The sequence below is a fragment of the Miscanthus floridulus genome, chromosome 12 (genome assembly GCF_019320115.1).
Source record: "Miscanthus floridulus cultivar M001 chromosome 12, ASM1932011v1, whole genome shotgun sequence".
Classification (NCBI taxonomy): domain Eukaryota; kingdom Viridiplantae; phylum Streptophyta; class Magnoliopsida; order Poales; family Poaceae; genus Miscanthus; species Miscanthus floridulus.
In genome coordinates, this window is record NC_089591.1 from 84,257,409 (window position 1) to 84,539,651 (window position 282,243).

Consider the following 282,243-nt stretch of genomic DNA (forward strand, 5'->3'; position numbering starts at 1 on the left):
ATATACTACCAGGATTACCTCCAAAAAATTTCATGAATTTTGGATTCGTAAATAATTTATAAAAAATTACACAAGGATCTCCTAATTATAAAAGAAAAATCTATAACTACAAATCTACACATGCACTCATCTTCAAATTTTTACCAGAGCTCACATATGCTAATACTAGCTTACTACAAAAATTTTATAATTTTTGGAGCACAGGAACTCTAGATATAAAATAAACAAATTTGAGTGCATTCAAAAGCACATTTCAAATCCCTATTTAAATCTCTAAAAATTTCTACTGTAAATGCCAAGAACATATTTTTCCTAAATACTACACTTCCTAAGGAACACTAACAAATTTATTTCACAATTTTTAAAGCTACCAAACTGAAGATACAAAATTTATAAAACATATGAAATCTGCATTCAAATTAAACTGGCTTTAATACATGGAGTCGCTGACACGCGGGACCCACTGGTCAGTTGACCCCACCGGTCAGCGAGACAAAACAGAGCCAGCGGCGCTACTCTACGAACGCGGCCAGAGCTCGCCGACGACGAACCTACCGGCGGTAACATCTTCACGGCGTGACCTACTCGACCTAGCGCATCTATTGAACCACTTGGCCGGCCCTATCGTCGACGCCAGTGACGACGACGGTGGCCATGGTGGAGCGGTGGCGCTGGACGATGGCGCTACGCCGGTGGAGGCTATAGTGGCTCGATCAAACGCTACGCCGAGCATCACCGAGCTACGGTAGAGCTAGCTAGCGCCCTATCGCGGCCTGGGGTGGACGGTGGCGACATGGCCACGGAGACGGGGCTAGCGGCAGAGCTTTGGCGAGCTCGCACGCGTTGCGGTGGCTTACCAAGCGCGGTTAGCGAGCGTGGGTGGAGGCAGTGGGTCGCTGGGGAGCTAGTGGTGCTGCTGCGGTGAAGAATGGACGGCTCGTCGTGAGCCTACGTAGGCTATGGCGACAGCGGCACTGCTTGGTGCTGCGGGAGCTCGGCGGCTGCGCGCAAGGATGAAGGAGGAGCAGAGGAAATGCAAAATGAAGCGTGGGATGGGTCGGTCGAGCGCTAGCGGTGTTAAGGCCATGCTCTGGCGCGTCACTGCCATGCTGGGCAGAACGCCGGCGACGCGCGGCCATTTCCCACGCGATGCGGCGGCCACGGTCTGAACCGATTGGCCACTGAATCCATCGATTCAGTTCGTTCAGTCATGAAATGCCGAGCCTGACGACGAGTTTTGACGTTCAATTAACTGCTAATCCGTGGCTCTAAGGTAAAAATTGTCTGAATAGGATTTGTAGAACCACGTACCAGCTACAACTTTCGTTCAAGAATCTAGTTCTAATTCGCAACCGAGACGGAGTAAAATCATGATCAAGGTCGGCTTGTCAGGCTGTCAGTGATCCAAGACTTAGCAAAATTTTGTTAAGTGTTGAAATCTTGGTTTTGCTGATTTTTGTGGGACCAATTCAAGCATGTTAGAAGCTAAATCAGTCAATGACCCAAAAATAAAAGTTGTTCCTTATGTCAAATACTACAACTTTGCTTTAGTGATCTCCTCCATGCAAGGTCTCTAACACCTAGTTCAAACTTGGTCAAACATGTCACATTTACATGATGATACACATCAAAGCATGGCTTAATGACCTTTTTACCCCTAACCATGAATATCAAAGTTATTCATAATGACACTCTAAACATGTTTAGGCAATTTGCAAGGTCATCCAATCATTTCATGTAGTAGTCACTCATTGAGCTAGTTAGTGTAATCACAAGAAAGCTTAAGTGTTGGTTCATGAAATGTAACCATGAACAAGGTCCTATTTGCTACCCTAGGTGTTGCTACATGTTTGTGTGACTCACATCCACCAAGTACATGTGCCCACTCATGATCATATGCATAGACACATGGAGACATGAAATAACGAGAAAAGTTGCATATGTTTAAGAAACATGCGATAATAAGCAAATGTTGCAGATGTTTCAATCCAATGTTTCAAGTGTCAAAGCTTATATATGAATGCTTTATGATCATGCTCATGCTATGCAAGTCAAGTTATGCAAGGCTAACACCCAAGGTATTACAGCTATGGCGTCTAGGTGCTAGGAGGAGTCTCAGCAGCGAGGGGCTCACTATTGGTGTCGATGGTGAAAGGATGGCGGTGCAGTGGAGGGTCATGGCCATGTAGACAGAAGCAGTGCAGTGCTAACCCATGACCGTGATGAAGACGATGGCATCGTCTTCGGCTCTGATGACTTCGGCAGCACGCGGGTGCCTTCGATCCTCCTCTCCCGAACTCCTTCTCGGCCCTCTACTCTCGGTGTGGTGCGGGTGGCTAGGCCACCAAGCGGCGGCAGTGGCTGAGGGATCCCTAGGGCTCTAGGCATGGCTTTATAGTCCTCGGTGCCCGAGCTCCATCTATGGCGGACGGGGCGGACGACTGGTGATGCACCGTTGGCATCGAACGACATCGCGGGCGTGGGTGGTTAGGGCGAAGGTTGTGTGGGCACGGCACCAAGGGGACAGGGCCAGGCAATTTGCGTGACCCCAGGCCCGCGCCTATCATTTTGGTCGAGTCACGGTCAGAGGTGGTGCCGGCGTGGGGAGGAAGACGACACTGTGGCGGTGTGCGGCTGATGCGTGGGGTCTGGTGACAGTGACAACAAGCGAAGCAGGGAAGCACGCGGGAGTGAGCGACGCGCTGGGCTGCTTGCTGGGCTGGCCGCACGAGTTGGGCCGGCCTGCTGCTGCGTGCGCAAGCTGGGCTGGCTGGCTGCTGCGCGCTAGCGGGCCGAGCAGGCCGAGCCAACTATGGGCCTTCTTCCCTTCTTTTCCTTTTTCTGTTTTATTTTTCTTCTCCTCTGTTTGAATTCAAATTTGATTTGAAATTTGAATTCAAAATTTGTGTACCGTATTCATTGGCGTTTTAGATATGAGGCCCACAACATTCTTTTATATATATATTAGGAATCTATATAGCTATTATTGTATAACAAAAATAAGTATAGTTTTGTTATACAAAAATGGAAATAGTTTTCTCTTTATACATTTATTCTTTGGTTTGAGTAATAATTACTTTATGGTTTATTTCTTTAAAGGAGTTGTTAGGCATTATATAAAACAAATGAAAATCCAAATCACCATTTGAGTTAACAATATATGCTATGTTTCATTTGTCAGTATTTAAATAAACATGATAACAAATGACATGCCATGCTCATGAAATTGTCTAGTTGGGTTACTTCTAATGCAACACCTAGGGTTGGCTCCTAGAGATGTCACTCAACATTGCATGGGGTTACAACAAAAATTTTGTAATTGTGATTTTTGGTGTGTGGATTTTTGGGTTGTTACATCGCCAAGTGCCAGCGCGCCCACGGTTCAGCTGGTGGAGGTCCCAGACATAGTCAAGGACCTTGTCAAAAGTAGGCTGTTTTATGGAGCATCAAAGGTGCTGACCTCTGTGGCAATGTACCACCCGAATCTGAACTTTGCCACTATCTATGGTGGGTATGCTGAAGGCCTGAACATGGAGGACATCCAGTCAATCGGGGAGAGCCTGCTGCCGCACGCGCGGTCGGTGTCAGAGCAAGTCTCCGCTGAGTGGGTGATGGATGTTCACCATCAAGACATGGCCCGAAGCATGCGTGGAGAGGATGCCTTCGAGCCTACAGATAGCACGGAGCCTGGTTTGGGGGGGAACGTCACCTTGGCTCTGATCGAGCCGAACGTCATGCTGCCAGGGAGCGAGCAGCCTAGCCTTCGTCGGTCACGCCGTCAGCAGATGCCGCCGGGCTAGTTTAATACCTTGACGAATATAAGTAGTTAGTAAATGTAAGAAGTTTAAGTTCAAGGGGGGGAACCCCTGAGTAAAACGTTCATGTGTGTTTTAATGACTGCAATCGGTTTTTGTTTTTGTGATGGAGTTGCTCCATTCGGGGAAGCTTGTTCCCTTTCATTCCTTAGTTTTCCCTTAGCATAATTTTGTTTTAAATTTCTTTCTTTCTCATACCTGCCCATTTGTTCCATAGGCTGCAACTTTGCAAGCCCGAGGCGTGGCCCGCGAGGCTCAGCTAGTCGTAACCATAGGAAAAGGCGGGGTGCGATCAGTCGGAATGTTCTAAAGTAAAGTTACGTAAGGTAAATTAAAGGAATGAATTGCCCTTTTATTTAGGTACGAAGGAGTTTCTCCATACAAAAGTAAAAGAGTACTTAAGGTAAAAACAAAAACAGAGGGGTAGTAGAGCCCCCTAATGGAGCCCACGAGCGCCTCGAGCCGAAAAGTGTTCGCTAAGTAAAGGTAAGACTGAAACTTAGTAAAAGAAGAAATGACATAGCTGTTCCAAGGTGCTCAGAGAGAGCGTCATCGTTGTTGTCCTTCAGTCGGTAGGAGTCCAGTCGGATCACTTCATCCTTCAGTCATCTGGATCCTTGCTCGCTGCTCCCCTTCCTTTGGTTGCAGCTTCCTCGCCTTCGTCCCTTGGCCTGCCAGCCTACCTCAGCAGGCGCTTGAGGAGCTGGCAGTCCTTGTAGAGGTGCTTGACGGGGTAGTCGTGGTTGGTGCATGAGCTCTCCATGAGATCATGGAAGTGGCCTAGAGGGTCTTGCTGGGGCTGCGTGCCCACGTCATCGGCCGCGGCGACAATCGCAAAGTTAGCCGGTTGGCGGCGATCCTTTCTGTTCTTTTTCCCCTCTACGTGGAGGGGCCCTCGTCTTGATCCTAGCAATTGGCCTTACCTTTGTCATGGCCTCCATTGAAGCGTGGTAGGAATGGCGCTTGCTAGAGCGGTTGGACAAAGGTTCATGGTCCCAGGCGGTCAGGGCTGGGACTCCGGTCGACGCTGCGCGCGTCTCAGTTCAGCCCGAGCCGCACGTAGATAGGCGGTCAGCACGGGGCAGTCGTCAAGCCAAGATGAGGTGCGGTTGCGGCTTCCTATGCCACACTCGGTGGTTGTGGCAGTGACAGGGTGTAGTGCCCCATCTGCTACGTCCCTATTCCTCGAACGGGGAGCGAGGTTGTGAGTCGGCGTCGCGATACGAAGCACTCCGCTTGTTGAACGGCGGCAGTCTCCACCAGTGCCTGGAGGTTCTGGTGGATCGCTTGTTCGCGAGGGTTGTTTGGCTTAGACGGGTTACGCAAGAGCATTATCGCGGTGGCAATGTTTTGACTGGCCCAAGCGAACTATGGGGGGTCAGTCCCCCTAACCGGGGTGTTGTGCTGGACCTGTCAGGTGTGACCCCAAGCGCCATTCGTCGGTCCACGTGCATGGGGCGTAGTGTAGCGCGCCGAGCGCGATGGTGCGGTAGGTAGCTGATGTGGCCACTGTTGTCGTAGATCCTCCCCATGCTCTCATGTGAGCTCGGGGCCTCCATATGAGGGCCCGGAGGGGCGTGAGTCCATGAGGACTCCATTGCCCCTGGCGGCTATTCCGAAGCATCCGTCATGGCATACTCCAGGGTCCAACAATGGCTAGGTGCCACGTCGCTGATGCTGGAGCCATCACTCCCGATGTCATCATCCATGATATCGAGGAAATAGGTAGGAGCATAGCTCGCCATCCCCACAAACTCAGACATGAGAGGGTGCGGTGCCAGCACCTTTTGGAGTCCCCGGGCGTATGCGTCCATGAAAGACGTGAGGCCATAGGGGAACCGGCCGTATGGCGGCTACGACGGGGACAATGGTAACCCACCAGGTATTTGGCGGAAGATAGAGCGTAGTAAGTAAATAATAGCATGTATATTACTCACAGTGGGGTTTGAGTAGAGAGTTTGCTCGGAATGAAGCGCAGATGTCGCGCCATTGAAGTCACACATCCCGGAGTCAGTGGAGGACGTCCCTCCGATGGGTGCTGGGTCATGAGTCACCTCACGGAGGTGGAGTACGCCGAGCCGGTTGGCGACGAAGTCTAGGCTTCTGAAGAGGAAGGCCTGGGATGGCTCAAAGATGGGTGGAACCCGCATCCCGGCGGGCGAGAGTGCGGGGAACTCCAACGAGCGAAGCGAATCATATCGCCTAAGCCCGCACGGCGAGGGTGGCGGAAAAATGGGTCATCCAATGACCTAAAAGTGTTGAACGTACAACGTCTTCCCCACGAATGGTGCCAACTGTTGGTGCAGAAAATGACCAACTAGTAAATATTTGTAGTTTTACTGTATGTTGTGATCGGAGGTGACCTAGCACTCAATGACACAGGATCTATACTGGTTCGGGCAACGTGCCCTACGTCCAGTCAGGGTCAGTCGGTGACTTTATTCCTAAGCCCAGGTGCTCGAGGTTTGCAGTGGGGTTACAAACGAGAGGGAGAGAGATGGGGTGTACAAGAGGTCCGGTCGGCTCTGACCGGAAGGGCCAAGAGTGACAGGAACTTTGCTACGAGCTAGGTATTTGAGCGTGTGCTTGAGGGATTGTCAGCTATCGATCTAGTGAGTCTGAACTTGAAGAAGTCGACCTCTCTTTCTTGGAGGGAGCGCATCCCCTTTTATAGATAAAGGGGATGACTTTACAAGTGAGAGACAAGAGAGTACGGATGTTTCTAGGCCTTGTTGCCCATGCTGATGTATATTGGATAATGGTAGGCGCCCCCAACATTGTTGATGTCGCTGTAGGATGTCAGATGCGCACGGCCGGTTGTGTTATCTTCTTCAGGAACGATGGACGCCGGTACCTACAAATACTATCTGATGCCTAGTGGCATGTGAGGAGACATGCTATGTTCACCCGGTATGGCAAATCCTGGTACCCATACTGCTATCGATGTCTAGAGACGCGCGGGGGGCTTACCATATGGGAGTTTTTAGCGGCCCCTACAATGCTGTAGGGGGAGATGTCGGCGCCTACAATACTGTTTGTGTCAGAGTGGCTACAGAGTACTGTTTTATGCAGGGTATGGTCCCTGGTACAGTGGTTTTGACTTGTAAGCCTTGCCTTGCCTTTCTCCACACGTCTTCTAGTGCCTGCCGAATGGGGTGCCCCGATCGGATGGCTCCAGTCGGCTCTGAGTGCACCGGTCGGAGAAGAGCGGTGAGCAAGGTTCCCACGAGCCTCGGTCGCGGGGTCAGAGTAGGAAGTAGCATTTTGGGCCAGACCTTCCGATTAGAGAGACCGCTCGAAGGCAGCTGGTGCCCGAAGCGAGTGCTCTGGTCGGAGAGGTGGGCCAAAGAAGTTGATGAGCGGACGCTTGTTCTTTTGGGTAGACCTTCCGGTCGACGACCGGACTGCCCTTCCGACCCGTTGTGTTTTAGGCTCTTGGGCCGGCCCATGAACTACATGTTGTTTTCTTGGGCCGAGCCCAGGAGTGGAAGCCAGTCCCCGAGGGACCCCGGGTTTATGAACCCGACACATGGCATGTACATATATAGATTACAATCATGGCCTTTGGCCAAGCCTGTACTGGCGAGGGCGTTACACGCGATCGGGCAAGTGCACAGAGCGGGAGCGTGGGCGCCGTGGAGATCGGGTCATTCGGTTGGCGTTGCGGCGAGTGCACGCGGAGCCATGGCGAGTGCGCGCTGGGCGGCTTTAGCCATTGCAGAGCTGTTTTCGCTGACATTGACTACTCTGTTTTATTTGTGGAGTTTAGACTTTGGAACATATACCTATATGTAAGTCGATGGGAAGATAATGTTTCACCCAATGAGTTCTTGCTAAAATTCAAAGTAATACCCTACATCATAAGTATTGATTAATTTGGCTCAGGTTGGTATGTATTTTTGGCCAAATTTGTAGAGAAAAACATTAACATATATCAGGTCAAAAGATGCAAATTATGAAAATGTGTTTCATAATGTCTTTAAGGAAGCTCATTTCATATCGTAAATATTTTTTCTATAAAATTAGTCAAACTTAGAATGATTGACTCATGACAATTGAAAATCCCTTATTTCTTATGATAGATGGAGGACTCCATCACTAAAGATTGTGCATGGTTAAGCTATAGGTGTCACTGGTAGAGAACCGAGCTTTACTCCCGGTGGGAAACCCCCTCTAGTCCCGGTTCCCCACCCGAGAGCAAACATCTGGGACTAAAGGGGGGGTCCTTTAGTCCCGGGTCAGGAACCGGGACTAAAGGAGGACCTTTAGTCCCGGTGGGTAATACCAACCGGGACTAAAGGTGCCTCCTGACATGCCACGATGGCCGGCACCTTTAGTCCCAGTTGGTAATACGAACCGGGACTAAAGGTTTTTTTCTTTTTTCTTTTCTTTTCATTTTTTTTGTTTTTTTTTCAAAATAGGTTTTCGAAGTCATATTGTACGCTGCTAATTATACATTTATACGCGCATATAGTATGTTTCGGTTCAAGCACAATGAATGTATTAAATCACACAATTCAAGCATAGAAATATATATATATATATATATATATATATATATATATATATATATATATATATATATGCATCATATATATATTTACATGCATGCATGCATATGTGTATTTTACATTATATTATTTCATGTGCATATATTACAAAAGATTGCATTATAGTTGTTGTGACATAACAAGTTTCCTCTCATCCTCTAGCTTGGCTTCAATGGCAGTGTTGGGTCGAAGTAGAACTCGCCCTTGGAATCGATGACTTGCTCATTAAAAAATCTGGCTATAGACTCTTGAATTGCTTTGATTTGGTCTTGCCGTATGACCTTTTCCTCCAACCATCGAGTCTACAGATTTGAATTAAAGGAAAATAAATTAATATATGTACATATATATATATATATATATAAATATATATATAAAGACATAGTAACACAATCAATAATAATAATTAAATGAATATATAGTGTATTTTTAACGTACTTTGAGTCTCTCTGTAGGAGTTCTTTGGGAGAACACCTTGATAAACTTGCAAACATAGTAACCACAGTAGTTGTTCCCCTGTTCCTGCCTCAGACACCACTTTACGAGAAAAAGATTTGTCATCCAATCTGGTGATCCGATGAAAGCTATATGTTTAATTAATAAAGATGATGCGATTCAGGGGACTTACTTTCAAAGGGATTACATTCAGTGGCGCTTTGCATTTTTCTATGTGTTGCTTCTCAATAAAGGTTTTCCAAACACTGCCCAATAAAAAATTTGCCACGTCATCAGATATAGTTAATCATCATATTTGTGTGTATATATAGTTGCTAGAGATCCCAAAATTACCTCTGGATAATATCTATCATATCTTGGTAGTCTTGTTGTGGTTTTCTCATCGAGTCATAGATTATCAAGTGACTTTTCACCAGATCGATGTCCATCAATATCCAGTGATTGCTGCATGTGTTTATAGGATATAACGCATAACACTCATTAATTAACTAGAATCAACATATGAGCCATTAAGGATATGATCGACATGATTAACACTCACTTGAAGTTATAGAGAAAGAGTATATCCTTCTTGTGGCGTTGGTTCACTAAGAAGTTCATGAGGTTACTCTCTGACTCAGACTTCCAATTAGTCTTTGGAGTAATTGGGTCTTTGAATACTATATGGGGATCAATAAAACCAATTTCATTGCAGCCTTCCTTTCTGAGCTCTGTCATTGTAAATCTGCATATATATAGTACTTGTTAGGATAATTTATATGCATATACACACATATGATGAGTTTAATAATAGATCAAAAGAATTATTACTTACAGGCAATAGCAGCTAATGATAACTTTGTCCAGAGAGGTCAGGTGGCATAGTTGATGAAATTATGCAAAGTCAACATACATAACATCATCGCCACAGAACCAATGTTCGTCTCTAATTTTGACACCAACACAAAAGTCTCCACTGGCAGACGCCTGCATGTACCACTTGTTTAGCAGGTACATTTGCGTCCCCAGATCAGATAAGGCTTAAGGGTTGTATAGACTCTGGCCTAGTACAAATTTTTTCTTCCAAATATCAACCTCCGCCGCACTCTCAATATTTCCATCACCAAACATCTGGTAAAGGTCAAGACCAGTCTCATCAAGAAATTCACCAAGGTGATCCAAATCGACATCCGGAGGTATGTTTGCCTGATGCATTAATCCTAAATTCGAACCATATTCATTACCAACAACTAGCGGGGGGATTGATTGGTGCGCTTGTTGTCCGAGTTGGGCAACTCCTTTCCCTGCCCGCTTCTTTTTCTGTGCCGCCTCAATTGACTTGGTGAGAGTGCGGTCATAGTCTGATAACATTGATTTGGACGGCTTACGAGATTCCCGCTGTTGTTGCTGGTAAGAAGTCACATTTTTTCTTAGAATATCTGGAGCTACGAAGAAGTACGGTTTCTCCGGGTTTCTCCTTGCTTCTTGATTCATTTTAAGTTTGTCATAGAATCTAGACATGTCTTTTTTATATGCATCAGTTCCTTCTTCCTTCTCTTCAGATATTATTTTGGGAATAGCCCTTGATTTCATGGTGGCTTTCTTTGCAGGCGGGGACTGGTTCTTCGTCTGAGGGGCTGGCCTCTTGCTAGGCTTCTTGGTAGGCGGGGGCGGGGGAGGCGTTGGAGACCTCCTTGGTGGTGTTGGCAGCGGCGTTGGAGACCTCCTTGGAGGTGGCGGCTGCGGCGTTGGAGACCTCCTTGGAGATGGTGTGGATGCAGCCTCATCTTCCAACACAATGTCATCGTACAGAGCACTATGATGATCTGGCGATTGAACAATTAGATTTAGGTTGGGGGAGGATCTACTACAAAAAAGGAATGACATATTATTATGAGCAGATTGTTAATTATTTAAGCCAATACAAATTAATGATGTAGTGTTTTCATCCACACGTACCTATGGTGAGGTAGTTCAGGAGGAGGTGGAGCCGACATCCCTAGAATGATGATATAGCGCTTGTGCCATAGAATGAATGTCTTCTCCACTTCTCCTAGAGTCTTCTCGCCATCACCTCCAGGAATGTCAAGAGGCAAATCACTAAAACCTTTTTCAGCTTTATCTACCGAGATGGTAGCATATCCTTCTTGTATTATATTCCCATGAATCCTTGGTGTCTTGGTTTGGTCGATAGGATTAACAAGACCGATAGCCACCTTGATTGTGGAATTCTCCTTTAGAATGTGTAGCTCACACGTTGTACAAGGTTCAGTGATGTCATCCACAGGGAAGCGCAGTCCTGTGTCCCCTTGATTTGGTATCTCCGTGGAAGCGCTGCTGCTTTTCAACTGAACAGATTGGCTAATGTTGATTCCTGGCTCTGATGCCTGCTTGCTTGCACTCACTGCTATTTGCACTTGCCTTCTGATTTCCTCCTGCATTCTCGCTTCAAGGTTTTTTTCCCGCTCCGGTGCTTCACGCACCGCTTCCTCCAACCTCTGGAGCCGCTGTGCCTCTTCTTCCTTCTTTCTCTAGCGACTTCTGTAGGAAGGTCTGTTCTGAGGGAATCCATGCTCCCACGAGACACTTCCTTTGCCTCTAGTTCGGCCACCATGTTCAATAGTCCCGATGGCGTATGTCAGCTCATCCTTCTCTCTATTGGGCCTGAACGCACCACTAGTAGTAGCTCTCTAAGCATAAAACAATCTTTCTGCTGCTTCTTGTAGTCTTGCGCCATAAACGCACTTCCCTATCTCCTGGTCTAGTGTTCCCCCATGAGCGAAAAACCAATTCTTTGCACGTTCTCCCCACTCGAGTGATTCTGGTCTGATACCCTTGGCAAGAAGGTCTGCTTCCATTTTATTCCACTTCTTAATGGCAGTCGGGTAGCCACCTGATCCCAAGGTATGGTGGTATGTCTTCTATTGGGCATTATGTTGGTTCTTTATCACCCGACTCACACCCTCTTCCGAAGTCTTGTACTGTACAAACTCATCCCAATAGGGCCTCTGCTTTGAGATCAGGCCTGAGACAGTAAAATCTGGTGCTATGTTCTTCTTGACATACGTCGTGTATAGGTGTTTCTTCCAAGTCTGAAACTGGGTGGCCATCTTCTTCATTGCCCAATCCCTAACTCGCTCCTTCAATTCATCACCATCTATTATATCATCATAACCATCTGTTTGGAGCGTGAAATGTACCAAGACATCATTCCAAATTAACGTCTTGTCACGATCGGAGACAAAACTGATATGAGGAGCATTGGTCTTCTTCTTCCATTCACGGTACTAATCGGGAGCCGGTCCCGTACAAGGTAACCATAGTGGTGCACAAATTTCATTTTATTTGGCCCCCTGGTTCTCCTGTATCCACATTGAACTCCAAGATGATGAAGCGACCCTCCAATGGCTTTTTGGGACCTCGAACATTTTTACTCTTCGTTGTAGTTGTTGATGTCGATCCAGAGGGCTACAAAACATAAACATTATTTTTAATGTCATGAGCACACATAAGACATATGATAATATATATAGCTAATAATAAAAAATATATACTTGGCCAATATGTTGTTGCTCATTTTGTTCAAGAGCTAAGTACTGACTCCCGTCATCTGCATCCTCTTGCACGTTATTTTTAGCACCATCATCGCCGGCAACTTGAGTGCCAGTGTTGATCAAATTCATCATCAACTCCTCCTCATCCATGTTTCTCGGGTCGGCCATTTAGCTTCAAAAAACAAAACCAATATATAGTATGTCAAATCTTTGCTTACATGCGTAAAATCTACGAACAATATGCATTATTAAATCTTGCCCCTCGGTCATGGACGCAATTCGCCACACTAGGACGAACTACGTCGGTACTAGGGCGAATTAGGGCTATACATAAACGGCCGAGGGCAAATTGCGTCGGTGACTAGGGCGAACCACGTCGGTGACATCAACAGCGCGGTTCGCCCTGGTGTGATTGTTTAGCATTAACGATAACGATAATACGAATATTGATCAACTAGGCCACGAGAAAGGGCGGTGTGACAAGAGTGGCGGTGCTCCACTCTGCCGTATATATGTCTGTACACATGGGTGAACGAGGGCGGCGGTGCTCTACCGTATACATAGAAACGCATGGACGAACAATGGCGGTGGTGCTCCGTGACGTATATATATACATGCATATGGATACAAATGACGTATATATACGTGTCGGCGCGGTGTGCTGACGACGACGACGTGAGGTGGGCCGGCGTGCTGACGACGACGACGACGTGAGGCGGGCCGGGGCGGTGTCGGTGCGTGATGTTGTGATCCTATGTACCATGTGAACCATGTAGTCATTCATCATATGAGAAAATTCTATGTTAATAATGTAAGTATAAGTCATTATGAAATGTAAGTATATGTGTCTTATTGCTAATATAACCATTACTATTTCCGAAATGATAAGAATTTATTTTCTTCTTCTACAGGCGATCTCTGATGCTATGATATAAAGTTTGAAGATAGTCTTTCCGGAAAAAATATGTAATGCTCATATTACTTTAGCAACATTAATATATTATATCTGTATATTCAAAGTTCACAAATGAAGAAACGTTGAAGTTTTCCTTCATTTGTCTGTAGCCATGCATGCAAGTCCAACCAAAACTGCTTACATCATCACATATGATATTTTTTATAAACTAAAAAACACTTAGTTTACAAACTGGGTATCAAAATTGAGTTCCTATTTGACCATTATATATCCTACAACGACAATATCATATTGTGATGAATATATGGCGGTTGATGGGCTGGATCATTTTCAGCTTTAGTGACAACGACAATGGTTGCCATCCTGAGGAGTTTGTACGAAAGTTCATTAGCGGATGGTTCGTAGCGTTGTTTCCAAATAATATATAGCGTGTTTATTATACAAGCCATGGATTTACATCAATCTAATTAATTTCTAAAGTAATTTCATTGGTGGTCCTTAATTAAACTTGTCATGAGTTCAGGTCCCAGTGATCTTAAAATGTATTTTAGTATCATAAAATGCAGTTTTTGACACTCTAATTAAACTTGCTAATTTATCCATATAATATCCAAATATTCAAAACTTGCATTAAGATATGTTTTTTATTTAAAATCATTTAGAGTTCCAAATATATCACCAAAGTTGTAGTTTTCGACGTGATCTATAACTCGGCAGTGGAGGGCTCGGGCGAATGTACAAAGAGATCGACAAACATATCACCTCAAGCTCGGCAGTGGAGGGCCTCGGGCGCGGTGGGGCGCAACACGCGCGGTGGAGGGCCTCGGCGCGGAGGAGGGCGCGGTGGAGGCCGCACGAGGAAGAAGAGGGCGGCGCCGGTGTCACGGAAGGCGAACGGACGCGGCGCGAGGAAGAAGAGGGCGGCGGTGTTCGACGAGGAAGAAGACGAGCGGATCGATCTACGCCAGGCAATGGAGGTTATATACCAGAGAGAATTACTCCCAGTGCCAGCCACCAACCGAGAGTAAAAACCCTTTACTCCCGGTGCGTATTACCAACCGGGAGTAAAGGTACCTTTACTCCCGGTGCGTGTTACCAACCGGGAGTAAAGGTATACCTTTACTCCCGGTTGGTAACACGCACCGGGAGTAAAGGATTTTTTTGGCGGGCCACGAAACTACAGCCCACCTTTACTCCCAGGTGGGCTTCCCACCCGGGAGTAAAGGTGGCCTGCAGTTTTGTTTCCCACCTGTTTTAAGCAATAGTCTTGTTAAATACAATAGAAATGCAATAGTTTTTGTTAAATACATAGTAAAATAAATAAAAGGCATAAAATTATTTTGTTAAAAATATGAATTTTCTTTTTGTTTATTGCACATAGGAAAAATCTATAACCTAACTTTTTTATTTTTTGTTAGAATTATAAAACATAATGTAACTAATATTTATTATTTCGTTAATGCAAAAATGTAGTGTTTAATTAAAATTATTAAAACTATTGGTTTTGGACAGGAAATTTGTTTTCACATCATTTTAATGTTAATATTTTAATTTTTCATCACTCAGTATCCTAATTTACCTTTTTGAGAGAGAAATCCCACCAAATCAAACATTGATTTAATTTGAAACATGACATAATAAACATCTGAATTCACAATTATTACATAATATCTCAAACACACACTATATTAAATCACTATATCATCAAGTGGGCACAGCAGTGAACTTCTTCTTTACGTATGTCCCTTGGTTATGATCGCTTTGTAACCATGGAGTGTCCTCATCATTTACCAAGATGCTATGGTATTTGTTCACTTTGAAGGGCGGAATTCGATCATCCTTTTCATATTCTTCTGACATGTCCGACTTGTCCTCAATTCCCACGATGACTCTTTTCCCTGAAAGAACTATGTGGCGCTTTGGCTCTTTGGTTGAGTCATTATCGTTTTTCCCTCTTTTTGGTTTGGTAGACATATCATTGACATAGAACACCTGATTCACATCCTTGGCAAGGACGAATGGTTCGTCTTTGTACCCAATATTACTAAGGTCTACTGTTGTCATTCCATACTCGTTGTCTACTGTTACCCCGCCTCCGGTCACCTTGACCCATTGGCACTTAAACAATGGGATCTTCAAAGTAGGTGCATATTCTAGTTCCCATATTTCATCTATGCGTCCATAATATGTCTGCTTATTCCCATTCGGGTCTGTGGCATATATGCGGACACCACTGTTTTGGTTGGTACTCCTTTTATCTTGGGCTACTATGTAGAATATGTTCCCATTTATCTCGTACCCTTTGTATGTAACGATATGCCATGATGGTTGCATAGCCAATAAATACAGTTGCTCATGGATGCTCTCATCACCTTGACATTTTTTTCGTAACCAACCGCCGAAAGTTTCCATGTGCTTATGCGTAATCCAAGCTTCAGTCTTCCTTGGAAACTTGGATCGTAAGAGATCCTTGTGTGTCTCAATATACGGATCTACCAAAGAGGAGTTCTGTAGAACTGTGTAGTGCGCTTTATTGAAATAATCATCATCCGTACCAATATATGTTTTCCTCCCTAGTGTCTCCTTTCCGCTTAGTCTCCCCTCATGTCTCGATTCAGGAATACCAATCGAGTCAAGGTTGGGAATAAAGTCAACACAGAACTCAATGACCTCTTCTATTCCATAGCCCTTGGCGATGCTTCCTTCTGGGTGAGCACGGTTGTGAACATATTTCTTCAGGACTCCCATAAATCTCTCTAAGGGAAACATGTTGTGTAGAAACACAGGACCGAGAGTGAAAATCTCCTTGACTAGGTGAACTAGGAGGTGTGTCATAATATCAAATAAGGAAGGAGGGAACACCAACTCAAAGCTGATGAGACATTGAATCACATCATTCTGTAGTTTAGCTAGATTAGTTAGATCAATTGCCTTCTGAGAAATTGCATTGAGGAATGCACATAGCTTCACGGTGGCTAGACGTACATTTGGAGGTAGAATTCCTCATAATACAACTAGAAGTAATTGCGTCATGAGAACGTGACAGTCATGGGACTTTAAGTTACAGAATTTCTTCTCTGGCACATTTATAATACCCTTTATATTCGAGGAGAATCCAGATGGTACCTTGATGTTGTTTAAGCATTCAAACATGATTTCCTTCTCCTCTTTGCTTAGAGTGTAGCTAGCAGGACGTAAGTAATGGCGTCCATCATCTGTCTTCTCTGGATGCAGGTTGTCTCTTTCTCTCAAACAACGTAGGTCCTGTAATACACCTCTAATATCACCGAAGCAGTGTGTGCATGCATTATATCCCTTGTTTGATTGTCCTGAAAGATTACTTAGACCAGGCCAATCATTGATTGTTATGAACAACAATGCTCGCAGATCAAAGTGTTCCTGTTTGTACTCATCCCACACACGTACACCTTCTTTATTCCACAAAATGAGAAGTTTGTCAATAAGTGGTCTTAGGTACACATCGATGTCATTGCCAGGTTGCTTCGGGCTTGGATGAGCACAGGCATCATAATGAATTTCCGCTTCATGCATAACCAAGGAGGAATGTTGTAGATACTTAGATTAACAGGCCAAGTGCTATGACTACTGTTCTGCTCTCCAAAAGGATTGATACCATCTGTACTTAAAGCAAACCTTAAGTTTCTTGCGTCATTTGCAAACTCTAGGAATTCTGTCGATTGCTCTCCACTGGGACCCATCAGTAGGGTGTCTCAACATATTGTCTACCTTACGGTCTTCTTTGTGCCATCGTAACAATTTTGCATGTTCTTTGTTTCTGAACAGACGTTTCAAGTGTGGTATTATAGGAGCATACCACATAACCTTGGCAGGGATTTTCTTACGTGGACGTTCGCCCTCAACATCACCAGGGTCATCTCGCCTGATCTTATACCGCGATGCATGGCATACCGGGCATGCATCCAATTTCTCATACTCTTTGCCACGGTACAGGATGCAGTCATTAGGACATGCATGTATCTTCTCTATTTCTAGCCCCATAGGACAGACAACTTGTTTTGCTTCGTAGATAGTGGCGGGCAATTCATTGTACTTTGGAAGCATCTTCTTTTGGATTTTTAGTAACTCTCCAAATCCCTTGTCAGATACACCATTCTTTGCCTTCCATTGCAGCAATTCTAGTGTGGTTCCCAACTTTTTCTGCCCTGCATCACAAGTTGGGTACAACAATTTCTTGTGATCTTCTAGCATCCGCTTGAACTTGATCTTCTCCTTTTCACTTTCACATTCTCTTTGTGCGTCATGAATGACCTGACAAAGATCATCAGCCGGCTCATCTTCTGCGGCTACCTCTTCTTTAGCTTCTCCCATTGCAGTATCATTGAAGCACGCACCATCAGGAATAATATCATTGTCGTCCCATTGTTCTTCTTCACCTTCTTCCATTACAACACCGGTTTCTCCGTGCTTTGTCCAACAAATATAGTTTGGCATGAAACCCGACTTGAACAAGTGTGAATAAAGAGTCCTTGAGCAAGGATATTCCACCGTATTCTTACATATGGCACATGGACAGCATATGAAACCATCGCGTTTGTTTGCCTCGGCCGCACGTAACAAAGAATGCACGCCGTCAATGAACTCTTGGGAGCGGCGATCAGCATTATACATCCAATGACGGCTCATCTGCATTATATGACATAAATATCATATTAAAACCTAGATCATAATTAATTATTTATACAACATGCGTGCCACCACAAAAGATACAAATTTATAAAAGCATCGCTACAATATAGACAATCCCAACTACCACTAAAAGAACTAAAGCTAAAATACATTTCAGGAGCACAAGGATTTCGCGACCAATCTCAACTAAAATAGACAAATCCTCCGATTGTGCAACATCTTTGGGCTTCTTCGGCTGGATCACTACCTCATTAGCCGCCGTATCTGCCTGTTGTGCAAGATATTTTTGCACGAGTTCAACATACTCTTCCTCCCAGTAGAAGCCTGAACATCGTCCACTGCCATCCCACTGAAATTAAAACAAAAAATTAGAACTTTAATCACAACCATCATGAAAATAGGTATAAACTAACCATAATCATTAAATACGATAAAATAACTCACATTGCGATCCGAACACTTGTAGAAGATACGATCCTTATTGGGACCCTCCTTCTTCACTCGGTACTCCATCACAATCTTCGTCTCATCATGACACTTGCCGCATGGAATGAGAGGAAGGCCCGGCCTAAGTCGCTTTGGAAACCCATGAGAGGCCGAGGACCCAGAAGCAGTTGCCATCTACTCTCTATACTTATTTTTTAATACACTATAAATTTCTCCTTTTATAAACAAATAAAATTAACAAACTATAAAATTATCTAGATCTCTAAACAATGATATTTTTAATGGTCATTGTGTTCTCGTCTTTTACTGTGGCAGGTAAGTAATTCACATGATATTTCCGCAAATTAACAGAAGAATGGGAGTGTACACACATAACAGACTACTACGACGATATCGGGACGTGTGAATAAATAACCATCCGTACTAGTTGACCTTGCTTACGTGATCATCTCGGCGAGCATTTCTCCACCGGACGGCATCGTACTTGGCCACGGAAGAGCTCCAATTCTACGAGGAAGGGAACACGGTCTTCCACGACCGTTGCCGCTCTCCCTCGTAGAATCAAAGCTCCTCCTTGACATCCGTTACCGCTCGGCAGAGAACATGCTCGCCGAAATGAACACGGTCCGCTAGTTCAACTAGTACGGATTTTCTATAATTTTCTAACTATTTTCTAAGTTTTTATTTATATATACTATGTTTAGGTACGGTGATTGACAGACTACTGCGACGATATCGGGACATGTGAATAAATAACCATCCGTGCTAGTTGACCTTTCTTACGTGATCATTTCGGCGAGCATTTCTCCACCGGACGGCACCGTACTTAGTCAAGGAAGAGCTCCGATTCTACGAGGAAGGGAACACGGTCTTCCACGACCGTTGTCGCTCTCCCTCGTAGAATCAAAGCTCCTCCTTGACGTCCATTACCGCTCGGCAGAGAACATGCTCGCCGAGCTGAACACGGTCCGCAAGTTCAACTAGTACGGATTTGCTATAATTTTCTAACTATTTTCTAAGTTTATATTTATATATACTTTAACCTTCTTTCATGTAAATATGCAAGCTTGAAGTGATTTTGAGCTCAAATTGCTTACAAATGAAAAAAAACCAAAATAAAGAACCATAAATATATATAGTGAACAAAATGGCATAAGAAAATGGTGAAAAATGAGAGTATGAGATTGGTAACCTTTATAACTGAAGAATCGACGGAGGAATCGAAGAAATCGATGGAGGAATCGAAGAATGGATGGAGGAACAATGGAGGGAGGGAGGAAGCAAGAACACTACTGCAATGAGCTTCAAAATGTGCTGAGCTCGGGCTCGGGGAGGGAGGAGATAGCCGATTTATAAAGGGAGAACATTTAGTCCCGGTTGATGTATCCAACCGGGACTAAAGGTAACTTTCCAACCCCGGGCGCAGCCACGGCCCGGGAGTAGACCTTTACTCCCGGTTGGAGCCACCAACCGGGAGTAAAAGTATACCTTTAGTCCCGGTTGGTGGCTCCAACCGGGACTAAAGGTCCCTGCCACCTCTGTCTGGCGCAGTAGCCATTGGGCAGGGACCTTTAGTCCCGGTTGGAGCCACCAACCGGGACTAAAGGTATCTCTAGTCCTGGGCGCAAAAAATTCCGGGACTAGAGCCCATTTTGACCGAGGATCAAAGATCTGTTCTCTACTAGTGTGTCAAAAAGTTTGTTAACAAATACTAGCTCTATCTGCATGCTCAACTAGATAGAAAGGTTCTATCACACCCTTTTACCTCGACTTTCCTGGCACATGCTAGCTCTATCTGCATACTCAATTAGATATAAAGGTTCCCCCTATATATAAATGCATGAACCAAAGCAATCAGGGTAAATAAGGATCCCACTGAGTTAGCCGGTTAATTCTTTCTTTACCTTTAATTATTTTTTAACAATCATGCACAGCATGTTTTTCATTAAGAGGAAGAGTTTATAACAAAACCCGGGCAAGCTACAATTCGCCCGAAATGAAAGAAGAACAACAGGAAGAGTAAATGACTACAACATTAGGTCGTAATAATACGTACCTGCTAGTATAGTTGCCGACCGACCTAACAAGCAACCTCAACGGAGTTCTAATTACCTTTAATTAACTGTTTTATGTCCACTAAATTTGAAAAGCATGTACTTATTTAACCCTCTTAATAACTAGCTTCTCAGGGCGAGATATTCTTTGTTTTGGTCACCTATCTATCTTAGCCTACTTCGTGTGCACAAGCACAAAGTTAAATTTGCATTTGTAATTAGAGGCATTAGCAGGCACCCGAGTTTCCAGGTAGACTACATATGCTCTTGCTGTACTGAGGTGGAGATAAAATTGGACTAGTGGTTCTCGGTTTGGCACGGAGCTAGAGCTGGGTGCATCAGTTACAGTGTTATTAACATCAGGTTGTCTTAGCTCCACTAAATTGTGTAGCATTATTACCTATTAACCGAATAAGCTAGCCCCTATCCATGCATGTTGGGTACGAGATATATCTATATCTATATACTCTTATAAAGCTAAACTCCACTAGCTATTTCTCTCAACATGCAAGCTATCCACATCATCAATCCACTATCCGATGCATTTATGGCCAACTAACATTTGTAATTATGATCTACATGTTAGCAAGACACAACATCCACTAACATGCATTTAGTTGTTTATATTAGCGTGCCACGTCATCCACTAACATTAACCTATAATTATTTATCCCTTTGTATAAATAATTTTATTCCAAATTATCAGCAATTTCCGCAGCAACGCACATGGTATACTTCTAGTTATATTACGTTGGTGTGAGCTAGCTTGTGGTCAAGTAGTACGTTTAAATTGATTGGCTTGGTTAAAAACTCTTAGGTGTGTTTGGATCATTGGAATTGAATTCATTTTAAGAATCACATTTAGACATATATTAATTAAGATAATACGGTTGTATATGGATTATATTTATATATTATAGTTGGATATACGAGAGAGATACTTATGTGTTGTATTTCTATCGTAGAAGAGCAAGTTGGAGAGCATGTTGTAAGTTGCAAAGTATAAACATTGCATAGTGATCTATAGAATCATTTTCCATCTCTCACCCTATGAATTTAAGATAGACTTATATGTGAACTTTATAAAGTGGTAGAATGTCAAATTCAAAGCCAAATAGCCTAGTCTAGTAAGTAGATTTTAATTTTTCCAAATGAAAGGATTCAAATGGCCCCTTATGGTAATCGGACCAATAATGAAAAAAAATTAAAGACTGGCCCCTACCACAGTACTGTACGTAGTCCTAAGAAGAATTGAAAAGTCGCACTTGGGTCATTGGGTGGTTGCAATTGCAGATAATAAGGAAGGATAGGATCGGACTATGTTGGTGCAAGTCAGCGGACCAAAGCCTAATAGAGTGTCAGTACAAGAAACAGGGAATATTGAAATGCCCAATGGCACAACATGCATGGTGCATGCATGTTGGCGAACTTGGTATTTGTCTACGTTGTGGCTGTGTTAAGAAGATTTTTTTTTCCTCCGAGCAATTCGAGGGGGTACAGATTCCCAGCCTTTTCTTTTGCCGTTACCCAAAACTTGTTCAGGAACAGAGCGGCGGCTAACAAAGGCGCCGGCCACTGAAAGAGACGATGCTTGTCAATGAGGCAGTCAGTAGACAAACCATCGAGATTAAACAAAGTAGTAATTACATTCAGGAGTGCCACGAGAGGCGAGGAGTTTAGAGGCCCAAATGTTCGTTTTAAATTCTTGAAATTTGAAATATTTTTTTAAAATCAAAATTATCAGCTATACTCCCTTTTGATATAATACTCTTGAAAACTGCGTAACAAATTAAAGCACCCTCGCTGATAAGGACCTAGGTTGTATATCTTAATGCCTTTTTGATACGTATTTATTTATCTCAATTCATATGTGTTGAGGTGGATTAAAGTGGAATTAAACTAAGTTCTATTCCATTCCACTGCAACACATGTGGATTAGAGTAAATACACATACGTCCAAACAAGGTCTAAACAAGTTTAAACCACAGTTGCACTTGAATGGCTAAAGTAATAAAGCTATATATATGTAAATGGAGAAGATTAGGAGCCCTGTTCGGTAGGGTTTTTCTTCGCAAACAACTTCATCTAAGGAGTCAGAGAAGTCGAAGAAGTCATGTTCTAGATTTGCATTCAGGGAACCAACGAAGGATCTATATTGATTTGAAAAAACTCCGCGCCACCGAGGGTCCAAATGTTTATGTGGATGCTGACTCAAGGACGGATGCAAATGCCGAACCAATCTGCAGCGAAAGAACATTGTGCTAACGACGTTGTGTGAAGTGTGTGAGCAAGTCCCTCTGTCCAAGCACGGGTGCTTGCCGGTGCACGCCTTCCACTGTCGTGGGCGAGTCCAGGAATGGCTCTGCGAGGTGTGGCAGTGGCTGACACCCCCCTTCATTCTCCTGTCCAGGCATGGACGCTTGCCGGTGCATGCCTCCCACCAACGCAGGTGAGTCCGGGAATAGCTCTGAGCGGTGTTGTCGGTGCGAAAAGTGACCAACAAGTAAATATTTATAGTTTTGTCGTGCGTTGTGATCGAATGTGGCCTAGCACTCAATGACACATGATTTATACTGGTTCAGACAACGTGCCCTACGTCCAGTTTCAGTCGGTTGGTGACTTTATTCCTGAGCCCAGGTGCTCAAAGTTTGTTGTGGGGTTACAAACGAGTAGGAATAAAAAGGGAGGTGTTAAAGGCCCGGTCGGACTCTAAACCGAAGGGCAGAGAATGACAGGTGCTCTAAAGTGCGCTAAGTATTGGAGCGTATGCGCTATGTAGCTTTAGAGTTCTAGAACTATTGAGCTGTTCGAGTCCTCGGGTCGTTGAGTCCTCGAATCGTCTAGCTTCTCTTTTCGGGGGAGAGCCAGAGCAAGCCAGAGAGAACGTCCCCCAGAGAGGAGAGAGCGCATCCCCTTTTATAGCTGAAGGGGATGGCCTTACAAGTCAGAGAAAGATAGAATGGATACGTGTGCTACCTAGTCTTATTGCCCACGCTGTCAGGTACGAGACGGTCGTCGGCACCCACAATACTGTTTATGTCAGACACATGTGGCAGGCTCTACCGTGTTCACCTAGTACGGCAAACGTCGGTGCCTACAATACTGTTTGTACTCTGACATGCCTAGAAGGTTGCATAGTACCCGTCTGGCATGGCCTGGTGGCACTGTCCTGAAGGTGCACAGGGCATGGCAGGGTATGGTCCTCGGTATTGCGGTTGACTTGAGCGCCTTACCTTATCTGCTCTACCTGATCCCTGGGCCCTCAACAAGCAGACGTCCCCGATCGGTCGTCCCCAGTTGGCCCCGACCACGTTGGTCGGGGAAGAACTATGAGCAGAGGTCCGACATATCTCTGGTTAGAAAAGGAGATCAGAATCGGACCTTGCCCCCACCTTGGCCAGGGCTTTTGGTCCGGGACCGGATTGTTGTCCCGGCCTGTCATTATGTATATGGGCCGACACGGGAGGCGAGCGTTGTTGCTACGTCGTCTGCTAGTCTGAGTTTTTGCAAGGAAGCGGGTCCATTGGGGACCCCGGGTTTATGAACCCGATAGGTGTGGTGATGGCCGGCACCCTCCCCTCTTTGTCTAGGCATGGACACTTACCGGTGAGTGCCTCCCACCATCGCGGGCGAGTCCATGAATGGCTCCACGTGGTGTCGTGGCGGCTGCACCCCTTCATCTAGGCGTGGACGCTTGCTGGTGCGCGCCTCCCACCGTTGTAGGCGAGTTCGGGAATGGCACCATGCAGTGTGGCAGCCCCCCTCACAGTGCAGCTACCACCGACATAAGGCTCAAATAAAAACCTTACCAAGCTTGGCCAACGATGATTATGTTTTGTCATCATTCCACCTCCTTGGAGGCATCATCGAAGAGCTCATCTGCCTTACTGTGGTAGTCTTTGCATTTCGCTATTATATTTGTGGTTTCTGCCACTCTTTGCCCTGGTGCTGGGGCATCTTATTGTTGTTGTTTTTCCTCCTCAACATTGTAAATTATAAAATGAGCCAATTTGTCAATATACATTCAAGTGGGGAGTAATCCCCCTGTGACATTAAAAATAGCTGCTGCTTGCCTGTAGGAGAGAAGCGGAGCAATGGAGAGCCAGACTATCGAGAAGGAGAATGGATCAATGGTACACGATCTTCTATGATGCGCGAGGACGCTAAGCTAGCCAAAGAGTGGCCTGTAAACTCCATTTTTCTCAAAATGTAAACATCTTGTAAACATTACTATGGGCCGCGAGGGCCAAATAAAATTCCATGTGGGAAAAACTCGCCCCACCCCTCGTGAGAGTAAAAAAAGTCATGTTCTAGATGGCTTCATCACTCATCATCTATATGTATACCTAATAATAAAGAGGCAAAATTTTAGCCCATTTTTTTCATCCACCTCTTCCCGACTAACTCCATGAATGTGAAAACTATTGTTATTCGTCTCTCGACAACTCTTATATTGTATATATAACATATGGACATATGTTTTTTAGGTAACTTGAATAGCTACAAATCGAAATCTGAGTAGATTTCTGAAGAAATTAGAACGGGAGATGTCGGTGTTTTCGGACCACCGATGAGTAAATTTATATTTGCGCATCTGGCTCAGATGGTGTGCTCGGAGGACACAAGGGTTTGTACTAGTTTGGGTGGAACGTCCCTATGTCTAGTTCATTGTTGCTCGTGTTACCAGCACTTGGTTTATAGTAGGGGTTATAAATAGGCGAGAGAGGGAGAGGATCCCAAGTCTCTGGTGGAAGGAGTGAACGGGTGCTGAGAGCTCGCTTGCCGCTCAGCCATGTGCTTGTGTCATGCTCTTGTCTCCCCCCCATGGGGCACCCTGCCTCTCCTTTTATAAGCCAATGGAAAGCATGGGTTATAGAGGAGGAAAAGGAGAAGAACGAGAGAGAGAAGAAGGCTTCCAGGGTTGCTGGGACCTTCTTCTCCTTCATGCGGATCCCACCGATCCTATAGATGTCAATAGGGATGGCTCCATGTCGCGGCCCTATTTGTCACTGGCGCCATGCACAGGCGTCATCTGCTGGTCATGGCATTCCACTCTGTCCCGGTGGACATCGTGGTTAATTGACGCGCCTGTCAGCTTCCGTATAAGGATTAGGCAGAACAACACTGGCACGCCCAACACTGTTCTTGATGTGAATGCCCATGTATGGCCCATCATGGCCATGGGTTACATCAAGGCGTGACAGCCTCTTCCCTGGCGTCAGAGTTTTGACCTAGGCCCATACGCTTGGACCTAGAGTGGTTGGCGGCAATATGGGTCCCCGTCGGATGAGATGGAACCCGCGTCCTCAAAGTCGGGTGAGACAGAGCCCGTGACCTTGGGCGAGACGGAAAATGCGTCCATGGGGTCAGGCGAGACGGAGCCCACATCCTTGAGATTGGGCGAGATGGACCCCGCGGCCTTGAGGTCGGGTGAGACGGGACCTGCATCCTTGGGGTCAGCGCGAGACGGAGCCCGCACCCAAGGGGTTGGGCGAGACAGAGCCCATGGCCTCGAGGTCGGGCGAGACGAGCCCACGGCCTTGAGGTCGAGTGAGACGGAGCCCATGGCCTTGGGCGGGATGGGACCTGCATCCTTGAGGTCGAGCGAGATGGAGCTCGCGGTCTTGGGGTCGGGTGAGACCTTTTAATATGTCTCGAGCCATCCGTTGAAGTCAGCATAGACCCTAACTTCCTTACTTTGGGTATCCCTAATATCGATGCCCGACAGGAGAGGAGACGAGAAAAAACATAAACTAACGGTAAACCTACCGCACGCGTAGGGGACAGAACAGGAAACAAATGATAAGGCAAATAGAAAACAAAAAAGGAAATAGGACAGAAAACTAAACCAACGGAAGCGAAGAAAAAATGGAGAAAGAAAAACGTAAAGGAGAAGGAACCAAAATCAAAACGACGGAGATGCGAACGAAACCCAAAAAAGAAAAAGGAAAAGAAAAACACACTACTACCAGAAACGCTTTTCGTGGCGGACGAATTTGCTTTCCTGCAGCGGGCAAACGTGTCCGCCACCGCGTAAAGGTCACAGTAAATCGTGGCCTTTCTACGGCGGGCCGCTTTGCCCGTTGCGGTTAATCGATTTACCGCGGCGGGCACATTAGGACGCCTACCGTGGTAAATCATTTAAAAAAACAAAAAAACCTAGGAGCCCACCGGCGAGCCCATTCTCAAGCCTGCCAACGAGCCCGTATGTTCCCAGCCCAACCCACCGACGCACCCGTTCCCACCTTGCTGGATCCGCCCACCACCGCGGTCAGGGAGCTCCTCCGCATCGGATCCGCCCACCACCTCAGTCGAGCGGCCCACACGCCACGGATCTGGCGCCATGGATGGACCCACCACCGGATACGCGCCGTGGGGGCTGGATCTGGGCCATGGTGGCCAGATCTCATCGTCGTCATCTGCAAAGGAAGAGGGAGAGGGAGATGAAGGAAGAGGGAGAGGGAGGGAAGTGCTGTACCTACCTCCATGCGTCGCGCCACCGTGGATCCCCGCCGGAGTAGGTGTCGCCGCCATGGATCTGGCCCCAGCCATCGTGGATCTGGCCCCAGTCACTGTCGTCGTCGTGGACGCCCCAGCCGCTGCCGCCGTGAGGAGGGAGGGGGAAGGCCACCGCCGTGGATCCACGCTGTGTCGATCCACGCCATGGAGAGGGAGGGAGGAAGGCCGCCGCCGTGGTGAGGCTAGATCCATCGGGGACGCCGTGGTGGACGCCGCCGCCACCTTGCTGTGGCAGTCCTTGCCGCCGGCCACAGCGCGCACCACCGGGTATGCCCGCCTTGCAGCGCCATCACCGGCGTCATGGGGTGGAGAGGGAGATGGAAGCTGGCCGGAGGAGAGGGGCGGCGCGCCGAGACGGTGTGAGGGAGAGGGGCACGAGTGAGAGTTGGAGGAGAGGGAGCAGGGGCGTCGTGTGGATCTGAGAGGGAGAGGGAGCCGAGAATCGCGATGAAGGGGATCAGGTGCTCACGGAGGCGGAGGGAGGGAGTTCGGCTGTGGCTGGGAAACCGTAAGTGTGCCTATTTATACCTGGAGTGGCTATCGGGCTTCGTCTTGGGCCGGTTGGGCCAGGCCATTTTCCGTGGCGGGCCTTATAACGCGCCCGCCTCGGAAAATCAATTTATCGAGGTGGACACCTTAAAATGCCTGTCACGGTTAATACCTATTAACCGTGGCGGGCATTTTAAGGTGCTCGCCTCGGTAAATTGATTTTTCGAGGCGGGCAAAAGTGCCCACCACGATAAATAAAAAACACCCGCCTCGGTAAATCGTGGGATTTACCATGGCGGGCTAAAATAGGCGTCCGCCTCGGTTAAGTTTTTGGGGTGTCTCGCAAAATCATTTCTGTAGTAGTGACAGAAAAGAAAAAAGAAAAAGGAAAAGAAAAAAGAAAAAAAAGGTAAGAAAAGTTATGAGAGGATTCAGTCAATTTCTTTTCTATTTCGATTAGGATTCCTATATTCAACTTGCTAGTGTTTATAAAAAAGAACGATTTCTTCTCTATGTAACTTCACTTACAGAGTCGTTTCATGAACATGGAGTTTGTCAAGAAACTAGAACTAAAAGGGTGTTTGGTTCACTCCTAACCTCCTAAATTAAGCTACTTATATTTAGTCACTTTTATCCAAATACTATGACTAAATGGGACTAAAAATACATTAGCCAACTAGTCATCCAAGTGTTCTAAATGGGACTAAAGCCCACCTTTTAGTTAGAATGTCTTAGAGCATCTCCAAGAGTTTGCTATCTCAACTTGGCATCCATATAATTTTGGCAAAACAAGAAAAAATAGCCTACAACAGTTTGGCAAAACAACTTGGCATCAATAGCAACTTAGCAAATCTTCCCTCCGCGCGCGCAAATATACGCGCGTGTATACGGCTTGGCATCCGGGGCTCTTCGTTCTTTTAGCGGAGCTCTTCGTTCGCTTAGCGGGCCTCTTCGTTTTGTTAACGGGTTTTTTTATTTTACCAAGTCAAAAATGTCAAACTCTTGGAGATGGATTGTTTTTTTACTTGGCATATAATTTTGGGAGTTGGTAAATCACAAGATTTGCCAAGTAAAATTTGACACTCTTGAAGATGCTCTTACCTTTTAGTCATTTTAGATCTAAACATCCTGATTAAAAGAGACTAAAAGACTTGTTTTAGTCTCTTTTTAGTCCACCAAGTCAAATAAGAGATGACTAAACTTTAGAAGCTGGTTTAGGTGGCTAAACGTGCCCTGAACTAAAGCGTTGGAGAAGTCTGCCAGGGCTAAAATTAAAATACAGACGCCGGCGCGTGGTCGACAAGCTGCAGGACGACCGGAGGAGGCCGGGTCCGGGTGCATGCATGAGCCCCAGTGCCCAAGCCAACCTCGATATATGTGATGTCTGCCACTGCCCAGTGCCCACTGCCCGGATAATAATTAACAAATTCCCTGCATGTGCTTTATGGGTGTGTTTAGTTGAAGAGGTAAAAATTTTTATGTTTAGTTGAAGAGGTAAAAATTTTTGGGTGTCACGTTGGATGTGTCGAAAAAATATTAGGAGGGGTTTTTGGATACTAATAAAAAAATAAATTATAGAACCCATCAGAAAATTGCGAGACGAATCTAACGATACTAATTAATCGGTCATTAGCACACGTGGGGTTACTGTAGCACGTAAGGCTTTTCATGGACTAATTAGGCTTAAAAGATTCGTCTCGCGATTTTACCGAGAACTATGCAATTAGTTTTTTTTTCGTCTACATTTAGTACTTCATTACATGTGTCCAAACATACTCTTTTTCTGTAGGAGGCAAAAAAAAAATTTTGGAAACTAAACAGGACCTATATTGTGCAGTGTAGTCTAGTATACGAAACTGCTTGCCACTTGTTGCGTACGTTATTGCTGGTAAGGTTTTCATTTTCCTATGCATCGCGCACGTAGGCACTTGATGTTGTCTCTGGCCAATGCAATTCATTGACCCTCGCTCGCTCTCATCAGCTAGCGTTTCCACTTTTTAGTTTCAAAAAAAGAACGTGCCATTGCGGGCGTTGTTGCTCGAGTCGCTTTTCACATTTAATTTCTATATGAATAGTCGTATATGCGAGTGGATCAAAATGAGATGATGCCGGTTAGTGATAAGCTTACCTTTATTAGCTTAAAAAACTGACGCCATTTGGGCTGCTTGCTGGTTACACGTTCTGGTCATGCATGGTCCCGCCACAAATTTCTTTACTCTCTTTTTGTGGATCGGAGTTCTTTTCGTGCTTAACGTTGTTTCTGAGTGCGATAACAGGCTAGCTAGCTAGCACGGCTACAGGTACATCGGTTTGCAATGTTCCGTTTTAGCGGCCAAATTAGCTGATTAAAGCTGCCACACACATCTATCTAGTAATAAACAAACAATAAAGAAAATAAAGAAAAACACTAGAAAGACAAGCTTATATTTTCCCTAACGTGATGCATGCATGATGCATCGATCTGGTCTGGCTGGGCATGCATTCATGATTCATCAAACTACTAGCGTTAAAACACATATGCATATTGGAGTACAACTACAACATGCATGCCGCGTGCTAACCATGCACGTACTGGCATTATTACACTACCGATCTCGTCCATCCATCGATTCAAGCTACCTACTACTACCTCACTGATGGCTCACTCAAAGCAAACTTAACATGAAATAAGAACGTAGTACATACACCTACTAAGGTGTATAGGTGCATAGTAGCATGCATGCGAGATCATGCATGCATGATGTCTTATCATCAAGCGGAGGCTGCAAAGCCGATGAGAGCGCTGACGTCGTCGAGGCTGACGCGGCCGTTGGGCCTGAAGCAGTTGCGGCGTATCTCGCCGGCGGCGGCTGCCTTGATGCTGCCCAGCTTGACCATGGACTTGGCGAACTGGTCGAAGAAGGCGCCCTGGTTGCTGGCGAAGGCGGCGACGAAGCGGGCCGTGCGCTGGTCGCCGGCGAGGCCCTGGTCGGAGAGCAGCACCCCCTGGGTGCTCCTCAGCGCGACGAAGTACCTGTTGTCGAAGGCGTCGGGCGTGATCACGTCCAGGCTCTGCTTCCCGGTGCGGCCGGCGGAGCAGTTGGCGGCGAGCCTCCGGGAGAAGTCGTCGTTCCCTCTGATGAAGCTGCAGCTGGCCTTCCCCACGGTGTGGCCGCCGGAGAGCGCGACGAGGTCGGCGGGGTCGGCGAGCCCCCTGCGGCTGAAGGTGCCGAGGAGCGTGCTCACGTCGGAGAAGGGCGACGGGAGGGTGTTTACCTCGGCGTTCGTGGCCGGCCTGAGGCTGTCGGTGCGGCCCTGGGGCATCGCGATGGACGGACCTCCGGCCAGGCTGACGGCGTCGCGGGTGGCGAGCGCGATGATGTCGGCGCAGGAGACGGTGGCGCCGCACACGGCGTGCACCTTGGCGCGGATGCTCTCGATGAGCTGCAGCGCCCGTGGCTGTAGAGAAGCGTTGGGACCAAAGGACTTCTCGCCGTCCAGAAGGATGGAAGCGTCGCACCCCTAGTTTTATTTGTATTCGTTACATATACATGCATATACAGAAGCGTTTTTCCTTTGTAAGTTTGTAACGGAGGCTTTATATATGAAGAGGAGGAGTATGAATATGAACCTGGGGGAGGCAGTCATGGAAGAAGATGCGGAGGAGGCCGGCCGTGACTTGGACGTCCTGGCCTCGCTCGGCCTGCACGGCGGCGCGCACGATGCCCTCCAGCTGCGGGCACGACGCCGCGTGGAAGTCCAGCGACAAACCACCGTCAGTGTCAGTCACCAGCTGAAGATGAGGCGGCACTGCGGCGACGGCGGCGGCCAGCAGCAGGCCAATGGCCAGGACGGCACTACACACCCTTCTTGCCGCCATCGTCTTCTACTACTAGGCTAGGCTATGCTGCTACTCCAAGAGTGTGCCTTCCTCGCGTCGAGCAGCTCCTTTTTTATAGCCAGCTCATGCCGACCACCAGACCACTGCTAGATTTTTCTTCTGCCTCCTAGCTAGTTCCACCGTTTCAAAATATAAAGACTTTGGGCGTTTAAATTTGGTCCTTGATCTTGATGTTTGTTTGACGGGCAACTATTGGCTAAATAACCATGTGTATTAAATATGCCATCTTAAACTTCATGCTTGATCGAAGACTGAGCCATGGTTTTCACTAAATACTCCCTTCGTCCAAAAAAAAGTATAATTATAAACTGGGCAAGTGGTTGTTCAGATTTATACCTAAAATTACATTGTATTCTTTTCTAAACCCGCAGTAATTAAATTGACCGGCATTAACTGTGTCACGCCACAACCTTGGTGATCAAGTAGTTGAGTTCCATTCTTAATCTGTCTTAAAAATATCGTAAACCCTTATATTTTGAGACGGAGGGATGGTACATATACATGCATGCCTTAGGTTGCTTACATTTCGTGGATAAGAGCGACTCCAAGAGAAGACTAAAGCATCGATATGATATGTGGTTGTTGCGACAAGTCAAGTATGCTGAGGTGTAAATGGATTGCCTACTTTTTTATCAACTTAGCATTTTGATGAGCTTGCATTGGCCAGTTCGTTTATCTAGTTAATAACTCAATATGTGGTATTATATAGAGCCAAAAGTCTCGATTTTGTATTAAAAAAACTAATGCTTTATAATTGTGTCTCTTTCCCTCTCATGCATACATGGTCCCTGCATTGCGGTAAATAAAGTATGCAACACCATAAAGGGGTGGAGTGCCAAACAGAGGAGAGTAACCATAGTAAAATGGCCACTGTCTGTCTAGCGCAAATGTATATGCGTGTTGGAACCTTTAGTTGGTGCATGCATATCATCCAGGCATGTGCATACAGCGCGTTTCTCGGCTAGCTAGCTCGTGGACCGACAAAAAGCTATGCATATGCTACATCAACTAGGGATGGTACATATACATACACAAGCATTCCCCATGGCGTGGCGGGAGCTAGATTACTTTCACCATATCACTGTCACCTTCGACGACGAGAGCGGTCTACTAGATTTTCTCAAGTAATTTTTTATTTGATTTGTTGGTTAATTGGTTCTTATATTTTTACTGCTCAGCTGTGTGACAAATGTTGCTGCATAAATGAATAACTACGAACTTCTCCCCTGATTACTATGTCTAAAGACATAAACTATAATTAGTCAAGAAAATGCATAACCTATTTATACAAATGCCTTACCTTTTTTTTGTATAAACAGACAAGAGAAAAGCTTCAAAAATTACTAGCACGAATGCTGGCATATCTTGTACTATGAGAAGAATAAAGAAAAGTGGAGGATGTCCAAGACATTATTTTATTCCCGTTGCGATACACGAGCACAATCTTAGCATACATAAGAGCTACGACCGGTAGGACTGAAAAAAGACGAAACTGAAATCTCGAGCCCTTGGATATGAGGTGCGAATGAAATACTCCTAGGTACTACGCTAACCACGGCACGTCAGCACCTCATCAGCTCTTCCGATCCGGAAGAAATCAAAACCCTAGCCGCAGCACAACGTAATAACGTCACGTCAGGTCACGTGTGTACCCATGCATTTGAATTTGAATTCGAATCGATTGACCGAATGTTACTCTTGCATGTTATATATACATCCTACTGTGTGTTGTATCTCGCAGACCGCAGACCAGAGACCAGAGCATGGCAATGCATGTTGTTCCAACTGCATATATCCATTATTATATTGTCTCATTGTCTGAAAGATCAACTGCTTGAATTTATCTTCAAAGCTTGTGTACGTTTCGTAGGTGCATATGGCTTATTTTCAAAGCTTAAGTACAGACAATGCAGCCGTGCACTCGATGGGACATTATATTAAGCCGCCCCTGGAACGTCACAGGAAGAGATAGATAATGGAGGGCAATATATAAAATTAAGCTCTGCACTGCACCATCACTCTTATGGCAAACCTCCCTTATATATGCTTGGGGTGCCATCACGCTTACATATGTACACACACACAAAAAAAAAACTTGACAATGCTATTTGTTTTTCAATGAAATTAATTTTTGATCCTGGATCTAAGAATATTCATCAGTGAGCAGTGAGCACTAGATAGGCCTCTCTCATGGATATTTTCAGGCCAGGTCCAACCTGAGGCCGCCTCTTAACCAGTAGTAGAGTAGTAGCTATTAGCAGGCCCAGGAGAAGCGGCGGCTGCAAAATCCGGTGCCGGGGCAGGAGACGGTGAAGAAGCCGATGCGGGTGCCGGAGCAGAAGACGGCTTGCAGTAGGTGATGCTGTCGCGGCCACACTGGAGGCGGCCGTTGGCGACGTCGGTGGCCAGGGGAGCGCCGCCGCCGTTGCTCCTCTGTGCATTTCATCATATCATTCAGGCACGCGACAGGGGAGCGTGGTCAATGTATACATATGCATATACATATGCATATACATATACATATACATATACATATACATATACATATACATATACATATACATATACATATACATATACATATACCAATCGACATACAGTACCATGTAGAAATCGACGGCGATGTAGTTGGGCCATCGGTTGGCGGATGCCTGGTAGCAGGCGTTGAGCCTGCTGATGAGCGGCGCGGAGTTGTTGCTGCAGGCCCAGCTCTGGCTCGGGTTGCTGGTGAAGAAGTTGAGCAGCACCAGCGACTGGGCCTTGGAGTCCATGGGCCGAGACTCGGACCGCTTCGGGCACCCGCCATCCGACATGCCCTCGCTCCCATCTGCTTGTTGGATTGTACGCATGCATGGAGATGGAGTCCCAACAATTGATTCCCAAATCTAAACAACAAGACGACGACGACGACTGATATACGTTATACGTACATTGGGTTTCCACGACGTAGTCCCACTCGTACGCGAGGCCCTCCGTCCCCTGCTTCCCTTTCTTGGACGTGAACACGATGAGTCGGTGGTTGTCGGCGATCATGTCCTTGAGCAGCGGCCAGTCACCATCGCCGCCCTTGCTGGGGCTGGGCATCAGGGACTCGGGGAACCAGTACTTGGACAGTCCGGCGGCGTTGAAGGCGTTGCTGAGGGACCCCGGCGCGGCGTAGTCCTCCAGAAACACGGTGACCACCTCGGACGGGTTGGCCTCGAGGAACACCCGGACCTCCGTGAGGACGCTCAGCGCGGGCACGTAGGCGGTGAATGGCAGGCACCGCCCGTGGAAGGAGTGGCAGAACCAGACGGCGTCGTTGAAGTCGTAGGCGTCCAGCATGAGGCCCCGCACGCCGTTCTTGAGCTGCTCGCTCACCGAGTCCTCCTGGTTGGGCGGCGAGATGATGGCGGACCCCAGCGGCGACTTGGTGCCCACCACCGCGAACGAGTTGTGCGTCGTCAGCCACGAGTACCTGTTGAAGGGGAGACCCGTGCCCTGCATGCACGGTGCATGGATGATATGCATACACGACGATGCAAGAAACGATCGACGAGACGACAGGACAACAGTAACAACAACGTACGTGCGTCTTGGGGTCGATGGGCGTGGTCCGCGCGCACGTGGCGGGTCCCGTCCCCGGCGGTGGCACGCAGGTGGTGCAGCGCAGCCCCTTGCCGCAGCCGCCGCCGTCCGAGGTGGACGACGCCTTGCACGAATCGCCCACCAGCGCGGCGCCGGACGCCGCGACGAATAACGAGGCGGCAATGGCAATGGCCGTTCCCAGCACGAGGAGGAAGCAACGCCGCCGGCGGACCGTGGCCACGGCCATCGTCTATCGCGCGCGCGCGTCCCGTGGGTCCGGCCGATCCGTGTTGCCAAGGGAAGGAAGGGTCCGGCACGTACGGCCGTGGACAAGCTATAGCTAGGGCCGGGCAGCCTGGCACGGCGTGTGTTCAACCGGAGGACGACCGCGAACCATGCCTCCTCTGTACGTTACGTACCATGCAGTGCAGTGCAGCTGCCCGCCAAGAATAGATAGATAGATAGATAGATAGATTTACTTGAAATATTCTTATTCTGTGGAGTAGACACAGCCTTGCTGATGACTTGTCGTCAATGTGATTTTGCCTGATCTGATCCAGAGACCAGAGTGGAAGGCAGAGAGACAAACACAGTGGGTCAGAGCTAGCATTCACCCAGCCCTTTAATAAAATCATTACCGTACGAATAGATAGATAGCTGTCCGTCTCCCCGGCCGGCTGGGTGAGAATGAATGATTTAGTTATCCCTAGCTAGTCCCCTGTTCCAATTCCAACGAAAACGAACCCAACTAAGCCTTGTTTAGTTGGCGAAAATTTTTAGAAAATGATATTGTAACACTTTCGTTGTTATTTGGCAATTAGTGTCCAATCATAGTCTAATTAGGCTTAAAAGATTCGTCTCGTGAATTTCGTTTAAACTGTGCAATTAGTTTTATTTTTTATTTATATTTAATGCTTCATGCATGCGTACAAAGATTTAATATGATGGAAAATCTTGAAAAATTTTGTAAAATTTTGGGAACTAAACCGGCACTAACCCAAGAGGCAAAGATCAGACGATGTATAGTCATATATGCGTGTGATCAGATTCAGGGCCGGGTAGATTCAATTCATTCCGGAATTATATGTATTCAGTTCAGGGTAGCAAGGGCAGAGGGAGAAACGACAACAGCAAGCAAACATATATATTCTAGTGCCTTGGTGGGGTGTATGTTGGGTAGGGGCAGCGTGCTGCTGACACTGCTCTGCTGCCCTTTTTCGCTCCAACTCATCAGTTATAGAATAGTATTTTTCTCTCACAATAAATTAGTTAACAGTATTTTTTAGCATGGCTTTTCAGCGAAGCCAACGGAGACGGATGGCATGCATGTGCAGCGCTGATGATCTGCCGAACAAAAGAAGCTTACAAGCAGCAGGCGCCTCGATCATATCCCCTGTCATTCTAATCCTCTACCGTATCGTCCTATTACAGGTTGAGGTTGTAGCAGTAAGAAGCAAGCAGTTTGCATTGATTCTGTACTCTGTACACAATCTTATTTAGCCTGTTTGGTTGGCTAGTTCGTTTCGTTACTGGTTCGTAAAGAAGTACTGTTGGCTGGTTTGTGTGAGAGAAAAATACTGTTCCGACTGGAAATTTACGATCGTTTATGACAAGCCACAACCAAACGAACAGGCTGATTAGGATAGTTCCAACAGTGTTGTAGTACAATCTAGCGCTACATTTGTTCGTATGAGCCTCGGATTATGAGGGAAGGCCGTGCTTGGAGCGTAAGAACTTTAACCAAATTAGACTGGTTTTATGTGAAGATACTGTGACGTAAGAATTTTAACGAAATTAGACTGGAACGTAGGAAATTTTCACATACGAAATTAAACTGATTTATGTGAAGTTACTCTGTAAAATTTTCAAAAAAAGACAAAATAGCCCTCCCTAATTAGATCCAATCAGTGGGGAGCCTCTCATCTTTGATGCAATATACTGTATAATGCAACTACAGTCCAGACTCAAGTACTCCCTGCAAGCAGGTGTACGTATCTGTCATCACGCATCATCCTCCTCGTACGTACGTATCATCTTCTTGTTCCTCCGTCTCCTCTCCTCTCCTCTGCACTGTTCCTTTCTGAATGTGTCATTCGTTTGTTATACGATCGTGGATTATAATCTGGAATAGTATTTTTCTCTCACACTAAACCAGAGCACGAGTAGTAGGAATAGTATTCAAATTAGGTTGTTGTCTGCTTGCATCGGTGACCACTAACTGGTCTTAAATTCTCACCGTAACTAACAAAGTGCTCAAATAACACCGTGTCATTGCACTATGAGTTGAGTGTAGCTCAGCTTGTTATGTCCTGTGGCAGAATCTATTCATTCGAATTTAAGTACTTGATTTAAATGTCGGTGCTCATATTTTTTAGATTTGAATGGTGATGTTTTTTTTTCGGTGATAATCGACGAAAGTGTGTATAAAGAAAATAACGCAGGCGTTGGAATTCCTTCCCCTTCAATTCTCCTCTCTGCTTCCTATCTCTGCACTCCACACCCACCACCATCTCCCCTCACCTTCTTCACTTTTAGTAATTTCCTGATCAACACCTCCGCCACTGACTTGTCTGTACCCTCCATCAAATCTTCCCTTTCCAAATTTCTCCGCTACTTTTGAAGCGATTCTTTGTGCCATCTTCCGTTCTTCGGTCTATATACAGCCTGTTCGGTTGGCTGGTTCGTATCGTTGCTGGTTCGTGAAGAAGTACTGCTGGCTAGTTTGTGTGAGAGAAAAATACTGTTCCGGCTGAAAATTTACGATCGTTTACGACAAGCTACAGCCAAACGAACATGTTGATTAGCTTGTTATCCTAGGTATAATGCATCCCTTTCTCTAAATTAAGTGTTTTATTTTATAAAAATTAGATTTTTATTCTGACCCCTATAATAGTCTTGCACAAAACCAATCCTCATTAAGTTCTGGCCTCCGTATGTTTTTTTTTTTTTAAAACAAGCGAATGAGCGGCTACTTAGACATCGATTCCTCTTAAAAAGACAACCATCCTTGTCTGACGAAGATCTCCACAACCATAGCATCTAATCTCCGACACATGACAAGCCCACTTTAGAAGTTAGTACAGTGTATTGCTCTCCTGCAAGGTACTCTAAACGTGCCCAATAGATTGCTCCGAAAATAACTTACAAAGGAGTGTAATTTTTTAATGTCACATTATTTCTACGGAGTTAAAAAGACCAACAAAACTTCCGCATCAACTCCCAATAATTATCACCCTTATAAATTGTGTGCAAATGGTTGGTTGGAATTTGATGGTAGACACTTTTTTAGGAAGAAGAGAAGAAGAAAACAGACATGATACGCCAAGTATGAGTAGGAGTACTATTTTTTTGTGTAGAGTGTACTCGTGGATTGCCATTATAAGTCATTGTGTAGAGTTGGAATTTGATGGTATAGTATTTTTTTTCTTCTAACAAATTACTCATATAAATTAGACACGACGGCTCGCTGAACTTGATGCGGAGCAGTGAGCAAGAAAGGCAGCCTCATGTCCTCACGTGAGCTGTGAATGAGGCTGTGACGGAGGGGAGGGGAGCAGCAGGGCAGGCTGCCGTGCCTAGGGTGGTGGGCGACGCTACAGAACCCCAGGGGAGGGGGTGAGCCACCACACGACATCCACCGCCCGCGGTCTACTCTACTACTCGTACGCCGGAAGCAACGCGAAAAACAAATCATTGTCGATCGCACCAGTCGCCGCCCCAGCGATCCAAAACCCCTCTTCGTCCCCTTCCCCACTCCACTCTCCACTCCACTCCGTCGCCTCCCCGCTCCACTCCCCCGCGCCGCCTCCAAATGCCGGCGCTGCCCCTACGCCGCTGGTCCTCCCCCGTTCCCCTGCTACTCATCCTATCGCTTTTCGCCTCCTCCCCTCTCTTCTTCTCCCCGAGCCCCGCAGCAACCGCCGTCGGAGGTCAGCCCCTTCCTTCTCTCCTCATCTATTGCGTTGCATATGATGAATAAATCGCACTGTTTGTGATCCTCCCGTGATAGTGTTTGTTCCTGGATGTTTGGGGATCAGAATGCAATGGTTATTGTAGGATGTATATGATCTACATAGTGACCCGCACTTGCTTTTCCATGCTACTCGTATGTGTCCGATTTGATTCATCCTAGGACGAGCTTGCTATGAGCTCCTATGCTGGACGATCGCATAAAAACAGCATCTTTATAGGAAAAACCACACATTTTACCCCCCTCGCTGACCTTGTAGTTGAGTCAATGCGGATTGCCCAACGGAGGCGATAAGGCAGTGGGGCAGTAAACATTGATTTTACCCAATTTGTGCGTGTCCTATACCTTACCTATCATTAGGCCCTTACTAAAAGCAGCGATTTCCTTTCTTCTTCCACAGATTGCCCTCTGGATTTTAGCTGGGCAAACTTCACATTAGCTGCGGCTGCCTGCTCTGATCCGACCCAGCGGGCGGCATGCTGCCGCTACATCAATGCGTTCGTTGCCATTTCCATTGCTCGCTACGCCAATGCCACCGGCAGGCTGGGGGTCCCTCCTGCCTTTGCGGAGATCTGTCTCAGCTCGGTGTCCGAGACGTTCAAGCTGCGGGGGATCCCCACCGACGCCGATGTCTTCTGCGGGCTGGGACCCAAGATAAGGGTCTCGTATCAGTGCGCTGGGCGGGATACCGTGCTGGAGATGATGCAGTCCCCAAACTTCAACGACGTTATCGGAAGCTGCAGGGGCCCTCTGTCGCTGGATATCACCTGTAAGACTTGCTTGAATTATGGCATCGTGTACCTCCATCGCCTCATCGGTTCAGACGATAATGTTGGCCTGAGCGTGTGCCGCAACGCGGTTTTTGTAACGCTTGCGACTCAAGAGGGTATTCTTTCATACGAAGATATCGTCAAGTGCTTCTTTGGTGTCCAGGGAATCACCACATTTCCAGGTATTGTTACTGTTATACTGCATTTTGACTATGTTCAATTCTTGACCACCCACACCCTGTGATTTTTGTCTAACTCTGGGAGCACACCAGGACCAGCATCTGTCACATCGACCCCAGCATCCTCTCCAAATGTCACTGTTGATTCTCCGGCTCCAAATATCAAGAGTCTTCCACAGAAACATCAGCAACACTACAGGATTACAGTTATTCCAGCGATAGGAATCGGTGTTATATTGCTTGCTGTGCTGCTGCAAATCGTCTTAGTGGTCCTGATTCGTAGAAAGAGCAGGGAATTGAAGAATGCTGAATTTCCTGCTCGGAATCCAGATAACACATTTCACCACAATCAATCCTGGAGATGCCCCGATGGTTTGTGAACATGCTTCCTTTCTACATAAGCTATGATTGTCTGTGCGTTCGCTGTCTCATCATTCATGTATATTGTAAACTGATAAGCTCATTATTTTCCAGTTCTTATGTAATGTTGCCATGGGCATCAAGCTTGTTGCAGGAAGCACTAACAAATAATAACAAAAACTGTCTGTTATATCTAATGTCGAGCATTGACTGATCTACTTTTGCTGAACCTATTGTATGGTAGAGAAAGAAAAAAACAAGCAGACTGTCTTATTTTACCTTTGTCTTTGATCCAAACCACTCTGTTTACCTTGTTCAGGCCAATCACCAATGTTCCAAAGGTACAGCTACAAAGAAACAATGAAAGCAACGGATAATTTCAGCACAGTTATTGGAAAGGGAGGATTTGGAACTGTCTGTAAAGCTCAATTCAATGATGGCTCTATAGCTGCGGTGAAAAGGATGGATAAGGTTTCAAAACAAGCTGAAGAAGAGTTCTGTAGAGAAATGGAACTCTTGGCTAGGTTGCATCATCGCCATCTCGTGACCCTCAAGGGCTTCTGTATTGAAAAGAAAGAAAGGTAATGTTATTTCCTTATCATCATTGCGTATTCTAAGTAATATGTTGTGACATGAGGGCTTACATTTGAACCTTTCAGGTTTCTTGTGTATGAATACATGGCGAACGGAAGTCTAAAAGATCACCTGCACTGTGTGTTCTCATTTGTTTCAAATCTTGTCTATGTGCAAAACATATATTTGAACTTCTCTTATGTGTTCTTATTTGAAATACTGCAGCATCTGGAAGGAAGCCGTTAAGCTGGCAGACAAGGCTACAGATTGCAATGGACGTGGCCAATGCTCTGGTAAGTTCGCCACTGCAAATTGAACTGCTACATGCCTTGTATTTTGTCCGTGCTTTTTAGTCAAAACACTGGAAAGTATTCTTTATGCCTTTAGTGTTCAACCAATCACGGCTCAAGTTGTCTGTCAATGTGTTTTAGTAACTACAGTATTTGACTTGTTTTATCTAATTGGGTTTATCTTGAAGCTCAAAACACTTTTCCTTAGTTTCTTTGTTCTTGCTTGCTTGATGTTAACTATACCCACTAAAATGGCATACAGTATCTGGAATAAAAGCATCGAGCTAGGAGACTAGACTACAGTTCGCACTGAATTTCTCATGAGAACAACATAACTAACCATGGCCAGTAGCATCAAATCTAGCTGCGCATCTGTCCTCCCTCCTTTCACCAAGAGCAATCATCCAGGTCCAGACCATCAATATAAATGCCATTAAGTTGCTGAGATGCCTTATCACTGTATCGAATTCTGGACAGTGGTTTAAGATATTTCTGGGTGATGCCCCATATCTGAAAATCCTATTTGAAAATCAATAAAAGAAATAATTCCTTGGTGTGTGCACGCTGTACTATATGAAGCATTTTGCACCCCTTCGCAAAGAATGGCCCTTGTCTTGAAGTCTTGTTTTGAAAATTGAATCAATAACTGTCACTGTTATGTGATAGTGCTGCCTCCCCCCCCCCCCCCCCCCCCCTCCTCAAAAAAAAATAAAACTGGTTTGATCCATAATACTAGCTGTGACACTCCAGTAGCATTCAGAAATTAGTATTGGCCAATCTTTAAAAAAAAAATGGAAGACGAGTTCAGCCTTTTTAAATCATCTGATGGATACAGTTCCAATTAATTATTACAAGGTTTCATTTGAATGAGATAACAAAAGTGGCACTAGGCTTAGCCACTTATCCTATGACTAAATCGCCACCCGTTGCTGGCACGACCTCCATAGCTATCTCCTGAACTGGAACCAATAGCTCCCCCTCCCTTCTGAAAGTTAGCCATCCTTATATGACTCGGGAAAATATTGCTGGTACTTTACTAATATGGGACATGCACATCTTTTATGGTTATATCAATGTAAGGTTGCTGAATAGAATCATAGACACATATTTTCCAGCTCATATATGTGCTCTGCTGCAATATTATTTTAAGCTATTGTGTTTTCCCTGAGGTTCTGAAGAAGTATAAGGGTAGTTTTGTGGTATTGAAGGGTGTCAAGGGCGCCAAACCCTTGGCTGGCCGGACCGCGGCTACGTAGCTCGTAGCCGTCGGTCGTCTTCTCCGGTGAGGTTATACCCCTCTACCGCAGGCTTAACAGGGAAGAGGAAGGTTAAGATAATTTCTTGACTTCCCCTTATTTGTCTCCAGATTACAAGTATAAATAGCCAAGGGCTAACCGAATTTGGAAGGCACTCCCTAATATTAGGGATTAGCAACCGCTAATCTAACTTCCTAAACTTAGCCACTCAGGGCCGATCCCGCACGCTCAGCCGCGCGGCGGACATCGCGGGCGCGCCTGCGCCTGGTATAGGCCCGCCCGTACATGACATCTCTCTCCGCCTCGAAATCCAGCTCGTCCTCGAGCTGAAATGAAGGGAACCGGGCGCGGAAGTCCTCCAGGTCCTCCCATGTAGCCGACTCCGGTGGCTCACCCTGCCATTCCACAAGCACCTGGCGCACATCCCGGGCCAGCCTTGCTCGGAGCACCTTGGCCGGGGCAGGTACCACAGCGCCGTGCAGGAGTGGTGGTAGCAGCGGTGGGGCGGCCGGCGGGGTGCCAACGAACTTCTTGAGGACGTCGACGTGGAACACATCGTGGAGGCGGGCACCGGAAGGCAGCTGGAGCCGCACAGCCACCTCATTGATGAGCTCTGTGACCTGGTATGGCCCTACGTGCCGCGGCTTCAGCTTCCCCGTAGCTGAGCGTGGGAGGGACGCTGCTGCCCTCTGCCGAAGGCGAAGAAGCGCCCAGTCACCGACCTGGAAGGAGACCGGCCTGTGGTGCTGGTCATAGACGCGTTTCTGGGCCGCCTGCGCCTGTTCCAGGCGATAGCGGACGTCGTCGAGGAAGGCAGAGCGCTCCTCCATCTCCTGAGCCACCGCAGCGACCCGAGTCTCGCCGGGCTCATAAGAACGGATGGACGGTGGGTCCCGGCCATAAACCACCCGAAACGGCGTGTCGCGGAGAGATGACTGGTAGGCGGTGTTGTAGGTGTACTCGGCCCAGGGCAGCCAGCGGAGCCACTGTCGGGGGCGGTCGCCGGTGAAGCAGCGCAGGTACATGACGATGACCCGATTGGCGGCCTCAGTCTGGCCGTCCGTCTGCGGGTGAAAGGCAGACGACATGTACAGCTTCGTCCCAGTGAGCCGCATAAGCTCCTGCCAGAACGCCGAAGTGAACACCGGATCGCGGTCTGAGACGATGGACTGCGGTACGCCATGGAGGTGAACGATGTCGGCGAAGAAAGCTTGGGCGACGGCCTCCGCGGTGTAGGGGGTGCGCGAGCGGAACGAAGTGGCAATATTTGCTGAAAACGGTCCACGACGGAGAGGATGACCGTCTTGCCCTGCACCTTGGGCAGTGCCTCAATGAAATCGATGCCGATGTCCGCCCACACCGCCGACGGTACCGGCAAAGGTTGAAGTAGACCGGCCGGTCGGAGGTGATCGGACTTGTACTGCTGGCAGGTGGCGCACGCCTTCACGAAAAGTCCCTGCACCAAACGACGCATGTGGGGAAAATGAAAATCCCGCCGGAGCCGGTGGAGGGTGCGGTGCATGCCCTCATGGCCGTCGTTGTGGACCGCGGCCACGATCTCCTGAAGTAAGGGTGATGCCGGGGGGATGTACGGGCGGCCGTCGAAGGCGACCATGCCGTCCACCAGCGTCCAGGGAGCCGCGCGGGTGGCCGCCCGAACGTCCTCGTGGATGGCGATCAGGGCGGGGTCCGTGGCCTGAGCGTGGCGTAGGCGCTCGATGAAGTCGAAGCGGGGCGCCGAAATGGCCAGCACCTCGCCTTCGTCATTATCACGGCGAGAGAGGGCGTCGGCGACGACGTTGGTGGCGCCCGACCGGTACTCCACCGAGAAGTCGAAGCCCAGAAGTTTGCCGACCCAGTGGTGCTGAGGGATCGTGGCGAGGCGCTGGTCGAGGAGGTATTTGAGGCTGTAGTGGTCGGTCTTGACGATGAAGCGCCGCCCCCACAGGTACGGACGCCAGTGCCGCACGGCCTGAACGAGACCGATAAGTTCGCGCTCGTAGGCGGCCAGCGAGCGGTGGCGAGGCGCCACAGGCCGGCTGAAGAAAGCCACCGGGTGGCCCTCCTGGACCAGGACCGCGCCGAAGTCGAACGTCGACGCGTCGCACTCGATGGTGAACAGCTTGGCGAAGTCGGGCATGGCGAGGACGGGGGCGGACGTGACGGCGGCCTTGAGTGCTGAGAATGCCGCGGCCGCCGCGTCGTCCCAGGTGAAACCCTCCTTCTTGAGAAGAGCCATCAGCGGAGCCGCGACCGTCCCGTAATGGTGTACGAACTTGCGGTAGTACCCAGCGAGGCCGAGAAAACCGCGCACCGCCCTGGGTGAGCGGGGGGACCGGCCACTCATGGACAGCCTGCACCTTGGCCGGGTCCATGGCCACGCCTGCCGCGGAGATGACATGGCCGAGGTAGGAGACGGAGGAGGCACCAAAGGAACACTTGGTGCGCTTGACGAACAGCTGATGACGGCGAAGCTCTTCCAGCACGGCCCGGAGATGTCGAAGATGATCAGCCCACGTGGTGTTGTAAATCAAAATATCGTCAAAAAATACCAAGACGAAGCGGCGCAGGAACGGGCGGAGGACGTCGTTCATCAGTGCTTGGAATGTCGCCGGGGCGTTGCACAGCTCGAACGCCATCACCAAGAACTCGTACAGGCCGTCGTGGGTGCGGAACGCCGTCTTGTGGACGTCCTCCGGGCGCATGCGCACCTGGTGATACCCGGACCGGAGGTCCAGCTTGGTGAAGAACTTGGCACCATGGAGCTCGTCGAGGAGCTCGTCGACCACCGGAATCGGAAAGGCGTCCTTGACGGTGAGCGCGTTGAGCGCCCGGTAGTCGACGCAGAAGCGCCACGAACCATCGGGCTTCTTGACGAGGAGGACGGGCGACGAGAACGGCGACTCGCTGCGGCGGACGATCCCCTGCTCGATCATAGCGGCACACTGCCGCTCCAACTCGTCTTTGTGCGCAGCGGGGTACCGGTAGGGGCGGACGGCCACCGGCTGGGCATCGGGCTTGAGCGTGATGCGGTGGTCGTGCGCGCGTTTGGGGGGCAGACCGACGGGGTCCGCGAAGAGCCCCCCAAACGAGAGCAGCAGCGCCTCGAGGAGGGAGTCCGGCGCTGTGGTGGCGCCCAAGGTCGGCACCGAAGGGCTGCCGATGCCGGTCCAGGAGACAGGATTAGTTTTATTTTTTATTTATATTTAATGCTTCATGCATGCGTACAAAGATTTAATATGATGGAAAATCTTGAAAAATTTTGTAAAATTTTGGGAACTAAACCGGCACTAACCCAAGAGGCAAAGATCAGACGATGTATAGTCATATATGCGTGTGATCAGATTCAGGGCCGGGTAGATTCAATTCATTCCGGAATTATATGTATTCAGTTCAGGGTAGCAAGGGCAGAGGGAGAAACGACAACAGCAAGCAAACATATATATTCTAGTGCCTTGGTGGGGTGTATGTTGGGTAGGGGCAGCGTGCTGCTGACACTGCTCTGCTGCCCTTTTTCGCTCCAACTCATCAGTTATAGAATAGTATTTTTCTCTCACAATAAATTAGTTAACAGTATTTTTTAGCATGGCTTTTCAGCGAAGCCAACGGAGACGGATGGCATGCATGTGCAGCGCTGATGATCTGCCGAACAAAAGAAGCTTACAAGCAGCAGGCGCCTCGATCATATCCCCTGTCATTCTAATCCTCTACCGTATCGTCCTATTACAGGTTGAGGTTGTAGCAGTAAGAAGCAAGCAGTTTGCATTGATTCTGTACTCTGTACACAATCTTATTTAGCCTGTTTGGTTGGCTAGTTCGTTTCGTTACTGGTTCGTAAAGAAGTACTGTTGGCTGGTTTGTGTGAGAGAAAAATACTGTTCCGACTGGAAATTTACGATCGTTTATGACAAGCCACAACCAAACGAACAGGCTGATTAGGATAGTTCCAACAGTGTTGTAGTACAATCTAGCGCTACATTTGTTCGTATGAGCCTCGGATTATGAGGGAAGGCCGTGCTTGGAGCGTAAGAACTTTAACCAAATTAGACTGGTTTTATGTGAAGATACTGTGACGTAAGAATTTTAACGAAATTAGACTGGAACGTAGGAAATTTTCACATACGAAATTAAACTGATTTATGTGAAGTTACTCTGTAAAATTTTCAAAAAAAGACAAAATAGCCCTCCCTAATTAGATCCAATCAGTGGGGAGCCTCTCATCTTTGATGCAATATACTGTATAATGCAACTACAGTCCAGACTCAAGTACTCCCTGCAAGCAGGTGTACGTATCTGTCATCACGCATCATCCTCCTCGTACGTACGTATCATCTTCTTGTTCCTCCGTCTCCTCTCCTCTCCTCTGCACTGTTCCTTTCTGAATGTGTCATTCGTTTGTTATACGATCGTGGATTATAATCTGGAATAGTATTTTTCTCTCACACTAAACCAGAGCACGAGTAGTAGGAATAGTATTCAAATTAGGTTGTTGTCTGCTTGCATCGGTGACCACTAACTGGTCTTAAATTCTCACCGTAACTAACAAAGTGCTCAAATAACACCGTGTCATTGCACTATGAGTTGAGTGTAGCTCAGCTTGTTATGTCCTGTGGCAGAATCTATTCATTCGAATTTAAGTACTTGATTTAAATGTCGGTGCTCATATTTTTTAGATTTGAATGGTGATGTTTTTTTTTCGGTGATAATCGACGAAAGTGTGTATAAAGAAAATAACGCAGGCGTTGGAATTCCTTCCCCTTCAATTCTCCTCTCTGCTTCCTATCTCTGCACTCCACACCCACCACCATCTCCCCTCACCTTCTTCACTTTTAGTAATTTCCTGATCAACACCTCCGCCACTGACTTGTCTGTACCCTCCATCAAATCTTCCCTTTCCAAATTTCTCCGCTACTTTTGAAGCGATTCTTTGTGCCATCTTCCGTTCTTCGGTCTATATACAGCCTGTTCGGTTGGCTGGTTCGTATCGTTGCTGGTTCGTGAAGAAGTACTGCTGGCTAGTTTGTGTGAGAGAAAAATACTGTTCCGGCTGAAAATTTACGATCGTTTACGACAAGCTACAGCCAAACGAACATGTTGATTAGCTTGTTATCCTAGGTATAATGCATCCCTTTCTCTAAATTAAGTGTTTTATTTTATAAAAATTAGATTTTTATTCTGACCCCTATAATAGTCTTGCACAAAACCAATCCTCATTAAGTTCTGGCCTCCGTATGTTTTTTTTTTTTTAAAACAAGCGAATGAGCGGCTACTTAGACATCGATTCCTCTTAAAAAGACAACCATCCTTGTCTGACGAAGATCTCCACAACCATAGCATCTAATCTCCGACACATGACAAGCCCACTTTAGAAGTTAGTACAGTGTATTGCTCTCCTGCAAGGTACTCTAAACGTGCCCAATAGATTGCTCCGAAAATAACTTACAAAGGAGTGTAATTTTTTAATGTCACATTATTTCTACGGAGTTAAAAAGACCAACAAAACTTCCGCATCAACTCCCAATAATTATCACCCTTATAAATTGTGTGCAAATGGTTGGTTGGAATTTGATGGTAGACACTTTTTTAGGAAGAAGAGAAGAAGAAAACAGACATGATACGCCAAGTATGAGTAGGAGTACTATTTTTTTGTGTAGAGTGTACTCGTGGATTGCCATTATAAGTCATTGTGTAGAGTTGGAATTTGATGGTATAGTATTTTTTTTCTTCTAACAAATTACTCATATAAATTAGACACGACGGCTCGCTGAACTTGATGCGGAGCAGTGAGCAAGAAAGGCAGCCTCATGTCCTCACGTGAGCTGTGAATGAGGCTGTGACGGAGGGGAGGGGAGCAGCAGGGCAGGCTGCCGTGCCTAGGGTGGTGGGCGACGCTACAGAACCCCAGGGGAGGGGGTGAGCCACCACACGACATCCACCGCCCGCGGTCTACTCTACTACTCGTACGCCGGAAGCAACGCGAAAAACAAATCATTGTCGATCGCACCAGTCGCCGCCCCAGCGATCCAAAACCCCTCTTCGTCCCCTTCCCCACTCCACTCTCCACTCCACTCCGTCGCCTCCCCGCTCCACTCCCCCGCGCCGCCTCCAAATGCCGGCGCTGCCCCTACGCCGCTGGTCCTCCCCCGTTCCCCTGCTACTCATCCTATCGCTTTTCGCCTCCTCCCCTCTCTTCTTCTCCCCGAGCCCCGCAGCAACCGCCGTCGGAGGTCAGCCCCTTCCTTCTCTCCTCATCTATTGCGTTGCATATGATGAATAAATCGCACTGTTTGTGATCCTCCCGTGATAGTGTTTGTTCCTGGATGTTTGGGGATCAGAATGCAATGGTTATTGTAGGATGTATATGATCTACATAGTGACCCGCACTTGCTTTTCCATGCTACTCGTATGTGTCCGATTTGATTCATCCTAGGACGAGCTTGCTATGAGCTCCTATGCTGGACGATCGCATAAAAACAGCATCTTTATAGGAAAAACCACACATTTTACCCCCCTCGCTGACCTTGTAGTTGAGTCAATGCGGATTGCCCAACGGAGGCGATAAGGCAGTGGGGCAGTAAACATTGATTTTACCCAATTTGTGCGTGTCCTATACCTTACCTATCATTAGGCCCTTACTAAAAGCAGCGATTTCCTTTCTTCTTCCACAGATTGCCCTCTGGATTTTAGCTGGGCAAACTTCACATTAGCTGCGGCTGCCTGCTCTGATCCGACCCAGCGGGCGGCATGCTGCCGCTACATCAATGCGTTCGTTGCCATTTCCATTGCTCGCTACGCCAATGCCACCGGCAGGCTGGGGGTCCCTCCTGCCTTTGCGGAGATCTGTCTCAGCTCGGTGTCCGAGACGTTCAAGCTGCGGGGGATCCCCACCGACGCCGATGTCTTCTGCGGGCTGGGACCCAAGATAAGGGTCTCGTATCAGTGCGCTGGGCGGGATACCGTGCTGGAGATGATGCAGTCCCCAAACTTCAACGACGTTATCGGAAGCTGCAGGGGCCCTCTGTCGCTGGATATCACCTGTAAGACTTGCTTGAATTATGGCATCGTGTACCTCCATCGCCTCATCGGTTCAGACGATAATGTTGGCCTGAGCGTGTGCCGCAACGCGGTTTTTGTAACGCTTGCGACTCAAGAGGGTATTCTTTCATACGAAGATATCGTCAAGTGCTTCTTTGGTGTCCAGGGAATCACCACATTTCCAGGTATTGTTACTGTTATACTGCATTTTGACTATGTTCAATTCTTGACCACCCACACCCTGTGATTTTTGTCTAACTCTGGGAGCACACCAGGACCAGCATCTGTCACATCGACCCCAGCATCCTCTCCAAATGTCACTGTTGATTCTCCGGCTCCAAATATCAAGAGTCTTCCACAGAAACATCAGCAACACTACAGGATTACAGTTATTCCAGCGATAGGAATCGGTGTTATATTGCTTGCTGTGCTGCTGCAAATCGTCTTAGTGGTCCTGATTCGTAGAAAGAGCAGGGAATTGAAGAATGCTGAATTTCCTGCTCGGAATCCAGATAACACATTTCACCACAATCAATCCTGGAGATGCCCCGATGGTTTGTGAACATGCTTCCTTTCTACATAAGCTATGATTGTCTGTGCGTTCGCTGTCTCATCATTCATGTATATTGTAAACTGATAAGCTCATTATTTTCCAGTTCTTATGTAATGTTGCCATGGGCATCAAGCTTGTTGCAGGAAGCACTAACAAATAATAACAAAAACTGTCTGTTATATCTAATGTCGAGCATTGACTGATCTACTTTTGCTGAACCTATTGTATGGTAGAGAAAGAAAAAAACAAGCAGACTGTCTTATTTTACCTTTGTCTTTGATCCAAACCACTCTGTTTACCTTGTTCAGGCCAATCACCAATGTTCCAAAGGTACAGCTACAAAGAAACAATGAAAGCAACGGATAATTTCAGCACAGTTATTGGAAAGGGAGGATTTGGAACTGTCTGTAAAGCTCAATTCAATGATGGCTCTATAGCTGCGGTGAAAAGGATGGATAAGGTTTCAAAACAAGCTGAAGAAGAGTTCTGTAGAGAAATGGAACTCTTGGCTAGGTTGCATCATCGCCATCTCGTGACCCTCAAGGGCTTCTGTATTGAAAAGAAAGAAAGGTAATGTTATTTCCTTATCATCATTGCGTATTCTAAGTAATATGTTGTGACATGAGGGCTTACATTTGAACCTTTCAGGTTTCTTGTGTATGAATACATGGCGAACGGAAGTCTAAAAGATCACCTGCACTGTGTGTTCTCATTTGTTTCAAATCTTGTCTATGTGCAAAACATATATTTGAACTTCTCTTATGTGTTCTTATTTGAAATACTGCAGCATCTGGAAGGAAGCCGTTAAGCTGGCAGACAAGGCTACAGATTGCAATGGACGTGGCCAATGCTCTGGTAAGTTCGCCACTGCAAATTGAACTGCTACATGCCTTGTATTTTGTCCGTGCTTTTTAGTCAAAACACTGGAAAGTATTCTTTATGCCTTTAGTGTTCAACCAATCACGGCTCAAGTTGTCTGTCAATGTGTTTTAGTAACTACAGTATTTGACTTGTTTTATCTAATTGGGTTTATCTTGAAGCTCAAAACACTTTTCCTTAGTTTCTTTGTTCTTGCTTGCTTGATGTTAACTATACCCACTAAAATGGCATACAGTATCTGGAATAAAAGCATCGAGCTAGGAGACTAGACTACAGTTCGCACTGAATTTCTCATGAGAACAACATAACTAACCATGGCCAGTAGCATCAAATCTAGCTGCGCATCTGTCCTCCCTCCTTTCACCAAGAGCAATCATCCAGGTCCAGACCATCAATATAAATGCCATTAAGTTGCTGAGATGCCTTATCACTGTATCGAATTCTGGACAGTGGTTTAAGATATTTCTGGGTGATGCCCCATATCTGAAAATCCTATTTGAAAATCAATAAAAGAAATAATTCCTTGGTGTGTGCACGCTGTACTATATGAAGCATTTTGCACCCCTTCGCAAAGAATGGCCCTTGTCTTGAAGTCTTGTTTTGAAAATTGAATCAATAACTGTCACTGTTATGTGATAGTGCTGCCTCCCCCCCCCCCCCCCCCCCCCCTCCTCAAAAAAAAATAAAACTGGTTTGATCCATAATACTAGCTGTGACACTCCAGTAGCATTCAGAAATTAGTATTGGCCAATCTTTAAAAAAAAAATGGAAGACGAGTTCAGCCTTTTTAAATCATCTGATGGATACAGTTCCAATTAATTATTACAAGGTTTCATTTGAATGAGATAACAAAAGTGGCACTAGGCTTAGCCACTTATCCTATGACTAAATCGCCACCCGTTGCTGGCACGACCTCCATAGCTATCTCCTGAACTGGAACCAATAGCTCCCCCTCCCTTCTGAAAGTTAGCCATCCTTATATGACTCGGGAAAATATTGCTGGTACTTTACTAATATGGGACATGCACATCTTTTATGGTTATATCAATGTAAGGTTGCTGAATAGAATCATAGACACATATTTTCCAGCTCATATATGTGCTCTGCTGCAATATTATTTTAAGCTATTGTGTTTTCCCTGAGGTTCTGAAGAAGTATAAGGGTAGTTTTGTGGTATTGAAGGGTGTCAAGGGCGCCAAACCCTTGGCTGGCCGGACCGCGGCTACGTAGCTCGTAGCCGTCGGTCGTCTTCTCCGGTGAGGTTATACCCCTCTACCGCAGGCTTAACAGGGAAGAGGAAGGTTAAGATAATTTCTTGACTTCCCCTTATTTGTCTCCAGATTACAAGTATAAATAGCCAAGGGCTAACCGAATTTGGAAGGCACTCCCTAATATTAGGGATTAGCAACCGCTAATCTAACTTCCTAAACTTAGCCACTCAGGGCCGATCCCGCACGCTCAGCCGCGCGGCGGACATCGCGGGCGCGCCTGCGCCTGGTATAGGCCCGCCCGTACATGACATCTCTCTCCGCCTCGAAATCCAGCTCGTCCTCGAGCTGAAATGAAGGGAACCGGGCGCGGAAGTCCTCCAGGTCCTCCCATGTAGCCGACTCCGGTGGCTCACCCTGCCATTCCACAAGCACCTGGCGCACATCCCGGGCCAGCCTTGCTCGGAGCACCTTGGCCGGGGCAGGTACCACAGCGCCGTGCAGGAGTGGTGGTAGCAGCGGTGGGGCGGCCGGCGGGGTGCCAACGAACTTCTTGAGGACGTCGACGTGGAACACATCGTGGAGGCGGGCACCGGAAGGCAGCTGGAGCCGCACAGCCACCTCATTGATGAGCTCTGTGACCTGGTATGGCCCTACGTGCCGCGGCTTCAGCTTCCCCGTAGCTGAGCGTGGGAGGGACGCTGCTGCCCTCTGCCGAAGGCGAAGAAGCGCCCAGTCACCGACCTGGAAGGAGACCGGCCTGTGGTGCTGGTCATAGACGCGTTTCTGGGCCGCCTGCGCCTGTTCCAGGCGATAGCGGACGTCGTCGAGGAAGGCAGAGCGCTCCTCCATCTCCTGAGCCACCGCAGCGACCCGAGTCTCGCCGGGCTCATAAGAACGGATGGACGGTGGGTCCCGGCCATAAACCACCCGAAACGGCGTGTCGCGGAGAGATGACTGGTAGGCGGTGTTGTAGGTGTACTCGGCCCAGGGCAGCCAGCGGAGCCACTGTCGGGGGCGGTCGCCGGTGAAGCAGCGCAGGTACATGACGATGACCCGATTGGCGGCCTCAGTCTGGCCGTCCGTCTGCGGGTGAAAGGCAGACGACATGTACAGCTTCGTCCCAGTGAGCCGCATAAGCTCCTGCCAGAACGCCGAAGTGAACACCGGATCGCGGTCTGAGACGATGGACTGCGGTACGCCATGGAGGTGAACGATGTCGGCGAAGAAAGCTTGGGCGACGGCCTCCGCGGTGTAGGGGTGCGCGAGCGGAACGAAGTGGCAATATTTGCTGAAACGGTCCACGACGGAGAGGATGACCGTCTTGCCCTGCACCTTGGGCAGTGCCTCAATGAAATCGATGCCGATGTCCGCCCACACCGCCGACGGTACCGGCAAAGGTTGAAGTAGACCGGCCGGTCGGAGGTGATCGGACTTGTACTGCTGGCAGGTGGCGCACGCCTTCACGAAGTCCTGCACCAAACGACGCATGTGGGGAAAATGAAAATCCCGCCGGAGCCGGTGGAGGGTGCGGTGCATGCCCTCATGGCCGTCGTTGTGGACCGCGGCCACGATCTCCTGAAGTAAGGGTGATGCCGGGGGGATGTACGGGCGGCCGTCGAAGGCGACCATGCCGTCCACCAGCGTCCAGGGAGCCGCGCGGGTGGCCGCCCGAACGTCCTCGTGGATGGCGATCAGGGCGGGGTCCGTGGCCTGAGCGTGGCGTAGGCGCTCGATGAAGTCGAAGCGGGGCGCCGAAATGGCCAGCACCTCGCCTTCGTCATTATCACGGCGAGAGAGGGCGTCGGCGACGACGTTGGTGGCGCCCGACCGGTACTCCACCGAGAAGTCGAAGCCCAGAAGTTTGCCGACCCAGTGGTGCTGAGGGATCGTGGCGAGGCGCTGGTCGAGGAGGTATTTGAGGCTGTAGTGGTCGGTCTTGACGATGAAGCGCCGCCCCCACAGGTACGGACGCCAGTGCCGCACGGCCTGAACGAGACCGATAAGTTCGCGCTCGTAGGCGGCCAGCGAGCGGTGGCGAGGCGCCACAGGCCGGCTGAAGAAAGCCACCGGGTGGCCCTCCTGGACCAGGACCGCGCCGAAGTCGAACGTCGACGCGTCGCACTCGATGGTGAACAGCTTGGCGAAGTCGGGCATGGCGAGGACGGGGGCGGACGTGACGGCGGCCTTGAGTGCTGAGAATGCCGCGGCCGCCGCGTCGTCCCAGGTGAAACCCTCCTTCTTGAGAAGAGCCATCAGCGGAGCCGCGACCGTCCCGTAATGGTGTACGAACTTGCGGTAGTACCCAGCGAGGCCGAGAAAACCGCGCACCGCCCTGGGTGAGCGGGGGACCGGCCACTCATGGACAGCCTGCACCTTGGCCGGGTCCATGGCCACGCCTGCCGCGGAGATGACATGGCCGAGGTAGGAGACGGAGGAGGCACCAAAGGAACACTTGGTGCGCTTGACGAACAGCTGATGACGGCGAAGCTCTTCCAGCACGGCCCGGAGATGTCGAAGATGATCAGCCCACGTGGTGTTGTAAATCAAAATATCGTCAAAAAATACCAAGACGAAGCGGCGCAGGAACGGGCGGAGGACGTCGTTCATCAGTGCTTGGAATGTCGCCGGGGCGTTGCACAGCTCGAACGCCATCACCAAGAACTCGTACAGGCCGTCGTGGGTGCGGAACGCCGTCTTGTGGACGTCCTCCGGGCGCATGCGCACCTGGTGATACCCGGACCGGAGGCCGAGCTTGGTGAAGAACTTGGCACCATGGAGCTCGTCGAGGAGCTCGTCGACCACCGGAATCAGAAAGGCGTCCTTGACGGTGAGCGCGTTGAGCGCCCGGTAGTCGACGCAGAAGCGCCACGAACCATCGGGCTTCTTGACGAGGAGGACGGGCGACGAGAACGGCGACTCGCTGCAGCGGACGATCCCCTGCTCGATCATAGCGGCACACTGCCGCTCCAACTCGTCTTTGTGCGCAGCGGGGTACCGGTAGGGGCGGACGGCCACCGGCTGGGCATCGGGCTTGAGCGTGATGCGGTGGTCGTGCGCGCGTTTGGGGGGCAGACCGACGGGGTCCGCGAAGAGCCCCCCAAACGAGAGCAGCAGCGCCTCGAGGAGGGAGTCCGGCGCTGTGGTGGCGCCCAAGGTCGGCACCGAAGGGCTGCCGATGCCGGTCCAGGAGACAGGACGTCCCTGATGCTGGAAAGTCATGCGCCGGTTGCCGAGGTCCCAAACGATGGGGCCCAACGCGCCGAGCCACCGGGTACCGAGGACGACGTCGTACCCGGCCAGCGGCATGACGTAGAGGTCGGCCGGAAACGCCGCGCCGTCGATGAGCAGGGGCGCGTCGCGGATGACGCCGGCACAGGTGACCCGCTCGCCATTGGCGACCAAGGCGGTGAGACGGGGTCGTTGGCGGAGGGGCAGTCCGGAGCGTCTCGCCGCCGCTTCGGAGATGAAGTTGTGCGTGCTGCCGGAGTCCAGGAGGGCGACGAGGGACGCGGCACCCAGAACCACGGCGATCTGCATAGTGCCTGCCACGGGAACCCCTGCCACTGCCTGAAGGGAAAAGCAGGGCGCCTCGGCCTCAGGCTCAGTCTCACCGGCGGTGTCCGTGCCGTCGTCGATCTCCACCCCCTCCAAGAAGAAGATGCGCCTGCAAAAGCGATTGTGGCCACGGGAATATTTCTCGTTGCAATTAAAACAGAGGCCCAGACGACGCCGTTCCGCCATCTCCTCCGGTGTGAGGCGGCGCTGGTTGCCCTCGCCGCGGCCCTGCTGGGCGGCCCCCGGGGGCGCAGGTAGCGCCAGCGGCTGCTGGGGCGGTGGCAAGGCGGCCCGGGTTGCGGGCGCTGGGAGGAGACCCCGCGCGGGCGCCCGAGGCGGGGGCGGCGCCGGCCGATCGGCCTCCATCAACTCCACCTGGCGCGCGAGGCTCATGGCAGCCCCGAGCGTCGCCGGATTGTGGATGCGGACGGCGTGGCTGAGGGGTGGCAAGAGGCCGCCAGTGAAGAGTTGGACCCGCTGCGCCTCTTCCAGGCGGCCGGCACGCGGCAGGAGGGCCTGGAACCGATTGGCGTATTCCTCCACGGTTCCGGTCCGCCGGCATTCTGCCAACTCGAACAGGGGTGCCGCCTGGAGGGGAGGCCCAAACCGCAGATTGAGGAGGTCCTTGAAGTGCCCCCATGTCGGCGTGCCTTCGTCTTCCTGGAGCTGGACGTACCAGAGCTGCGCGACGTCCTCCAGATGGTAAGAGGCCATCCACACGCGTTCCTCGGCCATGGTGCGCTGCTGACAGAAGTACGATTCGCATTTGTTGATGAAGAGCATCGGATCGGACTTGCCGTCGTAGCGCGGGAAGTCCAATTTTTGGAACCTGGGGGGCGATCAAGGTCGCGCGGATCTTCCGGGCGGCGGCCGATGCCGCTGTCTGACGATGAGGCGGATTTGTCCTTCAGAGCCGCCATGTCTACCTTCATGGCAGTCAGCTCGGCGGTTAGGGACTTCAGGGACTCCAGCACATCGGCGATGGTTGGCTCACTCATGGCTGGCGGCGGCGCGGCGGAACCAGCGGCCGATTGGGGCGATGGTGGGGGGCTGTCATGGTGGGCGGCTGCTGTGGATGATTGAGCGGAGCGGGAAGGCGAGGATCGACGTGACCGTGATACCAGGTTGTCAAGGGCGCCAAACCCTTGGCTTGCCGGACCGCGGCTACGTAGCTCGTAGCCGTCGGCCGTCTTCTCTGGTGAGGTTATACCCCTCTACCGCAGGCTTAACAGGGAAGAGGAAGGTTAAGATAATTTCTTGACTTCCCCTTATTTGTCTCCAGATTACAAGTATAAATAGCCAAGGGCTAACCGAATTTGGAAGGCACTCCCTAATATTAGGGATTAGCAACCGCTAATCTAACTTCCTAAACTTAGCCACTCAGGGCCGATCCCGCACGCTCAGCCGCGCGGCGGACATCGCGGGCGCGCCTGCGCCTGGTATAGGCCCGCCCGTACATGATAAAGGGATGATAGCATTTACTGGTGCTGCATTTACGACTCTATTTGTCTTTTTGAGACTTCCTTGGACCATACTTCATGCTTCACAGTTGGAACTGCTAGCCTGCATCATGCATTCTATCCTGGAGTTCTGTGAGCTACGTTTCATTGGTTCCTTTTATAAATGATTGTGTGTGAACAACTTCATTTTATATGAATTACACAGTTGCACTGCATTTTTTTGGGTGATTTTCATGTCCTCTTGTTTCAGGAGTATCTCCATTTCTTTTGTAACCCTCCACTCTGCCATAGAGACATCAAATCGAGCAATATTCTTTTGGATGAGCATTTTGTTGCAAAGGTATGGTCTTGTGATGCACCGTTGTAACCTTTATAAGTCATGGTTAATGCTTGCTGAAGTTTTCCTCACTCTTCTACTTAGGTTGCTGATTTTGGCCTTGCACATGCATCAAGAACTGGAGCGATCAGCTTTGAAGCTGTGAACACGGATATACGAGGAACCCCAGGTGAGCTCTTGCAATGTGAATCAGTTAGAGAAACTATAGAACAGAACAGTTTGCTTTCTTGCTCAGTTAGTTGTCCTCAAAATCTACATAAGAAATGGAAAAGCGTTGATAGGTAATGCATTGCAGCTTAGGTGAAAAATAAGTACTCCTTACCACTATGACTTCAGTACTTTAGTGAACACATCCAGGAAAGGCTGCAGACTAGCTATTGATTACTGATAAGCTCGCTCATCTGTCTCTTATAATGAATCAACTGCAGGGTACATGGACCCTGAATATGTGGTTACTCAAGAGTTGACAGAGAAGAGTGATATATACAGCTACGGCGTGCTTCTTTTGGAGCTTGTGACTGGACGGAGAGCAATACAAGACAACAAGAACTTGGTTGAGTGGGCACAGATGCACCTTTCGTCTGGAGTGATCTCTCCTGAAATTGTAGACCCAAGGATCAGGGCTGCTGTTGACGTGGACCAGCTGCATCTCGTGGTCAGCATTGTGCAATGGTGCACCCAGAGAGAAGGGCGGCAGAGGCCATCCATCAGGCAGGTTTTGAGGATGCTCTCGGAGAGGCTGGATCCGGGGAACGGCAGCTTTGGCGAGGGCATGGAAGACGCAGAGGGGGGCTTTTATCCCAGGAGCAGCAAGTGTGGCACCCATCACCGGACCGAGCTGGTCCCTTACAGCGGTGACATGAGGTCCCTGCATTCCTCATCGAGCACGACCAGGTCTTACTGCAGCCGCAGCATGCTGCTTGAGAGTGGGCAGACTCAATCTCCCCCAGAAACCCTGTGATGAAGAGTGCTTTCTGTTTGGACACGGCCGCAAAAATGTTGGCCTGCTCATGATAATGTCAGGGTATGTGTCGGTGGTGGGAGTACATGATGCACTTGCAGTCTGCTGGTGAGTTTTGAGGCAGCAACATTTGCCACAGGAACTAGCTTGTGTGATGTAAAGGCAACTAGTTGGCATGTGGCATGAATCTCAAAAAGAAAAACAGAGTAGTGTAATATGTATGCTAGCTGAGGCGAAGTCAGTCAGAAGCTGGGTCTGGGAGCGAAAGCTACTGGTTGATCCTGCTGGATGGAAGTGGAACCAGACGAATGCACGTCTGTTTTGTATGGTTTTGCAGAGACTGTTTGAGAAGGCAAGGCATCAAGGTTTTTGCACTCTTTACTCAACTGTTTGTGGTATTGGCATGCGGGTGTGGTTTCTTTTCTTGCCCCCTGATTGCAGTTGGATAAATCTCTTTTTATTGGCGGTTTTTTTGTGTCGGTGAATGGGTGTAGTGCGTGTTGGGCCACGTGGGGATGGGAGAGATTCCATGCATCATCGTAGGCAACTTGTTGGTGATTGCTATTTTATTTGCTTGGTTGTTAACTTGTTGTATTATATCATGTGTCTGTGTGTGGGTGGGAAGCGGTAGGTGCAGTAAAAGGAATTGTGAAGTGGTGATTGGAAGGAACAAGTGACAGTGAATGAGCAACACATGTTCCATGTGGTTGCTGGTCATGTCCCTCTCGAGTTTTGATTTTTGAGTTTTGACTGGGATCTGTAAATTGCTTCAGTTGACTAACAGCCATGTTCACTTCAGTTGACTAACAACCATGTAGGTAGAAATAGAAAAGAAAAGGAAATGCAGGTCTATATTTTACAGGTGAATTCTTTCAGCCGAAATGCAGATAGTCCAGGTAGTAAGGTGAGTCTGAATTTTTTGTAAACTGATGACCAAATGTACAGTTCCTGTTCCGGAGTAGAGAGGGAGAGAAAGGATGCAAAACCCAAGCGGGTCGGGTGGATAGAAGGTGGCTAGCAGGTGGGTGGTGGTGGCTTTGCTGGACCGACAGACACAGGAGGACTGGGCAGCCAGCCGCAGATGAACTGGCGAGGCTAGTCTGTCTCGCAACCGACGAATCCGGCACACATGCTGCTGGTGATGGTTGCCGAAACGCCGAGCAGTGGATGCATATCACTCGCTCACTCTGCTCCTAGCTGCTTGTACTGCCAGTGAAGTGATCCCGATCCGTGCAGCTTCCTTGGTAGCTGTTCTCCTCACTCCACCGACGATTTCAGTGGAGCCAACTAACACTCGCTTTCGCCCTTTCTCCTGCCTGCCATATTGTCTTTGTTTTCTTTCTCTCTTTCTTTAATAATCCAATCCATCCGCGTACGCCTTGCCGATCCCGCTTATTACTCCACCTACTGGTTAATAATACTCCTCTCCTAGTCCTAGTTGGAGGAGTTAGTTAACGCCACCCCAAGCAGCAGCCAGATCAAGCACAAAGGCAGGCAGGAGCTTCAGCTTCTGCCATTGTTGCCTGAGCTTCAGTTGCATTGCATCCCAGCAGCTACCTCTGGTACAGGGCTACAGGCAAGCAGGATGCCGCACGCCAAGACGGACTCGGAGGTGACGAGCTTGGCGCCGTCGTCGCCGCCGCGGTCGCCGCCACGGACCCGCGGGGCCGTGTACTACGTGCAGAGCCCGTCCCGGGACTCCCACGACGGCGAGACCAAAACAGCCACCTCAGTGCACTCCACCCCGGCTCTGAGCCCCATGGCGTCGCCGCGGCACTCGCACTCGTCCGTGGGCAGGGACTCCTCCTCCAGCCGCTTCTCGGGGCACCACAAGCGCAAGGCCGACAAGGGACACGGCAGCAGCAACAAGAGCGCGCCGGGCGGCAAGGGGTGGCAGGAGATCGGCGTGATCGAGGAGGAGGGCTTCCTGGACGACGAGGAGGAGCACACCCGGATCGTGCCCCGCAAGTGCTACTACTTCCTCGTCTTCGTGCTCGGTTTCGTGGCGCTCTTCTCCTTCTTCGCGCTCGTGCTGTGGGGCGCCAGCAGGTCGCAGAAGCCCCACATCGTGATGAAGAGCATCCGCTTCGACAACTTCATCATCCAGGCCGGCACCGACGCGTCGCTCGTGCCCACCGACATGGCCACCACCAACTCCACCGTCAAGTTCACCTACCGCAACAAGGGCACCTTCTTCGGGATCCACGTCACCGCCGACCCGTTCCAGCTCTCCTACAGCCAGCTCACGCTCGCGTCCGGAGACGTAAGTGAACCCCCCATCGATCTTGCACCAGATTTCCGAAATTTGGATCCAAGATGGATTCAAAATTTTTCTTTTTATTTGCACATGCCATGCCATTCATCCATAATTAATCTGTCTTGTGCAGCTCAACAAGTTCTACCAGGCTCGCAGCAGCAGCCGCACGGTGAGCGTCGCCGTGGTCGGGAACAAGGTGCCCCTGTACGGCGGCGGGCCGACGCTGACGGCGGCGCCGGGGGCCGGCGGCAAGGGGGCGCAGGCGAGCACCACGGTGGCGTCGGTGCCCATGGTGCTGAGGACGACGCTGCACTCGCGGGCCTACGTTCTGGGCGCGCTGGTGAAGCCCAAGTTCACGCTCGCCGTCGAGTGCAGGGTGCTCATGAACCCCAGCAAGCAGAACAAGCCAATCTCGCTCGAGAAGGCCTGCCACTACTCATAATTAAATTAAGCTCATGAATATATCGGCCACGTTCCTTCTCCTTCTTCTTCTTCTTCATCATCTTCATCTTCAATCTTCATTCTTCTTCGTCCGGTCCTCAGCTGCTCAACACAGGAAACCATACTCTACTCTATAATGTCCTTCCTCGGACATCACCATGGCCATGCATCTCTCCATCTCCCAATTGTACTGTAATGGAGTAGTATTTATTTAATTATTTTTGCCAATTCTTTCTTTTCTCTTCTCTTCTGTGTATTGATTATCTTTGTTATTTTCTTCATTTTGTGGATCATCATATATATACATATATGACAATATGAGATCAATCATCAATGAATCAATCAATATATGGGATGGGATGCGGGATGGCAATGGCATGGCTGTGAAGCGAGTATCCTCCCATCCATCCCCATTCCATTCCAAATTTCCAATAATGGGATCGCCTGGGACTCAAAATTCAGTCATGGCAGATCATCCGTCGATGCATCATTGGATATTCGAGATCCCTCTACACATGAAACCGTATACACAATGTACAATTCATTGCTCTTTGTCTGTACGTACGTGCAGGTACAGTTACAGTACTCTTGTGTTAGCTACACTCCAGCTATTGCTGTAACATTACAGATTGATTAGTGAGCCTGAATTGCCTTGCAATGCCGATGGATTGACTTGCATTGCCTACCAACAGCATATAGCAACATGCAACGCAAGCAAGCGCTGTACACCTTCCTTCTCTACTAACATCATACAATACAATCATTGTTGGAGACTGACTACTCTCTCTATTCTAAATTATTCAGTAAATTATTTATGATTTTTTAATAGTATCTAGGTATAATAACATATATAGAAGATAAAAAAAATTAAAACGACTAACAATTTACTACTCCTACACCGGAAGGGTACTTGGTAGCTGCATGCTGGATGCAGTGGATGAGCTGTGCTGTGCGCGTACCTCCATCTACATGTATGTGGTGCAGTCCGCATCAAACGATCCATGCATGTGCGACTGTCACCATCCCAACCAATATCATAGCTGTCCCTCAGTCGTTACCCTTTCCTATTGCTACAGTACATAATAGAAAAAGTCAACAATCACCTTGCATTGACATCGTACTAACTAAAAAGCGCCTCTCATTTTGAACAAACTTGTACCAATTCGCCTTTGATTTTGCTCCCTTCATCTTAAGACGTTTTGATTTTTTTTATATAATTTCTATTATGCATTTAAGCACAAATGTATGTATCTAGAAAAGTCAAAATGTCTAACAGTTTGGAAATAGAGAGAGTACTCCTGTTGCTCTAATAAGTGCCTAGTCCAAAAATAAACAAAGATCACAAAAGGTTTAACTTGCTCTTCTGTTGACAATCGGAGTTGACCTCCCGCACAACTTGCACTGCTTTCTCTGCCTTTCTTTCCATTCCTTGGCGCTTCCTTACTGAAAGACCGTAGAGCGTAGATAACCAGCTGTCGACAGATTATCGTCGGCAGTCCACCAAGGGGTATCCCACGATGGTAGATTTGTCGGTGAGGATGCGTGTAATCATGAATCGGATGGTGACACAAGACGCAGAGACAGCGATTTAGACAGGTTCGGGCCGTCTGATCGACGTAATCCCCTACGTCCTGTGTCTTTGGTGTATTGTATTGAATACATGATGTCGAGTAGAGAACCCCTGCCTCTCCTTATATACTCTGGAGGGGCAAGGTTACAAGTAAAGTATCCTATTTGGTACTATACAATGTCTTGCGGTGCACGCCGAGCAGCGCCGCGCACGTCTTGATCTTGTGGGCCGGGCCACCTCCGATGGTGCGGCCCATGTCTTGGGGGCCATACCCCCACAGTTAGTCCCCGAGCCTGACAGTAGGTGACGCAGGCACATGGTGCCAGGGTCATAAAGTAGAAGACCAGCCGAGCAGGCAGCCAGTCCCCGGGCGTAGCCTCGAGATGAGAACAAGCACATTCACCGCAAGATGAAGTGTGCCCACTTAGTCCCCGAGCCTGTTGAAGATGAAGAATGAATCTTGTAGCAGGGTCAAAGAAGTCTGAAAGCTTGCCGACGTCGTCTGACATGCGCGTATCAAGACCCCAGACGTGCTGCCCAAGATCAGCACCCTGATCCGAACAACATGGAGCAGCTTGATAGCACACCGACGAGACATAGCAAGATCCGAGCAGCAAGGGAGTCCCCGGCGTCGCTGGCGATGACCGAGCACCGAGGAGCGAGGAGTCCCCGGCGTCGCTGGCGATGTCCGAGCACCGAGGAGCGAGGAGTCCCCGGCGTCGCTGGCGATGACCGAGCACCGAGGAACGAGGAGTCCCCGGCGTCGCTGGCGATGTTCGAGCACCGAGGAGCATGGAGTCCCCGGTGTCGCTGGTGATGACCGAGCACCGCGGAGCGAGGAGTCCTCGGCGTCGCTGGCGATGACTGAGGAGCGAGGAGTCCCCGGCGTCGCTGGCGATGACCGAGCACCGAGGAGCGAGGAGTCCCCGGTGTCGCTGGCGATGACCGAGCACCGAGGAGCGAGGAGTCCCCGGCGTCGCTGGCGATGACCGAGCACCGAGGAGCGAGGAGTCCCCGGCGTCGCTGGCGATGTCCGAGCACCGAGGAGCGAGGAGTCCCTGGCGTCACTGGCGATGACCGAGCACCGAGGAGCGAGGACTGGCGTAGGCGGCGACTGAGCACCGAGGAGCGAGGAGTCCCCGGCGTCGCTGGCGATGTTCGAGCACCGAGGAGCGTGGAGTCCCCGGCGTCGCTGGCGATGTCCGAGCATCGAGGAGCAAGGAGTCACCGACGTCGCTGGCGATGACCGAGCACCGAGGAGCAAGGAGCGAGGTGTCCCCGACGTCGCTGGCGTTGACCGAGCACCGAGGAGCGAGGAGTCCCCGGCGTAGGCGGCGATGTCCGAGCACCGAGGAGTCCTCGGCGTAGGCGGCGACCGAGCACCGAGGAGCGAGGAGTCCCCAGCGTCACTGGCGATGTCCGAGCACCGAGGGGCGTGGTGTCCCCGGCATCGCTGGCGATGACCGAGCACCGAGGAGCGAGGAGTCTCCGGCGTCGCTAGCGATGTCCGAGCACTAAGGAGTGTGGAGTCCCCGACGTCGTTGGCGATGACCGAGCACCGAGGAGTCCCTAGCGTAGACGGCGATGTCCGAGCACCGAGGAGCGAGGAGCGAGGAGTCCCCGGCGTAGGCGGCGATGACCGAACACCGAGGAGTCCCCGGCGTCGCTGGCGATGTCCGAGCACCGAGGAGTCCCTGACGTAGGCGGCGATGTCCGAGCACCGAGGAGTCCTCGACGTAGGCGGCGAGGTCCGAGCACCGACGTAGCTGACGACGTCCATGCGGTGAAGTGTGCCCACTTAGTCCTCGAGCACAAAGAATCCGAGCGCCGAGGAGTAACCGGCGTAGCTAGCGATGAAGCATGAGCAGCGAATAGTCTGGTCTACTGGTCAGCGGCGAAGTGAGCATTGAGTAGAAGCGACCGGCGAACAGTTTGATCAACTGGTCGGCGATGGAGTCCATGAACCGAGCGGTCCGACCAGTTGATCAGTGGAGAAGCCCGAGCACCAGGTGATTCGATCACCTGGACGATGATCCTGTAATGCAAACATGTAGAACGGGTAGTACATGACGCACAAATAAATAAACTCCGGAGAAAAAATAGCAATGGTGATGAAACGACGTATGCAGTTCGGCAATCAGTTGGCGAGAAAATATATTTATGTTTAATATAAACCGCCCGAACAGTTAGTGTGTAGCTGAGTCTCCAGCCCTAGCTAGCCCATAGTCCATAACGTCGAGCGCAGAGCTCGTGCACGTGTAGGAGGAACAGGCGTGACCAAGGAGCCGCTGCCGACCGCCCATAACGCAGAGTGCGGAGCCCGTAGCACGTGTAGGGAGGAGCCAGAGACAGGGCCGTCTCTGGAGGCGTCTGAGCATCAACAGGACTGTTCGGGGGTTTGGAAAATCGTTTGGAGAGCAAACATGGAGAAAATAGTTTAGAGAAACATTATGACGATATACGAAGATTGGAGAATATTTAGAAGAATATTAAAACGTGACTTAGCTTTAGACAGAATATCTGGTCAGCGGCGTATGGCGTTATCTGGTCGGCGACGCGGGCAGCTTGCTTGCAGCTCGGCGACGACGAGGGATGTCGGTGAGGGCCGCCGAGTAATGACGATGAGACAACGGCGAGGGCCGTCGGCGAAGGATGTTGGCGAGGGCCGCCGAGCGGTGACGACGAGTCGACGGCGAGGGACGTCGGTGAAAGATGTCGGCGAAGACCGCCGAGCGATGACGATGAGTCGACGGCGAGGGACGTCGGTGAAAGATATCGGCGAAGGCTGCCGAGCGGCGACGACGAGTCGACGGTGAGGGACATCGGCGAAAGATATCGGCAAAGTCTGTCGGCGAAGGCCGCCAAGGGCAGCGGTGGCGAGTCGTCGACGAGGGACGTCGGCAAAAGATGTCGGCGAGGGCTGTCGGCGAAAGCTGTCGAGGGCAGCGGCGATGAGTCATCGACGAGGGCGGCGGCGGCGAGTCGTCGACGAGGGCTGATGAGGGCAGCGGTGGTGAGTGGTCGGCGAGGGCTGACGAGAGCAGCAACGGCGAGTCGTCGATGAGGGATATCGACGAGAGCTGACGAGAGCCATGGCAAGTCGTCAACGAGGGCCGGCGAGAGCGGCGACGGCGAGTCATCGACAAGGACTGACGAGAGCAGCGGCGGCGAGTCGTCGACGAGGGCCAACCAGAGCAGCGGCGGCTAGTCGTCGACGAGGGCTGACAAGAGCAGTGGCGGCGAGTTGTTGGTGAAGACGACCTCGGAGGTGGTTCCGAGATCGGATCTGCTGTCGCAGGGGCTAGTGTAGCAGCGATGAATCGTTGTCGTGGACCGGGATGGACCTCCACGAGATTGACGACGAGAATGCGTTGTTGATTTGAAGTCCATCTGGCTCACAATGGATCAAGCGCACACCCCTACCTGGCGCGCCAACTGTCGACAGATTATCGTCGGCAGTCCACCGAGGGGTATCCCACGATGGTAGATTTGTCGGTGGGGATGCGCGTAATCAGGAACCGGATGGTGACACAAGGCGCAGAGACAGCGATTTAGACAGGTTCGGGCCGTCTGATCGACGTAATACCCTACGTCCTATGTCTTTGGTGTATTGTATTGAATACATGATGTCGAGTAGAGAACCCCTGCCTCTCCTTATATACTCTAGAGGGGTAGGGTTACAAGTAAAGTATCCTATTTGATACTATACAATGTCTTGCGGTGCACGTCGAGCAGCGCAGTGCACGCCTTGATCTTGTGGGCCGGGCCACCTCCGATGGTGCGGCCCATGTCTTAGGGGCCATACCCCCACACCAGCTCTCGCCACATACTTACAAATTACCCCTCGTTGGTATAAAAAAGAGTTTACCCAAAATACCACATACCTTGAGCTAGTTTTTCTTATATAAATAAGACATAAATGGATAATTTAGATTGGGATGATTTTTACAACAGAGAACACAAATGATTTGGATGCATATTTTGGGGTTATTTTAGTCCATTTAATTAATGATGATGCTAGGTAACTTATCAAATGTCTTCGACGAGTTAGCAGGTGGAAAATTTAGATGTAAACTCAAAAGATTACTCTAAACTATGGAATGCCCCAAGGAAATGAAAAATTATGAGTGCAATATTGACAATTAATAGGCTGCTACTGGTTTAAATCTAAGTGTTATATAAGCCAAATCTTTTATGAACACATCTTCGTAAAAAAGATGTAACAACAATGGCAAAAACATGGGTATTACAATGATCGTCACAACACAAGTTGTACATGATCCAATGAGTATAAAATTTTTACTGCAGTTTAAGCATATAATAATTAGCCCACCATAAAAATTTCACCACAATTGAAACATAGAAACTGCAGCTATGAATTATTCTATTTAATTACAGAAAAGCATAGATCTAAAGATACAACTAAAATTTTATACTAAATCATACCATATTATATGTTCATTGTGTGGATCTGCTCTTATGGAGTCCAACAAAATTAGATTTTACATTTTATGATTTTTCTGTGATTTTCTGTGATTTTTTTCAAAGATTCAGCCGAAATAAATAAAAAAGAAAAAAGACAAAACCGCCTTCAAAACCGCTTATAACCGGGCAGGGAGGTAAGATGAACAGTTTTAAAAGTTGAGGGAGGTGTTTTACTCGGTTTTAGAGTTTACGGAGGAAAAACAGACTTTTGCCAAAGTTGACGGAGGTAACATGGACTTTTTCCATTCAGGAATTGAGCCCAAAACAGTAGCCTCCCGTCCATCTCCGTCGGCCCGACAAATGCCCCAGTGGCCCAACCTGTCCAATTCCCCCATCCGCAGTCCGCTCGCCGTACCGTCGCCCCTCTGCGTGCGCGAGCGCGACGGACTCCCGGTGTGGTCGGCGTGACGGCGCTTCCCCCCCCAATCTCCCCTCCCGACTCGCGTTCCTGCGTTCCAAACCCTATTTCCGTCCTGACGCGGCGGCGGACCGGGAGCTCTCCGCTCGGCTTGTCTTGGGCGGCTGCCGCGCCGCACACCTGCGGGAAGCGGGCTGCGGCTGGGCGGTCCGCGGCCGGGGCAGCGCCGCAGCAGCCAGGGGCATCGTCGCGCTCGCACCCACCGAGGCCGGCATCGGCGACCACGCGGCAGTGCGGCACTGATCCACCGTCCCACCCCACCGAGGAGGCCGGAGCGCCGAGCAGCCGTCTGCATCCTCCGAAGGTAAGCACCAATCCCCAGCCCTAAATTCACAAGGCCGAGCTCTGTTTGGTGGGAAGGGCAACACGTTCTGTTCTAGATGTGAATTTGCTCCATTCGCATGGACAGGATTGTATATCTGGCACTGTATCGTCTTGTTCTTTTGAACTGATGAATATGTGGAAGACTGGAACCGTACTTTCTACAGCATTTCCTATCATGTGTGTCAGAAATATTATACCATTTTGTCATCTCCATGACCTTTACTGGATGCGCCCCTGGTTTACTGGATTGTTCATTGGATTATACTGAATCGCGTATTGGACTTTTTGTCTGGCGATACCGTAATATCAAAATCTAAGGATATTTCAAGTGTGGATTTGATAAGGCTTCGACTCCAACGTGATAACTTTATTGATGATGATAATGGTACGAGCAAATTTAGCGAAAGGGTCTCTAGCCTAATGGTCACAGGAGCCTTAGTAGCACCTTAGGTCCTGGGTTTGACTCCCATGGGAGTGAATTTAAACAGGCTGTGTTCCTGAGTTATACGTGTAAGCACCTGAGTTGCTTTCAGCGAGATGCACATGGCCGCATACATGTGTCCTGGGCGCTTGATGCCACGTCCAGGGCAGCCGGCCTTCAGGGTGTTTCTCAGCCTGCACGTAAGATGCTTCTTCTTAATGCAATGATGTGGGAGGTAGTCTTTCCTCTGCAGGTCGAGTTTTTTTTTTTAAATATATATGAGCAGATATAACAGGTTCAGAGGCTGTGAGGTCTCCATTACGCTTGTTGAAACAAATAAAAGTGTTCGTTATGATTTTCTGTGCTTGATTCTTAAATTGATTTTGGAGATAACAACTACTGAAAAGAGTATTCTATGCAATTAGTCCATCTACCTAGGAATAAGTTGAGAAATAGTATAAGTGATAAGTTATTGAATGACTGTTTAGTCACATTTATTGAACAAGATGTTTTCACCAAGGATTTGAATTGTACTATTCGAAAATATTACTGTTTACTGAATTGTGGTTTGCTGGTTCTAATAAAATTTATATCTGCATACTAAATGCTTGGCAAATTATAGTTGCACACCGAAGTCAAAGTTGGATTATTATTGTCTAGATACACCCTGCTTCCCTGCTTAGAAATCCTAGCCCGCCACCTAATGACCAACATGCAAGAGAAGCAGATTTGCTATGTCAACGATACAAAAATATATTGTATGTGTATGTTTGTCACATTTCAACTTTGAACCCTATTTTGCTTTTGTATACTGTTCTCCTGAATTTTCTTATGTATACTGGCTACTTCTTGCATGGAACGTTATAGATTGGAGTGACCAAGTGTTGTACCTTATATTCAACAGGTTGCCCTTCAATGGAGACTTCCAAAGAACAGGCTTCCAAGGACTATGCTGATTTCGAGGAGAAAGTTAAGAGGACGATATATATTGACCAGCTTTCTCCTCAAGTAAAGGAATCGGCCATCAAAGCTGCTCTTGCACAGTGTGCAAATGTTGTCAGTGTGGAGTTCATCGTCAACTACACAATCCCATATGAAATTCCTTGTGCCGCATTGGTGGAATTGAATGATGATGTGCAGGCTAAGGCTGCTGTAGACTTGATGAATGATTTCCCATTCATAATTGGTGGAATGCCAAGGCCTGTAAAAGCTACACATGCCAAGCCTGAGATGTTTCATGATCGCCCTCCTTGCCCTGGCCTTAAAAAAGATTTCTGTTGGGTAAAACAAGGAGATGAGGACTATGAAGCGATGCAGAAATTGAAAAACCTTGCAAAGAGGCAGGAATCTGAGAACATGGCTCTGATAAAGGTAAATGTTTAGTTGTTTTGTGACTGCTCTGGGAAAACTGTCTTTGTGCCTGCCCTTTTTCAGTGTATGGTTGATGATGTGTTATTTGATCTTTTGTGTTGTACTCCCTCCATTCTGAATCATAAGACTCTATCTTTTCTAGATTTACTATATATCTAGACTAGACATAGTGTGCATGGCAAAAGCAATGTATATGAAAAAGCCAAAACATCTTATGATTTGGAATGGAGGGAGTACATTCGGTTAGCATAAAAATGTTGGTTTTACTGGCTGCTATGTTATTTTCATGGTTAGACCAAACATGAAACAGTGAGACCCCATGTGCTTTCCATTTATAATCCTTTATTTTCAGAAGTGGAAAAGTTCCTTCCATGAATCTTAAATGTAATATAACAATTGGGAACTTAATATCCATTCCATAGGTGATATTAACCTTGAGTTTTAATGGCACAAAAAGATATGCTTATTTTGTTCTCATGCTATCAATTAGCTGTTTGTGGGGGTGCCTCAAAGGAAGAGGAGACTATACAAGAGTAATTGTGACTAGGTGTGGATCACTTGTTAAAAGTATGCAAATTCATATTGGATAGCCAAGTGCATATGCACTATTGCACATTGCACTGCATCTATCATAGTTTACCAATACTGGTGGCCTGTCTCTTATAAATACTTCACACTCTCGTCAGATTGGTGAGTGTCCAAGTACTGTATTTGTGCTTTAACTACAATATTGATTATTATTGTGGTGTTGATGCTGTTACTTTGATGTTTCATTGAGAATATTATATTATACATGATAATGCTTATGTGGAGCTGTTTTTATTTTTTTCTGTCCAGAAACTGTTGGAAGAGGAGAAGGAACTAGCAAATCGGCAGCAGGAGTTACTCGATGGAAACTGCAAGAAGTACGACATGCTGGAAACTCTGGTGCAAAACGGAACCATGAAGAACCTTGCTCAACGCTACGGAATAAACTTGGACGACTGACGAGTCATTCGTGTCCTTTTTCCTAGAGCGATGGCAACTGGTGTGATGATGGAATAGTACATTGATGATGCTCCAAATCACATCGACGTGCGTTAGTTTTGGTCCGGTAGCTGGACCCTCTGGTGTAAAAACTGCCCCAAGTCCCAACTTAGTTAGCAGCTGTTGCGTTAGAAGCTGATAACGGCAGCCGAAGTGTAACCATTTTGTTTCTATTGTAGTTAAACTGGAAGTATCAGCTGCTGTCTCGTGTGTATATATTTCCACGTGAAATCCGATTACCTTTATTTATTGTGTCCAGGCACCAAAGGTTAGTTATTTTCTTGTGTTCCAGAGAAAGATTTTCTTGTGTCATTTTCCTGTGAGTTTTGCAGGTTTCGTTTTTGATCGATTTTCTTCAGTCCCGGTTTAGCACGTTTCACATGTTACTGATGGATCTTATCCAGAATATGTTATTTTGTAATATACGTTGATAGCTGGAAAAAGATGCCTGCTAGAAATCGTTCGACGGTAAAACGACAACTCAAAATCGTCGTCCAGCCGGAAAACGATCTCTAGAAGTTGTCTACTGTACGGATGAAACGATTTCAAAATTTGGGCCAACCTGAAACACGAAATATCAAAATCGTCCGCGACTTTGAACACGGGGGTCGCATTCCTATCCGCGGACCACATCTGCTGGAGCGGGTGGCGTGCGTGAGGCGGTCACTCACTCACCGGAGCTCGCCTGGCCGGACGGAGAAAGCGCGGGGCGGGAGGCGGGCGGATACGGAGTCGCAGGCGTCCGGGTCCGGCGGGCTGCTGCCAGCAGGAGCGGCCGATCGAGCTGCGGGCCCGTGCGACCAGCAGGTGAAGTTTTTTTTCATATATATATTTTTCCAAAAAAAAAAACTAGTTTAATACTTAAGCACACGGTTCTACGCTGGTTTATAGGCCCTAGTTAGTGCGTGTGTGTAGGTTATAACTTGATTTATCTTTTTTTTTATGTAAAGTTAGTGTTTGTACTAGTGAATACTATGCTTTAAGTTATTATTTTTAACTAGCTTAATTTTGTATGTAAGGCTATTTTTGTACTGGCGCAGCCACAGCTAGCTTCATCTTTTTTTTTCGGAATTTGGTCCAGTAAATAAGCCTTAGGTCTTTATGCTTTATAATTTGTGTTTACCATAGCTACTTGTAAGGTTGTTATGATTGGATTTTTTTTACCCTACCTTATAATGATTTGGAAAGTAAAATTTTTAGTTTTGATTTAGTTTAACATGATGAGTATGTTGATTTGACTTGGGAATGGCGAAAACAAATGGTAACTAGTGGAATGATTACGGGCCTTTTTTGGAATTAACCTTTATTCGGTGAGGGTCCAACACTTTGCAGTGCTGGCTCATGAGCATCCGTAATACACACCTCTGTGGCTGTTAGAGCGCGTTGGTTCGACAGGAATACTACATAAGGTCTACCACATTAGGTTTGACACAAATTTTGATGCATAGCATAAATAAACCAACATGAATTATGCATTAATTTGCACATCCATATCTGTGATCTGCCATGCCATTTCTATGACCACATCAGTTAATTGTTTAAGGACTGGGCAGTTTTGAACTGTTAACAATATTAGATAAAATTTTAAACTTATTTTTCCTAGTAAACGATATTATGTTATTTCTGTAATTGAGTAGACCCAAGGTATATATATATTTTTTCCCCGTAAATTTCAATTAAAAATGTATTAATAAAAAAACCAACAGTTGGCGCATAGATAGAAACCACATGAGCCATGCATGGACTCCAACATCCAATGAACCCCTACTCTCCTAGAGAGGATGTTATATTATTACATGTATATAAAGTAGTTTGGATTGTTAATGTAGCCTTTCTCTTGGTGACTATGCTAACAAACATGATTTTGGATGGATTCACAGAGAAGAGAGAAGTGGCTATACAGTATAAGAGGAAAGACCATGTTCGTACCGTTTCAGCGAAATAACAGTGTTTTTCTCTCACAATAAATCAGCATCAGCATCAGCCATTCAGTGCCAAAGCCTGGTGAACTACATCTATATATGCTGGTCATATCATGTGAATTGTGATTCTGATTGAGTTGACTGACGAGATGCTGAAAGCATGAAGCCAACAACGGAGCTACTAGTATTGGATAGGAGTAGAACAAGGAAAGGAAGCCTGATAGGAATGGTATTGGAATCGGAATCGGATGAGAGTATGAGACATGAGGAGAAGGGAGGGACGATAATGAGGATGTGGAACGAGCAAGGAAGGAACAACTGAAAGAGCATGGTTTGCTGCTGTTGCTGTACAAGAAGAAGATGAGTCTGCCATGCAAGCCAAGCCAAGGTTTTTACCTTCCTTGCTGCTGTGGAGAAGAGAGCCTCCCTATCCGTACGTATTCTCTTCCTCCCCATGGTATTAAGCCCAAGCTGTGTCCAGGTATCTGGCTTTCGTTTGCATGCACATCGATCGTGCACGCACCACGTTAAACAGCCATGGAGATGGAGAAGAGAGCCTCCCTGCCTCTGCTGCCTCTCCTCCTCTGCTTCCTACTGTCAGGTACTGCTACTTACTGTACATTCTTCTTTTCTTTCTTGGAAAAAACAAAGTGCTCTCTCACTCTTTCATGCCTGCCGAAAGCTCAGGAATTGAATGAATGCCACCGCTCTTTCTCCTTTTCCTTTGCCTTGGCCTTTTTCAGTTTGCAGTACTGCCCCATTTGCTCCCCGTGGAAAGGAAAAGACATGTATCAGAGCTTGTCTCTGGTCATGTCTATTGCACTACATCATTTTTCTCTCATCTCTGAAACTGCCTTCACATATTGTTCGTGTATACTACCTCCTTCCAAAAATATGAGATTCTAAGTTTTAGTTGAGTCAAACTTGTCTGCGTTTAACTAAGTTGATAAAGAATGTTAGTAACATTTATAACTCCACATAGTTATACTATCAAAATATACTCAATAATTAATCTGGCAATACTTATTTAGTATTGTAAATGTGAGTACCTGTTTTTGTATAGATTAGGTGAAACATAACTTCTTGAAAAGCAAGAATTGCATTCACAGATTGAATATTTCGCATCACATTGGATTAAAGAAACAATGTGTGCAAACTGATTCATCGTGTTTCTTCGACTTGGTGGGGTCGATTTACCAAATTATTACTGTACTTCTCTTAATCTTATAAGTAATAATAAGATAATACAAGATAACAAGATGCCAACAAATTAAATATAGACTTCTATATAGTATGCTTATGATGATGAGACAAAAAAATTACATGCATGCAGGTGCGGCGCGGCGCGCTGAGTCTGCCCGCGTGTTCACGATCATCAACCAGTGCAAGACGGTGATCTGGCCGGCGGTGACACCTGGCGAGAGCTTCGGCGGCGGCGGGTTCGCGCTCCGTCCGGGGCAGTCGATGATGTTCACGGCGCCGGTGGGGTGGTCGGGCCGCATCTGGGGCCGCACGGACTGCGACTTCGACGCGGGCGGGAACGGGTCTTGCGCCACGGGCTCCTGCGGCAGCGCGCTCAAATGCGGGTCGTCGGGCGCGACGCCGGCCAGCCTGGCCGAGTTCACGCTGGCGTCCGTGGACTACTACGACGTGAGCCTTGTGGACGGCTTCAACCTGCCCATGGTGATTAAGCCGGTGAACGGGCAGGGCAACTGCAGCGCGGCGGGGTGCGACGGGGACCTGCGGCTGAGCTGCCCGTCGGAGCTGGCCGTGAAGGCCAACGGGCGGACGGTGGCGTGCCGGAGCGCCTGCGACGTGTTCGACACCGACCAGTACTGCTGCCGCGGGCTGTTCGGGAACCCGGTCACGTGCCAGCCCACCTTCTACTCCAAGAAGTTCAAGGCCGCCTGCCCCACCGCCTACAGCTACGCCTACGACGATCCCACCAGCATCTTCACCTGCTCAGACGCCGACTACGTCATCACATTCTGCTCCAACAGGTATATATACTCCTATATTATAGGTTCAATCTTGCTTGCTGCAAATTAATCCCCATCTCCATGCAAATTGCCAACTAAACTTATGTATGTGCTCTGCTGCATGTAACGCCTGCATGCTGTTCTCATCTGAACATGCAGTGTTGCTGAACCTTGTCCTTGCACCGACCTCTGAAATTGCATACGCACCTTCCTTACACTGCCAAGGAATCTGATTCCAACTTGACACAATCATCATGTGCATTTGCGTAGCGACGACATGGAATCGTAGCAATCATATATAGTACTACTATCTAGAGATGCCACAGCAAAACAATGCAAAGCTCCCTTCTGCACTGTTTTTATATATCTGAAACTGTTGTCTGATGTTCTGCTTGCTTTTGTAAATTTTTTTATCGATGCTACGATTAAAGTTGATTAGAAATTGGTTATGATAACAAGCGGCATTATAGTTTGTTGCCTGCATTCTGATGATGTTATCACTTATCACAACCTGTGTTTGCCGGTTTTTGCTCCCAATTAGTCCCAAGTAGTAGTATGATTAACTGATAAATCCCGTTGTTGCATTGATTATTTCTGTTTTTCAGGAAGCAATCAGTGTGCTCGTACCACAACAACCAGCTTGTCTGCAGTGACTCGAGCAGATCTATGGCGATCAGCATGTCCAGGCTTATGCTCGTGCTGCTCCTCAGCTTTTTGGCTTTGCAGTTTTCAGTGTAAGCTAGCTAGGAGGATCGACGATCGAGCAAGGAGCAGCTAGTATATTATTGCTGCTAACTGTTTTTTCTTCTCTTGCATTGTCCTCCTCGCTCGCTCCTCTCATCTGGTTCTGACTTTCTGATCTATCGAGGAACAAAAGTGCAGACAGGTGATTTTATTTGTTTGTCCAATACGTACAGCGGGCACTCTCTCTGAAACTGATGAGATGAGACACACACATGTGTGTGTGAACATATATTATATTAGTGATTCTTGACATGCATAGAGAGCATAATAAGTGATTCTTCTTTGCTTGCTCCTTTGTCCCTTTTTATCATGTATGTATGTAATAGGCATGTGGTTCAGTCAGTGCAAGTGCAGACAGCAGCACTGCACCAGGCCACATGCATGATTGCAATGATGTAATTTAATTAAAAAAGAAAGCATAATATCCAAGCTAGCTACAGATCGTGTGTGATGTGTCTTGCAGTAACAATATAATGTTGTGCTGTGTGTGGATTTGATTTCAGACTTTCAACAGGTCACAAAATATATGGTTTACAATATTGATGTTGGCACATACATACAGTACAACCGATCTCATTTGAAGCAATGCAATATGGGTAGGGCAGAACGATATATATGATGGCACAAGCTAGCTGATGCTATGAAGATAGTAGATAGGTTGTGCCCCGATGGATCTAACTAGCTAGGGGCCAAGGTTGAGCAAAATGAAGATTGATGAACTCAGTCGGAGAATCGTACTGAGGACAGAGACAGAGATATGCTGGATAGGCATGGGCTTGACCACAGAGAATCGATCGATGATCAACAGCAAGCTAGCACAACAGTGGTGCTGCTGGTGCCTTATTAACTTGTGCAGGTGAAGTGAGCCCAACAGCCATGCATGCTGATATGATGATGATATGCTACAATACAAGCATCATAACATGGCACATGCGGCAATCGAGTGCACTGGAACCCAACCAGGGCCGTGTTTAGTTCACGCACCGAATCGGCGCCGCCGAATTTCCGGTGGTACTGTAGCTACAGTACTTTTGTTTTTATTTTGTAATAATTGTCCAATCGTTGACTAATTAGACTCAAAACGTTCGTCTCGCAAAGTACAACCAAACTGTGCAATTAGTTTTTTATTTCGTCAACATTTAGTACTCCATACATGTACCGCAAATTTGATGTGACGGGAAATCTTTTTTTTTTTTTTGTATAATGTCAAATTCTGGAATCGGGGGAACTAAACATGACCCAGAATATCTCACATGCATATGCATGGAGAGATGGCCGGATCGGAGATAGGTATGGATGCACTTCACCATCAACGGCCCATGGCCCTTGCTAGCTCGCTAGCTATTGGTAGTTGTCTGTATTTGTTCCACTTCTTTGCTCCTCTATTCTTTCTTCATCAGCTGATGATGCATTAATTAATTAATTAGTACCAGCGGCAGTATATATGTATGCACTGAGGATTAAGGCAAGAGATTAGCTAGGACCACGTATTTTATATATATTGTTGCTGGAGTGTGAGACTGAACTATTGTTCAAAGCACTAGCAGAGAAATAACTTTCGATTCGCACCTTTAGTCTCGGTTGTGTTAGGGTTCGGGGCTAATGTGAGCATTAGACCATTAGTCTCGGATCTAAATTTCACAGGCACCGAAGACCCTTTTATCTTGGTTAGTAACACCAATCGGGACTAAAAGGTCACCCATACCGGGACTAAAGGTCTCTCACCCGAGACTAAAGGGCCCCCGCGGGTGAATTCAAAAGGAGAGTGCCCAGGACTTTTTCACATGTGGTGTGTAGTTGAGTTGGTAAGTAAGCTACGCGCGAGGCAAGGGCCTTGGGTTCGAATCTCACGCACCGCAAGAAAGGTCTCCAAGATTTAAACTATTTTAGTCTCGGTTGCATGACCCGGGACTAAGGGTCCCGATCTCCCGGATCAGGACTAAAGCCAGTTGCCAACCAACTAAAGCCAGTTGCCAACCGGGATTGAATGAGGGGTGTAGGGTTCCGTGACGCCTAAGAGGGGGGTTTGAATTAGGCAACTTAAAAAATCTAACTCTTAACTATGGTCTCTTTTTCTAACCTTAGCAAAACCTATGCAAAAGATAAATTATCTAAATGTGCAACTACGGTTTTGCTAGTGTATTGCTATCTCTACCGCAAAAGGAGTAAAATAAACAATGTAAATGCGGAAGCTAAAGAGCAAGGTAGAGATATGCAAACTCTCGTCGATGACTCCGGTATTTTTACCGAGGTATCGAGAAGCGCACAAGCTTCCCCCTAATCCTCGTTGGAGCCCCTCACAAGGAATCCCTCGCAAGGGCCAAGCTCCCGGTCGGGTAACTCCGTGGATAGCCTCGGGCCTTCCCCACGCGCAAGTGGGTCTCCAACGTGCCTTCCGGCAAGCCTCTCCCGGATGCTCCCCGCCGTCTTCACTATCAAGTTTCCAGCCGAAATGTTGCGGGCCTTATTCCCTCCGGTACATGGTGGCGGCCACACCACAACCGCGGTTTGTGTGATCTCACAAGACTATAAGCCCTCCGATGTACAACAATGATGCGCGCAAGCACCGAGTGGTAAGAGGTACGCAAACCTCACTAAACACTAGGCCTTAACCTAGAGCAAGCGCATAAGCGGTGGTCTAATCAACCTAAGCACTTCACAAAGCACCTACGCTAATCACCTAATAAGACACTAAGCACTATGCAAGTGGAGATCACAAAAATGGTGTATCAACACCCTTGATATGTTTCCTCAGCTCCAACTCTCTCATTTGGCCGGTTGGGGGTTGTATTTATAAGCCCCATTGAGAAAGTAGCCGTTGGGGACGAAATTCTGCTTTTCTGCTACTGACCGGACGCTGATCACGTCCTGACCGGACGCGTCCGGTCGTCCCGACCGTTGGAGCCGCGATCAACTGATCAGACGCTGCAAGCGTCCGGTCACATGCCACCGGACGCGTCCGGACATATTTTCGCCGCTATGGAACCTCTTTGTACTCGACCGGACTCTATTGTCCTGCGTCCGGTCGATCTGCCGCCAGCGTCAGGTCCAACGTTCGGTCACTGCTGTTGCTAAGCCTCTTGATCGGGGCGTCCGGTCACTATGCTACCAGCGTCCGGTCCAACGTCCGGTCACTGCTGCTGCCGAGCCTCTTGATCGGGGCGTCCAGTCACTGTGCTACCAACGTCCGGTCTAGCGTCCGGTCACTTCTGTGAACTCGTTTCTTTGCGATCTTGCGTATGGCTTGGTTCCTATCTTCATGCTTGGACTTTGCTTGATATCTTGTGTCGGTGCAGAAAGTGACCAACTAGTGAATATTTGTAGTTTTGTTGTATGTTGTGATCGGAGGTGGCATAGCACTCAATGACACAGGATTTATACTGGTTCGGGCAACGTGCCCTATGTCTAGTTGGGGTCGGTCGGTGACTTTATTCCTGAGCCCAGGTGCTCGAAGTCTGTAGTGGGGTTACAAACGAGAAGGAGAAATGAGGGGTGTTCAAGAGGCCCGGTCGGGTCCGACCAGAAGGGTCGAGGGCGACCGGAACTCCGCTATGAGCTAGAAGTTCAAGCGTGTGCTTGAGGGCTTGTGAGCTATCGATCTAGTAAGTCTGAGCCTAAAGAAGTCAACCTCCCTCTGTTGGAGGGAGCGCATCCCCTTTTATAGATGAAGAGGATGACTTTACAGGTGAGAGGGAGATAGTACGGATGTTTCTAAGCCTTGCTGCCCACGCTGATGAAGACTGGATAATGGTAGGCACCCCTAACACTGTTGATGTCGTTGTAGAATATCGGATGTGTACGGAAGGTCGTGCTATCTTCTTCAGGAAGGATGGACGCCGGTACCTGCAAATCCTATTTGATGCCTAGCGGCATGTGAGGAGCTACGCTATGTTCACCCGATACAGCAAATCCTGGTGCCCATACTGCGATCGATGTTCAAAGGCACGTGGGGGGCTTACCGTATGGGAGTTTTAGCGGCCCCTACAATACTGTAGGGGGAGATGGTGGCTGCAGAGTATTGTTTCGTGCAGGGTATGGTCCTTGGTACAGTGGTTTTGACTTGTGAGCCTTGCCTTGCCTTTCTCCGCATGTCTTCTGGTTCCTACCGAATGGGGCGCCCCCGGTCGGATGGCTCCAGCCGGCCCTGAGTGCGCCGATCGGAGAAGAGCGGTGAGCAGGGTTCCCACGAGCCTCGGTCGCGGGGTCAGAGTAGGAAGCAATGTTTTGGGCCAGGCCTTCCGATTGGAGAGACCGTTTGGAGGCGACTGGTGCCTGAAGCGAGTGCTCTGGTCGGAGAGGTGGGCCGGAGAAGTTGATGAGCGGGCGCTTGTTCTTTTGGGTAGACCTTCCGGTCGGTGACTGGATTGCCCTTCCGGCCCGTTGTGTTTTAGACTCTTGGGCCGGCCCATGAACTACATGTTGTTTTCCTGGGCCGAGCCCGGGCGTGGAAGCCGGTCCCCGAGGGACCCCGGGTTTATGAACCCGACATCTTGGGTCTTCTCTTGTGCTTCTAATGTCTTGCTTATGGTGTTGATCATCGGATCATCACATTGCCTTCGTCCAAGTCACATCTTACACCCTATTGAACTACAAAACAATCACTTGCAAATTCATTAGTCCAATTTGGTTGTGTTGGTCATCAAACACCAAAATCCAAAGTAAATGGGCCTAGGGTCCATTTTTCTTACAAGGGGGTTTTCAGGTTTGAAAGATCAATAATGGTTGGTTGGACTGCCGTTTATTTCTGGCTGAATTAGCATTGTGATTTCGGGCTGGTCCCACTCCCATGAATATTTTTTTAGAAAAGGGTTGGATTTTTTTCTCGAATACGTAAAAGATTTGTGTATCATTGTATTAAGAAGAGTTTAAAGAAACATACAACGCGCTTCTATCGAGCGTCGAAGGGGGTCGACCTAACACAGCTAAAGCTGGACCATCCTAGCAAAAGACCTCATATTTCGATATTACATAAAAGGAAACTACCAATATTGACATAGCTTTGTGGCCTAGGAGATGGCCTTGCGTCTTTGTGGCTGCCTAGACGGTGCCTTTCCAACAGCCAGGAAGAGCTCGTCCAACGCCTCGGCTTTGGACGCAGTCAGGTTGCCGTCGAAGAGCCTGTCAAAGGCCTCCAACTCCAAAGTGAGATGGCGCAGATGGACCCCTAGTGTAGCACATACGCTGCATGATTAGCACCTCACCTCGCTTGGAAGCTAGCACTCAAGAGAGGCCCTAAGCCACCAACCGCCTGCTCCACCATGGTAGTACCAGCTTAGCAGGAGGCTACTTGGGAGGCTCGTAAATCAGCGGAGAGCTCCTCTTATGCGTGACATTGTTGATGAAGCTATCAAGGCGTTGTTTGGCAGAGTCGTCGTTGTCCACAGCTTGGTGGGTAACCCCTGGTGGTAAATTAGAAGGGCCATCCACCGTGAGGTCGACCACATGTGTCTTCAGCGAGTCCACTGCCCACTGAATGGGGCGTGGAGGTGGTGTCCGCAGCACACAGGAGGCTACTGCATCCTCTAACTGGGGGCCGCCACTGCCGGTGCCTTATCTAGAAGCTGGAGGGTCACCGAAGTTGATGGGAGGTGCTCAAGGAAAGGCCACGCGATGATCTGACTGCCGATGAGCGAGGCTGCGAACTCCTCAACCATCGGGTTCTCTGAGATATCATGATCCTGCATGGCGCTCGGGTACAATGTGAGCGTCAACGGGGCGGGTTCAACCATGCCCGTCATGTTGGTCAGCCCACCGTGCCTTGCCTTAGTTCCAGCAGCGGCCGAGGTGAAGTCCGATGCCATTTGGGCGTCTCCTGTCGACAACCCGTGACTGTCGGTGGCGACACTCGTTGCCGCAGCGGTATCGTCCCCCTTCAGTTGGTGCTGATGTCTCCGACGCCTCTGCCGTCTGCCTACGCCCACCATTGTAGTGCGTGGTCGCACCTGGCACAACAGCTGATGCACCCGGCATAGCCCCAGCCACGCTCGATGTGTCTCCCTGAGTACTTGGCCGGTTGCCCAAGATACGCTCCTAGACAGGGCGTTGTTGCCGACCTTCTAGGGCACCAACTGTGCCAGAGTCAGAAGGAGGCACCTTCTGCCGCTGCTTACAGTCCTACGTGAGGTGTCGGAACCCCTTACATCAGAGGCAGTGTGGAGGCAGCTTGCAGGTTGCCACCCTGTGCACGATGGAGAGACAGTTGAAGCACTTCCCACGTAGATCCGCTAGATAGCGGGTAGGAGGCCGCTGGTTCGCTGATGCGGCACGGGCGGGGCGTGCCCCTCTAGCACCGCTTAACGACCCCTGCAACAAGACCTCACGCCAGTCGTCGGCGTTCAGAGTAGAGATGCACTGGCGTGTGGAGCCTCGTCCGTGACGTTCGAGGCGCTGTCGGGCAGGGACATGGCCGTCCATGGGCCAAGCAGGCAGGCTGTGCACTAGCTGGGGGTGCGTCGTGGCCGGCGAGTCCTACGGTTGCGCCGCTCGTGCACAACACCAGCATCAGCAGCACTGTCGTGCGCACCTCCTACGACGTTGGCTAGTCGGGCCCCATCGGCCAGGGGCGCTTGCCCCGCTCAGTAGCAGCGTTGCCATGAGTGAGGCGTGGCTTGGCACGCTCCAACAAAGGCAACTTCCGAAGATGTGACCCCTGGCGGACTACGTCGAGGTAGGAGGTTGGGGAGGTGACCGGCGGCCTCTCCGCGTCAGAATCGTTAAGGTCCTCATCTGCCCAATGACGAGCCTTGGAACGCCCCATCGATCCGTGCCTAAGGTGGAAGGGGGAGGCGAGGGGGGACAGAGAGGACGACGGGCTGGGCGCAGGGGGGGTGCACGAGGAAGATGTCAAGCCCCGATGTTGGATGACGTCGCTGCGGCGAACTGGGCGCCTAGGTGTCCTCGACGAGAACCAGTGACTCGTCCTCCACCAGCCATGATTCGGGCTGGGCGGCGGCTGCCCCCAGTGGCGGTGGGGGGCACCGGATCTGGCTCCCCTGTAGGGCTGCGGGGAGCTCATGTCGACGGTGACTGCCCCCGGCGGCAGAGGGAGCATGGGCTGCGGCATCAGCTCTGTAGAGGAAGGAGCAGGCTCCACAGGCGATGTCGGCAGCGGCGCGGCCTCCCCGTGAACAGCCGAGGTGCCTGCACCCGGCCCAGCGGCCTTAGCGTGCTTGCCGGCTGTGGCGGTGATGGCCACGGCAGCAACAGCCTCTAGCGGCGTCAAAGGGGGCGAAGTGGGTGGGGTGACGCCAGATCGGGGCCCTGGCAAGGCTACGCGGAGCCCGCGGGCACAGCACCGGCGGGGGAACCCGTTTGGGCCGGCACGGGGTTCGGCGCAGGTGGCGGATCCTCCGCGCACGGCCTTGGGGCGTCCACGGCTGGCTCAGGCGGTGGATGGGGCGGTGGGGCGCCGATGGATGAGGTTCCCGCGGTGGCGACGTCCGTCCCATGTGGCTGCGGGACGCCGGAGGAGCAGCCCGACGCGGATGGCGGCGGCGGTCGCCCGGCGCACTCGAGCACACCCGCGCGTGGGCGAGGAGAGGAGGGTGGCGCGGCCGTGGAGGCAAGTTCTGGCTCAGCCGGTGTCGAGGATGGGGCGGCTGTCATGATCGGCGCTCGCCTGAGCGACGAGGGCGCGGCTGGCGCACCATTGTCGGCTGTCGTGCGCGGAGGGTGAAGGACTGGCGTGGACGAAGGTAGGGGGCTGGTGGGGGAGGGGGAGGGTGGCGGCGGCGGCGGAGCGGCGACAGCTGAAGCGGCGGCGGCATCAGGGTGAAAACCTAATGGGCCGCGCAGCCCATCCTGACTGAGACGAATTAAAAGAACCCTCCCTTTGGTATGACATATTGCTTCGAAAAGGGTTGGATTTTATTAATATATGAAAATAAATGTGCAGGGTACTGGTACCTGACAAAGATATAGCTAGTTGCGGTATGTAATGGCCCTGTTTGGATACTCTAGCACAGCTAGAGGTTAGAGTTAGTTTCTAGCTCAGGACTAGCCCTGAACTAACTCTAGCCTAAGAGATGTTTGGATACAAGGGTTAAAATGATAATAAATGTGCTTTCCAAATCATTGGTGCGGGTAAAAGTAGAGATAAAACAGTGGACCCCACCTCAAATAGCCCCAACTAGCCCAAATAATCACCTCTTTGGGGGGATAGTTTTTTAGGGTGGGCTAGTTGCAAATAACCCACTCTAGCCCTCTTGTTTGGCTACTTTAGGGCTAGTTGAGCTCCAACTAACCTAAACTAGCTCTAACCCATGGATCCAAACAGGGCCAATGTTAGGGAGAGCAGGCAGCATTGATCTCAGCAAGAATATAATTCTCGGGTGCAGCAAGAACAACTCAAAATAAATGTACATTTTGTTCTCTTGAGTTGAACATTTATTTCTAGTTCTGGCCACAAGTAGCTATAAAATCCAGATAAATTTTGGTTGATGATGATACTCACTAGATTAATTCATCATGGAAATTGATTCCAAAACAATTATTTGTATCTTTTGTCGAAATTGTTAGTCGGAGTTTAACTTTATATATGTAGGCCGTATCAACATATATCCTAAACAACTTACATTTGGAGAGAGAGAGAGAGAGACACACACACACACACATACACACACTCATTCTCGGAATCAGCATCTTGTCTCGAGATTAGCAATTATGTTTGAACGGTGCCATGCCTTAACAGTAGTATAATGTACTGGCTTATTGCGTAATTGGGTTATGCTTTGTTCCTTTTGAGAGCGACAGCGGCATGGACCTCGGCATATGGAGGATTGCGCCTCGTGCTTCCTCCTTCAATTCCTCCCCTCCCACTCGTGTTTTGGCTCACTGCAGCAGATGCATGCCACACTGAAACTCACAGCAACTTAACGCCATCACTTTGTTCAAATTATAGCTCGAGAGCATATCAAACTAAGCCTTAATTATAAACTCGACCGGAGGGAGTAGCACCAACGTAGTAGTACAAGTACAAATTCGTGGTGGGCTATTTCTTTGTTATAACGAACGAGGAACAACTCAACAAGATAGAAGAATCGTGTGGCTGATCGATGGAGAGGTTATTTATCAAAAGCGCAGCCTTTGCAGGAAACTTCGCAGGCAAAAGAAGCATAGAGCCCATGCATGAACAATTTCGGGATTCTACATAGGCTGCAGCTACCAGCTAGGGGCCGGGACACAACAAGATAAAGCACAGCATCTGGGTGAGTGATCTCGTACTCACAGCATGCATGCATGATGAACACACACACACACAGGGGGCACCTGGTTGTGAAATTCAGACGGTGTGTGTGTGTGTGCGCGCGCGCGCGCATGGTGCCATGCTCTTGAGATGCAAAAAGGAAAACAAAACGCAAAAAGCAGCTTAGCTCTCCTGCTTTATTCGTTTTTCCGTTGGTTGCTGATATGCTGATGGGATGGCTTTTTGAGATGTTGGCTAGCTGCTGATCGCATATGATATGCACGTATGATTGTCTCCTCGCCTCTGCAGCTCCACATTCAGAGATGACTATGCAGGTCAGCAACTGCGACTGCAGGCATGAGGCAATGGCCTTCTGCAGTCTTCAGTCATGAGGACTGACTGACTGACTAGCGGATCAGCACTGAAATGGATTGCAGCCACCAGCGGACCAGCCCATGGCCATGCCGCCCGCCGAGTGGGGATCCATCGTCCATGCTGCATGGAGCTCCCAAACCTGCATGAATTTAGGGTAGGGTCCTCCAATAAACAGAGGGGGGGGGGGGGGGGGGGGGGATGCAGCAAGCAGATCCATAGACATCACGTTTCAGGCCGTGTTTAGTTACCCCCGAATCGACGCCGCCGAAAACACTGTAGGTACACTGTAGGTACAGTAGCATTTTGTTTGTATTTGTCAATAATTGTCCAATCGTTGACTAATTAGGCTCAAAACGTTCGTCTCGCAAAGTACAACTAAACTGTGCAATTAGTTTTTTATTTCGTCAACATTTAGTGCTACATACATGTACCGTAAGTTTAATGTGACGGGGAATCTTTTTTTTTCATAGTGCCAAAGTTTGGATTCTGGGCCCGGGCCCGTTTAGTTGCCGGCCGAAGTTGGTGCCGCGGGAATCGCACATCACTGCAGCGCACTGTAGCATTTTCGTTTATATTGTGCCGCGGGAATCGCACATCACTGCAGCGCACTGTAGCATTTCGTTTATATTGTTGGAACCAGTGATGACCACCGAGTTCACGATCTTGAAGCTGGCTTGCAGCCGGCCTGGCTCGTTACCACGAGCCTGCGCTCCCACAGGTCCAGGTCCACCGGAGCTGACAACATATAAGGCCTTTGGGCCTTCTCAAGGGTGGGGGCTTCTTCCGCCTTATATGTTGTGCTCCCCCATCATCGCTACACGATGTGGGACTAAACCCCAACAATCTCTCCCTTAGTCACACATCGGGGTGCCCCCGCTCCCTCAGATCCCAGGTCCACCGGAGCTGACAACATATAAGACCTTTGGGCCTTTCCAACCCAAAAGACTAGCCTGATAGGTGGGGACTTCTTCCGCCTTATATGTTGTGCTCCCCCACCATCGCTACACGATGTGGGACTAAACCCCAACATGTATTTGGTAATAATTGTCCAATCGTTGACTAATTAGACTCAAAACGTTCGTCTCGCAAAGTACAACTAAACTATACAATTAGTTTTTGATTTCGTCAACATTTAGTACTCCATGCATGTACCGTAAATTTAATGTGACGAAGAATCTTCTTTTTACATAGTGCCAAAGTTTAGATTTTGAGTAACTAAACAAGCGCCTGGTTGAACTAAACATGGCCTCGTAGTCATGCATGCACGCAGCACGCTGCTGCAACTTACCCTGCCATGGCCACTACCGGCGCCATGTCATGCCATGCCCTGTACTGAACTACTGATAGGCAGCAGCAAAACTTAGGGGGTGTTTGGTTCCATAGATTAAATTTTAGTCCATGTCACATCGGACGTTTGGATATTATTTAGGAGAACTAAATATGAGTTAATTATAAAACTAATTACATAGATGAAGACTAATTTACGAGATGAATTTATTAAGCCTAATTAATCCGTCATTAGCATATATTTACTGTAGCACAACATTGTCAAATCATAGACTAATTAGGCTTAAAAAATTCGTCTCGCAAATTAGCCACAATCTGTGCAATTAGTTATTTTTTTATCTATATTTAATACTTCATGCATGTGTCCAAACATCCGATGGGACAGGGATTAAAATTTGCCTGTAGTAACCAAACACCCCCTTACTCCAATGCGAATCCGAATAATCCTGCATGTGTTGTGATGTGGCGTCGCTCTCATCGTATACATACATCACTCCCTTCTTGCTACTATTGTCTGTCAGATACTCAGGTTTCAGTTTCAGTTTCACAGCTCTGCCTGCCTTGCTTGTTTTCTGCATGCCAAAAAAAGAATGCATTTCCCGCTTTCTAAGAAGTCAATCAAACGACCTAAAGTTTGATCAAGCTTATACAAAAAGATTACCGACAGTTATGATACTAAATAAATACTGTTAGGTTCACTATACAATAGATTTTCCGAAATAAAATATTGTTTCTTTTCTGAAGCCAACAGGCAGGGCACGTGAAAAGAAGGTGCCAATTTTATTGAACAGATAAGAGAGGAGTGTGACACGATAAAATCAGAACCAGCTATGGATGGTCCAAACAAAACCAAATCCGCCCAATCACAATCGCGCTAAGTACACATCTGTAATAAGTTGATTGTTTGATTCCTTGTACATACTGTAATAACCACCATTGGGTTGGGGCCTGCCTGCCTGCATCAACTTGCTTTTATTCCAGATCTTGCATGCTAGTTAGTAACGCCACCAGTATCCAAGACCAAGAAACGCCAGGGTACATGCATGTGCTATTCTGGACTCAGCTCATTACTCATTAGTAGTAATCAAGTACGTAGCGTGCTGGCATTGGTAATCTAGAAATCATCAAGATTTTGTCATTTGGATCTTCATCTAGAAATCATCAAGTACGTAGCGTGCTGCTCATTACTCCTATGTCTGTATGTACGTTCATCCATTCATCCTCATCTAGGATAGCTACTTAGCTAGGCAGGCAGAGGTTGTACAACTTGTAACTTGTACGGAGTGAGTGAGTCTGCAAGCAATTTCAGTGGTTGCATGTAACTTATAGGCTTGTACAAGTTGTACAACTTGTTCAGAAGCACACCTAAGTTGTTTGTCTTCCTCCAAAGCAAGCAAAATTGAGAGTTTTACTGTACTCCACTGGACGAAGCGTTTTGTTCCTATTCATGTTTTGAATTTCTCCAATTGTAGGTCATGGCTCATCTATCTAAAGATGTTTTGAATTTCAGTTCAACCTCGGTATTGGGCATCGAGCTAGTTTTGTTCCTATATATTCATTGTGAGATACGACGAATATACACCATGTTCGCTTGTTGGTTTCAGCCAGGCTTATTCAACCAGCCAACAGTGTTTTCATCTCACAACAAACCAGCACCAGCCAGCTCAAACCAACCCAGAAACCAACCAGCGAACACGCCGATAATCTGAAGCTCAGTAAACAAAACAAACAATATATTCACTGTACTAGCTATAGAGTACTTGGGACGCCATCAAGGCATGGGATCAAGAACACCACCGATGTGTTTGTGTCATAACATGCCATAACATGCCATGCTGGATAACTCATTTACTAATCAAGCCCCGCCATTGTTAGTGTTAGCTAGCTGCATACCTGCATGCTCTTTAATCCAATGACTAAATTACCTGGAGCATAAGCAGGTGCAGAAGCAGAGCAGGCTCCTGCTCCTCCACCTCCACCCTCATCAGATCACTCCCCAAACCAAAAGCATAAAGCTGCACCAATACAAATAAAGCCTCGTCTCTCTCTCTCTCTCTCTCTCTCTCTCTCTTCTCTCCTCTCTTCCTCATTTTTTATTTTTTAGTCTTATTTTTGAAAAATATTCACATTTAGACCCTTGACGGTTTTAATTCTGTTTTGGACCCTGTGCTCGGCGTCTCGGCTCCCTAAGTCATGGCGCCGAGGTTGGATGCGCTGGTAGCCGAGCTGCCTGATCAAGAGCTGATGTGGCACCAAGTTAAGTTTGGTGCGCCCGAGTTTGGCACCGTGCATATTGGCGTCGAGCTCTGTCAGCTGACCCTGTTTTTTTTTTTTTTTTGGTCTTTGCACCCATCAACATCAACTGTGCGTAGTATGGTGGCCTTGGATGGTTACGTGACCCGATGTCTGAGTCTCTGGGGAACGAAATCCAATACCAGGGCCGCGTTTAGTTCATCAGCTGATTCGGCGCCGCCCAAAACACAGGTACGCTGTAGGTACAGTACCATTTTGTTTTTATTTGGTAACAATTGTCCAATCGTTAACTAATTATGCTCAAAACGTTCGTCTCACAGAGTACAACCAAACTGTGTAATTAGTTTTTGATTTCGTCAACATTCAGTACTCCCGTAAGTTTGATGTGATGGGAAATCTTCTTTTTGCATAGTGCCAAATTCTAAAAATGGGGCTACTCCACGAAGAGAGAGACGAGGCATGGCTGCATAGGCATGCATGGAGTAATGGGGCATGCATGGAGTAAAAGGTGTCTAGTTCACATCCTGGTTAATACTGGAGAAAATTCCTCCATTACCATCGAAAACTATAACAATCTCTTCGTTGTCATTCAAAATTACACGTTCCCTTCATTGCCATCAGTTTTAGATTTTTCGTTCTCTCGTTGCCACTGCTGTTACATACGAGTCACGGCGTGACTTGGCGCCCATTCCCGACGTCTCCGACGTCCCAGCCCCCTCGCGAGTCAGCAAGCCACCATACGCCAGCGGCCCAACTGGCCCAAGCCACGGCCACACTTGTGCCCGAACCCTGGAGTCGCGCGGACACACTCCCAGGAAGCCGCCACCGCCGCCTGCTGTCCCATCCATGCCTGGGCGTCCATACAGGAGCCGCAAGATTGCCCCCATCCTCTTCTCTCTTCTCCATCTCCGGCGCCGAGCGAGCAAGTTCGAGCACGGGAGGGCAGCCGCGCCGAGCCAGCCGCTCCGACGCTAGACAAGAACACGGGTGGGGCGACCTGGCCGTGCGCCGCCGGCCGTGCACGCGGGCGGGTGACCGCGTCGAGCCAGCCGCGCTGCCGCCGGGCGAGCACGCGGGAGAGCGACAACGTTGAGCGAGCCGTTTTGCCGACGGCCGAGCGCGCAGGCGGGCGTCCGCGACAAGCAGCCACGCCGCCGCTGGCTGAGCACGCGGGCAGGCGTCCGCGACACGCCGGCGGCGGCCGAGCGCGAGGGCAGGAGTCCACGACGAGCCAGCCACGCCGCCGCTGGCGAGCGCGCGGGCGGTCTACGAAGGGGGGAGCTAGGCGTGGTGCTCGGCCGGGCGAAGGAGCTCCGGCTAGCCGGACCGGGGCAGGTGGCCGGTGGAGCTGCGTGCTGTGCGCTTAGCGGGGCTGCGCTGGCCTGGCCTGCGCGGGGCGAGCAGGATGCGGGTCTAGGGTGGGGCTACAAGCTGGAGCGGCAAGCAAGCAGCAGCGGCCCGCGCGGCTCTCGCTCCGCCGGAGCACCCGCGAGCGCGACATCGGCCGGGGCTCCAAGACTGCATAGAGCACGCCCCTGTTCGCCTCCCACGACTCCTCCTCGCCCGCCAAGAGCGTCGAGGCCGCGGTCCGCGCCCGCGCGTCCGAGCTACTCCGCGACACCACCACCAACACGAGCCAGCTCGTCGACCTACCCCTCCCGGCCAACCTCTCCGGCGCGTGCGGCGTGCGGGCCTGGGATTTTCATGCTAATCCAGCTCTATAGTTTTTTTGGCACTATTACAGGAGTTTGTTTTCATTGATGGTGCAAAACGCCTTGAGGTTTGTTTAAACCTCTGTTTTTTGGTCATTAATTTTTTTATATTGAAAGCATGAATTATAACTTGTTATTTTTTTGTTTACATAGGGAAAGCGGCCTGATATATTTGTAGTCAACTCTTTTGGTTCAGGTTTCCAGGTAAGATAATAGAGATTCACTTTTTTTTATAACTGTAGGCTCCTAGTCAATACTGAAAATAGGAGTGCCAGTACTGCCCTTCTTGGTACTCTATGATTCTTTGGAAATTTCTGGTGATTCTTGTACTATTTTGGCTTATGAATCATTTGGATTGTCTTCCTTTTGCTCACTGAAAGTTGCACCATACAGGCTCTTTTCATTTTCCTACTCCTTCCATTTCTCTCTAACTTGAAAGGGATTCCTTTTGCTCAACTCCCTGCATACCTAAACCGTGGTGCTGCATGCTTTCTGAATGTTGGAGGGAATCTGAAGGGTGAGTATTGTTTCTCATAGTACGTTCAGGTGGTAGATAAGTGGAGCATTATCTCATATTATGCAATTTCAAATATATGACTGATAGGAGAAAAAAAAAAGATTTTTCGTGAAATCTTCCACAAGTGAATATTATCCATTTCATCTTTTTTGTTTTGGTACGATGAGTGATATTATTCAGGTATGCATGGCATAAATGTATAACACTTTGCTAGTTATGTCAAAACTCAAAACGCTTGAGGCCTGCAGTCTTGACTTTGAATATCTATAATCTATGACGCAAGATCATTTGCTAATGGTTTGGATTTTCAGATTGCCATGGAGCTCCTTTGCTACCACTTCTCTACATAACTCTGAACATGGCCTTCAACATTTCTGTCCTTAATCTTGTGAAGATGTCTACAGCACCATTGCAAAGTTTTAACGGTGTGCACGATAGGTCAACTAAAAAGTAACGGCAATGGCATACAAGGGAACAAAAATTATAAATTAATGGCAATGAAGAGAACTTATAGATTTGAATGGCAATGAAGGGATTAGTATAGCTTTTGATGGCACTGAAGGAATTTTCTCTTAATACAGGGCCGGTTCGGACTGAAAAATAAATTAAAATATTGTTTCGACTGATTGCTACGAGAGAAAAATATTATTCTGTCTGAGAATACTGTTCGTGTGAACAGTGCCACTGTAAGAGCGCTGGCCAGCCAGTCGAACGTGGCCACAATTTATCAATCTCCAAATTTATCAAAATAATATTTCTAAATAATACAAACACAAACACAGTGTCTAGTTCACATCATGGTTTTATTATACATTCTTTTGCACCCTGTTCTTTATTTTTGCGCATGGGGTCCTTTTCCTGATTTTTATTGTCTTCTATATCAGTCATATCTTTGGAGGAACGTAGGAATTTCACAGAAATTATATAGAAAATTTACAGGAAAATAGGAAACAAATCACGCGTTCCAAAGGGGCCTAAAAGATCTGAATGATTCAATATTCGTTTTTAACATCAATATAAATATGGATTATAATGGGGTGTTCGGTTGCTGCATTTGCAGTACAGGGAGAGAAAAAGCACAGCTATAGCATCAACTGCTGCTTAGGGGCGGGGCTTCTTCACCTGCTTACTAAACGTTTACTAAAACGGCTTCAGCTCCACCGGTGGAGCCGTTTGACATTGAAACTCCGTGCTAATTTAATTTTCTAAATAAACATACATGAATTAATTTTCTATTATTTTTATTTATCTGATTCTAGATCCTTATTTTAAAAAATGTAAAATATTCGACATTGAAACTTTGTACTAATTTAACCTCGTACGTAGCTAGCAACAAATTTATTAGTACTGATTTAGTTAATGCATGAGTTACGTAAATGTGTGGTTATCTCTCACCATTATACAACTTTGTGCTAATTTAGTTAATACGGGAAAGTCACACATTTTACTCCCTGCATGCCCATGCAGCCATGCCTCATCTCTCTCTTCGTGGAGTAGCTCTGGTATTGGATTTCGTTGCCCAAACAGCTAGTACCAGTAGCAGCTCAAAGACTCAAACCTCGGTCACGTAACCATCCAAGGCCACCATACTAGCACAGTTGATTTTGATGGGTGCGAAGACCAAAAGGTAGCGCCAGCTGCCGGAGCTCGACGTGCCAAGCTCGGCGCACCAAACTTGGTGCCATATCAGCTCTAGATCAGGCAGCTTGGCTGCCAGCGCCGAGCACAGGGTCAAAAACAAAATTAAAACAGTCAAAGGTCTAAATATGAATATTTTTCAAAAAAAGAGTAAAAAATAAAAAAAAAAATCGGCCAATCTTCATATGGAAAGACAGGTAGCAGAAGAAGCACCATTCATTCACTCAATTCAGCACACACGTGGCATGGTCCATCCTTGCTTCACTTTCATTATCATAATCCTTCTTTCCTCCTCCTCTCAAGCAGACTAGAACTAGCTCATCACAACTCCCAACACGAACAGATAAAGAAAGGGAAATCCCAAGAATAAACAAGGCTAGGAGTTGTGAGCTAGAGAGCTTGGATCGCAATGGTGGAACCAGGGAGATCGGTAGGCGTCAGGGAGGCCAAGAAGAGCAGCAGCAGTTCCAGTTCCACCGCTGCCACCATGGTGAAGAAGAAGCTGACGACGACCAAGAAGAGGCCGGAGAAGGAGGAGAAAGCAGAGAAGAAGCAGAGCAGGCAGTGCGCGGAGCCGGAGAGCCCGTCCTACAGGTTAGCGCTCAAGAGCCTCCTCTCGTGCAGAAACAGCCACGGCCACGGCCAGCACCACGCGCGGCCGCGGGCGCAGCAGGACACCGGCACCGGCAGCAGGAGCAAGAGGCTGGGCTGCTCCGCACCGTCCATCTGCAAGCTAAAGGACGACAGCGACAGCAGGCACCAGAGGGTGCCCGTGCCGCCGCCGGAGGAAATCATGGGCGGCACGGCGTCGGCGTCGGCGGGCGAGCCCTGCAAGCGGCGCGCGTCCGTGAGCGGGAGCAGCGAGCGGTGCGTGAAGAAGCCCCTGAGCGAGGCCAAGTGTGGCACTGGCCGCAGCTCGTCGGCGACGGCGGCGAGCAGCAACAGCAAGCAGCTGCAGCGGGGCGGGTCGTCGTCGTCATCGTCGGGCGGGTCGTCGTTCAGGGCCGGCATGCAGCTGAGGCGGCTGTCGGGGTGCTACGAGTGCCACATGGTGGTGGACCCCATGAGCGGCAGCACCTCCATGAGGGCCACGGCCGCCACCATCTGCCCCTGCCCCGACTGCGGCGAGGTGTTCGTCAGGCAGGAGAGCCTCCACCTCCACCAGTCCATCAGGCACGCAGGTTGGTTGCTTGCTTCCTTCTTGCTGGTACTTAATGGAGTACAATTGAATCAATTAATAGAGTTGCTATATTTTAGGTGTCTAAATTTTCACAACCAGCTTTTAAAATTAAAAGATAATTTACATTTTATTTCTAGAACCAAACAACAACAAAATTATATATCATCTGAACAATAATAGGAAAATCAGACAAATGGAGTAATCCACCAACCAAAATCAAATCTCTTTTTGCAAAGCAGGCTAGGCTAGGTTGTAACTCCTCTTCTCCCCGGCATAATAATAACCATCATAGTTCCTCCTCATGAATCACCACAGAGGAGATTGGAGAGTGAGGCGAATCTGGCAAAGTTGTTCTTTGGTCGGTGCTGACCGTGCTGCTGCTATGCACAGCCCCATCTCATGCTCATCTGTGCTGTCTTCTACTACTCCTGTCGTGTGAAAGTGAGAGCTGCACTTTATTCTTGCTGCTTTTCATGTTTTTATTTATAGTCCCCACGACTACTAGCTAGCAAGCATACGATGTTGCTGCATCTACTGCAACAGTAGAGAGCAAAGCAAAAGCTGCTTCTACATTTCTGAATTGAAAATTGCTGCATTGCTTTCCCTTCATCGTGGCAACAAGCCTACATAAGCCGGCCAAAACTGTTTTACCGTGAGAGAAAAATACTCTAGCTGATAAGCCGACGATAACGAACAGGGCCAGATCGTTTAATTTGTAGCACATGACAAGCCAGTCATGACGGCGACTTTGACCATACAACAGTAGTCTAGACTGACATGACGGGGGGGGGGGGGGGGGGGGGGGGGGGGTAATGATTTGATGAGTTCATCAAATCGGCAATGCCAAGAACCGAAATGTTCCCTTTATGTTTGTTGTTTGACCTGACCACAGCCAACTGTGAAAACGAACATGCTATTTATATGCAGTGTCCGAGCTTGGCGCGGATGACACGAGCCGGAACATCATCGAGATCATCTTCCAGTCGAGCTGGCTGAAGAAGCAGAGCCCCGTGTGCAAGGTGGACCGCATCCTCAAGGTGCACAACACGCCCAGGACGCTGGCCCGCTTCGAGGAGTACCGCGACGCCGTCAAGGCCGGCCAGCAGCCGGTGGCGATCGGGGCCAAGAACTCCAACAACAGCTCCAACAGGCACCCGCGGTGCACCGCCGACGGCAACGAGCTGCTCCGGTTCCACTGCGCCACCCTGGCCTGCTCGCTGGGCCTCAACGGCGCCACGCACCTCTGCGACGCCGCCGGGGCCGCAGCCTCGGGGGGCTGCGCCGCGTGCGGCATCATCCGCGACGGGTTCAGCAGGAGCGCCGGCGACGGCGGGGTGCTGACGATGGCCACGAGCGGGCGCGCGCACGACGCCGTGCCCGTGGCCCCGGGGGCGGAGGGCGGCGGCTTGGATGAGGAGGCGGCAGAGCGGCGCAGGGCGATGCTGGTGTGCCGGGTGATCGCGGGAAGGGTGAAGCGGCCCAAGGAAGAAGAGCAGGCGGTGTCGGTGTCGGTGTCAGAGGAGGAGGAGGCCGCCGCCGACGCCGAGGGCGAGGAGGAGGAGTACGACTCGGTGGCTGGATCGGCCGGGGTGTACTCCAACCTGGAGGAGCTGCTGGTGTTCAACCCCAGGGCCATCCTCCCATGCTTTGTTGTCGTCTACAAGGCTTAGCTAGCTAGCTTCAATTGGTTACTACAATTTACTACAGTCCATGCAATGGAATGCATGCATGCATCTATTGTTGTATTGTATACACGGAGCAGCAGCAGCAAGCTAAGCTAAGCTAGTACTAACTTTTGATTGTTCCGTCTTCTGAACGAGTTTATTCATTTGAGCAGCAGCAGAGTAGTAGTACTAGGTGTTGATATCGTTTTTTGCACGTGTCAAAATGATCAGAGTGGGCTAATCGGCAGGAGGAAAGTTACTGTATACGCTGACAGCCGATGAAAATCAGCTTGTAAAGATGGTTGCCGATGAATGGTGGTGATCGATGGAAAGGTTGATTTAGACTCGGACGTTGCCGATAAGGTTGGAGATGTTATTGTCGATGCCGATGAAGGAAGGCTTGAAGACTACTGCCGATGAAACAGGAAGTATGCCGATGGAAAGGAGGTCGGTGAGATTTCCATCGTAATTGAGGCGGACAGGGAAATAGATAGGAGTTGATTTCCTTTTCTATATTTGTTAGAGTATGATTCATGTAAGAGTCACGTGTTTCCTTAGATATGGACTTGGTGTTCTAGTTGTGTTTGGTTATGTCTCTTTAGATCAGGGTATAAATATAGAGTGAGGGGCAATGTAATAAAAAAATCAATCAATATCAAAACCAATTTTTACTCCTATTTGCATCTACTTACTTTTCGGCGACTTCGTCAATTTGCATATTTTTTCTTTTTTATGAGTTCTCATTGATTCGGCGAGTTGCATAGCTTCAGTGCGACCTTCGACGATTCTCGAGTTCCGCGTGAGTACCTCTTGGCCGTGACTTCCGGGCGTATCGCTGTTGTCAGGACCAAAGTGCTCGTATCTTCATCCTTGTCGATTAACAAGTCAAATCGACTGGCACGCTTTGGATATCGATTCGGGTATTAGCCCTTTGTGTTTGCAGATCCACTTTTGCATCAACACATCTTTTGGCACGCTCGGTGGGACCAATCAATCCGATCAATATGTTCAATTCCGAGATCGATTCAGGGAACATTATCGTGGTATCAGAAGAAGATCTTAAGAAAGAGCAAAGGCAGGCTATGGAAAAGGCTGTAGAAGAATACAGGCAGCTTTGTCTGAAATCGTTTAGCCTGAACAAGAGTGGATAAGTCATCTAGAAGTAAGATTTGGCGTTGCCTCGGCAGGTTATCTTTGACTCCAATCCTGGTAAACTTCAAGAGATGGTTAATTCTGTAGTAAATCATGCTTTGATTAATCATTCCAATGTGCTGTCCAATACTGTTCATATTGCTGTGGTTCAAACTTTCAAAGAAGGACAAGCGTCACCACATTACGTTGGGCCTGCCTATCACCAACTAGAGTCGGCATCTGTCAATACTCCATCGGCTCCCTCGGCCGTTGTAGGTACAGAAGTTACTTCTCCTCCAGTATCGGTAGGATTACCTAATATTCAATCTACACCGATACGATCAGATCCGGTACTACTAGGAGGACGAGTTCAGCTTAATACAGATCTATCGGCATCAGCTATGTCAGGCCCTGTGTCTCAGAATAGCCAAATTCCTACTAATTGGTGGGGATATGGTATGCCTCCGGAGTCATCTGCTTTCAATCCTGGGTTACCTCAAGTGTTTGATGCAGTAGGAAAAACTCCTATACCACCGGCTGTTTCGCCGATGGCTCAAGTGCCTCAATATGCCACAGCAACTACTGTGCAACCAACTCCAGGAGGTTTTCAGATGCCTTTGGTTCAAACACCTAATTCAAGTCCATCGGCAAGCTTACTGCCGATGCAACAGAAAGCCACTGTTATGAGTCAAACTGGGGTTCAGTTCATGCCTCAAGCTGGTTATAATTATCCAACAATGTTAACAAATTACCAGCCATCGGTAAGTTTTGTACCGATAAATTCTAATAATGGTTGGTCAGGACAGTTACCTGTTCAACATACAGTTCAGCAAAATCAGCAGGTTGCAGGGATTCAACAAGGTCATGTGCAAGCTGTTTTCCAGAATCAAACATCGGCAGCTCAACCGATGAATCATTTCCAATAGGTTAATGGACCACAAGTAACGGCAAATATGTCGATTGCTGGAGATCGTGGGCCACAAAGATATGTGGAGGGATATCAGCAGGTACCTCCCGTAGAAATTCAGCCAGTTCGTCAGCAGGAGGCTGATGCTTTTTGGGCCAATAAGATAGCAGAAATTATGAAGGATCAGTTTGGGATAAAGCCCAAGGTCAATACTTATTCATATCGGACTCCATACCCTCCTGCATATGATTTAATTCCTCTCCCAAATCGGTACAAGGTACTAGATTTCACTAAATTCTCTGGGCAAGATGATACATCAACAATGGAACACGTCAATCGCTTCATTATTCAATATGGAGAGGCAGCTAGCAGAGATGAATTAAGAGTTCTATTATTTTCATCATCTTTGTCTAGATCGGCATTTACATGGTTTATTTCATTACCACCAAATTCTATTATTACTTGGGTTGATCTAGAAAAACAATTTCATAAGTATTTCTTTGCTGGAATCCATGAAAAGAAGCTTACCGATTTAGTAAAATTGAAACAGCGTAATGATGAATCGGTAGAAAGCTTTGTGCAAAGGCTACGAGACGTAAAAAATAAGTGCTACAGTCTGGTGCTGGATGATCGGTAGCTTGCCGATCTAGCTTTCCAAGGGTTATTGCCACATCTTAAAGACAGATATGCTTCTCAGGAGTTTGAAAGCCTCAGTCATCTTGTGCAAAGGATCTCTGATCAAGATACTAGGGTTTTTAAGCCTAAAAAGAATTGAAGTAAAAAAATATCATTTGTTCAAGAAGTAGGAGATTCTGATTCTGATGAAGAACCAGTTATCGGCTTAGCTGAGTGGGTTAAGAATAAAAAGCCGATATCTTGTCCCTTTGGTCAGAAAGAACCAGAAAAGTTTACCTTTGATATCACCAAGGCCGACAAGATATTCGATCTTCTGCTTCAAGAGGGCCAAATTAAGTTGTCACCTAATCATGTGATCCCATCGGCAGAAGAGTTGAAGAAAATCTTGTACTGCAAATGACACAATGCAACTTCACACAGTACAAATGAGTGCAAGGTGTTTAGGCAACAGTTATAATTGGCTATTAAATCTGGGAGAATTAAGTTTGTTACTTCCAAGGCCCAGAAGCCGATGAAAATTGATCAACACCCTTTTCCAGCAAATATGTTGGAGGCCAAAGGGAAGACCAAGGTATTGACATCAGAAGCTGCTGAGAAAAATGCATCAGTGGATCCCCAACATCGGATAACTACCGATGATTCAAAAAGTAAGGGTTTGCTGGGAGAAAGCAGTAGTTCCAAAAACCCTCCTCGACCTGGCATTATGATTACCCATCGAAGGCAGCAGGAGGATTGACGTCAGCGTAAGGACCGATATCGACAACAGCAAGAAGAGAGACGTCGGGAAGAATGGTATCGGCATAAAAATCATTGGAGGTGCCCGTTTTTCATCCATTGTTGGGAAGAAGGTATTAAATTGCCAACTGTTGAAAATTGCCCTGAGTGCAATGGTTATTATGGGGTCAATCGGTCAGAAAGGAGATTTCAACCTGGCAATCAGGGTTTATTTATCAATGAGCCGATCAGAGGCAGAGCATCAGTGCATGATCGGCTAGGGGGCAGACTTAGTGTACATGAAAGGCTTGGTAAACGCGCTGGATATTTTCCAAGAAATCAAGAGGAGCTTGAGGAGATGGCAAACGCAAGAGTTTCCGATGAAGAAATATTCTACAGGGACCCTAATATACGCCATGTAGAATCAACTGGGACCTGTTATCAGCCGGTTTGGAAGACCAAGTTTCCTCGATGGTGCCCGGAGGGTCTGACAAAGACACAGAAAAGAAGGATGCAACGTGAGCATCAGGAGGATTTATACCGAGAGGAAAATTCCTCCAATGAGAGGTCCGGTCATCAGCAGTGGCAAGTAAAACACAAAAATAAGGGTCCATCGGTGGATGTTAATATGGTATTCATGTTGCCGATGGAGTTTTTGGCACTATCAGATAATGAGAAAGAAGTTGTTCTCTCTAATCAAGTAGCTCAGTTGACACTAGATCCAATGATGACTGTTTTTGAGAAACCTGCTGATGACGAGAGATAGCATCTTAAGGCTTTGTTTGTGAAAGGCAGAGTTGATGGGCAGCCTGTATCTAAGATACTTATCGACGGAGGGACTGCGATTAATATTATGCCTTATGTGATGTATCGGAAACTTGGTAAGGGAGATCAAGACTTGACCAAAACCGATATGATGCTGAAGAATTTTGAAGACAATATGTCACCGGCTAAAGGGGCAGTATGCGTTGAATTGACCATCGGCAGCAAAACCTTGCCGACGATGTTCTTTGTTATTAATGGCAAGGGTGTATATAATCTGCTTCTAAGGAGGGATTGGATTCATGCTAATTGTTGTGTTCCTTCTACAATGCATCAATGCCTCGTACAGTGGATTGGGGATAAGATTGAGGTTGTTCCTGGTGATTCTTCTTATATCATCGCATCGGCAGAATCAGATACTTATGAGCGAACTAAATGCATATCAGGAGAAGTTTGGAAAAAAGAATTCCTTAGAGTGACTGATTATGAAATTCCACCGATCCAAGCAGTCGGTTCTGAAGAAGAGTTTTAATGGATAGGTTTGCCGATGATGATAAATTAGGTCAAGGGTTCACATCGACAGATGATTTAATAGAAGTAGATATTGGTGATGGCGATAGGCCAAGACCTACTTTTATTAGTGCTAAGTTAGATTCCAAGTGTAAGCAGTAAATAACTGATTTGTTAAAAGAGTATAAAGATTGTTTTGCTTAGGATTATAATGAGATGCCTAGATTAGACCGATCGATAGTTGAACATCGGTTACCTATCAAATCTGGATTTCGGCCACGTCAGCAGCCAGTGCGCCGATGCAACCCTAATATACTTCCTGACATTAAGGCTGAAATAACTAAATTAATTGAGGCAAGGTTTATTCGGTAGTGTCGATATGCAGAATGGATCTCTAATGTGGTTCCTGTTTATAAGAAAAATGGAAAACTTCGTATTTGTATTGATTTCAGGAATCTTAACAAAGCCACACCGATGGATGGCTATCCAATGCCGATTGCTGATTTGTTGATTGATACTGCAGCCGGACATCAAATTATCAGCTTCATGGATGGTAATGCAGGTTACAATCAAATATTCATGGCTGAAGAAGATATTCCCAAGACTGCTTTCAGATGTCTAGGTCATGTAGGGTTGTTTGAGTGGGTAGTCATGACGTTTGGTTTGAAAAATGCCGGCGCTACTTATCAAAGAGCTATGAACTTTATTTTTCATGAATACATCGGCACATTAGTGGAGATCTACATTGATGATGTAGTGATTAAGTCTGGAGATATCACAAAACATCTAGCCGATTTACAAAAGATACTGGACTGCACAAGGAAGCATGGATTGAAGATGAATCCTAGTAAATGTGCATTTGGTGTATCGGCAGATCAATTTTTGGGTTTTATGGTGCATCAGTGGGGCATCGAAATCAATAGGAAGTCTATTGATGCAATTAACAAGGTGGTTGCTCCTGCCAATAAAACTGAATTGCAATCTTTGATCGGTAAGATTAATTTTATTAGAAGATTCATATCTAATCTGTCGGGAAGGATCAAGGCTTTTAGTCCATTACTTAAATTAAAGGCCGATCAGGAATTTGTATGGGGAGCGGAGCAGCAGTTAGCCCTAGATGAAATTAAGAAATATTTAACAAATCCTCCAGTGCTAGTTCCACCTCAACACGGGAAACCTTTCAGGTTGTATTTGTCAACTAGTGATATCGTTATCGGTTCAGCTCTTATTCAAGAATTTAAAGGGAAAGAACGTGTTATTTATTATTTGAGCAGAAGATTAGTGGATGCTGAGACAAGGTATTCGGCCATCGAAAAATTATATCTGTGTTTATTCTTTTCTTGTGTCAAATTAAGACATTATTTGTTATCTGCCGAATGTACGGTCATATGTAAAGACGACGTAGTCAAGTATATGCTGTCGATGCCGATATTAAGTGGTAGAATCGGTAAGTGGATTTTAGCATTATCAGAATTTGAACTACGTTACGAATCGATTAAGGCAGTTAAGGGGCAGGTTATGGCTGATTTTGTCACTCAGCATTGTAATACAGTGGACTCTCTGGAGGTTGCTCCTTGGACACTTTTCTTCGATGGGTCCACATGTGGTGAAGGAGCAGGTATCGACATTGTGTTGATTTCACATCAAGGAAGGAAGTATGAGTTTTCATTGCCGATTGTTGTTACGTCGACAAACAATCAGGCTGAATACCAAGCCTTGATGAAAGGGTTAGAATTGCTGAAGGAGATACGTACCGATGCTGTTAAAATCTTTAGTGATTCTATGCTAGTTATAAATCAATTGGCTGGGATTTATGAATGCTGAAGTGAAGTTTTAATTTCGTTTTATAAAATATGTTTGCAATTGTTGAAAGGGTTTAGAGATTTTCGTCTTGAACATATTTCTCGACTACATAATAAAGAGGCTAATCGACTAGCTCAGCACGCTTTAGGGTATCAGCCTATTCAGGAAGTGCTAACATCGGTGGTCGATACCGATGACTGGAAAAAGGAGATTGTCGATTATTTAAAGGATCCATATAAAAAGGTTGAAAGACGTATAAGGTTCCAAGCTACCAAGTATTTGCTCCTCGATGATGAATTATATTATCGAACTATAGATAAAGTTTTACTCAGATGTGTTAGCAGTGATGAATCAAAAAACTTGATGGGTGAAATTCATGAAGGAGTGTGTGGAGCGCATCAATCGGCTTTCAAGATGAAGTGGATGATCAGAAAGAATGGATACTATTGGCCGACTATTCTTGAAGATTGTTTTAAGTATTTTAAAGGATGTCAGGGGTGTCAAAAGTTTGGTAATGTTCAAAGAGCGCCTGCATCGGCTATGAACCCTATAATTAAACCTTGGCCATTTCGGGGATAGGCTATCGATCTCATCGGTCAGATTTATCCGCCATCGAGCAAAGGACATAAATTTATTCTAGTTGCTACCGATTATTTCACAAAATGAGTTGAGGCAATTCCTTTAAAAAAGGTGACATCGGCTAATATGATTGATTTTGTGAAAGAGCATATTGTTTACCGATTTGGTATTCCTCAAACTATCACTACCAATCAGGGTACTATGTTTACATCGGAAGAATTTGATGAGTTTGCTGTAGGTATGGGAATTAAAGTTTTAAATTCTTCTCCATATTATACTCAAGCTAATGGTCAGGCTGAGGCTTCTAACAAAGGGATCATCAAACTCATTAAGCGCAAAATTAAAGAAAATCCTAAGAGGTGGCATACAGTATTAAATGAAGCCTTATGGTCATATCGGATGCCATGTCATGGTGCAACCAAAGTGACGCCTTATCAGTTAGTATATGGACACGATGCAGTATTACCTTGGGAAATTAAAATTGGCTCTAGGTGAATATGTTCTCAAAATCAGCTGACAGCCGATGATTATGATACTCTTATGAATGATGAGTTGGAAGATGTGGCGGGTCATCGGTTAAGGGCTTTAGTTAGCATCGAAGAAAATAAGAAAAGAGTAGCCAGATGGTATGACAAGAAGGTGAAGGTAAAGGAGTTTACCGATGGAGATCTGGTCTGGAAATTGATTTTACCGATTGGGACTAAAAGTTCAAAGTTTGGAAAGTGGTCTCCTAATTGGGAAGGTCCATATCAGATAAATCAGTCTGTTCCTGGTAACGCATATATTCTAGAAACCCTCGAAGGGGTCGTGTTTCCCAGAGCATTAAATGGAAAATATTTAAAGAAATATTACCCTAGTATCTGGATGGATGCATAAAAGTATAAGTGCCGACAACAGTCCTATCGGCTAGAATTATACAAGGATGTCAATGTCTCATAAAGTGCCGATGCAATAGACAAGATTTACAAGTTTAACAGGGATTGGATAGCCAATATCGCACGCAGGTGAATCTGGTCGGCTTCCTTCATTTCTTTGATGTCTTCATCGGCAGCACCCTCCACAGGCTTGAGTTTTTTTTCATGGCCAAGGCTTTACGAGCCTGGATGTCTCTTTCTTACTGAAGGGCCTTGATGGCATTGGGTAGTTGGCTTTCTTCTTGTTGAGCATGAGTTAAGGCTGCCTCGACTTCTTTTAATTCAGCCAATAGAGCCATCTTCTTTGTCAATAAATCTAAGATTTTCTGCTTAAGTTCAGCGCCCGAAGTCTGCAAGTTGCCGATGCCCTTGTGCTTCTCATCGGCAATTTGTTTCAGTTGTAGCATCTCTTCTTTGAGTTGAGCCTGAGCTGCTCTATCGGTAATGCGTTGAGCAGCCCGTTGATATTGTAGTTGGCGGCTTTCTAAATGGGCTACTGGGAAGAGTACTTCTTCAACATCGGCAGGGACCTGGCCACGGATTGTTTTGAAAATTGCCTTTGTGGGGTCTGAATCATCTACCAGTTGGGCGGTATCCTGCTGTAACAAGTTCAGGAGACCTTCCAACTTAGACTTAATTTCTGCCAATATTATTCCCAGTGCAAGGGAAGAACTTGTTTCCTCTCCATCATCGTCAGAAACGTCAATGGTAAAGGAAAATAGGCTGTTTGGGGAGTCTTGTTCTCGAGGAAAAGAAAAAGAGGTTAGTTAAGGATAAGTATGAATATTATAAATCAACTAGGTCAATCGGCTTACCTGTTTCAAGGCAATTTCCTGTACTTGGCTAGAGGAAGCAGCCTAGAGTATGCCATGTGGAGGATCAGCTGAGCTTGCCGATGGGATATCTTCTGTGGCCTCATCGGTGGTTGGCTCTTGGGGTATGATGACTGATGGTATGTCCTGTACAGGAGGATTAACTGCTTGCTCAGTTGCATCGACTGATTCTAGCCGAATTGCAGACATTGGGGCAGATGTGGGGATTGACATGGACTTCTGTCGTTTTAGCTGTGCCTCGGCATCTATTAAGGCTTTGTGCTTTGCTTGAGCCTCAGCAACGGTTGGCTAGGGGGCATCGGCACTTGTTGGTTGTGGAGCTTGGACATCTGGTACGCTTGCCGATGTACCCATTTGTTGCTGCAAAACAAGTGTAAGGTATGATATTTAACAGATAAAATGTAAAATCAAAGGAATACCTCTGAAGGTTTGTCAGAAGTAGTGGTGCTTGATATCGGAGGAATTGCCGATGACGATCCAGCAGCGGCTCTTACACCCTGATGATTAATGTTAATACAGTTTGTGATCGGCATGAGTAGAAATAAATAGGGTTGTTACCTTGAATGCCTTGATCAGGGTTGTAGCAGTAGCCAATGGAGTGGCCCTAGCTGTAGCTAATTTGGACTTGGAGGTGATGGTCTTGGCATGGGTCTTCTAGTGAGTCAAAGCGGCTAAGGTGGGGGCGTTGTAGCCGATCGGTGATATCGGGGAAACAGGCTGAAGATCGAAGGATTTTCCACTTTTGCTCATAGATGGTGCTGGGTTGTTAACCTATCATGAGAAAGTTAGTTACCGATATATGAAAGGAAAAAGCAGAAGGGAGTTAAAAAAACTTACTGCGTCATCGGGAATGGCGTATTCAGGGTCGATCATGTGCCGATATGTGTGAGCAGATGTTACAAACAGTTGTTCCCTCCACTCTCGCCACCATTGCTTATATGATTCGGTGATGAAAGATACTGGCGTCTAGACGGATATATCGACATCTGTAGTATCGGCATCGGGGGAGAGTCGCACTACCCTGCTCCAATCTGTTCCGTAGGTGATTATTTCTCTGGGTTTGATCACATCGGCAAAACAAAGTTTGATTGGTAGTTGCCCAAAAGCCAATTGACGGGATACTGCCGATAGGTTGTAAAATTCATACGTGATGTTGGTGTTTTTCCCGCTACCAAATGTGTTTACTGGAATTGCCCTGGGAGTAATGATGGCCATCATGAGTTCATTATCCTGATTCAGAGTGTCATCGGCAAAGTTAAAAAGAAGGGGGAATCTATTTTCTTCGTCAATATAAGGTACTCAGACCCTATGATCATGAGAAAGACCATTGTAGAAGCTTTGGAAGAATCTGTCGATCTGGTCTTCATTGGCCTCTGTTCCAGGAAGGACAATTATGGCTTCACCAAAATTGAGGGGTGAGCGTGTTGCCGATTCCTCGTCCCCAAGCACGTGGTCTTCAGTAATTTCTCATGGGAATTGTTGGGCAAAGAAGTCCCATTGCAAACATTTGTGCATATGGGCATTCAGCCACATGTTGATAAACCACCACGGGCCTCCTAAGTTGCTGATGGGTTCGCCAAGCAAAAGTTTCTGAGACACTTGATGAAGAAGATGATAAGTGGAGCTCAGAAGGTATCGGCCAAGAGGGAACCTTACACCATTGGCCAAGAGTTCAGCTGCGGGGAGGAAGGCGTTGGTTGGTCCTACTGATCGACCACAGAAGATAAATTTTTCTAACCACATATTCAAGAATGTGGCATATTCCCTCTGGTTAACTGTCCCGGTCTTCTGGCATTCTTGAATGTATCCCGTCCAACCGCCGATGTTACGGGTATTCACCCTATATTCAGATTTTCTGCCATAGATGGAGCCTTTATCGACAGTTGAAATATTCAAGCCAGTGAGCATGTAGACATCGGCAAGTGTGGGAGTAGCTAGGCCATGTCCAAATATAAAAGTGTTTGTTGTGTCTGACCAGAAGTAAGCAGCTGCAATTATCATTGACTCGTTCTTTTGCATATCGGCAATAGATAGCCTAATGCATTGGTCTAGCTTCCGTTCTGTCTAGTGTACTTGCATCAACCTATTGACCCTCAAGTACCAATCTTTCCACCCTTTGGTGGTTTTGGGCCAAGATCGGAATGTATCTTTCCATAAATTCAGAGAGAAATTTTGGGCTCTAAAGGGGATTCTATTAACCTCTGCATTAATCAGATCAGTTGGATCTGGGTTGCCCATTGGTCCTAGGCATTGGACATGTGGCTGATCGGTTGGAATAACTAATTTGTTGCGCAGTTCCTAAGTTTAGAGGATCCGAAGAACAAAAGAAAAGAAAAAATTACCAACTGTATGAACTCGCAAAGACCAGAGGAATCGAGGTAAAAGGTAACGGAAGTGGAACAAACCGCAGGGACGTCGAAGTTGATTGCCATTATCTTGAGGTAGATGGGGGCACGAGCCGGAGACTCGAGGTTGACGCTGGAGAAAAGTTCTTGTTGGTTGAGGTCGCGCAGTTGTTCGTCGGAGTCGCCGCCGGAAAGAGAGAATGTCAAAGATTGGAGTCTGAGGGTAGAAGACGAGCGTTCCGGAGAAATCTATTTATAAGCCGCTTGGAGTAGGGGTATTTTGGACTTATCTCTATACCGCGCGCATGTAGGTCGAGGTGGTTCAGATGGATATGGTAACTGTTCGCACGATAATCAAGGGATTGTACAGATGATTTGATGGCAAGTAATCATGACTTGGAAGAGATATCGGTACAGGATATTTTAATTCTGAAAGTGGCGGTATTATTATGTTAGGATCTTGCCGATGGATTATTGTTTCGGTATCTTAACCATAATCAAGGCAAGAGTAGTTGGCAATTGTGTGATATTTACTGAGGTGCGTGAATCAGAATTAGATTTGATTAGATTTGATAACAGATCAAGTTTTGGCTTGAAGGATAAGTTACGGTAATTGGGCGAAGGCAAACGTTATCTGGAGTAAATTTCGGAGCATTAATGGTTTTATACTCCGAAAATTGGGGGGCATGTGTTGACACCGTTTTTTGCACGTGTCAAAATGATCAGAGTGGGCTAATCGACAGGAGGAAAGTTACTGTATACGCTGACAGCCGATGAAAATCAGCTTATAAAGATGGTTGCCGATGAATGGTGGTGATCGATGGAAAGGTTGATTTAGACTCGGGCATTGCCGATAAGGTTGGAGATGTTATTGTCGATGCCGATGAAGGAAGGCTTGAAGACTACTGCCGATGAAACAGGAAGTATGCCGATGAAAAGGAGGTCGGTGAGATTTCCATCGTAATTGAGGCGGACAGGGAAATAGATAGGAGTTGATTTCCTTTTCTATATTTGTTAGAGTATGATTCATGTAAGAGTCACGTGTTTCCTTAGATATGAACTTGGTGTCCTAGTTGTGTTTGGTTATGTCTCTTTAGATCAGGGTATAAATATAGAGTGAGGGGCAATGTAATAAAAAAAATCAATCAATATCAAAACCAATTTTTACTCCTATTTGCATCTACTTACTTTTCGGCGACTTCGTCAATTTGCATATTTTTTCTTTTTTACGAGTTCTCATTGATTCGGCGAGTTGCATAGCTTCAGTGCGACCTTCGACGATTCTCGAGTTCCGCGTGAGTACCTCTTGGCCGTGACTTCCGGGCGTATCGTTGTTGTCAGGACCAAAGTGCTCGTATCTTCATCCTTGTCGGTTAACAGGTCAAATCGACTGGCACGCTTTGGATATCGATTCGGGTATTAGCTCTTTGTGTTTACAGATCTACTTTTACATCAACACTAGGAAGCAAATGTCATCCACTAGCAAGTGTGAGGTAAAGGAGCCCGCTGGTGCAGTGAGTCATGAGTTCATGACAGGTAGTAGAAATCTGCTGTTCCTTGGCCTGCAACTGCAACTGAAGGACAAGATCAGGGGAGACATTCAGAGGTTGATTGTCAGCTTTGGCTGGCATGCAGTGTCAACCCAGGAATAAAATAGTACCACGAGGCCAATATACAGATTTGAGCAACCATCCAGAGGGAGCATTAGCGTCTGCCTTTCTCATTGGTTACGGATCATCGGCACAAAGTTCTCTCATAACACAAGAGATACCTTTGACTCGTCTCAAACCATGATCATCTAGGTTGACTAAAGAGTTGGTTTGGGAGCACGTTTTTTTTTTACCCACCAACAGTATCCTGTCCTGTTCGTTCAGCAGCACTTTTTTATACCTACAGGCTACAGCAAATGAAACTACACACCAGCGCAAAGTCAGATGAGAGAGCCGCTTGTGATTGTGACACTGAGCTTGCATGCTAACAATAACAGGCATGCAGACAGTACTTGGGCATGCTAATCTGACTTCCAAGAGCAGCAGCAGTGGTAGATGTAGATGTAACTCGTATATATCATAGTAGCAGCAGGGATAGTAACGTTGCTTGTTGAAAAATGGCTTATTCAGCAATGCAAAATCTCAATGTTACATGTATACATTGGCACATCACTAGGGCTCACAAAGTTCCAAGACATTTTTACATGTCCCATTAAGCAACAATTCATGATGAACCTAATTTATTGATGAATGGTCACTTTTCTTCTTAACTGCTATTTGTGATACTCATGCAAGTGTACTTGATAAATGATTCCATATGTTGGTGATCATTTGATGAAGCTCCTCAGCACTACATGAAACTCATGCCTTCAAAAAGATCAACAGCAGGTAACCATTATTGTTTTCACAACGAATGCACAGCTCTGGGTACCTTTTTTTTCACATCTATTGCAAGATTCAGCTTTAGTAGAGTTTGACAATACAGCTTCAGTAACTGTCATCAGCATCGCCGTCAGCCTACCCAGAGCAAGCCGTGCAACGTGTTGAGTGACAAGAGTCAATAAGTCGGGTTTTAACTTTTGGGCTAGCCCAAGACAGGAGCGAAGACGGAGAGAGCACGACACAGACTTTTGGTACTAATAATAATACGAAAAACAAAACCGACTCAGCTGCCGACAGTAGTACATGCTGCACGAGGATGACCGTCATAATAAAATCCTTCCACCATAGCATCATGAGGGTAGTTAATTGATCCCAGCATCAAAAGATAAATTGCTCTTCCTTCCACCATAGCATCATAAGGTTAGTTAGTTACTTGTCCCATCCCAATTCGCAGCATAAGAGCATCTGTTCCTACTCCCACTCCACCGTTGCAGGCGGCTTAGATGTGATGTCCTGGCAAACACGGTTTATGCCCCGCACATTGTTGCAGATCTTGTTTACCACATCTACCAGGAATGCATGGTCAAAATAGTACCTGAAATTTTTTAAAAGAGAATGGCTTGATATGAGAAAATATGCAGGATGCAGTCAACTGTTTAAAGACACATTGCCTGCAGTTTACTGCTTAAAACAAACACTAAGACAGGGCAACATGAGAACTTAACATGACAGAGAAGATAATTCTATATATTCCAACAATTTGTACGGCTCGAAATAAAATTATATCAAGACTAGGCATGCACCATCACAAGGTCAATCTGTTCAACATATTCAAGATGCATTGTAAGAGAGCACCATGAGCACTTTGCAGTTGGAACACAGATTAGATGGCTTGGAATAAGGCAAAACCAAATGGTTGACCTTAGTAGGGAGCACCTAGAGAATTTCGGGTTGGGCAACAAGGGCAACAAAGAAAGAAAAGGGCAAACCACCAAAGAAATGACGGAATCTACTATCTCATGCAAACATTTGTGGATTTTTACAACTGTAACCAATTAGACCATGAATGAATGAGATCCAATTATTGGTTCCCAGACTCTAGAGTGATAAGAGTGTGAAACATTACAGCGACAAAGAAAACTTATCTGTATGACTGGAACAGAATATTAGTACAACATACCTAAAGTTTGCTAGGGGAAAAAAAGTGGAACAGAGTTGGAACTTCACTGGTACATACCAATCTGCAGTCATGCCATCCTCACTGGTGATTGCCCTTAAAACAACAGCATTGGAGTGGGTTCGCTGGTCACCCTGAACCCCAACTGTCTGTACTGGCAAGAACACAGCAAAAGCTTGCCAAATTTTATCATAAAGGCCTGCGTCTTTAATAGCTTGAACAAATATCTCATCCACCTGAAATAAAGAAATTGAGAAACTGTGAATTCACATAGTGTAATCAAGGTGATATAGCAACATTTCAACAATTCTGAAAGTTCGAACCTGACGAAGAACCTCCAAAGCATTGCCTTGTGTAACATCACCTAGGACACGTACAGCAAGACCAGGCCCAGGAAATGGGTGCCGCTTCAAAAATGAATCTGGGACATTCAAAATACTCCCCAATTTCCGCACCTACAGACATTAAAAAAAATTGTAAGAGTAATAAAAAATAAAGGTTCCTTTCATCATACCACGCCCGAGGCCTGACCATGCAAGAAGCTAAGAAAATTTAAAGGGGGGGGGGGGGGGGGGGGGGGGGGGGCGGGGGGCAGACCCAGTGCCGAAGGCTCCCACATGAGGGGGGTCTGGGGAAGGGAAAAACCGAGGCTAAGCCTTCCCCCCCGCAAAATCTGCGGAGAGGCTGCTTCGAACCCGCGACCTGGTGACTCAGTGAGACAGCACTCACCACTGCACCAGGCCTGCCCTTCAAGCTAAGAAAATTACAAATTATATTATGCAAATTAATTCAAATTGGTACCTCATCCTTGAATAGGAGCTTGAGTGGTTCGATGAGTTTTAACTTCATATCTTTTGGAAGGCCACCGACATTGTGATGGCTTTTGATGGTGTGGGAATGTGTCCTTCCACTCCCAGGAGGTGGGCATGATTCAATTACATCAGGGTACAAAGTCCCTTGAACTAAAAATTCAGGCCTTTTCCCTATCTTCTGCTCCAGCTTGTGAGCAAATTCATCAAAGACAGCTATGAATTCCCTGCCAATAATCTTTCTTTTCTGCTCTGGGTCCTCGACACCCTTTAACTTGCTGAGGAATTGCTCTGATGCATCAACGCATGTAACTGGCAAGTGCAAATCGCTTTCAAAGGTTGTGATTACTCGTTCTCTCTCCTTGTACCTGCAAATGAGGTTGTGTTAGTTTCATTGCACACTGATTTGAGATGCACAAGTTCCATTCAAAAGAAACAGAAATAAGGCAGCATATTGTTACCTCAATAGACCATTGTCAACAAAAACACAATGAAGCCTATCTCCTATTGCCTTGTGAACGAGGGTGGCAGCAACCGTTGAATCAACTCCACCTGACAATGCACAGATAACATGCTCGTCAGGACCAACCGTGCTTTGGATGGTCTTGATTTCTTCATCGAGCACATCTTGCATCTTCCAATCAGCTTTGATCCCACAAACGTCAAAGAGAAAGCGGTGCAGTGTTTCCATTCCTTGGGCTGAATGTGTAACCTTTACATGAGAAAGTTCAATACAGTCATGCTATGGCATCATCAGATCCGCAAAGAGCAACCAGATGGTATGCGAACACAAAGCAAGATGCTGTGAATACATAATCAACAGTAATAATACCAGAAGAAAGGGCAGAGCATGCAAAAGATCATTTCTACTGGCAAGAGAGAATTAAACTACTGAGCTGATGTTGCTCCATAGGATGAATGAACGAAATAAATGACCAGTGGTCTGAACCAAGAAGACCAATATTTGATTCAAATAAAAAAACAATATCTATGCTGGTGAACTGATGAAGCAGTTAAATAGGCCTGGAATGGTCAAACAGTACCATTTACTGTAGCATGGCAGGATTTGTAGCTTCGCATAGAATGACGTTCATCATAGTAAGTAATCAGACATAACGGTTGCTACCTCTGGGTGGTATTGGAGCCCATAAAAGCGCTTCTCCCGGTACTCGATGGCGGCGACAGCGCCCTGCACGCTGCGCGCAACCACCTCGAAGCCTTCGGGCAGCCTGACCACCTCGTCGCCATGGCTCATCCACACCGTCTGGCGCTTCCCCGTCTCCGCCTCCCCGTATAGCGCGGAGGAGGCCGCTGTCACCTCAACGTCCATCTTCCCGTACTCCTGGCGCTCCCCGGGGACGACGGCGCCGCCGAGGGACCGCACGAGGAGCTGCATCCCGTAGCAGACGCCGAGCACGTGCGCGCCCGCGGCGGCCGCGAAGTCCAGGAACCCCTCAGGAAAAGCAGGCGCCCCGGCGGCGTGGACGGAGTGGGGCCCGCCGGAGAGGATGACGGCGCGCGGTCGGAGGCCCTCCAGGGAGGCGAGCGGCGCCGTGCCGGACACGCAGAGGGAGAGGACGCCGAGCTGGCGCACGCGGCGGGTGATGAGGTGGGTGTACTGCGAGCCGTAGTCGAGGATGAGGACGAGGTTCTCGCCGGAGCCGGCGGACACCGGGAGCACGGAGGCGGCGGCAGTGGAGCCCATGGCGTTTGGCGGCTGGGAGCAGAGGGGGTTAGGGTTTGGGTGCGCGCCAATTGCTGTGGGTGTTCGTGCCGAAGCGTGTGTCTGGATTGTGTTTCCTAACTATAAAGATGGGGGAATGGGAGACTGGTCCAAGCCCAGCAAGTAGACTCAACTGGGCCGTCCTGCGCTGTCAAGGTTGCCCGGGCCCCAAGCTGGTTTGGAAATTGGGGCCTCTGGGCCTTGGGCCTTGGGCCTTGGGCCTAGGAAAGCGATACGGACACGAATACGGAAGGGTTACGAAACCGAGTCGGTCAGTCGGCTGCGCCCACCGTAATCTAATCCCTGGTGCACGAGAGAGACGGCCATCCATACTGTAGCCTGTTGGAGTCAGAGCAGAGCCTGGCAGTCCCAAGATCAAGATCCCCTTTTGCCACCAACCCCGCACGCGCAGCGCAGACGCAATGGCCTCCGCCGCCGCAGCTCGTGGTGGCATGTCCATGTCCATGTCCAATCCAGCAGCAGCCGAGGCGGAGGGGATGCAGAGGGTGCGGCGGAAGAAGGACTTCAGGCACATGGAGCGCGTGGACGGGCGCATGGTGAACGTCCTCCAGGGCCTGGAGCTGCACACGGGCGTCTTCTCCCCCTCCGAGCAGCAGCGCATCGTCGACTACGTGCATGACCTGCAGGACAAAGGCCGCCGCGGCCTCCTCGGAGGTAGTAAGCGCACGTACTCGGAGCCCCGCAAGTGGATGCGCGGCAAGGGCCGCGCCACCATCCAGTTCGGCTGCTGCTACAACTACGCCACGGACCGCGACGGCAACCCGCCGGGGATCATCCGCGGCGAGGAGGCGGACCCGCTGCCGGCGCCGCTCAAGTCCATGGTCCGTCGCCTCGTGTCGTGGCGCGTCCTCCCGCAGGACTGCGTGCCCGACAGCTGCATCGTCAACGTCTACGACGTGGGCGACTGCATCCCGCCGCACGTGGACCACCACGACTTCGCCCGCCCCTTCTGCACCGTCTCCTTCCTCGCCGAGTGCGCCATCCTCTTCGGCAGGGACCTCAGGGCGGTCGGCCCCGGCGAGTTCGCCGGCCCGGCCTCCATCTCGCTGCCCCCGGGCTCCGTCCTCGTGCTCGCCGGAAACGGCGCCGACGTCGCCAAGCACTGCGTCCCCGCCGTCCACGCCAAGAGGATCTCCATCACGTTCCGCAAGATGGACGCCTCCAAGCTCCCGTTCGGCTTCAGGCCCGACCCGGACCTGCAGAACCTAAAGCCCCTGCCTCTTCTTTCTCCTGTTCCTGTTCCTGTCCATGTCCGGCCGGTGGTGCCCAGCAACGACGACAGCCCATCGTCGACGAGCAGCAGCAGGCCCCACCAACAGCAGCTGCAGCAGTCGGCTAGTTCCATTGTGAGACAGGGGATTGCTACAAGAGCGCAAGCAGGCCCCGCTGCTGCTGCTGCTGCTGCTGCTCCGATGAGACAGAACGGCGGCGCGTTCAGCCTGTCCTCCGATGACTTCCCGGCCCTCGGTGCTTCGAAGCCGGCAAAGGCACCGGCACCGGCAGCGGCTAGCAGGGGAAGCAGAGGAAGGCGATAGAGATTAGGACATGTTAGGTTGACCTTATGAGCTGGTTTATCAACTACAATCTACGATATTTTTCTCTCATAATAAAATAGCTTTAGCTAATTTATCAGTCGGTTTTAATATCAGTCGAATACGCCCTTTCCTATATTCTCGATAGACATTTTGTCAATTCATGCATTCTTTGTATAAGAGTACATCTTGCCCGACCCTAAGGACACGGGTTTCGTCTCGTCCGACTCTTTGGGTGCGGGCTCCGTCTCGCCCGACCCTAAGGACTCGGTTTCCGTCTCGTCCGACCTCGAGGACGCAGGCTCCGTCTCGCCTAAGATCGTGGGCTCCGTCTCGCCCGACCTCGAGGACGCGGTTTCCGTCTCGTTTGACAAGGACCCGTACCGTCGCCAACCACACCAGGTCCAAGCGTGTGGGCCTAGGTCAAAACTCTGACGTCAGGAAAGAGGCTGGCATGCCTCGATATAACCCGTGGATATAACGGACCATACCTAGGGATTCACATCAAGAACAGTATCGGATATGCCGGTGCTATTCTACCTAATCCTCGTACAGACGCTAACAGGTGCGTCAGTTCACCATGACGTCCGCCGGGACAGAGTGGATTGCCATGACCGGCAGATGACGCCTGCGCATGACGTTAGTGACGAACAGGTTCGCAACATGGAGCCGTCCCTGTTGACATCTACAGGATCAGTGGGACCCGTATGAAGGAGAAGAATGATTCGACAACCCTAGAAGTCTTCTCTCTCGTTCTTCTCATTTTTCTCCTCTGTAACCCGCGCTTTCCCTTTGTCTATAAAAGAGGAAGCAGGGTGCTCCACGCTAAAAAAGGACACACGAGATCAAAACACAAGAGCACGACACGAGCATATGGCTGAGTGGTAATCGAGCTCTCAGCACTCGTTCACTTCTTCCACCAAAGACTTGGGATCATTTCCCTCTCTCGCCTGTTTGTAACCCTTACTGTAAACCAAGTGTCGGTAACACGAGTAGCAGCAAACTGGATGTAGGGACGTTCCACCCAAACCAGTTCCCTTGTGTCCTCTGAGCACACCATCCGAGCCAGACGCGCATATACAAATTTACTCGTCAGTGGTCCGAAAACACTAACAGTTGGCGTGCCAGGTAATGGCTTTTTGCGCGTCTCAACGTCCACATCAGGCCTCGGATGGCTAGTCACGGCGTCAGCTGGGTCCTGGGCGCGCACATGCGCCTCGGAAACCTAGACTTCATCATTACGATGGAAGGAGAGTTGGCGTAGGTTTCCACCGTCGTCCAGCCTCTCCACTCCGCTGACCTCGACGTGATCGTCGAGGCGCTTGAGGAGCTATAGCTTCATGCACCGGAGGCCCATGCCCCTAGGAGCGACCAGCTCCTCGACTTCGATTATGGGAGGCTTGAGCGCTAGCTCGGTACCTTCCTGGGACCCCAACCGTCCCGGGAGGACCTACGCCGCCTCACCTTCTCGTTCGCCAATGTCATGACGCAGCTTGCTAGAGAAGAGCCGTTCTCCCCGGAATACCTCATCTGAAGTGCCCCAACAGCGCTCCCATTCGGTCTGCGCCACGCCGCAGAGACCATTGGCCACCTTTTGACGCAGCGCACGCCCCCATCCCCTACGAACGACTAGTTCATGGGGATGAATGAATAAGTCACGGAATCTTTCCATGACCTTCTCACAAGAGAATCGGAGTCGCCCTCTAACTCTAACTCTAGCAGGGGGAGCCATCACCTCTCGTAAGAATGTTTCATGGCAGGTGCTCCCGAGGGATATATCGAAAGCAGCCATGAAGGAGGGGCTACCCTAACAGATGACCTCGATGATGAGGTCGAGGGAGACACAGGGGCCCCACCTCGCCTACGGGTAGAGCAGCTGAGGATATGGCACTAAGAGCTTGAAGAAGCACAACTCCAGCTCGAGCAGGAACGTGCGCAGCTCGAGCGAGAGATCAAGCGCCACGGAGATGGTGGGCGTGCCCATGCCGCGGCCTGTGACATGAACTAGAGGATCATCAAGGACGACAAAGCCCTCACATACTTCACCCGGGTAAGCTAGAACATCGCTGCCACGATGGCTTTGCTCCGAGGGCTTCTAGGGCTCGTGACGCTCAAGGATCATCGGGCCCATCGTGAGATTCGCATGCTACTCGAGCATACGGCGGCATAGCAGGCCAAGAGCTCGCTATCCCGATGGTGCAAGCTTGGCGCCATCCAACATGTGCCCTCTGAGTGATTCGATAGGGACATGTCAGTCCACCAAGCACAGCGAGGCAGTAGGCCATGCGCCACGACCCTGGTGCATGAGCATCTTGGCCTCCACCATGACACGTGTAACACACTAGATGCCCGTAGGCATGCCCATGGGGCGAGAGGGAGGAGGCTAGCCATAGCTACCACCCTCATCATGGTGGACGCTACAACAACGGCGAGGACCGAAGCCTGAGCCCTGACTTACTGGGACCTCAGGCCTTTGGCCGACACATCCTCAACGCCGTCTTCCCACCACGGTACCGATCGCCGACCAACATCCCAAAATACTCCGGGGAAACAAACCTCGGACTATGGCTCGAGGATTATCCGCTTGCTTGCCAAGCCGGTGGAGCAGATAGTTATAATTTTATTATCCGCAACCTTCCATTGTTCCTAGCTGATTCGGCGCGAACGTGGTTGGAACACCTTCCGCTCAACCAAATCCAAAGTTGGGCGGACCTAAAAGAGATCTTTGTGGAAAACTTTCAAGGCACATAAGTGTATCCTAGAAACCCATGGGATCTCAAAAACTGCCAACAGAAGTTCGGGGAAACTCTTCATGGGTACATCCGATGCTTCTCCCGGCAGTGCAACGAGCTGCCCGATGTTGCCGATGCCGATGTCATAGGAGCTTTCCTATTCGGAACCACCTGTGAGTCCCTGGTTCACAAGCTAGGATGTAAGGGCCCATGAACCACCAAGGAGATCCTCGACATCGCCACCAGCCATGCCTCAGACAAGGAGACGGTCGAGGTGATTTTCGACCGTCCCAAGGGCATGGCAAAGTAGGACAAGGACACCGGTGAAGGTGCCTCCAATCATCCCAATAAGAAGAAAAACAAGCAGCGGCACGAGGGCTCACTTGTGGCCACTACCGATCATAAAGGGGGTTTGGAAGCCCATCGAGGGTACCCCATACCACTTCGAGAAGGTGCTCGAAGGGCCATGCCCGAACCATGCTTTCTTCGTTAAGCACCTATACATGGACTGCATCCTTATGAAGCGGTTCTTGTCTGGAGGCTCCAATAAGGGAGAGCATAGGAAGGAGCCTAAGCCGACTACATACGACGCCAAGGGGAAGGATAGTGGATTTCCAACATTGGATGGCTACCTCATGATATTCAAAGGGTCGATGGCCTATGACTTCAAGTGTCGCCAGAATCTTGCACGCCGTGAGGTCTATACGGCCATGTTGGCCGTGCCTTCTTTCCTCCGGTGGTTAGAGTCCACCATAACCTTTGATCGGACCAACCACTCAGAAAGCGTCCCATAGCTAGGAAGATACCCGCTCGTGGTCGACCCGATCATCAACATGAAGCGGCTCACCAAGGTGCTAATGGATGGAGGCAACGACCTCAACATCATATACGCTGAAATGCTCGATGTCATGGGCATCTACCGATCATGCATCTAGCCAACTAGGGCGCTTTTCCATGGCATCGTGCCGATAAAGCAGGTCATGCCACTCAGGTAGATCGATCTGCCCATCACCTTTGAGAATCTAACTAATTATAGGACGGAGACCCTTACCTTCGAGGTGGTCGGGTTTCATGGGACCTACCACGCCATCCTGGGACATCCATGCTACATGAAGTTTAAGGTCATTCCTAACTACACCTATCTAAAGTTGAAGATGCCTAGTCCATGTGGGGTCATCACCATCGGCACCTCCTTCCAATGCGCCTACGAGTGCGAGATCGAGTGTTGCGAACATGCCACAGCATTTGTCGCCTCTAAAGAGCTTGTGGCCATCAGGGAGGAGGTCATTGAAGAAACACCTGACCCCAAGAGGTTGCCTAGGTATTTTTAGCCTGTAGAGGGCGCTAAGGAGGTCCTTATAGATCCCAGCGACTCTGAGGGCAAAGTGGTGCACATTGGCACCATGCTTTCCTCCAAATAGGAAAGCGTGCTCGTCGACTTCCTCTACGCTAACAGAGATATCTTTGCGTGGAAACCCTCAAACATACTAGGCATTCCAAGAGAAGTTGTCGAGCATGCCTTGAAGATTAGGCCAGGCTCCAAGCCGGTGAAGCAGCGCCTACGTCGCTTTGACATGGAGAAACGTAGGGCCATCGATGAGGAGATTGCAAAGCTTTTGGTGGCTGGGTTCATCAAGGAAGTATACCACCCTGAGTGGGTAGCCGATCCTATTCTTGTATGAAAAAAGAGTGGAAAATGGAGAATATGTATTGACTACATGGGTCTTAACAAAGCGTGTCCAAAGGATCTGTTTCCTTTGCCATGCATAGACCAAGTAGTTGACTCGACCTCAGGGTGCAAAACCCTTTGCTTCCTTAATGCGTACTCTGGGTACCATCAAATCGCGATGAAAGAGTCCGACCAGCTCACAACATCTTTCATCACCCCATTCAAATCATTCTGCTATGTCATAATGTTGTTCGGCCTGAAGAACTCAGGGGCTACGTACCAACGCTGCATGCTCATGTGTTTTGGAGATCTCATCGGGCACACCATTGAGGCCTATGTGGATGACATCGTGGTCAAGTCCAAACAGGCTGACCTGGCCATAGCCGACCTAGAGCAGACTGATAGGATCAAGATGCCCAAGAGGGGGTGTGAATTGGGCTAATTCTAAAATTCTTTGCAATAATTAAATCCTATACTTAGCCCACTTCACCCCTTGTGCCTAGAATGTGTTTTTAATGTTCTACCGCACAAAAGTTTTGCAACATAAGTTCCAATCCTACTCTAGCACGGTAGTTCTATGAATGTAAAGATAAGAATTGAATAGCTCAAAGTAAAGAGAGGAGGAACGCGGCGATGTTTTACCAAGGTATCGGAGAGTCACCACTCCCTACTAGTCCACGTTGGAGCACCCACGCAAGGGTGTAGCTCCCCCTTGATCTGCATAAGGATCAAGTGCTCTCTATAGGTTGATTCTTTAATACTCCACCGCGGTGAATCACCTACAACCGCTCACAACTTGAGTTGGGTCATCCACAAGCTCTACCGGATGATCACCAAACTCCCAATCACCACCAAGCCGTCTAGGTGATGGCGATCACCAAGAGTAACAGGCACAAACTCTCACTTGATCATGACAAGCCTAATGAGAAGGGTGGATGCACACTTTGGTACTCTTGCTTTCACTAATGAGGCCTCTCTCTTGGATTCTCAAATCTCAATCACCTCACTAGGATCTTGCTCTTCTTGTCACTATCAAGGGCGTTTCTCAGCTGTTGGAATGAGAAAAAGTGATCCCTTGAGTGAATAGAGAAAGTATTTATAACCCCTCATTCAAAACGAATCGTTACGTGCCTCTGCTGGGTGATCGGACGCTTCGGTCAGTTCACCCGCCTCTGTGCAGTTTAAGTTGTGACTGGACACTGGCCAGCGTCCGGTCAGCACTGACTGGACGTGTCTGATCACGAAAACTACCCTCTAGAACCTTATTAATGTTGACTGGACTCTAGCACCCAGCGTCCGGTCACTTTGCTGCTCAGCGTTCGGTCAGTAGATGGAGCCTGACCAGCGTCCGATCAGCACTGACCGAATGCGTCTGGTCAGGATTCTCCCTCTATGGAACCTTACTGGAGTTGACCAGACTCTAGCACCCAGTGTCCGGTCACTCACTTCTCAGCGTTCGGTTGCATCTAGACGATTTCACCTTAATCAAATAAACTGACCGGACTCTATGCCAGCGTCCAGCCACACCAGAACCAGTGTCCGGTTATGATTTGACCCGCCATTCACTTCCAACTCACAATTATATGTGAATGAAGTTCACTCCAATTGATCTAAGGACTTTTTAGGAGCTACCTTGTGCTAGTTTTAACAAGTGTGCACCACACCTAACCCACTAGACTCACCTAGGTCAAGCTACCCATCCATACCCTCCTTAATAGTATGGCCAAAGGAAAAAATAAAGTCGTAAACTACTCTAAGTGTTTCCTCAACACCAAACAACACTTAGAACTAGTCCATCCTTAACCTTGTCGTCCATCCTTTGAAAACCAAAACGATTTCCATCGTAGGGGCATGACAACCATGATTGCCCAATTAATTATCATTACCTTGACCTAACTTAATTGCATCTGCAAAACACACGTTAGTCACAATAATCTCGTATTATCATTAATCACCGAAACTCAAATAGGGGCCTAGATGCTTTTAATCTCTCCATTTTTGGTGATTGATGATAATACAACCTCGAGTATGTAAAAGAGATGAGGTTTTTAATATGCTTGGTTTATATAAACTTTTGACAATAAGAATAAAGGACTAAGGCAAGCTTATATGACCTAAGCCAACATGATGTACTCAAGAGATATGAAATAAGTATGAGTACAAGTAATAAAGCTCATTTACATCGGAGTAAAACATGAGAGCAAAGCAAATGAGCATAACACAAATGATATGACATATAAATAATTCAAAGTAGAGAGCACACATGTCACATATCACATAAATATCACGATCACATAGATATCACTATCACATAAATATAGTTCAATGCATGAAAGTAAACACATGAATGCATAATAGTGTATCACACATAAAAAACCAAATATAATAGATAAACTCCCCTTAAATGAATCGCTCCCCCTAAATCTAACATACTCGATCCCTCTCCCCCTTTGGCATCAAACACCAAAACCTAAGGATTGGTCGGTGGGGCTGCACCGGACGAGTCGAGCGCTGAGGTGCGATGAGCAATCTGAAACTGGGTGCCATCATCATCTGATCCTAAGCTATGAGATGTATGACCCTCTATAGCTGGAAGCAACGCTGAAGTAGTCTGGGTCAAATCAGGGACTAGTGTGGCCTGTGACTCTTTAGGTATGACTATGGCATACGACTCTGATGAAGCAACTGACGAAGGAAGCGTCTTTGTAGTCCCTGTAATAGGAGCAACTATGGAAGGACTAGGGACATGTAGATATGGTGGAGTAGGCTGCCCTATCAACTCAATGAATGGTGCACCAAGGCTCCTAGAGACTGAGGTATCTAGCACAAGCAGCGAGAAAGTCTAAGTTGGTGTGAAGCCCATCTGAAGAGGTGTGAACTGTGGGGCTGGCACTAGCGAGGCAAACCACTAGGACACCTGCTTTATAGGTGAAGGAAACTATGCTGCTGGTTGTCCCTGACTCTAAAACCCACTAGGCTATAAAGCTAGAGTCATAGAAGTGGTGGTAGGCTGGCTAATCTAGGATGAAGGCTATGGCGGTGGAGCCACAAGAGCAGTAACTACATGTTGCATAAATCTGAGTAACTACTGCTGCATGAGAAGCTGCTACTAATGCATGGCCTACTACTGCTGTTGTATAGTCGGCTGCTACTGCTGGATCACCTACTGCTGTCGCTGGAACTCATCCTACCTAGTTTGAAACCGTGCAAATGTAGCAGTGGTCTCCTAAGCCTAGCGAGCCTGATTTTGCCTCATCCGCTCAAGTATAGCAAGGAAAGCGGGGCCTATCTATGGTGCAGGTGGAGCTAAACTAGAGGTACTTGCCTCATAGTCATGTCATCGAGGAGGCATCTGAGAGATATCCTGATAGTCGTCATCTGAACTGTCGCTGGGGTCGCTCTCGACCATCCCCTCCTGCTGAGCATCTAACTGCTCCTCCTCTATAGCTGTAATGCCCTTGATAGTCTCATCCTGCTGGGTTGTAGTCTCTGGCACCTTTGGACAACGGCGTGGCTAGCTAGGTGTCCTTACTATACTATGGCAGAGCATCTGAGTCATGTTATATGTAGAGAACTCTGTAGTAGCACCACTATACTCTACCAGCATCTCAGGTGGCCTCACAGTAACTGCCTTGTGAATCAAGAATATAATCTACTGAGCATAGGGCAACTGTCGATGACCTCTGAACCCCTCTGCAATAGTATCCTTCATCTCTGATAGTAAGAGATCCCAAATATCAAATACAGTCTGCTGCATCAGAGAGTTTAGTAGCCATAACTGAATGCGAGTTAATCCCTCGCGATATCCCATCCTTGGAAATAGGGTCCTTCTCATGATAGCATCAAGTACTCTAGCTGTAGAAGTGAGGTCACTAGGTGTCTTGCTCGACCCCTCGCTGAATGGCTCTGTGAAGCAATGGTGCACCAAATAAGTAGGAGGCACAAAACTGCCATGTGGACGTCTAGGAGGCGTTGTCTGACCATAGCAAACCTCATGTAGCTGGACAGGTTGCTCCTGAAGCCTGAGAATCTCCCTGACCCAAAAGATCATCAGCATGTAATCTCTACCTCTGAATGCAAAGTGAATGAATCTGTGCTATGGGTCAATCCAAAGTGTAGCATAGAACTCACGGACCCAAGATGGAACATATCTACCTATCCATCTGAGTAAGCCTGTCAGCCCTAGCAAGTAAGATAGGTAAGGGCAAATCTGCTTTTCAGCTACTGCTATAATGGCCTTAATAGAACAGACCCTTTGTGACCTGAATGCTACCCCACTGTTAAGATATGCATTATAAAAATCATCCTATAGTGGTGTGTAGAAGCCCTCTGATGTACGCTCATCCCTCCTCGGTAGAAACCACTCCTCAAACTGCATGAACCTGAGCTGTTGCACCTGCTTGGTCGTGGCGGCCCTAAAATCTAGATGAGTCACTGGAGGCAGACCCTATGGTCTAGGAGGCAGACAAGAACCCCTCCATTATGTCTCTGCCCTCGGTGTCACCTGGGTACGGGTATGACTAGAGCGGCGAAGCTATGGTTGAGATGTCGGCTCTGTCTCCTCGGCCTGCTTAGCTAGCTCTCCCTCCTAAGTCTGCTCTGCTGGCTGTGGCTCCCCTAAGGCTGAGGCTCCTCCAAAGTAACATGTCATCCCTCAAGCATGATAGTCCCAGCTGGACTACCATGACGACGCTCAACCTGCTCAATAGCTGCCCTCTGTGCTGGTGAAAGCTGATCTGTAATATATACTCCACTCCTAGCATCTCCTCTCTCTGCACGATCTATGGTGGCTATGATTGTTGTTGCTCTCTCTGTGTCAGCATCTGCATACTTTCTCTTCTTTGTCGCTAGCTTCTTCGTCGCTTTGCCTTTCACATCAGTAGGCAAGCGAGGCAAAGGCCTCAGATCCTCATCACTAGGACCACCTTTAGCATTCTTGACATGTGCCATCTGAAACAATCAGCTGCCTTAGACAAAAAACAACTATCACTGACACTTCCGAGGCTTGGCCTCGATCCATACTCATGAGCTTGACCCTGAGTTGACTAACAACTGAGTTGACTGACAACTGCAATGAGACCTCAACAACACCGACTCGCTGCACGATGGAATAGATCCGATATATATGAATAATTTAAATATACATCTAAAGATATGAAACCCTAATAAAGCAAGCAATAGATATAAAATTGGAAACGATGGCTTGCTACCTGACGAACCGACGATTCAACGAGAAGAGGAACGAATTGGCTAGGGTTAGGGTAGTAGCAATTTGGCGTGGATCGGCCTTAGAGATGCAATGCGAGGAAGCTATCGGCTCTAGCGCTAGGGCATGGCGTGCGGTGAAGGGCGACACGCAGCGCTGGTGAGACGGCATGGGGAAGGCGCGGGTGCAGATGGCACGGGCATGGCGATGCAGCATGGCAACGCAGGACGCCAGCGCGGGAGCGGCGGCGTGGGAGCGGCGGTGTGGGAGCGGTGGCATGGAAGCATCACGGACTTCATGAGTAGGGCGGCATGGCGAGCGGTGGAGCACGCCTAGGGCATGTGGCGTGATAGCTTGGGAAATGGCGATGTCAGAGCAGGCGTGGATGCAGAATAGGTCAGTGCCACGGCGTTATATGGTGGCCCCCAACAAATCAGAAAAGGAAACGAGATAAGAGTTGGAATCATGTACGATTTCTACTGACGGGATGCTCCAGTGGCAACGACCAAATGCTACCACCCAGAGTCCAGTCGACTCCAGTGAGGTCCAAATACCCTAGAGTCATGACCGGATATGTCCAATCACAACTGATCGGACATAGCCAGAGTTCGATCGATCCTGACTTCGTCTTCTTCGATTGACCGGACGCAGGATCACCTTCTAACCAAACACAGGGAGAACAGTGTTCCAGCGTCCGGTCACTCCTTCGCAGCAACGGTTCACCTCCTGTGAACTGACCGAGCATAGGAAAGCAGAGTCTGGTCCAGCGTCCAGTCACTCTTCTTCAGTAATTCTTCAAAGTCCTTCATGTTGTCTATTCCTAATTAAGTCCCAACTTCAATAAGATCCAAATAAACACCAATTGGGACTGATGTGAGTGACCTCTCTTAAACTCATAAAATTTTCAAAATATTTTGCCTTAGGCTATCATTCTTAATAAGAAAATAGGCAATAAAAGGGTGATTGAAGAGAAACGATAAAACAATATTCACGCATATGCAATGCAATACTTGAAATTAATTATAGTTGCTTGTCAAGTTTGATCCAAGGTTAAGCTTCTTCACACGCTTTACGGCGGTTATCTTAACCATGTTAGACAAGCTCTAAATGCATTAACAAACAATAAACATGTTGTATATTACAATGCAATGCACGGGACAACACAAGCTCATTTTCTAGTGAAGTTGCTAAAATCAAGAACATTGAGCTCATTCCGTAATCGATAAAAAGTCGTCTTATCTAGCGGTTTAGTGAAGATATCCACTAATTGATCCTCGGTACTTACACCTTCTAGTGAAATATCATTTTTAGCAACATGATCTCTAAGAAAGTGATGCCAGATATCTATGTGCTTGGTGCGAGAGTGTTTAACCGGATTATTAGCAAGTTTTACCGCACCCTTATTGTCACACAAAAGAGGTACTTTTTTAGAACTACACCATAGTCTAGCAAAGTTTGCTTCATGTAAAGTATTTGTGCACAACAAGCACCCGCGATAATGTATTCCACTTCAGCGATGGATAAAGCCACACTATTTTGCTTCTTGAAGGACCAAGATACAAGTAATCTACCAAGCAAATAGCACCCTCTGGATGTGTTTTTTCTATCAACTTTGCAACCGGCATAATCCAAATCGGAATAGTCAACTAATTTAAATATAGCTCCTTTAGGATATCAAAGGCCAATGCTTGGTGTGTGCTTAAGATACCTAAGGATTCTTTTAATGGCAATCAAATGAGTTTCCTTAGGATTAGCTTGAAATCTAGCACACATACATACACTAAATATGATGTCGGGCCTAGATGCGGTTAAATATAATAAGCTACCAATCATAGAGTGGTAGAGAGTTTGATTAACCGTGTTACCTCCCTTATCTAGGTCGAGATGTCCATTAGTTGACATTGATGTCTTGATTGGCTTACATTCATCCATTTTGAATCTCTTAAGAAGATTCTTGGTATACTTTTCTTGAGAGATGAAAATCTTTTCTCTCATTTGCTTGACTTGAAAACCAAGAAAGAATGTAAGCTCTCCAATCATTGACATCTCAAACTCTTTCGACATCAATTCACCAAACTCTTTGTAAGACTCTTCATTTGATGATCCAAAGATGATATCATCAACATACACTTGACAGATAAAGATATATCCATCAAGCTTCTTGGTGAATAGTGTGGTGTCTACCTTCCTAATGGTAAAGCCCTTTTCAATAAGAAAATCCCAAAGGCGTTCATACTATGCTCTTAGGGCTTGCTTAAGCTCATATAACGCCTTGGACAATCTATAAACATGATTAGGATATCTAGGGTCCTTAAACCTAGGAGGTTGATCAACATAGAATAGTTCATTAATAAAGTCATTTAAAATGCATTTTTCACATCCATTTAATATAATTTCATTTTATGATGCGATGCATATGCAAGTAGAATACGGATAGCTTCTAGTCTTGCAACCAGTGCAAATGTCTCTCCAAAATCCAATCCTTCAACTTGAGAGAACCCCTTTGAAACTAGTCATGCCTCGTTCCTCATAATAATACCTTGATCATCTTGCTTGTTGTGAAACACCCACTTTGTTCCAATGACTCTTGCACCTTGTGGTCGCTCTTCAAGAGTTCAAACTTTATTGCAGGTGAAGTTGTTCAACTCTTCATGCATGCCATTTATCCAATCTGGATCTTGAAGAGCTTCTTCTACCTTGGTAGTCTCAAAACAAGAGACAAAAGAGTAATGTTCAATAAACAAAGTAAGTTTTTGAGATCAAGTCATTACACCCTTTGATGGACTTCCTATGATAAGATCTTGAGGATGAGCTTGTAGTAGAGGTGAATTTCTTCAATCAACCACTTGAGGGGGAGGTTGTGGAGCATCAACATCTTGTGCTTGTGTCACCATTTGCTCATGAGAGATATGAGTATCTTTACTTTCTACTCTCCCATCTTTTTCACCATCTTGTGGCACACTTAATGAAGAATGTGGATTAATCACTTGTATATCATCTTCATCATCTTGTGGCTTGATGTCTCCAACTAGAATGTTCTTCATAATCTCTCTCAATGGTTCATCACCTACATCATCAAGATTCTCATATGCTCCTTGGGAGCTATTAGATTCATCAAATTTCACATTATATGTTTCTTCAACCAAGCTGGTGGCATGATTAAATACTCTATATGCTTTGGACTTTGATGAGTAACCAACAACAAAACCAATATCATAACGTCTTTGAAACTTTTCTAGGTGTTGCCGCTTCCTATAGATGTAGCATTTGCAACTAAACACCCTAAAGAAGAAGACGTCCGACTTCTTCTCATTGAGCAACTCATAAGGTGTCTTGTCAAGAAACTTTTAAAGGAATAGGTGGCTGGATGCATAATATACGGTGTTGATAGCTTCCGCCCATAGAGCTTTGGGTATGTTATACTCATCTAGCATTGTTCTTGCAAGAGTGATCAATGTTCGGTTCTTTCTCTCAACTACACCATTTTGTTGAGGAGTATATGTTGTGGAGACCTCATGCTTGATCCCAACTTCATCACAATAGGCTTCAATGTTTGTGTTGTCAAATTCTTTTCCATTGTCGCTTCTAATCTTCTTAAGCTTCACTTCAAACTCATTTTGTGCTCTCTTAGCAAACTTCTTAAAGCATAATACAACTTTGGATTTGTCATGAAGGAAGAATACCCATGTGTATCTTGAGTAGTCATCAACAATCACAAGATAATAAAGATTTTCTCCTAAACTCTTGTATATTGTTGGTCCAAATAAGTCCATGTAAAGGAGCTCTAGCACTCTTGTTGTTGACATGAAAGCTTTTGTAGGATGAGTATTTGCAACTTGCTTGCTGGCTTGACATGCACTACAAAGCTTGTCCTTCTCAAACTTTACATCCTTCAACCCTCTCACCAAATCATTCTTCGTTAGCTTCTTGAGTGAGCTCATCCCAACATGAGCAAGTCTTCTATACCATAGCCACCCAAGTGTTATTTTGGTGAATAGACAAGTCTTCAAATTAGCATCTTTAGAGGTGAAGTCTACTAGATATAGATTGTTGTGTCTAAATCCCTTGAATATCACTTGATCATCATCTTTCTTAGATACAACCACTTTCTTCTTAGTAAATAGGCATTGAAAGCCAAGATCACACAATTATTCAACGGATAGCAAGTTAAAACTTAATGAAGCAATATATAGCACATTTAAGATTGAATGGTCATTCGATATTGCCACTTTGCCCAATCCTTTAACCTTGCCCTTTGAATTATCTCCAAATGTGATTCTTTCTTGTCCATCTACTTCTTTATCTAGTGAGGTGAACATACAAGAATCACCGGTCATATGTTGTGTGCAACCACTATCAATTACCCAATGACTTTCACTGGTCTTGTAATTCACCTACACACAAGAGATCAAGCTTTAGGAACCCAAACTTATTGAGGGCCCTTGACTTTCTCAACAAGTGACTTTGTAACCCAAATTTTCTTAGGCCTATTCTTATTGGGAGGTTCTAAGAACATAACTTTTATCTTTCCATCAGAGTCCTTTCTAAGCATGTAATGAGCATTGAAAGCAAAGGGTCTAGCATGCTTGGGCATGGGTTGTGGTGGTGGAGTTTGACACTCATGGGCAAAGTGATCTTCTTGTCCACACTCAAAACACCTCTTTGGCTTTGGCTTTGACTTGTGTTGTTGTTGTTGAGCTTGAGCCTTCTTCTCTTAGTTTGCCAAGTACCTAATGCCACTTCTATCTATCTTTATGATGGTATTCATTAGTAGCTCACTTTGAAGATGCTTGCCTCTTGTGAACTTGCTCAATCCAATCTTGAAATGCTCTTTCTCCAACTTGAGCTTCTTGTTTTCTTCCTTGAGTGCATCATTATTCTTCTCTTCCTTGGGTTTCTTATTCTCTTCTTTGAGTTTCTCATTCTCAAGAATCAAATCATCATCATGATCAAGAGTTTCTAGCACTATAGTGTTGGTGATTTTGAGCTCTTTAAGATCTTTCTTGAGCTTTTCATTATCATTCTTGAGCTTGACATACTCATCATAGTTATCGGTTTCAACCACTTGCTTGCCTTTGCTACTAGATCCTTGCTCAATGCTCTTAACAATTAAATCATCACATAATATAGCTATATCAATCTTAACAACATTGTTAGTAGCATCATGTGACTCATTGGATAAAAATTCTTGAGCAATAACAAGATTATCATGATTTATCTTAAGAGTTGTATATTCTTCTTTTAGCATATTGTGGCTAGTGATGAGCTCTTTATGCATCCCCTTAAGTTTATCATGTTTATCTTTAAGCTCTTTCTTAAAAGATTTGAGCTCCTTGAGTTTAGATGATATAGCTTCATTTGCTTCTCTAAGCTCAACACTAGCCTTTTTGGCTATATCACATTTAGCTAAAAGAGAATCATTCTTAGCTTCTAGCTTGTTATTCTTAGCTCTAGTCTTTCTAATGATCTTAGTACATTGATTTAGCAATTTAACAAGATCATCATATGAAGGTGATTCATATTCATCATCATCACTATTACTATCACTATCATCATTGTTAGCATGATCATCACCACTACTATCATCATCATTTTGTACCTTCCATTCATCCTTAGCCATAAGGCATAGGTGTGTAGAGGATGATGATGGTGGTGTCGGTGAAGATGATGAAGAGTCAATCACAATTGTGGCCACCTTCTCATTATCATTATCATCATCGAATGAGCAACTTGATGAATCAATATCCGTGAGCCAATCACCGATGATGTATGCCTTCCCACTTTTTTCTTCTTGTGGAAGTCCTTCTTGCCATCCTTCTTCTTGTATGACTTGTTTTCCTTCTTCTCATCTTCATCTTCATTGCTTGAGTCATATTTCTTGCCCTTGTACTTATCTTTCTTGGGCTTGGTGCATTGATGTGCTAGATGACCAAGTTCTCCACAATTATAGCAATCCATCTCAGAGATTGGCTTCCTTCTTGTGCTAGTGAAGAATTTCTTTTTCTTCCCATCAAATTTGATGCCACTCTTGTTGAGCTTCTTTAGCATCCTGGCAGTTCTTCTCACCATGAGAGCAAGACTTGCATCATCAACTTCATCATCACTTGAGCTCTCATACTCAATTCTTGCTTTGCCCTTCTCATGGCTAGCCTTGAATGCTAAGTCTTTTTTCTTTCTTCTTGGTAGAGGATGAGCCATTTTATGATGTGATGTGCATGTTCATCTCATGAGCATTTATATTTCCCAAGATTTATGTCGGTGTAGCGGTGGAAAGATCACCTTGATGAAGCACGGTCACAATATGCCCATATTTATCAATGGGGAAGACACTAAGATTTTTCTTACAATATCAGATGGTTACATTTTAGTGAGTCCAAGCCATTGAATTCTTCTACAAGAACATTCAAGCGTGAGTACATTTCATTAGCACTCTCTTTAGGAAGCATCTCAAAAGAATTAAGCTTCTTCATTACAAGATAATAGCATTCCTCACGCTCACTCTAAGTTCCCTCATGGAGCACACAAATGTCCGACCATAGTGCATAGGCATCCTTATGGTTTCTCACCCGGTTAAACACATCTTTGCAAAGGCCTCTAAAGATGGTGTTTCGAGCCTTTGCATTCCATTTCTCATAGTTTACTTCATCGCCTTGAAGGTGTGTGGGATCTCAAGGTTTTGGGAATCCTTGTGAGGTGGCTCTAAGTATTCCAACATCTAGAGCTTCTAAGTCCGCCTCCATTTGGATTTTCCAATAAAGAAAATCATCCCCCTCAAAGATAGGAGAAGGTCCATCCCCGTGAGACATCTTTCTCTAGGTAGTTAAGCCTAAATACATGAGCACGAGGCTCTGATACCAATTGATAGGATCAAGATGTGCAAGAGGGGGGGGGGGGGGTGAATTGGGCTAATTCTAAAATTCTTTACAATAATTAAATACTACACTTAGCCCACTTCACCCCTTGTTCCTAGAATGTGTTTCTAATATTCTACCGCACAAAAGTTTTGCAACCTAAGTTCCAATTCTACTCTAGCATGGCAATTCTATGAATGTAAAGACAAGAATTGAATTGATCAAAGTAAATGCTTAAAGTAAAGAGAGAAGGAGAAACGCGGCGATATTTTGCTAAGGTATCGGAAAATCACCACTCCTCACTAGTCCTCGTTGGAGCACCTGCGTAAGGGTATAGCTCCCCCTTGATCCGTGCAAGGATCAAGTGCTCTCTATGGTTTGATTCTTTGACACTCTGTCACGGTGAATCATCCATAACCGCTCATGACTTGAGTTGGGTCATCCACAAGCTCCGCTAGATGATCACCAAACTCCTAATCACCACCAAACCATCTAGGTGATGACAATCACCAAGAGTAACAAGCATGAACTCTCACTTGACTGTGACAAGACTAATGAGAAGGGTGGATGCACACTTTGCTACTATTGCTTTCACTAATGAAGCCTCTCTCTTGGATTCTTAAATCTTAATCACCTCACTAGGACCTTGCTCTTCTTGGCACTCTCAAGGGTGTTTCTCAACTGTTGGAATGAGCAAAAGTGATCCCTTGAGTGAATAGAGAAAGTATTTATAACCCTTCATTCAAAACAAATTGTTATATGTCTCTATGGGGTGATCGGACGCTTTGGTCAAGGTGACCGGATGCTCTAGTCAATTCACCCACCTCTGTGCAGTTTAAGTTGTGACCGAACACTGGCCAGCGTCCGGTCAGCACTGATCAGACGCGTCTGGCCACAAAAACTGCCCTCTGAAACCTTACTGATGTTGACCGAACTCTAGCACCCAGCGTCCGGTCACTTTGCTACTTAGCGTCCGGTTAGTAGCCAGAGCATGACCAGCGTCTAGTCAGCACTGACCGGATGCATCCAATCAAGATTCTCCCTCTTTGGAACCATACTAAAGTTGACCGAACTCTAGCACCCAGCATTCGGTCACTCACCTCTCAGCGTTCGATCGCATCTAGACGATTTCACCTTGATCAAATGAACTGATCGGACTCTGCGCTAGCATCCGGTCACACCGAAACCAGCGTCCGATCAGCATTTGACCCTCCATTCACTTCCAACTCACAATCATATGTGAATGAAGTTTGCCCCAATTGATCTAAGGACTTTTTAGAAGCTACCTAATGCTAGTTTTAACAAGTGTGCACCACACCTAACCCACTAGACTCACCTAGGTCAAGCTATCCATCCATACACCCCTTAATAGTATGGCCAAAGGAAAAAAAACAAAGTCCTAAACTACTCTAAGTGTTTCCTCAACACCAAACGACACTCAGAACTAGTCCATTCTTAACCTTATCGTCCATCCTTTAAAAAACTAAAACAATTTCCATCATAGGGGCATGGCAACCATGATTGTCTAATCAATTATCATTACCGCGATCTAACTTAATTTCATCTGCAAAACATATGTTAGTCATAGTAATCTCGTATTATCATTAATTACCAAAACCCAAATAGGGGCCTAGATGCTTTCACGGACCTTCACGAAACTTCGAGCAAATGACATCAAACTCAACACCAAGAAATGCGTTTTCGGGGTCCCAAGGGATATGCTGCTGGGTTTTATTGTCTCCGAGCACGGCATCGAAGCCAACCTAGAGAAGATCTCAGGCATCATGATGATGGGCCCGATCCAAAACATAAAGGGGGTACAATGAGTTACAGGGTGCCTTGCCATGCTCAACTACTTTATCTCACGCCTCGGCGAATGAGGTCTCCCCCTCTATCAGCTTCTAAAGAAGGCTGACCGCTTCGAATGGATGCCCGAGGCCTAGGAGGCACTTGACAAGGTCAAGCAACTCCTGATGAAGGCCCTGATCCTAGTCCCCTCAATCGACGGGGAACCACTTCTGCTCTACATTACGGCCACCACGCAAGTTGTCAGCACTGCCCTAGTGGTAGAGCGAGAAGAAGAGGGACACGCCCTCAAAGTGCAGTGTCCCATGTACTTTATTAGTGAGGTCTTATCTAATTCTAAGACTCGCTACCCTCAAATCCAGAAACTTCTATACGCATCCTTATCGCTAAAAGGAAGTTACATCACTATTTCGAGTCACATCCGATGACGATTGCGACGTCCTTCCCTCTTGATGAGGTCATCCAAAACTGGGATGCCACAGGAAGAATCGCAAAGTGGGCACTCGAGCTGATGGGTCAAGGCATTTCATATGCCCCTTGGACGGCCATCAAGTGCCAAGTGCTCGGCAATAGTAGGCGTCAGCAGCAGTGATCGGACGTTGAGTGAGTTAGTGACCAAACGTACAGACTTCACTGTTCATCATCAATGGCAATGCTCTTAGCATGATCGGACACGACGGTAGGATGACCGAACACACCAAGAAGTAGTGTCTAATCATGTCTAGAAAGGTTCCAAAGCGGTGCCAGCACGACCGGACATGTCCGATCGAGTGAGACCAAACTCGGCCTAGAGTCCGATCAATGCACGTGCTCCAATGGTTGGTAGGATGGGACGCATCCGATCGAGACGTGATCAGTGTCCGGTCACTAGTAGAAAGTTGGGTCTCGAGTCCAACGGCTAGTTCTCACTTGTGGGGCTATAAATAGACCCCTCAACCGGCCATTTGAGAAGTGGAGAGCTGAGGAAACATACCAAGGGTGTTGATACACCACTTTAGTGATCTCTACTTGCATAGTGCTTAGTGATACATTCGATGATTAGCGTAGGTGCTTTTGCGAAGTGCTTAGGTTAGTTAGACCACTGCTTATGCGCTTGCTCTAGGTTTAGGCCTAGTGTTTAGTGAGGTTTGCATACCTCTTACTACTCAGTGCTTGTGTACACCATTGTTGTATATTGGAGGACTTGTAGTCTTGTGAGATCATACCAACCACATTTGTGGTGTGGCCGCCACCGTGTACCGAAGGGAACAAGGTCCGCAGCAGTTCAATCAAAAGCTTGATAGTGAAGATGGCGGGGAGCGGTCTAGGAGAGGCTTGCTAGAAGGCACACTGAAGACCCACTTGCATGTGGGGAAGGCCCAGGGCTATCCATGGAGTTACCCGACCAGGAGCTTGGCCCAATGAGGACTAGGGGGAAGCTTGCGCGCTTCTTGATACCTCGGTAAAAATATCAGAGTCATCGATGAGAGTTTGCATATCTCTATCTTACTCTTTAGCTTCCACATTTACATTGCAATCTTGGTTTGTGCTTTACTTTCCTAGCTTAGTGATAGCCTAGTTGATAGGTTTAGAACCTAGGTTGCATAACTCCTTTTTGCGATAGAGATAGCAACACACTAGCAAAACCGTAGTTGCACATTTAGATTACTTTCTTGCATATGTTTTGACTAGGTAGAAAAGGAGGCCATAGTTTAGAGTTAGAGTTTTAAGTTGCCTAATTCACCCCCTCTTAGGCATCACTGTCCCTTACAACTAAGATCCAAATGCCACCTGCAATCATCAACCAAGAGTACTGGACGATGTACTTTGATGAATTACTGATAAAGAAAGGTGCCGTCGCAGGACTGATCTTTGTTTCGCCCCTTGGGGTACACATGAGGTACATGGTTCACATCCATTTCTCCTCCTCTAACAATATGGCCAAGTATGAGGCACTCATCAACGGCGTACATATCGCCATCGAGTTGGGTATCTGATGGCTTGACATCCGAGGCGACTCCTAGCTGGTCATCGACCAAGTCATGAAGCCATCAAGCTGCCACAATGCCAAGATGGCTACATAGTGCTAAGAAATTTGTCAGCTGGAGGACAAGTTTGATGGTCTTGAGCTCAATCATATTCTGAGGTGTCTCAATGAGGTGGCCGACACGCTGGTGAAAATGGCGTCCGGCCGAGAGCCGGTGCCAATGGGTGTCTTCGCCAGCAATCAGTACAAGCCCTCGGTCCACTATGAGGAGCCAGAATAGACCGATGATGGGCCACCTACCCTAGGATCGAGGGCTAACTAGCTGATGGCTCCATCTGACCCTAAAGTCATAGAGCCTAGCAAGGGTCCAATGACAGAGCCCGACCCTCTAGCTGACTAGAGGACGCCTTACCTTGACAACCTCCTTTGTGAGGCACTGTCGACAGACAAAATGGAGGCTCGATGGCTCACACGTCATGCTAAGTCATTTATCATTATTGAGGGCGAGCTCTATGGGTGAAGCCACACCGAGATCCAGTAGTGCTGCATCCCCATTGAATAAGAGAAGTATGGTGGGGTCTATGGGCACCATGCCATGCCTAGGACTCTAGTCAGAAACATGTTCTAACAAGGCTTCTACTAGCCAACCATAGTAGCCAATGCTGAACAGAATGCGCACACCTATGAAGGGTGTCAATACTACGCTCGGCAGACCCACCTACCAGCCCAACCACTCCAAACGATCCCCATCATGTGGCCATTCATGGTCTAGGGGCTCGATCGGGTCAGACCTCTCAAGAGGGTGCCCAGGGGCTGTACATACTTGCTTATCACCGTAGACAAGTTTACAAAGTGGATTAAGGCTCGACCGATCTCCACAATCAAGTCTGAGCAAGCCATGATGTTCTTCCTTAACATCGTCCATCGCTTTGGAGTCCTAAACTCCATTATCACAGACAACTGCACATAATTCACCAGAAAAAAGTTCCTCCAATTCTACGATGAATACCACATCCGCGTTGATTGGACCACCGTGGTGCACCCCCGCATTAACATGTAGGTCGAGCACGTGAACGGTATGGTCCTACAAGGCCTCAAGCCTAGGATCTTCAATCGGTTAAACAAGTTTGGTAAATGATGGGTCGTGGAGCTTCCTACGATGCTCTGAAGCCTGAGGACGACCCCTAGCCAAGCCATCGGCTACATGCCATTCTTCATGGTCTATGGTTCTAAGGCTATCCTCCTGACTGACCTCAATTATGGAGCACTGAGGGTCAAGACGTATGATGAATAGGGAACCGAGGCATCCCTCAAGGATGCCATGGACCAGCTAGATAAAGTGCATGACGTTGCCCTCCTCTGCTCGGCCAAATACTAGCAAGCACTGTGCTAGTACCACAACCATCGAGTGCGGGGTTGGGCCTTCAATGTTGGGGACCTGGTGCTCCGCCTCATCCAGAGCAACAAAGACCACCATAAGCTCTCTCCGCTGTGGGAGAGACCATACATCATCGTGGAGGTGCTCCGACTAGGCACCTATATGCTCAAGACCATCAACAGTGAAGTCTTCATCAATGCCTAGAACATCAAACAGCTATATCGCTTTTACCCTTAATTTACGCATGCTTTCTCTTATCGGTTTCGCTATCGACTCCTTGATATTTAGTGACACCCAACCCTAGCAAAGGCGAGGGGTCAGGCCACACTCAGGGGCTGATAAGAGCATATCTATCCAGTAGACATTCTCTATGCCTGACCCTTTCTCATATTAAGATCTAGAAGCAAGGGTTATAGAAACAAACAATGAGTAAAACTGGTCGGACCGCAAGAAACCTATGCCCCAGCGGCTATGGTGTTTTTACTCACCAACGTGATCAGAGTTTTTTTGCTTGCTCGAGCTTTTTAGCCTTAACTACGGAAAGAGTCAGAACATATTAAAGAGTGTATCTACCCTGCAAATATTCGTTGTGCCCAATCCTTCCTCACGTTAAGATCTAGAAGCAAGGGTTGCGGAAACGAACGCTAAGTAAAACTGGTCGGACTACAAGTATGAAAGGTCCTTGTGTGGTTTTGGTAATTGAGTGACAACCTAGGTGGACTAATTATGTTTATACGAGATACACAAGTGATTAGTCTATAGGTACATATGTGTGAGCAACATATGCCATAAAGGTGAAAATGGCTTGGAGATGTTGCAAAGCTCACACATGTGATGAAGGAGCTCATTGCACATGAGACATGACATTGAGTCATGTGATCAAGGTGGAGAAGATCAAGACAAGACTTGGCTTGATGGACTGGTTGCAAGCGTGAAGGGCAAGTCAGAGGCTTTGGAGCGATGGACCGCGTGGCGGTGAAGCTTGAGCAAGACTTGACGCCGATGGATGAAGGTAACGGTGAAAAGCAAGTGATGTCAAGATCGATGAACCAATATGATCATGTGATGATATGAAGTGGATCATATCATTGTTGATCATGTTGGTGCATGTGTTGCATCGACATTGGATGAGATGGAATGGAATGCGCAAGGCAAAGGTATAACCTAGGGTATTTCATTCTACCAGTCATAGGTGTGTAGAGAAGTTTGTGACTGGGTTTAGGATAGATGGCCATACTATCAAGAGGGGCAAACTTGTTTGTAAATCGGTCATCTAGTGCCACTCGAGTGATCTAACTTTGCATCGTCGCTATGATTGAGTGGCGTGGCAAGTTGAGTGGCTAATCCTTTAGAAAATGTTGTGAAAATGCTAACACACATACACATGGTGGTGTACACTTAGTGGTGTTGGCACATTTGTAAAGGAGAAGAAGTTGGAGTTCATGTGGATCAACTCGGTGATGAAATAGAGGTGAGAAGAGTTAGGAACTCCACCGGCGGAGTGTCTGCCCATAGAGTGCAGACAGTCCGATGGTGCCACCAGCGCCCTATACAGAAAAGACAGGGTCTCACAGAGTGCACCGGACGCTGGTCATGGGGTGACCGGACGCTGGGGTCCTACGTCCGGTCAATGGTGACAGACAGCGTGCAGGCGTCGATCATCGACCGAACACTGGCGCTGGAAGTGACCGAACATAGGCTATGTGCGTCCGGTCAAGGTGACATGTGGTGACGTAGGTAGAGCAGTGTTGCTGGAGGTGACCGGACACTGGTGCTGCGTCCGATCATGACCAACCGAACGCGTCCGGTCATGTCTGGTACCTTACTAGAAATGATCAGACACTGGGGTTGCTGAGTCCAGTCAGTTCAAGCTACTATGTCCGGTCGACTAATGACCATTGAAATCCTATGAACAGTGTTCGAAGAAGGGGACACGTGGCGTGCATCGCACGACCGAACGCTGAGGGCCAGCGTCCGGTCGATCTAACCGGAGCATTCGGTCGTCCTGAGTTTTACCTAGTGAAGGGGTAACGGCTCTATTTGTTCATGGGGTTATAAATAAAAGCCATGGTCAGCCTTAGGCCGGTAGCTGAGCACACTAGAGCCTTGGTGGCTTGTGTAGTAGTGCTTGGGAGCCCTCTATCTTATATATACTTGATAGTGATCATTCGATTATGTGAGAGAGCGATTCTAGTGCGACTGCATCGTGAGGTTGCATTGAGTGGCACTAGGTGATTGAGTTGCAAGCCAGTGGTGCTTGTTACTCTTGGAGGTTGCCACCTCCTAGATGGCTTGGTGGTGGTCTCCGTCGAATCCCGCAAGAAGCTTGTGCGGTGCTCCGAAGAAGAGCTTTGTGAGGGGCATTGTGCTCGCCCCGCGGGAGCCGCGAAGAGCAACTCTAGTTGAGCGTGTCATGGAGCTACCCTCACTTTTGGGGTAGGTTCTTGTGGTGCCCGACATGTGGGCTTGGCGGGTGATGCCAATTAGCCGCCAAACCTCCAAGTGAGCGGTCGACACAATGGGGACATAGCGTGTTGGCAAGCACGTGAACCTCGGGAGAAAATCACTATGTCAACCTTGTTCTTTCCATTGGTTTGCAATCCCCTTACACAAGCTTGTGATTACTTTTATATACATTATGCTTGTGTAGTTGCTCTTGTAATTAGTTAGCTTGTGTAGCTTATTAGTTATCTTCTTGCTTGTGTAGCATAGAAGTAGCTCCCTTGCGTGGCTAATTTGGTTTGTGTAACCTTATTAGTCACTTTGCTTAGCTTGTGTAGCTAAGTATTTGCGCTCTCTAATTTGGCATTGGTTGCCTTGTTATTGAGCATTGCTAGTGAGCATTAGGTGGCTTTGTGCTTTTGCTTACTAGCATGTGTAGGAGCTCCCTTGTTGCTTAAAGTACTAGTGGCATAGGTTTGTGTGACCATGCTCCTAGAATTGGTTAGGTGAACTCTATTTAGCCCGGCACCTTTGCTGCTTAATTAAGATCTTTGCAAGGTGCTAGAGAATATAGATAGAGGGGTGTAGTCTTGGCTAGACCGATAGTTTTAATTCCGCACTTGTTTCGGTTAGCCGACACGATTAAGTTTTAGAAATGACTATTCACCCCCTGCTCTAGTCGCCATCTCGACCCTACAAAGTAACCTACGCCCCAGCGGCTATGATGTTTTTGCTCACTAGCATGATTAGAGTTTTTTACCCGCACCCTGAGCTTTACGGCCTTAATGACGGAAAAGGGTCAGAACATATTAACCTTTTTTACAAAAAGGGGAGAAGAGCTAAATTTTTTTAGCCATAACGAAATTTAAGAGCTTGTCCACTTATTAAAAGTTCGTCGCCTGGCTTATCTACCTAACTAATTTCTTAGGGGATGATCTCATCCTCTATCTCCGCAGGTAAGTCCTATGCTAGAGGGGCCGCCTCCTTCTCGATATCATCTAGCTCGGCGTTGGTGTAGACAGGCACAAGAACTATCATAGGTAAGGTGGGATACAGAGATAAAAACACTTCTATGGCCCTAGGAGTTCGAAGGCTAGCCCTCCAACGGGTTCACAGCCGCTCTAAGGCGCCCTTAGAGAGATGGGTGGAAAGGGATGGGCCCACTAATGGCTAGTACCCGAGCGCACGAGCGATGCGGGCATCCTGGCCCACATTTGTCTTGGTTGCTTTTCTAGTCCATGGTTTTTCCTCAAAGAAAGGCAATGAGCGCTTGGTACCGGTCGAACGGACCTGAGAACTATATGGATTGGCCACTGAGAATATGGAGTTGGTCACCAGCTAACCCATGTCGAACCCCCATGAATAGGAAGCTAGGGCCCCACTTAGACTAGCCCATTAATAGCTCATCGAGCACCATGTTTCATCCATCGAGGAAAAACATAGCATGGTTCAGCCCCTCCATTTTATCAAAAAAACGCTTAAGGGATGACGATCATAAAGACGAGCTGACCCCACGACTGGACCCCTGCAATGCATAGGGGCTTGAGGGAAGTTGGACTCATAAGAAGACTGAATGCATGGTCGCAGGATGAAGGCTCAGATCCTAGGGAGGGGTACGTACAAAAACTAAGAATAACATTCCTAAAACAAAAAACGCTTCCTTTTACCAGTTTCGCTATTGTCTCCTCGATTTTTTGGGAAACCTGACCTTGGCAATGACAAGGGGTTAGGCCCCACTTGGGGACTAATAAGGGTGTATATATACCCTTTCTAAAATAGTCACCGTGCCCAACCCTTTCTCACATTAAAAACCTAGAGGCAAGGTTTGTGGAAACAAACACTGAGTAAAACTGGTTGGACTGCAAGAAACCTGCGCCCCAGCGGCTATGACATTTTTGCTCACCAGCATGATCTAAGTCTTTTCACCCACACCTCGAGCTCTATAGTCTTAACAATAGGAAGGGTTAGAACACATTAACCATTTTTCACATAAGAAGGGAGAAAGAACAAATTTGTTCAACCGAAACAAAAGAACAAGCTTGTTTAAATGAAATAGAAGGGTTGGAACTTGTCCGCTTATTACAAATGCGGCGCCTAACCTATCTGACTAAACCAACCCCTCGGGGGATGATTTCATCTTCCATCTTGGCAGAAAGGTCATGCGCTAGGGGGCACCTTCTTCTAGATGTCGTCTAGCTCAGTGTCGGTATAGACGGGCATGAAGCCTTAGCACGTCATTGCCAGATCGATGTTCTTGTAATGAGAACGGATGATCACAAATGATCGGTGAATGCTAAAATGAAGCACACCTCTTGCCATATCATGTGCCCAGTCCATGATCCGGGTGGCGTGAACCATGAGCGAGCTTGTCTCCTGCTCTAGGGGCAGCTCGAGCTCATCGTAGACTAGCTGGACGGTGATGCACAGGTTGTTGTGTTCATCGCTTTCTGGATGGTGTCCTTTACCTCACAGAGCTCCTTCTCCAAGCCACAATTCTTCACCACCTCTGCCCCGAGCTTATCGTCGAGACCTACCCAAGTCATGTACTGACCATGTCAAAAGGCTTACCACGGTTTCCAAGGAGAGAGACAATAAGGAAAACTGGAGACTTACCGTCCATGTCTACCCAAAGCTTGCACACCTCATCATGCTGCCAGGTCACCTTGGCCTCTAGGCGCCGGACCTCTTCTTAGCGCTGACCAAGCTTCGTGATGAGTCTGACGAACACACCCTCGGCTACAACCTTTAGGTCCCTCTCCCCCTAAAACTCATCCTTAAGGTGGTCGATCCGCTGCTGAGCGTCGGTGCACTCCTAGTGAGCCAGGTCAATCCCCTTGTGGAGCTCCTCTATGGCTCAGTGCAAATTGTCCTACTCCTTCAATAGCCACTTGGTCTCCACGGTGTACAAGTGCATCCTCTCGATCAGGGCTACAACCTTCTCCTCGGCCTTGTGGGCATCATCACAAGCATCCTTCTCCCTAACTAGAAGGTCAACCACCTCCTGGGAGGCAGGGGCAAGCTTAGCCACCTCCTGACGGGCGGTAGTGAGCTATACGACCAATCCCTCACTCCACCGCATCCCCTTAGTAAGGATCTAGGACTTCTCTCGGCTGTGGGCCATAAGGATCTACGAAGAAGACAAGACTTAGAGGCGTGGAAAGAGAACATGTGGGTTAGAAGCATGGTCATATCATACCTGGCCAACATGGGCGACAATGTCATGCATTGAGCTCAGCATGGTGGTCAAGGCGTGAACCATATCCCCCACCTTCATGTGGACACTCCCCCATTCTCTCTCCTCTACTGCTTCATCGAGGGTAGCCACCCGGACCAGAGATCGAGACATCCCCACACCGACCTCAAGTGGTGTCGACCTCTCTTACAACGGTAGCTCCTCCATAGCAGCTCCTCTAGTGATAGAGGGGGAGGGTGACACGGACATAGAGGCCTACCCTATCACTACATCCATGAAGGATGCCTCAAGTGTGCCCCCCTTTTGTCTGTCCCACTATGGACACGGCCACCTACACGGATGATGGCTCCAGCCGTGCCACCTCCACCTGCAACATCGAGGACACGACTGGCCATGCTACACTTGCCACGGGTGCCCCAGATGCACCCTCCTTCGCCTGCTCTCCCATGGACACAGCCATAGGCTGTGCCTCCCCAGTCGACACCGTGGCCACCCCAACGCCACTAATGCTCACCATCAACGCGATGCTAGCCATCTCCTTACACATTTGCCTGAGGAGGATCTTTTTCAGAGCGAGCCACAGGAGAGTCCCACGTCCTCTGACGCTGCAAGGGACATGGCGGTCAATTTGTGGCAAAAATTCATTAAGACAAATGGACAAAAAAAACTCTTGACTCACCTTGACACCATCATGTGAGGGTGTTTTGTGGCCGGCTTGCCCAACCCCAGCTGCTCCTCGTTGGCACATTACCGCTTCAAGCCCTCCCTTAGCTCGGAGGGCTTGGACAAATCAGAATGGCCGCCTCCCGCTGACTTCGGAGGCACCACTGAGGGCTCGGATGGAGCAGGGCGACTTGTTTCTACTGGCTCTAGGGCCGCCATCGAAGGCCTAGATGAGGCAAGGCAGTCTGATTCCACCGATTCTAAGGCCGTCTTCGAAGGACTAGATGGGGTGGGGCATTTTGATTCTACCGGCTTTAGGGGCACATCCTCCCCCTCCTGCCCCATGGCATGCCGTAGGAAGGCACCCACCTGTAGCAAAGGTGGGTCCTCATCCTTAGTGGCTAGATCATCCCATGATATGGGTGACATGGAGCCGTCATCCTCCTCCTCCTCCTCCTCCTCTTCTTCCGATGAACCTTGACGCCGTTTCCCTTACTACAGCTTCGCTCGCTGCTTCAATTGCCATTTCCTCTCCTCGTTGTCCTTCCTCTTCTTCCTTTGTTCATCTGTGGCATGGTTCGTTGCCCTCACGGTCATGTGCTCTGGCAGCGATGCGACAGAATCCTAGAAGACTAACCCCGCTGGTAGCTCGATGAAGCCTGTGTTCGGTCGCATCACGGGATGACCTAGGATTAGGAACATGGTGTTAGCCTCTCCCATGGCCTCCTTAATGCGCTGTGTGACCTCGCTATCATGGAGTAGCCCCTGGGCAAGAGTTGTCCTAATGAGCTACACGCCAGGCGTCATCCCATACAGCGAGAGGACATGCAACATCAGTGGTGCCACCCTCATCGCATGATAACCCCCCATGGCACCGGCACCTCAAAGGCCATGGGTCTTTAGGAATGTGATGGCCTCGAAGAGGTCATGCATCCTCTTCTTCTCCTTGATAGGTGGCCCCTACAACCATGATGGCGATACCTCTTCGACCAGGTGTCCAGAGAAAACCGGAAAGGGAGTGGCAGGGTCGTCCTTTAGGTAGAACCAATGCGAGTGCCACCCTTTGTTGGATCTGAAGAGCTGGCAGGCATGTACTCGACCGCCCGATGCCCTTAGAGGTGGATGCCCACACATCCCATCGGCACCAGGGTCTCCCAACCTCTCTCCTTATTCTTGATCAAGGAGATGGAGAAGAAATATCTCCATAGCTCAGAGTAGGGCTCAATCCCTAGGTACCCCTCGCACATCGCGATGAAGGCCATGATATGCTAGATCCTATTAGGGTTCAAGTGCTACAACTCGATCTAATAATGGTGCAGCAGACCCTAGAAGAACGGGTAGGGAGGAACCACAAGTCCACGCTCATGGAAGGGCATGAAGGAGATGACATAGCCATCGAGCGACGCTGACGTATCCTCACGGCTAGGCACGAGCCACTCCACCGCATCGGTTCTCCTGCAGAGAAGACCACACTTGATGAGTCCCTCTAGGCGTGCATGGGTAACATCAGAGCGGTACCATGAATCCATGGAGGATGGAGGTGGCTACAGAGAAGCAAAGGCGGCGGTGGAGAAGCGGGAGCTATAGATCTAGGGCTTCAGCGGCAGATTAGCAAGCATGGTAGATCCGAACGGCGGCGGTGAAGAAACAGAGAAGGTAAGGATATAGTTTTGGTGTACAAAAATATGAAGGCGGAGTCCACTATTTATAGGACGCAGCGAGGTGAGAAGGTGAACCATCTGCCTAGATTCACGTGCCTGCTACATCGCGTCACGTCACCTCTCTTCGAAGATCATGCACACGCTATCTCTGGCCATGCCCTCAAAGGACACGCTGGATGATGGTTCGCCCGATCGATGGGTGAAGAACCATAGCAGGTAAGGAGGGATACAAAGATAAAAACGCTCCTATGGCCCATTTGGGACCAGGAGTTCGAAGGCTAGCCCACCGATGGGTTCATAGCTACTCTAGGGCACCATTAGAGTGGGGGATGGAAAGGGATAGGCCCACTAGCAGCTAGTACCTGAGCACACGAGCGCTGCAGGAATCTTGACCCATGTTTGAGTCTTGGTCAGTTCCCAGTCTATGGTTTTTTCTTGAAGAAAGGCAATGAGCTGTTAGGGCCAGACGAATAGACCTAAGAACTATATGGATTGGTCACCAAGAGTCTAGAGTCAGTCACTAGCTGACCCATGTCGGACTCCCATGAACGGGAAGCTAAGGCCCCACTCAGACAAAGCCCATTAACAGCTCACCAAGCACTATGTTTCGTACATCGAGGAAAAACATGCCATGGCTTAGCCCCTTCATTTTATTGAAAAAAGCTTAAGGGATGACGATCACAAAGACAAGCTAACCCTCGACCAGAGCCCCACTACGCGTAGGGGCTCGAGGGAAGTTGGACTCACAAGGAGACCAAACATGCGGTCATAGTATGACGGTGGAACGATCGGATCCTAGGGGACCAGAATTAAGAACAATCTTTGTGACCTCCCGAATCCTATAGTTACATGCCCCCTAGAAGACCGATATGGCAAAAGGGAATCACCGTCCTACTAGGACACACCGAGGGCTATAAAAAAAAGGTCAAGGCCCTTAGAGTCCAACCGTCCAGAAAAGCCTCCAAGGAGTATTCTACTTCTCCGCAGGCTCGAGAGCTATTGCCGAGTATCGATATTAGGGATACCCAAAGTAAGGAAGTTAGCGTCCACGCTAACTTCCCTAGATGGCTCGAGATATATTAAAAGGTCTAGCCTGACCCCAAGGCCACGGGCTCCGTCTCACCTGACCTCAAGGCCGTGGGCTCCGTCTCGCCCCTTGGGTGTGGCTTCGTCTCGCCTGACCCCAAGGACACGAGTTCCATCTCACCCGACCCCTTTAGTGCGGGCTCTGTCTCACTCGACCCTAAGGACGTGGTTTCTGTCTTGCTCGACCCCAAGGACGCGGGTTCCATCTCGCCTGAGCCCTTAGGTGCGGGCTCCGTCTCACCCGACCTCAAGGATGTGGTTTCTGTCTCGCCCGACCTTGAGGACATAGGCTCTGTTTTGCCCAAGGTCATGGGTTTTGTCTCGCCCGACCTCAAGAACACGGTTTTCGTCTTGTCCGACGGGACCCATACCACCGCCAACCACTCTAGGTCCAAGCATGTGGGTCTCGATCAAAACTCTGACACTAGGGAAGAGGCTAGCATGTCTTGATGTAATCCATGGCCATGATGGGTCATACTAGGGATTCACATCAAGAATAGTGTCAGACATGTCGGTGCTATTATGTCTAATCCTCGTATGGACGCTAACATGCGCGTCAGTTCACCACGACGTCCTCTGGGACGAAGTGGAATGCCATGACTGGCAGATGATGCCTACGCATGGCGTCAGTGATGAACAGGACCGTAATATGGATCCGTCCCTGTTGACATCTATAGGATTAGCGGGACCTGCATGAAGGAGAAGAAGGACCCGACAACTCTGGAAGCCTTCTTCTCTCTTTCATTCTTCTCCTTTTCCTCCTCTGTAACCTGTGCTTTCCCTTCATTTATAAAAGGGGAAGCAGGGCACCCCACGCTAAAAAAGGACACACGAGATCAAAACACAAGAGCACAACACTAGGACACGTCTGAGCGGCAATCGAGCTCTCAGCACCCGTTTACTCCTTCCACTAGAGACTTAGGATCCTTTTCCTCTCTCGCCTGTTTATAACCCCTACTGCAAACCAAGTGTCGGTAACACGAGCAGCAGTGAACTAGATGTAGGGACGTTCCGCCCGAACTAGTATAAACCCTTGTGTCCTCTAAGCACACCATCTGAGCCAGACGTGTAAATACAAATTTACTCGTCGGTGGTCCGAAAACACCGACAGGCACTTTCATTATTAGGTTACAAGATCGTTACAAGACATAAAAATGGTCATTACAAGGTAAAGCCCGAATAGACTTGGGGGATTCATTTAGCCACCTCAAACTAGCTGTCTAGTTAGCCGACTTAGCTAATGCATGAGCTAATTTATTACACTTTCGACAAACAAAGACAAAATAATTTTCATCAAAATTGTTTTTCATCATCTTGATGTCTTGGATGATTGTTCCTATATGAGATCTATCCAAACTTTATTCCATGAGCTTTCGTACCAAGTTTAAATAGTCCGAAGCAATTATCACTTTCTTGAAGTGTTGATCACAACCTTTCCAGCACATGAATTATTTAGATTCATTCAAGTGTTTTCCTCTCTTTTTTCTTCCATCTTAATATTATTTTTACGATAATCCTAGCGCCCAGACATCTGACGAGTGAGAGGCGTCCGAACGCCGCGTCCTTCCCAAACCTGCCCCCACCCCCACCCCGCGGGACTAGAATGAAACATCGTTCCCTTCCCACCCCCACCCTCCCTCCCGCGGGAATAGAATGGAACATCGAATAGAACAAAACTCGCCTGCCCCCACGTCACCCCGTTCCCCCACCACGCCCCATCCTAAGAGCACGAAAACACTTCAAGTGCAACATCGCAAACATATGGAAAACTATGTAGTGCAACATAAGAATACGAATACTGCAACATCGCAAAATATGTAGTGTAACATCGAAAACACATGTACTGCAACATCGAAAATTATGTGCTGCAACATCGCAAAAACACGTACTGCAACATCGAAAAAACATGTACTGCAACATCAAAAAATTATGTGCTGCAACATCAAAAATTATGTGCTGTAATATCGCAAAATCAACCATGAAACATGGAAAATGGGACCATTCAGAAAATATATGTGGTAATAACCCAAAAATCCCATTGCAACATTCGAAAATCATCTGTTGCAACATAAAAAAAAAACCATTGCAACATGGAGAAAATAGCAAAAGGGCGTACGGAACAGCAAGCAGATGGGTTCGAGGTGCAGGCTGCTCTAGCCTTGGCCCATCACCTCCAAACTCGCCGGAGGGAGGAGGAAAGGACCTCAGAGCTCGTCGGAACCCTAGCCACCGCCGTGTCCCTTAGATCTAGAGGAGGAGGAGAAGGAGGAAGGGGGCTCAGATCCAGAGAAGGACCGATCTACCTCGTTGGTGCCGACGCCATCGTCCTCATCTCCGGTGGGGGGCACAGGAGCTGGGTCACTGGGGAGCGTGGAGTTGCATGGAGCTCGCGTAGGGGGGAGGGATGGAGGGAGCACGGGGCGGGCGGGGGGCAGCAACAAGCTTGCGTGCTGTCGCAGGAGCTGGTGTGGGAACGGGGGAGCGAGCGACAGAGTGGGGATGAGAATGAGGGAGAGTGTTGCGGGAGCAGATGAGGGTGGTTGAGTCGTTCCGTGTGACGGAACGAAACGGACACCCGCTCTATATCATTATCGTTATTTTTACCGAGCCTTTTCTTTCTTCAGTCTACGTCAGTGGACGGTTTTGTCCATGCCTTATCCTACCATTCACAAATTTGATCCACAAATTCGATACGTTCATGTAATAATGTGAAAATTTAATACTGATCGTTCCAATTTTGTGTGTTTTTTTGAAACTCTAGGAGACCCTCTCGGTCCAAATGCAAATGCAACGACGTACAAGAAACCCTTGCACTATGTATATTTCATTTCACTAGGAGCCCCTGTGGCCAAGGCAGTGGAGTCAACTGTCAGAGTGCTGCTGCCTCTACTCTAGGCAATCAATCGTAGCCAAAAGCAAGACGGGCCCGCCCGCCCCGCTGCTCCGCCGTCCGCCTCTCCGCCTCCTCCGGCGCCGGCGCTGCGGCGGCCGGCCCACGGAATCTATGGGCAACATGACCCGCTCAGACTCGCCCGTCTCCCGCCGCATCGTCCTCTCCTTCCTCGACTTCCTCAACTCCGGTCGGTACTCGCTCTTCCCTATCTCTCCGTTCCACACCCACGACTCCCCGATCCGATCCCTCACCCGCGTCTCGTTTCGCTGCTACTCGGTAGTCGCGACCGTTCCCCTTCTCTCTCTGGACGATCCATTCAGCCCACACAGCCCACATGGTTTCTGCTTCTGCTTCTGCCGTGGTCGTGGGGGCCTGGGAGGGGATCCAATCCCGTGTGCTACCAAACCCATGAAATTAGAGCATCGCTCGCACTTTTTTTAGGAACTCGATGTGCATCCCATTTGGGATTGTGTATTGAAACCATAGCTCCACGTCTGTCACGGGCAAACCCCCCAACAAGTGCTTGTAGTGGGTGGCAGTAATTCAGGGTCCTTTTTGGAAATGGTGGCTTTCCAAGGAGGTAAGATACAGTCGTGGGCATCTCTGATTTCTGCAGGCGAATTTAAAACCCAGTGAAATGTTATAATACGCTATACTGCGGGAAGCACCACATTTTCACGGAATTCATAGACTCTGGCTAGCGATAAGTTGAGAACCAATATATAAATAAGTTGATCGGTTTTAATGGAATTAGAACAACTGGAGCACATGAGTTGCTCTGGGTTTTGCTCATTTGATTTTTCTTGCCATTCAATTTTCTGACATTAAACAGCCATGTCTAAAATGCAGTCGAATTAGCTCCTGGGGTTGATGCTGAAGCTCTTGAAGTTGCTAAGGATTGCCTGGAGTCCATTTTTAGTGTTAACTCATCAGCCACTTGTGAGGCGATACAACCAGGACTGTTGCTTGAGCTATTTGCTTCTCTGGAAGCAAATGAAAGAGACCGGGCAAGAGCTGCTTTGCTGTCTCAATCTGTATCAAACAAGCCATCTCAAAATGCGGGTACATCTAATGTCGAAGAAGACTCAAACAAATGCACAACATCAAATGTATGCTCTCGCTCTCTCTCACCCCATTTAACACATGAATTGTGTTTCTGTTTAACAACCATCCTTTCCGTGTTGCCCCACAGGCATGCATGCTTATTCATATTTCGCATTTACTGACAATATCTTTGCACAATTTGTTCGATGCACATGTTACTCAGAGCTCCTATAACATATGCTGAATTGCTTATCCATACAGTTTTGTTACTTTTCCCTAATAGCATTCTTTAGATATACTATCTTCTCATATCATCTTTCTGCTTGTCCTGATCAGAGTGACAGTCAGATGGAGGATACATTTGACCTAGGTACGACTATGGCATAAATTTTATTCAGATATAGTTGCCTCTTGTTTATCTTGATTTCATTTGCGAGGTAACTAAAATTAACTATGTTCTCGCGAACCTTTTTTTTAAAATCTTTGGCCAGATCATTCAGGCGATGAAATATTTGCAAAATTTTATGCTGCACTCGATGAAATCAATTTCTTTAAGACATCACCTGCTGGAACTGAAGATCCTGGCCTACTTTCAAAAGCAACACAATACTTCAATGATGCATTACTGGTAAAATGATCTCTCTCCCTCTTTCTGTTTTTTTCCTTATATTTGTACAATTATTAATTATGGGCCTTTTTTTTTGTTTCTGTTTAGGCGATGCAGAAGTCAGGAACGAAAAAGGCAAGCTTAGTAGACCTTGCAGAGTCCTTTAAATCAAGAGGTATGTGGTCTGGTCATTTCATGTGTTGTATTTTGAGTAACAATTTGCATTCCCTTTGTGATTCATTAGCTTGTGCACTAATGTGCAAATTCTAACTTGGCAATCTTTGCTGTTTTCAATGTGTAAAGGTAAAAGTCAATAATGTTATAGTTCAAGCCTTCTATATGCATTAATAAATGAATGTCAATGTGCTCGGTCCTGTTAGCTGACTGCTTATCATTTATTTATCAGGTAATGAATTCATGAGATCAAACCAACACCTTAAAGCGGTAGAGCTGTACACCTGTGCCATTGCATTGAACAAAAAAAATGCCATTTACTATTGCAACAGGTACGGACCAATTGGAGAAACTATGGCTGTGAACTCGCGGGCTGCAAATTACTATGATAGTTTTTTTTTCTCATGACACCTTGTTCGCTTGATCATTTATGTGGCTTATAAGCCGGCTGATGCTTTTCTGCTGTGAGAGAAAAACACTGTATCATGGCTGATAAGCATGGCTGATACGATCAAGCGAACAGGGTGCTTCTATTCTATAACCCCCCTCAGTTTTCATGTAGGATGAGATCTTGAGATTTAAGGACTAATGGCAGTTCTGCCTGAACCAGTTCTTACTTTCTAACTTTTATGGTGCTCCTATTCTATAACCTGTGATTAGGTACCAAGTCTCAGTACCTTGTACCTGTTATTAGTTCTTCCTAGAAACTCAATATCAGAGCTTAGAAGGCTTTGGGGGTTGGGGGGGGGGGGGGGGGGGGGGGGGGGGGGGTGCTCGACCAACCAACCTAGGTGCGGTGGCAATGTGAACAAGTAGAAATAGGCAGCCAATTTCAGGTTGATGAGGACTCAAATCTGGGTGGCAGAGGTGTATGCCGGCACTTCTCTCCAACTAAGCTAGGCTACCCTTGGTATAAGGCTGAGGAAGGAAAGCACATATTTGAGAAATAAACATAAATAATGAGTTAGTTAGAAGCCCATTGAGAACTTTTCATTTCTGGCAACCAAAGGACTCTCTAGCTTTTGTTAATCCATGATGTCATTTACTTGCTTCCACTTTGATGTAACATGTACATGCCACTTCCAGGGCTGCTGCATATACCCTTCTTAATATGAACAATGAAGCTATTGAGGACTGCCTGAAGTCAATTGAAATTGACCCTAGCTACAGTAAAGCATATAGCCGACTTGGATCTGCTTATTTTGCTATGGGGAATTATCACGATGCTCTGTACAAGGGATACTTGAAAGGTATCTGTTGGTGTGCTGCCCTTTTTAACATTTTCCACAGTTAGTAGGTGCAGTTGCTGTGTTGCGTCTTTTATATGAACTGTAGATCTAGAGGTTGAACTTTTGTTTCTTGAGTAACTTTTAGCATACCGTGGCATCCAACCCCAAAGCAACTTTCTTCCTTAACATCTGGGCATCTGTACTTTTATAGAAATCTAATTAGAAAAACAATTAGTTCAGTTCCCTGTTAAGTCCTAATCAAGTTCCACAGCCAAATGCCCAAATCCATACCATACTTTCTTATGGTGACATGCTTTAAGCACTGTGTAAACTACTAAAGTCTGGATCTTCAAATTTATTCCAATGATTCCTTATAATAATGGGTTTTTCTTCTGCCTGATCAAACTAACTACTACACTTGTTTGTCCTGCATGTTTCTGCACTATAGTGTTATGTTATCCAATAATGTGTGGAATGTATCGTTAATCTACTTTGCTCTTCTTGCAGCCGCTGAGCTTGATCCTAGTAATGAAAATGTCAGGCAGAATATTGAGGTAAAGATTTTCTTTTTTCTACTTTATTTTCATTTGGAACATGACTATGGAAAGCTAATGTACCTTTTTTTTCTTCGCTTTGCTCTCTGTCCAATAAACTTAGGTCACAAAAAAGAAACTGGCTGAACGAGTCCCACCAGGAGAGCAGGTGCTGTCACTAGAAATTTGCCTATACCTCCGAAGTGGGGTTTGAGATGTATCCTACAAATAAGCACTATTTTTTTTTGGTGTAAAATGAAATACTTCGCTTGTAAAAAGGCTCCTAGCTGGGATGTCTACTGAAGATTATGTTTTTATCATGTTGTATGGTTTTATTTTGTTCTTTGGTCTAAATTGACAGCTAATCCATCATCTTGTTTATAGAACACACATGCACGCCAAGCTCAAGGACCACATCCAATATTTACAAGTGGTGGTGTTCCTTTCAATCTGTTTCCACCAGGTAGTTCTCCAGGTCAAGAATTCTTCGCTGGCTGGTCATCCGATATTAGTGCACCACCACCAGGACATTCGATAAGTATAAATTTGAATGACATTTTTGGTCAAGCAAATGTCAATGCTAGCGATGAAGGACCGAGTCAAACAGGGAATTCAAATAACCATGCTCCACCTGCTTCGTTCCCAACTGGTGCTGCTGTTCCTCCCCCCTTTGCCTTCTCGGGCTCAGGCAATGAAGGAACTCAGGCACGCCAAGCTTCAAATGGACATGAAGGGGAACATGGTGAACCAGGCGTACGCAGTGATGATGGCATCCATATAAATGTGGCTGGACCCGAGCAGGCTGCGGAGGCTTTGAGAGCTGTGATGCAGATGCTTGGGCCACAGAGGGGTCCACATGAAGGTGCACCTAGAGGTTTGATACTAATCTGCTTCATTTACAACATTTGTTTCTTTTGAGTTAAGTTTGTGAAGCTCATGCTTTGAGCAGAATAGGGCATGTCTTCTCTAGTTATCTTTGAAGGAATAACTCCTAAATGAATGCGATCCATATCTGTAGAGGAAAGGAATATCATACTGTCTTGTTTGTATCGAACAAACAATCGTTTCAGTGCATTGAACAAAACACCATAGATAGTACAACAGGTGTGATCGCTGATCCCAAAAAAAAGGAAGGAATTCTACTGCTTGCATTACCAAAAGAATGATTGGTATGGTTGTGTACATGCTTCCAGTTTGCCTTTTGTCTCTTTACTAGTTCATTGTCCAGTTGGGGCGAAAGCGAAAGTGAGAGTACTGAATTCTTCACGTACAAGTTGCGTAGAAATCCTATTCATTGAAAAAGAAGAAGCTATTTTTTTCAATCATGCGGGGCACTGCCCTAGAGTAAGTTTTGAACAATAGAACGAGTCAAAATATGAACTATTATGTGTCATGTTTCCTGTGCAGGACCAGGTTAATACGTGGGAAGTAGGAAAATGTGTTATGCGGCGTATTGTTGAATTGTCGTCTGCAGAAGTCTTATACAGGACATTATTTTGTCTTTTCTATCCTGATGAAGAATGGAATTTCTTGTGCACCTTATAGCAGTATGTCTGTGCTACAATTCCACCTTAATGGTTGCTGGCACATTTTGCTCAACTTACCTGCTCTGTTCATCTTGGCGGAGATGTATCATTAGCTATGCTGAGTCTTGTTTGTTGAGATTGTCCCGTGATTTGTGTATACCTGTTGGTCCATCATGTGATTTAAAGCCATTTTGCCCCCTGGTTTTTCGCTGCCTGTTGGTTTCCAGTTGATACTTTGAAATATTCCTGTGACTGGAATGAAGTGCATGCATGATCATTATTGCCTTTGCTTGGATAATTGTTGGTATTGCAAATCATCACCAGGAGGGAAGTTACTATTAAGTTACCAAGCTGAGTATATATCAGTTTGGAGATGGCATCCATTCCAAAGGCTTTGTCTTTACTGCTTTGGTACCAGAAAGAAGGTAGGAATGGGTGGGCCTGGGCGAGCTCACTTCATTTTGGAGTACTCTTTTCTGTAGATAGATACTGTAACAAATATATCTAGAATCTAGATAGATTGTGTCTTTTGGGCTGGGCCACCATATAAAACAAGTGAAAAGCCCAGAAAGGATGAAGCAAACAGGGACATGACATTGTCTTTTTGTTGGGCTGGTATGCTTTGCTTCATCAATTGGCCGCTTTGGCATCCTTTGACAGCCATCATTTGAGTAGTGAAGCTGAGGATGCCTTTTATTCCTGCACGGCCCCACCAATTAATAAATTGACCAAAATGAAATGATTCAAAGGAGCCGAACCTAGGGATGGCTAAAATTTTGCTTTTGCATATATATATATATATATACCAAACTGAAGCGTCCTGGTCAGGTCTTTGTAGCACAAGAAAAGCTACTTCGTTGCGTTGAAACGTACACTGACTGACTTAGTCCCACCACCTAATCACAGGTGGACACGGATTAGGGATTATTCCCCATCACAAGCACAACACAGCTGCGCAGGCCAACCCACCCACCGTCCATGCCCGTCACAGTGAAGCATCCCGAAAGCACGCTACAACGCGCGTTCTAGAGTAGAGTACAGGTAGATTATTTCTAGGATTAGCAAAGCAACAGCCAAATGTCTGCACTTAGAGCAGAGCAGAGCAGAGTACCATTGAAAGAACAAAAAAATGAGTGCCGGTCGTGAACAGTGATTTCGACGGGACTGGAAAATACTGTTCCGGCTGATTGTTGTGAGAGAAAAATACTGTTCTAGCAGAACGTAAATGCCAAAACCAGCCAGCCGGCCGGCTTAAAGCCAGCCGAACACGCGGCACTTGGCACGTCTCACATCACTTCTCCTTGGTTGGCACTCGGCAGGCCTCCCGCCATTTCGTCTCGTTTCTTCTTCTTTTAATATGGGGCGTGTGCGCGCCTAATGTGTGGAAACTACAGGACATCCTGATAATTTTTAACTAACGGTTTATCAAATTATATGCATGCTTTGACTAGTGTGTGGAAGTAATATAGGAACTGTTTTTTTTCTCACAAATATTTAAAATATAACATGGATGTGGTTATATATATATATATATATATATATATATATATATATATATATATATATATATATATATATATATATATATATATATAAGTATTATAAACATTAATTTTGATTTGGGTAGGGTTTTTTTGGACTAGAGTACTTAGGGCGGATTATTCTTTTATTAGTGGCAACTGGCTTCTGTTTCGATTTCGTCAATTTTAAAATATACGGTTCTAGTCTTGTAGAGGTAGGATTTAGGATTCCATGGATGGTAACGTAAATGGTAAGGAAAACAGATCACGTGGGGAGCAGCATTCCCGTGATTTGTTCGGTTGCAGAAAAATAAGGGAAACTGATAACGCCAGTTGTTGCGTAATGCGATAAAGCTTGTGGAGGGGCGGTATTGGTTGTGAATGGGTCCGTATATGATTGTGGGGTACTCCATAACGGACCGAGATGAACCAAACAACTGTATCACCATCCGATCCCCTCCATAATCTAATTATGTTACATTTCGCTGAACCAAACGCCATCTTATTTTTTTTTAGGGGAAAACCATTGATTTTATAACACTGTGCTTCTTCTTTTTGAATCGGAGGTAACCCCATTTACTAAGGGAGACAGTTCAGAAAAGAGAGCAGGAACAGCATCTACGACAGACTTACAAACACCAACGCAAAGCTACCAAGTTCCAGCCAAACACAACTAGCGCCTGCATAACGACGCTGCAAAAGCCACCTAGGCATAACAATATGCTGCCCGAAAAAACAAGCTATCTACGCATATTGCTTCCTCCCCGGCCTCGTTTAGTTTTAGCATATAAAGTTTGGAGGTGTCATATCGGGTGTCATATGAGGGTGTCGAATGAGTTGTTCGGATACTAATAAAAAAACAAATTACAGAATCCGTCGGTAAACCGCGAGACAAATTTATTAAGCCTAATTAATCAATCGATAGCGCATGTATACTGTAGCATCATATTGTCAAATCATGGTCTAATTAGACTTAAAAGTTTCGTCTCGCAATATGTGTAATTAGTTATTTTTAGTATATATTTAATATTTCATGCATATGTTTAAATATTCGATGAGATAGGGTATAAACTTTTGGGAAGGAACTCAACACGGCCTTGGCCAGATTTCCCGAAAGCTTGAGTAGAAGAGCTTCTCGTTCCTTGTTGTCGCCACTGTCATCATTCTTCGGTAGCTGTTGTCCATCCCTGCTCCTCTTCTTGCCCAGCAGAGACGCAGCGATCTTTAGCATTGTATTTACCCCAGCTTCCAAAGCCTCCTGGTCGATTTCCTTGAAAGCCTGGCCAGTAATTCACCAGGGCACATGCATGACAAACGATAGCAATAGGATTCAAAAGAGGCTTGCTTCTTGATGGTATTAAATGGAAAGTTAAAGTACATATCCTTGCGTTTTTGGAATCTTACCATGACGGTCTGAAAAGAAGTGCGTGCATAGGGTAGGACTAGGCGTTCGTTGGAATTTGGAAATGAGAGGGAGGGATTATTGGCGCTGCGATTAAAAAACTATGGCCTGCGATTAAAAAACTATGCAGTCTCTTCTAAAATTCCTATTACATCAAATGTTTAAATACATGCATACAGTATTAAATATAGACTAATTATAAAACTAATTATATAACTTGCGACTAATTTGCGAGATGAATCTTTTAAGCCTAATTAATCCACGATTTGACAACATGGTGCTACAGTAAACATGTGCTAATAACAGATTAATTAGGCTTAAAAAATCATCTCGTAAATTAACCTTCATCTATATAATTGGTTTTATAATTAATCTATATTTAATATTTTTTATTAGTATTTAAACATTTGATGTGACATGAATTTTAGAAGCGATCACAGAACCAATCACCCCTCAATAACAAATTACAGAACTCGCTAATTAATGTTCAGAAAAAAGTACGTACTAGTCGCTAAATACCCCGGGGCAGCAGCGCCCTGTAAAATAAGAAATTTTGAAAAATAAAAATCCAGCAGCAAGGATCGAGGAGAGAGGGTCTTCGTCTCCCTGTTTAGATGGTGTTTAGACTCGGTAACTAAAATTTAGGAGATGTATTAGAAAGATGTTGCTCGTGGTGTTCGAATATTAATAAAAAAAATTATATAATTCGTCGGTACTTCACGAGACGATTTTTTAAGCCTAATTAATTCAGTATTAGCATATGTTTATTTTAGCACCACATTGTCAAATCGTGGACTAATTTGACTTAAAAAATTCGTCTGACAAATTAGTTATAAACTATGTAACTAATTTTATAATTAATATATATTTAATACTCTATATATATTTAAATATTCAATAGCACAACAACTAAAATTTAGAAAGTACAGCCAAACACCACCTTATTACCTACCCTGCGCCCCTGCCCTGCCCCGCACCGCCAGTCCGCCACCGGCCACCGCAGCAGAGCAGAGCAAACCCTCCCCTCGCAGCCTGCACCACCAGCGGCGCCACACCCCCCGGCGCGGCCGGGACCAACAAACGGAACGAACGCAGGATCACCTCGGATCTGCGCCTCGCCGGACCCCCAACGAACGTCACGTCACTGAACGGACGCCACAGATTTGGCCTGCTCCGCTCCACTCCACTGGAAGCGACGCCAGATTTGACAACGCCGCGCGCGCTCACACACCCAGCTCGCGTCGTCTCCGGCCTGCCAGTGCCGGGACCGGGGCTCCTTCCATGCATTCGCCGAGGTCGCGCATTCGCGGCCGCGACCCGCACCCGCCCTCGGGTGGTGGACGCCACCGCCGCCGGTCACCGCCTGCTCCGCCCTCCCCGCGTTACCAGCGACGCCCGCAGAGGCGCACCCCGCCGCCGCGGCGCGGCGACGATCCCCACCCCGACGTCTCCGCCCCCGCCCACCACCGCATCCTGCTCGAGGCCGGCCGCCTCGCCGCGCACTACCTGGTCGCCCAGGGCGTCATCCCCGAGCATGTGCTCCGGGCCAGGGAAGACCCGCCCGCCCCACGCCCCGCGCACCCTCCCGCCAGCCGCGGGAGAAAGCTAAACGACGGCGGCGGTGGCGGCGATCCGAGATCGCGCCGGAACGATGGGGACTGGGCCCGCGTCTGGGAGGATGACGACAGGCAGGCACGGAAGGCGACCAGATGGGACAGGAGGAGCCACAGCTTTGACGAGAGGCGTAAGTACCACGACGCCGGCCATGATGTGGACAGGGGCGCCCGCCGGACTCGAGACTATGATGAGCCCAGGAGACCTCCGATGTCGAGGTCCTACTCGCATAACGATCGCCGGCCTTCCGCTGATGGCGGCAGAGTGGATCCAAGGAGCAGGAGCAGGACCAGGAGCTACTACGCTGGCAGTGGCAGTGGCAGCAGTAGAGATTTGGGTCACACCAAGGTGCCAGACTCTGGCATTATTCCTGCTGCTGCTGGTAGGGACTACCGTCATGTCGATGAAATGCCAAGGCACCAGCGGAGGGTGCCTAGTTCAGTGGTGGTTGCAGAGGTGAATGACAGTGCCGATGAGGAAATGGCTATCGAAGACGGGGAGATGGTGTCAGAGATCCACGGACTGAATCGCACTCGAGACATTTCTGAAGGCGAGGATGGTGAGTTTGAACAAGACATTTCTGAAGGTGAGGACGGTGAGTTTGCAGCTGCTCGCTTGAATGGTGTTGAAATGGATGCCACCCACACCCAGCACCAACTGTCTGATTCTGATACCAATGTTCATCCGTTGGAATCTGTTGAGGAACCGGCCGTGCATAGGGGGTCCCAGCTCAGCAATGCCGTAGAGGACAGGGAAGCTGCCAATGCACCCATGGTCATGGATGCTTGTACGAGGGAAACATTAGGTGAGGACAATGACTGCTCTCAAGCAAGGGATGAAATGGTGGCTCCACATCCACAGAGTGAAGGTGTGGCTGGTGCTGGCGATTTTAACAGAGATAAACCAGAGCTGCCAGCTTCGTGCAGGGTTTTTGACCTCAACGTCGTCGAAACTCCAGATGCCTGCGAAATGACTGAGATCTCTGGTGATCCTCAAGCAGATCATGTTTCTGATTCTGTGCCTGATTTAGTTGGCCGGATACACCAGCAAACTAACTGTCATGCTTCAGAAATTCAAGGTCAAGATGAGCGTGCAGGGGATAGTCACATGTCGAAGAATGGGCATGACTTGATTAGGTATGATCTGAACAGTGAGGCTGTTGAAGATGCACAGGATATTCACCTGTTGGAGAATGAGAAATTACTTCTAAGTCATGGCATTGATGCGCATGATATGACTAGAATCCAATGGAGCAATGGGCATTTACATCTGAATCAAAATGCAGATGGGCTTGAACATGAAAACGACTGGATGGAGAACCATACTGTGATTGGTGAGCAGCTGCTGCTAGGTGATGGCATGGATGGACATCCTGTCCGTAAGTATCAAATGGCGTCAGAACCCAAGCGTTTACCTATGGGTGTCTATGATTTGCATAGCTACAATCTGAAAAGCGAGAAAATGCTTCTAAATGATGGTGCAGACAAGCATGCACATGATAGTTGCCATTTGAAGGATGGGCAAATGCTTCTCAATCAGTCTGCGAATCGACAGGCTAGAATTCACAATAGAGCCAATGAGCGAACAATTCCTGTGATTAATCTCGAAGATGATGATTATGAAGAGCAGTCTGATATCAGGGAGTTTCTCGAATCCAAGTAAGCCACTTTCGATTTTCTTTTGTTGTACACTCAAGGGAAAGATAAAAAATCCTTCACATGCATCTGAACATGTTCACTATACACACCTGTAGTATTCTGGAACAGCAAACCTCAACTTTTTCTCACGATCCTCAGATTTTGTTGGACCAAGATCACGACCTTTACAGTTGGTACACCTTTTCTGTGCTAACATTAGCTTTGTCTTGATATGTTTTTTTGTGAACTGTCATCCACAAACCACAATTCCTGGCTCTGCATGGCCACATGATGCAGTGAACACTGCATTGGACATTTGGACGATGAAAAGTACTTGCTAGGTCTCTAATATACCGGTTTGTTTTTAGTAGCATATAAACATGTTTGTGCTATGGGAGAGCATACTATCGAACGGTTTTCACATAATCTAAAAATGTTTGTGCTATGTCTCTAATAAACTGAATTCATACACAAAATCGAACGGTTTTCACATATTCAGCTGCTCTTCTGCTCATGTTCTATTGATTTCAATACATCGACATGAATGAAACCAAAATGGTTGACTGTTTCTACTAGATGTATGCGTTCTGCATACTCAACGAATATTTCGTCAGATCAGGCAGGCTGTGTTCTTGTGTATTTGTGCTGTCGCGTGACAGTTGCAAACAATAATAATTTGTTGACTTCCTTGACTCGCCTGGTTTGTGTTGAGAAATGAGAACCTATTTGTTCCTTAGCTTGTTTTTGTTGAGCGAGTGAACTTGACAAGTTTACTTTGCTTTTGCTGACTGCTGGGGTACTAGAAATAATAGTAGATTGATTATCAACCTGTTCGCTTGGTCGTAAACGATCATAAATTTTCAGCCAGAACAGTATTTTTCTCTCACACCAAACCAGCCAGTAGTAAACCAGCCAGCAGTAATAGTCTACGATCGTTTCGGCCCCAGCCGAACAGGCTGTATGACTTGCTAACTTATTTGTTGTTGTGTGTTTTGTTGGTCAGAAGTTGTCAATGCCTGGGAGTGGGACCTGCCATTCTCTGAGCTTGGGAAGTGGGCAAGTGGCCATGTTGTTTGCCTAGCCGGCTCCGAGATTCTGCGTCAGGCAGTGCAGTATGTTCCTGGAGCATGGGAAACAAGATTGCATTGCGCGGGGCTGATCTGGTGAAGTTGGTAGGTTCGTTCATGCAATGTCTTTTTTTCCCCAGATCCCCAGAGCCAGAGCAGAGGGTGGTAGACTGGTAGCGGTTCTCTTCAGTTTTTGCTTGCTAGAATTTGCTGGTAGTAATTAGTGTAGATGTTTAGCTGAACAGTAGGTGGTGCATGAACTTGAGCAGCAGCAGCAGACTATGCTGCCCTTTTAGGTTTGTTGTTTGGTATTTATTTGCCCTGTACTGCTTGGCTTGACATCCTTGTTGAAGATTCTTGAGAAACGCCGGTTCGGTGTGTGATATAATAATTATTAATCAGCATATAATAAGGGGGATATGTGTGCAGTGCAGTATAATACCACATCGATCTCTCTCTGATGATGAATGGAACTGATTGATTATCCAGGCAGCATCTGTAATGTGAATATGTGATGCATCCATCCATACATATACGATGCGAATGCGACGTACCATAAGGTTTCCTGCCCTTTCCATGCTGGTGCGGTGGTGCGTGTGCGTGCATGCATTCTAGCTCTAGCTTTTGCTTTGCTGCCGTGCCGAGGTGATTGGGTGATGCATGGCCGCATTTATTTATTCAGTGTATCTGCCTGGCGGGTGGCGGGCTGAGCCAACGGGAGGCGGTTGGTTCCTTCCCGGTGGCCTGTGGAGGGAGGGTGGAGTTGGTTTCTGTTGCAGATGTCAACGGGGAATTCTCCGTCGGAGAGTGCCTCTCCATCCCCGTCTCCGTGGGGAAGAAAATTCTTCATCTCCATCCCCGTCAAGTGCCACGGGGAGACTTTCTCCCTATCCCCATCCCCGCGGGGAATTAGTCCCCGTGGGGATCCTCATGGGCCGCAGGTATTTTATCGTCATCTACAAAGTTTGCACTTCAAACTTTATTTAAGTAGCACATACATGTTCTATAGCATTTTCGCTTAATAAAATTTGGTTTAAAACCCTAAGTGATATAACGGGACTATGAAATGTAACTTTCGTTTCGCGTTTTTGTTGATCGTTTCGACAGGAGCTAGGGTTGCAACATTGCTTATATATCACAGGTATTGGACATTGCCAGTATATGGGCCTTTGGAATCGGGTCCCCGCGGGGAGCGGGGACGGGGGCCTGCATACCATCCCCGCCCCCGTGATCTCCGACGGGGATAACTTCAGCTCCGTTTAATCTCCCGTGAGGGTAGAATTCATACCATCTCCGTCCTCTAATGGGTGAATTCTCCGCGGGGATTCGGGGAACGGGCTCCGTTGACATATAGTTTCGGTTGGTTCGTGGCCGGCGAGCGAATGGCGGACGCACGGTGGGCCGCGTAAAACTAGAATATGGGCCCATCCATGTAAGTTAATGGATAATCTGCGGCCCGTGTCACTGATGGTAGATCACCCTCGCCAGCCCAATGGGCCTTGCGTTTCCGTTCTTGCTCTTCTTCGCGTGAGTGCCCGGCTGCGGAGTCGTCTTCTATCTCGGCTCGGGTCTTGAAGCCACGCCACGCTTGGCCAGGAAGAAGGTGCGGCTGCGACACACACAGTATTCTGATCTCCGCGTTACGTTACAGTCGCAGCCAGGGCGTCCGGCCCCGAGGAGACGACGTGTCAGCGGAAGCGGCGGCGTGGTGGGATGATCTCGCAGTTCTTCGTTCTGTCGCAGCGCGGCGACCACATCGTCTTCCGCGACTGTAAGATCTAGATCCCCGTCCCGTCCCTCGCCGCCCGATCTCGGCGGAATTTTTTTCGCTTATTCGTTGCAATCCTAAGCTGATTTGGTTGGAAACTTTGTGCTGCCGTTTGTGGGGGTGGGTGCAGATCGCGGCGAGGTGCCCAAGGGCAGCGCAGAGATCTTCTTCCGGAAGGTGAAGTTCTGGAATGACGACGAGGCAGAGGGGGCGCCCCCAGTCTTCGTACGTATCTGTTACTTACTCCCGCTCTCTTATTGAGACTGCAAATTTTGACCAACATTGGTAGACAAATTAGCAGTAACTGTGATTCCTGCATCGTGTTAGCTGAATGCTCTACTTGCAAGCTTGTGGTTTAATCGGAACTAGCACTTTGATTGTGTGAAATGTGTGCATTTATAAACTGATATGCAGTGTCGAATTATCGGTTGAGCAGCATTACCTTGGAAAATGGGATGGACATGTAGCAGAATTTGAGTTGTGTGTAATTGTCAAATTTCCTTTCATGTTATGTACTTATGTTCATTATCTGTTACGATCAGATACCGTGCAATCTGTAATGGACCGTTTGGTTAAAACGTGGAATGATACATTTTGTGTGTGATCCAAGTACTGTCTTGGACAGACGCTTTAAGATGAACTGGAGTAAAACTGGGTGTGATACCTTGTGCGGTTTACTCTATATACTCTACATATGCTTAGGATTAACAGGAACTATGCTTATTAAGGAAAGCAAACTTCTATTCAATGAAAAATGGTTTGTAGTGTGATGTGTAGTTGTCTCTGTGTCAGTTGTGTATGAAGCCTTTTGTGGATCATTTGGTAAATTTAGTATTTGACTTTAAACAGTACATTGTCATATAAACTACTTGATTGACTAAACTAAAAGAATAGCAGTCGGTTCATGTGTGTATGAAAAGACATTGATTCCACGTGCGATCTGCTTATTGGTGCATTGCTTTACTATTTGATCTGACAATTGGTGTTCTTACTTTTTACTTTGACAGAATGTCGATGGGGTTAATTATATTCATGTCAAGGTCGCCGGACTATTTTTTGTGGTAACCACAATGGTTAATGTTTCCCCATCCCTTCTCTTGGAACTTCTTCAAAGGATTGCACGTGTTACAAAAGATTATCTCGGCGTTCTTAATGAAGATTCACTGCGGAAGAATTTTATTTTGGTGTATGAATTGCTTGATGAAGTCATTGTAAGTACTCTACACCATCTTTCCTTGTGCCATTCTGAACTCGTATCCTTTGTGACCTGTTTTTTAGTCACTAGCAAAGCCTAATGTGTAACATTTAATTTAACAAAGAAGTTGTGGGCTTCCACAGTGATTAGTATGATTCATCTGTTTATGGGAATGCTTAGCATTTGTATGGTTTTGCTAACAAGTTGAATTGTGCAATCAGGACTTCGGATACCCACAAACAACCTCTACTGAGGTTCTGAAGTCGTACATATTCAATGAACCCATTATGGTTGATGCTGGAAGGCTGCCACCACTTGGTCCTGCTGCTATGTTCATGGTAACGCTTGTGCACATTACTGCAAGAAACATAACATTAGAGTTTCTTGACTGAGGAACATGTGTTCCCCATGCTATTTTGGCAATTGCATAGTTTCATTTAACATCCTTGTCTTCTGCAGCAAGGCACAAAGCGTATGCCTGGTACAGCTGTTACAAAATCTGTTGTTGCTACTGAGCCTGGGGGGAAGAAGAGGGAGGAAATTTTTGTTGATATCATTGAGAGAATAAGTGTGACATTCAGCTCGAGTGTAAGTACCGGTCTATGTCATGCCTTGTCGTTACTAATTTTTTTCTCTTCAACATCTCAAGATATTTTGCCTTTTTCCTTTTTCTTTTGTTGAAATTATTTATGTATGTCCCGAATTTGTGGTTCTAAATGTTTTAGATAGTGATGGTGACCACTGCAAATTTAGTTTTCATATATCATCATCTAGTTTTGGTTTGTTGTTGCCTTTACTGCCAGAGCCTACCCTGTTTGCCATTTTGTTCCTTATATCACTACTGTTAAAGTAACTTCTGTGTTCACTATTTTTAACTGGAATAAATAAAGATGGCAGTCACTAGTGCATTGCTTTTAAACTATTGATACTTCAAAACCATGGGGTAAGGGGTCATTGAGACGAGTTATGACCATTTAGTTCTCAATCTTACATATCTTGTGATATGATCTTCGCCCACTTCATTTTGTTACCTCATTTATTTTTCTTATGTATAATGGTCTCTCATAGTATCCTTTTTTCATGGAGCACTAATGGGCCAGTCGTTTCATGACTTTATTTTTTTCATTTTCATTAAACAGGGCTATATACTTACATCTGAGATTGACGGAACAATTCAAATGAAAAGTTACCTCACTGGCAATCCAGAAATCCGTCTTGCTCTCAATGAGGATTTGAGCATTGGAAGAACTGGATCTTCATCATACGGTACGATTATTAGCTTTTCCTTTGACAACTAGCTTAGGCAAACTATAATCTGAATGATATATGGATATGAAACAAGAAATATATTTCTCCTTGTACATCTTTCATGATGCTCTGTTTCCGTAATATTGGAGACCGATCTATGAAGCTTATGGTGTTTCACTTATTCTGGAACTCACAATGTGATGAGTTATTCACTGCATACATTTATAGTCACTATACTTATTTGCATTCCAGAGTGTTTTTGCACAAGTGATTCCTTTAACGAAACTTGAATCTACTCATAACTTGAGCCTAACTTATTTTTTTAGCATGCTGCTCTTTCTATTTGTCTAATTGTCATGGATATATTGTCGAATGCTGATCACATACAATATTACATTTTTTAAAGACAGATTACAGAAGTTCTTCTGGAGGAGGAACAATCATTCTTGATGATTGCAACTTCCACGAGTCAGTACATCTGGACAGTTTTGATATTGACAGAACTTTGACTTTAGTAAGTACTCAAATAAGGCTTTTCTGTCTGTTTGTTTATGTTTTTGCAGAACTCGAGCACTATATTTCGAGTTTATCACTTGCATTCCAAATTATAAGTCATTCTGGCTTTTTTAGATATAGCTTTTGCTATACATCTAGATATACACTATGTCTAGATACATAGCTTTTACTATGTATCTAGAAAAACTAAAATGACTTATAATTTGGAGTGGGGGGAGTACTTACGAAAAAAAATATAGAACTTATATTTACCGTTGCAATATTGCATAGATACCGCCTGACGGAGAATTTCCTGTAATGAACTACCGGATGACCCAAGAATTTAAGCCGCCATTCCGTGTAACCGCACTAATTGAAGAAGCTGGACCATCGAGGGTATGGAATGCTTGTCTTGCTATTATGCATTGAATTTGGTGAAACTACAGTTCTTTGATATCTACACAGGCTGAAGTTCTACTGAAAATAAGAGCAGACTTCTCCGCGAATGTCACTGCTAACACAATCACAGTACAAATGCCAGTGCCCGCATACACAATGAGGTCAACTGCAGTTATATATTTATTCCTATGAAGTTAAAAAAAAGTGAAATATTGGCCGATGCTTATATTGTTAGCTAAAGTTCCCTATCATGGGTTACATTGCAGAGCGAGTTTTGAGTTGGAAGCTGGAGCAGTTGGGCAGACAACCGATTTCAAGGAAGGATCCAGGAGACTTGAGTGGAATCTAAAGAAGGCAAGTGCCAACAAGGATATGTACATCTTGCATAAGATGATATGCATTTGCAATGTTAACTTAAAACTAATAACCAGTTTTCTGTAGCTTGCTAAACAATTTTAACTTCACACTACAGATTGTTGGTGGTTCTGAGCACACCCTTCGTGCAAAGCTGACATTTTCCCAGGAGTCACATGGTACATGTTTTGTTGGAAGCATTACTTGTACCCTGGCCTGGCAACATCATGTAATTTCCTGTTACGCAACTTGCCCTGACATTCTTCTTTTCTTTGTGAAATGCAGGAAATATCACAAAGGAAGCTGGCCCAGTGAATATGAATTTCACTATACCGATGTACAATGCATCCAAGTTGCAGGCAAGGCCATATACTTTTGTATGGTACATTTGTGGGTTGTATCCATTGGCACTGCACGGCTTAAGAGTGTTTTTGTTGTCCACTAGAAAAACTATTTGGCTAATCATTGTATCATGATTAATTATCTTTGAGTGCATTTTTTTTTGTTTTGCCGTGTGCTTTCTGAAACTTGTCTCTACATGGTGCTATACACTTTTAGACATGTAGTTGTTATGATCCTCCAAGGCCTTAATTAATTGCTCAAAAACACTGACACGCAGAATTGTTGCAGAATGTTTCTGATCAACTATGAACTGTATTACTCTCCTGCAGGTCAGGTATCTTCAGATCGCAAAGAAATCGAAGGCATACAACCCTTACAGATGGGTGCGATATGTAACACAAGCTAACTCCTACGTAGCTCGTCTATGAGGAACCCGCATCTGTACACTTGTTTCCAGTCCATTTTTTGGACAGAGTGGCTTGTGTTTGTAACTTTATATAGGAATCCGCAATACCACTCAGCTCCTGTAGTTGAACGTGTTTTAGGGACAATTTTTTCCCCTCTTGCAATGTGCAGATGAATCATTCATGTTTTAATGCTACAAAATGGATGAAGTTCTTGTTCATGACACTTGTGGGACATTGGGACCTATATTGTCTTGCATAATTTCTGTGAAGTTTTAGAAATTATGAACTCTCAGTTGAGTTAATTATTAAGTTCTTTCTATTAAACTATTAATAATGTCTTTTCAGTTGATGTCCTAAACTTACTTACAAGGGTACTCATGTATATCCCTTTTCTTCTTTTTTTTTCCAAGAAAGATATTTGGTATGAGATGGTGTGTGTGTTTTTTTCAGAGGTGGATATGCAGTTAGGTCGACGACGCATGCAGATCGAGTTGGGCATGCATGCATTGACCGGACACGTAGACACGCGTGCGGATGTCGCATGCAACACATGGTGGTGGGACATGCAATGCATTGCATTTGCATGGTAGAGACCCCGACGGCCCGGCCCGCGTACGTACGTGTTGGTAGCGGTCGCGGCAAAGGTCGGCGTTCATTGAGATTTGAGACGTGGACGCAGCACGTTGTGGGCGGGCGGGTCACGACTCACGGGACCGTGCACCCACGTGCATCACTGACACAGAAAATTAAAGGCGACTTGCTTATATATTAGATTAGAAACATGGCTTAAAGCATCTCTAAAAGTTTTGCAAAATTCACTTGCTAGATCAATAACAACGTCATCAAGTTAACCAAAAAGAGTAGAGATCACCTGCCATAATCATTGGTTTACCAAGTAGAGTAATTTTTAATGAGCTTTTGGAGATACTCTGACGGTGCGTCAATCAATATAAACGGTGTGCAGTGCAACGCAATGCATTGTGTAGCAGTAATGTTGGTAGCTGCTAGCTAGCTGGTCCTTTTTCTTTTTTCTCCATCAAAGTTGGACCATCCATCCCATCCATGAGCATGACCCACCGGTTCCATTGCTTCTCCTCCATCCCATTCTTCAATTATTATTAGCAGTTCTCTATCTATTTTATTGCAACAACAATTGTATAATGGAATATTGTATAGTATAATGGCCATGCATGCAATCAAGGTAAACGGATGGGAGTGAGAGCTTAATTAGGAGCAATGCTGTTGTTGATTGGTCACTTCATCTGATCTACTTTATTAATTTCCCCGGCCCCTTTTAACATTACATAAATATAATTGTAATAAAACACATAGATGCATGAGAATTGAAAAGGTTTGTAAAGCAGAATGCATGGCTGACTATTCAGAGATTCATTCAGACTTCAGAGAGGGGAGGTAGCAGAGCCAGAGCCAGGCAGGCAGGCCACCGTCCCTCTCCATCCCCTCCCCACCAAGGGAGCGGCGGCCAACCGAAGAGTCCTTCTCCTTGCTTGCGCAGATCTCCCATCCGTCCGTCCCTCTGTCTCCCTCTCTCTCTCTCTCTGATTGAGGAGGACCGGAGGAATGAGGCTTTCCTTTCTTTCTGTAATCCACTCCAGTCAGTCAGCGTGTGTACCATCCACGTCCATTGCAAATTTAAAGTAGTAGCAGATCGCCTAGAGCTAGCAGTGCAACAAGTAGCGAAGGGAAGGCAATCCCGGCCACGGCCAGGCATGAACAAGCAGCAGCAGCAGGCGTACGGGTACGGGCATGGGCATGGGCAGGGCGACGTCCCAGGCTACTGCTGCTTCCATCCCAGGGAGGTGGTCGTCGGCGTCTGCGCGCACTGCCTCAAGGACCGCCTCCTCCTCCTCCTCGCCGTTGCCAACAGCAACAACAACGCCGGCGACGACGTCGTGCGTCGCAGGAGTAGGAGCAGGAGCAGCAGCATCTCCCTCCCCAAGGTCTTCGCGCTCGGCTCCTCCTTCCTCCAGCGACTCGACTCCCGCCACCACCGGGGGCGGGACCACGACAACAACTGCTACTCCGACGACGACGACGCCACCGCCTCCGTCGCAAGCCTCGATGGTACATACATACATACAACACCTATCTTGCATTAATTATATTAATTAATGGCACCGCCGCTGACCGGACCCCTCTGCTTGCTTGCATTGCTGCTTACTGCTCCTTTCATTCATCAATCATCGTCGTCCGTATCGTAATCCGATCCATTTCTTTGCTTGTTTCTTGTTTCGCAAATAAATCATTCAATGGGATGTGTAAAAACAAAACAAAAAAAGATTCTTTCATCTCCATCAAATTCGAGGACAACGGCAAGGCGACGTGGGACAGCCAGAGCCAGCACAAGGCGGCGGAGGAGAAGGCCGAGGCGGAGGCAGGCAAGCCGGCAGCGGCTCCCGCGACGAGGTCGTCGTCGACCGTGGTGGTGGCGGTGGAGCACGTGAAGCGGGGCGGCGTCACCCGGTGGCGCAAGCAGGTGGTGGGGCGCCTGCTGCAGCTGGCGCGCTGGAGGAGGTCGTCCGCCGCGGCCAAGACGGGCGGCGCGGCGGCGTGCCACGTCGCCGGGCTGGACGGCAAGAAGGCCACGGCGGCGGCGGAGCGGTCCAAGGCGAGAGGGAGAGGCTGGATCCGGAGCCTCACTCGGAGGCGCGCGCACGGCGACCGGGCGTGGTAGGTCGTCAGGTCTGGCCGGTCGGCGCCGGCGGGCCATGGTGTCCGATGGATGGATCTCGCGTCTCCGGCGCCCGAGTCCGACCAATGCAAGCTTGGTTCGAGTGTTGGACCTACTACTGACGTACGTACGACTTGCTTTGCAATTGCTTGCTTGTACAAAGTGAGTGAGTGAGTGAGTGAGTGCCTCTTTTTATTTTACCTACAGGTACACTACTTCGTCTGTTTGTGCATACAGTTTGTAATAGCGGTGATCACACATATGGATCAATCATATATCCAATGATCATCATCCAAGAATTATACTATATATATTATATAGAGAAAGAGAGATACTCAAATAAAAAACAAGAAAACAAGAGAGAATGGAGGATTGTGCTTGATGCTGATCAGGGAGTGATGGTCTCAGTATATTTTATTAACCCGGCCATGTACTGTGTGGGTTTTGATGATGACAGAAAAAAAAAAGAGGAAAAAATATACTACTCTACTACTTCTAATGCCGGCCTGGCTCTGGCTGTATGAAATGAGTTTGGCATGCATGTAAAACTGTAAATGGTTTGGTGGTGGATGGAGCTTAATCATGCACAGCTGCCTGCCTGCCTGCCTGGGCTAGCAGCTAGCTGTTTTTTTTTTTCTTGATAAGTAGCAGCTAGCTGTTGGCGTGGACACTGGACAGTGGTCGTCGGATCGGATGCAGGATTTGCTTGTCAGCTGAGCTGCCTGTGAATGTGATTGAGGAATCGGCAACAAGTAATCTACCGACAAGGATGGATACGGGCAGACGGACGGTCCAAGACGGATGACATGTCGGGACGACCTTTTCGCCCGCCCCCATCAGAAATGAGAGGGATTGGATCACATCCACACCATGCAGCAACACTCTGCTTTGCGTTAGTTGTTTTAGTCAGAAAGAAGATGTATATGGTGCAGTGCATGATGCCCCTTTTCAAGAAGGGAAACTAATAAAAATATAAAAGAAAAGACCATGCGTTGCATCTTGACTGCCTTTTCTCCAGACAGAGAGAGAGAGATGCATGCATGCATGCACTGGGAAAACATTCGGCAGGGCAGGGCAGGGCTTTGCCTTTGACAAGTGTGTGATGCATGCAACGCAAGAAGAATTATTCACAGCAGACAGGCAGGCATGTCAGCATGTGCTTGAGCCTTGAGGTGAGAGTGCCTTGGCACTTGCACATAGCTTCACATGAGCTGATCCAGACCCAACAAACAATTAATGCCACACGATTAGGGGGAAGGACCAATGACCCATATTGCTGTTACCAAATTAAACCCACATATAGTTCCACACGATGTAATTGCAATTTGCAAGCAATAGATTACAGCAGAGCAGACGAAAGCGATATGACCAACTCCCATAATTGAATCAACCAACCAACATTATATAGTAGTCTGTTAAAACTAGGCCAGGCCAAACGGATCGGGGAAAAAAAAAATCTAAATGCATGTGACAGCGAATGAAATGCGCGCACCTCCACTGTGACAGGTAGCACGTGCTACCCCCTTCTCTCTAGCTAATAATAAGGAGCTGGGGTTGCAATAGTAATACTCCCACAGCCTACTAAAAAGCTAGCTACAGATAAACTCTGCATGCACCACAGAGACAGACACTTGGTACTTTGGTACTAGTAGAAACCCAGATGTAGAAGTAGCGACACTCCAGGCATCTGCAAACAAAAGCATTGCAAGCACAGATCAGTGACAGGCAGTGCTCAAGCGTGGAGAGGGGGCTTGAAAATGTTTCAGTGTCAACTATGTTTCAGTGTCAACTATAGATAGATTGTGCTCCTTTTTTTTCATTACAACAACAATTTGCTTCTGCAGCCTCTTATGTCTTTGCAAAAAATCACTATTTCGATTTCCTATGCTTCCTTGTATATATTACTCTTTAAACTTTATCTAGATTTGCAAACCATAAAACTTGAAGAAACATATGCAGCCACCAACATTCTATTCATATCATTGAAGCAAAGGGGTTCGCCTCCATGAGGCTCTGCTGGTGGTGACAGGAGCCCATGATGATGACACAAATATTAGTTTGGTTGATCCATCAAAACATATAAGGTTCTGTATGTAATAGCATCTGATAAACCCCCCTCCCCCAAATACACCTTGTATTCTGACCTAAATTAAACTCTGCATTTTTCATTGCAACAACCCAGCGGGTGCTGAGAAGATCACACCATACCTTCAAGTACAGCTGCATGGTTTAGACATCTTTTTCAACATTGTCATCAGCCATAGCATCACCATTAGTAGCACTCTGCACAACATGGGGTGTGATTGTGGCGCCAAAGAGCTGTATGCTCTTCACTTGGACTGGAAGCTCTGCTGGACGCATGCTTACTGAGTTGTTGGGAGGAGAAGCAGCTTCAGGATCCACAATCTCAGAGGAAGCACTGGGGCTTGTACGCGGTGGCATCTGGAGGTCCCTGCTGGTTAGGGGGAATAGCAACTGAGTCGTGAGCATTGCAGAGGATTCAGAGGGTGCAGCACAAGGGCCGGTGTGCCTGGCTCCCTGCATGCCAGCAGGAATTTGTGGCCCCAATATCATGGCCATGGCCTGGCTTTCCGATCCGATCAGTGGATAAGAGGCATCTCCAGGGCAAAGAGGCGCAATTGGGTCGCAAATCCTCACTCTGTTTGGAAGAGGAGGGTATGCAACAAGCTGGACTTGCCAAGCATTCACATATCTGCTTAGTTTTGGTGATAATGGAGAGGAGTCATCCCAGTCGATCTGCAGTTGTGTCAAGTGGTAATGACATCAGTAGGGATCAAGTAGGCAATCAGCAATAATGGGAAACAAACAAGACCGATCCCTTAGCTCTGACAGACAAGGAAATAGTCTTGCCCTACTAATAATAAGACTAATATATTCAGTTCAAAAATAACCAGGCTGTATGTAATATAAGAGGGTGAACTGAACCCACACGACAAAAGATATACCAAATCAGTTATAGCTCGAAAAAAAAAGAAATACCAAATCAGTATAAACATATTTAGCTTTGACATTTTCAACAAACAGATGGAAGCAACAGCACAGACATAGGAACATGCTAGAGCCGATTGGGCTGGGAATCCACGTGATGATAAGGCAGAATCAAATTCTTTGGTGACTTCCCTGGCAGGGACCGAGTTCTTTTTCCCCCCTAAAGTTTACAGGGACCGAGTATACAGACCTACGTGCAGTGCACATGTCAAAAACTGGCATGGTTTCTTGTACGAAAACAAATTAAATTAAACAGGGAATGGAGGTCGGGCGCATGCATTCAGAAATCAGAAGTCCGGTACGAAGCCGAAGTGGCACAGGCTGATGACAGGCATCACGAGTCACGACAAGATTTGGATGAATATAGAGTTTGCAATTGAGCAGAGTACTCGTACTACTTCTACTTGGCAGTACTAGCAGGAAGATACTAGTATGGACAGGCTGAATGAAATGAAGCAGACAGAGAAAGGCAGCCCTACAGGCTACTGCTATTGACTGCAGAGTGGAAACAGAAACGGACATGTGAAGGTATCCAATCCGACAGAAGAACCACCGGCAGCCCCACAACGCAATCGGAATCCCAATCGGAATCGGAATCGGAATCGGAATCGGAATCGCAATATAGAAAGACGACTCGACGACACTGATCGAAAACAACAAAATCTGTTTAGCACGAGCGACTGGCTTGAAAGCTACTACAGGTCAAGATTGTTCTAATGATACTAGCTTTGTATAGTACTTAATAATACTAATAAGTAATTAATTAAGGGAAGCGTACCAACAACAACAAGGTGGGGGAAGGTGAATCGCATCATTAGCATAATGGCAGTAGGCGGTCGGTGATTCCGGTGAACACAACACACGCAGGTCATCAGGTCAATGGCAATTGGAACTATAGAAGGAAGACGAGAGAGACGAGACGCGAATTCAGACCTCGAGCGCTCGCCAGATGTTTTGGTGGAGCGCCTTGACGTGGCCGTCGGCCCACACGGTGCGCCGCGTGTCCTCTGCCTCCATGACCTGCATGCGCACCTGCGTGCCTGGCTCCCAGCGGGTGGCGAGCGCGCCCTCCACCTCGGTGCGCGGGACGACGAACTCCCCGGCGGCCTGTCTCGGGAAGTAGGTGACGGTGAAGGGCCTGCCCTCGGCGGCGAGGCGCGCGGCCTCCATGACGTCCTGTGGCGGCACCCGCGCGCGCGCGTTGCGGGGCGGGGGCTGATGGTCCGGGTCGGCGGCCCCTGGGAAGACGAGCGCGTACCTTGGCGTGCGGCGCAGGCCGACGATGAGGTCGCCGTTGGCGCGTCGCATGAAGACGACGATGTCCCCCGCGACGAGCAGCTTGGCGTTGACGAACCTGCTCCATCCGGTGGTGAGCAGGTGTCGTCGCGGCGTGCCGCGGTAGATGTGGCGGAACTGCCAGGGGTTGCCCCTGGTGTCGCGCATGACGAGGTTCTGCACGGGCGGGTCGGCGTCGAAGTCGAGCGCGGGGAAGATGTGGTCGGCGCAGTAGCGCGGGACGGAGAAGCCGCCGCCGTTGTTGGCGTCGCTCTGCGTGAGCTCCTTGGTGAAGTAGCTGAGCATGATCTCCTGCGGCGGGCTGTTGTCGCTGGCGGTGGTGCTAGTGGGGGGGTCGGGACGAGAAGCGGTGTGGGCGGGCCCGCCTCGGTGGGGGCCTGGGCTGAGGGAGATTTTGGCGAACACCTCGTTGGTCTTGTCGTCCGCGCCTAGGGTGACGTGGGTGACGGTGCATGCGAAGAGGTGCGGCGCGGGGAGCGGCGCCGGGAGGTGCGCGGGGCACTGCTCGCCGTGGCCGTGCGGGAAGTAGTAGACCTCGGCGCCGACGGTGGGGAGGCGGGAGAGCGGGACAGCGCAGGCGAGCCAGACGTCGCGGTCGACGATGCTGTCTCCGTCTCCGTTGGCGGGAGGAAGCGGTGGCTGCGGCGCCATTGTCTTCTGATCGAGTACTACTAGGGTTTGGCGAAGCGGAGGAGGAGGAGGAGGAGGATTCGGAGATTCGGAGAGAGGGAAGGAAGTGCAAGAGATGGAAATATTATTATATAGACAGGCCTTCAATTCCTACAGGCTGGGCTGGGCCTGGGCTGGATGGTGAGATGAGGAATTTAGGGAGGCCGCCGGAAGAGAAACAGATACGCCTGCCTGCCCTCTTTTTTCCCTCTCTTTCCGCCTTTATTCTTCCTTCAATTTTCATTGTAGATTTTTGGCCCATGTTTTTTCTCTTACATACAAGCCAATAGGAAGGAGGTGGTTTGTTTGTTGTTTACACTAATCCAGCAGAACATCTTACTTATTATAGATCTCTTGTTGACTGCTCTTGTCTTTCTTCTGCTGCTAAACCTATATATATATATATATATATATATATATATATATATATATATATATATATATATATATAGGGAGAGGCTATTCAGTAGCCGGCTACAAAATAAGTTATTCTGTAGCCACCTCCATTTACTATAATTTTATATACTAATTTACCATAATATAAATACATATTTACGATAGTTGGGTTACTATAACACATGGGGATATTTACCATAACGTTATATTAAACCACTTAGTAAGGAGTTACTATAATCTCGTAAAATAACATAGTAATTATCGTAACTCAAAGTGGCTACAGAATAAGTTATTCTGTAGCCAGCTACAGGATAGTAGTTTATAGAACTACTATCCTGTAGCTGGCTACAGAATAATTTATTCTGTAGCCATTTTAAGTTATGATAATTACTATGTTAATTTACGAGATTATAGTAACTCCTTACTAAGTGGTTTAATATAACGTTATGGTAAATATCGCCATGTGTTATAGTAACCCAACTATCGTAAATATGTATTGATATTATGGTAAATTAGTATATAAAATTATAGTAAATGGAGGTGGCTACAGAATAACTTATTTTGTAGCCGGCTACTGAATAGCCTCTCCCTATATATATATATATATATATATATATATATATATATATATATATATATATATATATATATATATATATATATATATATATTGCTTGAAACTTACTCCATTCTTGTATTTTCTTAATGCCTCTGTTTCCATTTACTTCGACCAATTTTTTTACATTTTCAAATAATTTTGAACAAATGTTTTCTTGTATCATATAATTTGTGGCCAAACATACATTAATAACCTTGCATTTTTTTAGCTATGAAAAGTAGACAAGTAGAGAAACAAACGGTAAAAAAACGCTATGGTAAATTATATTAGTGTCAAATAAATAAAAACGAAGGCAAGTACAAGACGCACATGCATTTCCAGATTTGAAAGTCATATAAACACTTACAAATAGCCTTACAAGATGTCGACCTTGGTATACAAAATTACATTAAAAAAGTATCCATATTTAAAAGTACTATCTTATACTATGATGGTTTTGTAGGCCAAAGTTTAATTTCAAAGATTGTGGCGAGTCCAGTTTTGTTTTATACTATTTTCAAATGGGGAGAGTACTATGTGGGAACACGAACAAAAGATTGGTAGGCACACCTTGTTTGTACTAGCAAATATATCAAGAATACAACTTCAAATGGTCTCCAAATCATATTCTTTTTGAATTGTCATAGCGCCAAACTTTGTTCTCTATTTTTTAATAAAATTCCAGTTGGGGGTCAAACCCCTCCTGTTTCATAAAAAAATTGTCATAGTGCCTTATATTGACTAAAGGTGTCACCACCCGTTGCATACTAGCTGTCGCATGGTCATGATATTTGCTAGCTAAGAGCGACCCATTGTAAATTATAACCCAAGGTGTCTTGGAATATAGCTACAACCATTGCCACATACCACTTTAGGTTTATGTATTCAAAACCTTCTTGTATATCAACAACTATTAGTACAAGTACGAGCCATGGAGCGCGGCGCGGACGTGACATGGTAATCTATCCCACCAATCTAGGATTACTACTCACTATTATCTCCCCATCTCTCTTCGGACGCCTATGTCATTTCTTTCTCTTATGTGAACCACGTATGCCCACAAAGTTCTTTGATACATGCCTTGGTGCACCAGATACATCTACTGTACCATTTACATTTGATAAATGGCTCAAGAGAGTGCGTGAACTAGGCTCTAAAAAAATGAAAGTAACACACCTTAGCCTATGCAATTCTACTCACCCCTTGCACGACTCAAACCCTAGAACTAAAAGAATGACAATAAGATCAAATCATTAGGGCCATCACACTAAACATGTCCTTAGTCACAAGCACACTAATGTATATAGTCCTTAATTGCAAAAATAAGACATATGACTAAAAGCACATTAACATGGAGAAAGAAACCAAGTTGTTACCCAAGACTATTGCAAGAAAATGAATAGCAAAACATTGTGAAGACATATTTTGAAGAAATGGCATCTGTTGAGTCATGCAAACTCAAGAGGTTGAAATAGTTGTCTTTGATCTTGAGTATATTTTGTCATACTATTAAGAGGGATGAAACGTTGAGTGTGTTGACAAGTCTCGGTGCTCAAACCAACTAAACCAAAGAGAGAAACACTTGCAAATGGTGGTCTTGAAGCTTGTTTTTAGTTGGGATGGATAGACCTCTAAATAAGTTTTCTGTAGAATCCAAGATCACCGAAATCTAGATACTTTCATAGACACATGTCACATAACTCCACCAAGTAATTTGATGCATCTTTTGTGTACCGTTTACATCTATTATATCATTTACATTTGATAATGGGTATGATTAGTGTTCCCTCTGTTGTGTACTAGTTACACTGCATTGTGTTATGAGCTATGGCATGATTTACCTTGTGTATTTATTGTAGAATCTGTTTAAAAAATTAACAATAAAAACAATAAGAATATTTTATGTTACTAGTTTTGCTTCTACGTTGAAACGACATACTAGATTTGATGGTGCAGATTACAAAAGGTGACGCACCAAGATGATTTTGTAGTTAAAAGCTATGGATGTTGTCATAAGAGAATGTGTTGGAGGGTATTGATAACTTTTTGAGAGGTCTCGTGGTTAGTGCTCTTTGGTGAGCCTTGTGGGTGCTAACATACACTAGCTTGTTCACTAGAAAGGGAACGTGAGATGTAAGTATATGTGGTTGTGCCATGGAGCATTTTGATGATAAATAGAACCTTTTAATCACGCTTGAGTTATTTGTTATAAAGTTGTAATTAAATGTTGTAATGAAGATGTGGAGATATGGCATGTGTGTCTAATCTATTTCTATACGGCTTTATATAGTTATATGTTGGTGAGAGTATCACACTTACTCCCCCCATTCCAAATTGTAAAACATTTTGACTTTTTTTAGATACATAACTTTTGCTAGGGACTTAGATATACACTATGTCTAGATACATATTAAACGCAATGTATCTAGAAAAGCCAAAACGTCTTTCAATTTTGGAAAGAGGGAAGTATTATATAGTACATGTCTATCAATTGTATCTTGCACATTACATCTATTTTCTAGGAACTACCTTCCTCATAGAAATGATGCAATTCTAGAATAGTGTTCATTCAAATATTCCTAAGTTTGATCAAATTTCTTTAAAAGATACTAATAGTTAACATACTAAACGTGTATTGTTATATTAAAAATGGAATATATTTTCATGCTACATCTATTTAAAGTTATAAATTTAATTAAAATGAGAGTAGTTCTTGACTTGAACCAGACCTAGAATTAAATATCCTTGCTAGGACTGAGGGAGTACAAAAATTTCTAGTTGAACCTTACGAGGAGTATACCCAGCGTCTCACATTTGATGGGAATAGGACATGTACCCCAAACCTTAGTAGGCGGAGCAAAAATATGATATTTCCTTTGTTAGTTGACCGACAATACACATTTTTGTTAAAATTTAGTTGATTTTTAAAAATTTTCAGTGAAACTTTAAGCATTGATTTAATCTAACTAATATGGCCGCATGTTAAATGTTCCATAAAGTTCACACTAGAAAATGTTGGTTGAACAAATTAAATGTTCTCTTGTCTTGATCCATGCATATGTACGTTGTGCTCCAAGATGTACTAATCGTCTAACCCTACTGGATCAATTTGTGGGTACCAACATCGAAATCGCTCTCTAGCATGTGATTTGGCGAAATTAATTGATGGTGCAACAACCTTGATCCATGCATGAAAGGAGTGTAAAGGTCGCTAGGGTGTCGATGCGCCATTGGGCAAGAGGGGCTCCAGCGAGCTCAATAATGCTCATGGCCGGTGCCTGCCCCCTGCTGAAAACTGGAGCACCGTGCCTGTGCTTGCGTAAATTTAGCCGCTTTGGCTGACCGTGTCTACATGGAGTAGGTGTTTTTCATTTTTATTTCTATCAAAAAAAAAAAGATAACACTAACGAAGGGGAAGAAGATGGGAAATAAAACAGAGAAACAAAATAAAACAGATAAAGGTCCCACCGGGATTCGAACCCAGGTCGCCAGATTCAAAGTCTGGAGTGCTAACCACTACACCATGGAACCCATTCGCTATTTTTTTCTACACAAAATTTATATACATACATATATAAACGACTCTTTGAGGAGGCCGAGGGCAGCAGGATAGGTGGTCCTTTGTTCAGGGAAATACAGAAGCTCGGTAGTTGTAAACCGGTATACAAGCTGCTTCCTCAGTCCTGAAATATAAAGTATCCTAACGACATCTAAATAAAATAATAAGAAGATTAACAAAGACCACTTTGCCCCTCATTAATTAGAATAGAGGGGAGTACTTCTGTTGTTATTTTCCTTATTTACTAACTAATTGTTTTGGATGAAGCTAATAAGTTTAAAAAGAATCTCAATACATCCTGGCCAAAAAAAAAAAAGGAGAGAGGAGGTTAAGGATCCTGGATATCTTGTGTTTTGGTATAAAAATTTGAATTTCTAGCCTTTGTATTTTAGGATGCAGGGTCCATCATCCATTTGGGTATAATACTATTAAGTACTCCATGCATATCATGCCCCTGGTAGCTAGATTTGTTGTAGAAATAAACCTTCCTACGTGTCTCTCACGCTCCCCTCCCATTCCCATTCCTTTATATATAGACGGCCAAAGAAGCAAACCGATCCAACATGGCATGGATCTGATAAGGCACGCAACACACATCAGGTCACAGGCTAACCCACTAGCCTAGTCAAGGACCCAAGCTTGAACTACTTTACAGTAGCCGTGCTATGTAGGCCGACTAACTCGACAAAGAAAAATGGCATAAATTTGAGGTCAAGGTATATAAATGTATCCTCCGAATTCATAGCTCATGTACATGTACACACGTATCCAAGGGCTGGGGATGGGGACGCAACCACGACAAGAGGAGGAAGACGACGTTGTGCCGAGAGAGTAGTCCAAGCACACTGGGCTGACACAGGCACACAATAATAGGTGTCGGGCCCATGGGTCTCGAGCTGATTGGCCATCTATACTTTTCTTTGTCATCATTAACTAAGTTGGCTTATTATGTTTGTCATCCTTCGCTTCTTAACTATTTATTACTAGTATTTTGAATTCCTTGCAGCCCGGGCATCGGCTTCATTCACCAAGGAGAACGAGCTCTTCGTCGGCCGCCTCTCGATCCCTCCTGGGCGAGGCCGTCACCGGGAAGGGCATCCTGGCGCAGCTCAACCTCGAGACCGGGATCCCCATCACCGAGGCCAACGAGCTCTTCGGCTTCACCAAGGCCAACGAGCTCTTCGATCGGTCGGTGAGAGTGACCATGCCGCTCAACCTGCACTGCAGTGTGTTATTAGTGTCTGTGTGTATCATACTATCAGCTATCACTGTCACTCTATCAGTAGAAACACAAAGCACCGGCATGCATCAGCTGCTGCTAGCATGAGCATCTCATGAGATTTGAGAATAACTGATATCCTTTATCTATAACCAGTGATAACGAGGATTGAAAGAAAAAGAAGAAGCTCTAGCAAATTCCCTTGTCAATCTCTTTTGCTTAGATTTTTTCTTAATTGAGAAAACCATTCCCCAAGAACTCAAAATAACTCTGAAGAGCGAATCAATACCTTTTCTCTTCCATTTTCCTTCTCCGCGTTGTGCATTGGGCAATGATATCGGAGGAACGGGCACCCCACTGTCAAGTGGGCTGGGGGAGCGGGTGCCACGTCGCTGGCCCGCACCGGGAAGAGGGAGCGAGCACCGCACAAATGAGTGTCATAAAACTTAAGCTAGGAACCCACCCCCACCCAGCATCCGGAATTGTATATGTCGGGCATCAAAGTTGAGGTAGGACTCACTTAAGAAGAGACCTTGCTTTCCTATGCAAAAAGCAATCTCAACCCTTGAAACTATACGAGTGGTTTACATAGTTGCTAGATTAGTAAGAAACTACTTGTAGAAACTAGAGGTGGTTTTCATAGTTGTCAGATCGATAAGAAAAACACTCCTAAAATCTACATGTGGTTTCCATACCGGTAAGAAACCATTCATAAAAACTATACAACACAAAACAAAGAAATGCTCTAAATAAAGCAATTTTACTAATCCATTTTGTGTGTATACAAGGAAGGTGGTAACATCCATTGAGTTAAATAAGACTTTTGCTATTTATCTGAGATTTTTTTTTACTAAATCTATCAGATTTCTATACATTTGATTGTGCTCTAAGATTTGTACTACAGCTAACTACTGGGTTGCATTTATAAAAGATCTGACAGATTTGACTACATAAAATCTGTCAACAGATAACTAGACACCCCCGTTAAATAACTTCCTTAATTTCTTTGTATATCCTGGTCTGCTAGTCAATACTCCATGTCTCCATAGATCCCACCTACCTGCATCTGTATGAGCACAAGACTCTCCTTCCTTCTCTAGCTAGGCCTAGGTGCATCTGTCTGTCTTGCCCTGCCTCAGCTCTATATATCTACCCACCTGGTCAGTCTCTGCTTTCCTCTCCTCACACCATCACCATGGGGGGGTCAAACAAGGAGGTTTTGCGGGTGTGGGAAATGCTGGACGCCAACGATAGGGCTCGTAGGGCGTACAAGCGGGTTCTCGCTCGTCCAACCATGCTAGAGGTAGCCAAGAACGTGATTTGCATCCTCCTCTGGCTGGAGACGACCATGGGTGTCGAAGTCCTCCCACAAGTGTCAGTGATGGAGATGAGAGCACAGAGACCCCAAGCTCTCTCTGCTCATCAAGGAGGCAGATGGCCTACACAGCTACCTCCTTGATGGGCATGACGCGCTGCCGGAGCCCCTCGTCTGTAACATCCCGACCATCGTGTCCCTCTGCGGTGGAGGCAGGCTGGTCGACTTCAGATTCTTCAAGCTCCACAAGGAGCTCGTCGCACGCGGTGTCGCCATGATTCGGGACACCGTCGGGGCACTCGTGTTCAACGAAGACCTTCACGCGGTGTTGCGTCGCTTTGAAGACGACGTTGACTCGAGTGTGACGACCCCTAAACCTGCGCCAGCTCCAGAGCTGACGGAGGTGTTCGTCCCCCCGAGGACGGTGTTCCTTGCCTTCTCCGTGTCCGAGGGTGGTGTATAACCTCACAAGACATCGTCGACCACTATAAACGCTATGTGCTGATGGAGTTGTATTTCCATGCTCTGTTCATTTCTGAACCCGCTAGCAGGAGGATTAGTTTCATGTGTGCGCAGAGTTTTTGGGTTTCCGCGTCACATCGAGCGCGTTGAAATAGAGCAGCCATGCACAGGCCAGGACTCGAAGCACGGCATCATTTTGTTCAAGAGCAAGGAGAAAAGGAAGGAGGCCATGTTCGAGGAGACCTCAGCATTCTTTAGGATCAAGTCGCATGACATTTGGATGCAGTGCTACATGCCTCCGTTTTAAGCTCATTGAATCAACTACGTACTATAACCAATTCATCTGTCAGTGGTTGGTGTTTCATTTGGCAAATAATGAAGTTTTTCGGTGATTGTTGTTTTCGGGTTGAAATTACTAGTCGATTTGGATCCTAATATCAATGCAAGCTACACATACAAAATTGTCACCGCTAGCTTGTTTGTTGATTTCAAGTACTAGCATTAGTCGTGCATCGTCTGATGTCTATATCCTCACCTTCTTGCCATGGAATCAGATCCTACAATTTCCTTCTCCTTGATCGTCTACTACGCAAACTTAGAACTAATCAAGGAGCTAAAGTTGATTGAAGGTCAAACCTTTGCGCCCTCTACTTATTGCCACATTTGACAAATTAAAATAACCTCTTACATATCCATGCTTTTGCCATTGTTGACCTGCCTCTTCTTGGATGATCTTCTTGATATCTTCTGTTAGTCGCTGAATTCTTACTCTTGTAGTAGCAGAATTCTTACTCTCATCGAGAGAGGATGACACTAGGAGTTGGAGCAATTTTCTGATTTATTTCCAAATGCCATGCCAACCTGAGGGGTTGGGGTACATATTTATAGGCTACTAGCTAGCCAAGCATATGCCAAGATGCTAGTCTAAGATGATGTCCTAGATGTTAAGATGTTGTGCTGTCCTCTAAGATGTTGTCCTCTAGTCTAAGATGATATTCTAAAAACAGACCATGCAGCCACAAGGACCATGTGACCAGCTAAGCCCTACAAAGACCAGCCCACACATGAGACTTATCCCATCATTCTTCCCCTAAGTCTTGTGCGTCATCCTGTGGGAAAGTTAAACCATCCCGGTCCTGGAGCAGAGCTCAAGGAACTTGATCCACCCAAGGGGCTTGGTGAGCAGGTCCGCAAGCTGGTCCTTGGTGTTGATGTAGCTCACCTTGATGCTCCCTTCCTCCAAACAGCCTCGGATGAAGTGGTACCTCACCCGGATGTGCTTGCTGCGTTCATGGAACACGGGGTTCTTTGCCAGGGCCAGAGCGGACTTGCTGTCCACCCTGAGCTCCACCGCTCTAGTGTCTCTGTCGAGGAGATCACCGAGCAGTCGAGCGAGCCAGAGCGCCTAAGTCGAAGCGGTGGAGGCCGCTATGTACTCGGCCTCGCAGCTGGACAGGGCCACCACCTGCTGCTTGACCGACTGCTAGCTAACGAGGCACTTGTCGAGGAAGAAGAGGATCCCGCTCGTGCTCTTGTTGGTGTCGATGTCGCCGGCATGGTCGCTGTCGCTGTACCTGATGAAGTGTGCCACCCCAGGGCACCTAGGGTAGTAGAGGCCGTGATCGAGAGTCCCCACAACGTAGCGGATGATCCTCTTCACAGCCTGCTGGTGCTCCATCATCGGTCGCTGCATGAACCGACTAACGTAGCCGACGGAGAATGCCAAGTCCGGCCGTGTGTGGGCGAGGTAGCGAAGGCTCCCCACAAGACGCCGGTACTGCGTAGCGTCCACCTCCTCTGTCGTGCTGTCGCGGCTCAGCTTCAACCTCTCCTCCATCGAAGTGAGAGCTGGGTTGCAGTCAGTGAGCCCAGCTAGCTCAACGACGCGCTTGGCGTAGGCGGTCTGTCGAAGCGTGATCCCGAAGTCATCCTAGTTCACCTCGACTCCAAGGTAGAAGGAGAGAGGCCCCAGGTCACTCATCTGGAAGGTGGCTTTCATCTCTTCCTTGAATGCCGTCACCTCCGCATCTTTGGTGCCGGTGATCACCAAGTCATCGACGTAGACACCCACCAGCAGAGCATTTCCTCCACTGCCCCGTCGGTAGATGGCCGTCTCGTGCGGGCTTTGCTCGAAGCCCACCCCCTTTAGCGTGGAATCCAACTTGGCATTCCACGCCCTCGATGCCTGCCGCAAGCCATAGAGGGCCTTGCGTAGGTGGAGCACCTTGCCCTCCTTGTCAGGGATCGCAAATCCCGGCGGCTGGTGCACGTAGACCTCCTCCGTCAAGTCGCCGTTAAGGAACGCTGACTTGACGTCCATGTGATGAACACGCCAGCCCTCCTGGGTAGCTAGCGCAAGGAGGAGTCGCATGGACTCCATCCATGCCATGGGAGCAAAGGCGTCGTCGAAGTCGACCCCCTCCTGCTGCACGAAACCTCTTGCCACCAAGCGAGCCTTGTGCTTGAAGATGGCGTCGGCTTCATCCCTCTTTAGCTTGTACACCCACTTAAGGGTGATTGTGCGGTGACCACGAGGAAGGTCAGCAAGCTCCCAGGTGCGGTTCTTCTCGACCGTATCCATCTCCAACTGCATCGCGGTGCGCCATGCCGCGTGTCTCTCGGCCTTTGCAAATGACTAAGGATCGCCGTCGTCACACGCAAGGTGCAACTGCGCCTCTAGGTTGTCCATCGTACGGTACCGCAACAGCTCGCCATCGTGGCACGCGTCAATGCGCTCCTCGTCATGAGAGAGTGGAGTAGCGAGCTCAACCGGGCTGTGCTCGACATGAGTTGGTGTTGGAGTAGACGTGCCCAGAGAGGTGCCTATCGGTGCTAGAGTGCGTGGTGGTGCCGGCTATGGTGGAGCCGGCGAAGGACTCATCGCAGCTGAGGTCCTGGCTGGAGAGCGTGGTGCTGTCAGAGTAGTAGGCGCCGGGGTCGGTGGAGGCTCAAGGACTGGGGTAGATGCGCTCGCCGAAGAAGAGCTGCCTACTCCCCCAGCTCCCTCGAAGTAGACGTACTCGACAGTGAAGTCGTCGTACGTCGGAGCCGAGCCGTCGTCCACCGCCTTGTCCCACGTCCATCCTTGCCCTTTGCCGAACACAATGTCGTGCGCCATGCGCACACGCTGTGTCTTCGGGTCGAGGATGCGGTAGGCCTTCGAGCCCTTCGCATAGCCAACGAACACACCTGGAGTGCTCCTGTCGTCGAGCTTGCTGATGTGGTCAAGCTCCTTGGCAAATGCGAGGCAGCCAAAGATCCACAAGTGAGAGACCGCCGACTTGCGCCCATGCCAAGCCTCGTACGACGTCCTATCGTCGAGTGCCTTAGTAGGCGAGCGGTTGAGGATGTAGATGGCCACCACCACCACCTCTCCCCAGAAGACAGCCAGTATCCCCCTCTGCTTGAGAAGGGCCCGAGCCATCCCCACAACTGTCTGGTTGTGCCGTTCGACGACGCCGTTCTGCTACGGGCTGTACGGCGTGGAGTAGTGGCGCTGAATGCCCTCATCAGCGCAATACGACGTGAATTCAGTCGCTTTGAATTCACCGTCGTTGTCGGTGCGCAGCACGCGTAGCTTGTGGCCGCACTCTGCCTCCACAGCAGCCTACGAGCGCCTAGTGGCGTCCGCAACCTCTCCCTTGCTACCGAGGACCATCACCCACATGTAGCGGGAGAGGTCGTCGACGAGCAGCATGAAGTAGCATCGTCCTCCTAGTGTGGCTGGTGTCACTGAAAGGTCCTTGTTTGGTTTTGATAATTGAATGACAACCTAGGTGGACTAATTGTGTTTATGTGAGATACACAGGTGATTAGTCCACAGGTATATGTGTGTGAGCAACATATGCCATGAAGGTGAAAATGGCTTGGAGATGTTGCAAAGCTCACACATGTGATAATGAAGGAGCTTAAATGCACATGAGACATGACATTGAGTCATGTGATCAAGGTGGAGAAGATCAAGACAAGACTTGGCTTGATGGACCGGTTGCAAGCGTGAAAGGCAAGTCGAAGGCTTTGGAGTGATGGACCGCATGGCGGTGAAGCTTGAGCAAGACTTGGCGCCGATGGACGATGGTAACGATGAAGAGTAAGTAGAGTCAAGATCGATGAACCAGTATGATCATGTGATGATATGAAGTGGATCATATCATTGTTGATCGTATTGGTGCATGTGTTGCATCGACATTGAAGGAGATGGAATGGAATGCGCAAGGCAAAGGTATAACCTAGGGCATTTCATTTCACCGGTCATAGGTGTGTAGAGAAGTTTATGACCGGGTTTAGGATAGATGGCCATACTATCAAGAGGGGCAAACTTGTTTGCATATCGGTCATCTAGTGCCACTCGAGTGATCTAACTTTACATTGTCGCTAGGATCGAGTGGCGTGGCAAGTTGAGTGGCTAACATCCTTTGGGAAATGATTGTGAAAATGCTAACACACATACACATGGTGGTGTACACTTGGTGGTGTTGGCACATTTACAAAGGCGGTGGTGTTTGCAGGGTTGAGATGGGTTCGGCGGGATTCGGCGCTTTCGGGAAAATGGAATGCCTATTTTCTATTGCGCCGAATGTAAATTCTTGTGGTTAGCACACTTGAGCAAGGGTGAAGAGAATGGAGAAGATGCTGGCATTGGTCAACTGACCGGACGCTGGATCTAAATGCACCGGATGCTGGCTGCCTGCGTCCGGTCGCGCTGACGTGGAGTGTAGCAGTAGCTGGAGAGTGACCGGACGCTGGTGCTGTGTTCGATCGCGTTCGACCGGACGCGTTCGGTCATGCTCGGGAGCTTACTAGAAATGACCAGACGCTGAGGGTCCAGCGTCCGGTCAGTTGAGTGCTGCTGCGTCCGGTTAGGTCAAGTGACCGTTGGAACCGGGACACGTGGTCGTCTGCGAGCGACCGGACGCTGAGGTTCAGCGTCCGGTCAGCACGACCGGAGCGTCCGGTCAGCCTGACCGTTGCCCAGTGAAGGGGTAACGGCTAGTTTAGCCCTTAGGGCTATAAATAGAAGTGGCCTTCGGCCATGGCTGGTGCTGAGCACCTTGGGGGACTTTGTGTCCATGCTTGAGAGTGCTTGGGAGCCCTCCATCATACACATACTTGATAGTGATCATTCGATTGTATGAGTGAGCGATTCTAGTGCGATTGCATCGTGAGGTTGCATCGAGTGGCACTAGGTGATCGAGTTGCAAGCCGGTGGTGCTTGTTACTCTTAGAGGTTGCCACCTCCTAGACGGCTTGGTGGTGGTCTCCGTCGAAGCGCGCAAGAAGCTTGTGCGGCGCTCCGGAGAAGTGCTTGTGAGGGGTACTTGTGCTCGCCCCGCGGGAGTCGCGAAGAGTAACTTTAGTAAAGCGTGTCATTGAGCTACCCTCACTCAAGGGGTAGGTTCTTGCGGCGCCCGACGTGCGGGCTTAGCGGGTGATGCTAATTAGCTGCCGAACCACCAAGTGAGCGGTCGACACAACGGGGACTAGCGTGTTGGCAAACACGTGAACCTCGGGAGAAAAATCATCGTGTCAACCTTGTTCTTCCCGTTGGTTTGCATCCCCATTACACAAGCTTGCTATTACTTTTATACATATTAAGCTTGTGTAGTTGCTCTTGTAATTAGATAGCTTGTGTAGCTTGCTAATTACCTTCTTGCTTGTGTAGCATAGAAGTAGCTCCCTTGTGTGGCTAATTTGGTTTTAGTAACCTTGTTAGTCACATTGCTTAGTTTGTGTAACTAAGTATTTGCGCTCTCTAATTAGGCATTGATTGCCTTATTATTGAGCATTGCTAGTGAGCTTAGTTAGCTTTGTGCTTTTGCTTACTAGCATGTGTAGGAGCTCCCTTGTTGTTTAAAGTACTAGTGGCATAGGTTTGTGTGACCTTGCTCCTAGAATTATTTAGGAGAGCTCTAGCTAGCCCGGCACCTTAGTTGCATAATTAGTATCTTTGCAAGGTGCTAGTGAACATATATAGAGGGGTATAGTCTTGGCTAGACCGATTGTTTTAATTCCGCATTTATATCGGTTAGCCGACGCGATTAATCATAGAAAAGACTATTCACCCCCCCTCTAGTCGCCATCTCGACCCTTCAGTCACCGGGCCACACAAATCCCCATGCACAAGCTCGAGCTCTCCTTGGCTCGAAAGCTCGCTCGCTGGGGAAAGGGGAGTCGCCTCTGCTTTGTTAACACGCAGACGTCGCAGAGCTGCTCCACATGGTCGAGGCACGACAGGCCTCGCACCATCTCCGTGGCACTGAGCCGCTTCAGGGCCTCGAAGTGAAGGTGCCTGAAGCGCTCGTGCCACTACCACGCCTCGTCATCCCGACAAGCAGCGAGACAGAGGGGTTGCGCCACCTGCACCTTAAGGATGTAGAGTTGATTTGCGCTTCTAGATACCTTGGCAAGAAGGCGACGATGGTGATCCCAAATCCTCATGACTCCATCCTCAACCACCACGTGTGAACCGTTCTCATCTAGCTGTCCCAAGTTGATGATGGAGTTCCTCAACGCGGGGATGTAGTAGACTCCGATGAGCAGCCTATGCTCACCAGACACGACGGTGAAGATGACGGAGCCGACGCCCTTGATCTCCACGCCAGAGGCATCCCCAAACTTGACGGAGCCTCGGACGCTAGACTCAAGCTCGGTGAAGAACTCCCGTCGACCGGTCATGTGATGGGTGGCGCCGGTGTCGAGGCACCACCCGTCAGTCTTGTCGTTGCCGGAGCCGTCGCCGAGGAGGGCGTGTGCTTTTGGCTCGTCAAGGTGGAGGAGAGACACTGCGGCTAGTGCCGCTGGAGGTAGCTCGATGCTTGCATGTGCCATGAATAGAGCCGGCTCCTTCTCCTCCGCCTGTGCGACGTGGGCCTGGCCGCGTCGTGGCTGTCGACAGTCCTTAGCCCAATGGCCAAGCTGACCGCAGTTGCAGCAGGCGTCGTCTTGTGCCGGCTTGTGCCTACTAGCGGCGCCGCCCTGGGCGCCTCCGCGGGCATCACCCTCGGCGCGTCCTCGCGCCTCGGCCAGGGCATCTCTACGCGCCTTGCGCGGCTTGCCACGCTTGCGGCCGCCTGTCGTGGAAGAAGGCTCCCCCTTCTTTCGGTCACCTTGGCTAGCAAGTCACTGCTCTCGAGTGAGAATGAGCTTTCTGCCAGTGGTGATGGGCCCCGAGAGGGACTGTGGCTCATCGCTATCGACGACCTTGAGGCGACCTATCGCCTTCTCGATCGACATCGTGAAGAGATCCAATAGAGACTCGATCGAGCGAGCCATCTGCTTATACTTCTCGGAGACGCAGCGGAAGAGCTTTTCGACAGCTCTCTCCTCACCATAGGTATCATCGCCGAACTGCACCATCTTCTGCAATAGAGTGTTGAGACGGAGAGCGAAGTCATCAACGTCCTCACGTGGCTTGAAGGCTAGGTTCTTGCACTCCTTGCGAAGTGCCTGCAGTGTGGACTTGCGAGCGCGGTCGCTGCCGATGCGTGCTGCAGCGATGGTGTCCCAAGCCTCCTTGGTAGTCCGCTTGTTGGTAAGCGAGAACTGCATCTCGGGCGGGACTGTAGTGATGAGGGCATCCAGCGCCCGTCGATCTAGGTCGTAGTCGACGTCGCCGTACCGGACTGCCTCCCACATGTGCCGCACCTAGAGCTTTGCCCTCATCACCGAAGCCCACTCGACGTAGTTGGTCTTGGTGAGGGTAGGCCACCTACTGTCGGGGCCGACGTCCCTGACGACAGCCTAGTGCCCATGGTAACCACGGTACCGATTCGGGGAGAGAGAGCCACGCTGCCTATGAAGGTCGCTCTCTCCAACGACCCGTCCGCCACCGTCGCCGTGCGCGCCTCCTCCAGGAGTGTCACCGCCGTGCGCGCCTCCTCTAGGAGCGCCACCGGCGCGTCTGCGCCTGTCGGGGCTGCCGCCGCGCTCGCGGGCGTGCGCGGCTGCCCACTGCGCCGCCCGCGCTTGTCCTGCCTCCCTCCCTAGCAACTCGAGGTCCGCGTCGGCGCTGTCGTCAGCAGAAACGGAGCTGCTGATGCTGTCGCGCAGGGCCTCGACCTCTGCTGCCGGTGCACGCGCTGCATCCGCCGCCGCCGCTGCTTCCGCCTCTGCTCTGGCTGCTGCCAGCTCCACCGCTGCCAGCCTCGACGCCCTTGCCGCCGCCGCAGCGGTCTCTGCTGCCGCTCGCTCGCGTTCCTCTGCCGCGGCAAGTTCAGCCTCCTACTGACGCCGCGTGCTCGAGGCGACCGAGCGTTGAGACTGCCCTACGGACATGACGCGCTATCGGGGAGCTGCTGCGTGGGGAGAGGGCTGATTCAGATGAGCTACTGCTCGTCTGCACAGAGGGAGAGGAGTGAGCAGGAGCGACCGGAGCTACTGCTGCTCCTAGCTGGGGCTGTTGTGCGGCTGGGAAAGGAGACGGGCAGGAGATGCTCAGGCTACAGGATAGTACGGCTCCGATACTAGTTGTTAGTCGCTGAATTCTTACTCTGGGTAGTAGCAGAATTCTTACTCTCATCGAGAGAGGATGACACTAGGAGTTGGAGCAATTTTCTGGTTTATTTCCAAATGCCATACAACCTGAGGGGTCGGGGGTATATATTTATAAGCTGCTAGCCAGCCAAGCATATGCCAAGATGCTAGTCTAAGATGCTGTCCTACATGCTAAGATGCCGTGCTGTCCTCTGGTCTAAGATGTTGTCCTCTAAGATATTGTCCTCTACTCTAAAATGCTGTCCTCTAGTCTAAGATGTTATCCTAAAAACAGACCATGCAGCCACAAAGACCATGTGACCAGCACATCCCCACAAAAACCAGCCCACGCATAAGACTTATCCCATCATCTTCAAAGGCCATATGATCCTCGCCCGATAGCATCTCTAAAAAAAAGTCGTCCTTATGATGTTTTTGGGACCAATCTCGAAAGAGACATGTATCTTACTGTCCATAGTGGCCGATTTACCCATCCCAACGGAGTCGCCAAAAGTGTTTTGGCACTGATCTGGTTCCACACTAAAAGAGGTAGATCGCTTGAATCGCGCGATGATTGAACCAGTTAGACCCATGGAAAAAAAAAACTAAGAACCCTCCCAGGAAGGAGCTCATCGGGAAGTCGCACCAAGGTTTGTTCTAGAGTTGGAAGGCCACCTAAACCGCCCATAAACATCATCGACCTGAGGAGTTTGTAGAACAATAAATAATATGTTTGGAAATGGTAGAAAAGTTAAGTCGTATCATGTTTTGATCGATTGGATACTGAATCGTTGGTGGCCCTTCATGTGTAGGTGGGAAGGTCTTGTGCTCCATTAGAAGTCAAAACTTTTACAAATCCCGTGTCAAAATACAACTCCTAACTCAGATCTACCTGTCAAAGCTCAAAGTTGGCGTGGCCGGTTTAGGAAATTGGCCTGGAATTCTCTCATCTGGTCTCCAAATTAGGCATCCTACATCTGCATTTCTATCGTCTTGGCGAGGGCTACACAATAGTAAAGTCAAATTATTGATTTAAGAAAGTCTTCAAAACTGGCTAGGTCGGTTTTTCCAGCACACCTGGCGCTAATCCATTCGAGGTTTAACTTGTGGGGACGGGTCTTGAGACCGGTTCTATCATTGCATGGACGGATACATCAGCGGCCACCTAAGGCCTTGTTTGAGTACACTTTAATCCATCCCGATCCATTTGTATTGGGCTAGATTGAAGTGTTGTTAAACCAGCCCTAAGAATGTTAATATTATCGTTTCTTTTTAGGACAAATCTTAGAAAATATAAGGGCACCATCCGCTTGGCAATGGCAAGGTTCCACCACAAATGAAACAGAAGATGCATGGACCCTGACCAGGCAAGGCAAGCAGGGAGGTAGGGCGCAGGCGATCCATCCATCCATGCACTCGTTGCGCCCTCAGTCTTGGCTTGTCGGATTCGTCGTTGGTGCGCGCATGTGGAAGCACCTCTGATGGAGGAATGACCTGGCTCTGGATGCAAGCATGAATTGAAACCGGAATTAAAAATGAGGCGTGAGCTAGCTAGCCGACGCGCTGCAAAAGGCTACCCAATCTGCCTGCTCAGTCGATCTTGTCCTCCTGCTTTTCTATATAGCAGCTGCAGCTTAATAATACATATACTACTACTAAAAGTCTAACGAAGCGAGAACCTTATTTGAATTGCCACTGCCCACTGCAACTGCTGCGGCTGGCAACTAGTCCTATATCCTACGAATAGTCTTTGGGCGACTTTCCATATGTTGCTGGCGACTAGTCTGCTACGAACTGTGAATTATGTAGATGTTAGAAGAAATTTCTTTACCTTTCTTGTATCTTGTGTTGCTTCCCTACTCTAACCAACAGTACCGGAAGTAAAGATGTTAGAGAACACCTCAGCTCAGACACTGACCGGTGACTAAGTCAGTCTCCTCTCCGGTCCGGCCACAACTGAGAGCCTGATGGTGATCTTTGTTCTTCAAACCATTGAGAAAGTGACGCTCCACTCCACAGTTAGTTGCATATTCTATTCTACAGTAGTGGTATATGGTATATAGTTATACGGAGTATATATATACCAACTGCAACTTGCTTCAATATGGATGTACATCAGTACTAGTACTGCCATGCATATGCCGTGTATATTCAGGTGTCTATTAAACGCAGAATCCTGTGCTCTTTGTGGTGAATGAATCTAATCTAATCTAGAGAGCAGGTAAGCAGTCTGTGTATGTACTGAAAGCGATGGTCGCCTTCTCAATTGCTGCTGCTGGTGGGCTGATGAGGCAGCTGTGCAAGGGCAGGGCTGCCATCGTGTCGTAACCATTCCCTCTTCTCTTTTAGTGCTGCTGGCCTGTTGGGCGGGTATTAAAGCCGAGCGAACATGCAATCCTTTTCGGTTCAAGAGATGAGGTGAGGTCCCTTTCAAAAAATAGAAAGCCCTTCAATACGATGGCGGATGAAGATAATTTTTATATATAAATTGTAGACCTCGATGAGATCTACAACTTTGTAGTTTTGAGTTTTTTCATTTGAGGACAGTAAGATGCTCAAAAAAATAATATAAAATTTCAGCACCATAATAATCGCCAACTAGTGCTTGCCACATTAGAGCACTAATATATTATTTGTATGGAGTTAAATGAAAATACTTTTTATACCAAAGTTGTAGCTCTCAATGAGATCTACAACTTTGTAGTTTTGAGTTTTTTCATTTAAGGACGTTAAGATGCTTAAAAAATAATATAAAATTTTGGCGTCTCCTGAAAATACCAAAAGTATTGTTCATACGCAAAACCGTCCAGAAGGATGAAAGTTAAACTTTTTCAAGAGTTGAAGGATCAAAGTTATCCGGTTTTGAAGTTCGAGGTTGAAATCTACACTTTGACGATAGTTGAAGGGCGTAAATTATACTTTACCCCCACAAGAAAAGAAAAGAAAAGAAAGGGCGGCAGCAGCACCTGCTCCGTCCGTCTTCCGACCGACTCAGCTCCACAAACAGGCCACAAGGCCACCCCACCACCCACATCCCCCTCCCCTCCCTGTCGTCTCTCTGTCTCTGTTTATCTCCGCCCGCCCGGCCTCCTCGTCGTCTTCTTCCTCCCAGCATCCCTCCCTGTTGCTACCTCCAATCCAAAGGAGCTGCAATCTGCAGCACCTGACCTGCTAAGGCTGTGGTTGAGGTGCGTTACTGCACAGGCGAATCCATCGTCGGCAAGAGAGAGAGAGAGAGAGGAGAATTATATTGCTTGTCAGATTTAGTAGTGATTATCATATCGCCAAGCCAAAAGCAGGAGGAGGAACAGCAGCAGCAGCAGCTCAAAGCAGGGATCCGATCCAACCCGATGGACAAGTACGAGCCCGTTCGTGAGATCGGGGCGGGCAACTTTGGGGTGGCCAAGCTCATGAGGAACAAGGAAACCAGGGAGCTCGTCGCCATGAAGTTCATAGAGCGAGGAAACAGGGTGAGTCGCCTCTCGCCTTGGTGCTGCTGCTGCTGCTTCTCTTCTCTCTTCTCTCTGCTCTGCTGCTGTCGTCGTCGTTTATGTTTGCTCTTCTTCTTCCTTTTCCTATCTACGGATTCTATGCCTGAAACTGAAACAAACAAAACAAAACAAAACGCAGATCGACGAGAACGTGTTCCGCGAGATCGTGAACCACCGCTCCCTGCGCCACCCCAACATCATCCGGTTCAAGGAGGTGGTGCTCACCCCGACGCACCTGGCGATCGTGATGGAGTACGCGGCGGGCGGGGAGCTGTTCGAGCGCATCTGCGAGGCGGGGAGGTTCCACGAGGACGAGGCACGGTACTTCTTCCAGCAGCTGGTGTGCGGCGTGAGCTTCTGCCACGCCATGAACATCTGCCACCGGGACCTCAAGCTGGAGAACACGCTTCTGGACGGCAGCCCGGCGCCGCGCCTCAAGATCTGCGACTTCGGCTACTCCAAGTCCTCGGTGCTGCACTCGAGGCCAAAGTCAACGGTGGGCACGCCGGCGTACATCGCGCCCGAGGTGCTGTCGCGGCGCGAGTACGACGGCAAGCACGCCGATGTGTGGTCCTGCGGCGTCACGCTCTACGTCATGCTCGTCGGAGCCTACCCGTTCGAGGATCCCAAGGATCCCAAGAACTTCAGAAAGACGATCTCGGTCGGTAATCTGCTTACTCTTTTGTTTTTTGGTCTCTTGGTTATTACTCTGTGGTCTGTGCTGTGCAAATGGAAACTGACATCTCCTTCTGCATCGCATGCAATTCGCAGCGGATCATGTCTGTGCAGTACAAGATCCCCGAGTACGTGCACGTCTCCCAGAACTGCCGCCACCTCCTCTCCCGCATCTTCGTCCAGAACCCGTACAAGAGGATCACCATGAGCGAGATCAAGAGCCACCCCTGGTACCTCAAGAACCTGCCAAGGGAGCTCAAGGAGGAGGCCCAGGCAGCCTACTACAACCGACGGGGAGTGGGGGACGCCGGCGCCGGCGCCGGCGCCAGCAGCAGCAGCAATGGTAATGCCAATGCCGTGGCAGCCGCAGCAGCCTACTCGTCGCAGAGCGTGGAGGAGATCATGAGGATCGTGCAGGAGGCACAGACGGTGCCCAAGCCGGCGAGGCCCGTCTCCGGCTACGGCTGGGACGCCGCCTCGGACGACGACGACAACGACCAGTACGAGGAGGAAGCAGAGCCCGAGCAAGAGGAGGAGCAGGAGGAAGAAGACAACTACGACAGGACGGTGCGGCAGGTGCACGCCAGCGGGGAGTTCGACATGAGCAGGCTCCAAATCTGACATGACACCTCTCTCTCTTATGTCTCTCCGTCTTGGCAATTCCCAAGTTAGCAGTCAGTTTTGTGTTGTGCATGCTGTTAAATGCGCGCCTGTAACCCGCAACGCTCCCCTTGTTTTCAGTTCAGATGCATTTTTCAGTCCCTGCATTTTTCATCTATATATATACCAACATGCCAGTCAACGACACAATAATGCACATGGTATGAATGAAAGGCGCATGTTCAGTGATAGGACTATTTGATTCGATTCTTTCTCATCATAAGAAAACACAAGAAACTGGCACCTCGAATCTTCAGAAAACAGGTATCAACATTTAGCCTCGACCGTGGGTAGACAAAAGTCTGATACTTGCACAAATAATATAATAGTCGGTCCTGATGCTTGCAACTTCATCAACGACAGTCCAAACTGAGCACCACAGCCAAAGTCAGCAGAGCAAAGCAAGCCCACACCATAAATAAATAAATTTTAATCGATCGATCAATAAGCAAAACTCACGAGCTTTCCCATCTTTACTTACATCATCTAACGCCTCAGCACTCCACATTCCCTAGCAGGAGCTGTGCTACCCCTAGAGCTAGAGGACAAGGAAATAATTACAAGCATAATGTGAGCGTATAAATATTGAATTGTACAGGGCCATGCTCCATGTTCTTCAGCAGGGCAGCAGCACAAAACCTACATGATCCAACCCTCCTCGTCGCCACTGCTAAAGGATTCCATCATATCACTCTCGTCGTCCTCCCCTTCGTCGTCACCCAAAATATCCATCAAGCCCCCTCCCCCTTCAAAGTCACCGCCATCATCAATGAACTCTGGGTCATCTTCAATGTCATCCGAACTGGGGATATCGTCGCCACCATCTTCATCACCATCATCGCTGCTGCTGCTTAACTCTTCAGAATCTGTATCCCCTTCCAGCACTGGCGCAAGGAGAACATCATCGGAGTCATCATTGTCATCATCATCCTCATCATCGGAATCACCTGCGTCCTCTGGATCTGAATCATCATCAGTTATCCGCTTCCTGCCAACTTCGAACAAGCGAGCAGAAGAGAAAAGCTCCTGGTGATCGTCCATAGCAACCACCCCAATAAGAGAATCATTGGGCTCAGTGGCAAGATCGAGTACACAGCGGTCGATTTGGACGGTTGCAATATCTGAGTAAGTCACCGCATCAATCGTGCGGAATGCAGGGAAAAGAGGTTGCCTGACCCTACGAGCATTGATGGATGCTGTCACGTCCTCAAGATTACGCCTCAGGATGGCATAGATAACATCACCAGTTCCATTAAACTTTATTACTGTCTGGTCCAGGGAAGGGACACTCCTCAAAAGCTTAAACTTCCTCAGATCCCACACCTCCGAATTTAAGATCACCTGTACAATATTCAATGACAGATAAGGAGACGAACACACTACCAATAAGTTCCTCTTAAAATAATGGCATGAGAAACAAATATATTGGTAGCAAAGCCACAGTGGATAAATTGACCTTTCAGAACATTGTTCATCATCATCAATACCCATGTACTAAGATAAATTTCCACCGCACTTAAGAAAATAGGTGACAAATGCACTATTATTTTCAATAGCCCACATATTTTTTTTAATGCCAATTAATCAATGCTGATGATTTGTAAGGTTCTTGTTGTTTTGCTACTCCATGCACTCCTCATTCTACTAAAAAAAGTTATCTGTACATTGTTTACTGAGATACTTTGTTTGGGCTCGAAAGATAAGATTATGTTGAATCCAAAAACTCTGTTACTGAATAAAAAATGGGACAAGGTTGAGATACAATGACATTAGCTGGATATGCTGCTGAACTCAACAGGTCTTCGAAGAGGGGAAGTACATCGAACAATCCTACTAACATAGTCATGAGAGAGAAGTGATATGTGAAGCTTAGAATGCCGTAAACACACAATAACATGCTATGAGACGGATAGAAAGACACTACGGTTCAAAACATATAAGTAGACGAGATTAATTAGTATGGTTCAAGGGAAAAAAAACACCTCATTTCCTGCTGGATGGAATCCACCACCACAGTAATCTGTGAACTGGTCAAACTGATGAACAGGATTTGGTTGCCTTGTATCCCACAGGACTCCATTCCAAAGCAACATTGTGTCTGAAGGACTGAAATGTATAATAGGTTGGACGTAACCCCGGCCTGAACCTGAACTGCTAGTGTTATCAGGAAGCCGCGTAGCAAGAGTATATGTCTGTACATCATACAACTGAACCTCCCGTTGAGCTGTATCAGTAGAAAGGGCAGCAAATGAAGTTCCGGAGTGGTTAAACCTAGCAGCTTTGCAGTCATCAAATGTGTGTAAAGGCCCTGCAGATACAGAGAAGGCATCCCAGATCTTAACCTCATTTAGGCTGGATGTGAGAATCAGCTCATTTCCACCAGAATATGTCGACTCCATCATTGTAACAAGATGTTGGTGGCACGTTTGAGTCTCTAGGAGATTTGCCGTGTTGCAGTCAAATATCCTTAATTCACCTGTGTGGTTACCAGCCGCAACTCGAGATGCATCTCCAAGAAATGTCATGCAGGTCAACAGTGATGCCTCATCACGGCAAACACGACACTGCTTGAACCTACTGTATATAAAATGACGATCCCTACGAGGTATCTGTATCCCACTAAATTGCCTACTTATCTCACGGCTTCCCATACGAGCAGCTATGTTTGCAGGTGCACTAAGGCTGCGACTAGGCTCAGGGCAAACATGAGGGTGCAAAAGAGAAAGTGGTGGCAAAGTTGTAACTGGAGCAGGACACTGGCGGTGTTGATGTTTCAAGTATTGTACAACCAGTGAGTCAAGTGTCATACGCTCCAAATTTCCTGATTGTTGATCATTCACACCAGGAAGTGCTGTAGTGGTCAACGCTCCTGTTGTGCCTTGAGAATTGTCCAAGTTGTCAGTAGAAACATTGTTGAAGTTTGTCCGACCACAATGAAATGAAGTAGGAGAATCTACTGCTACCGACAGACCTTTGCGAGTAGGAGCAGGAGTTTGGAATGCAGAGGGTTGGTACATTTGATCAGTTGTTGCGAGGCACTTCGATGCCGATGTAGAATTATTATCCTTCACATCCACAAACTTCCTCTTAAGTGGCAGCGACAGTGGTATTTTATTCAACATTTCTGCATCTCCAGTATCAGCCGCAATAGGTACAGGACTTTTAAGGATGTTGCTTGCTCTGCTACCAGAAATAGGATGCGGAGACAGAGCTCTTCGTGAGAAACTGGATGAGAAGGTCAGTGCCTTTTTCTTAGATGATGGCAGGATAGAATCTGTTTTCTGGGAAGATTGATCTGTCGACATGTTTATTTTATCTGAGAGAAATCCCTGAACACGTCCAGAGGGCCACTGTTGCTGAACAGATGATGCTTCCAGGGCAGCAACTTGGTGGGCAGGAAGCACCGCTGCTGTCAATGGTAAAGGTGCAAGGCCAGCCTCCTTCTGGAGCATGGCGGCAGTGGCAGTGAAACCAGACCCAAGGAGATGTTCATGTATCAACTGCATCAGTTCCCTACACACACCCCAAAAAAAAAAGAATAAGAAAAGAAAAGAAAAGGAAAGAACTCAAAGCTGCAAGATAATGCAATAGAGCAATCATACAGAAATCAAACCTCGAGTGGTAGGAGATAGGAGTAGCAGCAGCTATCCCAGCTCGCTCAATGCGCCTCAATGCTGGAGCAGCAGCATCAGTTGCTGCTAATGTTGTTTCTTTTCCAGAATTTGTCAATACCTGCCAAAGAATCATGTGATCATAGTACTCGTTTAACCAACCTTGCCTGTTTAGAGGGTTGAATCTGCAAATTTATTATCTATAATCACATAAGATGAAAGCTCTTACCGCAATTAGTTCAATTGCCACTTGGGTCAGCTCAGCTTGCCATCTTCCACTATCGCCCCCAGACGTCTGGGCACTGGTATCACGGATCAGTTCTGATAATTTCTTCCCCACCTGAAACAATGAGTGGATAAATATCTTCAAGGTACGCATTCAGGAATTATTTGACAAAACTAATCATCTTGAGCTATATGTAAAAGGCACAAGGACATATAAGATTATGCCATCTGCGTTATCACAAAGCCACAATGAAGAACAAGCCTGGGCGAATTAGGATTTTTAAGTCTTCAAAAGTATGCTTTTGAACACTAAATTTTCTCATAACATATTAGAGATTGCTAGAGAACGTATATCTTGTTCATAGATCCAGGAAACATGAATCTATCAATACAACTTATATACAATAAACATGTAAGCAATTACACTAATTGGAGGTAAGAGCTGATAAAGATGACTTTTTCAAATGTTAATAGGCCCTATAAAAAAACAGAGGGAGCACTCAGCTTGCAGTGGAATCGTAGTTAACAATAGTCATGAGTTGCCACTGTGGTTTATAACACTGGACGTGAGATAACTAATGTTCTGTAGTATGCAATACCTGGAGCTTTGTCAGTATATGTGCAATTGTATCATCTCTAGCCAGACCAAGCAGGACACGGCAGGCAAGGGCTCGAATAGAATCTATAGCCACAGGATGTGTAACCATCCGAGAACCAAGAAGCTGTAAAAGAATTTTTATGCCATTATTGGCTCTTACAACTTCTCGAGCTTGACGGTATCCTTGTTCCAATTGAGCAGCAAGACCAGGACCACCACCTCCAACTCCTAACGTTATTCTTCGATCACCGACTACTCCAGATGGCACAACAGGTGTGCTAGTTCCTTGATGCAAGGTATTGTTCCTTTCAGCAGGGTTGCCATCACCAGATCTTTCACGAGATTCACCCTGATTTGCAAGTAGATTCCTATCTAAAATACTTTTTTCAAAGTTCTTATCTCTGCTTTCTGAAGCAAGCGCTTGAGCAGCTGCAGGTTGCTGATTGGCAGTCGACAATGGTTTGTTGCTGATAGAAGGAGGTGGGCATACAAGATTGACGAGGACATTCAGTGCTGGACAGATCACCTGATTCACAAAAACAGTGAAAGTAGATTTTTCACAACCTTACCAATATCTTGGGTTAATAATCACAGGCCTACCAAATTTTGTGCAAACCTGCCAATACTTGAGTAGTCTTCTCACAAAACTACAAATTTGTGACCATTCATGACCAATCGGGCCCACATCAGTCATAGTTCATCAAATGTGACTTGGGCTCAGCTGGCCTCATGCCACTTACATGTGGACCCAGCTGACCATGAAAGGAGAATGATCACAAAGTTGTACTTTTGTGAGAATGTACCCCAAGCAGTGGTGGGTTTGTGAAATGGGCACAGAATGACGTAGGTTTATATATAGCTCAAAAGATAAGCAGATTTGTCAAGTTCACTGAGTGATAATAAGAACTGATATTTAAATAACACTTCAGAAATTATCAGGGAATTGCAAAGGTTATTTAATTCATACTCATATTTTCAAAGTGAAGCTGTACCTCATGATCAATATAGTCGAGACTTTTCACCGTGTCTAATAAGACAGCCATACCAGCACGATTGTTGCTTAATGTTCCCTGCACTATTGATTTGCGGACATGTGGCTGTGGCATAAGTGTTATGATGTGAAGAACTCCAATTGCATATTGAGTTAAGTCACGCAAATACCGATCACCATGTGCCTGAAACTGTGAATCAAATCAGGTTATTAACAAGCCCCACATAACCAAACAATGCATGTGTGCGGTGTGTTTTACCTTACACAGCTCGAGCATAGTCATGTGACCATTTGAGGCAACAAATTTATCCAACACAGGCCAACGAGCTCTCACAAGAGCAAGGCCTAACTTTCTGTCCCGCTGGATCTGACGAAAGACAGCATCCATAGCTTCATTGCTAATGTCAAAAGGTTTGTAGCCAGCTCTTGCACTAGAAGTGTTCCGGGCAATACTACGGATGCTTTTGCTTGGCCGAATGGAATCAACAAGCTGAAGGAGATGAGCTCTAAAGTATTGCCGTAGAGCAACACAAGTATGGTATGCAACTTGCTTCTCTGATGCAGTTAAAACTTCAGCAGGCGGACGATCATTCCCTTGATTTACATTGGAGGATCCTGCTCCTCCAGAATTATGGCCAGACCTTCCAGATGCGCATCCACATAGGATATCGAGAAGCTTTTGCATCCCATCCCGGGCATCAAATAGATCCAGAACAGCTTTGAACACAAAAGCAGCAGCGAAAAAGATGGCCACATTTTTTCTAGCTAAATCTTGTGGGCACTCAAGAAGTTGAAGTGCTAATTCAACAACACTGTCAAGTGTGTCAGAGGAAAGCGCACAAACACGTTCCATGGTAGACTGCAAGCAAATCAGAAGATTAGCATGGTAGAGAAGTAGCACATCAGCATTAAGATTGCATGAACAAGTATTGTTGTGTCTACCTGAAGAGACCCAAAAGTGAATAAGCAGGCAGAAAGACCCATATATGTCGGGGTAATTCTAGGAATAGAGAGGATCTTCTGAATACCACCACGATCAACAAAGAGTGCGGCAAATTTTCGATGGGCAGCCAGTGCACAAATTAATTTAAGGACATCAGGGAGTTGAGCAAAGTGGTCACGTCCCTCCTGGTCTTTCATGCTCCTTTGCAATAACGTGAGGCAAACATCAACACCTTTTTCATGGAGAACAGGACCCAAAGCTTCAACATACTCTCCCAAAATCTGTAGACACTGGATGCTATATTTTTCTCTAAGTTGTAAGAGCTGTGCTTTGTCACTGATAACAAAATTTTCCAAATCCTGGTCTTCACTGGTTTGGACAGCTTCTTCCACTGCACGCCGTTCACCAACTTGATTTGCACTTCTGTAACACCAAAGTGAACTCTCAGATAAATAACAGATCAGTGACAGAAAACAATGAGAAACATAATGTGCATGTGTGCAAGCATTTCTCCCCATTACCGTGAGACACTAGTTGACACCGCAGCCTCAACAACAGCAGATGCAGCTTTCTCCGCCGCTTCTACAACTGCATCACTATTATTTTCGCTTTTCCAAACCTGCAGAAGTGTAGCGCTCCAATAATAAGACATAGTCACTAATGAAATACTCCCTCCGTTCCAAATTATAATTCCAAATTATCAACTTATAATTTGGAACGGAGGTAGTATGAAACAGATGCTAACAAGCTATCTGCAAGTTCGAAGATGTTTTTTTCCATACCTCCAAAGCAGCAGATTTCACAAGCTCGGCAGCAGCATCACCTGCTGCTTTCACAGCTTCATCAGGTGCATTTGCAGATCTGGCCTCAGCCTCAGCAGCTCTCACTGCCTTCAAAACAATGTCAGATATATCCTTCAAGCCAATAATGCAATCCCTGAACCGATCTTCGTATTCTTCTTTGGAAATAGCGCTAAACGACTCGAGGCCTGCAGATCTATTGTTCACATCAGTTGCCTTCTTTGGGTCATCAACCCTCACCACATTCCTGTCTCTAGTAGACCGACCTCCTATTCTCAATCCAGAGGTTGGTGATAAAGGTGTCATTTCACACTCAGGCAAGCTGTCTCCTGCTTTTCCCTTCACTCTAAGTCGGGAGGGGGCTCGACCCAGCTTTCTTTTCAACAGTTCGCCATTTTCGCTGATCTCTTCATCTTTAAGAAGCCTCGGCACAGAATTCTTTTCCCCATATTTTGACTTTGTGTCACAACCACTTGTGCCATAACATCGATCATTGGTCCAATCAGCCTCGGGGGCATCAGAATTATCCAATGAAGCAACAGTGCCATCCAATGACCTTTCTCCATATGCTTGCCTCATTCCAACACCAGGCTCATTGTCCTTCTCTGCTGTCGGGTTGGTTAATAATATTCCATACCCAACCCTTGTTCCATCCAATCGAGAACCATCTTGGGCCAGACGTGATTTACCCCTACTATCGTCTCTGCCTCGAGGATACTTGGTGTCTTGTGGATGATTAGCATCTCTCTGAGAAGATGAGGCATCCCCAAGGACTCTTATGCGCAAAAAGCGCATGAGCTTTGCTGATACACCCAAAGTCAAGACATCCTCTACCAATTGCCCACCGCTGAGGTGAAAAATTGAAACATGCAAAAAATTAGATGAATATCATAATGAATTCGGTAGTAAAAGGATAGTACTCAGTACCAGATGATAAATCAATGAGACACTAACAGTACCTGCACAACGCCATAGCGAGCAACCCGATCGCATATGTTCTCAGCATCTCAGCATCTGTGGGTTTATTTTTTCCTAGATACTTCCATTCACATTCATTAGACGCTTCAGGATCCTCTGTTACCCACTTTTTAATATTATCTATGATAGAGTCTTCAAAGACGTGTGGATACGGAGGCTGAAGAAAAGGAAGGCAGAATGAAAAGCTTAGCACAGTTTGGAACGGGTGGAATAGATTGAGAGCAGACAACAGAAAGAGTACACGACACAAATGCATAGAGGATAAGCTAACCGTCCAGGCAGAGTGACAGCTCAGGAGCAGCCTAGCAGCGGCAGCACGTACAGCAACAGAGTAGGAGGTGTCCGACAAGAACTTACAAAACACCAACTCATAAAACTCGTCATTGTCCTGTTGATAGGGTTAAAGTAACAGTGCTTAGTTATAGAATTAATGGGCAAAATGAAATTACGCTGATGCATACAGAACTCCAGAGTAGGCTACACACCCGGAGCAAATTGGCCAGCTTCCCAATTGTAGATGTGCTCCTTGTGTTTGTGTTATTGAACGTTGGGTCAGCTGCACATAACTCAATATATCTGCAGAGGCAAACAAATGGTTAGGAGGCAATCGAAGAAGCAAGTCTGCAACTCCTTGTGTTTGTGCCATTAAACATTGGGTTAGCTGCACATAATAACTGAATTAAAGTGTGGATGGCAGTTTTGCCTCGTACATGGTAAAAATCGAGCTAGTTATTTGCATGAAGCCTCACGAGCAAGATGGCAAAGAGTAGCCGATATCCGTCTGCCAGCGTTTCAGTTTAGTATGAAGTTCCCTTTTAATCCAGTCAATGCGGTTAAGTTGGCCAGACAAGAGTACTTCAAATAGGGATAGGGATGTAGCTTCCCGCCTGGAACTGGGCAAGGTAATATGCATTATGCAAAGCAGAGCGGGTTGCTGCCATACGCACACAAGCGGTGGTGCAACCCGGCCCGGAGGCAGGGATAGGATAGCTAGAAGGCCCTAGTATAGGCTAGAAACCAAGTGAAGCGGGAAGCAGCAATCTAACTAACAGGGAGGAGAATCGGCTCACAGGAATAGAACAGAATTTAAATTAATAAATAAACTGGTAGAAAGAGGATGAAGGGAGGGGGAGGGGGAGGGGGAGGAGCGGACAGTGACTGAGTGAGGCACAGCAACACTGACCTGGCTTCGTGGAGCTCGCACATGGTGGCGAGGGTGTGGAGGAGGCGGGGGTTGGGGTCCAGCTCGCGGTCGAGGATCCTGGAGATTACGGTGTGGGCGCGGGCGAGCAGCGCATCCTCGTCCTCGTGCGGCGGGCCGGACCCGGGCTCGTCGGCGGCGGCCTCCTTCTCCGACTCCGCCATTGGTAGCGCACAGGATTAGGGTTAGGGTTTGGCGCTGCCTAGGGTAGGGTAGGAGGCTGCGTTGGTGCAGGTGGTGGGCGATCGCGAATTCGAATCGAATCGAATGGAATGGAATCGATGGAGAGGAGGAGGTTGGGGGAGGAAGAAGCCAAGAGGGAAAGAGAGTCCCAACCCAAGTCGCGACTCGAGATCGAAGGGCAAAGGCGGCGCTGGCGAGGAGGGGCGCGCAGCGCAGCCCGCAAGCAACCTGCTCTCGCGAACCTTCTCAGGTTTGGAATCCCTTCTTCGCTCGCCATGGGCTGGACAGAGTACCAGTGGAGTAGGGTTCGGCTCAAGAATTCGGCCCAACTAAGAATACGAACTAGAGGGGGGTTTTTTTTCCTTCTCTTTCTTTCTTTTTTCCTATCATCATCATCAATCGAAATTCCAAATCTCACTGGGTCACTCCGCTACGCTTTTGTTGCCCCTACTAGATTCACACTTGGCCACAATTTGAAATCAAAATCAAAATTCAATGGGCAACCGCACACCAATTTACTCGCTTTCTCGAGAGAGAACTAATTGAATGGGCAACTTTGTAGCTAGGCTCCTAGCTACTGGACTAGTTAGACATGTTGTGGGGCTAGAAAGAAATATGATGGTCTCAAAAACTTTAGCAAATTGGTAGTGCCTCGGTTGAAGTAGTGTAGAGTCAGAAATAAGTGCATGTAGTACCTAGTTGCAATGAATGAAGGTACAAATTGAAATCATGGACGGAGGGAGATTGAGAAGGGGGACGGACATGCAGGGGCTGCCCCGGCCCCCTCCCCCGATGACTACTGCTGTTTTCAAAAGAGCATATTAGTTTCATACTAAGGGATCCTTTGGATACCCAAAACCCTGCCAGTATCCCTGCCTCATCCACGGGTGGCAAGAGGCCCGTGCCTCTGCTCCCCTTCATTATCCACGGGACCATTTGGATACATATCGAGCCCAAGAAAACGCGTGCCTTTGGAGCCCCATTCTCGCCATTCCACGCGGCTTAGAAAAAAATGTCTCTAGACTCGTGATTATTTTCCCCATGGCTATTTAGTTTTGTGATTCGAGCAAATGTCGATGTGTTATGGATATCGTTGATCACCATCACAAAAAAGATGGAATCATCCCATGAAAATTGTCACTAAGGCAAAAAGCAACTCTAGTCGAGACACATCATATCACAATATCATATAATACTTAAACGACAATTACAGAGACGAGTTCATATGTTTCTTACACACATCATCAGTTGACATCAAATACTACATTAAAAAACTACCCAAAGAACGAAATGTGCAGAAGCCAACCCCAAGAGCAAGAGGGTCGTCGCATGTATCACCAGCTGTCTTGAAAACCTTCTCTCTGATGTAGAAGCCAACCCTAAGACTGCCTTCGCTTACACCAGCTGTCTTATTAGGCTTAAAAAACCTTCACTCTGTTTTCCACAATCTTATCACCTAGCAATGCCTTCACACAAACCCTCAGCTGGCCACTAACTTCAACAGATGCAACAGAACGTGAAAGCTGGATACTTCTTCCATATCCAACAAATGGCACTTCATCGTCATCAGAATCTAGTAAGATGACTTCTGCACCAGCCACCAGGTATGCTGGCGGTGCCGGCAGTAAACTGGGCACGTAAACCATGCGGCCATGATCCACTAGTGATTCGGACCTCGATTGTTGCCTCCACTGAACGAATAATAGAGCCAAGTTGAAACTGCAGTTCGCTAAGCTTGCTAGCATAATCCCTTTCCAGAAGGTGTGAGTGAAGCCGAGCGAGAGAAGTGGCGGTAAGTTACAGCTAGAAAGCTCAACCATTGATCCTCAGACTCAGTAGTGCCCTTAACCTTCAGATCAATCTCAAAGGTGGCAGGGTCCACCACCACAACAGCACGTGTACGGGATTCGTACTTGTTGTTAACCTTAGCTTTCTGGGAATGAAAAACGACCTAGCTAGTTAGCTAGGGCAAATAAAAGGCAAAAATTGAACAACAGCCCCCGGCCCGGCCAGTTAAACTCGCTAGCCTAGACGCTGAAGTAGTCGTCGACGACCTCGGCCATCACTTCCTCCCGCTTGATCCGCCACCGTCAGCCTCTTCTTCTGCTCCTGCTCCGCCGACCGGCGCGCGCTGACGACCAACGATCGTGTCCTGTTCTTCGTTGATAGATGCGTGTTGGTCCCTCATGCATACTTTTGGCTTTATTTATTTGCCCGCACCCCAGTCCGATCCGCCCCCACCACTACTGGAGAAACAGGGTCTTTGTCGAGTGTCAAAAATCGGGGCAAAGAATTACACTCGGTAAAAAAGGACACTCGGCAAAGGACTTCTTTGCCGAGTGCCAGGCTCTCGGCAAAAGCGTGGCACTCGGCATAGGCTGCCCCGCGTAACGGTGTTCGGCCACGTCCTTCTTCGCCGAGTGCCTGCTGTTAGGCACTCGGCAAAGATTTTTTTTTTTGAAAAATACTTTGCCGAGTGCCCCTGACACGGTGCTCGGCAAAGATTCAATTTTTTTTTAAATATCTTTGTCGAGTGCCTTACAGCATCGGCACTCGGCAAAGGGAGGAATTAAAAAAAATTACATTTTTTTAAATACCTTTGCCGGGTGCCTATGTGAAGGCATTCGCCAAAGAGAAAATTTCTAAAAAAATTCAAAAATCCACTTTGTCGAGCGCCTTATTCTTTGTACTCGGCAAAGACCCCCTTTGCCGAGTGTCATGTCCCGGTGCTCGGCAAAAATTTTTTTTGTTTTTGGCCTCCAAATTTTTTTGTGCGGCCCTTTTAAAGTACCATGAACTCCTCGTCAGAATTTGGGGATTTTTTATGGTTTTTTGATATATTTAGTTACTTTATTTCGTTTACTTGAATTTTTTTGAAAAATATAAATTTGAACTGCACGTCTTACGAATAATGGAATTTAATGATTCAAAAAATGATAGTCATGTTACTGAGTGTAGTGTGAGGCCGTATCCAGGAACGGACCCGAAATTTCGAACATCTTGTTCATGAAACATGACCGCGAAGTGTTTTTAAATTCTATAAAAAGCAAACGAAGTCCGAAAATCATGAAACTTGTTGAGATGTCGTGATATCGTATGTGGAGGCTATGATAAAAATTTCAGAAGATTTCGTGCACGTTGCCTCCTTTGCCGAGTGCCTCCCTGATCCGGCGCTCGGTAAAGGGGCGGGTGGGGGCACTTAGGCGAATTCGGCCGGGCAGTCCAAGCCACACCCACACAGACAGACAGCCCCGCGCCGCCGCTCCCAGCCATCCCCGTGCCGCCTCCTACCAACGCCGGCCCGTCACCGCGCCGCGCGCCGCCCTCCCCTCCCCATGCGCCACGCCCGCCAGCCACCGGGCCGACGCCGCCCTTCCCCACGCCGTGCGCCGCCCGTTGCAGCCCCTCCCCATGCCGCACGCCGGCGCCTGCCCCCGCCCCCGCCCCCGCGCCCGCGTGTGGCCGAGCGTGGCCAGCTCGCCCACGCCGGCCCACCAACACCGGTAGGTGGAGGAGGGGAGGGGGGAGGAGGCGAGGAGGAGGCAAGGAGGAGTAGGAGCCGTCCCTGCCCCCGGCCGTTCCCGTGGACCGCCCCCCCCCCCCCCGACGCCGCCCGTGCCCGACCCTGTTCTTGACTCCGGCGACCCCGACCCCGACCCCGACGCCCCCGCCCCTACCCCCGACGCCGTCAGGTATGCCCTCTCTCTTGTTGTTGTCGTGGTAGTGATAGTTGTAGTAGTATTAGTTGTAGTAGTAGTGCTAGTGGTAGTAGTAGTATTAGAAGTAGCGATAGTAGTAGTAGAACTAGTGGTAGTAGTAGTAGTAGAACTAGTGGTGGTAGTGGTAGAAGTAGTGGTAGTAGTAGTAGTAGAACTAGTGGTAGTAGTAGTAGCAATAGTGGTGGTAGTAGTAGTAGAACTAGTGGTAGTAGTAGTAGCAATAGTGGAAGTAGTAGTAGAAGTAGTGGTACTACTTGGATATATTCTTCTGCATGGATTGATATCTAAACTACATGGCTTCTCTTAAGACGTATGTGCTTGTCGGCCATCGTGCCATTGTTTTTTGCAGGTTTTGAAAACCTCACCGTGCAGGGGAGGTTCTGCCGATTTTTTTTAAAATGACAATATTTTGTTCCATTTTTGTAGAGAAGAGCCCGCCGAAGCCGAGTCGGAGTTCCCGTCGCTGTGCCGGTCTGCCTGCACCGCGTCGCCTCGCCACTGCACCAACCCGCCACGGCCCCGCTAACCTGACTCCGCCACCACCCTAGGTATAACCCCTCTTTCCGTATCATGGTCGTAGATCGCGTAACCCAGTTAGGCGTCTCCTGTTCGAAAGAGATACGGTTGGAGGTATGCAGATCTTTGCATATCTATGATCGTATATGTTTTGGATTGTCCACATTTTTTGGATAGCCCACGGATGCGTAGATGGGTTAGTTTCCATGGTCTGCTTCGGTCCAAGACAGAGTTTCGACATCACCTCCCTGTTGTTATGCGGATACGCACTCTTCTTTGGTAGGACGTGTATCTGGAGAACAGTGGGGAGGTGGTGCCGGAATTCTGTCTCGGATAGGAGTAGAGCATGGAAACTAACCTCATCTACGCATCTGTGGGTGAGATTAGGACCTATCCTCACCTATTAGATAGTAGGAACACCATGCAGATGCAATTGATGGTTACATTACTCGTTGATACATATGTTAGAAGATGGATGACCGTCAGTGGATGTACATAGGCTGGAGAAGTTAGAGTGATTACACCACGGAATGGATGAACAAGACCGATACTTTCTTGAACAGTGCATTTGGCAAGGCTGCTAAAGGACATTGCCTAGTTTTGTGTCCCTGCAACAAATGTGGAAACAGAAGAAGGGTAAACAAGGTGGAAATGGGTAAACATCTTATGAAGAATGGATTTACGCCGGACTACACCCAGTGGGTCCACCATGGTGAAGCCCATCATATGAGAGACGAGGTGGTAAGACCACGGGTAGAGGCTTTTGATGCTGATGCCGGGGTAGCAGACATGTTAGATGACTTTCACCAAGGACAGTTTGATAAGGGACGTGAGAAGGAGGAGATGGAGGCAGCCACATAGGTGTTCTATGACATGATAGACTCGGCACAGAAACCCCTTCACGATCGGTCAACGATGTCTCAACTGGATGCCATTGGACACTTAATGGGGTTGAAGTCCGAGTTAAACTTGAGTCGAGAAGGCTTCGATAAGATGTTGGCCATGATTGGCACCATGCTTTCAGAGGGCCATATTCTGCCAAAGAGCATGTACGAGTCACAGAAACTCCTTGTGCACTTAAGATGTCGTATGAGCAGATACATGCTTGTCCGAAGGGGTGCGTCCTATTTAGGAAAGAACACGAGCATGCAAAGTTCTGTCCAAAATATAAATCCTCTAGGTACCTGGATGTAGACTCTGATGATGGCCAGAAGAGGCAACTTACGATCCCCATGAAAATCCTACGGTACCTTCTGTTCCTACCGAGGATCCAACAACTATACATGACCGAGGAATCCGCGAAACAGATGACATAGCACAAAAATGGCAAATGATACAATCCTGACAAGATGGTACATCCATCCGATGGTGAAGCTTGGATCCACTTTAATGACAAACATCGTGACAAAGTAGATGAGGCTCATAATATACGTGTCGCGCTGGCAACAGATGGGTTCAATCCTTATAGAATGATGGCTGCCCCATACACATGTTGGCCCATCTTCGTTATCCCCCTTAATCTCCTCCCCAGTGTCTCCTTTCAATGACATAACGTATTCTTATCGTTGATAATTCCTGGACACCCAGGGAGTAATATGGGTGTGTTTATGGAGCCTGTGTTTGATGAATTGGTCCATGCTTGGGACGAAGGAATATGGACATACGATCGAGCTACAAAGACAACCTTCAAAATGCATGTTTGGTACCACTACTCCCTGCATGACTTCCTGGCATATGGGATATTCTACGCCTGGTGTGTTCATAGGAAGTTCCCATGCCCAATATGCAAGGAAGGTGTGAGGTTCATTTGGTTGTAGAAGGGTGGCAAGTATTCATCGTTCGACAGACATCGTCAATTCCTATCTCTTGACCATCCATTCGGATAAGACATCAAGAACTTTATGAAAGGTGTCAAAGTGACAAACCCTGCATCGTGGATGATGAATGGTGCCGAGGTTCATGCTCAGATAGATGCTCTCGTGCCCAATGAAGAAGGTGATTTTGTGGGATATGGTGAGCAACATATGTGGACTCATATCTCGGGCATGACGAGGCTCCCCTATTTCGATGACCTTCTTCTACCATATAACATTGATATAATGCACACTGAAAAGAATATCACTGAGGCACTTTGGGCAACACTTATGGACACTAAAAAGTCTAAGGACAACCCTAAGGCTAGAGTGGACCTGGCAATGTTGTGTGATAGACCAAATCAAGAGATGCAGCCTCCTAGTTGTGGCAAGACCTGGAGAAGGCCTAAGGCCGATTTTGTCTTGAAAAAAGACCAAAGGAGGGAAGTACTTGAATGGATCCAGACACTAATGTTCCCTGATGGGTATGCAGCAAATCTAAAGAGGGGAATGAACTTAGGCACTCTGCGAGTCAATGGGATGAAGAGTCATGACTACCACATATGGATTGAGCGGCTTCTTCTAGCGATGGTTCGAGGCTATGTCCCGGAACATGTCTGGCAAGTGCTGGTAGAATTGAGCTACTTATTCCGCCAGCTTTGTGCCAAGGAGCTCTCTTAGACCATCATTGATGACTTGGAAAAAGCGGCCCCCGTGTTGCTCTGTAAGTTAGAGAAGATCTTTCCACCCAGCTGCTTCTTGCCGATGCAGCATTTGATTGTTCACCTCCCGTATGAGGAACGGATGGGGGGGGCATGCAGGACCGTTGGTGTTATCCAATCGAGAGATGTCTGAAGACTCTTCGCAAAAATATAGAAATAAAGCCAAAATTGAGGCTTCCATTGCAGAGGCATACATTCTAGAGGAGGTGTCGAACTTTACAGAGAAATACCACACTAAGAACCTTCCTAGCATTTATAATCCACCCCTCGTTACAATGCTGGCAAAAATGAATCAAACCTCAGCCTTTTCTAAGGGCAACTCGGAAGCGCAAGTGCATCGACCACTAAGCAATTGAAAAATGAAGAGTGGCGCAGTATCATGTTATATGTGTTGACCAACCTTGTCGAGGTGCAGCTGTTCATTGGTAAGTTCTAAACGAACTTGTTTCATTTCGCCATATGTCCTTGTTTTTTTGTCCAACCCTCTTGTTTCTCGTTGGTACAGGAAATTTTTTCGTCAATCCTGGCATGGATCAAGGCAACCTACCCCGCAAGAAAATGATACCCTTCTTTCACAGGGTGCGGGACCAGAGAGCCCTGATTTTATTTGTTGGTTCAAACAGAAAGCCCAAACTGGTGCGCCTATAAGTGACGAGCTGAGACAGATTGCAAATGGCTGTGCCGTTAGGGTCAAGTCATTTATCGGTTATGACGTGAATGGATATTGTTTTCACATAGCAAGCTATGAGCAGAGTCGGCCCAATCAAAAAAACACAAACAGCGAAGTTGTTACGTCCGGCACTGATGGACTCGACTATTATGGAAGAATTGAAGAAATATACGAATTGTCATTCTATGGTTCCAAACCTCTTACTCCTGTCATATTCAAATGCCACTGGTTTCATCCTGGAGTAACAAGACGGACCCCTAAGCTTGGGCTAGTCGAGATTCGACATAATTTCGTCTATCCAGGAAAAGATGTCTACATTGTGGCTCAACAGGCCGTCTAGGTTTATTATACATCATACGTGTGCAAAGACACCGAGCATCTTAAGGGTTGGTCTATTGTGCACAAGGTATCGCCACACGGTAAACTACCTGTCCCAAATGATGAAGATTACAACTTCAACCCAAACACATATGATGGAGAGTTCTATCAAGAAGAGGGGCTATAAGGGAGGTTTGACATAGACTTAACCGAAGAGATAGGAATGAAAGTAGACAATAAAAGGGATGATGACGAGGACGCTGGAGACGAGGTGCCAAATCTAAAGGACATACAAATGCTTGAGCGATTACGTTTAGGCAATGACAATGAAGACAACATTCCTCCTTCGGATAGTGTTGATGAGTTGGACAATATTGATAGTGATGACGAGACCTATGATCCAGCTAATCTCAATCATGAAGATTATTTCTAATACATGTAATACTATGTTTTTTGTAATTATGTTTTGTTCATTTTTGCATATATTTCTAATACATGTATTACTATGTTTTTGTAATTATGTTTTGTTCATTTTTGCACCTATTTATAATTACGTCTTATTTTTCTTTTTTATTGCAGGTGATTGAACAAAGATGGCGGGCGACCGTCATAGGTCCGTGAACTCGATTTACCAAAGACCACGCTGGCTGCAGGAGGAGGCGGAGGGGGCGGTGGAGGGATCGGACAGGAGGAGGAGGAGGACCGCCAGCCGCAGGAGGGGGTCGTCTCCTCCCACGCCGTGTGAGGAGGAGCTAGAGGAGGAGGTGGCGCCTATGGACGAGTCGAACGAGGAGCTGGTTCGGCAGACAGACGAGGAGGAGGGGCCGCACGAGGATGACGAGTGGGAGGCGGTAGGCACGGGTTCCGCTTCCTCCGACTCCTCTTCGAGTGTCTACTTGCGAGGTCCCGTGAGCCTCCCACAAGTTTTGTTTCCTCATCAACGCCCAGTGATTCGCCCCAAAGGACAAAAGTAAGTAACTTTATATGTTATCACCACTACTTCATATGATATGATGAAAAAAAACTAATAATTTTTCTTAATCACTTGTGTAGGAACTGGGTGGTTGTGTCGGGTGGTAGCGTATAGCTAGTCAACGGCATCCTGGGTCTTCTGTGCAGGCAACACTTCTCTGACATTGTCACGTACGCATCGAAGACGGAGCCGACCTACTCGTTTGACCACTACGCCGTCGCCCTCGATGCGGAGTACCCCAACAAGGCGGTGTGGGTGAAGGCAGAGTTTTGGGTAAGTCTCCCTCGCACAACATTGCTCAATACGGCGCATTCATTGGACTTTTCTTGAAATAATGAATGGATACATCGCTTTTGTATGCAGACTTATTATAGATGCGAGGAGGAATTTGAGGCTAGGGCAGAGCAGGTGACTACCAAAACCTATAAAAAAAACTCATCACCGACATGCATCACGAGGTGCGCATCCAGGCCATCGTAACCTACTACGGGTCGAAGCTTAGAGAGAGGAAAACCAAAAAATACGCAAGAGAGATGCAGTTGATCCGGGAGCAGTACCTTGAGGTAAATGAAGAACATCAATATTGATTCGTTTTGAGATTAAGTTGGTTTAATTTGATCTTCTTATATGTCCAATACTTGATGACGTGTAGATGATTCCCTGGTGGTGCCAAGCGTATCCTGAGTGCTGGGCGATGATGGTGGAGAGGTGGTTCACGGAGGAGTACCTCAAGATGCACAGGGATGCCCGGGATCGTCATTTATAGATGCAAGGTCCAGCACACCATCAAGACAGCCGCAACCTCGCCGGATACAAACAAACATGGGTACGTGAATTCATTTATCTATTGTGACACTCAGTTCTGCCTGATTTCTAACCATCGTGTTGTCTTTCTCGCAGTCGGCGTCACATAGTGGCCAGGCTTGCTCGGACTTTCAGGCATGGTGTATGGCCCATAAGGGCGAGGCGACGTCCGACGTCTTCTTCAACCTGGAGGACCCGCCTGAGGCATACATGAACCCGAGCGTCCACTCCCGCATCAGTAAGTACACTGAGGTGGCGAGGTCGCTCCATAGGCCAGACCATGATCCGAGCACCCAGGACTTCGATGGAGAGGCCGTCATGAGGGCGGGGCAAGGCAAGAAGCATGGGCGGTTCTGGCTTGGCGACGGCGTCATCAACATGGTCTCTACTCTCTCTCTCTCCCAGATCCGAGCACGGAGCATGAGCGAGAGCTCAGCCATTCGCACACGACCGACCGCTGCACAACACCGGGTTGACGCACTCGCGGTTATTCCTGTTTTACTCGTCATACATTGATCTTTACACACCTTAATTAGCTTTGCATTACTAAAACATTGGAGTAAAATATTGCAGGCCTGGCTGGAACAAGAAATGAGGCAACGGCAGGAGCTGGAGGCCGGGCAACAGAGGATGGCGGCCCAACTGGAGGCCGAGCGGGCCGAGCGGCACGCCCAGGCGCAGAGGCTGACAGACATTACGGAGTTCCTACAAGAGCTTGGACAACGTGTGGGCTTCTCTCTGTCAGCTGAGCTGTTGGTTCCACCTCCGCCTCCGCGTCCTGCAGCTGCAGCTGCAGCTACTCCTGTGAGTATGAAAGTTTTTTTACTTTCACTTGTGCTTTGCTTGTATGGCCTCTACCTTCCTATATTAGCTATCCAAATAATCTTGTCTCACATGTAATCTTTTCTCTTTTGTGCAGTCTCCATCTGACGGTGGTTCAAATAATCCACCTCATGCACCTCCGAATGATGGAGCTGGGCTTTCACCACAGTCGCAGTGGTCGAGATGAGTGCATGTTGTATTTTTTTTCATTTGTTGTTCACTTGCTGATGGACTTGTGATATACTTGTGATGCACTTGTGGACTTTGATGGACTTGTCATGGACTTGTGAATTTATTTGGACGGATTTGAGCACTTATTATTATATATGTGATATATATTGTGATTGATGTGTTATGTGCGGATGGATGAGATATATATGTGATATATGTTTGTATGAATTTATTTCTTATGATGGAATGTAAAAAAAATTAAAAATTATCATTTTGGGTCACTTTGCTGAATGTGGCACTCGGCAAAGGACCCCGTTGCCGAGTGCCATGGTCACAGCACTTGGCAAAGCTGGAAAAATGGACGCTCGGAAAATCATTTTTCAACTTTGCCGAGTGCCATGACCATGGTACTCGGCAAAGATTTTTTTAAAAAAAAATTCAAACTTTGGCGAGCGTCGACCAGGGAGCACTCGGCAAAGAATTTTTAGAAAAAAAAATAAAACATCTTTGCCAAGGGTCGGATAGAGGGTACTCGGCAAAGATTTTTTTTTTAAAAAATAAAAAATCTTTGCCGAGTGCCGCAGGGTTGGCACTCGGTAAAGCAACCGTCAACAGGACCGGCACCGTGACGGTCGCTTTTCTTTACCGAGTGCCCGATAAAACACACTCGACAAAAAGGGCTTTACTGATTAATTTTTTACCGTGTATTCTTTGCCAAGTGCCGTACTTGACAAAGGCTTTGTCGAGTACAATTTAATATTTGCCGAGTGTCTCAGACACTCGGCAAAGAACCTGAATCCAGTAGTGCACCCGGACAGGCAAAAGATCAAATTTCATTTCCGTGTTGGAAACGGATATGAATACGACTAGGTACAATGCAATGCAATCCAATGCAGACGACGGCGGCCCCAGCTTGCCCTATAAACGGTGGTACGGGAGTATCTCTTATCTCCCCGCAGTTGAGAGATGCAAAAATCGTCCATGCATGCCACGGCTGTTAATTTGGCGGATCCATATGCAGCATCATCATATAATATGCAGCCAGCCATGGCAGCCCCGCCGGTGGCAAATGAACCAACTTTGATCCAGCAAGATTATATATATATATATATATATATATATATATATATATATATATATAGAGAGAGAGAGAGAGAGAGAGAGAGTATTACTATATAATACCTGGGTACCATATAACTATTTAGTACCCAGCGTTCTATAGGGCAGGCAAATAGGCCCACCCCGCCGTTCGAGCCTGAGACTCACAGGCCCGGCCCACCCACTCACGAGGTCGATCGGCAAGCAGCTCCTAAGCTCCCCCACCCATCCACTTTTTCTTTTGCGGTTTCTTTCGAGACCCCGTCCGCTCGGTCTTTGCTGGTACCACCCGTCCGTTCCCTCTCCCCACTGCTAGCTGCGCCGTTGCCTAGGGCTCCGCCGTGCCGTTCTCGGCCGGCGGGCATCCCGCCCCGTCACGCCGCTCCCCAGAGATATATATAGTATTTCTATACCGCCCCTCCTGGCGCCGTCTCCCTCCCCCATCCCCTCACTCTCTCAGCTCGCCGTCGCTACTGGCCGTGGCCGTGGTCTTGAAGGCCCCAGTTGAGGGTCGACACCGACGATTGCTGCCGGGTTCGGCACCGGCGAGCTCGCCGCACCTGTGGCGGCCGTCCTACTCGCATCTTGCCATCATCAGCAGCCTCCCGTGCTCGCCGGTGACTCATCGTCAGCTCCCACCGCGAACTCCCGGAACTCCCGGAGAAAGGAGTGGCAACTCGCCTGGCGATGCTATTGCCGCCGTCAGCCCACCGCCACCGCCGCTCCTGCGTGTGCTCCTCCAACACTGCTGGCAGATCCAGGTGCCCCTCCTCCAGATCCCCTTCTCCAACTCCTCGTTTGCACCATCTCCTTCCCGTTCCCCTTCTTGATTCGATTTGATGATTCGAGTGCAGGATGCGTTCCCTGCGAGTGTTCGATTGTCTCGGCCCAGGTCGTGGCCAGGAGCTCCTCTTGAATTGCAGCAAGGTGAGTTTGTCTCAGCTGCCAATGCTGGTTGTGTAACTGTTACCAATACCAATTGTGTTGTGTAACAGTGTATTCATTTGGAGACGCCTCTCGAGGGATGTCGTTGTGCAGCCCTGGCCTGCTACCCGGCCTCCTACACGTGAGGTAAGGCCAGCCTTCAGTCCTTGTTATTGTAATTGTGCATCGATTTGCTGACTGAGCGAGGAAGCTTGTCAATTCTAATCCATTCAAAGAGAGCTGGTGGTATCTTACCACTGTTTTGTTAGCTGAGGGAGACCAGTTCCAGTAACTAGATATTTATGTACTATTTTTTAAGGAATTGATTACTTTTATTTGTGAAGATGAGTACCTGTTCAGATATGCAAAATATTATTATTCAGAGATGATCACCGTTGATACAAATTATTTATGGTTAGGAAATCCACACGTGATGCTAGAGTGCATAGCATGTAAGTTTTTGTGGTCACACATGACAGTATTAGTGGTCAGGCCACATTGGTAGCATATAATAGAGTTTTTTTTTTCAGTTGACCACATAATCAACATAATTTAAGTTGCGACTACACCATCCACGATTTTTTTGGCTTTCCTACCAGGTCCGCTAGCTCGATCTCCCCTTACCACCCTGCTGCTCTCTCTTTTTGCCCCGAATCTGTTGGGATGGGAAACCTCTGGTTTGGGATGACCCAGCGTGTCGAAACTGGGGTTCGCATAGGCAACATTGTGACTAGATTGGATTTATCAGAGAATGTCTTCCTCTGCGTAGGGGAAAATGTTTAAAATAAAAAATTCCCCCATTGGTTTAGAATAGCTAGTGGCAGTTGATTTTATGATTTACTAGTTGATTGTTACAGTTCTTTATCAAAATGCGCTAGTGCTATGTCGTGCTATGTCTTTTCAAAGCTGTGTAAATGTATTTTCACATAATATCATACAGTAATTGATTTGTTGTTTAAATTTACAGGTTTATTAGCTCTTGGATAGTTGAATCTTAGTCAATTGGTGTATGTTGAATTAATGAATTATATGAATGCTTGTGTGTGTACTTAATGGATGTGTTAACAAGTTGGGTCTCGGTGCTATGCAAATGAAGGTGTGTTGCATTGCTGCAAACTACAAATGACATCCAAAGCCCTCAATGATGCAGATTTCAGTTCGTCAGAAGGAAACACATGGATGTCTGTGCATCATCATTGCAGTTCTTCAAAAACAGATGGATGTCTGTGCATCATCTTTGTAACTATGATAACGAACCAAATGGTGGTACTATTTGTGATTAGCATCACGTACTATTGTAAAATATTATGAGAACATCGTCTCCCGGGACCGATTCACAATTCTATAGTAAGATTGTTGTCAAATAATATTTTTCTTAAAAACAAATATTTGGTATCACGTCATATAAAGATATGAGGATATGGTGAAAATATTTGTGATTTGAATAATAGCTACAAATAAATTATTATTGTTGACAAGTAATTCATCACAAGAAACCTGGTGTACAAAGAAAAAAACGGCCAAATAAAATGGGGAGCAAGCAGGAATAAAAAAACAGGGAGCAAGCAGGAATAAAAAAGAAAGAAACAAGCAATCTCGATCCAGCTCAGAAATAAAATAAAAACAAAAGGCTGTATAAACCGAAATCCTGATCCAGCTCATAAATTAAAAACCAAAAAAAACGGCTGGATTCAGTAGGTGTGTACTCGTGGCCTGTAGCATGGGCCTGGTACGGACGGCCTGGTGAGGGCGGGTGGGTGCGGACTGCGGAAGGTCTGGTGCAGGGGGTCGCGGGTACTGAATAACTATTAGTACCCGGGTATCAAATATATATATATATATATATATATATATATGTGTGAGAGAGAGAGAGAGAGAGAGAGAGAGAGAGAGAGAGAGAGAGAGCGTGCATGCAGCTCCGGCTGGATCGGCAGCCCCTGGCTACGTAGCGAGATGGATGGCCGGAAACATGACGCTTGAGTTGGCAAGCTTGAAGCATGCCGCACAGCATCTTTATCTCGGAAGCACGACACTCTAGCTATATGCCCCGGCTATTATATTTTTGATTACCGATCCTTGTTGTAAAACTATTCTCCTAATGAAACACGTGACACGTCCGCGAAAAAAAAAAAAGATACACAATGTATGATACGCGTCATTGCCTCATTATTGGCAGGCAACGACCGTAAACTAGTGCTGCATGTATCCATCGGATCCATCCTGGAGTAGTAGTGCTGACTGCTGACTGATGCTGAACTGAACCTATCGTATAGTATGTATAAGTTCCCTCCCGACAAGGGCGCCTGCAATGAATCGGATCTCGGTGGCGCCGGACATGGGCCGGCCGGCGTATATATCGTCCATCCATCCATGGTGGTGGCGCGTGCACTAGCTAGCCCGGCCTGCAGACTGCATATGTGTATGTGCCACCACTGCCGTGCGGCCGCCGCCCCAGCAGCTGTTGTTTCGCTCGCTCTCGCCGGCCGGCCGGCCGGCCGTCTGTCCGTCCCCGGCCATAGGCATGAATGGCCGTATCATGCATGCATTCGATCATTATGAGGCCAGAATGCATCGCGCGCACAATTCAACCACCGTTGCGCCATCACCGGCCGGCCGGACCAGCCGGACGTCGCTGTCCGTCGGAGATTGATCGAGAGGGATGGGATCGGATATAAACACCACGCACGCACGATCGACTTCCTGTCATCATGTCGCGCGACCTTATTATTAGCTTCCTGCGCAGATCGATGCAGTCCATCCGTCGCCGTGGGACACGGTTATAACTGACGATAATCCTTTTTTGTGTGTGTTCCATATATACAGCAAGCTTAATATACCTCTTTTGACATATATCGGAGTTCATTTCGATCTTTTCTCAACATATATTAGATATAGAGAATAAAATAATTGATAATCGTCTATATATATATACCATTTGGCACAACTCATAGCTCCGAGATCCATGCTTGATTTGTAGTTTGTAGATTAAAAATCACGATGGTTTAAGTATTTATATTTAGCCCACTAACCATAAACAAAATGAAATATCTAAATGCTCTCAACATATCTCCAAATCATCCAAGATTTCTTCACTACTACATAAACCTCTCATCACTGCTGGTGGTTTTAGGTCATGGTGGTGAAAGTGGAGGTGATAATGATCTTCACCACTGCAGATTTTAAGTTGACGGTGAAAATGACAATTACCGACTGCTTGTTATACGAACCGGTGGTTTATAATCAGTAAAAAACAAAAAAAATCCAACTACCAGTATCAGCCGCTATCCACGCCATCGATGTCTCCTCGCCTTGGCTCATCATCGTCTCCTTGCTTAGCCCGTCGCTTCCTTGTACCACAATCCACCCCCACTGTCCCCAGATCTAAGAGAGGGAGATTCAAACAGATCCGAGAGGAAGAAAGAGCGAGAGATGAAAAGGCAGGGAGGGACGCTGGGGAGGGGGATAGTGCCCGCGTCAGAGTCACCATGCCTAGTTGCTCATGCCATCCCTTAGGATAGAGAGAGGAAGAGAGGCGTGAAGAAGAAAGAGGGATGGAGAGAGAGAGAGAGAGAGGAGTAAAGAACACATAGGGGACGATGGGTGCATGGATCTACCCCCACCCACCCTCACAGGCGCCAATCAAGGTTGACACACAGGCGAGTGGGCCTTGCCTGTCAGCCACCCTAAGAAGCACAACGTTAGGGCCACCGTTAGCCATTTTCACAGGCAATTGATATAATGAACCATCAGTGAAAATGATTTTCACCGCCGATTGGTTGAACCATTAGTTAAAATCATTTTTACCGCCAGTTAGTCGTATTACAAGCTAGCGATGAAATTCATCACAAACAGTTTTGTTCAAATTGACAGTGAGAATACCGATGACAAAAACATATCTATAGTAGTATTTAGAGCTTAAAATATCCAACTCTTCTTGAAGTTGATCTATACCAAACAGGGCCATCATATACATTTTGCTCAACACAAATGCTAGCTAGACCAAGCTTAAGTATAGCTACTTTTCAGCACTGCCATTACATATGGTACAATTATGAAGTTAATCATAAAGAAAAATAAAATTACTCAGCATTGCCATTACATATGGTACAATTATCCTAGAAATACACGTATACTTATATTTGTAAATTTCCCACTATACACATTATGAAAAAAGATTCACCCAAAATACTACATATGTGTCCTTCGTTTCATAATACTTGTCATTTTAGCATTGACAAAGGAGTCAAGGAGGTTAATAAAAATGACCTTCTTACACTTATAGTTAATCATCTCTAAAGTGTGTGCATTCATGGTATCAAAAGTACAAGCTCACTCTAAATTACGGATTTATTAAGTAAGGTTAGGTTTTAAAAAATATAAGTCAAATGAAAGTTGTCTTGAAGTTCTAGGACAAGAAGTAATTTGAAAAATATATATAGTAGAAGAAGCTAAAACAACAAGCACTATGAAACAAGAGAACAATTATTTATAAATCGTCCATTATTGCCATTATGAATGAACCCAAAATACACACGTACCTATTTGTAAATCATCCACCACTGTCATTAAAAAGCTAACAAAAAATACCCCTATACGTGTTTCTATATTATTCGCCTCTACCACTATTTTAAAGTGAAGCCAAGTAAAAAATCAAAAGGAGTACACAATCTATTATATTAATGCAATAACGTTAAAGGAATCACCATGTGTACAAGATGATTCAAATTTTGGATTTTTAAGATGGAAAAAACAATTGGAAATTTGGTGAGAGACTTAGACGACAGTGATTTTATCGACTTCACCAAAGAACTTAAGGCTATTTGGATCTGGCCTCCATAGAAATTGCACAGCCAAGCGATAGGAGTGGAATAAAAAGGAAGTTTATATTAAAGGTCTTTTGAGCCAAGGAATTTGTCGACAATAGCTATATAGAGTTTGTATAGATGGATATAGTTGGGGAGCATCGAGAGAGAACGATTACAGTCAAATAATAAATAAATAAAACCTTTTTTAGTAAAAAACTCAATAGTTACATTGGATTAAAAAAACTATCTACGCTAGCTATTTGCATGGATCACCTTGCTACACTATGTCAGATTTAGCTTAATTACGATATATATATAGAAATTCATTGCACATATGCCACCTATGCATAGAACACAGCAATCTTGCTCGCTTAAACGCGGCAAGTGATAGTTAAGGTGGATAGCGATGTGTGCTCTGGAACTTATTTGTTGCAAGTGATGGATGAAACAGTAGTTGAATTGGCTACGCAAGCCAGCCTAGCCTAGCTAGCTTATTAGGGTCGCATATTCACACGCCCAAGAATACGACTGATTTGTACTGCATGCGATTGCCGATTCTCGATTGTGCGTCAGTCGTCGTTGGGGGCAGCTAGCTAGCACGCCATGAGTGGCAACCGAGCTAGTGCGAGTCCCTGTCAATTTTGCTTTGTTTTTTATTAGCCTACCTAACCCCATGGCGTCAACTGATGACCCATCTTTGCGGCTCACCATACACAACAATTCAGTGTGCTCCACTCAACCCATGCATGCAGTATATATATAAATATCCCGCGTGAATCAATGCAAATATCCAAATGGATTTAATTTATCTTTTTTCTTAAAAAGAATAATTTGAAGGCTTCAGCAATCTGAAATTAAAGCGTCATATATATATGCAGATATCATATCAGTAAGTAATAATAGCTGTATATGTTACATATGTATAAGCTGGTGAGAACAAATTATTACATAGCTAGCTACTACCTGCAGCTGAGACTGGTGCACTTACTACTACTATATATGCATCATGCTGTAATGTTCTACCTCAATCTAAAGAATGCAGATCGAAGGCCATCAGAGAGAACTAAAAACAAAACGTACACTGACTGAATGATGATGAGCTCCCACTCCCAGTAAGTCGAGTAAGTGAAACAGTCTGTAATATGTGTGTAACTACACACAACAATGAAGCATGTATGTATGAACACACATCTGAATCTGAATTATTAGCATATATAATATATATATGCAACTAATATAATGCCGATCGATGAATGAATAATGTTCTCCATTGGATCAACAGTGTGCACGTGGATGCATGCTGCAGCAGCAGATCAATTGGAGGAAAGATGGATCGATCGACGATGGAGGTCACTGCAACAAGGATCCCGAGGGCTCATGGAGTTGCGACGTCGCGGACAGCAGGCTGTCCAGAAAGTTCCAGTCGATGGCGCCGGCAGCGGCTGCAGCTTGCTCTCCTCCTCCCTGCTGGATCATGAGCTCATGTTCATCGTAGCTGCTTCTCTGCGCAGCTGCAGCGTAGCCGCCGACGTCGGAACAGTAGGCTATGGCAGTGGGGCTCTCCAGCGGCGGGATACTGAACATATGCTTCTTGGACTCGAAGTCATCGTCGGAGTATAACGAAGGCGGGAAGCTGCTGCCTACAGCGCCTGCTGCAGGGAGTTGTAGCAGTGGTGATGATGAGCCCAGGAAATGGCCGTCGACGTGCAGCCGTGCGGTCGTTGAGAGGTGGTGGTCGTAGTAACCGGCGGTGGCGGCATAGCTGGTAGGGAAGAAGGCCCTCTGGTTGGGGATAGGCTTCTGGAAAGCGCGGCACACCACCCAGCCTTCCTCCTGATAGATCGATGAGATGAGCAATGTCCGATCCATTGCATTGCACGCACAACAAGTGTCAGAGATCGATGTCCATTGTTGTATGTAAAAGTGTCAATTAAAAAGTTGTTGTTTTTTTAGTCAACCGAACGATCAAAAGGTGCTGCACAACTACTGACACCAGCTATCTAGCTATGTGATGGAATAACTTTAGGAGGGGAGGATACGCAAAGTGAAAGAGATGAGCTCTAGTTAGTTGAACTTTGATGATACAGTTATCTTATATTTAATGCTTATAGGTAGGAAAGAAAAAAAAAACATGATTAAAAAGAGAGTTAAATAATTAAACTCTTGCTTGCCTGCGCGGGTGCGTGCTCGTTTGACTGGAGTCGGTACTCGTGCATGATCCAGTCGCTCTTCCTGCCGTTGGGGGCCCTGCCCTTGTAGAACACCAGCGTCTTCCTCATGCCGATGACCCTGCTGGTGCCGCACCTGGTCCTGGTGGACGACGACAGCACCGGCTTGTCCCTGCCGGTGGCCTTCCAGAAGCCAGCCGCCGTGGCGCGGTTCGTCCTCGTCCCGCTGGGGTACTTGCGGTCCTTGTAGCTGAAGAAGTACCACTCTGTCGTCTGCTCGTCGTGCCCACCACCGGCGTGCTGCCTGCACCTCTCTGCATATATACATACATGCGGATCGATGATACATGATGATACATGATGACGAAGAATATAATTTGTATACGTAACTAGCATAAACTAACTGACGATATATAGATAGATATGAGCTGAACAACAACGTAACATGCATGTACATACCTTGCAGATCCCATGGCTCTATCCTGTAGAGATCGACCTCCTGGATGATGTTGAGGTCGATCTTCTGGGAGGCCACCTTCCTGGCAAGGTAGTACCCCACCAGCTCTTCCTCTGTAGGGTGGAACCTGAAGCCTGGGGGAACACAAGACTCCTCCTGCCGATCCATGCGGGCGGCTAATTAATTGTGTTCTTCAGCTGCTTAATTAATTCCGCGTGCCTCCGTTCCTCGGTCTCCTCTCCTCTGAAAAATTAGCCTGCAGCATGCCTTTTATTGAGTGAGTATGGAGTACATGGAGTAGTCAGGGAGGAAGAAGAAGAACTAGAACTAGCTAGCTGTAGATGCGTGTGGCGGCGTGGCCAGGGCAATGCAAAAGAAAAGGCAGATGGATGGACAGGTAAGGCGGCGGTACCCTAGCCGGCCGGCGCGGCCTAGCTTCCCAATGCAAGCAGGCAGCAGCAGGTTCGCCTGCACGCAGATATGAGAGACAAAGCAAACAAAGCTCTGGTTCCTCTCTAGCATGCAAGTCTTTGGTAGCCTAAGCCTCTACTGTATGGTATGGTCAGTTCAGAATTTCAGATAGTACACACTCACTCGTGCAATGAGACCTAACAGAAGAGCAGCTACTTTAGCCTTTAGACGACCTGCTCATCTGCTAGCTGGTGTCTATATATACTGCAACCTGCTGCTGGTGGAGTCGTAGAAAGCTAGGCGACACCAAATACATATGGATGCAGTAATGCAGCATGTATAGTATCAGTGTCAGGAGAGTGAAGAATTGAAGTACAGTGCTGCTGATATATATCCATGATTTGGTTGCAGAGATGTATATGATAGATGTCCTCTGTCAGGATGGATCCTTTGTAAAGTACTAACTGGTAGGTAGCTAGTAGAATAGAACAGAAAGAAAGGGGCCGGGCAGGGGGGAGAGGGGAAAAAAAGGCAGGGATGGAGTGGAAAAAGAACAGCAAGCTGCATAGGAGTATATCAGTGCAGCTGCTGCTGCGGGTGAGGATGAAGAGAGGAAGCAGCTAGCCAGCTATAGCTTTCTTTTGAGGTGGAGTGGAGTGGTATCGGCCCGTATCCGGCAGCAATAGCAATAGCATGCTTGTTTCTTTGAGCGCACTTCAGGATTAGCTAGCTAGCTAGGTGTTGGTTGTTCCTCCTCCGATCCTCTCACACGCATCTTCCACCACACCAAACGCACCCGGCCAGCACCGTACCCCCTGCCCGTAAGGCCATACGTGGCCTTCTCTAGCTTCATTCTTCTCTGACTAGTAACTCTATCGATCTGATCTGTTATGGCAGGCAAGGCAAACGGCCTGTACTTTTCCACCATTCTTCACACGTACAGAGCCTAACTACGTCGTACCGACGACTCGACCAGCTAACTACTGGTCGCATCTATCGCATGTGTGCACAGTAGGGGTATGTACTCGATCGATCCTACTAGTACTATAGGTATGTAGAGAGAGAGAGAGAGAGAGCCTGATGATGCATGCAGCGGGTGTCATATCAGTCTCTAACAATACATAGGGTACAATAATCCTGCTGTATATATATATATATATATATATATATATATATATATATATATATATATATATATATATATATATATATATATATAGGGAGAGGCTATTCAGTAGCCGGCTACAAAATAAGTTATTTTGTAGCCACCTCCATTTACTATAATTCTATATACTAATTTACCATAATGTCAATACATATTTACGATAGTTGGGTTACTATAACACATGGGGATATTTACCATAACGTTATATTAAACCACTTAGTAAGGAGTTACTATAATCTCGTAAAATAACATAGTAATTATCGTAACTCAAAGTGGCTACAGAATAAGTTATTCTGTAGCCAGCTACAGAATAGTAGTTCTATATATATATATAGGGAGAGGCTATTCAGTAGCCGGCTACAAAATAAGTTATTTTGTAGCCACCTCCATTTACTATAATTCTATATACTAATTTACCATAATGTCAATACATATTTACGATAGTTGGGTTACTATAACACATGGGGATATTTACCATAACGTTATATTAAACCACTTAGTAAGGAGTTACTATAATCTCGTAAAATAACATAGTAATTATCGTAACTCAAAGTGGCTACAGAATAAGTTATTCTGTAGCCAGCTACAGGATAGTAGTTCTATATATAGGGAGAGGCTATTCAGTAGCCGGCTACAAAATAAGTTATTTTGTAGCCACCTCCATTTACTATAATTCTATATACTAATTTACCATAATGTCAATACATATTTACGATAGTTGGGTTACTATAACACATGGGGATATTTACCATAACGTTATATTAAACCACTTAGTAAGGAGTTACTATAATCTCGTAAAATAACATAGTAATTATCGTAACTCAAAGTGGCTACAGAATAAGTTATTCTGTAGCCAGCTACAGGATAGTAGTTCTATATATATATTCTGTAGCTGGCTACATAGTAATTATCCTGTAGCTATATATATATATATATATATATATATATATATATATATATATATATATATATATATAGGGAGAGGCTATTCAGTAGCCGGCTACAAAATAAGTTATTTTGTAGCCACCTCCATTTACTATAATTCTATATACTAATTTACCATAATGTCAATACATATTTACGATAGTTGGGTTACTATAACACATGGGGATATTTACCATAACGTTATATTAAACCACTTAGTAAGGAGTTACTATAATCTCGTAAAATAACATAGTAATTATCGTAACTCAAAGTGGCTACAGAATAAGTTATTCTGTAGCCAGCTACAGGATAGTAGTTCTATATATATATATATATATATATATATATATTCTGTAGCTGGCTACATAGTAACTATCCTGTAGCTGGCTACAGAATAACTGCAGAATAGCTTGTGTATTGAGAACGAATTATATTGAAGTAGTACCACTACATGTATATATATGCAGCTAGAGATCGACGACAGAGGTTGAGACTTACTATCATCATCAAAAATTCAAAATCAATGACTAATATATACGGAAATTAATTAGATGCATGTATGTGTGTGAGTAACAGCTCTAGTTAAGCAGTCAACAAGTTTAATTTGGTAAAATAGTTCCATCATGCAGATCGACAGAGTACTAGTATATACCGGCAGCTAGCGCTAGCAGGCGCCATGGCAGGCACACAGCTCTTTTCACAGTTGGTGCTGCAGGGAGGGCCGCACGAACAAGCGATACGATACGTACGTCCGTCCGTCCGTTATATAGCATGTACTCCGTAGAAGCGAACTGATCGAAGAAGCTTAATTAATTCATTCTCAGATTAATTATGTAATATATGCTGCATCTGGACCAAACAGAGACAGGCAGGCAGGCAATTATTCAAGTACTAGTATGTGGGGAGTGGGGACACGTACTCACCGAATTTATTGATCGATGAATAACAAGGCTGCGGGTACCGTCGTCCGTCCTGCAGCAGGTACCGCCGGCCGGCCGGCCGGAACTGTACGCCGCCGCAGATAGATAGATAGATAGATAGAGCGACTGCGAGCGATGGACGACGGCCCAGCTTGGAGCTCCAAGCTGCTGGCGGTGGTTTATATTATTTGAGACACAGCAGAGATTGATCGAGATGAGACGACGGCCTCGTCGATCGATCGCTGACCTTGCTTCTTGATGCTGGTTGTTGGATTGGTTTGGATGGAAGCTAGAGTGCGGATCGAGATGGATGACCACCAGTACGTACGGTGTGCGCGGTGGAGAAGAAGATGATGCGGGCGGCCACAACAAATTAAGTTGTTGCTACGGAACACAATGCAAGGCTGCAGCTTATTACCTCCTGGGGCCCTATTTATATATTCCATTCCAAAAGGGGGCTCATATTGGGAGCACACATCCACATCCATCCTAGCTAGCTTGGTCATAAAACTTTTTTTGTCATGTAATGCAACCTACTGTTCTAGCTAGCTATTAGCCACTCCTCGTAGAAATTATATTTAGTATGATAAGGATCGTATAAACCATTTCTACACACCGCTGCTAGCTGGTAAGCCATTCGATCTATATATCGGCGTTACTGATGAACCGTCTATATATAATCTAACACCCGTGGAAATCGCCAGTTTCGACTGGAGGGTCGAAACTAATGCATGTGGAAAAGATTCCTATTCCTATTGGTGAAAACTTTTAGCTTCATCAAGTAAATTGTTTCTAATAGGTTTATTATGAAAATGTTCTATTATGTATGCACCCTCTCGTTTGCAATGCTAATACCTGCTTTTATTTTACAAACACGGTTTCCTCCAAACACATACTCCATTCCATGTTATAAGATGTTTTCGCTTTTTTTATTTTATTTTACATATGTAGCACTTTTGTTATGCACTTAGATACACGTTATATCTAGATGCATCATGAAAAACAATGTATATAAAAAGTCAAAATATCTTATGATTTGAACGGAGAGAGTAGCTTTCATCATTGTTTTCTATCATACGGCAGTACAAATGAACCATTCCTAGCAAACTTATGCGTCTTTTTAGAAAAGCTGTACATGTTAAGAAAAAAAATCCATGAAGATGATCTCTTCAAGTTTCTTAACTAGCTTAAAGTTATTTGCAATTCAATTTTTAAAAGCTTGTCTCAAATTTTGTCCAAAGCGCCAAGTATTTGCAAACCGGAGGCGGAAACTCTTTCTCTCGAATACACAAAATGTTTGCGCGTCATTGTATTAAGATTGAAAAGTAGATTTTTTTACATCGATGCGCCACTAGTCGGGTGCACTACGGAGGCAGGAACTCTGAAAGCTAAGCTAAATATGATAATACTCCCTCCATTCTAAGTTATAAGACGTTTTGGCTTTTCTAAATATGTAGATTTTGCTATGCACTTTGATATACATTATATGATACAAAGAAAAAGCAAACCAATGGAGTATATGTTTATAGATCCATCATCAGTTGTCATACATATTGGAGACCATACCGATGTCGTAGCTAGATTTGTATATCTTTTTTAATGAAAAGCTAGATTTGTATTTGTAGTGATGAGGATATATAGAGGAGAAAGTAGGTATGCACGCGTGGGGTGGCTAGAGAGAGAGATTAGCTAGAGAAAAGAAGAGAGCGAGGGCGGTGGTCGTTTGGTCGGCTAAGAAGAAGGAGAAAAGTCTCTGAAGCGACCACCACCACCACCGTACCTCCACTACATACCACAGGCCGGCCACAAGCATTGGGCGTGGTGGGTCCGTCGTCGTCTCTGTGATCGCCGAAGGATCCGATCGAGTTGCCATCACCTTTTAGTTTGCTTTTTTCATTTTACAACAGACGTACGTTAAGATCGAGAAGCGTGCGTGCGAGGGATGTTATTAGCTAGCTTAATTATTGGAACATGGAATTAAGCTAGCCCTCAAGATCTATGGGCTATCGGTCATCCGATCCGACGCATTTAATTTGTGCACCCAACAATACTACTCCCTTGTCTTTAAAAAAAAAAAAACTTGATGTTTTAAAGTTTCTAGAACAAACTGGTGATCAACACCATGTATCCCTCTTTCTCATTGGTGAACCATGCATGCTAGCTAAGAAATAAGCACACCTCATTAAAAGGAATGCATAGAGACATGAGATTTTAAGCTGAAATGGACCCAGTCTATTGTTCAAGAGCTAAAATATCAAGTTTTCTAGAACATTTTTTGAATACTAGGACATCAAGTTTTTTAGACGGAGGGAGTATATATTTCCATTCTATAATATACCTGCCGTCTTCCTTAATTTGCCGCGAAACAATATTTTTTTTAAGATAACAGAAAAATCCGGCATCAGCTTCTTTTTGAGTCAGAAGTACTATCAGTCCGTCCACACTTGCATTGTTATATATAAACACATGCACCAAGAAATAAATTCATTATAGGTTCAAAATTAAAATTCAACACCATATATAACTGAAAGACCATCCATTAAACGCAAAGAATTAACTACTACATGACATGTATATATATATGTTTGTTCACCTGCTGCACACATACACATGAGTAGTAAATTGTAGTATAGTAGTACATTTTCTCCTCAAAGCTGATGTGCTATCCTGAATTCGCAAATATAATCCCAATTAGCGCCTCACCCTTTTCGACTGGAAGTCTTCAAATTGCAATAATTGTCGTTACGTTTTTCATAGAGAGTATTATTTTGATGTGACGGAACATCTGGGAGTAAACAAAATAATCTCATTCCCAGAAACAAACAACCAAACTGTTGAAAGCTGCAAGTCTTTGCTCAAATTAAAGACATCTTGCCTTGGTTATCCACAAAAGCAAAGAAGAAAACTTACACATCCTGGCAACCGAATTATGGCTAGAGCATTTTGTGTTCTTATCTGCTTTGTAACGCATATATTTCGTTTCTTTACTGTTGTTCGTTGCTTGTTCAGTCCTGAGAGCACCTCCGAGAGAATTTCTAAATTTCACTTTCTAGATCATTATTTAGAGTCATTTGCATAAAAATTGCTTTCTATATCTTCTCACTCTCCAACAATTCTTTTATTTCTCATGCACAGTCTAGAGAGCTATTCTCGTTTTCTATATTTGGCTAGCGAAAAATCCGGAATAGAAGATGACTATTGAATGACCATATAGTGAAGCTGTTGGATGATTGTTTTTCACCAAAATTTCTATTCTTAGCATTTATAAAGGATATGAAGAGTTTCTTGAAGATACTCTTAGAGTATGTTACTCCCTATTATGGAGGGAGTAACCAGTAGGAGGAACGACCCTCCTGTTTCATATCATAAAAAAAATATATACAATATAATCCATTCAATTTGTAGGATGCAATTAACAATCTGGTGTCGCTTGCAGCCTACGGCTACTATACGGGGATAGATGCATGACATGAAGTTGGATAAAGTGCATACATCAGACCCGTTCCAAAATTTAATACTCCGGTGTGGAGTAGTACGTACAAGAAAGACACCGGACATTTTAGGACAGCGAGGTGCCATTTATTATTATCACTACTTTACTTTCAATATCGTGTACCAGTACGTGGGAGTACAATTCATGCGCTCTGTCTGCTAAATATTTGCAAATTGCATTTGCTTTCGAAGACCACGGGCGCGCGTACTGTGCAACGCGTCAAAAAAGCCCGTCCTCCAGTCGTACCAATTGTTATACACTAGGTAACGCTGCTACAGAACAGACAACTTTTATAAGACAATTTAAACCCGATGGTGATAAAGGTATCACTACCGATTCGTAAACAATTTAGGTCCTATTTAGATGCAAAATATTTTTAAAGTATTAGAGAAATACTATATATAGTTATACAAAATACTTTGGTTTCTAAAAGTTACTGGGTGTTTGGATGCAACAAATCTTGTAGTCTTCGAAACCATGGTTTTGTCAAAACTGTAGTTTTTTTTGAAGTTTTAGAAACTCCACTCGTAACCTCTTTTTTCTAAACTATAGTTTTGTGTCTCTTTGGCTTATAAACCACAGTTTTGTGATATTATGGTTTTCAAAAACCGCATCATCCAAACATGCCTAAGTTAGTGATTCCTAACACCCCCACCCCCACCCCCAACCCCTGACTCGACCTTAAATTTTGTTACGAGTTTAAGTCCTGCAGTTCATCTCTCTATCTTATCTTCTCTCTCACTCTCATTATCCCTCCTGTCTAGTATCCAACTCTCCATTCCCTCCCTAGCACGTTGTCCTCCTCCCCTTCTCACTTCTCCTCTACTTGGCCAACTGCGGCGCGAGCGTTGTCCCCAGATGGCACAGAGGACGCAGGGGCACAAGCAGTGAATGCGGCGAGGTGATGTGTGGATGAATCAATGGTGTGTCGTGTTTCCTCTCTCTTTGTGATGTGTTCTTCCTCTCTTTGATTCGATGAATCATATGTGATGCAACGAATTGATCTATCATTTATGATGTTTTGAACTCTCATTTTCTATGTGATGTGGTGAATCGATCTATGATATCTTGAATATCTCCTTCTTTCTGTGATGAATCTTCCTCTGTCTCTCTGCGTGGGGCTCACGTCACCAGCGACGGCTACGCTGGCCTCTCTCACTCCATTGCGGCACAACTCCCCACTCTCGCTCTCTCCTTCTCTCTGGAACTTCTTGAGCCCATGCATGTTGGACCTTGGCCCCTCTCCTTTTCTAGCGGTGCACTTGCGGAACCCTCCTGCGATGGCGACACTCAGAGCCCGCCCCCGTCAGCAATGGCGTTGGGTCCACCCCTCCGGCAGCGGTGCGCGGGGCCTACCCTCCTCCAGTCGTGGTGTTCTCGTGGGGCTCACCATCCTCCTATCGCGGGGCACGCTAGGGGCTTGTGATGAGGACATCACTCCTTCGGATGTACCCGCTGATCCTCCAACAGTCATGCAAGGTCCAATGACCTGGGCTCGAATGCGTCAACTCAATTTAGAGGTGAGCTCGTTCTTAAGCAATCCTTTTTATACTTTTGAGAATAGACTACTACCTAATGATGTTATCTTGCTTAGGAACAATGGAGAGGGTCATGAAGGGCTTAGAGGATGTGGTGGAGGCGAAGATGACTAGCAAGGACGTCCAACAGGAACCGGAGGCCTGGTCCAACACGATTTCGAGTCTGCCTCGGCCTCTAGGACCAGTTTGCCTTAAACTGGTCACCCAGGACGCATCCGGACTCCGTTTTCGACGATCCACATATGTATAGAAAGATAATTTGATAAGGAAGCCAATCTAAGTGGTCTCACATCAAAAGCTCTTCGGAATCAACGGGAATCATCGAAACAAGTCAGTGTCCAGAATCTGTCAGGGTGCTGCGACACCGTCTTTTGGTCTGTTGGACCATGTATCATGTTTGGGCCCATTAAGGGCGCGTCCAGGGGTCTTGCACGACCCTAGAGTCTTTATAAACAGCCACCGCCCCTCTATTAGGGTTTGGGTTTTGCTTAGATTAATCTGTCAAGAACAGTTTTGCCGTTCATCGATTTGTGAGACCCCAACTCCGTGAGATTAATCATTCATATGCAATTTGGTTGTGTTCTTTCTTGTTCTTGCTTGTGTTCTTCGTTGCGCAGGCAGGGATTAGCCTTCTTGGCGAGGTCAACCTCCTCCGGGGATGGCATGGGATGTGGATGTGGTGGTGGTTCAGATCCGGTAGATCTCGTTGACTCCCTCTCTGTGTCCTCTCATCCTCTCGGATCCAAATGCGCAGATCCATGAGATCAGGACTTCCTCTCTCTATGTAGAGCGATGATGGGGCTTGGCAATGGCGGCTAGACTGTGAGCGGGCTCGGCTACAGCGATGTGCCTAGAAACAAGCATGGCGACCGCAGCAACCTTGAAAACGGGCTCACTAGCGAGTTTGCCTTTTTTTGTTTTTTTAATCCATTTCTAGAGGCAGTCATTATGACCACCTTGGGAAAGGTTGATTAACAGTGACTTTCTGCCTACCCGCCTCTCGAAACCTTTTTTTACCGCCTCTAAAAAGCCCTATTGTATTAGTTTTGTTTACAAATATATGTAGGCGTAGTTCAAGGTTATTTAGACCTTTTTAAAAAATGTTTTAGTTAAGATGTAAATTCGGATGGTTAGCTAATTTATTTTTTGTAATAGTAGAGTAGACAATTTTGATGTAATTTCTGGGACCGCTTAGATTATCTACCATAATGTTAGAGTCAGTAATTTATATGCAAATTTCAAGGGTTACTTTAGATATTTCTGATAATAAAAGTTGAGCATAATTTGTATGTAAATTTACGGGTTACTTAATGTTAATTTTTCATAGTCTTATCTTTGAGTATTTTCTCTAGACATATTTTAACACAACACACATATGGGTCTGGATGTCTGTATTAGTTCATATCTAGGTCTGTCTAGTGCAATTTATTCATATTCGGTTGCCCACAGGGACATTAATGGCCCTGTTTGGCTTGCTGAATCTTAGCTGAAACTGACTGAAAAATACTGTTCCGGCTGAAAAAACAAGCTGAATATGGGATAAGCTGAACAGGGCCAATATTGTTTGCACAGTTCTCAAAGCATGCAAGGGGCTGCATTAGCTAGTACGCTAGATTTGGTCATATTGGACAACGTAGATTTGCATAAGCCAATAAACCAGTGGAAGATCTAGAATTTTGCGAAGAGGTATGTCGTACCTTATTAGATTTCATCAGCTATCACGCTCTCTGTCGTTGCCACTGATCCTATCGTTGTCTCTGGCCTACGGTGTGACTAGCCACTCGCTGCCACGCACCATGATATGTTTGTCGTTCAAGTGTATTCTGATAGCCTTCCTAAATTGTCCATTTTGTGCCCCATGAACCGTTTGGCCCCCCCTATCCATCAATGACAGATTGAACTCCAACGAGCTTTTACACCTTGACCCTATCATCCTGACACTTGCCTTCACCGATCTCGAGCACCCACTACTAAATTAATACCATTGTCGATCTCTCGTCAATCTCCATCTGCACCATGACCAAACACCATGGACAGCCTCCACACGCTACGAACGAGCACTACAACACCAGCCTGAGGCCTGCTCAAATAAATGGCACCTCTCCTCCCTTGCTTGCTGCAATTTTCACCAATGCGTGCAACATCCTATCATGTTCTGTAACTCTGCAATAAGCACAACCTTGCCACAATTATTGCGACACACCTTGTCCTCTTGTACGTTGATCCGACAATCTTGTCTTGTCGATGCACTTGTTGTACGTAGACCATATCCTATAGCCATTTTTCCAAACTCGCATCTCTTTGAGTGAGTAACCACACATAATCTTATTAAATGCATTTTGCACAACCAAGACACTCAATCACCAACGCGATACTCCCTCCATCTCTACTATAATTGAAAACTTGAGACACATCACGCTTTGAAGCCTTGCCACACCGACGCCCAGGCTTCAACGCTCCCGTCCATATCGCCGAAGAAATATCGCCGAAGAAAAATAAAGGAAACCGCCGAGGACACTGGCCGCTATCGTCGCGACTCCATGATCTCCGCGCCCTCCACGATCTCTGCGCGCAGGCCACAGACCCTGCGCCCTCCACTTGCTCGGCTGCTGCCTACGCCGCGACGGCAGAGTCGTTGTCGTACCCACCGCAGAGGACACTACCGTCGACGCCGCCAGCGAGACCTCTATCTTCGCGCCGCCAGAATCACCGCGTGCAAGCCACGATCTCTGCGCGCACATCGCAACGAACTCGTTTCAAACGAGCCCGACGAACCTGCTGCCCGAGAAGCCCGAGACGCAAACGTGGTCGAGGATTCACCCGTGGAAAACTGCCGTGCTAATCCCGCCGCCGTCGCAACGAACGCGTTTCAAACGAGCCCGACGAACCTGCTGCCCGTGGCCACGCCGAGGAGCTCTGTCGTACCCACCGCAGAGGACACTGCCGTCGACGCCGCCAGCGAGACCTCTATCTTCGCGCCGCCAGAATCTCCGCGTGCAAGCCACGATCTCCGCGCGCACATCGGCGGCAGTCCGGCACCGGGCCTCGAGCGACGACCTCGCCGCTGCTTCGGCCCGCCTCCTGCCGCATCTGGGAGACCAAGACGGAACGACGGGAAGGGCATCCGGTAGTGCTCAGGACCGAGGGGGAAGCCCGAGACGCAAACGTGGTCGAGGATTCACCCGTGGAAAACTGCCGTGCTAATCCCGCCGCTGTCGCAACGAACGCGTTTCAAATGAGCCCGACGAACCTGCTGCCCGTGGCCACGCCGAGGAGCTCTGCTACCCGCCGCTGCGCCAAACGCAATTCACAGCACCAGCGTGCAACACCGGCGCTGACATCCTTCCTCTCCGGTGGACGCGGAAGGTTCGTGCAGCAGCGCTATCGTAGCCCAAGAACCCTAGAGCACGAGCTACTGCTGGCCGGCCGGTCGCAACCCCGGAGCCGCAGGGACAACATCGTAGATTATCCGTAGCGTTAGCACGAGCTACTCTACAAAGAAGGCCTTGACGACCGCAGCCGCGCCCTACTCACCGCGGTCCACGCATCGTCGGACTTGTCTCTGTCTAGACGGACGTGCCAATAAGCAAGGTATGGTCCCCACTCTCTCGCCTTCCTGCTGTGCAAAACAGAGGTCCTGAACCTTGATTAATGGTATTGTATGCTGATCGTCGTATTCTTTTGGAGTCATAGGCGCGAGAAATTCTGTGTCCATGTTAATGTTAATTTAAGCGGAGATAATAATAATTGTGTACATAGGGAAGAGGCGATGTCTACGCCGGGAGATCCACGCGACGGTCAGAGCAAAATGTCTACGCCGAGAGATACGCGCGGAACGCAAAGCCAAATGATTACGCCAACATATACACGCGAACCACTAAGTGATATCACCAACGTCAGCCAAATGATTACGCCGACATATACACACGAACCACTAGGTGATATCACCAATGTCATAGGTATGCTTAAAATATGTACCTATGCAAACCTTTTCATATTTTTCACTATTTACTGGAAGGACATTTCATATTTTTAGATGAGGAATCGCGGAGGAGGGAGCAAAGGAATATGCAGCAACGGAAACGTCGAGCTGATATGTCCATGGAACAAAGGGGCGAGATCAATCGGAAACAACGTGAGTACCGAGAACGGAAGAAACATGCAACCTAGAATAGTAGCACTTCCGCTGCTTTGCGTGAGACGGTGCCGTTCACTTCAGCATCGTCCATAGGTATTTAATCTCTTTCTATTTTTGGACACTTATTATTACACCATAACCCCTTTTGATTAAGTAGAGGTCAACCATTTGGTGCCACCCAATCATAGGACTTGACGAAACTGCCGACCCACAGAATGAAAACACGCCAAATATTTTTTGCAATGGAGATATGCAAACAAATAGTAGAGATGTTGGCGTAGGCACGGCGAACACAAGAGTCAGTACGCTATCTGTGGACATAAGCGACAATGACCTAGGTATAAGTGATGGTTATTTTGTAAAGTAAACACACTTTTTATGTCTACACACCACATCTCTATATATTGACTTTAACATGTGCCTTTGTCTCCATAGACGAGACCTACGGACAGTGCCGATGCTAGGAGGGAAGCAAGGAATGCACGTGCACGCAAACGAAGAGCTGAAATGACCGATCAACAAAGGGAGGAAGCTAATAGGAAACAACGTGAATACCGAGCAAGAAGGAAAGCTGCAATGCAAAATAATAGCCCCACCTCTGTTGTGTCCCAAACACTGCCGGCGTCTTCACCAGCTGGTGAGATATAATAACTGTTCAAATTGTGTATTTTCTCAACCAACTGATACATCATTAGCAGATCCCACAGAGTGGCTACACCGAAATGATAATTACGTTCCACGAGCTAGAGGCACATGTACGGTCCCTCCTGGCCCATTGCCTACTTCCGGTGAGTCAAGCGAGCACATGCTTTTTTCAATAAAATATAATTTAAATATATGTTAGCATACTTATTTTTAAAATATTTGTAGAACTTCATTTACCTGAACTACACAATGAAGAAGAATTTGACCGTGAACTATTTGAACCAACGCATGATGGTTGGGACGGTGATGAAGATGCCATAGACGCCGACCATGGATTGCAGAATGAAAACTTATACGATGATGGAGTCATTCACCAACATGCGCAAGGTACTGTGACAACAATAAATAAACCTGGTTACAAGTTTAGCTTCACTTTGGCGTGTTTATATATTAAATGAAAATAATTACTGCAATGTGTACACAGGTCATGATTATGAGTCATATCGCGTGCTTCCAGAGGGTCCAGCTACAAACAGTGTGACACATGGTGATCCATATGATTACATCTACCAGAACCTGCCAGAACGACATAAATTGAGAAAGGTCCCTGACTACAGTTATTGTGGTGCGATGAGGTTTCAGAGTGAGACACCCGGGTTTTGTTGTAGAAAAGGAAAAGTACAGATACATATACCAGATGTTCCTGCAGAGCTCAAAAGGTTGTTCACAAGTCAAGTGCACGATGATGCAAAATATTTCAGGAAACATATACGTTATATCAACTCATATTTCTCCTTTGCAAGTCTAGGGGTTACCACTGATGACAGATATAAAAGTCCAGTAGGGACCGGTGTTTATACATTTCGAGTTCATGGTGGGCTGTACCACCGTCTTGACCACCTGGTGCCAGGTGGCCGCGGTGCTCGGCATTTGCAGCTCTACTTTTATGATACAGAAGATGAGGCCTTATCACATAGAGTCAAAAGGTCCCCTGATCTTGATATCAACATCATTCAGACTATCCTAGCAATCTTGCAAGATAACCCATATGTTCAAACTTTTAGGAGAAATGGGGATTTTCCAAACTTGGATGAGTACCGGATTGAACTCAATACAAATATCACGCCTGACCAAAGAAGGTACAATGCCCCAACTGCATCCCAAGTTGCTGCTATTTGGATGGATGGGAACGATCCACAAAGATGTTTTGATAGAAGTGTGGTTGTATATGGAAAGACTGATCGTCGTCCGCAGTATATCCGGGCATGGCATGGTTGTTATGACGCCTTAGCTTATCCTGTATATAACCCACGAGGGGAGACATGATGGAACAAATATATGCCGTACAGTGGGAGTCCATTCACTCCACCATCTGCAACCACGGCTTCTACTAATAATCAATGGCTAGAGAGTAGAGATGAAGGGACGTCTGGTGGTAATCATGGTATTATCTCTTAGTAATAATATTTTTTCCTATAATACTTACTGCTATACTAATGATTTGATGCTATAGTACCATATTATAAAATGTTCTAATATTTTATCTATTTCCCAGCTGATAATAATAATGAGAATCCAGTGGAAGATGGCGACAATGAAGTACAAGAAGGTGACGTCCTAGGTGGAGTTGCTGATGCAACACAATCTGCAAAATATGTAACTGCACGAGAATACTACTGCTTCAAGTTGCAAGTCAGAAGGGGAATTTTTAATATTTTATTATTCGGAGGACGTCTTTTCCAACAGTGGGCTGTGGATATGTATATAAAGATTGAGTCTATGAGGCTAGATTGGTACTCTAATCCTGATAACCAAAAACTAATACGGGCCGAGCTATACCAGGTAAACACTCATAATCTATTGTTTGTAATTGTTTTTTACGATCTTTGCATGCTTGTTACTACATAAAGCTAAAATTAAGTGCTTAAATGTATTATAGGGACTGGTTGATGTTATATCTGCGGGAGAGACACACGGTTCTAAGGTTGGCAAGAGAATTGTGCTGCCAAGATCATTCCCTGGATGCGATCGAGACATGCAGCAAAGATTCCTTAATGCAATGGCTATTGTGCAGCGTTTTGGTAAGCCTGATTACTTCATCACCATGACATGCAATCCGTACTGGGAAGAGATAACAAGCAATCTCGAACCGGGTCAGGATCCACAAGATAGGCCAGAACTGGTTGCAAGAGTATATAGGGCAAAGTTGTGGGACCTAAAAGAACTCCTAATCAAGAGGAAGTACTTTGGTGAAGTTGCTGCATATGTTCATGTTACCGAGTTCCAAAAAAGGGGTCTGCCACATGAGCATTTCTTGTTGATCATGAAATCAGGGAGTAAGTTGACAACCCCAGATGCATATGATCGAGTTGTTTCAGCTGAGATACCAGACAAGGATAAATATCCAGAGTTGCATGATCTGGTTATTCGCCATATGCTACATGGCCCATGTGGGGTGCTAAACAAATATTGTGCATGCATGGTGAATGGAGAGTGTCGCTTTCAGTACCCTAGACAGTTCTATGAGGCAACCCAACAAGGAAATGACTCATATCCAACCTACCGAAGAAGAGATGACGGACGTCGAGTTAAGATCAGGAGAGCAGAGTTAGATAACAGGTGGGTTGTGCCATATAACCCCGGTCTGCTCTTTAGATACAACTGTCACATAAATGTTGAGGCATGCTCAAGCATTAAAGCAGTGAAGTATCTGTTTAAGTACGTATATAAAGGCCACGACCAAGCATCATTCTCGGTAAATGCAGACCAAGATGATAGAGATGATGGGGTCATCAATGAGATAAAGCAGTATAGGAATGCTAGGTACATATCTCCACCAGAAGCTGTGCACAGGATATTCGGATTCCTGATGTTTGGAGTTTATCCTTCAGTATTGCAGCTCTAGCTACATTTGCCAAATATGCGGTCTGTGACATATAAAGATGATGAAAACCTGGAGGATGTTTTGAGTCACCTGGGTTCTAACAGGACAACACTCACGGAATATTTTAGTAAAAACCGTGAAGAAAGGGCAGCAAGGAAAATATTATATAGAGAATTTTCGAAACACTACCGATGGATCGTAGGGAAAAAAGTGTGGCAAGGAAGAAAACAAGCGTCAGCACATATAGGGCGGATTGTCTCTGCTAACCCCGCTGAAGGTGAGAGATACTTCCTAAGAGTACTACTAAATCATGTGAGAGGTGCAACATCATTTGAGGATTTGAGAACAATGGCTGGTGTAGCATACTCTACTTTTAGGGAGGCATGTGAGAAAAGAGGGCTTATTGAGACAGATAGATCAATTGATGACTGCTTGACTAAGGCCACCACTTTCCAGATGCCGTGTGCCTTGCGGAGGTTGTTTGCTACCATTCTTGTGTTCGGTGAGGCCACTAACATACGTGGATTATGGGACAAGCATAAGGATGCGTTAGGTGAAGACTTTAGCCGGGACAACACCAACACGTTGACAGTGGAGCAAATGGTGCTCAGGGACATACGGGATATGCTTCACTCGATGGGCAAATATATCAAAGATTTTGGTCTGCCACCTATTTGCGATATGGGTCCAACCTCCATTGACATGATGAAAGAGGTTAGAGAGGAGCAAAATGTCTCTATTGACCAAGAACACCTAGATATTTTTGATTCTCTTAACAAGGAGCAGAGAGCAGGGTTTGATGAAATCATTCAGCATGTCTTTGCCAAAAAGAGCCAAGTTTTTTTTGTTGATGGTCCGGGAGGCACAGGAAAGACGTTCCTATACAAGGCCTTGCTTGCTAGAGTTCGCTCCAAAGGATTAATAGCCATTGCAACTGCCACATCTGGTATAGCAGCATCAATATTGCCCGGAGGACGCACTGCACACTCCAGGTTTAAAATTCCAATTAAAATTGGGGACAACACCATGTGCAACTTTACAAAGCAAAGTGGCACTGCAGAATTGCTTCGTAGGGCGTCTTTAATTATTTGGGATGAAGTCGCCATGACCAAGCGTCAGTGCGTCGAGACACTATATAGGTCCCTACAGGATATCATGGAATGTGCTTTGCCATTTGGAGGAAAGGTCATGGTATTTGGTGGAGACTTTAGACAGGTCCTTCCTGTGGTGCCACGTGGGACAAGGGCACAGGTAACTGATGCTACCTTACAAAGATCCTATTTGTGGGATAAAATAAGGAAGATACGATTGTCACAAAACATGAGAGCACAATCAGACCCTTGGTTCTCTGAGTACCTACTACGAATTGGAAATGGAACCGAGGAAACGATTGGAGATGATTATGTTCGACTCCCTGATGACATTGTGATTGCATATACTGACACGGATGTCGCAGTCAACAGACTCATTTCCTCTGTGTTCCCGTCACTTGAAGAGCATGCAACATCAACGCCTATATGAGCAGACGGGCCATTCTATCGACCAAAAATGAACATGTTGATAGGCTGAACGCAATGATGATTGGACGGTTTCCAGGTGAGGAAAAGGTTTACCACAGCTTTGACACTATTGTTGACGATCCTCAGAATCACTTCCCTATTGATTTTTTGAATTCAATAACTCCAAATGGCCTCCCCCCGCATGAGCTGAAGCTAAAAATCAACTGTCCTGTGATTCTTCTCCGCAATCTTGATCCTAACAATGGGTTGTGCAATGGTACAAGGCTTATGGTCAGAGCATTGCAAGACAACGCAATTGATGCTGAGATCGTTGGTGGACAGCATGTGGCGAAAAGAGTTTTCATACCAAGGCTACCATTGTCTCCCTCGGATGATATTTCTCTGCCTTTTAAGTTTAAGAGAAAACAATTCCCAGTGAGGTTAAGTTTTGCCATGACCATCAACAAGTCACAGGGATAGACCATCCCTAATGTTGGGATCTACCTTCCAGAACCGGTATTTTCGCATGGATAGCTTTATGTTGGTTTATCAAGGGGGTGTCAAGATCAACAACAAGAATTTTGGCAAAGCCAAAAGATGACTTGGATGCTACAGGAAAGAGCACCAAGAATATAGTTTACAGAGACGTCCTAAATTGGTGATTGACGGTGTGTATACTTAGACAATTTTATAAGTCCTCGTAAGAATAAATATTGCTGCTTGTATGCTTGATTCTTTTACTTTTTAGCATCAGAGTCCTATTTGTCTCTTATATACAACATTTGATTTCCAAACTTTCAGGTTCATTTCACTGTGAAGAAACGGGACAGGCCAGTTCCTGTAGCAGGTGTGACAACAGGCAAGAAACTTGCAATCTTAACTTGCTCATAGATGGCTGTGGTATGCACTGCTAAGCTTATTTGGATGGGGTCGCTTAATGAAGTAGACCTCGGAGGTTTAGATGATAATTTAAAGACAGCATCTAACTTGTTCCAGATGGTAGACTTCAATTTTTTTGCCATCGAATAAGACAGATTCAACCATCCAATAATCTTTCTCATCCTCTTCCATCAAATCAATTATTTGAATATATATATATAAATATTGTGCCATGTTTGCTTCCAGTTTCAGTTAACACGATATGTTTAGTTTCAGTTAACACGACATTATGCACTGTTGTCTAACAGATTCAGTTAACACAATAGTGAGTGCAAACTTGCTGCAACATTTTATAGCGAAAGCCGCCAGTTGGAGTGATTCGGCAGATCCTATGATAGATACATATCATAACTCCATAGTGCTTCACAATAAATCCAACGACCATGTCTCTTATATATGTGTACGAGCTGCACCTACTGACTACACGTTACTATGTAGTAGTGCTTGAGGAAATTGCTTGCTTCAAAACTTTCAGGTTCTTCTGGAGCGTCTATGAGGAAACCCAAGGAAAGGCCGATTCTTGTAGCTGGTCTAACAACAGATGGAAAGGCAAGAGTGGAGGCTGATGACCCACGAGAAGGGAATTTTTGCAATCAGGCATATCTATACATGGTGCCAGGGACATTCAGACTTCTTATAGTTTTAATCCTAGCCTTCTTAGTAGAGATTCAGAGATTCAGTTATATTTAGAAATCACAATATTCAGATATTAAGTTACATTCAGAGATGCATAGTGCACAATTTCAATGTGCCGGTACATAGTTTCAGTTTTAATAATCATCATACGCGCAAGAGAGAGTGAGAGACGGGAGCCATTAGTCCAGCCATTTGTTATTAAGTTAAGCACTGATAATATACCGGCAAAATTTTGTCCGCTTGAAACATATCTCTCTCTCGAAATATATGCACCAACAGTTACCAATTTGGCCAACTTGAAACATGCAACTCTTGAAATAATAATTGTGCACATTGACATACAACTCAGATGAGAAAGACGTGCTCCCCAGAAACAAAACCTTGCCCAAACGCGCTCCAACGGTCCGACCTCGCCGCAACGTGCTCCGACGGTCCGACCTCCCTAGAAACAAAACCTTGCGTCCACCGGAAAGGCTACAACACTCCTTCGGTATAAAAAGGAAACAAACGCCGTCCGTATCGACGATTCACCTACAACCGATCACCGACAAAAAGAAAACAAAGTAACCGTCCTGAGCTCCGACGGTCCGACCTTGCCGCTGCTTCGGATAGCCTCCTGCCGCGCCTCCTGCCAGATCTGGGGGACCAAGAGGGAACGACGGGAAGGGCACCCGACAGCGATCAGGACCGAGGGGAAGGCCAAGACGCACGGGCTCCAACGCTCCCGTCCATATCGCCGAAGAAAAATAAAGGAAACCGCTGAGGACACTGGCCGCTATCATCGTGACTCCACGATCTCCGCGCCCTCCACGATCTCTGCACACAGGCCACAGACCCTGCGCCCTCCACTTGCTCGGCTGCTGCCTCCGCCGCGACGGCAGAGTCACTGTCGTACCCACCGCAGAGGACAACGCCGTCGACGCCACCAGCGAGACCTCTATCTTCGCGCCACCACGATCTCCACGTGCAAGCCACGATCTCCGCGCGCACATCGGCGGGTGTCCGGCACCGGGCCTCGAACGACGACCTCACCGCTGCTTCGGCCCGCCTCCTGCCGGATCTGGGAGACCAAGACGGAACGACGGGAAGGGCATCCGGCAGTGCTCAGGACCAAGGGGGAAGGCCGAGACACAAACGTGGTCGAGGATTCACCCGTGGAAAACTGTCGTGCTAATCCCACCGCCGTCGCAACGAACGTGTTTCAAACAAGCCCGACGAACCTGCTGCCCATGGCCACGCCGAGGAGCTCTGCTACCCGCCGCTGCGCCAAACGCAATTCATAGCACCAGCGTGCAACACCGGCGCTGACATCCTTCCTCTTTGGTGGACGCGGAAGGTTCGTGCAGCAGCGCGATCGCAGCCCAAGAACCCTAGAGCACGAGCTACTGCTGGCCGGCCGGGCGCAACCCTGGAGCCGCAGGGACAACATCGTAGATTATCCGTAGCGTTAGCACGAGCTACTCTACAAAGAAGTCCTTGACGACCGCAACCGCGCCCTACTCGCCGCGGTCCACGCATCGTCGGACCTGTCTCTGTCCAGACGGACGTGCCAATAAGCAAGGTATGGTCCCCACTCTCTCGCCTTCCTGCTGTGCAAAACGGAGGTCCTGAACCTTGATTAATGGTATTGTATGCTGATCGTCATATTCTTTTGGAGTCACAGGCGCAAGTAAATGGAGCATGATCGCGACTTAGTTGACAAACTAGTGGAGGAGCCTGAGGTAGTTATTAGTCCAAACTTGTTCACAAGTGAGGTAGCACCCGAAGAACCAACATCTGTGCCCGTCGACTCAGGTGAATTCCATATGTAATCTTTGAACCTGTAGGTTCAATCAATGCTATGATTATTACTTTAAATTTTATCAGCGTAGACTATATTAGTTAGCTTAGACCATCTTTCATTATTAATCATATTCTAAAATCATAAATTTAGTTTCCAAAATTAAAATAATTTATGATTTGCTCTGCTGGATACAGAAGAAACTAAAAAAGATATAGAGACTGAGGCAAGAACTGAACCTGTTGGCAATTATTAGATAGTTAAAGAGGAGAAATTGCGATCAGCCTCTATCCAAGAAATGGATACACCAGGTGAAATAGACGGATACAGACTATTTCAACGCTCTTTAGACCATAGTTATCCACAGTTACAATAATCATTGTTTAATTATTCTTTACTCATCTGGATACAGAAGACATTAAAAAGTTTATAGAGAGCGATGCAAGAATCGAGGCCTCTACCCAACAAATGCAAAACAAAGACGATGCTGATATAATTACTCTCGCTCGTAATTGTGAAGATGATGTTTTGGAGACTAAAACCATAGTGAACACTGATGAGTCCATAGAGCCCACAGATTGGCTACACAGAAATGATAATTATGATCCAGGAAGTAGAGGGCCATGTACGATCCACACTGATCCATTGCCTATTTCCGATGAGTAAGATTAGCACAACAACCTCATGCAATTTTTTAATAAAATATATATAAGGTATTTATTTATAGCTATGTTACTGTACTTATTATTTTAAAAATATTTGCAGAAGTACACCACCAGAGAGGGGCTATACTAATGAAGATGTCCAAACCAAAGATGGATACAACAAGCGGAAGCGTGCACACGAGGATGACGTACGTAACAATCTCTCAAGCAACTAAAATATCCTCTCATATTTTCTGCCCGTATGACCCATTGCATACTAAATGTAAAAGAATGACGTATAAAACTGATATTACATATTGCATATGCAGATCATTATAAAGGATGGAAATGAAGTACAGTACAAAGATAATGATGTACAAACGCCACGGCTAGAAGCCAATAAATATCCAATACATGTTCTCAGTGAGATGATGGTGTTGCCTCAGTATAATAAGCCAAAGAAAGCAAACAATGTACAAGTCATGCCTCAAGGTGATCCACCATCAATTTAAACCTATATGTCTTTAAATTTGGGAATTGATTAATTATTAATAAAAAATAATACCTCTTTAGATTATGCATGTACGCAACAAGATGTTGAGGTAATAGAATATATGAAGGGAAAAAGTAAAAAGCATCTGCTTGTCAGAATCGATGATTGTTGGGGAGCAAGAGATGACATGGATTGTCTTTTTCTTGGGAATGAGCAAGTCAATGGCGCGGTAAGCATGTTTAACACTTGCTTCAGCATTAACTAATGTCCATGGGAAATATCTGCCAATCTTGAAATGACAAAATAAAAACTTGTAGATCATGAGTCTTTATATCCAATTGATGCGGCACGAAGAACACCTACTACATAGAGAAGGTGGAGATGTTTACTTGGAGAATACGTGGTTCTCTCAATTACTACAACAAGAGGGAGAGGAAGATGAGATGAAAAAGAGTTGGATAAAAGAGGACATGGTTGAAACAAGGGTACAAAATTATTTAAATGCCGATATGGTAAGATTTCACATATGCTAATTTTATACCCTTTCAAATGTAAGGAAATAGTTTAGATAAATGTCTATTACTGCAGGTCTTCCTTCCTATCAACATTACAAAATTTCACTGGTATCTGGCGGTCGTGAATGCAAATGAAGGTGAAATACATGTTTTGGATTCCTTCGGACAAAATATGACAGATTGGAAAGATCTCAGATATACGGTATGGCTTAACAATTGATATACAAACTTCTCCAAAATTCTTCATTATCTCTTTCTTAGTTAACCTTGGTGTTTTGGTCATTCCAGTTAATAGGAATGGAAAGACTAATAAAGCATGCACTGAAATCTAAACTACTAAACCAAACTAAATGGCTACACGGTATCGAAGTGTCATCTTGGGAGATTAAACATAAGATTACCGAACAAATGCAAAAGGATGGGTAAACTATCTTTCCATTTCGTGTATATACAATTGCACAACCAACAACCGTACCTCTAAAACTCATATTTTATTTATTTTTTGGAATATATGCTCAGTTGTAGTTGTGGATTATGGCTGATTAATTATATGGAATATTGGACTGGAACTGCTTTATCTGACCATGTCACCCAGGTAATTCTATAAGAGTTTATTTCTAAACATAATCATTTCTTTTGGATTGGTTAATATATATCAGAACTTGCTCAAATTTTTAGGAAGATATAAGTAACTTCAGGTTCAAACTACCTGCGATCTTGTATAACTCCCCATTAAATGAAGCAAGAGGGTTACCGGATCATGGGCAACAGTTAGAGACCCACAATGAGCTAGATGGTGATGTCACAGAGCTCGATGAGCTGGATATAATAATGTTAGGTGAAATTAAGTTGACACGTGCAATAAAGTGGAAAAGTAGGGAACAAATATTGGCCGCAATATGCACAAACATCCAATTCATCGCCAGCGACAAAACTTTACTTCAGTAAGTCATTCTATAATAAACGGTTTTGTTCTAATTTAGATATTTCAGTTATCCGTTCTAGAATTCATACAAAAAGTAATTTGTGGATTAACCTTGTTTTATAGCAAAGAGTGGGTATGAAGTACATGACCGTACCTAATTTCTTTGAATCTTGTCAAGATTCAAAATATTTTAGATGAGGATCTAGAGATGGATCATGAATGCTTAAATATGGCTATTCGGATGGCTGTGTGCAACCAACATATGGTTGGTAAGAAACAAAAATTCCACTACATGGACCTCAAGTTTGCTGTAAGTTGATATATAAATTTATTGTTTATCAAAGACTTACAATAATTGTATAATTAATTAAAATATATTTTTGCACAATCCTCAGGAAATAACTGGGTTTGGACGAGATCCACGATGTTGTGGCAGAATTGACAACGAATACCGTGGGAAATTGAGAAAAGTACTTGAGTGTTGGTCGGACATGGATTACAAAATTAAAGATTGTAACAACGTAAGTTATGTTATGTGTACTACTGTACAAAATTAGTTTATTTTGTTTAGCACTTATATTCTCTATGTTTGTTTTTAGATTCTACTACCATATTATCAAAGTGGATTGTACATTTTATTCATAATGGACATGGAAAACAAAACCGTGCACATTATGGACCCCCTTCAAGATGGTCCATGTTTCAAGAGTTATGATCAAACAATGGCTTATATACCTACGTTCCACACAATGGCTAGAATGTTCAGTCTTGCCATGGGGCTATCAAATTCTAAGTAGAACGACAATATTTATGACTGGAAGAAAGAATACCCTACATGTGTAACAAAGGTTACACATAATAAATACTGGTAACTAGTTGTAATATATTTCACCTGTTATATCACCAAAAATTTATTTCATTTATTTACATCAAATAAACAACTGATCTTGTCCAGGAAACTGGAAGGCTTTCTTGTATATAATTTCATGAAGTTCTGAGACGGTGAAAGATTGCCACCGATCAACAATGTAAGCATATATAGTCTCTAGCTATATTTTGTACACTACGTAGAAAAAGCAGTAACTTATTGTTAATCTATATACCATGCACAGCTCTCAACTTCACTGGGGATGGAATTCTTGGCAGACGTTTTGACGAGTCGTGCAAACGAATGTTCCAACAACATCCCTGAATATCTTCAAGAGATGATTAAGGAGTTAGGCAAAATGTAACTTAGATGGTCATAATATTAGAAAATTATACGTAGACTCAAGTACAATTGTGTTTACATTAGATTAGACTATGCAAAAATAATTTTATTGTTTTAAGAGACATTCTCAAGAAAAATCTGTAGCGTTAGCACAGGCATTATACTAGTTAGAGAAAAGGAAGCAACTCTAGCATCCCCAAGACTGATCAGTGGGCATGCATGCAAAATTATGCATGTGCCCACACACTCAGCCCAGCAGTGTTTCCCAGTGTCCAAGATATTGTACTTTACACTATCGCTACTGGAAACTCGAATATTTCTGTGTGTGCAAAAACCTACGGAAAAATTTGAATACCCACGGAAAAATATTTTTCTAATGATGTACCGACAGAAAATAACACACAGAAATAAAATGACAGAAAAATTGAATTTTTCTGTGGGAGAGTCAGAAACAATTTTTCTGTGGGTCTCACATGCACAGAAAAATTATGTTCGCCTAGATTAAAACTAATTTTTCTGTGTGTTAATCAACACAGAAAAAAGAAATAAACGTACAGAAAACACTTTTTTCTGTCGTTCTAGGTGAACTCACAGAAAAATTCATTTCGCCCAGATTAAAAATAATATTTCTGTGTAGCCAGTCTCACAGGAAAAAAGAGTTAAACACACAAAACATTTATTTTAAAACAGTAGCAACAGCATATTAAAATATATTTTTTCATACAGTAATTTCTGAGCATGACCAACAAGGTTTCATTCAAATAATACACAAATCAGTAGTTCATCATGAATGAAGTAACACTTATGTCAAAAATAGAATCAGTCTGGTCTATCAGCACATATATCATATATACAGATATGATATCTGGTCATCTCCATGTTCAACATGAATACTGCAACGAATTCACAAATATGGATATCGAAAAAGAAACCAAACTATTTTTTCTTGTTCAACCAATTGTAAACTGCTTCACCTTGCACTCCATCTCTACCTGTAAGAACAGTCAAATGAAATCATGGTGACAAATTCAATGAAAATAGTAAGGCTATTTGGTTAATCCAGATTCCACTCAATACATATCATTATCCATCGTCTGAAAATTGAAACACAGTATATCATATATTTATTCAAGTGAGCAACTAACCAGAGCACATGGAAAAAGAAATCAAGCTTACCCTTCGATGTAGATGGAGTTTGATTCGACGCTGCAAGCCACACTGGGTCAGTATCAGTCATCATAGTATGCGCTCACCTGCAATGACATGCATCTATTTGCCAAATCAGAGTAAAGAACTAAAGAAACTAAAAAACAATATCTCGTTGGTGCTCGTCAACGAAGGACTGAGGAGAGGAGGAATCAGGCACCAAAGCAGAAGGGCTCCCACCACCTCCAGCTAGTGGCGGCACCACAGCACGGCGGACTAGGCACTGGGCACTGGGCGGCGTTGGTAGCGTGAGGGCGCATAGTGGGGACTGCTCGGTACCTTTCATCTCAGGTCACAAGCCAATTTGATTTGCACCTAAATGAAAATGAAAACTCACAAAATATTCCACTGATTGGGGAGGCTGGAGTAGTGGAGGTGGAGCGGCTGCAAAGCCAGCAGATCAAGATAATTCATGGAAAGTGCATGCTAAGGTGCAGGATAATTCCACTGATTGGGGAGGCTGGAGCACCGAGAAGCCAACATGCGAGGCAACTGTATCTGGACAACCAGCTGAAATGGATACTTGGGCTGATAAGGGTGCTAAAATGGATTCAGATGTAGGTGATGATAAATGGGACGAATCAGAAAAATACATGGGACAAAAGAAAAGGAGATAGGAGGTGATGGTGCCTGGGAGAAGAAATCTGATGATGGCCATGGCAACTGGAATGGGCAGAGTTTGAATGTAGATCAGGACACGTGGGGAAATGCCAGGGGCAAAAAGAAGGCAGATGGTAACTGCCAATGGGAGAAGCAGCCAAGCACTTATAAACGAAAGAAGACAAATACTGATCATGATTCCTCCTATAACAATGTGATGCCACCGTCAGGCAATGCTTGGAATGCTGGAGATGGAATTGGAACACCAAATGCCAAGTCTAATGCAGGATCCAGTCAAGCAAACAAAATTAGTATTAAACCGTGCAGTGTTGGGACTATGGTAAGAGCTACAAGACAATGACCATCTCCAGAAATTTCACATTTGAAAGTATTACCGAAGTTTCACAGTACAAGGCAACAAATATATGATTTGCATGCAAAAAAGTCATGTTCTTCTACAAATAGCAATGCAAAAATCACAGAGCTCTATTGAACTGAGCTAATAGAAAAGAAACTATTGGTCATTCCAGATCCATTAGAGAGCAGTATGTCAAAAGCACAAGAACTACATATATTTCACCTGGAGCAAAAGAACAAGAGCAAAAGAACTCGAGAAATGGCTCAGATTTACCCATTATCAGCATGACAACTGTAATTTAATTTCACCTGGAACTTAATTTAATTCTCTCTCTAATGGGAATTGAACTGGCCACAGAACTAGTTGCTTGTACTGGTACAAGCCATCCTAGTTAAGCAGCAAACAAAACAAAATATCCCAAGTACTAGCTCATAAGGTGCTAAAGTGCAGAAGTTCTCTAATGAAAACTTGATTCATCACAGCCACTCAAGAGTAGTGCAAAACAAAAAAAAAGTCACAAGGCATAGTTAGGGAAGGGGAGAGAAGCGCGGCATGAGACTGGGGTTCCATATCATCTCAACTCCGCAAATATCACATATCAAAATGATTGATCAGGTTGATATATGCAAGATATTCGAGATACTGTTTTCATAGCATCTCACCTGAAAAGCAACCAGGGTAACCAAACAAACAAGTTAAAATTGTATTTTAACTTTGCAGTAAAATCTTCTTATTACATGCTCCCTCAAATTCAAATATAATGACATTATTTGAGTGGTCCATCAATGTATATTTCTTACATTACAGTAAATTATGTTAGTATAGTTCTACTTGTGATTTTCAAAGATGTCAAGTTACTGATAAAAGACAATGAAGAGCTCCCATTTGGATCAAACTGACAGCTCATTGCTCATATATGTTCAAGAAATATTTGATGCACTACTAATCATGAATTTTGTTAGTATAGTTCTACTTGTGATTTTCATGAATCAAAATGGCAGTGCAGTTTCTTCATACAACAAATCAGAGGTACTACTAATAAATCAGCTGGAACAACCCAACAATGCAACCAAGAGGTCATCTTACTGTTAATAAAACAGGAGCAGTGGAGGAAGCAGCTCCAGTAGTGAATACATACCCATGGTGGTAGTAGCTCCAACAGCTCCGGATCCGGGAGAGGGAGGGACGGCGCCGGGGAAGAAGGCCGGGGAGGGGAAGCGCTGGGGAGGGGCGACGCCGGGGACCACCATCACCACGCCAGCACCACGAAGCCCGCCGCCATGCCGCACGTCGCCCGCCGCCCGCCACCACCAGAGCCCAGATCCGGCCGCCACCGGCCTCCACTGGCTGGATCCGGGAGAGGGAGGGGCGGCGCCAGGAACTACCACCACCACGCCAGCACCACGAAGCCCGCCGCCACGCCGCCCGCCACCATTAGAGCCCAGATCCAGCCAACACTGGCCTCCATCGGCCGGATCCGGGAGAGGGAGGGGCGGCGCCGGGGAAGATGAAGGCCGAGGAGGGGCGGCGCCAGGGAAGAAGGGGAGGGCGGCGGCAGGGAGGGGAGGGGCGCTGGGGGCCGGGTGCCGGGTGCTGGGGAAGAAGAAGGGAGGGGGCGCTGGGGTCCGGGTGTGGAGGAAGAAGAAGGGAGGGGGAGGGGGCGCTGGGGTTCGGGTGTGGAGGAAGAAGAAGGGAGGAGGAGGGGCGCTGGGGTACGGGTGCGGAGGAAGACAGGACTTTCTTTGTTTTTTTATTTATTTTTTCTATGTGTTTTTAAAGAACCGACAGAAAAAATTGTATTTTTCTGTGAGTGCTTATTTTTCTGTGTGTGTATTGTCATGCACAGAAAAATCATACAATTATTCTGTGGGTTTTCGTATTTTTCTATCGGGATATTTTGAAACCGATAGAAAAATCGTAATTTTTCTGTGCGTACCAAAAAAAACACGCACAGAAAAAATCGTCACCCACAGGGCAATTCGAGTTTCTAGTAGTGAATGAGGTGTGTGGACCAGGACAATCCATGTATAGAGACATGGTTGATTTTTTTTTTCTAGAGTGGTCCCACACTAGTTGGTCTATACCTATAAGTGCATTCTTTCGTGAACAAGGTTGGAAGCCTAGAATTGCATTCTTTCATTGATAGAGGGAGCAGATACATTTGGCTTGGGTGTTGTGTAAGGCCTAACCAGGGGAACACTTGTGTAGGCAACCAATCACACACATCAATGCTTTGTGGCTTCTTCCTAGCTAGGTGTGATAGATTTACCAATTACTCTATATCTTTTTCATCCATGTTCACACTTTTCCCCATTTGCATCATAGTGCAGCGTGTCATTAACATGTCCATACTTGAAACCTTAGCTAAAACTATGTTAATTCTTGTTGCAGCCTATGTGTCATAATGTCATGAATCTAGATTTTGGCTTTCAAATTTTTATCTTTTTAGTTGACGATGTATCTTTTATCCATGTTTTATGTTGAAACCCTAGTTCCTGTTTTACCTGTTTTAAGATTTTCATTTTGTATTTTATAAGAAAATGGATTCTAACTTCTCAACTACGCTCCTAGTAGTATATTACTACAATAGCACGAACAATTATTTCAATGCTCTAGATATTAATTTCCTCTATCAAAAAATTATATGTGTATTAAACAATTAATGTAGATATGTTATAATGTTTCAGTTAAATGTGTAAATTATCTAAAGTAACAGCCGGCAAAATTTATTGTCATGGAGTTTCGTAAAATTTAAAATGAATTTTGAGTGCCATTGGTACATGATTCGTTGCGGGATTATTTTTCTTGATTAGCAAACTTTAGAACTATATATATGGCTCATGTATGAATGTATACCTGGCCCCTATGGTGGCACGTGATGATGCGGCAAGTATGTTTATTCTGAACTAGCATTTTTATATTAATAATGGCATAAGTGGATAATTTAGAAACACATATATGCGTGCAATGCTTTATGGTTATTTCAATTTATTTATAATACCAAATGTTGGTAATTTAGAAGTAAATTTCAGGGGATGTTTTAATTTATTTTTAACAGTGGAAGACGTGTGTAAATAAAATGCAAATGTATGAGGTTGTTAGATTATTGTCTACCATAACAAAAGGGTACGGTGCATAACTTAGATGTAATATTGAGGGGGTTACTTTAGATAATCGTGGCATGTATTTTCATAGTAACTTATGTACAGATGTAAATGTTGAAAGCGAAATCGATGTGTGACTTCTTCTTCTTCTTTTTCTTTTGGAGTGAGGAAGTATTAAGTATATAACATGTGTTGGGAGGTTGGTCGTCGTCTATCAATGTGTCTGTAAGGATCGGAAAGCAGTAAGAAGGAAACAAGGTGCTCCGGCCGATGGATCCTATTTTGTCTGGAGTATGTGGACTGGTGAGGCTGACACGTGGGTAGTACTTGGAGTCGCGGTCCGTGGGTTAAAGCCCCCTTTGGTACGACTCATCCAAAACGGCTTCACCGATGAAGCCAGAAAAACTGTCTTTTCCCGGCTTTTAATTCATTTTAACCCCGGCTTACAAAACGGCTTCACGCTACAGTGCTTCGATTTGCGCAAAATAGATAAGCCGAAGTCGGCATAAGCCGTGCCAAAGAGGCCCTAAATTCTGAGTGATCTTGTGTATCGCCTTGACAGTTGCAGGTCTTGACTCTTGACGACTGTACGTTTGCCTTTGCCTAGCTCGCTCGGTGTGATCTTGTGTATCGCCTTGACAGTTGTAGGTCTTGACTCTTGGTGACTGTACGTTTGCCTTTGCCTAGCTCGCTCGGTGTGTGGTGGACAACTAATGGATCTATCAGTCGAGATGACCTAACCCGATCCGATGACCTCACCTCACCCCTGAGCTTAGCAGACTGGGAACGGGAACATGACCCACGTTCTCGTTGCCATGTTCCACGTTTCGGGACCGTCTACGTTCCGAAAGCGCGAATATTTCCGTTCTCATGTTATAAAATGATACCCTAAGTTCTCGTTCTGGTTTCGGGGACGGAGACGGAAACGGGAAGACGTACTGATCGATGACGAGAGTAGTAGTTCAGATCGAGAGTGCTCCTAGTTGCTAGAGCTAGCTAGGGAGCGCGCGAGAGCTGGGACTGGCTGCTGGGCTGGGAAGAAGATGCATGTGTAATGACGACGAACTGGCCGTCCGTTATATGTCCAGAGATCAATGCAAATAAATGGGAATACAATAAAATACATATGGAGAGAAGAGGATGGATCATACTCCTATATAGTATTTATTTATCATCATCTCATCTCAGTAGTAATAATAAACATATATATGGTGCAGTGTGTACCTGCTATCGATCGAAGGTGAAAGGGACAAATTGCCCAATTTCAACACGGTACGCGTGAACACATATGGATCGATCCACCACCCATTACACTTATTACACGGTACACGGTTCATCTCGCTCGCTCGCTCGGCATCATCATCATCGCAACCACGACCATCGACGGCGACACTGCATGCCTGCCTCCGCGTAATTCTCTGCCGCCGATCCAAGTATCTCCAACAGACTTTACTTAAAACTTTTTTTAGAGTTTCAAGCTAGGCTAAATCGCCCCGATCATTGCATTTGCATTATCACAAGGATCATCATGACACGTCACTAGTGCATGCATGCCCTTAGCTTACATGTGGTATTGCATTGGCGCCCAATATTAGCATATCATTAATAGTATTATTAGCGATGGGTCGCAACTACACGTGTCTCTAACAAGGTTTTAAATAGCCGGCTAAGCCATTTAGCTATAGCGGCTATAGCGGCAGCTAAGGGCTAACTTGTACATGAAAAAAAATTAGCTAAATTCTTCTCAAACAGCTATAGCCAAAGATTTAAAACCTTGGTCTCTAATAACCGTACTCAAAGGATTGTGACTCGTCATTGATCTTATTTACTACCGCGTGGATTAATTAGGTGTACCATGTTCAGGCTAGCTAGCTAGAGTAGTGTGATCTATGCCATGCCTCAACCGGTTACACGCCTTGTATTTCGCTGCACTCTAATCTACATAACCACTGCTGCTCGGACGTCCAGACAAATCGGATCCATGGAAAACCTCTATCTATTCACAAAAGTTATTTTCGTACTTGTCCTGTTAATTATTCATATCCACAAAAATTATCTACCTATGTGCCCCGTTAATTATCCTTTTTTAATTCTGCGTCCTCAACACTCTCGATCGCATGGTCCACTTTTCCAACCTCAGCGAGGGGATGGCGTCATCGACCTCTCTTGTTAGACGTTATGTAGATTCGGATTACGTTTTATTTTGTTATCCAACTAACGTTGCAACATCCAACTATCGGCCTTGTATTGAAATGAAACACATGTACACACGGTACCGCCTATGCCTGCGTCTGCTCATGAAACACTTGCAACATGAAAGCACTTTATATAACATACGTCTGAAGCAGATAAAATATTTGGAACATCCGCTTGTAACTTATGTGTATAACCACTACAACATATGCAACATGCAGATAAAAGCACTTGCAACGTATGTCTAAAGTAAATGGAACATTCTGAATAGATACTTGCAACATACGTGTATAGCCATTACAACATATGCGACATACGGATCTACTTTTGCAACATCCGCATCACGCACACAAGGACCACCTTCACCAGCGGGGACCACCTGCGCCTACTCATGAAACACTTGCAACCAGAAAGCTCTTCCTACAAAAATCTAAAGCAGATGAAACATTTGTAACATACACTCCCAACATATGTCTACTGCAACATATGTGTATAGCCACTGCAACATATGCAACAATCAGATAAAACACTTGCAACATAAGTCTGAAGTAGATGAAACATTTTGAATAGACACTTGCAACATACGTGTATAGCCATTGCAACATATGCAACATCCATATCTACTTTTTTTTTGCAACATCCATATGGAACACTTGCAACATATATCTAGGATATATGAAACACTTGAGATATATATTTACAACATACGCTTTTAGTGCAACATGGACGGGCGTCGTGGCGAACAAGCGCGGTGGAGGCGGCCCTACGAGACAGCCTCAACATACGAGGCGTGCAACGGCCAGGGTGAATCAGCGCGGGCCGGAGTAAGCAACGGCTCGGGCGGGCGGGGCACGCGGAGCGAGCAGCGTGGGGCGCGCGGAGTGGGCAGGGCACATGGAGCGGTCCGTCCAGATGGACGGGCGCCCGCTTCGTAGCATTACCGTTAAAGACACATGATGAAATTTTGACACGGTGTTGACTATGGTTAATCAAGCAAAATAAATTTTCAAGTCGGCCATACAAATATTTTATATGTGGCTCTAACATATCGAGGCCTATACGAAAATGGTTGCTATTTATGTTGATCATGCTAAGTTGACTCGCAATATGAGCTCACGTATATTTATGGTCTATAATTATTTTTGGACCAAATGCATTTTTGTGCACATGCATACAAGTATAGACGTGTCCATACGTTGCTCTGGCTGGTCATTCAACACAGCTCTCCATGCATGTCAATTATATCCTCTTCTGGTATACAGCGTGTCACGTATTCACGTTCTGAACTTCTAATGAGGTCTGCGTACATATGTATACATGCACATATTTATCTTACGTTGCGTTCATAGATTAAAATATAATCAGGCCCACTGAGCAGCCGGTGCAGCCTGAAGCAACACGTGCGGGGCGCGCGGAGCAGTCCATCCGAATGCTTAAAACAAATCAACCCGATAGCTTGTGGATTAAAAAAAAACACGGGCGCACGGAGCAGTCCGTCCACTTCCTAGCATTGCCGTAAATTTAATGGATCAAATAAAATAAATTATAGTTGGAAATAAATTGAACGAATTTTTCAGCTTAGGCCTTTTTTGAAAGTTATCGGATTCATCTTAATCCACGTGCATTGGGGTGGATTGAGACCGATTACATCCAAACAAGACCTTAATTTATTCTCATCCATGTGCATCGGGTTGGACTAGAGTATAGCCAAAGAAGCCCTTAAATAGACACAACAGATGGAGACACGGTGAGTGAGAGGTAAGAACTGATTATTTTCCACCTATCATGCTCGAGGTCCCACATGTCAGCCCATTTCTCAAAGTTTTGCCGAAAGAACTGATTATGTGTAAAGACTACTTTTTGCAGTTAGTCCTTTATGGCATATTAAACCAATGCAAGGACGACGGTGTAAATTGGTGGATTTGTACTGGCTTACACAAATGTGTTTGATTCACAAATCCTTTATCCGGCCCTTAGATCCAACCGATTGACCATATTCTACTTTTTAGAACCAGATTGTATATATCCTTGATTTCTCATTGTTACAATTAAGCCAATAAACTGACTATATGTATTCTACATGATTCTAGAACCGACTGTAAGACTGATTATGTGTGATAGTGATGCATGTGGATGCATTGTTATTGTATATATTGTTAGCATGGGGAAGATAGTTACTAAAAAACTGTGACTCCACTAGCTTAAAGATGTATGTATGTATATCTAGGGAGCTAGACGAGAACATGCATGTGGGACATTCAGTACATGCATGATCACTGCACTCTGCAGCTAGCCCTTATAGTTCTAATTGAGCCACACGTTAGATAGTCATTCATTATATGGCTACAGAGCATCTTAGTGAAAATAGCTAGAATGCTAATCCAGATGTGCACAGAGGTCATTAGAATAGGTTAGAAAACGTCAGAGACAATAGAATGATAAGCTACACATTTGCAATCTAAAGCCATGAGGTTTCTGAAAAACACAGAACTGGTCATTAAAATGACAAGGCCCATGATGCTGAATATTTTTAGCAGTCGAACTACCCTGAGTAGAAAAAAGGTCATCAGGGACACGCATTTGTCGAACATGACAGAGAGCAAAGTACAAAATCAGAGGTACATTACTTAAACCAGTTTGTGGAAGCCTTCAGGTATGATGTTTATAGATTGTAACATGGAGTAAAATTTCAATGCATGTTGTAATACTAAATACTGAACTGTTCGATCAAGGCAAGTAAAGAGAAGTGAGGTACTTATAGGCTCTACAGCACCATATGTGAAAAGCTCCTCGATTGATTCATTGATAGGTGATGCACAAGTCCTAGAATTTATAAATTATAAGTTGTCATATTACATACACAGAAGCACACCATGCAATACGTAGATGAAACGATTTTAGAAATTTATTGTCGGTGTCGCTAACCTCTTCTTGCGGCACTATGGAGACTGAATTAGTAAGGCAAGCTGCAAAAATTGTCTTACCATAAATGACGGTTTTACCAAGTGTACACCATATGCTCAAGCTCCTGAACGTACCTTATCTTGTGATCCTTCGACACTATTGCTGACTGTCAATGTGCAACAATCTAAAAAAACACAAGTCAGATTGTTCAGTTCTAGGAAATAGGGAAAATTACCGCTCAAAGTACATATATCTGAAAAATAATAGTATCATATAATATAAACATTTGTAGCATTTTATAAAACTAATATTAGAAACATTAATTTGTGTTTCGGAGCAAGCAGTTTCACCTCAGTTGATGGACTCTTTTCACAGAAATGAAAGAACAAGTCGTTAACTTCATCAGATATCTTGGACTATCTTAACAACTGAATATAAATTAAAGCACGAACATCATCAGACATCTTGAAGACCTTTGCATTAGGCAACACTTTGGTTGAAGGTGGCATATAGTTGCCGATGGAAGGCATGAAATAACAAAAAGGAAGCCATATCATCAACCAAATCAGATTAATTAACATGTTTGGGGCTATTGGGGACGCACATTCTGCATGTCATCCCCTCCTATATTTGGCGCACATCAGTATTGAGCATCTGTATTCCAAAATAAAGCTTTTCGAAAAGAAGATTGGGCTGTCATTTCTGATTGTAACCGAGTCAGATGCTTCCAGGACTTCACAGTACATGAATTTATGAACTTGCAAGCTCTGAGTGGAGTGCAGAGAATCAAAGAAAAGAGTAAAAAGACATATAAGGATAGACTGCAATTAATTTATTTTGAACTAATTAGGTATGACATTCCTCAAGAATACATTAGAACATGCGAAAACAACATTAATGGGGTAAGCACTGACTCTGAAAAAACTAACTTGCATGACTATAGAAACTCTTCTAATCATGTTACTATGGTGAAACTCGAGTACAAATGTGCTACATTTTTTCTCTACCACCCTGAAAATTAAAAACAGGAAGAGGCAGCAATTGATTCAAATCATAAGTAGAGCACAAACGTAATTTCCAAAATACGCCAGTTGTGTAAATGTATCGGAAGAAGTTCCAAAATAAAGGGCAATGTTTTTTTTTGCAATATTTATGGCTTATCAATATTTTCATGGTTAATTGCACAACCAATCCTATTGCTGCGCAATGCTGGCTTCGGTTCTAATATCCATGGCTGGAACCAATTTCAACTCTGAAACAGGTATGGATGACAACAATTCATAAAGGAACATGTATTAGCACTTAGCAGCCTGCACGTTTTGAATGCAAATAACACTTGAATATAGGATTGTATCTTTTGTTTGTCAAACATTGTAATTTTCAGTAAAGTCATATCATATCACAGAAAAAAAAATCATCATGTAAGGAATAAAAAAGAGGAACATACTGCGTTTATTAGCCACTGGGCAAAGCATCTGAGGCACATGCAGTTCCTAAACGCTGAAGAAGCGTGGTTGCCATGTTGATCTAAATAATCTGGTTGCAGCCATGAACAGAAAGCTCTTTGAACAAGAAAGAACCGTGTAATCAGTAGACCCGACCAGATACCAAATGCTCAAAGAAACTGGCCTTCCTGGCTGCCGCTGCCTGCCACCGCCGAGGCCCCGTGAGGCCATCCAGAAGCCTCATCCGAGCGCAAGCCCGTGCCTTCGAGTAGCTCATGGACAGATCTGAGAGAGAGAGAAAGCTCAACTTCGGTGAACAGATCTCGGAGAGGATGTGGAGATGTTGCTGAGACGTACCCTTGTGCTCGCATCGCCGCCTTCTCTGAGCATGCAAGAAGCCGAGAACCGCGGCGCCCCGCCCCATCCTGCCTCCGGGCTCTGAGCATGAGAGCACTGCCGCTCGACCACGGCCGCGACCAGCCGCGATGTCGCCATGGTCGAACGCACCTCCCCATAGATCTGGGTGCGCTCCTCTGACACGGCAAGGCGGAGAGGAGAGGAGTGAAGCGATGCCGGTGGCGAGACGGAGATGGGAGATGGCGGCGGCTAGGGTTTTCGGCGCCACCCAAATCGCCCGTGCGCGTGCGGGAGCGAGGCTGTTGGGTCGACTTTGGACTGCGGGTTAGTTCTTCGAGGGCTTTTTCACAAAATATACAGAGACAGATGTCGACACAAGAATGAGCCACCAAGGCTCCGAATGGAGCGGATGAAGCAGAGTCTGAGTGGGTTTTAATCAACTAGTATCAGGGCGCGCGCCTTCGCCGTGCAGCAGTATCAGGGAGCGACTACCTATCTTCCGGATGATTTTATTTTAGTTCATCAATCAGATTTATATCCAATCATTACATGACGCCTAGTTTCCTGAAAGCAGAGCAAAATCTGGTAGATAAAGGAAGGCAATTACACCTAGATTTTATAGAAAAATAAAACAATAAAGAGTGAATGAAATTACAACAATCGACAACCAGATCTAATCAAATATGCGACATCCTCACGTGTAGCAACAATTCCACCATCAGCTTTACACGTGCAGCAGAGAAAAAATCTTGCAAAAAATAAGTAAGTACTCATTTGAATAAAAGAGATACAAATGAAATGAAAGATAGAATAATCAATATTAATGGAAAATATATTGTTATGGTTACACTGATGTTCAAGTTCACGTGATGAGCTGCATCTAAATTTTATATCTAAAAAAACATACAGTTACAACTTGCAAAAGCTACCATACTGACAAAACTGAGATGTCAATTACTAAAACTATTTACCTATGTACACAAAGAATTAGAGATCAAAAGTACTGAAAAACTAACATGTCGAGATAGCTCCTTTTATTTTTTCTGAACCTACTCACTTGAATACTTGTTCTAGCTGCTAATGAAGAAAACCGGCTTGATGCACTGCTGACAGACAGAGAATAATGAAACTGAGTATAGGCAATTTAATAGTGATAAAGCCGAATTTCTACTGACACAAAAATATTAAAACACTGACACTCAAAAAATATAACAGAGTATTCACTATTGCATGAACGTGACCTCCACAATTTTAAGCATCCCGATGCACCATCCCAACTGCATCACAATACTCTGAATATTTTACCTCTATTTAGTTACTGAACAGAGTTTTTGAAAGCTGAACTAAACTGTAAGTACAAAACAAAAAAAAACTGCTAGGCAGAGGTTCAAACCTCTTAGCTGCAGTTAGCCACGGCAAAGGAAAAAGAAACCAGTTGCAACCAAATCAAAGAATTTGACTAATATTGATGTTCTTCTTACCGAAAAGACGGGAAGCAGCTAACATGCCCATGAAACCGCTACACCCCAACATAAAAAATAAGAATGAACTCAAAACTTATTAACTGAAACTAATAGCAGCATTAACCTTGCCTGAACTAATAGGAACAGTAACTATAGCATGAAAGGGATATCAAATGTTTCTCTATAGAGTCAATCTTAAAAAAAAGAATTAGTGTACAACTTTAAGTAGGAATCAACTCTAAGTTGTCGTTATCCTCGTGACCTGTTTTTTTGTTGTGCTGGTTCCCCTCATCACCTGATTTTTTTGTGTTAGTTCCCACTCATGTGTGTGTATAAATATTTGTCTTAGTACATAAAGAAACTACACTGTAGAAAGAACAGAAAATTTTGCTCAAAATCAGGAATGCAGACTGTCATGCTAGCACCCATACCAAAAAACTAACTAATAAGGTAAGGGTAGACTACCAAAGTGTAGGACAGATCTATTGGCAATTCACTAACAAATTGAATAAACTATGTGAACCAAGGCAAACTGATCTTGCCAATTTTGATCTGGCAACACAGCAACCTATGGGAACACTGAGTGCTTTGCCAAATCGAAATTGGCCAAATGAATGAATAGCGGATTGCCAAACCAAAGATCCAACAATTATTATGTACCCAAATAGTCTGCCTCTGCATGCTTACTAATAATATTAACTTATGGATGCATTGTGAATGAACCTTGACGTTTCAGATAATATTCACTAAAGTAAGGAGAAAAGACTTTTTAATCACGTACACAAGAAATGACCCTGACTTACAGCAGATAAGATGCAGTTACATGGCTGAGAGCATAAAATGACTTCAATATTGTGAGGAGCATGTAAAGTGTATCCCTTTCCCGCAATCAAACTTAGACATGAGGAAACACGTACCTGCATTAGTGCAGAAACAAAAGGAACCATGTTGCCTTATCTGCATAACAAATTTTAGTTAACTAACATCAATAGCTTGTTCACCTTGGTCAACCCAAAAGCACAACCTGTAGAAAAGTAAGGTAAGAACTGGTAACCTCAATTCATTGCAAACTATGAATGGATTACCTTTAGCCCCAAAATTTTGACTGTAGGTCAATTTGTACAGAGGAACCTAGCTTCTTTTAAGTCTGTACCTTGTACAACAAAAGGAAATTGACAACTTCAAGCAGCAGGCGAACACCACTGATGCAGACCAACGAAAACCTTTTTCAAGATTCACATGTAGCCGTACAGGATAGGAACAAAAAAAATTATCAGATGTGGGGTAACAATCATATTAATGTGCAGTGATTTGGATTCGATAAAAGTTTAGGCATACATAAAGTGCTATCGCCTAACTGTGGGCGGCATGGTAAGCTGTAAAATAGAAATAAGAAGAGAACCTGTTAGTTTGAAGGAATCACAAATATGAACGTTTTTTATGTTAAACACGTACAACATTTAGCATTAGGTCATGTCTATGAGCTGTACAATAGATGGAGAGGAACTTTTTATCTAGATTCATAGGTTAATCCAACACGCCTGTGCATAGTCATTGTTGGGACCATAGTGAAGCATTGAAACGGTCCAATTGGAATAGACTGCTTCTCAAGAAGATGAAAGCTGATTGCTTGATGATCCAATTTTTCATTCACAGCAGCATCATGTAAGCAAGTGTTTTTATTGCAGATTTAGTTAATTCGGAGGAACAACAAAACGAGCTAATAATCTAAGCATGTAGAAAAAATCTCCAAGCAGGGTTTGTACCATGACATGCATTAATGACAATAGCTTAATCTATATTGGCCTTGCCGTTGTAAAGGAACAACCAATCTTCAAATGAACTACAACCAATCCATCGGTAGTTGTGAGTTTTAAACATTTGGTACTAAACAATATGCATTATTGCTAGCTAAAAGGATATGCTGATTATATATGAATTCTAATAGTATTTGCAGGTAGGGAAAAATATACCAGACCAAAGCGTGGCAAGGCAACAGGTAGTTCCTTCGACTTTGTCCGTAGTTGAAGGGTCGAGATGGCGACTAGAGGAGGGGGTGAATAGTCTTTTCTAAAACTTAATCGTGTCGGCTAACCGATACAAATGCGGAATTAAAACTATCGGTCTAGCTAAGACTATACCCCACTATATATGTTCACTAGCACCTTGCAAAGATAACAATTATGCAATAAAGATGCCGGGCTAGCTAGAGCTCTTCTAAACAATTCTAGGAGCACGGTTACACAAACCAATGCCACTAGTACTTTAAGCAATAAGGGAGCTCCTACACATGCTAGTAAGCAAAAGCACAAAGCTAACGATACTCACTAGCAATGCTCAATAAAAAGACAACCAATGCCTAATTAGAGAGCGTAAATACTTAGCTACACAAACTAAGCAATGTGACTAACAAGGTTACTAAAACCAAATTAGCCATGCAAGGGAGCTACTTCTATGCTACACAAGCAAGAAGGTAATTAGCAAGCTACACAAGCTATCTAATTACAAGAGCAACTACACAAGCTTAATATGTATAAAAGTAATTGCAAGCTCGTGTAATGGGGATGCAAACCAACGGGAAGAACAAGGTTGACACGATGATTTTTCTCCCGAGGTTCACGTGTTTGCCAACACGCTAGTCCCCGTTGTGTCGATCGCTCACTTGGTGGTTCGGCGGCTAATTAGCATCACCCGCTAAGCCCGCACATCGGGCGCTGCAAGAACCTACCCCTTGAGTGAGGGTAGCTCAATGACACGCTTTACTAGAGTTGCTCTTCGCGGCTCCCGCGGGGCGAGCACAATGTCCCTCACAAGCACTTCTCTGGAGCGCCGCACAAGCTTCTTGCGCGCTTCGACGGAGACCACCACCAAGCCGTCTAGGAGGTGGCAACCTCCAAGAGTAACAAGTACCACCAGCTTGCAACTCGATCACCTAGTGCCACTCAATGCAACCTCACGATGCAATCACACTAGAATCGCTCACTCACACAATCGAATGATCACTATCAAGTATATGTGTGATGGAGGGCTCCCAAGCACTCTCAAGCATGGACACAAAGTCCCCCAAGGTGCTCCACACCAGGCATGGCCGAAGGCCACTTCTATTTATAGCCCCAAGGGCTAAACTAGTCGTTACCCCTTCACTGGGCAACGGTCGGGCCGACCGGACGCTCCGGTCGAGTTGACCGGACACTGGACCTCAGCGTCCGGTCGCTCGTAGACGACCACGTGTCCCGGTTCCAACGGTCACTTGACCTGACCAGACGCTCCAGCACTCAACTGACCGGACGCTGGACCCTCAACGTCCGATCGTTTCCAGTAAGCTCCCGAGCATGACCGGACACGTCCGGTCAAACGCAATCGGACGCAGCCAGCGTCCGGTCACACTCCAGTTACTGCGTCACCGTACGTCAGCCTGACCGAACGTAGCCTTCCAGCGTCCGGTGCATTCAGATCCAGCGTCCGGTCAGTTGACCGACGCCGACATCTTCGCGACCAACTCGTTTTCACTTCTAACTTCTTCACCCTTGCACCAATGTGCTAACCACCAGAATTTGCATCCGGCGCAATAGAAAATAGGCATTCCATTTTCCCGAAAGCACCGAATCCAGAGAGGGACCCAAACCCATCTCAACCCTGTAAACACTACCTCCTTTGTAGATATGCCAACACCACCAAGTGTACACCACTATGTGTATGTGTGTTAGTATTTTCATAATCATTTCCCAAAGGATGTTATCCACTCAACTTGCCACGCCACTTGATCCTAGCGACGATGCAAAGTTAGATCACTCGAGTGGCACTACATGACCAATATGCAAACAAGTTTGCCCCTCTTGATAGTACGGCCATCTATCCTAAACCCGGTCATAAACTTCTCTACACACCTATGACCGGTGAAATGAAATGCCCTAGGTTATACATTTGCCTTGCGCATTCCATTCCATCTCCTTCAAAGTCGATGCAACACATGCACCAACACGATCAACAATGATATGATCCACTTCATATCATCACATGATCATATTGGTTCATTGATCTTGACTCTACTTGCTCTTCACCGTTGCCATCGTCCATCGGCGCTGAAAGCATCTAGGCCCCTAGTTGGATTTCGGTGATTAATGTCAATACAAGATTACCATGACTAACGTGTGTTTTGCAGAGACAATTAAGTTAGGTCATGGTAATAGAGATCGATTGGGCAATCGAGGTTGTCATGCCCCTACGATGGAAATCATTTCGGTTTTCAAAGGATGGACGATAAGGTTAAGGATAACTAGTTCTAAGTGTCGATTGAAGTTAGAGAGACACTTAGAGTAGTTTAGGACTTTGTTTTTCCTTTGGTCGTACTATGAAGGGGGGTATGAACGGGTAGCTTGACCTAGTTGAGTCTAGTGAGTTAGGTGTGGTGCACACTTGTTAAAACTAGCTCTAGGTAGCTCCTATGAATGCCTAAGATCCTTTGGAGCAAACTTCATTCACATATGTTCGGAAGTTGGAAGTGAATGGAGGGTCAAATACTGACCGGACGCTGGCCGCAGGGTCCGGTCAGTTCATTTGACCGAGAAGATCAAGTCTGGTGTGACCGGACGCGGGGGGGTCATGTGACCGGACACTGAGGGCCAGCATTCGGTCGACTCCAGTAAGGGTCTAGACTTGAAAAAGAGTGACCGGACGCGTCCGGTCAGTGTGACCGGACCTTGTGTATCCAGCGTCCGATCGTTTACAGTAAGCATCCAAGAGCGACCAGACGCGTCCGGTCGGTACTAACCGGACCCTGACAGCGTCCGGTCATCACTTGAAAACTGTTAGCGGGTTGAACTGACCGGAGCGTCCGGTCACAGCGATCGGAGCGTCCGGTCGTCCCGCAGAGGCTCATAACAGTTCGTTTTTCAGGCTGGCTTATAAATAGAAGCTCCACTCATGAGTGGAGTATCTTTTGCTCATTCCAACAGCTGAGAAACACGTTTGTGAGTGCCAAGAAGAGCAAGGTCCTAGTAAGGTGTTTGTGATTCGAGAATCCAAGAGAGTAGCCTCACTAGCAAATCAAGAGTAGCAAAGTGTGCATCCATCTTCTCATTAGGCTTCGCGTGGTCAAGTGAGAGTTCGTGCTTGTTACTCTTGGTGATCGCCATCACCTAGACGGCTTGGTGGTGATTGAGAGTTTGGTGTTCACCCGGCGGAGCTTGTGGGTGACCCAACTCAAGTTGTGAGCGTTTTTGGGTGATTCGCCGCGACGGAGTGTCGAAGAATCAACCCGTAAAGAGCACTTGATCCTTGCGCGGATCAAGGGGGAGCTACACCCTTGCGCGGGTGCTCCAACGAGGACTAGTGGGGAGTGGCGACTCTCCGATACCTCGGCAAAATATCGCCGCGTTCCTCTCTCTCTCTCTCTATTTACTTTGAGCACTTACTTTGAGCATTTACTTTGAGCAATTCAATACTTGTTTTTTATTTCCATAAGAATTGCTTGCTAGAGTAAGTTTGGAACTTAGGTTGAGAGGTTGTTGTGCATTAGTTTGATAAACACCTTTCTAGACACAAGGGGTTAATTGGGCTATCCGTAGGATTTGATTATTGCAAGAAAATTTAGAATTAGCCCAATTCACCCCCCCTCTTGGGCATCTTGATCCTTTCAATTGGTATCAGAGCCTCGTGCTCATGTTTTTAAGCTTAATCGCTTAGAGCAAGATGTCTCATGGGGATGGTCCTCCTCCTATCTTTGAGGGAGATGATTTTCCATATTGGAAAATCCGCATGGAGGCTTACTTAGAAGCTCTAGATGTTGGAATTCTTAGAGCCGCCTCTTAAGGGTTCCCCGCACCTAGGAATGCCGCACAACTTCAAGGCGATGAAGTAAATTATGAAAAATGGAATGCAAAGGCTCGCAACACCATCTTTAGAGGCCTTTGCAAAGATGTGTTCAATCATGTAAGGAACCACAAAGACGCCCATGCACTATGGTCGGATGTTTGTGCGCTCCATGAGGGAACCAAGAGTGAGCATGAGGAACGCTATCATCTTGTGATTAAAAAGCTAAATTCTTTTGAGATGTTTCCCAAAGAAAGTGCTAATGAGATGTATTCTCGATTAAATGTTCTTATAGAGGAAGTGAATGGGCTTGGACTCACTCAAATGTCACCATCCGACGTTGTGAGAAAAATCTTGAGTGTCCTCCCCATTGACAAATATGGGCACATTGTGACCGTGCTACATCAAGGTGATCTTTCCGCCGCTACACCGACACAAATCTTGGGAAAGATCAATGCTCATGAGATGTACATGCACATCACACCACAAGATGGCTCATCCTCTACAAAGAAGAAAGAGAAAGACTTAGCATTCAAAGCTAGCCAAGACAAGGGCAAAGCAAGACTTGAGTATGAGAGCTCAAGTGATGAAGATGATGAAGAAAGCCTTGCCCTCATGGTGAAAAAGACCACCAAGATGCTAAAAAGGCTAAACAAGAGTGGCATCAAGTTTGATGGCAAAAAGAAGAAGTTCTTCACTAGCTCAAGAAGAAAGCCAATCTTCGAGATGGATTGCTACAATTGTGGCGAACTTGGTCATCTAGCTCATCAATGCACAAAGCCCAAGAAAGACAAGTTCAAGAACAAGGGCAAGAAAGATGATTCAAGTGATGAAGATGAAAAGAAGAAGAACAAGCCATACAAGAAGAGAGATGGCAAAAAGAGGGAGTTCTACAAGAAGAAGAAGAGTGGCAAGGCCTATATTGTCGGTGATTGGCTCACGGACATTGATTCATCAAGTGGATCATCCGATGATGATAGTGACGATGAAAAGGTGACCGCCATTGCTATTGATCTTGCATCTTCACCACCACCATCGCCATCATCCTCTACACACCTATGCCTTATGGCCAAAGGTGAACACAAGGTAACTAAGAGTGGTGATAGTAGTGATGATGAACATGCTAGTGATGATAGTGATAGCAATGATGATGACTCACCTACTTATGATGATCTTGTCAAAATACTTAGAAAATATACTAAGATCATTAGAAAGAGTAGAGCTACAAATGAAAAGCTTGATGCTAAAAATGATTCACTCTTAGCTAAGTGTGATACATTAGAAAAGGCTAATGATGAGCTCAAGGAAACAAATGATTCTATATCATCCAAACTCAAGGAGCTCAAATCTTCTAAGAAAGAGCTTAAAGATAAAAATGATAAACTTGAGTGGGTACACAATGAGCTTATCACTAGTCACAATAAGCTAAAAGATAAATATGCAACTCTAAAGATCAATTATGATACCCTTATTATTGCACAAGAATTCTTACCAAATAAGCCACATGATGCTACTAACCATGTTGTTAAGATTGATATAGCTATCTCATGTGATGATTTAATTGATGAAAGCATTGAGCATGGATCTAGTAGCAAGGGCAAGCAAGTGGTTGAATGCAATGACTATAATGAGTATGTCAAGCTCAAGAGTAACAATGAGAAGCTCATAAAAGATCTTGAAGAGATGAAAAGTCACAACACCATTGTGCTAGAAACTCTTGATCATGACAAAGAGGTGATCCTTGAGAATGAGAAATTAAAAGAAGAAATCAAGAAACTCAAGGAAGAGAAGAACAATGATATTCTCAAGGAAGAGAACAAGAAGCTCAAGATGGAGAAAGAGCATCTCAAGGTGGGATTGAGCAAGTTTGCTAGAGGCAAGCATCTCCAAAGTGAGCTACTCATGAATACCGTCATGAAGATGGATAGAAGTGGCATTGGATATATGGCAAGTGTAGAGAAGAAGAAGGCTCAAGTTCAACACCAACAATCAAAGCCAAAGCCAAAGCCAAAGAGATGTTTTGAATGTGGACAAGAAGGCCATTTTGCTCATGAGTGTCAAACTCCACCACCACAACCCTTGCCCAAGCATGCTAGACCCTTTGCTTTCAATGCTCACTACATGCTTAGAAAAGATTCGAGTGGAAAGATGAAAGTCATGTTCTTAGGTCCCCCCAATAAGAGTAGGCCTAAGAAAATTTGGGTGGCTAAGTCACTTGTTGAGAAGGTGAAGGGCCCTCAACAAGCTTGGATCCCTAAAGCTTGAATCTCTTGTGTGTAGGTGAACTACAAGACCGGTGGAAGTCATTGGGTTATTGATAGTGGTTGCACACAACATATGACCGGTGATCCTCGTATGTTCACCTCACTAGATGAAGAGGTAGATGGACAAGAGAAAATAACATTTAGAGATAATTCAAAGGGCAAGGTCAAAGGATTGGGCAAAGTGGCAATATCAAATGATCATTCCATCTCAAATGTGCTCTATGTTGCTTCATTGAGTTTCAACTTGCTATCCGTTGGTCAATTGTGTGATCTTGGCTTCCAATGCTTATTCACCGAGAAGGAGGTGGTTGTATCTAAGGTAGATGACAATCAAGTGATATTCAATGGATTTAGATACAACAACCTATATCTAGTTGACTTCACCTCCGAAGATGCAAACTTGAAGACTTGCCTATTCACCAAAACAACACTTGGGTGGCTATGGCATAGAAGACTTGCTCATGTTGGGATGAGCTCACTCAAGAAGCTTATGAAGAATGATTTGGTGAGAGGGTTGAAGGATGTGAAGTTTGAGAAGGACAAGCTTTGTAGTGCATGTCAAGCCGGCAAGCAAGTTGCAAACACTCATCCAATCAAAGCTTTCATGTCAACCACAAGAGTGCTAGAACTCCTACACATGGATTTATTTGGACCAACAACATACAAGAGTTTGGGAGGAAATCTCTATTGTCTTGTGATTGTGGATGACTATTCAAGATATACATGGGTGTTCTTCCTTCATGATAAATCCGAAGTTGCATCTTGTTTCAAGAAGTTTGCCAAGAGAGCACAAAATAAATTTGAAGTGAAGCTCAAGAAGATAAGAAGTGACAATGGCAAAGAGTTTGACAACACAAACATAGAAGCTTATTGTGATGAAGTTGGAATCAAACATGAAGTCTCCGCAACCTATACTCCTCAACAAAATGATGTAGTTGAGAGGAAGAACCGGACTTTGATCACTCTTGCAAGGACAATGCTAGATGAGTACAACACCCCCGAAGCTCTATGGGCGGAAGCAATCAACACCGCATGTTATGCATCCAACCGCCTATTTCTTCAAAAGTTCCTTGTCAAGACACCATATGAGTTGCTCAATGGGAAGGAGCCGGACGTCTCCTTCTTTAGGGTGTTTGGTTGCAAGTGCTATATCTACAAGAAGCGGCAACACCTAGGAAAGTTTCAAAGGCGTTGTGATATAGGTTTTCTTGTTGGTTACTCATCGAAGTCCAAAGCATATAGAGTATTTAATCATGCCACCGGCTTGGTTGAAGAAACATATGATGTGGAATTTGATGAATCTAACGGCTCCCAAGGAGCACATGAGAATCTTGATGATGTAGGTGATGAACCATTGAGGGAGGCTATGAAGAATATTCCGGTGGGAGACATCAAGCCAAAAGATGATGAAGATGATGTACAAGTCATTAACCAACCCTCTTCATCAAATGTACCACAAGATGGTGATAAAGTTGAGAGAGTAGAAAATGAAGATACTCACATCTCCCATGAGCAAATGGTGGTACAAGCACAAGATGTTGATGCTCCACAACCTCCTCCTCAAGTGGTCAATAGAAGAAATACACCTCTCCTATAAGATCATCCATAAGATCTCATCATAGGGAGTCCAACAAAGGGGGTGATGACTAGATCTCAAAAACTTACCTCATTTATTGCTCATCACTTTTTTGTCTCTTACTATGAGCCTACCAAGGTAGAAGAAGCTCTAAAAGATCCAGATTGGATCAATGCCATGCATGAAGAGTTGAACAACTTCACTCGCAATGAAGTATGGAATCTTGAAGAGCGACCAAAAGGTGCAAGAGTGATTGGAACAAAGTGGGTGTTCCGCAACAAGCAAGATGATCAAGGTGTTGTTGTGAGGAATAAGGCAAGACTAGTGGCAAAGGGGTTCTCTCAAGTTGAAGGTTTGGACTTTGGAGAAACCTTTGCACCGGTTACAAGATTAGAAGCCATCCATATCCTTCTTGCATATGCATCACATCATGAAATGAAACTATATCAAATGGATGTCAAAAGTGTATTCTTAAATGGCTTTATTAATGAACTAGTCTATGTTGATCAACCTCCCGGGTTTGAAGACCCTAGATATCCTAATCATGTTTATAGGTTGTCCAAGATACTATATGGGCTTAAGCAAGCCCCAAGAGCTTGGTATGAGCGCCTTTGGGATTTCCTTATTGAGAAGGGCTTCACTATTGGGAAGGTCGACACTACACTATTCACCAAGAAGCTTGATGGGCATATCTTTATTTGTCAAGTATATGTTGATGATATTATCTTTGGATCATCAAATGAAGACTCATGCAAAAAATTTGGTGAATTGATGTCTAAGGAGTTCGAGATGTCAATGATTGGTGAGCTTACATTCTTTCTTGGTTTTTAAGTCAAGCAAATGAAAGAAGGCATCTTCATCTCTCAAGAGAAATACACAAAAGACCTTCTCAAGAGATTCAAGATGGATGAATGTAAGCCAATCAAGACCCCAATGCCTACCAATAGATATCTCGACCTAGATGAGGGAGGTAACTCGGTTGATCAAACTCTCTACCGCTCTATGATTGGTAGCTTGTTATATTTAACCGCATCTAGGCCCGACATCATGTTTAGTGTGTGTATGTGTGCTAGGTTTCAAGCTAGTCCTAAGGAAACACATTTAATTGCCGTAAAAAGAATCCTTAGGTATCTTAAGCACACTCCAAGCATTGGCCTTTGGTATCCCAAAGGAGCTTTATTTGAATTAATTGGCTATTCCGATTCGGATTACGCCGGATGCAAAGTTGATAGAAAGAGCACATCCGGAGGGTGCCATTTGCTTGGTAGATCACTTGTGTCTTGGTCCTCCAAGAAACAAAATAGTGTGGCTTTGTCCACCGCCGAAGCGGAATACATTGCCGCGGGTGCTTGTTGTGCACAAATATTATACATGAAACAAACTTTACTAGACTATGGAGTAGTTCTAGAGAAAGTACCTCTTTTGTGTGATAATGAAAGTGCGGTGAAACTTGCAAATAATCCGGTTCAACACTCTCGCACCAAGCATATAGATATCCACCATCACTTTCTAAGAGATCATGTAGCTAAAAATGATATATCACTAGAAGGTGTAAGATCCGAAGATCAATTAGCGGATATCTTCACTAAACCGCTAGATGAAGCTACATTTTGTAGATTGCGGAACGAGCTCAATGTACTTGATTTTAGTAACTTCACAAAAAATTGAGCTTGTGTTGTCTCTTGCATTCATTGTAATATACAACATGTTTAATTTATGGAAATGCATATAGGGCTTGTCTAACATGGTTAAGATAACCGCCAAAAAGCATGTGAAGAAGCTTAACCTTGGATCAAACTTGACAAGCAACTAGATTTACTTACAAGCATTACATATGCATGATTGTTGTTTTGTCGTTTTGTTCCATTTGCCCTCTTGTTGCTTATTTTCTTAAAAAGAATTATAGCCTAAGGCAAAATACTTTGAAAAATATGAGGGTTTGAGAGAGGTCACTCACATCAGTCCCAATTGGTGTTTATTTGGATCTTATTCAAGTTGGGACTTGATTGGGAACAGGCAGCGCCAAGGGAGTTTGAAGATTTACTGGAAAAGGTGCACCGGATGCTGCACCGGACGCTGCTGTCCAGCGTCCGGTCAGTTCACAGGGGGTGAACTGCTGTTGAAGGAGTGACCGGATGCTGTGTCTGTGCGTTCGGTCAGAAAGGGTTCAGCGTCCGGTCGATTGGAGGAAGATCAAATTGTACTGACCGGACCCTGCCTACGTCCGGTCATGGACCACCGGACGCGTCCGGTCCCGATTCCAGAGGATTTGGACCTCTCTGGAATCGACCGGACGCTGGGTGGTAGCGTCCGGTCGCTACCACCGGAGCGTCCGGTCAATGGATCTCGCGTGGCTTCAAGACTCTTTTCCGTTTCCTTTTCTGTCGCGTTTTGGGGGCTATTTATCCGAACCGTGTTTTTCTTCTTCCTTGATCTAAGCCTGAACCGCAGCCGTGCCCTAGCCCACGCGCCACCAAGCCGCGCCGCCGCTGCCTCGCCGTGCCGCCGCTGCCTCGCTGAGCCATCGCTGCCTCGCCGAGCCACCGCAGCCTTGCTCGCCAGCCCTAGCCCGAGCAGCCACGTCGCCGCCTCCTCGCGCCTCTCCTCGCGCTCGCACCTCCGTGCACCTACCCAATCGCGCCTGTGCCTCCGTGCACCTGCCCAGTCGCGCCCGCGCCTCCATGCCCCTGCCTAGCCGCGCCGCAGCCTCCTCGTGCCCTGCAGCCGAGCCACCGCGCCAGCTCGACTCTGCAGCACCGCGCCGGCCACCTCGCGCCGAAGTTCGCCGCTCCACCGTTGCCAGGCTGCTCGTCTTCACGCCAAGTGCTCTTGCCCTATCCTCCCATTGGTTGGGCGTTTGACCTAACCCTAGCCCGGTTCCGAGGATCCCCCACGTGACATCTTATCTCTTCTCGGTTCGCTGTTTGTCAGGTAGAAAGCCATTCGATTCAATTTCGCATCTACATTGCTTTCTCTGCTAGGGTTTTGTATCTATTAGACATATGGTATTTATTTGTATATCCATCTATTCTATCGTGCAGCGAGTCGGTTCCGTTGTGGTTCAATTGGCAGTTGGCAGTTAACTCGGAGCCAAGCTCGCGAGTAAGGATCGAGGCCAAGCCTCGAAAGCGATAGTTTGACAGTTGATCTTCATCAGCGTTAGTTCACCATCTTGTCAGTTCAAATGGCTCGCACCAAGAATGTTGGTGGTGGCCCAGGTGATGATGATCGGAGGCCCCCGCCTCGTCAGCCAGCCGGATCTAAAGGCAAGTCAACCAAGCAGGTAACATCCAAGAAGCGGAAGTACCCCGACGCAGAGACAGCTAGAGCAGCAGCTGTTGCAGAGGCCACAGAGCGTGCCGAGAGAGGTGGCACCCGCAGCGGAATTGTCATTGCAGATCAGCCAGTTTCACCCGCAGTCAGAGCTGCGATTGAGGAGGTTGAGCGTCGTCACGGTAGTCCAGCTGGGACTATCACGCTTGCAGGACGATGGGTTGCCATTGAGGAGGGTCCGTCAGCACAGCAGCAGCCTCCACCAGTAGAGCCTCAGCCAGCCCAAGAGACTCAGGAGAGTCAGGAGACCGAGCCGGCACCTCAGCTACGCCGCTCGAGTCGTACCAGTGCTGTAGTTCCACTGAGGCCAGCTACACAGCGCAGGGGTTCACGCCCTCCGCCCAGACCACAGGGTCCGCCTCCAGTGGTTCACCTCAACTTGAGGGCCGCTACAGCCAGGCAGGTTCAGCAGCTGCGGTTTGTTGAGTTTTAGGTCTGGTTTCCTCCGAGGAGGGATGAGAGAGCAGCTGAGGGGTTCTACACGCCACTGCAGGAGGATTTCTACAATGCATATCTAAACAGTGGGGCAGTGTTCAGATCACAGAGGGTCTGTCCGATAGAGTCCATTGTGGCAGCACCCGGAGAGGGGATTCGGCAATATTTGTCATATTTGCCAGGACTGTTAGATCTGATTGGACGGACAGGGATATATGTACCTTCTTGGGTTCGTCAGTTTTATGCCTCACTCTACATCGATCCTCATCACAGATTCATTCACTTTGCCTTCAACGGCAAAGACTATAGAGTGACGAGTAGCAGGGCCAGAGAGATACTGAGACTACAGGAGCAGCCTGTAAGGATGCATGAGGTTTGCTATGGACATCAGGAGCCTCCCAGGCGTCCTCATGGAGGGTTGGTGCCCCCTACAGACTTAGTGCGCCATTGCTTCAAGGAGCCGTTTGGTGAGGGGTCGAGCAGGAACCCCAGTGACTTGACTCCTACAGCGAGGATACTAGAGGCCATCATCAGGAGGACATTGCTTCCTAGGTTGGGATACAGGGAGGGCCTGACTCGCTTACAGCTTTGGCTTCTCAATGCCATTATGCAGATGACAGTGTTTGACATCTGGGACCTCCTTCTTTCAGAGATGGAGGATACTATAGCTGAGGGATTCAAGGGTCGTAGGCAGCTTCCCTATGCTCACTGGATCACGTTTCTCATCCGCAGAGTTGTGATTGATAAGCCCCCTGGCATGATGGATGAGTATACAGGTGCCACTACAGAGTTCCCAGCTTACAACCTGTCACAGAGGATCAGACACGCCACTCCTCCGGCACCTAGACAGCCTAGCCGTCGTCCTGACGTGCTAGAGTCCGCAGCTCAGCAGGACGAGATCATCAGAGGGATTGCAGCCACTGAGGAGGCAGAGCTAGAGGCACAGCAGGAGGTGAGTGAGTACAGTGACAGCTCCGACGACGACTACCAGCCTATACCTCAAATGCCTCCATGCAGACACGATGCAGAGGCAGGTAGCTCCAGTTCTGCTCCACCAGCTCCACAGACAGACCCCGCTCTCATTGCTATTCTTGAGCGGATGCAGCAGGATCAGACACGACAGGCACAGGAGACTGCTACAAACTTCGCACAGTTTCAGGCTCGTCAGGACGAGTTTCAGCGGCAGCAGCAGCTCCTTCAGCACCAGCAGTTACTTATGCAGCAGCAGCTCATGGGATTCATGCAGCATGTAGTGACAGCCATTGGGATCCCACTGCCACAGACTTCGCCCCAGCTTGCACAGCCTCCTACCACTTCGACGACTCCAGCAGTACAGCCTATCGGGCTTCAGAGTCAGGGACAGCCTCCAGCTCAGTTTCCTTCACCTCCTATACAGGTGTCCCAGTGGTTAGCCTCACCTGGTGTAGCCCCGCAGTTCACTCCTTATCACACGGGTTTCTCACCAGAGCAGACGTCCTCATTATTCGTGCCTGAGTCGTCAGTCTCTAGGAGTCTTGGAGCATCATTCAGTGAGTTGACCGGCATGCCTACTCCGCCTCACATGCATACTGCCGGTCCGTCTACAGCAGCTCCAGCTATCATGACTACTCAGCGGCTCCCCTCGTCTGTCGCCTCGTCAGATCCTACGACAGACATACTTGTAGCTTCACAGGCAGCACCAGCTCAGACCCAGACCGCTTCAGCGACACTTCCTGCTTCAGAGGGTCAGTCAGTTCAGAGCTCAGGGTCAGATGATGATGGCGCCCAGTTCCATCTTGCTCCACGTACTTCAGCGCCTGACTCGTCCGTTGCAGCCCCGCCGTCCGACCCCTAGGTTTTGGTGTTTGACGCCAAAGGGGGAGAGGGTTTGAGTATGTAGACTTAGGGGGAGCGAGTTTCAGGGGGAGCTAGTTATCTAGTATTAGCTTATTATACACTTTTGGAGTTTTATTTGTGTGATACACTATTACTTATGCATTCGTGTGTTTACTTTCATGCATACTCTTATTTATATGTGATAGTGCTATCTACGTGGTTGTGATATTTGACATGTGTGACTTCTACTTTGCTTTATCTCTATGTCATATCACTTGTGGAATGCTTATTTGCTTTTGCTTCCGCGTTTACACTTCGAAGCAAATGAGCTTTGTTATTGGTACTCATGCTCAATTCATATCCTTTGAGTACATTGTTTTGGCTTGGGTCATATAAGCTTGACTAACTCTTTTGTTCTTATTGACAAAAGCTTATATGAACCAAGCCTGTCAAAAACCTCACTCCATAACATACTCGAGGTGGTATTGTCATCAATCACCAAAAAGGGGGAGATTGAAAGCATCTAGGCCCCTAGTTGGATTTTGGTGATTAATGTTAATATAAGATTATCATGACTAACGTGTGTTTTGTAGAGACAATTAAGTTAGGTCATGGTAATAGAGATCGATTGGGCAATCGAGGTTGTCATGCCCCTACGATGGAAATCGTTTCGGTTTTCAAAGGATGGACGACAAGGTTAAGGATAACTAGTTCTAAGTGTCGATTGAAGTTGGAGAGACACTTAGAGTAGTTTAGGACTTTGTTTTTCCTTTGGCCGTACTATGAAGGGGGGTATGAATGGGTAGCTTGACCTAGTTGAGTCTAGTGAGTTAGGTGTGGTGCACACTTGTTAAAACTAGCTCTAGGTAGCTCCTATGAATGCCTAAGATCCTTTGGAGCAAACTTCATTCACATATGTTCGGAAGTTGGAAGTGAATGGAGGGTCAAATACTGACCGGACGCTGGCCGCAGGGTCCGGTCAGTTCATTTGACCGAGAAGATCAAGTCTGGTGTGACCGGACGCTGGGGGGTCATGTGACCGGACGCTGAGGGCCAGCGTCCGGTCGACTCCAGTAAGGGTCTAGACTTGGAAAAGAGTGACCGGACGCGTCCGGTCAGTGTGACCGGACCCTGTGTATCCAGCGTCCGGTCGTTTACAGTAAGCATCCAAGAGCGACCGGACGCGTCCAGTCGGTACTGACCGGACCCTGACATCGTCCGGTCATCACTTGAAAACTGTTAGCGGGTTGAACTGACCGGAGCGTCCGGTCACAGCGATCGGAGCGTCCGGTCGTCCCGCAGAGGCTCATAACGGTTCGTTTTTCAGGCTGGCTTATAAATAGAAGCTCCACTCGTGAGTGGAGTATCTTTTGCTCATTCCAACAGCTGAGAAACACGTTTGTGAGTGCCAAGAAGAGCAAGGTCCTAGCGAGGTGTTTGTGATTCGAGAATCCAAGAGAGTAGCCTCACTAGCAAATCAAGAGTAGCAAAGTGTGCATCCATCTTCTCATTAGGCTTCGCGTGGTCAAGTGAGAGTTCGTGCTTGTTACTCTTGGTGATCGCCATCACCTAGACGGCTTGGTGGTGATTGGGAGTTTGGTGTTCACCCAGCGGAGCTTGTGGGTGACCCAACTCAAGTTGTGAGCGGTTTTGGGTGATTCGCCGCGACGGAGTGTCGAAGAATCAACCCGTAGAGAGCACTTGATCCTTGCGCGGATCAAGGGAGAGCTACACCCTTGCGCGGGTGCTCCAACGAGGACTAGTGGGGAGTGGCGACTCTCCGATACCTCGGCAAAACATCGCCGCGTTCCTCTCTCTCTCTCTATTTACTTTGAGCACTTACTTTGAGCATTTACTTTGAGCAATTCAATACTTGTTTTTTATTTCCATAAGAATTGCTTGCTAGAGTAAGTTTGGAACTTAGGTTGAGAGGTTGTTGTGCATTAGTTTGATAAACACCTTTCTAGGCACAAGGGGTTAATTGAGCTATCCGTAGGATTTGATTATTGCAAGAAAATTTAGAATTAGCCCAATTCACCCCCCCTCTTGGGCATCTTGATCCTTTCAGGCGCCAAGTCTTGCTCAAGCTTCACCGCCACGCGGTTCATCACTCCAAAGCCTTCGACTTGCCCTTCACGCTTACAACCGGTCCATCAAGCCAAGTCTTGTCTTGATCTTCTCTACCTTGATCACATGACTCAATGTCATGTCTCATGTGCATTTAAGCTCCTTCATCATAACATGTGTGAGCTTCGCAACATCTCCAAGCCATTTTCACCTCCATGGCATATGTTGCTCACACACATGTACCTGTGGACTAATCACCTGTGTATCTCACATAAACATAATTAGTCCATCTAAGTTGTCACTCAATTACTAAAACCAAACAAGGACCTTTTAGCAGTGCCAATCCTACAAAAAGATTTGTTACGAACTCACTCCGATACTATGAATCTTGACTCTCTGAGGAAAACTCTGTGCACTGCAAAACTGTACAAACGGCAAAGCTCTATTCTCAATATTGAACAGGTATGAAATCAAACCTGAACCCACCACAATAAATACAAATCACAGATGAAAACCATGAACTAACCAATTTAAGACAATACGATAGGAATGAACCTGAAAATATGTGCTGAACATTTTTTACCTGTGCTGCCCAGGCACTTGATGAACCTGTACAACAAATCACAAAGATATATATATATGTAAAAATATGAAACCAAACTAAGGAACAATGAGAGCATGAATTATTCACTTCTTATATATTATATCAAGAGCATCATCTTTGAAGACCTAATTTGGTAACGAAAATTTAGCTGAATATCCCAAATCGACGTGACCATGTATGGCTCATGGGGCACTTCCCAAATCGAAATTGCTGGTTAAAAAACACAAAAGACGACATCTACAGCCATATCACTGAACAAAGTCAGGGAAGGAGAAGGTGAGGAAGAAGGACAGAGAAGTTAGGGTGTGGCCCATCCTTACGTAGGGTTTCGTCAAGCATAGAAGCACATCTACCAAGGCAATAGGAGGCATCGAGGAGGCCGAGGTAAAGGAGGAGGAGGGCTGCTGCCGTGCGGCCATGACCGCCTGGCCGCATGCTCCCGTGGCCGCCCAGCCACGCGCTGCCGTGGCCCATGTCCGCATCGAGGGAGAGGAAGAGATCGACGGGAGAGAAAGAGAGGATGGGAGAGAAAGAGAATTTGGGAGGAGAAGCAGAAGCCATGTCTATATATATTGATGTGGCTGGATTCGGATGTGAAGCCAAAGATGCAGTGGAGAAGCTAGAAAGAAGGATGAGAAGCATGAGAAGCCGCTCCTGATGGAAGCTGATTCGAGCGATCTGGAGCGTCCGTTGTGAGATCCGACGGCGGGAGGAGTTTCGGGAGACGTGGACGGTGGTTCCTTTGGAGGAGCTGGCCATCTTTTTGGCTTTTAAACGCCTATATGCGCATCCCTGCGTCCGCCATTTGTGGCACCAACAACACGGAGACCGATTCATTGTACATGTTACATCTAGAATTTTAGACTTTCAGTGAGCTGAATTTCTTCTGGTATTTCAGCGTTCAAAATTTGAATCCCTCTCCATCCCCTCCAACTCCGTTTTAGGGTCAAACGAACGTGCCCTTATTGGATTCGATCGCCATATTCATTCATCAACTACTAAGCTAGCTATATATCTACTCGATCCTTCGATTAATCATATTACGTGCCCTTATTGGATTCGATCATCATATCCATTCATCAACTACCAAGCTAGCTATATATCTACTCGATTCTTCGATTAATCATATTTTTTTTAGAATTACACAGTACAATGCAAACGCTCACAACATGCACTCACACTCACTTCTATGAACATGCGCACGCAAACCCTACCCCTATAAGCACCTCTGAAGGACTGGGCCGGCAGATCTCGAGATTCACGAAGCCACCACTGGCACCTCGCTGTCGATGGGGACGTCGCCTACCACTGAAAAGCATAGTGCCGTTAAATCCTAGAATAAATCCAAAAAAATACGAACATCTGTGCCAAGTCAATAACTTAAACCCGGTTGGATAGGTTACACCATAAAAAACCGAACCAACTGATCTATGATCAGTTCGCTTCGATCACATGCAAGTATATAATCGGATAAGATGCATGCGGTGGCCTCACATCACCCTCTAGGCAGGCTAGCAATCGATCCAATAGCTGTAGCATTGCATTCAGATGAGATGTAACGGTTTCTAAAAAAAATGAGATGTAACATTTTTAGAAGAAGTTTTTTTTAGTAAAAAAAACGATTCAAGAGGCGGGAGCGGGCTGAGACACTGCAAAGAGACGAGAAAAGCGAGTGGGGGCATAGGCTTTAGAACCAGCGGCCCATGTATGATGTACGTTGGGCCGCATTACATGGACCTATGCTTTGTCAGCTGGGATGGCCCATGAAGCAAAGCAAAGCAAAAAAGATTTGGGCCTCTCAACAAAAAGGAAAAGCAAAAAAAACTTGAGGCTTTAGCATTCGTACCCTCGTTTTCAATGAAAATAGTGCTGTTGTTCTTGTTTTTTTTAACTTTATGGTTTGTATTTTTACCCCCTGCGTTTTCACAGTAAAGGAATAGTTTGCCCCTACTCCATGAAG

At 46.4% G+C, this 282,243-nt stretch overlaps 21 protein-coding genes, 2 long non-coding RNA genes, 1 other non-coding gene and 4 pseudogenes across 31 annotated transcripts; 18 read left to right on the forward strand and 10 right to left on the reverse strand.

Annotated features, from left to right (window-relative positions):
- Positions 1–29,857: 29,857 nt before the first annotated feature.
- Positions 29,858–31,355, reverse strand: LOC136497458 (cationic peroxidase SPC4-like). Its single transcript, XM_066493260.1, has 2 exons — positions 31,058–31,355; positions 29,858–30,948 (listed from the first exon to the last, which is right to left on the reverse strand). Exons 1-2 carry the CDS (start codon positions 31,304–31,306, stop codon positions 30,199–30,201), a joined length of 999 nt encoding a protein of 332 aa, XP_066349357.1. The 5' UTR covers positions 31,307–31,355; the 3' UTR covers positions 29,858–30,198.
- Positions 31,356–33,360: 2,005 nt separating this feature from the next.
- On the reverse strand, positions 33,361–35,191 carry LOC136497457 (PI-PLC X domain-containing protein At5g67130-like). The gene is made up of 4 exons (XM_066493259.1): positions 34,896–35,191; positions 34,258–34,807; positions 33,931–34,154; positions 33,361–33,760 (listed from the first exon to the last, which is right to left on the reverse strand). The coding sequence occupies exons 1-4, from the start codon at positions 35,139–35,141 to the stop codon at positions 33,557–33,559; spliced, it is 1,224 nt and encodes a 407-aa protein (XP_066349356.1). The 5' UTR covers positions 35,142–35,191; the 3' UTR covers positions 33,361–33,556.
- Positions 35,192–38,618: 3,427 nt separating this feature from the next.
- On the forward strand, positions 38,619–41,403 carry LOC136498487 (probable receptor-like protein kinase At1g49730). The gene is made up of 6 exons (XM_066494410.1): positions 38,619–38,823; positions 39,265–39,816; positions 39,907–40,185; positions 40,493–40,754; positions 40,833–40,885; positions 40,972–41,403. Exons 1-6 carry the CDS (start codon positions 38,706–38,708, stop codon positions 41,097–41,099), a joined length of 1,392 nt encoding a protein of 463 aa, XP_066350507.1. The 5' UTR covers positions 38,619–38,705; the 3' UTR covers positions 41,100–41,403.
- Positions 41,404–43,905: 2,502 nt separating this feature from the next.
- Positions 43,906–46,026, forward strand: LOC136496280 (uncharacterized; annotated as a pseudogene).
- Positions 46,027–48,314: 2,288 nt separating this feature from the next.
- Positions 48,315–59,269, forward strand: LOC136498107 (probable receptor-like protein kinase At1g49730). The gene is made up of 9 exons (XM_066494045.1): positions 48,315–48,519; positions 48,961–49,512; positions 49,603–49,881; positions 50,189–50,450; positions 50,529–50,581; positions 50,668–50,735; positions 57,236–57,325; positions 57,407–57,491; positions 57,751–59,269. The coding sequence occupies exons 1-9, from the start codon at positions 48,402–48,404 to the stop codon at positions 58,281–58,283; spliced, it is 2,040 nt and encodes a 679-aa protein (XP_066350142.1). The 5' UTR covers positions 48,315–48,401; the 3' UTR covers positions 58,284–59,269.
- Positions 59,270–59,720: 451 nt separating this feature from the next.
- LOC136498108 (uncharacterized) lies at positions 59,721–61,218 on the forward strand. Its single transcript, XM_066494046.1, has 2 exons — positions 59,721–60,546; positions 60,671–61,218. Exons 1-2 carry the CDS (start codon positions 59,869–59,871, stop codon positions 60,980–60,982), a joined length of 990 nt encoding a protein of 329 aa, XP_066350143.1. The 5' UTR covers positions 59,721–59,868; the 3' UTR covers positions 60,983–61,218.
- Positions 61,219–67,344: 6,126 nt separating this feature from the next.
- LOC136498113 (ASI1-immunoprecipitated protein 1-like) lies at positions 67,345–70,871 on the forward strand. Its single transcript, XM_066494050.1, has 3 exons — positions 67,345–67,758; positions 69,104–69,570; positions 70,408–70,871. The coding sequence occupies exons 2-3, from the start codon at positions 69,115–69,117 to the stop codon at positions 70,555–70,557; spliced, it is 606 nt and encodes a 201-aa protein (XP_066350147.1). The 5' UTR covers positions 67,345–67,758; positions 69,104–69,114; the 3' UTR covers positions 70,558–70,871.
- Positions 70,872–71,192: 321 nt separating this feature from the next.
- Positions 71,193–75,662, forward strand: LOC136498112 (pathogenesis-related thaumatin-like protein 3.5). Of its 2 annotated transcripts, XM_066494049.1 has the most exons (5): positions 71,193–71,403; positions 72,477–72,906; positions 73,000–73,119; positions 73,852–74,518; positions 75,103–75,662. In XM_066494049.1, exons 3-5 carry the CDS (start codon positions 73,056–73,058, stop codon positions 75,233–75,235), a joined length of 864 nt encoding a protein of 287 aa, XP_066350146.1. In that variant the 5' UTR covers positions 71,193–71,403; positions 72,477–72,906; positions 73,000–73,055; the 3' UTR covers positions 75,236–75,662. The 2 variants fall into 2 exon arrangements, with proteins under 2 accessions (XP_066350146.1, XP_066350145.1); XM_066494048.1 differs by having other exon boundaries at positions 71,194–71,403; positions 72,477–73,119; positions 75,103–75,661.
- A 6,848-nt stretch (positions 75,663–82,510) lies between these two features.
- LOC136496281 (lysine-rich arabinogalactan protein 19-like) lies at positions 82,511–82,846 on the reverse strand. The gene has a single exon (XM_066491935.1). The coding sequence runs from the start codon at positions 82,844–82,846 to the stop codon at positions 82,511–82,513; it is 336 nt and encodes a 111-aa protein (XP_066348032.1).
- A 7,188-nt stretch (positions 82,847–90,034) lies between these two features.
- Positions 90,035–90,973, forward strand: LOC136495456 (uncharacterized). The gene is made up of 4 exons (XR_010769008.1): positions 90,035–90,120; positions 90,206–90,256; positions 90,446–90,569; positions 90,881–90,973. It is a non-coding gene; the product is annotated as an uncharacterized lncRNA (long non-coding RNA).
- Positions 90,974–92,450: 1,477 nt separating this feature from the next.
- On the forward strand, positions 92,451–95,601 carry LOC136497514 (uncharacterized). Its single transcript, XM_066493348.1, has 2 exons — positions 92,451–93,388; positions 94,315–95,601. Exons 1-2 carry the CDS (start codon positions 92,617–92,619, stop codon positions 95,055–95,057), a joined length of 1,515 nt encoding a protein of 504 aa, XP_066349445.1. The 5' UTR covers positions 92,451–92,616; the 3' UTR covers positions 95,058–95,601.
- Positions 95,602–108,268: 12,667 nt separating this feature from the next.
- On the reverse strand, positions 108,269–112,315 carry LOC136496877 (uncharacterized). The gene is made up of 6 exons (XM_066492648.1): positions 111,670–112,315; positions 111,005–111,255; positions 110,536–110,911; positions 110,058–110,189; positions 109,795–109,970; positions 108,269–109,152 (listed from the first exon to the last, which is right to left on the reverse strand). Exons 1-6 carry the CDS (start codon positions 112,246–112,248, stop codon positions 109,029–109,031), a joined length of 1,638 nt encoding a protein of 545 aa, XP_066348745.1. The 5' UTR covers positions 112,249–112,315; the 3' UTR covers positions 108,269–109,028.
- Positions 112,316–112,546: 231 nt separating this feature from the next.
- LOC136497955 (RNA demethylase ALKBH9B-like) lies at positions 112,547–113,966 on the forward strand. Its single transcript, XM_066493863.1, has one exon. The coding sequence runs from the start codon at positions 112,689–112,691 to the stop codon at positions 113,820–113,822; it is 1,134 nt and encodes a 377-aa protein (XP_066349960.1). The 5' UTR covers positions 112,547–112,688; the 3' UTR covers positions 113,823–113,966.
- Positions 113,967–147,305: 33,339 nt separating this feature from the next.
- Positions 147,306–152,685, forward strand: LOC136496553 (uncharacterized). Its single transcript, XM_066492259.1, has 11 exons — positions 147,306–147,552; positions 148,215–148,474; positions 148,746–148,779; positions 148,901–149,037; positions 149,125–149,191; positions 149,423–149,522; positions 150,277–150,440; positions 150,927–150,973; positions 151,077–151,121; positions 151,337–151,826; positions 152,360–152,685. Exons 1-11 carry the CDS (start codon positions 147,477–147,479, stop codon positions 152,368–152,370), a joined length of 1,431 nt encoding a protein of 476 aa, XP_066348356.1. The 5' UTR covers positions 147,306–147,476; the 3' UTR covers positions 152,371–152,685.
- Positions 152,686–156,360: 3,675 nt separating this feature from the next.
- Positions 156,361–160,114, forward strand: LOC136498193 (uncharacterized). Of its 2 annotated transcripts, none has more exons than XM_066494148.1 (2): positions 156,361–158,672; positions 159,655–160,114. In XM_066494148.1, exons 1-2 carry the CDS (start codon positions 156,682–156,684, stop codon positions 159,692–159,694), a joined length of 2,031 nt encoding a protein of 676 aa, XP_066350245.1. In that variant the 5' UTR covers positions 156,361–156,681; the 3' UTR covers positions 159,695–160,114. The 2 variants fall into 2 exon arrangements, with proteins under 2 accessions (XP_066350245.1, XP_066350246.1); XM_066494149.1 differs by having other exon boundaries at positions 159,658–160,114.
- Positions 160,115–161,275: 1,161 nt separating this feature from the next.
- LOC136497228 (AP-4 complex subunit mu-like) lies at positions 161,276–166,142 on the forward strand. The gene is made up of 13 exons (XM_066493016.1): positions 161,276–161,489; positions 161,617–161,711; positions 162,494–162,697; positions 162,903–163,019; positions 163,141–163,269; positions 163,821–163,947; positions 164,340–164,443; positions 164,716–164,820; positions 164,890–164,984; positions 165,090–165,177; positions 165,296–165,356; positions 165,463–165,536; positions 165,849–166,142. The coding sequence occupies exons 1-13, from the start codon at positions 161,432–161,434 to the stop codon at positions 165,945–165,947; spliced, it is 1,356 nt and encodes a 451-aa protein (XP_066349113.1). The 5' UTR covers positions 161,276–161,431; the 3' UTR covers positions 165,948–166,142.
- A 1,177-nt stretch (positions 166,143–167,319) lies between these two features.
- Positions 167,320–169,073, forward strand: LOC136497748 (uncharacterized). The gene is made up of 2 exons (XM_066493594.1): positions 167,320–168,011; positions 168,227–169,073. The coding sequence occupies exons 1-2, from the start codon at positions 167,657–167,659 to the stop codon at positions 168,619–168,621; spliced, it is 750 nt and encodes a 249-aa protein (XP_066349691.1). The 5' UTR covers positions 167,320–167,656; the 3' UTR covers positions 168,622–169,073.
- Positions 169,074–170,032: 959 nt separating this feature from the next.
- LOC136498399 (auxin response factor 13-like) lies at positions 170,033–173,621 on the reverse strand. The gene is made up of 3 exons (XM_066494334.1): positions 172,561–173,621; positions 170,827–171,375; positions 170,033–170,305 (listed from the first exon to the last, which is right to left on the reverse strand). The coding sequence occupies exons 1-2, from the start codon at positions 173,572–173,574 to the stop codon at positions 170,848–170,850; spliced, it is 1,542 nt and encodes a 513-aa protein (XP_066350431.1). The 5' UTR covers positions 173,575–173,621; the 3' UTR covers positions 170,033–170,305; positions 170,827–170,847.
- Positions 173,622–178,045: 4,424 nt separating this feature from the next.
- On the reverse strand, positions 178,046–178,117 carry TRNAQ-UUG (transfer RNA glutamine (anticodon UUG)). The gene has a single exon. It is a non-coding gene; the product is annotated as a tRNA-Gln (tRNA).
- Positions 178,118–180,559: 2,442 nt separating this feature from the next.
- On the forward strand, positions 180,560–181,448 carry LOC136496282 (uncharacterized; annotated as a pseudogene).
- Positions 181,449–192,620: 11,172 nt separating this feature from the next.
- LOC136498119 (serine/threonine-protein kinase SAPK5) lies at positions 192,621–194,553 on the forward strand. Its single transcript, XM_066494058.1, has 3 exons — positions 192,621–193,083; positions 193,244–193,765; positions 193,876–194,553. The coding sequence occupies exons 1-3, from the start codon at positions 192,964–192,966 to the stop codon at positions 194,398–194,400; spliced, it is 1,167 nt and encodes a 388-aa protein (XP_066350155.1). The 5' UTR covers positions 192,621–192,963; the 3' UTR covers positions 194,401–194,553.
- A 305-nt stretch (positions 194,554–194,858) lies between these two features.
- On the reverse strand, positions 194,859–204,186 carry LOC136498118 (DDB1- and CUL4-associated factor homolog 1-like). Its single transcript, XM_066494057.1, has 14 exons — positions 203,769–204,186; positions 203,071–203,161; positions 202,857–202,973; positions 202,567–202,742; positions 201,590–202,454; positions 201,329–201,426; positions 200,807–201,230; positions 200,124–200,723; positions 199,866–200,054; positions 198,875–199,399; positions 198,280–198,390; positions 198,053–198,171; positions 196,422–197,952; positions 194,859–195,780 (listed from the first exon to the last, which is right to left on the reverse strand). The coding sequence occupies exons 1-14, from the start codon at positions 203,948–203,950 to the stop codon at positions 195,079–195,081; spliced, it is 5,730 nt and encodes a 1,909-aa protein (XP_066350154.1). The 5' UTR covers positions 203,951–204,186; the 3' UTR covers positions 194,859–195,078.
- Positions 204,187–205,230: 1,044 nt separating this feature from the next.
- On the reverse strand, positions 205,231–207,382 carry LOC136496283 (uncharacterized; annotated as a pseudogene).
- Positions 207,383–222,213: 14,831 nt separating this feature from the next.
- LOC136497074 (NAC domain-containing protein 30-like) lies at positions 222,214–227,787 on the reverse strand. Of its 5 annotated transcripts, XM_066492855.1 has the most exons (5): positions 227,413–227,787; positions 227,142–227,280; positions 223,992–224,245; positions 223,536–223,846; positions 222,214–223,197 (listed from the first exon to the last, which is right to left on the reverse strand). In XM_066492855.1, exons 3-5 carry the CDS (start codon positions 224,155–224,157, stop codon positions 222,715–222,717), a joined length of 960 nt encoding a protein of 319 aa, XP_066348952.1. In that variant the 5' UTR covers positions 224,158–224,245; positions 227,142–227,280; positions 227,413–227,787; the 3' UTR covers positions 222,214–222,714. The 5 variants fall into 5 exon arrangements, with proteins under 5 accessions (XP_066348952.1, XP_066348954.1, XP_066348956.1 ...); XM_066492857.1 differs by lacking the exon at positions 227,142–227,280; XM_066492859.1 differs by lacking the exon at positions 227,142–227,280 and having other exon boundaries at positions 223,992–224,256.
- Positions 227,788–236,209: 8,422 nt separating this feature from the next.
- Positions 236,210–240,128, forward strand: LOC136496284 (uncharacterized; annotated as a pseudogene).
- Positions 240,129–240,455: 327 nt separating this feature from the next.
- On the forward strand, positions 240,456–241,628 carry LOC136496286 (uncharacterized). Its single transcript, XM_066491936.1, has one exon. It carries the CDS (start codon positions 240,456–240,458, stop codon positions 241,626–241,628), a length of 1,173 nt encoding a protein of 390 aa, XP_066348033.1.
- Positions 241,629–246,599: 4,971 nt separating this feature from the next.
- Positions 246,600–248,335, forward strand: LOC136496287 (uncharacterized). Its single transcript, XM_066491937.1, is given in 8 exon segments — positions 246,600–246,610; positions 246,662–246,815; positions 246,902–247,035; positions 247,133–247,208; positions 247,292–247,557; positions 247,662–247,848; positions 247,934–248,059; positions 248,138–248,335. Coding segments are annotated over 8 exon segments (1,152 nt in total).
- Positions 248,336–258,886: 10,551 nt separating this feature from the next.
- LOC136496557 (uncharacterized) lies at positions 258,887–261,287 on the reverse strand. Of its 2 annotated transcripts, XR_010769083.1 has the most exons (4): positions 260,916–261,287; positions 260,561–260,843; positions 259,248–259,297; positions 258,887–259,175 (listed from the first exon to the last, which is right to left on the reverse strand). It is a non-coding gene; the product is annotated as an uncharacterized lncRNA (long non-coding RNA). The 2 variants fall into 2 exon arrangements; XR_010769082.1 differs by having other exon boundaries at positions 258,887–259,297; positions 260,916–261,286.
- Between the last annotated feature and the right edge of the window lie 20,956 nt (positions 261,288–282,243).

What these genes read in the sequence shown, in the direction of transcription:
- LOC136497458 (XM_066493260.1), bottom strand. Translation starts at nt 31,306, where the DNA reads ATGGCGGCAAGAAGGGTGTGTAGTGCCGTCCTGGCCATTGGCCTGCTG. An exon ending in TCCATGACTGCCTCCCCCAG is followed by an intron (nt 30,949 to 31,057) that starts GTTCATATTCAT and finishes AAATAAAACTAG; the next exon opens with GGGTGCGACGCTTCCATCCT.
- LOC136497457 (XM_066493259.1), bottom strand. Translation starts at nt 35,141, where the DNA reads ATGGCCGTGGCCACGGTCCGCCGGCGGCGTTGCTTCCTCCTCGTGCTG. An exon ending in CTACGTCGTGGAAACCCAAT is followed by an intron (nt 34,155 to 34,257) that starts GTACGTATAACG and finishes TCCAACAAGCAG; the next exon opens with ATGGGAGCGAGGGCATGTCG. An exon ending in TCGCCGTCGATTTCTACATG is followed by an intron (nt 33,761 to 33,930) that starts GTACTGTATGTC and finishes TGAAATGCACAG; the next exon opens with AGGAGCAACGGCGGCGGCGC.
- LOC136498487 (XM_066494410.1), top strand. Translation starts at nt 38,706, where the DNA reads ATGCCGGCGCTGCCCCTACGCCGCTGGTCCTCCCCCGTTCCCCTGCTA. An exon ending in CGCAGCAACCGCCGTCGGAG is followed by an intron (nt 38,824 to 39,264) that starts GTCAGCCCCTTC and finishes CTTCTTCCACAG; the next exon opens with ATTGCCCTCTGGATTTTAGC. An exon ending in GGGAATCACCACATTTCCAG is followed by an intron (nt 39,817 to 39,906) that starts GTATTGTTACTG and finishes GGAGCACACCAG; the next exon opens with GACCAGCATCTGTCACATCG.
- LOC136498107 (XM_066494045.1), top strand. Translation starts at nt 48,402, where the DNA reads ATGCCGGCGCTGCCCCTACGCCGCTGGTCCTCCCCCGTTCCCCTGCTA. An exon ending in CGCAGCAACCGCCGTCGGAG is followed by an intron (nt 48,520 to 48,960) that starts GTCAGCCCCTTC and finishes CTTCTTCCACAG; the next exon opens with ATTGCCCTCTGGATTTTAGC. An exon ending in TGTATTGAAAAGAAAGAAAG is followed by an intron (nt 50,451 to 50,528) that starts GTAATGTTATTT and finishes TGAACCTTTCAG; the next exon opens with GTTTCTTGTGTATGAATACA.
- LOC136498108 (XM_066494046.1), top strand. Translation starts at nt 59,869, where the DNA reads ATGCCGCACGCCAAGACGGACTCGGAGGTGACGAGCTTGGCGCCGTCG. An exon ending in TCACGCTCGCGTCCGGAGAC is followed by an intron (nt 60,547 to 60,670) that starts GTAAGTGAACCC and finishes TGTCTTGTGCAG; the next exon opens with CTCAACAAGTTCTACCAGGC.
- LOC136498113 (XM_066494050.1), top strand. Translation starts at nt 69,115, where the DNA reads ATGGAGACTTCCAAAGAACAGGCTTCCAAGGACTATGCTGATTTCGAG. An exon ending in AGAACATGGCTCTGATAAAG is followed by an intron (nt 69,571 to 70,407) that starts GTAAATGTTTAG and finishes TTTTCTGTCCAG; the next exon opens with AAACTGTTGGAAGAGGAGAA.
- LOC136498112 (XM_066494049.1), top strand. Translation starts at nt 73,056, where the DNA reads ATGGAGATGGAGAAGAGAGCCTCCCTGCCTCTGCTGCCTCTCCTCCTC. An exon ending in CCTCTGCTTCCTACTGTCAG is followed by an intron (nt 73,120 to 73,851) that starts GTACTGCTACTT and finishes ACATGCATGCAG; the next exon opens with GTGCGGCGCGGCGCGCTGAG. An exon ending in ATCACATTCTGCTCCAACAG is followed by an intron (nt 74,519 to 75,102) that starts GTATATATACTC and finishes TCTGTTTTTCAG; the next exon opens with GAAGCAATCAGTGTGCTCGT.
- LOC136496281 (XM_066491935.1), bottom strand. Translation starts at nt 82,846, where the DNA reads ATGACAGCCGCCCCATCCTCGACACCGGCTGAGCCAGAACTTGCCTCC.
- LOC136497514 (XM_066493348.1), top strand. Translation starts at nt 92,617, where the DNA reads ATGGTGGAACCAGGGAGATCGGTAGGCGTCAGGGAGGCCAAGAAGAGC. An exon ending in CCAGTCCATCAGGCACGCAG is followed by an intron (nt 93,389 to 94,314) that starts GTTGGTTGCTTG and finishes ATTTATATGCAG; the next exon opens with TGTCCGAGCTTGGCGCGGAT.
- LOC136496877 (XM_066492648.1), bottom strand. Translation starts at nt 112,248, where the DNA reads ATGGGCTCCACTGCCGCCGCCTCCGTGCTCCCGGTGTCCGCCGGCTCC. An exon ending in GGCTCCAATACCACCCAGAG is followed by an intron (nt 111,256 to 111,669) that starts GTAGCAACCGTT and finishes TCTCATGTAAAG; the next exon opens with GTTACACATTCAGCCCAAGG. An exon ending in AGCTCCTATTCAAGGATGAG is followed by an intron (nt 110,190 to 110,535) that starts GTACCAATTTGA and finishes TAATGTCTGTAG; the next exon opens with GTGCGGAAATTGGGGAGTAT.
- LOC136497955 (XM_066493863.1), top strand. Translation starts at nt 112,689, where the DNA reads ATGGCCTCCGCCGCCGCAGCTCGTGGTGGCATGTCCATGTCCATGTCC.
- LOC136496553 (XM_066492259.1), top strand. Translation starts at nt 147,477, where the DNA reads ATGGGCAACATGACCCGCTCAGACTCGCCCGTCTCCCGCCGCATCGTC. An exon ending in ATGTCAGGCAGAATATTGAG is followed by an intron (nt 150,974 to 151,076) that starts GTAAAGATTTTC and finishes CAATAAACTTAG; the next exon opens with GTCACAAAAAAGAAACTGGC. An exon ending in GAGTCCCACCAGGAGAGCAG is followed by an intron (nt 151,122 to 151,336) that starts GTGCTGTCACTA and finishes TCTTGTTTATAG; the next exon opens with AACACACATGCACGCCAAGC.
- LOC136498193 (XM_066494148.1), top strand. Translation starts at nt 156,682, where the DNA reads ATGCATTCGCCGAGGTCGCGCATTCGCGGCCGCGACCCGCACCCGCCC. An exon ending in AGGGAGTTTCTCGAATCCAA is followed by an intron (nt 158,673 to 159,654) that starts GTAAGCCACTTT and finishes TTTGTTGGTCAG; the next exon opens with AAGTTGTCAATGCCTGGGAG.
- LOC136497228 (XM_066493016.1), top strand. Translation starts at nt 161,432, where the DNA reads ATGATCTCGCAGTTCTTCGTTCTGTCGCAGCGCGGCGACCACATCGTC. An exon ending in TTGACAGAACTTTGACTTTA is followed by an intron (nt 164,444 to 164,715) that starts GTAAGTACTCAA and finishes AATATTGCATAG; the next exon opens with ATACCGCCTGACGGAGAATT. An exon ending in TTGAGTGGAATCTAAAGAAG is followed by an intron (nt 165,178 to 165,295) that starts GCAAGTGCCAAC and finishes TTCACACTACAG; the next exon opens with ATTGTTGGTGGTTCTGAGCA.
- LOC136497748 (XM_066493594.1), top strand. Translation starts at nt 167,657, where the DNA reads ATGAACAAGCAGCAGCAGCAGGCGTACGGGTACGGGCATGGGCATGGG. An exon ending in CTCCGTCGCAAGCCTCGATG is followed by an intron (nt 168,012 to 168,226) that starts GTACATACATAC and finishes AAACAAAAAAAG; the next exon opens with ATTCTTTCATCTCCATCAAA.
- LOC136498399 (XM_066494334.1), bottom strand. Translation starts at nt 173,574, where the DNA reads ATGGCGCCGCAGCCACCGCTTCCTCCCGCCAACGGAGACGGAGACAGC. An exon ending in ACATCTGGCGAGCGCTCGAG is followed by an intron (nt 171,376 to 172,560) that starts GTCTGAATTCGC and finishes ACACAACTGCAG; the next exon opens with ATCGACTGGGATGACTCCTC.
- LOC136498119 (XM_066494058.1), top strand. Translation starts at nt 192,964, where the DNA reads ATGGACAAGTACGAGCCCGTTCGTGAGATCGGGGCGGGCAACTTTGGG. An exon ending in TCATAGAGCGAGGAAACAGG is followed by an intron (nt 193,084 to 193,243) that starts GTGAGTCGCCTC and finishes AACAAAACGCAG; the next exon opens with ATCGACGAGAACGTGTTCCG. An exon ending in ACTTCAGAAAGACGATCTCG is followed by an intron (nt 193,766 to 193,875) that starts GTCGGTAATCTG and finishes TGCAATTCGCAG; the next exon opens with CGGATCATGTCTGTGCAGTA.
- LOC136498118 (XM_066494057.1), bottom strand. Translation starts at nt 203,950, where the DNA reads ATGGCGGAGTCGGAGAAGGAGGCCGCCGCCGACGAGCCCGGGTCCGGC. An exon ending in GTGTCAACTAGTGTCTCACG is followed by an intron (nt 201,231 to 201,328) that starts GTAATGGGGAGA and finishes TTGGTGTTACAG; the next exon opens with AAGTGCAAATCAAGTTGGTG. An exon ending in TCCATCCAGCAGGAAATGAG is followed by an intron (nt 195,781 to 196,421) that starts GTGTTTTTTTTC and finishes AATATTGTACAG; the next exon opens with GTGATCTTAAATTCGGAGGT.
- LOC136497074 (XM_066492857.1), bottom strand. Translation starts at nt 224,157, where the DNA reads ATGGATCGGCAGGAGGAGTCTTGTGTTCCCCCAGGCTTCAGGTTCCAC. An exon ending in AGAGCCATGGGATCTGCAAG is followed by an intron (nt 223,847 to 223,991) that starts GTATGTACATGC and finishes GTATATATGCAG; the next exon opens with AGAGGTGCAGGCAGCACGCC. An exon ending in ACGAGCACGCACCCGCGCAG is followed by an intron (nt 223,198 to 223,535) that starts GCAAGCAAGAGT and finishes TCGATCTATCAG; the next exon opens with GAGGAAGGCTGGGTGGTGTG.
- LOC136496286 (XM_066491936.1), top strand. Translation starts at nt 240,456, where the DNA reads ATGGCTGGTGTAGCATACTCTACTTTTAGGGAGGCATGTGAGAAAAGA.